This window comes from Acomys minous (assembly GCF_964271855.1).
Source record: "Acomys minous genome assembly, chromosome: 2".
Classification (NCBI taxonomy): domain Eukaryota; kingdom Metazoa; phylum Chordata; class Mammalia; order Rodentia; family Muridae; genus Acomys; species Acomys minous.
The window spans coordinates 84,872,907-85,130,913 of NC_140484.1; the positions used below are offsets into that span (position 1 = coordinate 84,872,907).

General features: G+C 52.7%; 13 protein-coding genes, 1 long non-coding RNA gene and 1 pseudogene across 41 annotated transcripts; 9 read left to right on the forward strand and 6 right to left on the reverse strand.

Moving 5' to 3' along the window:
- The first annotated feature begins 38,549 nt into the window (after positions 1-38,549).
- On the forward strand, positions 38,550-53,176 carry IZUMO2 (IZUMO family member 2). Of its 3 annotated transcripts, none has more exons than XM_084771965.1 (7): positions 38,550-38,841; positions 38,923-38,997; positions 40,445-40,531; positions 41,133-41,153; positions 45,423-45,503; positions 49,806-49,929; positions 53,062-53,176. In XM_084771965.1, exons 1-7 carry the CDS (start codon positions 38,610-38,612, stop codon positions 53,102-53,104), a joined length of 663 nt encoding a protein of 220 aa, XP_084628091.1. In that variant the 5' UTR covers positions 38,550-38,609; the 3' UTR covers positions 53,105-53,176. The 3 variants fall into 3 exon arrangements, with proteins under 3 accessions (XP_084628091.1, XP_084628090.1, XP_084628092.1); XM_084771964.1 differs by lacking the exon at positions 53,062-53,176 and adding an exon at positions 50,898-51,350; XM_084771966.1 differs by lacking the exons at positions 38,923-38,997; positions 53,062-53,176 and adding an exon at positions 50,898-51,350.
- A 7,828-nt stretch (positions 53,177-61,004) lies between these two features.
- Positions 61,005-79,430, reverse strand: ZNF473 (zinc finger protein 473). 10 transcript variants are annotated; one of them, XM_084751646.1, is made up of 6 exons: positions 79,289-79,430; positions 74,068-74,147; positions 72,850-73,035; positions 69,564-69,696; positions 66,968-67,060; positions 61,005-64,133 (listed from the first exon to the last, which is right to left on the reverse strand). In XM_084751646.1, exons 3-6 carry the CDS (start codon positions 72,856-72,858, stop codon positions 61,126-61,128), a joined length of 3,243 nt encoding a protein of 1,080 aa, XP_084607772.1. In that variant the 5' UTR covers positions 72,859-73,035; positions 74,068-74,147; positions 79,289-79,430; the 3' UTR covers positions 61,005-61,125. The 10 variants fall into 10 exon arrangements, with proteins under 10 accessions (XP_084607772.1, XP_084607771.1, XP_084607768.1 ...); XM_084751645.1 differs by lacking the exon at positions 79,289-79,430 and adding an exon at positions 78,880-78,928; XM_084751642.1 differs by lacking the exon at positions 79,289-79,430 and adding an exon at positions 78,664-78,895.
- On the forward strand, positions 79,086-108,585 carry VRK3 (VRK serine/threonine kinase 3). The gene is made up of 15 exons (XM_084751781.1): positions 79,086-79,206; positions 80,790-80,851; positions 87,011-87,150; positions 89,337-89,486; positions 91,017-91,211; positions 92,173-92,237; positions 93,954-94,020; positions 94,961-95,045; positions 96,125-96,230; positions 98,160-98,252; positions 99,869-100,001; positions 101,105-101,225; positions 105,260-105,318; positions 106,813-106,972; positions 108,287-108,585. The coding sequence occupies exons 3-14, from the start codon at positions 87,012-87,014 to the stop codon at positions 106,959-106,961; spliced, it is 1,362 nt and encodes a 453-aa protein (XP_084607907.1). The 5' UTR covers positions 79,086-79,206; positions 80,790-80,851; position 87,011; the 3' UTR covers positions 106,962-106,972; positions 108,287-108,585.
- Positions 108,586-114,496: 5,911 nt separating this feature from the next.
- ATF5 (activating transcription factor 5) lies at positions 114,497-118,642 on the reverse strand. Its single transcript, XM_084751828.1, has 3 exons — positions 118,505-118,642; positions 117,066-117,359; positions 114,497-115,743 (listed from the first exon to the last, which is right to left on the reverse strand). Exons 2-3 carry the CDS (start codon positions 117,241-117,243, stop codon positions 115,079-115,081), a joined length of 843 nt encoding a protein of 280 aa, XP_084607954.1. The 5' UTR covers positions 117,244-117,359; positions 118,505-118,642; the 3' UTR covers positions 114,497-115,078.
- On the forward strand, positions 118,440-135,758 carry NUP62 (nucleoporin 62). The gene is made up of 2 exons (XM_084751774.1): positions 118,440-118,580; positions 133,448-135,758. Exon 2 carries the CDS (start codon positions 133,524-133,526, stop codon positions 135,081-135,083), a length of 1,560 nt encoding a protein of 519 aa, XP_084607900.1. The 5' UTR covers positions 118,440-118,580; positions 133,448-133,523; the 3' UTR covers positions 135,084-135,758.
- IL4I1 (interleukin 4 induced 1) lies at positions 118,454-145,586 on the forward strand. 3 transcript variants are annotated; one of them, XM_084751737.1, is made up of 9 exons: positions 118,454-118,580; positions 137,441-137,508; positions 138,847-138,959; positions 141,998-142,212; positions 142,641-142,753; positions 143,254-143,455; positions 144,090-144,158; positions 144,253-144,389; positions 144,525-145,586. In XM_084751737.1, the coding sequence occupies exons 3-9, from the start codon at positions 138,923-138,925 to the stop codon at positions 145,348-145,350; spliced, it is 1,599 nt and encodes a 532-aa protein (XP_084607863.1). In that variant the 5' UTR covers positions 118,454-118,580; positions 137,441-137,508; positions 138,847-138,922; the 3' UTR covers positions 145,351-145,586. The 3 variants fall into 3 exon arrangements, with proteins under 3 accessions (XP_084607863.1, XP_084607865.1, XP_084607864.1); XM_084751739.1 differs by having other exon boundaries at positions 141,998-142,101; XM_084751738.1 differs by lacking the exons at positions 118,454-118,580; positions 137,441-137,508; positions 138,847-138,959 and adding an exon at positions 141,476-141,904.
- Positions 145,587-145,832: 246 nt separating this feature from the next.
- On the reverse strand, positions 145,833-154,074 carry TBC1D17 (TBC1 domain family member 17). The gene is made up of 17 exons (XM_084751727.1): positions 153,906-154,074; positions 153,499-153,597; positions 153,329-153,403; positions 151,789-151,912; positions 150,896-151,103; positions 150,353-150,464; positions 150,102-150,263; positions 149,273-149,401; positions 149,087-149,190; positions 148,464-148,558; positions 147,775-147,891; positions 147,602-147,702; positions 147,414-147,513; positions 146,976-147,073; positions 146,748-146,864; positions 146,324-146,410; positions 145,833-146,217 (listed from the first exon to the last, which is right to left on the reverse strand). The coding sequence occupies exons 1-17, from the start codon at positions 153,924-153,926 to the stop codon at positions 146,023-146,025; spliced, it is 1,944 nt and encodes a 647-aa protein (XP_084607853.1). The 5' UTR covers positions 153,927-154,074; the 3' UTR covers positions 145,833-146,022.
- An 85-nt stretch (positions 154,075-154,159) lies between these two features.
- Positions 154,160-160,438, forward strand: AKT1S1 (AKT1 substrate 1). 5 transcript variants are annotated; one of them, XM_084751785.1, is made up of 5 exons: positions 154,237-154,409; positions 157,708-158,096; positions 158,802-158,879; positions 158,962-159,131; positions 159,614-160,438. In XM_084751785.1, the coding sequence occupies exons 2-5, from the start codon at positions 157,715-157,717 to the stop codon at positions 159,755-159,757; spliced, it is 774 nt and encodes a 257-aa protein (XP_084607911.1). In that variant the 5' UTR covers positions 154,237-154,409; positions 157,708-157,714; the 3' UTR covers positions 159,758-160,438. The 5 variants fall into 5 exon arrangements, with proteins under 5 accessions (XP_084607914.1, XP_084607911.1, XP_084607910.1 ...); XM_084751784.1 differs by lacking the exon at positions 154,237-154,409 and adding an exon at positions 154,805-155,057; XM_084751787.1 differs by lacking the exon at positions 154,237-154,409 and adding an exon at positions 155,407-155,655.
- A 3,438-nt stretch (positions 160,439-163,876) lies between these two features.
- Positions 163,877-169,021, forward strand: PNKP (polynucleotide kinase 3'-phosphatase). 2 transcript variants are annotated; one of them, XM_084771232.1, is made up of 16 exons: positions 163,877-164,584; positions 165,068-165,114; positions 165,377-165,676; positions 166,054-166,133; positions 166,219-166,276; positions 166,580-166,687; positions 166,844-166,915; positions 167,309-167,357; positions 167,434-167,504; positions 167,619-167,711; positions 167,791-167,887; positions 167,973-168,034; positions 168,129-168,238; positions 168,314-168,401; positions 168,474-168,535; positions 168,615-169,021. In XM_084771232.1, exons 1-16 carry the CDS (start codon positions 164,434-164,436, stop codon positions 168,736-168,738), a joined length of 1,572 nt encoding a protein of 523 aa, XP_084627358.1. In that variant the 5' UTR covers positions 163,877-164,433; the 3' UTR covers positions 168,739-169,021. The 2 variants fall into 2 exon arrangements, with proteins under 2 accessions (XP_084627358.1, XP_084627359.1); XM_084771233.1 differs by lacking the exon at positions 163,877-164,584 and adding an exon at positions 164,643-164,832.
- Positions 169,022-169,189: 168 nt separating this feature from the next.
- Positions 169,190-176,527, reverse strand: PTOV1 (PTOV1 extended AT-hook containing adaptor protein). Its single transcript, XM_084771259.1, has 12 exons — positions 176,111-176,527; positions 174,109-174,246; positions 173,933-174,015; positions 173,801-173,858; positions 173,489-173,596; positions 171,448-171,603; positions 170,883-170,972; positions 170,733-170,806; positions 170,595-170,652; positions 170,386-170,490; positions 169,637-169,834; positions 169,190-169,551 (listed from the first exon to the last, which is right to left on the reverse strand). Exons 1-12 carry the CDS (start codon positions 176,279-176,281, stop codon positions 169,540-169,542), a joined length of 1,251 nt encoding a protein of 416 aa, XP_084627385.1. The 5' UTR covers positions 176,282-176,527; the 3' UTR covers positions 169,190-169,539.
- LOC311591548 lies at positions 171,838-172,570 on the forward strand. Its single transcript, XR_014777127.1, has 3 exons — positions 171,838-172,115; positions 172,170-172,401; positions 172,442-172,570. It is a non-coding gene; the product is annotated as an uncharacterized lncRNA (long non-coding RNA).
- Positions 176,528-181,993: 5,466 nt separating the features above from the next.
- Positions 181,994-198,351, reverse strand: MED25 (mediator complex subunit 25). Of its 7 annotated transcripts, none has more exons than XM_084771161.1 (18): positions 197,901-198,349; positions 197,777-197,822; positions 197,484-197,608; positions 191,148-191,246; positions 190,743-190,863; positions 190,238-190,400; positions 189,971-190,101; positions 189,676-189,760; positions 189,392-189,585; positions 188,987-189,115; positions 188,166-188,251; positions 188,040-188,097; positions 187,817-187,924; positions 186,300-186,488; positions 185,774-185,845; positions 185,459-185,677; positions 185,123-185,303; positions 181,994-183,500 (listed from the first exon to the last, which is right to left on the reverse strand). In XM_084771161.1, exons 1-18 carry the CDS (start codon positions 198,215-198,217, stop codon positions 183,235-183,237), a joined length of 2,589 nt encoding a protein of 862 aa, XP_084627287.1. In that variant the 5' UTR covers positions 198,218-198,349; the 3' UTR covers positions 181,994-183,234. The 7 variants fall into 7 exon arrangements, with proteins under 7 accessions (XP_084627287.1, XP_084627286.1, XP_084627288.1 ...); XM_084771160.1 differs by having other exon boundaries at positions 188,987-189,118; XM_084771164.1 differs by lacking the exon at positions 181,994-183,500 and adding an exon at positions 184,645-184,773 and having other exon boundaries at positions 197,901-198,345.
- Positions 198,352-201,822: 3,471 nt separating this feature from the next.
- Positions 201,823-207,229, forward strand: FUZ (fuzzy planar cell polarity protein; the record flags this gene model as incomplete). Of its 2 annotated transcripts, none has more annotated exons than XM_084771270.1 (11): positions 201,823-202,115; positions 202,348-202,469; positions 202,731-202,815; positions 203,043-203,111; positions 203,310-203,414; positions 204,213-204,410; positions 204,490-204,585; positions 204,730-204,836; positions 204,911-204,975; positions 205,049-205,123; positions 207,168-207,229. In XM_084771270.1, the coding sequence occupies exons 1-11, from the start codon at positions 202,005-202,007 to the stop codon at positions 207,227-207,229; spliced, it is 1,095 nt and encodes a 364-aa protein (XP_084627396.1). In that variant the 5' UTR covers positions 201,823-202,004. The 2 variants fall into 2 exon arrangements, with proteins under 2 accessions (XP_084627396.1, XP_084627395.1); XM_084771269.1 differs by lacking the exon at positions 207,168-207,229 and adding an exon at positions 206,062-206,312 and having other exon boundaries at positions 201,863-202,115.
- AP2A1 (adaptor related protein complex 2 subunit alpha 1) lies at positions 206,305-238,738 on the reverse strand. Of its 2 annotated transcripts, XM_084771139.1 has the most exons (24): positions 238,202-238,738; positions 221,921-221,989; positions 221,684-221,826; positions 221,334-221,527; positions 215,925-216,054; positions 215,435-215,536; positions 213,759-213,867; positions 212,932-213,082; positions 212,345-212,513; positions 212,106-212,243; positions 211,660-211,842; positions 210,740-210,837; positions 210,315-210,546; positions 210,066-210,233; positions 209,818-209,978; positions 209,520-209,585; positions 209,221-209,277; positions 209,039-209,121; positions 208,818-208,908; positions 207,514-207,636; positions 207,296-207,412; positions 207,148-207,217; positions 206,886-207,020; positions 206,305-206,747 (listed from the first exon to the last, which is right to left on the reverse strand). In XM_084771139.1, exons 1-24 carry the CDS (start codon positions 238,266-238,268, stop codon positions 206,670-206,672), a joined length of 2,934 nt encoding a protein of 977 aa, XP_084627265.1. In that variant the 5' UTR covers positions 238,269-238,738; the 3' UTR covers positions 206,305-206,669. The 2 variants fall into 2 exon arrangements, with proteins under 2 accessions (XP_084627265.1, XP_084627266.1); XM_084771140.1 differs by lacking the exon at positions 209,520-209,585 and having other exon boundaries at positions 238,202-238,737.
- Positions 238,739-246,853: 8,115 nt separating this feature from the next.
- Positions 246,854-248,532, forward strand: LOC311591857 (inorganic pyrophosphatase-like; annotated as a pseudogene). The gene has a single exon. The product of its transcript is annotated as an inorganic pyrophosphatase-like (transcript).
- The last annotated feature ends 9,475 nt before the right edge of the window (positions 248,533-258,007 follow it).

Below are 258,007 nucleotides of genomic sequence, written 5' to 3' on the forward strand. Positions count from 1 at the left end.
GATGGCGACCGCATGGGTCAGAATCGTCCGTCATTTATTGAGAGCCTGCTGTTTGCTTAACTCTGCGTAAAGCATTTCCATTACATAATTTCGCTGAAGCCTTGAAATTGGAGCGACTGAGACCTCATCTTGGGGCTGGGACTGGGGCACAGTCGGCAGAGGGTTTGCCTAGCGTGCATGAAGCCCTGGGTTCTGCCCCAGCACCGTGCAATCCGGGTGTGGTGGCACCTTTGAGACAGCCCAGCCCTGGAGAGTTGGAGGATCAGGAGTTCAAGGTCATCCTCCAGCTACGTAAAGAGTTCTAGGCCAGCCTAGATTACAGGAGACCCTGTCTCAGAGAACAAAACAACCCCGCCCCCCAAACCGCATCTTAAGGCTCCCGCCTATCATCCCAGCATTTAGTAGGCTGAGGCAGGAGGACTGCAGTGAGTTTGAGGTCGTGGGTTCAGACAAAGTGACTGAGCAATTTGACCCTGTCTCAAAGTACAAAAGGAGCTGTAAAGTTCAAATCACACTATTGCAAAAGTAAATAAATAAGTAAACAAAGAAGCACTAAAGTCCCCAAGGCCAGCGCCACACAGCCACACTCAACCTTGCCTCCCAGGTGCTTGTCCCCTGTTGTTTCTTAGCCCCCGAAGCACCTGAACCTGCCTCAGCCTTTGCACACTCTGTGCCTCCCAAGTTTGTTGTGGTTTTTAAAACGTATCTTTAACGTGTATGGATGTTTCGCCTGCCTGTACATATCTGTACTATGTGCATTCCAGCGCTCATAACCACTGAGCAATTGCTCCTTTGTTTCTGAGACAGAGTTTCCTTCTGCAGCCCTGGCCACCCTGGCACTCTGTTGTCTCGTTCGGAAACGACAGCTGGGGACCCTGAAGCCAACCAACCTTCCTGCCAACTACAGATGGTATCAGCCTGATCAAACCTTAATCTGCCTAGCAACCAGCAACGTCATCATCTGTCTTTACTGGCCTGTTCCCTGAGGTGGCATTAGTTCTGCTTGCTCGGCCTAAGGGGAGATCGGACTGCCTTTGTAGCAGAGGGTGACTTCGAACTTCTGATCCCTCTGCCTTCACCCCGTGAACCTTGGAATCGCCGGTGTGCACCACCACACAGGGCTTCGCAGGCTTGCTTTCCTGGGGGCGGTTCCTTTGATCTATAAGCCTGCACCACTTTAAGGTCTGCTAATATTTAGTGAGGACACTCACAGTTCTAGGCACAAGATGTACATTAAGTCCCACAATATGGACCTACCAGCTCTATGCAGTTGGTCCTGCTGTCGTGCCTGTTTTACAGGGATGGGCACAGAAACCTGGCTGTCTCACTGAGGTCACTTCCTGCCGCCACCCCACCCCCACCCCCACCCCCGCACCACCAGGGACAAAGCAAGACCGAAGAATCAAGTCCACAGGATGCATGCCTCTGCCTGGAAGCTCCTCCCCACCCATCCTCCACCACACCAACCAGAATGCATGCTTGAGGTAAAGTCCCAACCTGTCTCCTTGGAGATCTACCCCGTCGGCAGGGTACTCCCGTTATCCTGTGGACCCCTGGCCATCCGAGGCACCTCACAGCCAGATAGGCTGCAGTAGAAAGGGAAATCACTGGTAAAGGGAGATGAAACACCTGGATATGTGAGGCCAGCGAGAAGGAAGTGGAACACAAACACTTCCTGCATCCCGGCCCTCAGAACGACCTGGGTCTGCAGAACCTGAGCAAAAAGTCTGAAGATGTGAGGAAAGCCAGCACGGGGTAAGGTGGCGGACAAAGGGGGAAGGGGTTGGCTGCGTCTGTGGCTCAGTTGGTAGAGCACATGCCTGGCATGCACAAAGCCCTGGGTTCAGTCCCCAGCACCACACAAGCCGAGTGAGGTGGTACATGCCCGCAATTCCACCACATTAGAGGTAGAGCCAGCAGGACCCAGAGTTCAAGGTTCCATACTACCCCAGGCAGAATGGCCACCACCAAGAAACAAACACCAGGCCAGCAAGGTGACTTACCAGGGAAAATGCGCGCCACCAAGCCCTATCAGCTGAGTTCAACATTGGGCCCACACCGGGGAGGCACAAACTGGAAAAGACCCCTAGGGGGAAGTCAGCTTGTTCTATGTGGTGAGTTCTGGGCCACATGGAGCTGCACACTGAAACCATATCAGAAAAACAAATTAGGACTGGCAAATGGTCACAAGACAATGGCACCTGCCACCAAGCCTGACGGCCTGAGCTCTATCCCTGGCATGCACATGGGAGGAGGAGAGAAGCCAACCTGAGCACTGTCCTCTGACTTCTATAATGTGTTCCAGCAGCATGCACCCCCTCATGCATATGCACACACACACACATACGCACACACACACACACACACACAGAGAGAGAGAGAGAGAGAGAGAGAGAGTAAAAAGGGGCATGGTGGGAATACTCAGTTGGGAAAGGCGCCTGCTTGCAAGCCTGATAACCTGAGTTCAAGCCTCAGGACCGACTCCCAAAAGTTGTCCTCTACCTTGCACACATAAACTGTGGCTGTCCTGCACAAACACACTTCCCCATTACTAATAAGTGCGTTTGTTTGTTTGTTTGTTTGTTTGTTTTGAGACAGGGTTTCTCTGTGTAGCCCTGGCTGTCCTGAAACTCACTCTGTAGACCGGGTTGGCCTCAAACTCAGAGATTGGTCTCCCTCTGCTCTTGAGTGCTGTGATTAAAGGTACACACACATACACACACACACACACAGACACAGACACACACACACACACACACACACACACACACACACACACTAAACATAGCTGGAGAAAAGAGCATGCACTGTTTATCCAGACAACCTGAGTTCAACTCATAGCACCCACATCAGGCAGCTCACAACTACTTATAACTGCAGTTTCAGGAGCTGACACCATTCTGGCCTCTGTGAGCATCCGTACTCACATGCACATACCCACCCACCCACAGAAAGATACACACGTGAATGCACATGCACATGTGTGCAAGCAAACATATACACACACACATGCAATCGCTCACAGGCACACATGCAGACATATTTTTAAGGATTTATTTGTTTTCAGTTGGTGTGTATGGGTATATATCTGCAGCACATTTGTGCAGTGCCTATGGAGACAAGAAAACAGCACAGCTCTCCTGAAACTAGAGCCATGTCCATGGTGGGTATCGAACCCAGGTCTTCTGCAAGAGCAGTGCATGCTCTTAACCACCAAGACTTCTCTTCTACCCCCAAGTGTGTGTGTGTGTGTGTGTGTGTGTGTGTGTGTGTGTGTGTGTGTGTGTTACTAAAAATTGGGGCTGGAGAGATGGCTCAGAGGTTATGAGCACTGGCTGTTCTTCCAGAGGTCCTGAGTTCAATTCCCAGAAACCACATGGTGGCTCCCAACCATCTATCATGAGATCTGGTGGCCTCTTCTGGCCTGCAGGCACACATATGGGCAGAATACTGTATAAATAATAAATAAATTAAAACTAAAACTAAAACTAAAACTAAATATTGGAATTGGAAGCCAGGCACAGTGAATGCTGTGTATCTGTAATCCCATCACTTGGGAGGCAGAGGCAGGCAGATCTCTGTGAGTTTCAGGCCAGCCTGGTCTCCAAAGCGAGTCTAGGACAGCCAAGGCTACACAGGAAAACCCTGTCTCAAAAACAAACAAACAAACAAACAAACAAACAAACAAGGAATTGGAGAGAGAGATAGCCCAGCAGTTAAGAGTAATTGCTGCTCTTGTCGAGGACCAGAGGTCCAGCATCTTCACCAGATAGCTCACAGCCACCTATAACTCTGGTCCAGGCTACCCGACGCCCTCTTCTGGCATTCAAGAGCACTGCACTCACATGACGCACATAAATACAGGCAAGTGCACACACATACACAAAACATTTTGTTTTGTTTTTGGAGACAGAGTCTCTCTATGTAGCCCTGGCTGTCCTAGAATTCTCTATATAGACCAAGTTGGCCTTAAACTCACAGAATTCCACCTGCCTCTGCTTGGATTAAAGTTGTGCACCTCTTTGCACAGATCACATGAAGATTTTTAAAAATAAATGTAAAAAAAACAAGACAAAAATAGGAGCTGGAGAGAGAGCCCAGAGTTTAAGAGCACTAGCTGCTCTTGTAGTGAACCAAGTTTCTATTGTAGTGTCCGTGTGGATGCGCACAGCCATGTGTAACTCCAATTCCAGGCCATTCGACCCCTTTTTCTGGTCTATGCAGGCATCTGGCATGCAGGCAGTATACACATAGCCATACAGGTAACCCACATAAAATGATAAAGTAGCTTTACACATACAGGCAAAACACTCATGCACCTTGAAAACCAAAAACGAACCCACGCACATAAAATAATAAAGTAACTTTCCAAAACTTTAAAACTAAACAGAAGCTAGAACTGCCCGTGGCGCAGCTTTACCACGTGAGAATGTTCCTGAAGGACACCTGCCCACCCATGCCCACTGCTTCTCTATTCACAAAAACCAGGAAGTGGAAGCAGCCTAGATGCCCATAACAAATGAATAGATAAAGAGACTGTGGCGCAGAAACAATGACGCTTTATTCTGCTGAAAAGGGGAACATGTCCTCTGTGGGAAGATAGACGGGACTGGGAATCATTGTATTAAAAGACCTCAGACAGCGTCAAAAAGACAAACAGCGCATGCTTTATCTCATAGGTAGACTCTAGGTTAAAATATATTACAGCTGGGTGGTGGTGGCACATTCTTTTAATGCCAGCACTCAGGAGGCAGAGGTAGGCAGATCTCTGTGAGTTCGAGGCCAGCCTGGTCTACAAAGTGAGTTCCAGGACAGTCAAAAAGGGCTACACAGTGAGACCCTGTCTCAGAAGAGAAAGGAAAAAATAAAAGCTTCAGAGCTGGCTCAGTCAGCAAAGTGCTTGCTGTGCAAACACAAAGAACCGAGTTTTATTCCCTCCCCCTGTCACCCCCCTGCCCTGTGCTACGCCAGCCCCATCACCCACATAGTAAGCCAGGTGTAGAGGTGCAAGCCTGTAACCCCAGCACTGGGCAGGCAGACCCAGAAGCATCCCTAGGACTCACTAGTCACTCAGGCAAGCCAAATCGGCAAGCTCGGGGCTCGGTAAGAGACCCTGGCCTCAAGAACTGATGAAAAGGGTGTGCGAGAAGTGAGTAAACGTGACTGATGCCAGTGGATAACCTGGCTTTCGTCCTGAGGCACACAGGTGGGAGGAGAGAGAGCCTCAGTCTTTGTGAGGAGGAGGAGGGGAACCAGAAAGAGGGTAGGAAAAAAAAAAAGACAAAAAAACAAGAGCGTCCCAGGCTGGATATGACAATAGCGCTTTCCAAACAGTTCTGAAAATATGTAATTAACTCACTCCCTTTCGACTTTAATTTTGAAGCTAAAACGTACAATTAGACACATGAACTAATAGAGTTCCCCCCCTGCCCCCCCCCACACCACTAGAGCTAACGCTGAAAGGAGAGAGGGTGGGGAGTCAGGGTGGATGGGCTGCCCCATGGTGCAAGAGAGTTTTGAGCGAGCACAAAATATGGTGGGCCATGGACTCCGCAGGTGAGCTGGGGCGCCAGGTCTCCAGAGCTGCCTTGTAATTCCAACTGTGTGTGTTTTCTCCAATGGTAAAGGCCCGGATGATGCCAGCATTATTTTTGGTCACTGTTGTTCTGTTGTTGGCTGTGGCTCTGGTCCATGTGACTCTGGGCTGGAAGTAGCCCCAGGAGCAGAGAGAGTTGGCAGCCTCCTGTGATTCAGGGACAAGTGACAGGCACTGCTTTGCAAAGAGAAATATTTACAGAGTGCCTACTGGGTGGAGTGTTGTTCCAGTTGGGAGCTGGCTAGGTCTCCTGCACAGAGTGGCACCGTGGAACTTCTCGCCAGCTTTACCGCGGTCTGGGCTATACCTGCCTGGCTCTTTCCTTGTGACTTGACTACAGGTGGAGGTGAGGGAGTGAGTGGATGAATGAGGTCATGTTCTAATAAAGCTTTATTCATACACAGGTTGACTGTGGCCCTCGGGCTGTAGGTTGGAAAGCCCAGTCTTGGACTCTCAGAGGATGACAGGCATAAAGATTTGTTACTCTGCCTGTGAGGCATCAGGATGCAGGCAGCTCCTGGCCACATCCTGTTCATAACCTACTCTAGGCCCACATCTGAGAAGGCAAGCAAAGTTTTCACTGGGGCCACCAAGTGTTGTGTGGTCCCCTCCTCTTCTCTGGCCTCACCTCCCAGTACTGGCTAATTCTTGTCAACTGGAGCCACCTGGGAAGAAGGAACTTCATTTGAGTAATTGCATGTGTCAGACGGGTCTGTGGGCCATTTCCTTGACTAATGACTGCAGTGACACAACCCATCTGACCTGGCTGCTGCCACCACTGGGCAGGTGGTCCTGAGTTGTAAAAGAAATCAGGGGGAGCAAACCATAAGGGGCACACCAGTCAACAGCACCCCTCATGGCCTCTGCATCAGCTCCTGCCTCCAGGTTCCTGCCCTGAACTCCTTGCCTAATTTTTCTTGCCTGCTGGACCGAGACACAGAATTTCAAGCCAAATAAACTCTTTCTCCCCACAAGTTGGTCAGTGTTTTACCACAACAACAACAGGAATCAAACTAGGGCTCACCCCCTGCTCCAGCCCCACTGGCCTCTAGTTTTCTCCTCCACACTCCAGGCTTCCATCCTGCTCAGGACCTCTGTGCCTGCCCCCCCCCCCAGTGTGCCCCACGCCTCAGCCTCTCAGTGGGGTCCTCCCTGAGGACGGCCCATTTCCAGGACCTGACACACCCCTTCCCCTGCTGCCATTTTATGGTTCAATGGGTTTGGTTTCTCCTCCTCCTCCTCCTCCTCCTCCTCCTTCTCCTCCTCCACCACCACCACCACCACCACCATCATCATCATTGGGTTTTTTGAAACACGTTTCTCTGTGTAGCCCTGGCTGCCCTGGAACTTGCTCTTTACCCCAGGTTGGCCTTGAACTCAGAGATCTTCCTGCCTCTGCCTCCCTCAGCCAGGGAGGCCCTGTATCCACAGAGCTGCGGGATTAAAGACGTGTGCCACCACTGCCTGGCCAACTGGTTTGGTTTAATGAGACAGGTCTCATGAAGCATAGGCTGGCTTCAAACTTGCTGTGTGTGATGACCCGGAAATTCTGGTCCTCCTGCGGCCATCTCCCAAGCACTGGGATAACAGGCTGGTTGGGTACATGGGTGCTGAAGGATCAGAAGCCAAGTCCTCACAGTCGCGTGTGCCTTACCCACTGAGCCGGTCTCCAGCACCACATCCTTATTAAAATTAAAACACTTTTAGTCTGGGATAGTGGCATACACTTTTAGTCTCAAAATTCAGGAGGCAGAAGGATCAAATTTTCCAAGCCAGAGTGGGCTACAGAGTAGGATCAAAAAATCCAAAATCATCCGGGCGTGGTGGTGCACGCCTTTAATCCCAGCACTCGAGAGGCAGAGGCAGGTGGATCACTGTGAGTTTGAGGCTGGCCTGGTCTCCAAAGCGAGTCCAAGACAGCCAAGGCTACACAGAGAAACCCGGTCTCAAAATAAAATAAAATAAATGAGACAAAAAGGAAAACAAAACCAAAACCCCTCAGTCAGGGAGGCACTCTACCCACCGAGCTGTGGGGGGCTAGCCTTCCCCCTGCCCATTGTCCACCTCGCCTCAGCAGCCAGAGGAGCGCTGATATAGTCTGGTGTGGATTTGCTGTTGAGGGTTTACTTGCTGAGGCAGAGCAAGCTGCGTACAACTCTCCTGTGCTGGCAGCTCCCGGGTGCAGTCACTGTCTTAAATATTTTATACACTGGAGCTAGCTCACTGGGAGCTCCCAGCTGCTCCGAGGCGGGTCACAGGAAACAAGGATGCTGGTGGACGTAAGGCTTGCACCAGGCTCCCTGGGTGGCATGGCGGGGCTGGCATAGCTCTGCTCTTAGAGGTGGGAACCCAGAGCAGTTGACAGTGGTAGTGTGTGGGCGGACAATCCCAGCTCCCCTGAACACACCCCCAGAGGGCCAGACGAGCAGCTGTATCGAGTCCGGCCCCATAGATATTCCTACACGCTACAGTTTTTACTGTCCCTCCGGAACCTAGGCTGAAACTTACTGCTTTGATTTGATTGTTTGTTTGTTTGTTTGGTTTCTTTGAGACAGGATTTCTCTGTGTAGTCCTGGCTCTCCTGAAACTCACTCTGTAGACCAGGCTGGCCTCGAACTCACAGAGATCCTACTGCCTCTGCCTCCTGAGTGCTGGGATTAAAGGTGTGCGCCACCATCACCTGGCTAAACTTATTATTTTTTAAAAAGATTTATTTATTTATTATTATGTATACAGTGCTCTGCCTGCAGGCCAGAAGAGGGCACCAAGTCACATTATAGATGGTTGTGAGCCACCATGTGGTTGCTGGGAATTGAACTCAGGACCTCTGGAGGAGCAGTCAGTGCCCTTAACCTCTGAGCCATCTCTCTAGCCCCAACTTTGTATTTTTAAAGATTTACTTATTTTATGTATGTGTTTGCTTTGCCTGCATGAATTTCTGTGCATGACATGCTGCCTGGTGCCTGTGGAGGCCTGAGGAGGCTGACAGATCCCCTGGGACTGGAGTTACGGACAGCAGTAAGCCATGTAGGCTCAGGGACTTCTTGCACTTGGATCCTCTGGAAGGGCAGCCAGTGCTCTTCACCCCTAAGCCAATGTCTCTAACTCCTTATTTAATTTTTTTTATTGCTTTTATTTATTTCCGTACGGGCACCTTGTTTGTGCAGCACCCGCGTGTGGAAGTCAGAGGACAACGGTAGCTAGTCTGCTCTCCCCTTCCACTCTGTGGATTTGGGGGATTTGTTGGGCTTGGAGCCATTTTGGTGGCCCCTAGCTGAAATCTAACTAACATGCCTCTTTTTGACTATCAGGAGGCATCAAGAGCCACACCCAAAGGGTTAGCACTGGCACCGCAGTCCGGTTCCTTGAGTGCAGGGGGATATCACTTGGGCAAACCATCCCACCCAGCACACTGGCCATCCCCGGGTTAGACACTATCAGGAGCCGGAGCTAATTCTAGAGAGACGAGGCTGCTTATCTCAGGATCATGCTGATCAAAGGAGTAGGCTAATTATCCTCCAGGCAGGCTGTGTATGGGGAACGTAGGCTAGCACAGGGCCAGATAAATGGCCTTGGGAGTGAACTAATTGTCCTGCTTAAGAAGTACTTCCTGTGAGAGTTTGGATAATTATCCTGGAGTGGGGCAGGTGTCCGTGAGCAGGCTATGTCTCCAGATTGGACATCCTGGAGTCATCTTGAGGGAGCAGGCTAGACCATGCAGGAGCTGCCATGCTACAAACACACGCAGTTTTCCAGCATGCTTGGCTCCAGGCTGGAGCACTGTGCACCGTAGTGTGTGTGATGGTGCCACCAAAACCCAGCACCTTCCAGAACTACACGAAGAGAGCCTTTCTGTTCAATTTACCTGCCTGTGACCCTTCACGGTGTAGCCACACTCGGGGCCTGCTTGTCACTTCCACTAGATGTCCATCCTTCAGTCCACTATTGCCTTTGACCATGTCTGCTCCCTACGTGGCAGTCAGAGCTGTCCCGTTGGAACCCAAGTCACCTTACATCCTAGTTGCTCAAAGTCCCCCTGCTGTTCCTGTCACCGTCAGAGACTCTAGTCAGACCACAGGGCCCTGATGGATATGGCCTACTCTGCCTCTTTAAGTTCACCTCTGCCGGGGCTGGAGAGATGGCTCAGGGGTTTAAGGACACTGACTGCTTGTTCCTCCAGAGGTCCTGAGTTCAATTCCCAGCAACCACACAGTGGATCACAACCATCTATAATGTGATCTGGTGCCCTCTTCTGGCCTGTTTGCTCACATGCAGGCTGAATACTGTATAATAAATTAATTAAAAAAAAAAGTTCACCTTTGCCATCTCCCTCTTCACTGGCTCGACGGTGAGTGCCTCCTTAGAGTTCCTCCTTACACACACGGTCTACCTCAGGCCCCTTGTGTCGTCGGCCGCCCCTGCTACCTGGAACCCATTGCCTCACCGGCATCCCGTGGCTCACTCCTGGGTCACCCGGTCCTCACTTTGACAGTATCTGGTGCTTAGTTTATTGTCCCAAGCTAGAATCGCCTGTGAAGAGAGTCTCAGCTGAGGAATTGGCCACATCAGGTAGGGCTGTAGGGGCCTGGCGTGCTTGCTAGTTAACGTAGGAGGATCTGCCCACTAGGCGAGGGAGCCCTGAACTGTATGAGTGGTGAAAGCTTTGTAGCTTGTAAGGCCTCTCTCCCGACTTTGCTACTTTGTCTCTGGTCTCCATGGGTGGTTCTTCTGTTGCCTCCGTCCTCTGCATGTACTGTTAACCACTGAGCCATCTCTTGTTTCTTGTGACAGAGCCTCTCCAAACAAGGGGTTTCTTGATTAGGCTAGTCCAGCTGGCATGGAGCCCCGAGATCTGGCTGACTCTGCTCCCCAGCACAGGGCCTGTATGTAGGCCCCAGCTGCCGTGGACAGCTTTTCTCCATGGGCAACAGGGGTCAGTCTTCATGCTTCTGTGACGTACGTGTAGACATATAAAACCGTAGCTCCTCCCTAGGAAATGGCGTATTGGATGCAAGGAATTCTAGTTTGTTCTTCCTGTTTAGCAGCCTTGAGGAATTTTCTAAACTCTTACATTTTGGTTCGCCTTCTTTTTCACACCTGCATAGTACTCCACTGGCCCTCTCTCCATCAGTCGCTCTCCCCGGGCGGGAGCTGGGAGTGGCTTTTCTGCATTCCTTTTCCTTTACAAATGGCAGTAATGTGAACACCCCACTTCCTATGTCCTTACACACGGAATGAGACTAACTCACGGTCAAAGAGCACAGGCAGTTCAGGTCTTAATAGGTGTTGTTTAAGGGCTGCCTACACTGCTGTCTCCTTCTGAGGAAGAAAAGAGAAAGCTAAAACAGTCATTGGGCCAATCAGTCTGGAGAGGCTCCTCCCTTCAAGAGGTTCACCTGTCTGTCATTCCCTGGACTGCTGGGGCTGGCCGTCCCCTCCGTCCCCTCCTCCACCCTTCTCTGGGGCCTGGATGTTGCTAAGGTTTCAAAATCCACGGTAAACAATGGAAGGGAGTGTGAACTATGTACTCATTCCAGGACCGGGCAGTGCCACCTCCAAACAGCTGAAGGAGGACTCTGGGACGGACATTGCAGCAGTGTTCAAGCAGCCTTGTGGGTGAAACGACAGCTTGGGCTACCGATAAAATGAAATAGATGCCACCTGTGAGGTGTGCCCGGCCATCACAGCACTCAGAAGGCGGGAGCAGGAGAGTCAAGAGGCTGGGGAGCACCGCTGCCTACAGAACAAGTGTGGGGCCAGCTCGGCCAGCTACAGGCCTTGTCTCAAGAAACATAGGCTTGCTCACTGATTGCTCTAGAAGCAACCAGTCAATCATAAGTTGAACGTGTGTCAAAGAATGTCATCCCAGCTACTTGGGAGGCTTAAACATGAGAATAGGTTTGACCCCTGACTGGGCTAACAGAGAGAATTCATGGCCAAGGGCAACTTAATGAGACCCTGTCTGAAAAGAGAAAGTATCAAAGAAGGCTTGGGGCTTGGTTCAGCAGCATACCACCTGACTGGGATCCCCAGTGAGGGGCTGGGGTGTGGCTCAGTGGTGGAGCCCCTGCCTAGAATCCCCCAGTGAGGGGCTGGGGTGTGGCTGAGTGGTAGAGCCCCTGCCTAGAATCCCCCAGTGAGGGGCTGTGGGCGTGGCTCAGTGGTAGAGCCCCTGCCTAGAATCCCCCAGTGAGGGGCTGGGGCATGGCTCAGTGTCCTTCAGTGAGGGGCTGGGGCGTGGCTCAGTGTCCTTCAGTGAGGGGCTGGGGCGTGGCTCAGTGTCCTTCAGTGAGGGGCTGGGGCGTGGCTCAGTGTCCTTCAGTGAGGGGCTGGGGTGTGACTCAGTGGTGGAGAGCCTGGTTTTTACGTTAGAGATTTGGGTTCAATCTTCAGTACTGTAAAAAGAATGCATGGATAATAGAACGGGTTGGAGGTTTCTTGAAAACACATTGTCACATGCAGATATGAAACCGGCAGAGTCTGTAGCTCAAGTTTAAGAACATAGGTTACGTTGGAAGAACTTGGTGCTGGGATTACACGGTGGGATGCTGTGGTCCACAAGCAAGGTGTGACCCAGGGAACAGGGAAGGCCTACGGTGCCTGTCGGGTGAGGGCGGGAGGACGGTCCCCTGCGCCTGCGCTCTCCACACCACAGAACCCCGTCTCCAGTCCTTCCCAGGCAGCTCCCTTCTGCTCCCTGTCAGGCAGTGAAGGGTAGACAGAAGCCTTGACTGTCCCAGGTCCTTTGGAAAAGCATGCAGTGCTTTTACCCACTGAGCCATCTCTCCAGCCCCCAGAAGAGGCTTCTTGAAGACAGGGAATCCATCTGCGCCTCAGCTTTCCCAGTCTGGAGCAACATGGCGTCCGCGGATGTGAGATGCTGGCTGTCGGAGCCTATTACGTTACCCTGTCTTCTAACTCACCGAGCCTGCTCCCTGCCCCCCACCCCCACCCCTACCCCCACGTCTCCTGCAACTCAGACTGCCCTTTATTTGCCTTGATCAGCTCTCGTTGCCTCAGGACGTCAGTTGAGGGTAACCTTGAACTTCTGATCCTCCTGTCACGACTTCCCGTTGGCTGGGATGACAGTTGTGCACCGCCACATCTGGTTTGTGCAGGTCTGAGGATGGAACCCAGGGCCGTGTGCCTGCCAGGCCAGCGCTCATCCACTGAGCCATTTGTATTTTGTAGTGAGTTCGGCCTCAGCACATTGGGAAGACCTGGCCACGGGCCCTCTCCTCCTCCGGGAAGCCTTCTCTGACTGCCCGGCTTGGCTGACCCTGGGCTCCCCGTGACTTGGCGCCCCGCCCCCCCCGTCCCGCTCCCGTCCCGCCTGCCGGGGGGCCCCTAGGACACCCCGGGGATCTGGGTGGGATGCAGATGGAGTGTGTGGATGTGCCAGGTGCATAATTAACGACAATGTGGCCGACTCTACCTCATAGCAGCTGCAGACACAGGGGGCATCTGTGCCGAGTCTCCCTCTGGTTCCAGCCATTTACACGCGATTCCTTCCCTCGTGTGAGACCCAGCTGGGGGAGGGGATAGTCCCCAGCCTACCACTCCCCAGTCGCCCCGCAAGGCTAGTGTCGGCAGAATGGTTATCCTGCTCTTCCATTCTCGTGGATTGCTCTACAAGTCTGGGGTGGGGATGGGGTGCGGGGGTGGGGGCAAGGGGCAGGCCTGTCCCTTGCAAGGGACCGCTTTCCCCTGAGAAGACGGAGATGGATTATTGAGGGAAACCACTGCACCCCACTAATGGAGTGGGGGGAAGGACCCGGGAGGGGATGAGATTAACCAGCCAGGGTGGAGATGGCTGCCTGCCCAGTAATGAGTGTTTACAGAGCAGGGCAGTTGCCTGTCACCCTCCCACAACCCCCTCTTTTCCAGACCACAGAAGCATTAACCCTCCTAGCCCTGGGCTGGGGCGCCCGCCATCTCCAGGACAATCTCTCTGAAGCGCACACGTGCTCCTGTTGTGTTAGGAATCTGCCCGGTCCGCTCAGTGCGGGAGGGCGGGGGAGGCAGGGGGGCGGGGGTCATCTTGGCAGTTGGTGGGGTGGAAGCAAGGGCACCGTGTTTCCTGCCCGCTCCTCCCTGCCCAGCCCAGCGACCTGGCACGCCCACTGCCGCCTTCCCCGCTCCACTCCTCACAGCTTCAGTTCAAGACTCTCTCATCGGCTTCCTGCGTCCAGATCTTGACCTGCCTCAGGTACCAGGTCTTTCTATACCCGCGGCTGATCCTGCCTCCTGGATACAGCCTTCTATGGCTCCCCAGTAGGCAGCACTTCCCCGGCCCTTCCTCCTGGTGTTGCAGAAGATGCTCGTCTCTGTCTAAGGAGTTTCTTTGGCCATTACTCTACCTCCTCCCCCCCAACCCTCAGCACCCACCTGAACTGCTCTGCTGAGGAGCCCCTCCCTCCCCACCTTAACGCCTCAGTCCACGGAGCGCTGGGTCACACCAGCCTCTCTCTCTGCTGTTAGTTCCCAACACCTCCCAGTCTTCCTTAAGAAAGTATGGCCTCCCGGAAGGTCTCGCTGTGTAGCCCAGGCTGGCCTGGAACTCTCTTTGTAGCCCAGGCTGACCCTGAACTCAGAGGTCCACCTGCCTCTGCCTCCCAAATGTTGGGGTTAAAGGTGTGTGCCACCACCCCTGACAGAGGAAATTTTTAGTTGTTGGAGCCACCACATCCTGGACAGGGACTAATACAAAGTAGGTACTCAGTTACATGTGGCAGGCGAGATAGTGACAGCAGAGAAAGGAACAAGAAAGCATCATATCTGGCATTTGGACTGATATCTTTCTAATGACTATGCTGCCATTAAAAAAAAACACATACACATATAAGCTGGGAGGTGGTGGCACAGGCCTCTCACACCAGCACTTAGCTGTCTGAGGCAGGAGGATTGGTGTTAAGTGTGAGACCAGCCTGGGCTACATAATGAGACCCTGCCACAAAATCCAAATATAAAAGGTTTTACGTTTAAGCCAGGCGTGGTGGCGCACACCTTTCATCCCAGCACTCGGGAAGCAGAGGCAGGTGGATCACTGTGAGTTCGAGGCCAGCCTGGTCTACAAAGTGAGTCCAGGACAGCCAAGGCTACACAGAGAGACCCTGTCATGAAAAAAAAAAAAGGTTTTATTTTTGTATGTCCATATGTGTTCATTAGGGGAGAGTGTGTACTTGTGTGTGCACGTTCATGGTGAGGGGCAGAGGTCTCCCTCTGAAGTTCTCCATTTTGGTTTTTGAGGCAGGGACATTAATTCAGGTTGGCTGGCTGGTAGCGAGCCCTAGCTCTCCTCCTGTCTGCACTCAGCAGTATTGGAATTACAGGCACACACTGCCCTGTCCCCCCTTTCTGGGAGTTCTGGGATTCAGAGCCAGGTGGCAAACACTGAGATGCCTTCCCAGTCCCCAGAATGCTCACTTTTGTCATGGCTGTGTTTGTCGCCTGAGTGTGCCCGGCATGTCTCTGAAAGATGGGGATACCACTGTGGGGGAGACGGTGTCAGGTAGCTGGGTGTTCGGCACATGGTGGGTTAGGGCTGGTGAGATGGCCCAGTGAGTAGTGCTGCCTGCTGCCCAGCTGAGATGGCCCAGTGGGTAGCGCTGCCTGCTGCCAAGCTGGATGGCCCAGTGGGTAGCGCTGCCTGTTGCCCAGCTGAGATGGCCCAGTGGGTAGCGCTGCCTGCTGCCAAGCCAAGAGCCTGAGCTTCAACCAGGAAGAAGAGAACAATCTCAAAAGTTGCCCCCCCTTTTTTTTTACAATAAATAAATAAATAAATTTAATTTTTTGTTTTATTTAATTTGTTTTTAAGCATTCTATCATACTTATTTCTATTCATGTTGAAGGGGGTTTAGGGAAGGCACACATACCAGAAAACATGTGGGCATCGAAGGACGAACTGGTTTTCTCCTCCCACCATGTGGGATCTGAGGACAGGACGCAGGTTGCTGTGTTTGGCTGTTTTTACTCACTGAGCTGTCACACCAGCCACAGAATAAATAAGTAAAAATAATTAAAAAAAAAAAAAAAAGCCTAGGCGTGATGGCGCATGCCTTTAATCCCAGCAGTCAGGAGGCAGAGGCAGATGGATTGCTGTGAGTTTGAGGCCAGCCTGGTCTACAAAGCGAGTCCAGGACAGCCAAGGCTACACAGAGAAACCCTGTCTCAAAAAAAAAAAAACCCTAATAATAATAATAATATAAAATTTTAAATATTTTGGTTTTTTCAAGACAGGGGTTCTTGGCTGTCCTGGACTCTGCAAAAATTAATTTTTATTCTATCTATCATCAGACTTTTCAAGACTGGGCTTCTTGGTGTAGCTCTGGCTGCTCTGAAACTTGCTGGCCTTGAACTCAGGGATCTTCCTGCCTCGGTCTCCGGAATGCTGAGAGTAAAGGCGTGCACCACCACTGCCTGACACCCCTCCCCCCCAAAAACATTGTCTCTTCCTTAAAACTGTGTAAGCTGAGCATACTGCTCACGCCAGTCACCCAGCACTCGGGTGAGGCATGGGGGATTGCTGCAGGACATATAGGGCACATAACTGAAGCAGTGAACTCTGAGAACCAGGCGTCACGTGCAGGGGGCCCTGGCGTTCATCCCCGGTACCATATGAACAGAGCCTGGTGGGGCACACCTGTCACCCCAGAACTCAGGAAGCGGAACAGAAGATCAGAGGTTTTAAGGTTATCCTGGGCTACACAGAGATTCTGAAGCCAGCCTGGACTACATGACACCTAGTCTAAAAATAAATGGAGGTTTGAGGGGATGGAGAGATAGTCCAAAGGTCAAAAACACTGGCTGCTCTGGCAGAGGACCTGAGGTCAGTTTCCATCACCCACGCGGCGACTCACAATCATCTGTAACTGCAGTCCCAGGCGATCTGATGCCCTCTTCTGGCCGCTGTGAGTACTGCATGCACTTGGTCCACAGACTTGCATGCGAACAATACACCCACACACATAAAATAAAAATAAATAAATCATTATTTATTTATTTATTTATTTAAATCTTTTTTTAAAAAGCAATGGAATCTTGAAATCTCTAGGCTCTGCTACCTTTCTTCATAATCTGGTGCCTTCAAGCCCATTAAACCATCACCTCCCACGTCCGCAATTTCTCAACTCAGAGCTGTCATTACTCGACGAACGTTGGTCATTAACCCCCCGGTTACCAAGTGATATCCTGCAGACCACATATTCCCACAGCCCAAAGTGCTTGTTAAATGTGCGTTGAGAAGAAACAGCGAACAATTATTTGCATCAGATGAGCCGTGTATGAGAGAAACCATAGCAGCGGAGAAGCAGCCGGGTAGTGGGTTGGCAAGGGGCGGGGCCTGCTGGCGTCAGCAGCCTCCTGAGGCACCTGCCAATGGTGCAGCAGCCGCTGAAGTTGTACAGAGAGCCAAAATGTTTCACACTTATTTCTCTACTGAGAGGGGACACGCATGTCACATCTCACATGCGGAGCACAACTTGGGGGGTCTGGTCTGTCCTTCCACCTTGTGAGTCTGGGGGACCGAGCCCTGGTCCCCTTTGATCTCACGCTCCTTTGTCTCCGTGTTATCTCACTGGTCAACAACACATTTCTGTGGCTAGCAGAATGCTGGGACAGTCAGGCATGGTGGTGCACACCTTTAGTCCCAGCACTCGGGCGGCAGAGGCAGGCAGATTGCTGTGAGTTCGAGGCCAGCCTGGTCTACAAAGTGAGTCCAGGACAGCTGAGGCTACACAGAGAAACCCTGTCTCAAAAAACGAAAAAACAAAAAGAAAGAAACAAAGAAAGCAAGCTAGCTGGGATGGATTTTGTTCAGTCTCACATCAGTGGACACTGCTGCTCAGTATGGAGCCCAGACCGGCTTTGAACTTGACGTTATCCTCCTGCCTCAGCCTAGCTAGTGCTGGATTGGCTGGCTAAGTGAGGCTCAGGGAACGCCCATCTCCTCCTCCCCAGTGCTGGGGTTATGAACACAAACCAGAGGTGCTGGACGGAACTCGGGGCCCCAGTGCTTCCGTGGCAGGCATGTTACTGCTGGCCGAGCCATCTCCGCAGCCGCTGGAGCTGGAGTTGCAGAGGGTTGTGGGCAGCCATGTGGGTGCCAGGAATTGAGCCTGGGTCCTCTGGGAGAGCAGCAAGTGTTCTCAACCGCTGAGCCGTCTCTCTAGCCCCTAACTATCCTTTTCATAAGGACCTTTTTTCTTACCCTAATGTCTGGGCTTAAATTTGTTCAAAGCCTTAAAATCTTTTATTTTAAAAGCTCCCCCCCCCCCGCCCTTCTAGATAGGGTCTCACCATGTAGCTCTGGCTGGCCTAGAACTTCATATACCAGGCCGACGTCAAACTCACAATCCTCCCGCCCTGAACTCCGAAGCACTGTAACTACAGGTGTAAATTACCACACACACAGCCAGTGATTTTCAACCATCGTGTCCCTCAGTGCACGCCGGGCAACGTCTGGAGACAGTGGAGTTACAGGCTTGAGTCTGGCTTCTTTCATTTCACAAAACTGGCCAGGGTTCAGTGGAAATTTGAGTGGGGCAGATGTGGCCCAGTGGGTAGAACGTTTTCCCAGCATGCACAAAGCCCTGGAGGTTCCATCCCCTGTACTGCATAGACCAGGTTTGGTAGCCCAGGCCTGTCACCGGGCACTGGCATTTGGGATGGGGGGAGGGGAGATGGGGGAGGGGGAGGGGGAAGGGGGAAGGGGGGAGGCAGAAGGATCAGGAATTCAAGGTCCTCCTCACAGCTACACAGAAATTGGAGGCTAAACCGGGCGTGGTGGCGCACGCCTTTAATCCTAGCACTCGGGAGGCAGAGGCAGGTGGATCGCTTTGAGTTCGAGGCCAGCCTGGTCTACAAAGGGAGTCCATGACAGTCAAGGCTACACAGAGAAACCCTGTCTCAAAAAAAAAAAAAACATAAGAAAGAAAGAAAGAAATTAGAGGCTAGCCTGAGCTACACACAAACAAACAACCCAAAAAATGGAAAGAAGAAAGAAAATAAAATAGAGATGGAGGGAGAGAAGGCAGGCGGGCAGGAAGGAAGGAAGGAAGGAAGGAAGGAAGGAAGGAAGACATTGGCAAACAAGCGTGAACAAAGGTTGCTTTCCTTGATTAGTACTTCTGGGGTTTCCAGGGACAAGGACCCCTGGACAGGACTAAAACCAGAGGTTCATGGCCCCTTGTGAGGAGAGCTCCCCTCTCAGAGGCTTCCAACTCTGGGCCTAGCTGCTGTGACCTATACCTCTTAGCTGCACCCAACCTCAGCTCCCAGCAGCAGCTAGCTACAGCTCCTAAAGATAGCCACAGCTCTCAAGCTCTGGGTAGTAAGACCCTGAGCCTTAGAATTTTTTTTATTTATTTATTTATTTATTTATTTATTTATTTATTGAGACAGGGTTTCTCTGTGTAGCCTTGGCTGTCCTGGACTCCCTTTGTAGACTAGGCTGGCCTCGAACTCACAGCAATCCACCTGCCTCTGCCTCCCGAGCGCTGGGATTAAAGGCGTGCGCCACCACGCCCGGCGAGCCTTAGAACTCTTTTAATAGCAGGGAACCCCAGCCCTTATCTTCAGCCCTTTGCAGATTGTGTGTGGTGTGTGTGTGTGGTGTGTGTGTGGTGTGTGTGTGTGTGGTGTGTGTGTGTGGTGTGTGTGTGGTGTGTGTGTGTGTGGTGTGTGTGTGGTGTGTGTGTGGTGTGTGTGTGGTGTGTGTGTGGTGTGTGTGTATGGTGTGTGTGTGGTGTGTGTGTGTGTGGTGTGTGTGTGTGGTGTGTGTGTGGTGTGTGTGGTGTGTGTGTGTGTGTGTGTGGTGTGTGTGTGTGTGTGGTGTGTGTGGTGTGTGTGGTGTGTGTGTGTGTGGTGTGTGTGTGTGTGGTGTGTGTGTGGTGTGTGTGTGGTGTATGTGGTGTGTGTGTGGTGTGTGTGTGTGTGGTGTGTGTGTGGTGTGTGTGTGGTGTGTGTGTGGTGTGTGTGGGTGTGTGTGTGTGTGTGTGTGTGTGTGTGTGTGTGTGTGTGTGTGTGTGTGTGTGTGTGTGTGTGTGTGTGTGTGTGTGGGTGTGTGTGGTGTGTGTGTGGTGTGTGTGTGTGGTGTGTGTGGTGTGTGTGTGTGGTGTGTGTGTGTGGTGTGTGTGTGTGATGTGTGTGTATGGTGTGTGTATGTGGTGTGTGTGTGTGTGTGTGATGTGTGTGTGGTGTGTGTGTATGGTATGTGTATGTGGTGTGTGTGGTGTTTGTGTGGTGTGTGTGTGGTGTGTGTGTGTGTGTGTGTATGTGCCAGTGTGCACATGTGCAGGTGCACATACTCAGATGTGTCCCTAGACAATCACAGTCTTTCTCTGTGCCTTAGTAATTCACTTCCTTGGGACAAAGCCTCTCACTAAAGCAGAAATTCATTATTACGTCCAGGCTGGCTGTGCAGTGAGCTGCCAGAGCCCACTCCTGGCCATCCCCACTGCTGTGGTTGTCTGCACCCACGTGCCCAGCCAAGCCTGCGTGGGGTGGGTGGAGAGGGTAGGTGCGGGGATTTGAACTCAGGTCCTCACACTTGCACACCAAGTGCTCTTACCCACCCAGCCATCTCCCCAGATCTTATAGACTTCTGTCTGCTTCCTCCAAGGTTCCTCATCCCCACCACCGTGCGCCCTCTCTGCTCCCTACCTCTGCCCCGGGCTGCTGTCTGGGGGTCCTTCAGATGTCCTCTCACCTCTGCTGTCCCCGCCAGTGTCACTGTGCCACTGTGGCTGCTGTCTCCTCACCAGTTCAGCACACTTCAATTAAAACTTGCCAAGTAGGCAAAAAAATTAGAAGTAGGCAAAATAAAAAAAATAATAAATAAAATAAAATGGAGCACTCGGGGGAACCTTTCTTGGGTTTAATGTTGCAGTACCAGAGGCACCACAGGAAGGTGGAGGTGCAGGATGGGCACACCCCTGGGACCTCAGCACTCTTGAGCCAGAGACAAAAGAGAAAAGAACCATTGCGTTCCAGACAGGCCAGGTCTACATATCCAAACCCTGTCTCAAAGAGTGGGGTGGTGCCGGGAACCCAGAAAGGAGCTCAGGAACACATTGGCACCAGGCCCCATACATTAAAATCTGGATGTGGGGATGGTTAGGAAGGCTGGCTGCTCTTGCAGAGGACCCAGGTGCGCTCCCAGCACCCACCCGATGGCGTGTAACCACATGTAACTCCAGTTCTGGGTGCCATGGAAGAGCCTGCCGAGCACCCCTTGGAAATCAGCCCACCTCCATCGTGTCAGCTTATTTAAAGGACGGGCCCCTCACCCACCATAGCTGTGCCCTGACCCCCTCTTAGCCCCTGTCCCTGCCTCTAGGGAGAGTTGGGTCACAGGTCCACAGTGGATATCTGTCGTCACCGAGGTGCTGCAGGGCTGCAAAGCAAAGCTTCTGGCTGAGAGTCAGATCTGGTGGCTCATATATGTGTGTCAATAAAGGTTTATTGACACCCAGCCACACTCACTCAGTCAATACTGTTTATAGCTCTGTGAAGAGCGGCAACAGCAGCCGCTGTGATGGCTCTGTAAAGTGCAGGCCTCACCAGCACGAGGACCCAACACCCATATGCAAAGCACCTAGGTGCGGAGGTAATCCCAGCACTCAGGAGGCAGAGACAGGGCGACCCCTGGGCTCACTGGCCAGACAGCCTAACCTACTCAGCCAGTTCCTGGTGAGTGACAGACCTTGTCTTACAACCAGGGGGTGGGCAGCAAGATGGCTGAGTGAGTAAAGTGCTGGTCACGAAAACCTGGAGCCCTGAGTTTATTTAATCCCCGGAAGCTATGTAAAACTGAAAAGAGGAAACAAATTCCACAAAGGTGTCCCCTGACCCCTACAGGCCTTCCTTGGCATGCCCCCGCCCGTGACACACCCACACATCAGGGACACGCACAAAACAATTACAGTAAATGTAGAAGGTGCACCTATGTCTGCAGACATAGCTCAGCAGCCCTGTTCTGGGGTGTCCTTGGCAGCACCGTGGGAGTAGTCGCCTATAAAATCCTCACCCCTGTGAACAGGTAAATGACAGAGATGATTTGCAGGGTGCCGCCCAGCAGGGGTGGGTGAGGAAGAAGGGGGGGGGTCTCTTTTGCTCCATAACTAGAGGCAATACTCCTGGGCTCAGCAGGTGACACCACAGCCTCAGCCCACTGCGCAAGAGGAGGCCCTTTCTACACTGCTAGGTGACTCTGAAGTTAGGACTCGCTTGTTACTGCAGCGTAACCCACTTGCCTCGTCACGGTCCAGCAGTCATCTTCTCCCTCCCTCCCTCCCTCCCTCCACACCCCCACTCCACAATGCACACAGGGCTTCCCAGCGTGGCCTCAGCTTTCACTGCGGGGAGGGAGGTTGGGTGCAAAATTGTGTGGCGCTTCGCTTCTGAAGTGATCCTTGGAGCAGAGGGGTTCTCCTGGTTACAGATGAGAAATTCAGAACTCCAGCCTGGTCGCCGTGGTGCAGGCCTGTCATGCCAGTGCCTGTGAGGCTGAGGCACCTAGCCTTTTTATTTTGCGGTTGTTTTTTTTTTTTTTTTTTTAAAGACAGGGTTTCTCTGTGTAGCCTTGGCTGTCCTGGGCTCATTTTGTAGACCAGACTGGCCTCAAACTCACAGCGATCCTCCTGCCTCTGCCTCCTGAGTGCTGGGATTAAAGGTGTGCGCCACCACGCCCAGCTTTATTTTGCTTTTGTTTTGTTTTGTTTTGCTTTGTCTTTTGTTTGTTTTTTGTTTTGTTTTGTTTTGTTTTGTTTTGAGACACGGGTTCTCAGAGTAGTAACCCTGGTTGTTCTGGAACTTGCTCTGTAGGCCAGTCTGGCTTTGAACTCAGAGAGCTGGGATAAAAGGCGTGCACCCCCGTCGCCCAGCCACTTTTCCAATCTTGAAGGACTGTGGGAGCTCCCATAGCTCTGCATCCTTGCTAACACTTGGAATTCACAGTGACTTTTTTTGAGTCACTCTGTTCAGTGTATGATCAGCGATAGTTGTGGGTGTTTGACGTCATTCCTACTGTTGGGATTTACTGTCGTGCTATTGTTATTGCTACGATGATTGTTGTTTGCCTGCGCCCGTCTCAAATCCTGGAATTCACAGCGTGTGCCACCCCCCAGGGTCTCACCCGGCCCAGGCTGGCCTTAACCTCACTGTTTGGCCAAGGATGGATCTCCAGAGTCTGCCAGTACTACAAATGGTTTATCTAACATTGAGGACCAAAGCCAGTGCCTCACACATTGGAGGCAATCAATCACTCTACCAACCGAGCCACTGTGAAACCAAAACAGGAGCCACATTGTTATTCAGTCTCCATGCTTTACAAGAATAAGCGGCTTGTATCCTACAAGCCATGCTTTGAGCCTAGGATGAACTGTGACCCCCCTATGTGCGCCCACCCCTTTGCCTTGCTGACCTTCTGGGCCTGTGATATATTCTCTCCTTGGAAAGTGTTCTTGCACTTGTCCACCCCACGGGCAGCCTGGAGCCCTGGGTCCCCCACTCTTCCGTCCAGGTGTGGACGGCCAATTATCTCACCAGCCGGTTTCTATCAGCCTTAACCCTTCCCCATAAGAGGGACCCCAAAAGTCAGTGAGGGGCTGCTGTCTGAAACCCCAAGGGGGAGGCAGTGTCTGGCAGTCCCTCGTGCATCTCTGAATGAAGCTCATATAATCCCACTGTCATGGAAATGTTTCTTTCCTCAGGTCCCACACCACGTCCCCAGCCTTGTTCGGTTCAAGTTTCTTGAGCCAGGTTCTGGTTCTACAACCCAGGCGGGCCTTGAACTTGAGGCAATCTTCCCGCCTCAGGCTTGACCCACCAAGCCATCATCCTTTTTTTTTTTTTTTTTTAAGATTTATTTATTTATTACACATACAATGTTCTGCCTGCATGTACCCCTGCACACCAGAAGAGGGCACCAGATCTCATTATAGATGGTTGTGAGCCACCATGTGGTTGCTGGGAATTGAACTCAGGACCTCTGGAAGAGCAGCCAGTGCTCTTAACCACTGAGCCATCTCTCCAGCCCCCAGGCCAGCATCTTTAACTGTGAGTAAATGCAGTACCAAAAAACATGAACTGAAAAGCAAACCCAGAAGTTCCCACTGAACTGTTGCTGCAGTGCCTCATCTGCCTGCTATCTTGGGGGAGGGGTCAAAGGGCATCGACCAGCCCCAGAGACCAGGTGGAAAAGGCAGAGGGCAGAGGTGGGATTCCACAGGAATGTTCAGGCATTTAAGGGTGGAGGCTGGGGACAAGCTCAACTGCCTGCAAGACACAGGATGGAGCTGGCAGCCACCCCTACACACAGCAGCTGGGGCTCAAGACAGGGGCCGCCCGCATTGACTGATTCCAAGGACAGTGACTGCTTTCTCTGTGCCCAAATATCTTCATCTGTGAGATTGGGACAGTGTCACGACTTACCTCAGAAGGCAGAGAGAGAGGAACAGAAACCTAGAGAGGGGAACAGACACAGACAGACAGACAGACAGACAGACAGACAGACAGACCCAGACTTGCTCACTGGAAGGGAGGAACCAAGGGAGGAAGAGAAAGAGAGAGGGAGGAAGGGAGGGAGGGAGGGAGGGAGGGGAGAGAGAGACAGAAACAAAGATCCTGAAAGTTGGGACCAAGTGCCCCAATGAGTGACCCTGTTTAAGGGACAGTGCTTCAGCAGCCACAGCTCAGCCTGCCTTCCATTCACAATCTAGCTGCAGGCCAGGAACAGTCGTAAGTCAAAACCCTAGATAAAGGGCAAACTGGGGTGCTATATCAAAGCGGACCTGGCCCAGGGGTCCTCCCAGCATCTTCCAGTCCTCCCAGCATCCTCCAGTCCTCCCAGCATCCTCCAGTCCTCCCAGCATCCTCCAGTCCTCCCAGCATCCTCCAGTCCCTACCCCTTGGAGCAGTGGTTCTCAGCCTTCCTAACGCTGCAGCCCTTTAACGCAGTTCCTCATGTTGTGGTGACCCAAACTGTAAGTTTATTCCCATTGTTACCTCATAACTATAATTCTGCTACTGTTATGAGTCATAAGGTAAATATATGATATGCAGGATATCTGATATGTGACCCCTGTGAAACCCTCGCCCCTGGGTTATGACCCCACAGGCTGAGAACTTTTGTGTTACAGGGTCCTCCTGGCTGTATAATCCCCCCACTTTGGTTACATGCTTTTAGTCTACCCTTTACCCTCCTGGCCTCTTGGCCAGTCTTTTGGCCCAGGCTGCCCCTCTTGATCCGCAGCTCTCTCCCCTCCCCACCCCTCCTCCTCCTCTCCCCTCCCCTCCCCTCTCCTCCCCTCCCCTTCCCTCCCCTCCTCTCCCCCTCCCCTCCCTCCCCTCCCCTCCCCTCCCCTCCCCTCCCCCTCCTCTCCCCTCCCCTTCCCTCCCCTCCCCTCCCCTCCCTCCTCTCCCCTCCCCTCCCCTGGCCCCAGGAGCTCAGGGTCTTGTTCTCTCCGGTCCCTGCCTCTGGCTATGCTCTCCCTACATAAACCTTCTCCTCCACCATCCCCACCCAGGAGCAGTCATGCCTTCCTGTTCCATTTTTCCGCAGATACTCCCACGCCACCTTAAACACAAATGGTGCCTGAGTGCTGCCTACACCAGACCATGGCTTTAAACACTTTGTTATTTAACCTTCTCAGAAACCTTTGACCCTACAGCCCGGCCCAGGAAAGGCATGTGCCACTGTGACCCCAGGGCTAGGGTGACTGTCCCATTGTAGAAACGAGTGTGAGGAGCTGGGCATGGCCTCCTGTCCCTACCTGAGGTAGGGGTAAAGTGTTCGAGGACAGGTCAAGGCCTCACCTCCACCTTGGATCACTCCCAGGCCCACACACTCCAGTCAGTGGATTATTTTATTGCCAAGGCCTTTGCACTGCGAAGTTGAACAGACATTCAAAAGTGAATTCCAAGAGCGCAGCTGCGGAGAGCGGGCACAGATGTGTGCATGGGTCACATTGCTTCAGACACACAGAGGGAAACTCTTCAGACTTCAGGAGAAGTCAGAGTGGCCAGGCAGGGTGCCCCACACCTGTCATCCCAGTATGTGGGAGGCCGAGGCAGGGGGGATGCCACAAGTCCGATGCCAGCCTGTGTTACACAGTGAGTTGCAAGTCGATTTGAGTTACAGTGTAAGACCATGCCTCAAAGCAACAAAAACAAAATAGAGGGAGGGACTCAGCAGGCCCGCCTCTAGCTGAGGGCTTCTAGGCAGCTAATGGTTGCTGGCAGAGCGGGAGCCATCCTCCTCCCTGGTGCAGGCACTGGCAGGTGCCTGAGCCGTTGGTTAACCCCTCAGCCCTGCTCCTAAAAGGATCAAGCCCTTCAGGTCTCCCAAAAACAACAAAGACATGATCGTAGAAGGTGGCCTGGCTGGGAACAGGGTCAGTGGGAGTGTGAGGTCAAGAAAGGGAAGTGAGGGTGAGTGCGGTCACCTATCACCGTGCTCTATGCATGTGCGGAGATGCCATCGTGGGACCCAGTACTGTGTGTGGCTAAGATGCGCTAATAAAAACTTTTGTCAAATAAAACACGGGCGGAATATGGTGATGCACCCTTTTAATCCCAGCACTTGGGTGGTGCCAGTGTTGACATATAAGCAACCTGCCTCTAGGTTGCTTAGCAACCTATAACATCATCACCAGGCGTGCCAGACTATAAAGGGGATGACCTGCCACCTTGTCTTTCTCTTACTTTGTCTCTTACTTTTGCATTTCTCTCTTGCACTTTCTCTAAGGACGCCCCACCCCCTCTGTCTCTCTCTCTCTGTCTCTGTCTCTGTCTCTGTCTCTGTCTCTGTCTCTCTCTCTCTCTCTGTCTCTCTCTCTGTCTCTCTCTCTGTCTCTGTGTCTCTGTCTCTCTCTCTCTCTCTCTCCCTACCCTCACGGCTCTGTCGAACCCTAACTCCTTTCCCCTTCTCTCCCATGCTTCTATGATAAGTCTCTCCATATCATATCTGTTGCATGCCATCTCATTTTAAAAAATTATTTAATTTTCTGTGCATTGATGTGAGGGTGTCAGATCACCTGGAACTGAAGTTACAGACAGTTGTGAGCTGCCGCGTGGGTGCTGGGAATTGAACCCAGGTCCCTTGGAAGAGCAGACAGTAATAAGTGCTCTTAACCACTGAGCCATCTCTCCAGGCCCGAGCCATCTCATTTGTAGTGATAAGAGGCAAAGGCAGGAGGATTGCTGTAAGCCAAGTCCAGCCTAGTCTACATAGTGAGTTCCAGTCCACCAGGGCTATATAGTGAAATGCTGTTTCCCCCCTCACACACCCCCCAAAAAGAATAAGGCACGTGTAAAGATGCCTGGCCCCAAGCCCAACAACTTGACTTCTATCCTTGGGAACCACATGGTTTGGCGAGAAACTGACTCCTACAAGTTGGCCTCTGACCTGCGCATGCGCACTGTGGCACACACGCACATAAGCGGGAGAGAGGAAGGGAGGCTGGGGAAACAGTGCTGTAGGCTGCTGCACAAACGTGATGAACGCAGTTCAGCTCCCTACAGCCCACAAATAAATCGGATGCAGTCGGGAGCAGGGATGCACACATCTGTAATCTCAGTGCGGCTCAACTGTGAGATGCCCGCGGGGTCGGGTTTGGGGGGGGGGGTGCGGGGGGTGGAGCCAAGCAAATACCTGCAGCTTAGCAGCCAGCCCAGTTTGGCCTAAGCAGAAGTAAACAAGAGACTCTGTTACAAACAAGGAAGGCCATGACCAAACGCCAAGGTCCTGCTCTAAACTACACTGGCAGGCTGTGGCACATGGCATGGCTCAGCTGTAGTTACCTAGGCCGGGCCTAGAATCCCCGAGTAAGGGGCTGAGGGTCTGCAGTGTGGGAGAGGTTCCCTCCTGGGCGCCCTGGTAACCAAACACACAAGCCCTGTGCCTCTTATCGCTGCGCCTTCCGTGTTTATGCTCCCAGAGCGTGCACTGCCCCTCACAATCCTTACAAATTCTTTCCCACAGAATACCGACTCATAGAATTCCTTGTGGGTTGTTGGAACGAAGGGCAGCTCCCCCCCCCCCGCCGTCCCCCCCCCCCCCCAGCTCTGTGCACGCAGTAATCTTTCCTTTTTGTCCCTTTTGAGGTTGAACGGCTTGATCAAGCCGCTCTCGCTGGGACACAGCTAGAGACAGTGGCAGGTGCAGGGTCAGGGCAACATGACACGAAAGGCACTTGGTGCTGTTGTGAGGCAGGCGGGAGGGAAGGAATGTGGGACGGTTAGAGGAACCTGGCCTGCAGCCCAGCAAGGAGAGAGGCTTACAGCTGATGGCTCGGCGCCAAGGGAACTGTATCCCACCATCCCTTGGGCCCACCTCGCGTAGGTGCCAAACGCTGGCCTTTATGGAGCACAGAAAATCCTGCGTGAGTGAAGCCATGAACGAATGTGCGCTATCGACGTGGCCATGGCCATGCCAAGGCTGCATGAAACGGCCTTACTCAGGGAGGATTGAATGCGAGTGTTGATCGTGTGTGCAGAAAATATCTACCATAGTGCTGCGCTCTCTCTCTCTCTCTCTCTCTCTCTCTCTCTCTCTCTCTCTCTCTCTCTCTCTCTCTCTCTCTCTCCCTCTCTCCAGTGTGCACACTGCTCCCCACAGACACTGCTCCTACTGAGATGACCCAAACCTAACCCCTTGATCCAGCTGTAGGCAAAAACCCCGCCTCCCTGTTCGACTCTGTAGGGTGAACAGGGTGAGCCTCTGAGGGGTACAAGGTCATCTTTGGCTACAAAGAGAGTTCTAGGTTAGCCGAGACCACAAGAGCTTGTCTTTAAAAAAAGAAAAGAAGAGCAAAGAGAGAAGACTGGTAAAGCACTTTGAAGGCTGAGGCAGGAGGTTTACCACGAGTCCCAGGCCAACCTGAGCTACAGAAAAAGACCCTGTGTCAACAGAAAAGCCAGGAAGAAAAGAAGGAGAAGAATTGTTTATGGAGAGGGAAATGCGGGTGAGTTAGCAAAGTAACAGTGATATGTGCTTGAAGAAATCATAAAGAAACCCATTTTTTTCTAGTAACTGAAAAACAAAACAAAAACCAAGCGGCAGTGGTGCACACTTGTAACCCCAGCACTCGGGAGGCAGAGGCAGGTGGATCTCTGTGAGTTCGAGGCCAGCCTGGTCTACAAAGTGAATTCCAGGACAGCCAAGGCTACACAGAGAAACCCTGCCTGGAAAAAAAAACAAAACAAAACCAATCAATAAAAAATTAAAAAGAAACAAAAAACAAAACCCAAACAACTATGTACATGTCCCTCCACAGTTACCCATGAGACGTGGGACTCAGGGACTCAGAGACAGTTATTTGCACAAAAGCAGGAAACAGCCGGGGTTTCCAGCTTTGGCAGGTTCCCTGGGTGAAACTGCCTGGTGTGCACAGCTAAGCTGTGGGAGGTCTGAGGTCCTTGTGTTCACAGATCACCAGGGACCCAGGAATGATACACACCTGGGGTTGGCCCACCGAGGGAGGATGTGTAACGTGCTTCCACCCAGAAGGCTGGGAACGGATGTGGCTAGTATCCTGGTGACCTTTGTTCTAACCGTGTGGCTGAGACCACACCGGGTCCTCCCCCAGACACTGAGATAATCTGTAGAATATCTTTATGGGAGAGGTCACATGTACTTTTGATGTAGTCATGTCCTGAGCTTTATTGTGTGCACATGATGAAGTTATTTATCACCAGGAAAAAAAAACATTCATCAACTTTTGCTGTGTTTTATTTGCTTAACATTGCCTAGCGTGGTGGCACACCTCTTTAATCCCAGCACTCGGGAGGCAGAGGCAGATAGATATTTGTGAGTTTGAGGCCAGCCTGGTCTACAAAGTGAGTCCAGGACAGCCAGGGCTATTACACAGGGAAACCTTGTGTCAAAAAAAAACCATGCCAGGTGTGGTGGCGCATGCCTTTAGTCCCAGAACTCAGGAGGCAGAGGCAGGCAGATCTCTGAGTTCGAGGCCAGCCTGGTCTACAAAGCAAGTCCAGGACAGTCAAAGCTACACAGAGAAACCCTGTCTCAAAAACACAAAAAAAGAAAGAAAGAAAAGAAGAGAAAAACCAAAACAACAACAAGAAAAAAAAAAAAACCTTAAACTCTTGGAGGTGAGCCTCTGGAAGTTTGAACTGTCTTCTCGCTGCCCATGAATAGTTTCTCTGCTGGCACTGGTGGCCCAAGAGACCCTCACAACCAAGAAATTTCCAATGTCGGGAGGGGGGGGATACTGTCACCACATGGTATCTAGGGGCATCATCACAAATGACCTGGGAAGCTGGGCACAGTGGCACATGCCGGTAATCCCAGGCTCCAAGGCTTGAAGGCATGTCATCAGACTCGGCGGCACACACCCACTGAGCCATCGGCCTAGCTCCCATGTTTTCTTTTGTTTCCAGTTTTCAAGACACGGTCTCTCTGTGTAGCCCTGGTTGTCCTGGACTCGCTTTGTAGACCAGGCTGGCCTTGAACTCACAGTGATTTGTCTGCCTCCTTGAGTTATGGGATTAAAAGCATGCGCCATCACACACACAGCTTTTTTTTTTTTTAAGTTTTTAAATGATGTGGCATGCTGGAGAGATAGCTCAGCTGCTGGTGACCCATGAGGACCAGAGGCAGGGTCTCACCACCCTGTAACAGGCCAAGAGGCCTGAATCCCAGTGCCGTAGCTGGAAGAGACGGGAGGATTCCAGGGTGTCCAGCGCAGCTGGGGAATGTGAGGTTCTGGTTCAGGGAGAGATCCTGCCTCAAAGACCAGAGTGCGGGAGGAGCTTCTTCAGGCCTTTGCATAAGAACCCCACACAAGGGCTGGAGAGATGGCTCAGAGGCTAAGAGCACTGTCTTGCCCTTCCAGAGGTCCTGAGTTCAAATCCCAGAAACCACATGTTGTCTCATAACCATCTATAATGAGATCTGGTGCCCTCTTCTGGTGAGCACGTGTACATGCAAGCAAACACTGTATACATAATAAATAAATAAATATTTTTTTCAAAACCCCACACAGATACACACAGGAGCCCATACATTCACAAACACTAACACAAATAAATAAATACCTATTTCGTTTGTAAAGTTGAACCTACCTATTACCGGCGCTGGGGGCACTGGAGAGATGGCTCAGTGATTAAAAGCACATACTGCAAAAAACCTGGTTTCAGTTCCCAGCACCCATGTTGGGCCATGCATTAACTGTCCATAACTACACTTTCAAGGGACCCAACGTCTTCTCCTGGCCTCCACGGGCACCTGCAGGAGGCTCTCAGGAACATACACTCATACACGGATGTTGCTGAAATTCCTTCCCAGAAGATGTCAGCAAGGTCTACCTGCCTTCCTAAGGTCTCAATGGCAAACTGAGGAATAATTCCATTAAAATTCACTCTGAGGAAACCAATGCATTATTGGGTTTCCTTACAAAGCACGGGTGACTTACTTTTAGGGGTGTATGTACTCCTCCCCCAACAGGCTGTACCTGAAAAACCTCTACGCAGTGAGGATGAGCACTGAGCGTCCCCTGGTCCTCACCTACCTGTATACTGTAGCCTCTCCTGAGGCCACACACAGCGAGGCAGCACTGCATACAGCAGGTGGTAGAAAACAGCTGGAGACTGAGGTGCAGGTCTCCTGACCTTCCTCACCCCTTTATGATGAGCACCAAGCCCAGCTGTGATGATCCTTTCACAAGGGGCCACAGCTGAACTCTCCAAGTGTTAGTCGTTTGGTTTAGAGGACAGTCACACACAAAACCATAAAGTGAAATAAAGAAATAAAGCTTTAAAAACATTAAATGTTAAAAACATTTAAAAAAATAGCATGGGACAGGAAAAATGTTGGAAGGTGACTTAATCCACTAAAAAAAAAAAAGAAAGAAAGAAAGAAAGAAAGAAAAAGAAAAGAAAAAAGAAAGAAAGAAAGAAAGAAAAGAAAAAAATCCTCCCAAAGGGCCAGAGGATGTGAGGGCTGTACATTGCGCACGCTCTAGAGACAGGGGCCTTTGATTGAGCAGCTTCAAGACCACAAGGGTCTAGTGGATAGTTGGATTTTTTGTTTGTTTGTTTGTTTGTTTTTTACTTTGAAGAACTGGGACTCAGAGTCTCACTCCAGCTTAGTAAGTACTGTACCACTGAGCCCCAGCCCCTCACTGGGGGATGCTAGGCAGATGCTCTGCTGCTGAGCCACAGCCAAGCCCCTCACTGGGGGATTCTAGGCAGAGGCTCTGCTGCTGAGCCACAGCCAAGCCCCTCACTGGGGGATTCTAGGCAGAGGCTCTGCTGCTGAGCCACAGCCAAGCCCCTCACTGGGGGATTCTAGGCAGAGGCTCTGCTGCTGAGTCACACCCCAGCCCCTCACTGGAGGATTCTAGGCAGAGGCTCTGCTGCTGAGCCACAGCCACAGCCCCTCACTGGGGGATCCTAGGCAGAGGCTCTGCTGCTGAGCCACAGCCAAGCCCCTCATTGGGGGATCCTAGGCAGAGGCTCTGCTGCTGAGCCACAGCCCAGCCCCTCACTGGGGGATTCTAGGCATGGAACTAGTCATCTTCCTGCCCAGCCTCCCTGATACTGGGGCATAGCTCAGTATGGGAAATCCTTCCGCCATCCTTCCTGAAATGTGAAATTCTAAGGTGTGATGCCAGATGATGTTTAGTTTAGCTATGTCTTACCAATCACTCTTTACTGTAGCCACCTCTGAGAAACCAAACCAGTTCTGCATCCCGACTATTCCTCCCTCACACCTGGATCTTAAGAGTTCCAGGTTTAGAAACTGAGCAATCCGTAGCCTTTGGGCGGCTCACTGTCCCAAAAGGGGACTTCGATGGTGGAGGAGGAGAAGCATGCCCACATCAATAGCTTGATTAAAAAAAAAAGTTATTTGCCAGGAGTGATGGCGCATGCCTTTAATCCCAGCACTCAGGAGGCAGAGGCAGGTGGATCGCTGTGAGTTCCAGGCCAGCCTGGTCTAAAAAGTGAGTCTAGGAAAGCCAAGGCTACACAGAGAAACCCTGTCTCTAAAAACAAACAAAAAAAGAGTTATTTATTTATTTATTTTATGTTTATAATTGCTCTATCTACATGTACACCTGCAGGCCAGAAGAAGGCACCAGATCTCATTATAGATGATTGTGAACCACCATGTGGTTCAATGTGGAATTGAACTCAGGACCTCTGCAAGAGCAGCCAATGCTCTTAACCGCTCCGTCATCTCTTCGGCCCTAATAGGTTGCCTCTTATCTTAAATAGTGGTCTCACATTTGCTAGTCTGCTGGGCAATCCTGGGACCCACAAGTGATGGCTGAGAGGAGCCAAAGCTAGCTAGTGCAGGTCAGGGAGAGAATTTGCCTACTGTGAGCGGCCTCTGGTGGTGACGTGGCGCAATGACATCCTGGGTGTCCTCCCTTATCTGATTCAATTCACCAGCTCATGCTAAGCCAGCATGTCTGTCCACAGTTTCATAAAAGCTACATCTGTAACTTCAGACTTTTCACTGGCCACATTGGAAAAATGAAGCAAACTTCATATAGAGATTGTCTGTCAACTCAGCCCTTGGGAGTCAGAGGCAGGAGGATTGCTGTGGGTTTCATGCCAGCGAGAGCTACACAGTGAGGTCTAGGCAGGTCAGGGCCACAGAGTGAGACCCTAGGTGGGTGGGTTAGTGGGGAGACAAGAGATGGCTCACTGGGTAAAGGCACTTGACACCAAGACTCATGATCTGAGTTTGATCCCTGGGACCCAGGTGGCCAAAGGAGGGAACTGTCTCCCCAGATTTGTCCTCTGACCTCCACAACGCAAAATAATTTTACAGGAGGGTGTGGTGACGCACGCCTTTAACACCAGCGCTTGGGAGGCATAGGCAGGCCAATCTCTGTGAGTTTGAAGTCAGCCTGGGCTACACAGTGAGTTCTAAGACAGCCAAGGCTACATATGGAGACACTGCCTTTAAATAAATAAAAATAAATAAATAAATATTATGAAAGTACTAATACTTTCTTTTAAAATTAAAAATTAAAAAGTAGTGGGCATGGTGGCACACACCTTTAATCCCAGCAGTTGGAAGACAGAGGCAGGCTGGTTTTGAACTCACAGAGATCTGCCAGCCTCTGCCTCTCTGAGTGCTGGGATTGCAGGAGTGTGCCACTAAGTCCGGCTCTTAAGCCATTTTGGGGGGGTGCTTTTGAGACAGGGTCTCTCTGTGTAGCCCTGGCTGTCCTGGACTCACTTCGTAGACCAGGCTGGCCTTGAACTCACAGCAATCCACCTGCCTCTGTCTCCTGAGCACTGGGATTAAAGGCATGTGCCACCATGCCCGGCTCTTAAGTCATTTTTGATACATATATGCATATATGTTTTAACTTGCATAAGGTATTGGACCTTTTCAGCTCATTTATTGGTGCAAAGTTTACTTCCAGTCCTTTTATTGTTGTTGTTGTTGTTTATTTATTATGTATACAGCAGTGCACATCAGATTATATTATATATCTATAATTATATATTTATCTAGATAGATAGATAGATAGATAGATAGATAGATAGATAGATAGATGGTTGTGAGCTACCATGTGGCTGCTGGGAATTGAACTCAGGACCTCTGGACGAGCAGTTGGTGCTCTTAACCGCTGAGCCATCGCTCCAGCCCCTTCCAGTCCTTTTAAAAGCTGCTGTTACAACTGTTTAGGATAATTTAAAAATACAGATTAATAGTCAATCAAACTCATAGTCTTGTCAGATATTAGTCTAGTCTATCACAAGATATATATCCTATGTGAACAGAAAATGGCTAGAAGCAAGCAACATTTAGCCGTTCAGATTCACGGTAGATAACGTGTATAGATAGGTAGGTAGGTGATCTTCAAAATCTCAGAGACCTAAAGAGTATGGCACTTAAAGATGTTTTTATTATTTTAAGATTTTTCTGGCAATGAGGCATGGGCAGCACCCCGTTTGACTTGAAAGAAGATGATGAACACTGAAGAATCTCCATTAGGAGATGGCTTCAAATGTGGCGAGCTAGCTACCAGGCAAAAAGAAACTGCCCTAGCCCCACTGCAGACAGACTGCTGCCCAGCCGGGCAGAACGTGGAAGGGAATGGGGAAGTCGACTACCAAACTCTGCCAAGACAGGGCAAGCAAGCCCTTCACAGTGCCCGCTTCACAAATGTGTCCGCCAGATATCCTGGGCCAGAAGGCTGAAGACTGATGCTCCAGCGTCATAGAGGAACACTGGGTGACTGCCCAGCAGGAAACTGCCAACTGTTAGTGCCAGAAGCTGCTTGCCAGCACTTCCTACATACGAGGTAAGAACTTTTCCTTCTCAAGTCTCTGATGGGGTTGAAGACCAGATAGTTACAGTCTCACAATTAAGATTAGTTGTTTAGGTGTAAGAAGATGCTTTTAGACTGGTAATATAAATTATAATAGAAAATGATTTAGGGACAGAACTCTAAACTCACCAGATTAGGGCAGGGAACGGAATACTTTCTAAGTGGCCAAATGCACATGGACCGGAGTGTAAATCTTACCTAATAGTTTCATAACTGTTATATTGTATATTAGTTTATTATTGTTGTTCTTTGTTTGTTTGAGACAAGGTAGCCTTGGCTCTGTGTAGCCTTGGCTGTCCTAGACTCTCTTTGTAGACCAGGCTGGCCTCAAACTCACAGAGATCCACCTTATAGGACTAGAGCCACAGCAGCCTGCTGCCTCAGCCTCAGAAAAATCTGTGGGAGCAGCACTGAGCTGTGGTGCCCTGCCTAGCAAAAGGCTCCACCGCCTCCCGCCACCTACCCACCCCACCCCACCCTACCCCCACCCACCGCAGCTGCCATCAGATCAAAGCAGCTGCCAAAGGCTGGGGGTGGAGGTGGCAGCGGCAGCAGAGAAACGGGGCGGTCACCTTAATGGATCAGCAGTTCATGGCAAGCCCAGCACAACGCTCCAGGCTGTGGCAATAGCCCCTCAAGCCGTGGTGATCTGCTGCCACACTCTTCATGGCAGCAAGGAATCAGAGTGGTCCACTGCACTCCCCCCCACACTCCAGCCCTGCAGCCCACCGACCCCCTGCTGTGGCAGTTCACTGCCCCCTCTCCCCCAACACACACCAAGAGCTATGGTCAGCAGGCCACTAAAATTTCATCCCTTCCTTCCTGCCCTGGGGTTGTGGAGACAAGAGACAAAATGGCAGCGCCCCGTGGGAGCTGTCTGTCCGTGGTGACGATTCCTGCCTCAGTCTACTGCTGTGGGAACTGACACCTCTCCTGCCTCAGAATGCCTGCTGCCACCACCACCATGGGAACTGTCCATGATGGCGACAGCCTTTCCCCATTTAGCCTACTGCCTTTACAGTGGACTCTGTAAATTTTGTACTGTGTAAACTTTATAACCCTTCGAGGCAGAGGGTGGCCAGATCTCTGCCTGAGGAAGCTCCAGCAGCCCAGGCCCTTCCCCCAGACCTCTGTAACTGCCATCTCCAGCCCCTCAGTAGGACTCGTCCCATATTTTCCTAATTTGGGGTGAAATGTCTGGACAAAACCCACCAATCCCTAATCAGAAAAAGTGGCCAATCCCTGAGCTTCCCACTAAAACTCACCAATCCCTGATCTCTCCCAAGCTCAGGACTTGAAATCCCACCAATCCCCAATCTGGAAATCCCTGCCCAAGAAAGCTCCACCCCCTAAGAAACCCTATAGGGCAGAGAGATGGCTCAGATGTTGAGAGCCCTGGCTGCTCTTCCAAAGGTCCTGAGTTCAATTCCCAGCAACTACATGGTGGCTCACAACCATCTATAATGAGATTTGGTGCCCTCTTCTGGCATGTGGATGTACATGCAGGCAGAGCACTGTATACAGAATAAATAAATAAATACATCTTTAAAACAAGAAAGAAAGAAAGAAAGAAAGAAAGAAAGAAAGAAAGAAAGAAAGAAAGAAAACCTATATAAAGGCTGTGTCCGCCCAGTTTGCTTCTGCCTTCTCCCAGAAACAGAGGCAGCCACTCCTGGATTCGTCCCTCCAATCTCTTTTAAGAGATTTACTGCCAAGCCGGGCATGGTGGCATCGCCTTTAATCCCAGCACTCAGGAGGCAGAGGCGGGTGGATCGCTGTGAGTTTGAGGCCAGCCTGGTCTACAGAGGAAGTCCAGGACATCCAGGCTTGTTACACAGAGAAACTCTGTCTTGAAAAACCGAGAGAGAGAGAGAGAGAGAGAGAGAGAGAGAGAGAGAGAGAGAGGAAGAAAGAGATTGATTTACTGCCTTCTGTGACTCCCAGGCTCCTCAGCTTCTCGGATGTTGGGGCAACCCTTCTGCTAAGCTTCTCAGCTCCTCAGGGGAGCGGCAACATCTCTGCAGAGGAGGCCTGGTGTGTGTTCTTGGGATCCCCTGTCTCAGGATATCTCTCCTCAGAGCTGGGATACCTTCCCAGGCCCCAGAGGTGTGGGTTTCCTGGACACAACAAACTACCACCACCACCACACCTGCCTCTGCCTCCCTGAGGACGGGGATTAAAAGTGTGCACCACCACTGCCCAGCATGTTAATGTATTATTAAAAGAAAGAGTCTTTATTTGGACTAAAAGGGAATTGTAGAAGGAATATCTTGTGTACTGTATGGAGGTAGAACCTGTCAATAATAAATCTGGGGCGGGGCCATGGTGGTGCACGCCTTTAATCCCAGTACTCGGGAGGCAGAGACAGGTGGATCGCTGTGAGTTCGAGGCCAGCCTGATCTACAAAGCGAGGTCAGGACAGCCAAGGTTACACAGAGAAACTCTGTCTTGGAAAAAAAATTAATAAATCTGACGGCCTTTAGCTTAGGCAGGAAGTGGAAGGTGGGACATCCAGCAGGCAGAAAGAATTCTGGGAGAGAGCCAGGCATGCAAGATTCAGCCACCAAGATGCAAGAAGACGGATGCATGGTACCTGAGTCCAGGTAGCCAGCCATGTGGCAGAACGTGGATTCATATAAATGGGTTGTTTTAAATTATGAGCTAGTCAGAGAAGAGGCTAGTTATATGGCCAAGGCATTTGTAAAATAATCAAGTGTCATGAGTCATTATTCTGAGAGCTTGGGGGAGGGAGGAAAGCCCCCCTCCAACATGCTTAGCCGCCCCCTCCCCGCCAGCTTTTTTCAGCTACAAATCGGTAAGGTAGCTATGGTGGGGCCACATACCTGTTGACCCTCACTCTCATGAGGCCGGGGCAGGAGGAGGGTTGGGAGTTCAAAGTCATCCTCTGATGAATTAGAGTTCAGGGCCAGCCTGGGCTACATGACACGCTCTTTTAGAAGATATAGCGGGGAAAGAGGGAGGGCTAGAGAAAGGAAAAAGAGAGAAAGAGAAAGCCGGGCAGTGGTGGCGCACGCCTTTAAATCTCAGCACTGGGAGGCAGAGGCAGGTGGATCACTGTGAGATCAAGGCCAGCCTGGTCTACAAAGCGAGTCCAGGACAGCCAGGGCTACACAGAGAAACCCTGTCTCGGAAAGAGAGAGGAGAGAGAGAGAGAGAGACTGGAGGCGACAGTGGATCTGGGGTCATTTGTGGGGGGCTGGAGAGGGCTGGAGAATAAATATGATCAAAATACATTGTATGTGTGTAATTCTCAAACATTATTTTTAAAAATGTATGCTGAGACAAGGTCTCACTATGTAGCTCTGGCTATCCCCGTAACACGTAGACCAGGCTGGGCCTAGAACTCACAGAGGTCTGTGTACCTGCCTCTTGTCTCCATAGTGCTGGGATTAAAAGCATGCACCTCCACACCTGGCCTCAAAAATTAATAAAATATGTTTAAGAGAGAAAGAGGAGGAAGAAAGAAAAGCGAGGAGGAAGGGACGCAAGAAAATCTGTTGGATTAGTTAATTTATAGGACAGCGGGAGAGGCTACTTCAGTCTCTCTCAGTCCAGGCTCTGGGGGACTTAGAACAGCACCCAGTAGGTGCTCAATAAGTGACTGAATTCCAGAGCTCTGGCTACGTCTCAGGAGCGTTCTGGGGCCTCCTCTGTGATGTCACAGAGCGTCCGCCATGCCTTTGGCCTCGATCCTGGTGCTTCTGTGCGTCCTGAGCAGCCCCGGGGGCTGGGGCTGCCTGCAGTGTGACCAGTCTGTGCTAAGCGCCCTCAGTCAGCTGCGTGCAGCCGTCATCCCCAAGCGCTTTGAGGATGAAGCGCTGCTGGCGCGCGCGCAGACCCTGCTCTTGGGCATGGAGGGGCCTTTCTTCAGGGACTACTCCATGAACGTCTTCGTGGGGAAAGTGGGTGTGTGCTTGGCGGTATGCGGGAGAAGTCGGGGTAGTGGTGGGCCTTCTGAAGTGACGCAGCCTCCCTTCTGGTCTGCAGGCATGGATCGACTGACAAATGTGGCGACAGCCTTCAAAACCCAAATACAGTACATAAATGCTGGTTCTCAGAGAGGTGGGAGACCCTTCAGACACCTCCGGGCCGCCCTTTCAGCACTCCCACGCTTCTCCCCTGGGTAGCTAACGAAGGCATGTGTCCTTGCTGTGACGTTTAGCAAGCAGAAGGCTGAGATTCCCCTTTTACAAAGGAGGAGAAAAGCTGAGGGTCACACAGAGTTGAAGATGTGTGCAGGACACTTCCATTTCGACGATGCCCATCAAAAGGTGTGGTTGGCCACACCCTTCTGCTTTCTTTCTTTCTTTCTTTCTTTTTTAAGATTTATTACCTATGCAATGTTTTGCCTGAATGTACACTTGCAGGCCAGAAGAGGGCACCAGATTTTATTATAAATGGTTGTGAGCCACCATGTCGTTGCTGGGAATTGAACTCAGGGCTTTTGGAGGAGCAGACAGTGCTCTTAAACCTCTGAGCCATCTCTCCAGCCCTTCCTTCTGCTTTCTTATGCTTCTCAAAAATTGCTATTTTTTTTTTCTTTCAAGACAGGGTTTCTCTGTGTAGCCTTGGCTATCCTAGTCTGCTTTGTAGACCAGGCTGGCCTCGAACTCACAGAGATCTGCTTGCCTCTGCCTCCCAAGTGCTGGGATTAAAGGTGTATGCCACCATGCCCCTGCTACATTGGGCTTTTTTATAAATAGTTTGTTGATAGTTTCTTGCTTGAAAGACTACATTTCCCAGCTTCCTTTGTAGACTACAGAAGTCATTTCAACCATATAAGAGGCGGTATTCCCATTTTCCCTCTGTAGGAATTCCTGCCATAGCAGTGAATAAACATGGTCCCACCTAAGGTCAGACTAAGCCTCTCTTTCTGCCTTCTGTCTGTCTTTTAAATAATCTAACATTTGTAATAACCTTCCACCAGTGAGTCTACCCATGGGCTGCCATGCTAGTAACTCAGGAAGCTGAGGCAGCAGGACCATGATGTTGAATCCCGCCCTAATTTGAGTTCAAGGCCAGCCTCGAAGTTCTTGAGAGGCAGTTAAGCGCTGTTTCCATGTGCTGGGAACCACCCGGAACAGCTGTTACTCAAGCAGACACAGTGTGCGCACATATTTTAAATCTCAAACACCAGGGAGCCTTCTAGATAGAATTCGGATTCCTTCTGCATACTCAGTGGGTCATTTTTGCAAAGAACTGAGATGAAAACTTCTAAACTCTGGAGCATTTTTTCCCCTTAAAATGTTATGTGTATGGGCATTTTGCCTGCAGGTATTAAGTGGCACCTGCAGGCAAGTACCTGTGGGGATCAGACGGGCCATCAGATCCCTTGTAACTCCAGTTGTAGGGATCAGTGAGCCCCCTGTAGGTGCTGGGAACTGAACTTAGGTCCTTCCCAAGAGCAGCCAGTGCTCTTAACCGCTGAGCCATCTCTGCAGCCCAGTTCACTAGCTCTGTATATGGTCCCATGGGGACCTGCACCAATGAGCATCTGTTCCCTCCTCAGATGGTCCCCTGCTGGAGGAGCTGGTGAGCCTCAGGGAGCACGCCATCAAGGAGCTGAAGAAAGCACTAAGAGCTTATGAAGAAAAGGGTGCTGCCCCCTCCCTTCCCTTCCTTCCCTCCCAAAAGCTCCCCTCTGTGAGGCCCAGCACCCCCTCTCCCCTCTGTGACGCCCAGCACCCCCTCTCCCCTCTGTGAGGCCCAGCACCCCCTCTCCCCTCTGTGAGGCCCAGCACCCCATCTCCCCTCTGTGAGGCCCAGCACCCCATCTCCCCTCTGTGAGGCCCAGCACCCCCTCTCCCCTCTGTGAGGCCCAGCACCCCATCTCCCCTCTGTGAGGCCCAGCACCCCATCTCCCCTCTGTGACGCCCAGCACCCCATCTCCCCTCTGTGACACCCAGCACCCCATCTCCCCTCTGTGAGGCCCAGCACCCCATCTCCTCTCTGTGAGGCCCAGCACCCCATCTCCCCTCTGTGACACCCAGCACCCCATCTCCCCTCTGTGAGGCCCAGCACCCCATCTCCTCTCTGTGACACCCAGCACCCCATCTCCCCTCTGTGAGGCCCAGCACCCCCATCCCACCAACGTCCCTTCCTCTCCTTCTCCAGGTTTGCCCCTTTCCTTTCTTCCCAATTAAGTTCTCAAGCCACCATGCCAGCTTGACACTCACCTCAGCTCTCTTCTCTTTCAGCCTGTGACCACAAAATTTGTCGTGAGTTCTGCTCCTCCTATCCAGTCCCCATCCTTCCACACCTGTTCCCCATCCTCCCACACCTGTTCCCCATCCTCCCACACTGTTCCCCATCCTCCCACACTGTTCCCCATCCTCCCACACCTGTTCCCCATCCTCCCACACTGTTCCCCATCCTCCCACACCTGTTCCCCATCCTCCCACACCTGTTCCCCATCCTCTCACACCTGTTCTCCATCCTCCCACACCTGTTCCCCATCCTCCCACACCTGTTCCCCATCCTCCCACACCTGTTCCCCATCCTCCCACACCTGTTCCCCATCCTCCCACACTGTTCCCCATCCTCCCACACCTGTTCCCCATCCTCCCACACCTGTTCCCCATCCTCCCACACCTGTTCCCCATCCTCCCACACCTGTTCCCCATCCTCCCACCCTGTTCCCCATCCTCCCACACTGTTCCCCATCCTCCCACACTGTTCCCCATCCTCCCACACCTGTTCCCCATCCTCCCACACTGTTCCCCATCCTCCCACACCTGTTCCCCATCCTCCCACACCTGTTCCCCATCCTCCCACACCTGTTCCCCATCCTCCCACCCTGTTCCCCATCCTCCCACACTGTTCCCCATCCTCCCACACCTGTTCCCCATCCTCCCACACTGTTCCCCATCCTCCCACACCTGTTCCCCATCCTCCCACACTGTTCCCCATCCTCCCACACCTGTTCCCCATCCTCCCACACCTGTTCCCCATCCTCCCACACCGTTCCCCATCCTCCCACACCTGTTCCCCATCCTCCCACACCTGTTCCCCATCCTCCCACACTGTTCCCCATCCTCCCACACCTGTTCCCCATCCTCCCACACCTGTTCCCCATCCTCCCACACCTGTTCCCCATCCTCCCACACCTGTTCCCCATCCTCCCACACCTGTTCCCCATCCTCCCACACCTGTTCCCCATCCTCCCACACCTGTTCCCCATCCTCCCACACTGTTCCCCATCCTCCCACACTGTTCCCCATCCTCCCACACCTGTTCCCCATCCTCCCACACCTGTTCCCCATCCTCCCACACCTGTTCCCCATCCTCCCACACCTGTTCCCCATCCTCCCACACCTGTTCCCCATCCTCCCACACCTGTTCCCCATCCTCCCACACCTGTTCCCCATCCTCCCACACCTGTTCCCCATCCTCCCACACCTGTTCCCCATCCTCCCACACCTGTTCCCCATCCTCCCACACCTGTTCCCCATCCTCCCACACCTGTTCCCCATCCTCCCACACCTGTTCCCCATCCTCCCACACCTGTTCCCCATCCTCCCACACCTGTTCCCCATCCTCCCACACTGTTCCCCATCCTCCCACACTGTTCCCCATCCTCCCACACCTGTTCCCCATCCTCCCACACCTGTTCCCCATCCTCCCACACTGTTCCCCATCCTCTCACACTGTTCCCCATCCTCCCACACCTGTTCCCCATCCTCCCACACCTGTTCCCCATCCTCCCACACTGTTCCCCATCCTCCCACACCTGTTCCCCATCCTCCCACACTGTTCCCCATCCTCCCACACTGTTCCCCATCCTCCCACACTGTTCCCCATCCTCCCACACCAACCCTCAGCACCATACTCACTGTACCTCAGAACCATGAACCTTTTCATCAAGGGTGGGTGCTTTGTTGTGCATGCGCACATGTACTTGTGTGTGTGTGTGCATGTGTATGTGCATGTGTGCCTGTGTGTGTACATGTGATCATGTGTGTGCACATGTGTGTACATGTGTGTGCCTCTATGTGTGTGTGTGCATGCCTTTGGAAGCCAGAGGGATATCCTGGGGTATGATGCCCTGGTAACCATCCAGTATGTTATTTTTTCATTGTTTTTTTTTTTTAATTTGTATGAGGGCCTGAATGCTTGTATGTCTGTGCACCATATGTGGGCAGTGCCCATGGAGACCAGAAGAGGGCATCAGGCTCCCTGGAACTGGAGTTCCAGATAACTGTGAGCCATCTCCCCCACCTCAGTTTTATTTATTTATTTGTTTATTTATTTATTTTATTATGTATACAGTGCTCTGCCTGAATGTACACCTGAAGGCAGAAGAGGGCATCAGAGATCACATTATAGATGGTTGCTGGGAATTGAACTCAGGGCCTCTGGAAGAGCAGTCAGTGCTCTTAACCTCTGAGCCATCTCTCCAGCCCCACCCTCCACCTTGGTTTTTGAGACAGGTTCTCAGTGTCAAGAAACTCAATTATTAGGCTGACTGCCCGATGAGACCCTGGTATCCCCCTGCCTCTGCCTCCTCAGGGCTGGGATTACAGACACCACCACATCCAACTTTCCTATCCTAAGGACTGAACATGGGTCTTTGTGTTTCCAAGGCAAGCACCAATGAGCCAGCTCTGCCTCCCTTCCTCCTGTTGCTTCTCTTTTGACACCAGGTCTCACTCTGTAACACATGCTCACCTGGAATTCAAGGCAATCCTCCTGCCTCAGCCTCAACAGTGCTGGTATTTCATGAGTCACCAATCCAAACTCAAGACTTGCTTTTGGTCTTTCTGTTTATTGTTTGAGACAGGGTCTCAATGTATGCCTTGGCTGTCCTGAACTCACTCTGTAGACCAAGCTGGCCTTGAACTCAGAGATCCACCTGCCTCTGCCTCCTGAGTGCTGGGATTAGAGGTGTGCAACACACCACCGCCTGGCTTGTTGTTCTGTTTGTTTTTTCACATTTCATTTTATTAGGATGTGTGTGAGCACAGCATACATGTGCGGGTGAGAGGGTCACTTACAGTGGCTGGCTCTCTCTTCCCTGTGGGACCCTGGGATTGAACACAGGTCCCCCAGTCTTGGTGGCAAGCACCTTTACCAGCTGTGCCACCTCGCTGGCCCCTCGAGATTTGCTTTTTGAGGGCTTATGAAAATGGCATCACCAAGTAAACCCCACATCCCAATGGCTCAACATGGTAAGTACGTGTTTCTCTGCTGGCTACCTCCCACAGAGAGTCTTGCTCCTCTTCAGACTTTCTCTGCCCCCGTAGTGGGGCAGTGCCCTACACTGACTTCTGACATGGGAAGTTTTGTGGCCTGGAATGACGTCTAGACACACTTCATTTTCCCTTGATTGAGTATAGGGCGTGTAGGTGCGCCTCACAGGAAGGGGAGGAGCTGGTGAACCTGCACGCTCTTTTGCCAGAGGAGACTCCAAGGCTGGAAAGTAGCAGATCCAAAAACTAATAAGTGTTGAGGCTAATAAGGTGGCTCCGGGGTAAAGGTACCTGCCACCAAGCTCGAGGTCCTGAGTTCAGTGCCAAGGACACACATGATGGAAGGAGAAAGGACTACAAGTTGTTCTCGAACCCCCATTCATGTACATACGTGCACGCATGCGCGCGGGCTCACGCACATGCACACACAGACGGGGGGGGAGGGAAATATATAAAATGTTAAATGACAGCAACAAAAAGAATGTTTGGTTAAGCCTAGTGGTGGCGGCAGCGGCGCACGCCTTTAATCCTAGCACTCGGGAGGCAGAGGCAGGCAGATCACTGTGAGTTCAAGGTCAGCCTGGTCTACAAAGCAAGTTCAGGACAGCCAGTCTGTGTAGCGAAATCCTGTCTCAAAAGAAGAAGAAGGAGAAGGAGGAGGAGAGGAAGAAGAAGAAGAAGAAGAAGAAGAAGAAGAAGAAGAAGAAGAAGAAGAAGAAGAAGAAGAAGAAGAAGAAACAGGTGGCTGGCCCAGATCTACCATAGAAGCTACTGAGGGAGGCTGAGGCAAGAGAATCACAAGTTCAAAGCTAACCTGGATAACTTAGCAAAACAAAACCAGAAAAAGTTGGGCTTGCAATGCAGACTAGTGGTAAAGCCCCAGTTAAAGGCTGGAGTAAGGCTCAGTGTTAGAGCCCCTGCCTAGAATCCCCCAGTGAGGGGCTGGGGTGTGGCTCAGCGGTGGAGCCCCTGCCTAGAATCCCCCAGTGAGGGGCTGGAGTGTGTCTCAGTGGTAGAGCCTCTGCCTAATACTCAAGACCCTGAGTTCAATCCTTACCACCACCAACCCTCCCCACAAACATCCTATGATCAGAACATTGAGTCAACTCACCTATGGAAATTCCATGTAATTCTTCAGTGATAGAGAAACCATTTCTCACATGAACTGCCTGCCTTTGCCCCACCTACTGTGCCCGGCAGTGGCTCCTCCAATATTCAGAGGCCCAGGGGACCCTGCCTCCTGATCTTACCAGTTCTTGGGGTCTGCTTTGCTCCACATCTCCCTTTCCCCCTGCCCAGGCTTGATCAAAGAAGAGGTTCTGGACTGTTTACATTGCAAGATAATCGCCCCCAGATGCATCAAAGAAAAGTATTGCTTTGGTAAGCTGTGGGTTTGCAAATGGGAGGGGTGGCATGTGAGAAACATGGGGTTCCTATAGCGGTGGTTTCAAGGCTCCGCACCATCCTTGTCCCTGTGCAGGTGGGTTGCAAGGTTCCCCATAAGCACTTGGGAGGCTGAGATGGGAGGATCTGTAGTTCAAGGCCAGCCTGAGCCACATAACTAATGTCTGTAGATTCTTCCCTCAGGGGTAGTGGACAGTGGGGGAAAGAAGTAGATTCCTGAAACTCACTGGCCACACACACACACACACACACACACACACACACACACTTAAATGTATTTTAAGGACTGGCAAGGTGGCTCATTGGTTAAGAGCACTGGCTGTTCTTCCAGAGGACCCAGGTTTGATTCCCAGCACCCACACGACAGCTCTCATGTATGTAATTCCAGTTCTAGAGGATCTGCCATTGTCCCTGGCAGCTGAAGGCAATCACATGCACCCACCAAGACACATAATTTATATATATGTATATATATATATATATATATATATACACATATATAATCTCACATAGCAAGGCAAGGTGGCACATGCCTGCCTGTAATCCCAGCACTCAGGGAGGCAGAGACAGGTGAATCTCTGTGAGTTTAAGGCCAGCCTGCTCTACAAAGTGAGTCCAGGACAGAGAAGGCTACACAGAGAAACTCTGCCTTGAAAAACCAAATCCAAAAAGATCCTATCTCAGACAACAAGGTTTATGTTTAGATATTCTTAAATGTGAAAAGCATAGAAAGACCGACTCAGTCGTTCAACAGTTACATACACGCCCGTGTCCTCACAGCAGAGAGAACAGTGCGGAGTCGCCCTCCTGGCCACCACACCTGCTCCTCCCACTCTACCACTGTCCCTTTCCTCCCTTCAGGTCTCAAAGCCCTGTCATCAGAAAGGCCTCCGGATGGCTCATCCTAAGATATCACTTTCTATCACACTGTGTCCACTCTTGCTTTTCCTCCAACTTTTTTTCACCCACTTTAGTCTTTGCCATAGATTTTATTCTAATTTTAAAGATTTGTTTTTACTGCAGTTACTGTAAAAATAACAGTTGTGAGCTGCCATGTAGGTACTGGGAATCGAACCTGGGTCCTCTAGAAGAGCAGCCAGTGCTCCTACCCACACTGACCCATCTCTCTGTCCCCACTACTTTTTTTTTTTTGTCATAGTATTCATCTTAGGCAGTGTTCTAGTGTGTGAAATGACGTCATAACCATAGTGACTCTTACAAGACAAAGCATTTAATTGGGACTGGCTTAAGGTTTTGGAGGCTTAGTTCATTGTCATCAATTAGGCCATTTTCATTCAAACCACCTCGTTCCACTCCTTGACCCCCAGAAGCTTATAGACATATCGTAATGCCAAGTGCAGTTAGTCCAATTTCAAAAGTCCCCACAGTCGGGCCTGGAGAGATGGCTCAGTGGTTAAGAGTACTGCCTGCTCTTCCAGAGGTCATGAGTTCAATTCCCAGCAACCACATGGTGGCTCACAACCATCTATAATGTAATCTGATGCCCTCTTCTGCAGATAAAACACTCATATACAATAAATAAAAATAAAATTAAATTCAAAAGTCCCCACAGTCTATCACAGCCCCAACGATGTTTCAGAGTTCAAAGTTCAAAGTCTCTTCTGAGACTCATGCAATCTCTTAACTGTGACTCCCTGTAAAATCAAAATAAAAAAGCAGATCACAGATTTCAACCTATAATGCCACAGGGTTACTATTCCAAATGGGAGGACAGGAAACACAGTGGAGAAATATTGGGCTAAAGTCAGACCAAACCCAGCTGGGCCAACTCCAAATGCAGCATCTCCATGGCTGAAGTCAAAGCTCTCAGATCTGCAACTCCTTTCAGCTTTTGTTTTGTTTTGTTTTTCAAGACAGGGTTTCTCTGTGTAGCCTTGGGATGTCCTGAACTCACTTTGTAGACCAGGCTGACCTCGAACTCACAGCGATCCTCCTGCCACAGGCTGGGATTACAGCAGTCAGCTTGGCTCTCCTTTCAGCTTTGTTGTCTGGAACACACTTCTTTCTCTTGGGCTGGTTCCACTCCCTGTTAGCAGCATTTCTCAGCAAGTATCCCATGGCTCCAACACTTCGGGGTCTCCAAGGCAATCCGGCTTTCACCTTTACAGCGTCACATAGTGGCCTCTCTGGGCCTCCATGCAGGGACACTACACACACACACACACACACACACACACACACACACACACACGCTGGCCTCAGCAGCTCCTTAGTCACAGAGGGAAATTCCAGAACCCTTTCTTCTATCCTTGACTTTAAAGCCAGAACAAGTGTGGCCAAAGCTGCCAAGTCCTGCTGCCTGCTGCGGCTGGAAGTTGGCATCCTTGTTCAATTACATTTTCACCGGATAGTTTTCTACCCCTCTTTAACTCCTTCTCACAAGTTGGAAGCCCAGCTAGGTGAGGTTTTCCCTGAGGTCGGCACTCCTTTAGTTAGCGTCAGCCTTTTCTTTAAGCTTTTTATTTCCTCGAGCGCTGTACTCCACCCCCCCCCCCAACACACACGCAGGACACTTCCTCATGCTCCTTTTCTCCTCAGACTGAACATGTTATATTTCCTCTTGTTCAGCCTGCTCCTTGCCACTCTAGATTTGCAGAAGGGTGCGCGGCTCAGTCAATACTAGGCTGTCTCCTTCACCAGTGCCGTTAGTTCAGAACTCTTCAGTTTAGCCTCAGGCAGATTTTTTTGGACAAGAGTAGAAAGCAGCCGTCTTGTTTGCCAAAATCTCACAAGAACATTCTCTAGGACACATACTAACATTCTTCCCCTGTGTGCTGAGCAGTTATAATCTACAGGGCTGTCGTTCACACTCCCACTAGGATGGCCCGTTAAGCCCCACTTACAGTGTTCAACTGTGCTGGGGGTGGGGGGGTGGGGAGGGGCTGGTGGTGGTGGTGGTAGGGGGTGTACCCCTTTATTCCCAGCACTCGGGAGGCAGAGGCAGGTAGATCTCTGTGAGTCCGAAGCCAGCCTGGTCTAAGGAGCAAGTTCCGGGACAGCCAAGGCTACATAGAGAAACCCTGTCCTGGGGCGGGGGGTGGGGGGGTGGGGGGGTGGGGAAGCTCATCTGCTTTCCTAATCCAAAGTCCCAAAGTCCACATCCCCCCCCCCCCCCACAAGCAGAACGGTCAGGCCTGTCACAGCAATATCCTGCTGGTACCAACGGCTGTCTCAGCTACTGTTCTATTGCCGCGAAGGGACACCAATAACCATGGCTACTCTCATAAAAGAAAGCATTTAATTGGGGCTGCCTTACAATTTCAAAGGATTAGCCAGTCAGACCTGCCTCTGGAGAAGCAGCTGAGAGTTCTACATCCTGAGGCACAGGCATAAGGAAGAGAGGCTCTGGGGGCTCCACCCCCAGGGACACACCTCCTCTAACGAGGCCACGCCTCCTAACCCCTTCAAATAGCGCCACTCCCTGGGGACCAAGTATTCTATGAGCCAGCAGAGGCCTCCACCCGCCTTACAGAACATGAGGCTCTAAGGACATTTTCTTCTATAACCACCATGGTCTTCTGATAGCCGATGAGTTCCCTGTGTGTGTGTGACAAGTGTGAACTTGTGGGGAACTACTGCAGAGGCCAGGAGTGTCCCCCCCCACCTCCGACTCCCCAACATGCTCCCTTGAGAGAGGGGTCTCTTGCTGAATCTGGAGCCAGGATTGGTGCCCAATACATTCCAGCAATCCTCCTGCCTCAGCCTCCCACAGCCTTGGCTTTAGAGGTGTGTGTATGTGTGTGTGTGTGTGTGTGTGTGTGTGTGTGTGTGTGTGTGTGTGTGTGTACAACTATACCCGCCTTTTTATGTGGGTTCTGGGATTCGAACTCAGTTCCTCATGCTGTGTACTCGGCGTTACCTCCCCACCGCCCCCTGTCCTCAGCAACACAAGACAACTTCACACCTGCCCAGCAATGCCCCTAATTGTCACCTGAATCTTTTCCATGGGAGATTTATTCCAATTAGGGCCCAACAAAAGTACTCACTGCTTTTTTTTTTTTTTAATTTATTTTTGGTCTTTTGTTTAGTTTTGGGTTTTTGGGTTTTGTTTTTTGTGGGGTTTTGTTTTGTTTTGTTTTGTAGCCCTGACTGTCCTAGAACTTGCTATGTGATAGGCTGGGCTGTGGTATTTGCCATGGGTGAATTGTACTTGGGAGCCTGATATACGGTGCTGGGTGTTGAGCCAACCAAACAGGGAGATGGAGGAGGTTACAGAGGGCCACAGTTTGGAGCTGAGTTTCACTTCTCCCTGCCCAGTGGATGGGCAGCCCCGCATGGCTCTCAAGTTCCAGTCTGACGGCAAGCTGAGGAACATGGTGGTGGTCGGCGACTTGGTCACTGTGGGACTGGCTGTCCTAGTCTTCTTGGTCATCCTGATTGCGTGAGTCACCCCAACCCCCTATGTCCCCAGCCAGGGGTGGTGGTCCACTACCGCGACCCCAGCACTTGGGAGGCTTGAGGCAGGAGGATGGCTATAAGTCCAAGGCCAATCTTCAACTACATAGCAGTATGCTATGTCAGAAAGTGGGGGAGGGGGAGGTGGCTCAGCTGGTAAAGGATCTGCCTAGATGCTCAAAGGCGTGGCTCTGATCTCCAGTATTGGAGAAATCAAGTCTGGTGTCACACACTTGTCATCACGACACTTGGGAGGTGGAGACAGGAGGATCAGACATTCAAGATCTTCGCTGGCTAAATATAGTGAGTTTGGGGCCATCCTGAGCTACATGAAACCCTGTCTCAAACACAGAGAAATGGGGCAGGGGGAGAGAGATAGGAAGGAAGGGGGGAAAAGGATACATAAAGGGGTCTTTGGTCCCCCCTAATTCCGGCAACCCCCCCATCGCTTTGTCCTTCAGTCCCTCTCTCAATTTTTTCTTTTGTGTCTCCTCCCCTCTTTAAAGACATGTTGTTGTTGTTGTTGTTGTTGTTTCAAGACAGGGCTTTTCAAGACAGGGCTTTATTGCGCCGCCCTGGCTGTCCTAGAACTCACACTGTAGACCAGGCTGGCTTTGAACGGATCTGTCTGCCTCTGTCTCCCAAGTGTTGGGATTGAAGGTGTGTGTGTCACCGCCGCCACCACCAACAAGACATTACTTTTAGTTGTGTACATATCTTTGTGGGGACTGTGTGCATATGACTGCAGAACCCCCAGAGGCCAGAAGAGGGCGTGGGGGCCCCATGAGCTACAGTGGAAGTAGTTGTGAGGCACCAGGTAGGCACTGGGAACCAACCTTGGGTTCTCTGTAAGAGCCATAGGTGCACTGACCATCGCCCCAGCACTGCTGTCCCCCCTTACGTTCTCTCTCGCCCCATCACCCCTCTGAGTCTCTCATTTTCTTTTTCCCACAGCTCTAAGCCACAAAGCTACACAGGTCCCCAGCTTTATTCTCTATCTTTCTGGGTCCCTTCTTCCATTAAAAAAGAATAACAAGTCCAGGATAGCCAAGGCTACACAGAGAAACTGTGTCTCAAAAAACCAAAAAACAAAAAGAAGAAGAAGAGGAAGAAGAAGAAGAAGAAGAAGAAGAAGAAGAAGAAAAAGAAGAAAGAAGAAGGAAGAAAAGAAGAAAAGAAAAGGAGGAGAAATAATTGAACACAGTGGCACACACCTTTAATCCCAGCATTCAGGAGGCAGAGGCAGGTGGATCTCTGAGAGTTCGAGGCCAGCCTGGTCTACATAGTGAGTTCCAGGACAGCCAGGGCTACATAGTGAGACTCTGGGGGGCAAAAAAGTGAATGTGCTGATCAAAACCAAGGTTTGTCCTAACTGGGTTGTTATTATATATTCTTTACTAACATTGCCACCGCTCTATTCATTTGTTAAACTTTTTTGAGACAGAACACTGTGTAAACTTGGCAAGTCTGGAGCTCACCCTGTAGACCAGGCTAGCCTCCAAATCGCAGAGATCCATCTGCCTCTGCCTCTTTCCAGCACTGGGAACTAAGCCTATGATCCTGGAAGACAAGATCACCCAGCCCTGCCAAGTTCCTGTTATCCAAGGAGCCCAAGGGCTCAGGACAATGACCAGAGAGAGACCTTTAGGCTGGTCGAGACCAGGACACTGTAAACAGCCGCAGTAAGGCAACTCAGTCGCTCTTAGCTTTGTGTCTTTGGTTGGTGTGTGGGAGAGACAGGCTGGCTCTGAGCAGGATCTAGGTAGGCAATGCCTGTGACTCGCAGGTCAGCAAATAAGCAAGGGAGACAGAGGAACATGGAGGCAGGGGCCAGGCTTCCTTCTCACTTTTTATTTTGTTCTCTTGGGTTTTGGGAGAACAGGGTCTTATGGAGCCCAGGCTAGCCTCAAACTCTCAGCGTGGCTGAGATTGACCTGAAACTCCTGATGGCCCTGCCTCCACCTCCCTAGTGCAGGGTTTGCAGGTGTGCACCACCGCCCCTATCTTATTCAGTGCTGGGGGGGGGGGTGGAGTCCGGGCTTTCACGTGCTGCGGAGCACTTTACCCACCAAGTCACATCCCAGCCTCATTTCCCTGTCCATTTGGGCCCCAGCCAGTGGCATCTAAGTCCCCGGTCACCAGGTACGTGTGTTGTTTTCTCTCTGAGACACAGCGAGGCCTTGCCTTTCTCAGAGAATGACAGCAGTGTTTGGATACAGGCCAGGACCAAAATCCAGGGTGATGTCAGCTTGTCTTAATTACACCTGCAAAGACTGTTTCCAAATAAGGCCACTTGGGCAGGAGCTGGGCAGTGGGAAATGGAGGACATAGCTTTGGGAGGTGGTGCTGTACTCTGCGTCTGTCCATCAGTCCTGGTACTCTGCTTCTGCCCATCAGTCCTGGTACTCTGCTTCTGCCCATCAGTCCTGGTACTCTGCTTCTGTCTATCCTTCTTTGCTCCTGGTCCCCTTGATTCCATGTTTTCCCAGTCCTAGCCAGAAACTACTGTTATCTCTGGCTGAGCCCCTGGAGTGTGGAGTCGGTTCCAGCCTTTGTCCTGCCTTTATCTACCTATCTGTCTATTTGTCTATCTATCTATTTCTTATCCACCATCTTTCTTTCTATCATCTATCAATCATATGTCCTGCTATCATTTATGTCATTTTATCATTTATCTATCTACTTATTATATATCTACCATCTATCTGTCATCTTTCATCTATCTGTCCATCTACTTATCACCTATCTATCTATCTATCTATCTATCTATCTATCTATCTATCTCTCACCATCTACCCTGTGTGTGTGAGGTGTAGGTGTGTGCACGCTGGGACAGGCATGTGGAAGTCAGGAGACAACTCTCTGGAGTGATACCTACCGTCCACCATGCGGGTGCTGAGGATCAGGTGCAGATTGTCAGGCTTGCTCGCAGCTTTCTTTACCTTCGGAGTCACCTCACAACCCCAGGGTTTGGAGTCTTTGAGATATTGTCCCATTCTGTAACCAAGGTCAGCCTGGAACTCAGGACAATCCTCCTGTCTCAACCTCCCAAAAGCGCCTTGATCACAGGCAAGGCCACTTGACCCACTTTAACCTTCCTCTTTTTCCTTCTGCCCAGGGCTTGTACGTACAGGCAAAACCGAAAACTCCTGCTGAAGTAGGCCAGTGACTTTGGTGTTTGTAAAAGGAAAATACATTTAATAAAATCTGAGATAAATTCCTTTGTATCTGTGAACAGTTGGCCCTTTTGTCTTACTAGGTGGTGTGTGTGTGTGTGTGTGTGTGTGTGTGTGTGTGTGTGTTTCTGAACATTGAACATACTGCCTTGTGTTCTAGGCAAACATTCCACCTCTGAATTCCAGCCCAGCCCTTTTTAAACTTTTTTTTGTTTGGGCGAGGGGGCGGGGCAGATGGTTTTTTTTGTTTGTTTGTTTTGTTTTAAAGACAGGATGTAATGGTTAGATTTTTCAACGTGACAGAATCTAGAACCACGTGGAGGATGGGCCTCTGTGAATTTATATCATGGGTGTTACATGCATACATAAATTGAGGTGTGAAAAACTGCCCACTGTGGGTTGTCTGGATGAGATTCTGGAGTGTATAAGTGGAGGAAAGAGCTGAACAGCAGCAAGCATAAAATAAAACCATTTTAAAGAAAATAAAAGGAAGGACAGACAGAAGGAAATAGGAAAGAAAGAACATGGAAGGGAGGGAGGGGGCCATGGAGGGAAGGATGAAAAAGCAGGCAAAGGGAACTGAAGGAGAGAATTTACAGTTTACGGCCTCTTGGCGTTGGAAACTACGTTTCCCAGAAGTCTTTGCTCTCTGCGCAGGTGTCTGTGATGGGGAGTTTGCCCTCAACCCAAGCAGTTTTGCTAAGAGGGGACGGGTGTCCGGCCGTGGTGGTGCACACCTTTAATCCCTGCACTTGCCAACCTGGTCTACAAAGTGAGTCCAGGACAGCTATGGCTACACAGAGAAACCCTGTCCCAGGGGGAAAAAAAAGTCACCAACAAGCCGGGCGTGGTGGTGCACCGCCTTTAATCCCAGCACTCCGGAGGCAGAAGCAGGCAGATCGCTGTGAGTTCAAGGCCAGCCTCGTCTAAAAAACGAGTCCAGCCTCGACTACACAGAGAAACCCTATCTCAAAAACAAACAAACAAACAAAAAGATCACTAACATCTGATTTGATAAAGCTTTCAGTCCAGCTTGTTGTCAGTACTGTACACTCCTCAGTCGAGCGCTTAGACTGAACCTTGGCCTTCGACCCATTGCATTCTGGGAATTGTAGTTCCTGACCTCAGCCCTCGCACAGGACGGTGGAGTCAGGCGAGAGTTCCGAATTGTGAGTCGCTTGGTCTCCTTGGAAGCCAGTAGGCTGCAGGGGGAGGTGGGAGGTGGGAACCAGTGTCCTGTCTTGTCCCTCTTGACTGGCTGTCACCCGCTACAGCCTTGAGCTACTCCAACATCTTAGTCTCAGGGTTAGTAATAGCTTTTTAAAATCTGTGTAGCCCTGACTGTCCTGGAACTTGCTCTACACCATGCTAGCCTCCAACTTAGAGATCCATCTGTCTCTGCCTCCTGAGTGCTGGGATTAAAAGCTTGCCCCACCCCTGCCCAGCATGAATTGGTTTTTTAAATAGTCATATATATAAACGATCACTTTGTGCCTCCTATGCTGGCAAGTGGAAGTTCTTTGCTTCCAGAAGCAAGCCTGTGTTGTGTCCGTCGTGCTGAAAAATGGAGTAACTCACGCCAAACGGACTGCTTTACACAATGGAGCAATTCAAGGCCAGGCACTGCTGGATGGATGCTGTTCTGTGCAGCCTAGCCAGGGCAGGCTAGGCTGGTCTCCTTGGCCTATGTATTTATTTTTAAGGTTTATTTATAAGTGTGCAGTGTTTTACCTGCATTTACACCTGTATGTCACAAGAGGGCACCAGATCTCATCATAAATGGTTGTGAGCCACCACGTGGTTGCTGGGAATTGAACTCGGGACCTTTGGAAGTGCATGCAGTGCTCTTAACCTCTGAGCCAGCTCTCCAGCCCTTCCTTCACCTATTTTTTTTATTATGCACGGGTGTAGAAAAAAATAAAACAATGCCAACACCAAAAGCTTACCCCCCACGGTTCTCATGACTGGTATTTAAATGAGCCCTTAGACTAGAGAGAGAGAGAGACAAGCCGAGAAGGGAGGCACAACAGGAAACAGTGAAGGAGAAAATTCTAGAGATTCGTGTGGGAGTGGTGGCTCCTTGCAGCACTAAAATCTGGCAGCCTTTACACTACCTGGCCTTCAATCAAGCAAAGCACAACATTATGTGAAGTCAGGGGAGGCGGGTACCATGTTTATGATCCATAAAAGGTCACTGGGGACCTTGCTTTGCAACCTCTTAATTTCTCTTCCCTTCTTGGCCTCTTGGAGCCAGGCCACATGTGCAATATGACAGTTCTCCAGGGCCCCCGTGGCTCTCCAGGACTACGTGTCTACAGTTCACTGCAAAGAGGTACAAGAACCTGGAAACAGCAGCCTCTGCCCTCCAGACTCAGAAGAGCCTGCTAGGGTTAGAAACAGGGGTGGTAACAGTCTGCCCCGACATCTTAGCCAGCGCCTCTGCCTGCCCGCCAACTACTTCCTACTTTGAATACTGTCTTTGCTAGAGAGAGCAAACTCTGCCCTTGTCTCTGCATTTACTGATTTCAGAGTAGGGGTGCTCATGCTATGATATGTGGGGAGGGTCAGAGGTCAACTCAGGGAGTCAGTTCTTTCTTTTCACTTTGTGGGTATCAGGGATGGACCTCAGATGATCAAGTTTGGCAGCAAGCACCTCTACCCACCAAGCCATTTCACCAGCCCTCTGGTCTTGTTTTTTTTTTGTTGTTGTTGTTTTGTTGTAGTTATTTATTTATAATGTATACAGTGTTCTGTCTGCACGTACACCTGCAGAGCCACAAGAGGGCACCAGATCTCATCATAAATGGTTGTGAGCCACCATGAGGATGCTGGGAATTAAACTCAGGACCTTTGGAGGAGCAGTCAGTGCCCTTAACCTCTGAGCCATCTCTCCAGCCCTCTGGTCTTGTTTTTACACCTAAAAACAGATTTTTAAAATTTAAGCCTGTAGCCGGGTGTGGTGGTGCACACCTTTAATCCCAGCACTCAGGAGGCAGAGGCGGGTGGATTGCTTTGAGTTGGAGGCCAGGCTGGTCTACAAAGTGAGTCTAGGACAGCCAAGGCTACACAGAGAAACCGTCTCAAAAAAATAAAAAAAAACCAAAAACAAAAAATTTAAGTGTGTGTTGTGTTTTATGTCTGTGCATGCGTACACACACATGTGCACAAGTGTCTTCAAAGGCCAGAAGACTGCATCCAACTGAAGTCATAGATGGGTGTGTGTCCAGTCTGAGTACTGGGATTTGAACTCAAGTCCTCTTCAGGAGCAGTGCAGTGCCCTTGACTGTGGAGCCGGCTCTCTAGCCCCTGGTTTTGTTGAGCCCTGCACTGTAACCCAGGTGGTCTGGAACACACTTTGAAACACAGGCTACCCTAAAGCTCACTTCGCAGCCCAGCCTCCTGAGCTCTGGGATGCCGGCATGCGTGCCCTGCCTCACCAGGGCTGTAAGGACAGCTTCAAATCTCTCAAAGTCAGAGTTCTCCCACCCAGCCCAGTGGGGGGAGTTGGCAGCTGCCTTCCCGGGTTCCCACAGGCACCCCCTGCGATGCCACAGCACCAAAAGCCATGATAATTGCCGTGTTGTAATCCTTTAATGACTGTCTGTCTCCCCATCCCAGACTATGCTCTCCAGAAGTCCTCAGCACATTATAATTTCAGCACAGTTTAATTATCCATTGTCCGTGTCCCTTGGCAATTCCCATGAGGCGAGGACAATGGCTAGACCAGTGGGAAGAGTGTACAAAGGAAAAGGAAGGAAAGAAAAGACACCAGGCACCCTTACAGTTACCCCAGGAAAAGGCACTGCTGGTAGAATGTTCCCCTCCCATGCACAAAGCCCTGAGTTCCGTCCCGGTGTGGAGCAGACCGAGGGTGCTGGTGGCCACCGGGAATCCCAGTGCGTGGGAGGTGGCTGGGAAAGGACCAGCTGGAGGTCAGGCCGGGTTAGTAGCTCATTTGGTGAAGTTCTTGCCTTGCAAACTTGAGGATCAGGATTCCATCGCCAGGACGCACATAAAAATCAAGGGGCTGGATGGATGGCAGGGTGCATGCACAGCACGCAGGACTCTCTGGGCTCCGGTTCCAGCCGTGTGTAAATAGGGTGTGGCAGGGCAAGCTTGTAATTCTAACACTTGGAAGGTGGAGGCAAGGAGGAGCAGAAATTCAAAGTAATCTTAAACCACAGTGAGTTGTGACTAGCCTGGAACACACCAGACCCTGTCCACCAGGCCAGAATTTTAGAACCAACAGAGGCTCCCTTGGCCCTCTGACCCCCGTGAACCCTCCATGTGCAATGCGACAGTCTTTTCTCTTTCCCCCTCTAGGGAAGGGCCATAATGAAAGGGGGAATGTTTACTGCTGGGAGCTTTTGGGAGGCGGGAAGGCATGGGCACACACTCTGAGAGGAGCCTTTAGGACAAAGTCCAGCCAATTTCAGGTCCCCAGGGAGTGGGAGCAAGATGTTCATCCCCGAGCTTCATGCCTGGGTCAGGGTCTTGGGGTGCCATCAAGATGGGGTCCAGGAGAGTGCTGGACTCTGTCATATATCTTGTGTACAGCAGAAGGGAGCGTGTGTGTGTGTGTGTGTGTGTGTGTGTGTGTGTGTGTGTGTGTGTCTTGAGGCTGTTATGCCACTCAGGTTCAGCTCAAGAGTGGGATTAGCCAGCACTCAGGAGGCAGAGGCAGGTGGATCGCTGTGAGTTCGAGGCCAGCCTGGTCTACAACGTGAATCCAGGACAGCCAAGGCTACACAGAGAAACCCTGTCTCGAAAAAACAAGCAAAAAATTGTAACGGGGCCTTCACTGTAAATATTTATTTTGAGTTACATTTATGTGTTTGTGCTCGTGTACAGGTGTGTGTTCGTATGTGGCTGTGTAACCACGGCAGCCCCTGTCATCTCACACGTGTTGTTTGGGTCCGAGGGGCTCAGTGCTGAGTGAGCCAATCACTGCGTGCTAGCCTTCTGTCTGCCCATGATGCTACACACGCCTCACACGATCCCCAGCGCGACTGTGCTGAGCATCCTTTCTTCCTCAGTCAGAGTCTCAGGCAAGCTCTTCCAGCCATCGCCCCTGCCCTTGACCTTGAACTCCTGCTTCCTGCCTCCACCACCAAAACGCTAGAGCGTTACATCCTCTGTCTCTTCCAATGGCTTATTAAGTGAAGATTTCCTATCAACCAAGAGCATTGTGTGTCTTTTTATTTTAAGATTTATTATGTACACAGTGCTCTGCCTGCATGTAGACGCACAGGCCAGAAGAGGGCACCAGATCTCATTATAGATGGTTGTGAGCCACCGTGCGGTTGCTGGGAATTGAACTCAGGACCTCTGGAAGAGCAGACAGTGCTCTTAACCTCTGAGCCATCTCTCCAGCCGCCCCGCAACACCCCCTTTTTGTTGTTTTTTGTTTTTTTGAGACAGGGTTTCTCTGTATATCCTTGGCTGTGCTGGACTCGCTTTGTAGACCAGGCTGGCCTCAAACTCAGTGATCTGCCTCCCTCTACCTCCCAAGTGCTGGGATTAAAGGCGTATGCCACCACGCCCAGCCTTTTTTTGGTTTTTTTGAGACAGGGTTTCTCTGTGTTAGCTTTGGCTGTCCTAGACTCACTGTGTAGACCAGGCTGTCCTTGAACTCACAGCCGCCTGCCTCTGCCTCCCAAGCGCTGGGTTTAAAGGTGTGCGCCACCTTGCCAAGCTTGCAATGTGCTTCTTTAAGCAGGACATGGTGGGCTAATCCAGTGAGGAAGCCCGTTCAGGAGCAGGGGAGCAGGTGCCGGAAGCTTCCAGCAGTGCTCTGCTCTCGCAGCACCACTACATTTTTGCTTCATTTTATTTTTAAAATCATTTTTATTTATGTGTGTTTGGGGAGCGGGTGCTCATGGAGATCAGAGGAGGATTTCCAGACCCTGACACTGGAATTGCAGGTGGTTGTGAGCTGCCGGGTGTGGGTGTGGGGAGTTGAGCCTTTTAGCCTGTGAGCCACTCTGGCCCCTTAGGTTCACTCTGGCACTAGGATCACCCTTCAGGGTGGCAGGGCGCTCACCCACCGTGCTAGGCTCATGTCCTAGCGACTTCGAGACACACAGGAAGCATTGCACCGCAACCCCCTCAAATGCACCAGGCTTCCCCAGATGTGTACATTTACCCGCTGTGTTCTGCCCACATCCCTTCCAAAAGTCACCTCCTCAGACCGGCCTTTCCCTGGCACCCATTTCCCTTACCCTTTCCATGTCAGCGATGACTTGAATATGTCCCCAAGTTCCCATTTGGAAAGCTAGCACCCAACATGACAGATGTGAGGCCTTGGCAAAGTGGGAAGCCGTCTATGAACCCGGAAACAGATCCTCTCAGACACTAAATCCGCCCAAACCTTGATTCTGGTCTCCCAGTCTCCAGCACTGTGGGAAATTGTCCTGTGTATAAACCACCAAGTGTAAGGCTGGTTGCTATTAGGTAGAACAGCACATATGCACATTCCGCAGCCCACCACCTTTTCTTTCCTCTGTAATACCTTACTTTGTCTCTCTACCCAACTGGAACTTCTCAGAGTCAACCCCCATGTCCCCAGCATGTAAGCAACTGACAGCAGGGACTCTGCCTGGCCAGCAGCTGATCAAATGTGTGGAACTAGGGTGACTGGAAGAGCCAACACTATGATCAAAACTTAAATCAGAGAAACAGGTGCCCCACGCCCACCTCATGCTGGTCAACAACTTGCATAGACCTCTGGTCTCTGTCATCCAGGTCCAAACTCTGACTGAGCATTTATTTTGCTTTCTTTTATTTTTCAAGACAGGGTTTCTCTGTGTAGCCTTGGCTGTTGTGGACTCTGTAGAGCAGGCTGGCCTCAAACTCACAAAGATCTGCCTGCCTCTGCCTCGCGAGCACTGGGATTAAAAGTGTGCGCCACCACCGCCCAGCTTGGTTTTCATCTTTTAACATAAAGTGTATCTGTGCCACAGACACTCAACTATAGTTCATCAGTGGGACACTTCCTATGTGCCGGGTATCAAGTGCTTGACTTTTGTTTTGTTTGTTTTAGTTTTTCCAGACAGGGTTTCTCTGTGTAACTCTGACTGTCCTGGACTCCCTCTGTAGACCAGGCTGGCCTGGAACTCACAGAAATCCACCTGCCTCTGCCTTCCGAGTGCTGGGATTAAAGGTGTGTGCCACCATGCCCGGCAAGTGCTTGAAATGTATTTAATCCTCACCACTGCCCTAAGGGATGTGAATATTATGCCCATTTTATAGATAATGAAGTGCTGAAAAATTGTATGACTTTCACAAGGCTACATAGGATGACAGAACTGGAATTCAGTTGAGGGGGACAGGCTCCAAGGTCTATCCTTGAATCCTGACCCTGCACGGCTTCATAAATCAGCAGTTCCGGGGGCTGGAGAGATGGCTCAGTGGTTAAGAGACTGTCTGCTCTTCCAGAGGTTGTGAGTTCAATTCCCAGCAACCACATGGTGGCTCACAACCATCCATGCCCTCTAATGCTCTCTTCTGGCCTGCAGGTATACAGGCAGATAAAGCACTCATGGATGTGAAATAAATAAAATATTAAAAAATAAATAAACCAGCAGTTCCCCATTCTGGGCATAATGGTGCACACCTTTAATCCCAGCACTCAGGAGGCAGAGGCAGGTGGATCGCTGTGAGTTCAAGGCCAGCCTGGTCTACAAAGTGAGTCCAGACAGCCAGGGCTACACAGAGAAACCCTGTCTCAAAAAAAAAACAAAAAAACAAAAAAAGAAAGAAAGAAAGAAAAATAAAATCAGTGGCTCCCCATCCGTGGGTCTTGACCCCTTTACAGAGATCTCCCTAAGACCATCAGAAAACTTTACATTACGAATCATAAAGTAGCAAAATTACAGTTATGAAGTAGGAATGAAATGATTTTATGGTTGGTCACTACAACATGAGGAACTAGGGTTGCAGCGTTAGCAAGGCTGAGAACAGCTGCTGTGGGTGAAAGGAACCTGTCCGATCTGTTTCACCAACTCTTAGTATGACTTAGCAGGAGGGGAGGTTTGCAATGTGTTGGTTTCGGTGGATGGCTTCAAATGAACGCCTTCAGAAGCATGGGACTCTGCTGTCACCAAGTGGCTCTCGGCAGTGCCACTTGTTACTTTACAAAGGTGAAGTTGCTGGTGTTTGCTAAGAGCAGCGTAGCTGTAAAAGGCTTTGTGACAATCTTGACAACATGGCTTCTCTCGGGTGTGGACTCTGCGGTGTTGGCTGAGATGGGTGCTGAGGCCGAAGGCTTTCCCACACTCATCGCAGGCGTAAGGCTTTTCCCCGCTGTGGATTCGCTCGTGCTTCCTCTGGTTGGCTCTCTGGGAGAAGGCTTTCCCACACTCGCTGCATGTGTATGGCTTCTCGCCAGTGTGGACTCTGCGGTGGAGCATCAGGCAGGAGCTCTGGCGGAAGGCTTTCCCACACTCCTCACAGACATAAGGCTTTTCCCCAGTGTGAATTCTCCGGTGACGGAGGAGTTGGGCGCCCGAAATGAAGGCTTTGCCACAGTCCGCACATGAAAAGGGCTTCTCCCCGGTGTGGATTTTCCGGTGCTTAGAAAGGCACGAATTCTGACTAAAGGTTTTCCCACACTCGCTGCACTCCAAGCGCTTCCTTCCAGCATGGGCTCGCTGGTGCTGAAGGAGGTAGCTGCTCTCCTTGAAGGCTCTGCCGCACTCACTGCATTTAAAGGGCTTCTCCCCAGTGTGGATTAACTCATGCCTCAAAAGGTGGGCGCGCTGGCCAAAGGCCTTGCTGCACTTGCTGCAGTTAAAGGGACGCACACTTTGGGAAGGCTGGGGCCCAGTGACAGAGGTGTTAGGCGCACTTTGGGAAGGCTGGGGCTCAGTGACAGAGGTGTTAGGCGCACTTTGGGAAGGCTGGGGCTCAGTGACAGAGGTGTTAGGCGCACTTTGGGAAGGCTGGGGCTCAGTGACAGAGGTGTTAGGCGCACTTTGGGAAGGCTGGGGCTCAGTGACAGAGGTGTTAGGCGCACTTTGGGAAGGCTGGGGCTCAGTGAGAGAGGTGTTAGGCGCACTTTGGGAAGGCTGGGGCCCAGTGAGAGAGGTGTTAGGCGCACTTTGGGAAGGCTGGGGCCCAGTGAGAGAGGTGTTAGGCACACTTTGGGAAGGCTGGGGCTCAGTGACAGAGGTGTTAGGCGCACTTTGGGAAGGCTGGGGCTCAGTGACAGAGGTGTTAGGCGCACTTTGGGAAGGCTGGGGCTCAGTGACAGAGGTGTCAGGCTCACTGCATTCATCTGGCGTCTTACCAGCGTGGATGCTCAGATGGCCAGGGAGCTGCACACTCTGGTCACAGGCTTCCCCACGTCGGCTGTGCTCAGACGACGTCACCTTGGTGTGAATCTTCTCATGCTTCCTGAGGTATCTGCTGTGGTTAAAGGCTTTGCCACACTTGTTACACTTAAAGCATTTCTCAGTGTGCCTAGAGTTCTGACCCAGCCCTTTCTCGCCTGTATTTTCTCTGGTGTGAATGCTCAGGTGGCAATTCAGAGTCGAGCTGCAAATGAAGTGTTCTCCACATTGCTCACACTCATACAGGGACTCGATGCTGTGACCTTTGCGGTGCTGTACTAGCTGCTCTTTATGGCTGAAGGTCTCCTTGCATTTAGCACAGGCAAAGAGCTTCTCTGTGGCATGACTCAGCTGATGTCGAGTCAAGTGTGAGGGACGGCTAAAACTCCTGGCACATTCTGGACACTGGTGGGGCCTGTAGCCCGAGTGGATTTGTTGATGCTCCTTAAGGCGTGTGCTCCGACAGAAGGCTTTCCCGCACTCGCTGCATTTGTACGGCTTCTCTCCACTGTGCAGCCTCTGGTGGATCTTCAGGGTGGAGTAATGGCTGACAGCTTTCCCACATTCGTTACACTTATACGGCTTCTCGCCTGTGTGAACGGCCTGGTGTTCAATGAGGGAGGACCTGTGACTAAAAGTCTTCCTGCACTCTTGACACTCAAAGACGGTTTTGGTAAAGTGAGTTTTTCGATGTTGCAAGAAATGCTTCCTTAGGTTGAAGGTTTCGGGGCATGCAGCGCACGCATAGAGCTTCTGGGCGTGGGCTTTCTGGTGTGCAGCTAGATGAAGGGCCTGGCTGAGTGTCTTCCCGTATCTCCCCCATCTGCAGGGCTTAGCACTCGCGGGAGGTTTCGGGTGCTTAATAGACTGTGGATAAAGAATGGACGGAGCGTCACCGTTCTGACTCTTAGGCAGTTTGTCGTGGTCACTACTTTTACCAGCAGGTGGTTTTTCTTGGTCCCAACCTTGAACGGCACCCCCTCCTGCTGAACCAGCGTCTTTACTGTGCTGCAGCTTTTGGGGCACACCACTTTGACTCTTAGACGGCTTTTCTAGGTTACCACTTTGAGTTTTACAGAGTTTTTCTCCAGTGTGAATTTTCTGATGCCACTGGAGGTACATATTCTGACTAAACCTTTTCCCGCATTCCTGACATGTGTAGGATTTGTGGCATGTCTGAGTCACTGGCCGCAGGAGAAGGGAAGCTCCCTTGCTGAGCTCCTGCTCCCTCACGTGGACAATCCAGTGCTGCATGAGGTGGAAACTCTGGCCGAAGCTTTCCCCACACTCACTACACTTGTATGGCTTCTCCTCCGCCTGGACAGAGTCCTGCTGGCTCTGCTCTAAGCACCAGCTGAAGTCACTCCCGGGTTCCTGCGGTCTCGCTGGTGTGAGGGGCTTCTCAGCACTACCAGCTAGCACAGCATCCTCTCCTGTGGAGCACAGAGGCCCAGGACTGGGGCCGCTCGTGAATTCAGGACTCTTGCAATCTGTGCGGCTTTCCTTGTCAGTACTGTCAGATCTTGGGAGACGTTGCGGGTCTCTTAGAAAACTAGCTGACCAGTTCTTGCCTAGGCAGGCTCCAAAGTTGAGTTCCTCCTTGGAATTTGTCTCCGTGACGTGGGAGGAGCCTTCTTCCAAGAAGCCCTGCTGCAAAGGAGAGCTCTTGGTCTCAGTGGCTTCTGAAAGAGAGAGAGAAGGGAGTGAGCGGATGCCTTCTCCTCCCTGGGCCAGTGGGACAACCATGCTGTGGACTGCAACACAGAACATGGGAAGGTTGTGGTAGGTCTGTGTCTGTCTGAAATGGCAGGAAGCAAGAAATGGAAAGCAGGCCGGGCATGGTGGCGCACGCCTTTAATCCCAGCACTTGGGAGGCAGAGGCAGGCGCAAGGCCAGCCTGGTCTACAAAGCGAGTCCAGGACGGTCAAGGCTACACAGAGAGACCCTGTCTTGAAAACACACACAAAAAAAGAAGAAGTGGAAAGCTCGGGATGGTCACACAAGGAGCTGCGAGCCTGCAAGGCTTCATTGGAGGGGAGAGGCTGGGCATGACCACCATAACCATGGAACTAAGCTCACCACAACACCTTCCAGGCCATGACCACCATAACCATGGAACTAAGCTCACCACAACACCTTCCAGGCCATGACCACCATAACCATGGAACTAAGCTCACCACAACACCTTCCAGGCCATGACCACCATAACCATGGAACTAAGCTCACCACAACACCTTCCAGGCATGCCTCCTTCCTCCTCCTTCCTCTATACCACTCAGTATCAATATCGTACACAAGACACGCTGGACCCTTGGTGACAGGGAACTCTCCCACATGCATCCAGCCCTCCGCTGGGCCAACCCGCTCACCCTGACTCAGGCACTAACTTCTTTCCAACCACCCTGGAACTGTGTCAACGCGCTTTGTTTCCTGTCTCCATCACCATCAACTAAAAACCTGGTCCCAGGTTTCTCGTTGGCCTCCCATCTCTTCGTCCGTTCTTCCACATAAGCCCTGGGGGGTTGTATAATAAAGAGAGCTGGCTACACTACTGATTACACTCTTCCAGGGTATCTTGTCTGGAAAAGAGAAATACAAGTAGCACATCAGGCCAGCACATCATGTGACAGCCCCGTGGCACTCCTGCATGTCTCCTTTCCCAATGCTCTAACTAGTTACTTGGGCTCCGATACCCTTCCTGCTAAGACCTCTGTGTCTTTTAATACCTAGTCGGAGTATCACTTCCCCAGTTAAGACTTCCCTGACCTGGGCTGGAGAGATGGCTCAGAGCTTAAGAGCACTGTCTGCTCCTCCAAAGGTCCTGAGTTCAATTCCCAGCAACCACATGGTGGCTCACAACCATCTGTAATGAGATCTGGTGCCCTCTTCTGGCCTGCAGGTGTACATGCAGGTAGAGCACTCATACACTATAAATAAATCTTTAAAAAAAAAAAAGCCTTCCGTGGCCATCCCACACCTCATTCTGCTATCAATGCCCCATCCTAGAAGCTCTCAACAGCTGAGCTGAATAACCCAGGCAATGAACTCTACTGTGGCTCCTCCACGTCCTCAGTGTCGCTGGGAAACACACATGCACACCCACACAGGACGATCACAGGACAGGGACAGTTTGCATTGCGGTGTGCTTCCGTCAAGACAGGAGCACATGTGCCCTGCCCAAGGTGGACGCCTTACTTTCCATAGTTAAAGAAACAAGCTTTACCCTTATCTAACCCACATTCCTGACCACCATAGCATGTGCTCTTGCACCGCTCTACACTGCTGTTCCCACTCTCCTAACGTCTTGTACCATCATCACCTTCTTCCATATCAGTGCCTTCTACAGTTTGGTGGGTCTCCATCCATTGAGCATCTCAGAGACTGGTGACCCTTATAGACAACAGATTCCTTCTTTCTTTCTTTCTTTTTCTTTTTCTTTTCTTTTCTTTTTTTTTTTAAGACACATTTCTCTGTGTAGCCTTGGCTGTCCTGGACTCACTTTATAGACCAGGCTGGCCTCGAACCCACAGTGATCCCTCTGCCTCCCGAGTGCTGGGATTAAAGGCGTGCGCCACTGCTGCCCAGCTCAAGCAACAGCTTTCAAGGCCCTCTTGCCCTACACGGTCACCACGCTGCTGCTCTCAGCCCACATTGGTCTCTAGTTCCCTCTTCACTAGCTCTCTGCTCACACTGGTCCCCTGCATAGAGCACATCAACCAACAAGTATCAGGCCCCTCTTGCGCTGTGAGCGGTAGGGTCACCAGCCACAGACTGTTCATTACAGCAGCGTGTGCCGCAGCAGGGAAAGGCAGGAGTGACAGCGCAGCACAGCTGTAACTACTGGAGTCCTGCACGTGCATTCGTGCACATGTGTGCACGCGCATGTTCGGCTGCCTATGCTTAGAGAGAGTCTGTATAATGAAGTGACTGAACAGAGCTCGGATTGGGGAGCACGTGCCTGGGCTGTTCACCTTCAAGGAGCACGACACAAGCAGCAGGCGCAGGGAGCACACACTAGTGCCCTCCCAGGTGGCAGTCAGCAGGGAACAGGGTACAGACTGTCCAGGTGGGTAGAGCTGGACCGGGGCCCTCTGGTGCTGAGTCTTCCTTACGGTGACACAGGAACACTGTACGACGTCTCCCGTGCCCTGGTACAGCCCTTCCCTCCCTCCTTCTCCCATTGCAAATCGCTCCATCAGGTCATGGCACAGCGTAGGGCTGCCTGGCGTTGGAAATGAGAGCCGCTGGGCGGGCGGCAGCAGCTATGACCTGACTGACTTGCAACATGGCTAAGGCAGGAAGAAGGTAGAAGTAAGACAGAGGCTCACGTGCTCAGAGAGCACAAGGCATGAGGGGCATAAATTGGCGGGGGAGTAGAAAGCACCCCCTTGCTGAGCCTTGAAGTTAAAAGGCTCTGGAGAGGCACCAAGATGTGTGAGTGTGGACAGACGCGCTAGGGGCTGGGCAGGAGCTCAGTCAGGGGCAGTGGGTGCGCCCGGGCCCTTCCTCCGCTCACCTGCACTGGGGGCCGCGGGGCCTCCTTTGCCCACAGCTTCCAGTTGTTCACAGACATCGGGTTGGGAAATCAGGCTGGGCCGTGGGGGGTCTGCTGAGAAAGGACAATCCTGTCATCAGAAGATCTGGAGGGCATCCAGATGTGCAACAGGCACTGTCTGGCCTGGGCAGCATTCAGATCCTTTAGGAGGTCAGTGCACTCTTGTTACTGAAAGACACCGAGTCAGCCCTCCCGGGCTGCTTCTGTAGCTGGGCACCGGGCGGCAGGTAAGAAAAGCCGCCCAGTGCAATGCAGTCCCATGTCAGAGGGCCCCCACTGCAGGCTGTCTCTCACTTTGTTTAACTTTGGGGATCAAGCACTCTGTTTTTTCCTGGAAAATAAAGACTGGAGGTCACGCAGGAGCTGTATTGAGGGTGGGGTGGTAGGACAGGGAGCCGCCCTGCAGATGTGCACTGGGTGTAGAGGGAAAATAGCAGTCACTGTATCTGGCGTGAACATCAGAATAAAGTGGTTGTTTTTGGAAGTACTTTGACCTTGAAATCACTGTAGAAAACAGAGATTGTTTTCTGTCATCTACAGAGCTGTTTTTCTGAAGGAACTGTACAGCCTTTGCACGGCTTTAGTTACAGTACTTTTCTGGCAAACCTGGAACATCTTGCACTACTGAGTACCTCAAACAGTGTACAATAAAGAATGGAACTGCAAGGTTGAGTGCTCCTTCAAGAAACACATAGATTAGGTCTGGGCTTTGGAATGAGGAACTTGTTGTGTAACTGTTGGCATAACGTTCCTGTGGACGGCTACTGTTTGCCCTTCTTCCTTCACAGCTGATGTCTCCGCCCCACTCTCTGGATCCATCAACACCGCATTGTGACGTTCAATCTAAGTATCCCCAGTTTCAAGTTCGTGTAAACATGTCACCATTTGTTCTCTGTGTTGCCAATAAAAGCAAACTAGCCAATGCTGAGCAATAACAGAGAATAGGGTGGGACATGCTGATTAGTGGGGGGTGGGGGTGGAGTCATGAGGAGAAGACTGGAAAACATCAGGAGAAATGAGCTGGGCGTGGGAGTATACAGTGGGAAGAAACTATACTAGCATGGAGCTTTAGGACGGAGTCATTAGTGCGCAGCATTGTGCCATAGGCTGATTAAATAGATCCTGGTCTCTCTCTGTGGGTATTTGGGTATAAAGCTGGTTAAGGAGTAACCACTAATTTCACAAAAATAATAATTCAATATTAAGTATTCATTAGACACGTAACAACCAATAAATACGCTTCTGCATGGCTGTTTGGGATTCGGTCCACAGAGGCTGGACCTCCCTGCTGCCTACAAGACTTTATTTCATCCTGGAGTGGCCCTCTTTTGTCCATCCTCCCACTGAACTTGATTAGCATCTGGGGCAGAGGCCTTCTGCCTTCCTACCTGGAGGCTGCATGCAGAAAGTGGACTTGGCCTCTTGGCTGCTCCAATAGAGAGCAGGATTCATGCTGGCACAGCTGAACTTTGGGAATGTTCCGGTACCAGCATGGCCTGCACTCAAGTCGTGCTTTCTTTCTGAGACTCAGGAAGCAGGGCCCTGTGAGCAAGCACCAGCTCACTTCCTGACTAAGTAGGGTTTCTACTGCTGTGATTAAAAAAAAAAAAGCAACTTGGGAAGAAAAGGGTTTATTTCAGCTTATAACTCAGATCACAGGCCGTCACTGAAGGAAGTCAGGACAGGAACTCAAGGCAGGAACCTGGAGGCAGGAACTGATGCAGAAGCCGTGGAGAAATGCTGCTCACTGGCTTGCTCTCGTTGCTTCCTCGTCCTGCTTTCCTGTAGCACCCAGGACCACCAGGAGCAACACCACCCATGGGGAGGTGAGCTGGGCCCTCCCAAACAAATAATTAATTTAAACTATGCACCACAGTCTTATCTGATAGGAGCATGTTTCTCAACTGAGCTTCTTCCCAATGACTCCAGCTGTGTCAATAACGTGAGACCAGAGCCCCATGCTAGAGAGTCAGAGCCTGCAGGTGACTTCACTGAGTGCCCTGGTGGCCTGGGCTGTGTCCTTCTCTACAGTGAGCTACAGCTGTTGAGTCTGACCACAGGCGCAGCCCTCTGAGTGCTCCTAGCGAGCTGGGTGCTAGGGGAGCACAGCTGGGAGCACTTTTCCTCACTGAGGACTGCCTGGGGGCTGGGCAGGAGGCGAGCTCTGCAGGCTCACCAAGCACAGCGTGGGGCCAAAGCACCGTGACTGCCGCAGCCTAAGCGTGCTCACCAGGCTCCACACGAGTACTGGGACACGCAGGGGGAAGGACGGATCACAGGTCCCCACCCCATGAAGCGCCTGTCCAGATGACATAGCAAGGAATTAGACCATGCAGGGCCACAAGAGAACCCAGGCTTGGGTGGGGACAGTGTGGGCAAAGGGGACAGCAGCCACAGGCCCTGAGCCACCTGCTGAAGGAAAGGGACCAGAGCCAGGGACACAGGGTGCTGTGTACTGGATGACACACCACCAGCCCAGGTACCAGGGCAGCACCCTCTGGGTGACACGGCACAAAGCAGGGCAGTGACTAGGACCCTGGATCAGGGTGACACTTACTGAACAAGACAAGGTCCTGGCAGGTGTTCAGTGTCCCATCCCAGAACAGGTCTCTGTGGTCCAGCTCCAGCTCCAGCTCCTCCCAGTCTTCCGAAGTGAAATCCATGGCCACATCCTTGAGGGCCACAAACTCCTGGGATGAAGCACACTGTCAGTCATTCAGGGGCCTGACCGGGTAAAGACACAGGGCCTTGGATAAGTGACAGAATGTCAAGTCACACAGGGAGGGTAAACCCAGCTCTGCCAACACTAAAATGCATCTACTTCTTAGTTGTAGATTTTAAGGAGACAGGTGCAGTGGCACTGCCTTTAATCCCAGCACTGGGGAGGTAGAGCTAGATAGATCTCTGAGAGTTCAAGGCCAGCCTGATCTACCCAGAAAGTTCCAGGACAGCCAGGGCTATGTCTCAAAAAAAGTAAAATAATAATAATTATTATTATTATTATTGTTGTTGTTGTTGTTTTGTTTTTGTTTTTCAAGATAGGGTTTCTCTGCGTATCCCTGAATGTCTTGGAATTAACTCTGTGGACCAGGCTGGCCTAGAACTCACAGAAATCCACCTGCCTCTGCCTCCTGAGCGTTGAGATTAAAGGTGTGCACCACCACACCTGGCCCCAAAATGAATATTTTTCAAGTTGTTGGTGTTTAGAGATAGGGTCTTACTCTGTAACTCAGGCTGGACTCACAGCAATCTTCCTGCCTTAACTTCCTGGTGCTAGCATCACAAGTACAAACCACCACACTTGGCTTTGTGTTCTTTATGGAAATTTCCAAACACGGAAGTGTAACATAACTTCTCTTGCATGCCTAGCCCTGTGAAGGATCTCCAGTTGCTAGCCAACTGGTCCTCTGAGAAGTCTTAGCCATTAGAGCTGCTTGACCCTAGGACTTCAGTGTTGGTTGCTGCTTGGATTTCTGGGAACAGGAGAGAATTTGAAAGGCAGCTGAGGCTGAGAAAGAGAATGAGGCTAATAGCATGAGAGGGGAAAGCAGTTGGGCAGACGGTATTTTTAGGAGACAGCTGAGCCAGGAGAAGCTGAGCTCAGGAAATAGGCTGGAACAGTTGTCATAGTTTGCAGCTGCTAGTGTTAGGAAAACTAGGAGAAAGGACTGTTTAAGCTGACGGTTGGGGAACTGAGGGAGGAACCGATGGGAGAAACGTTTGAAGGAGCTGGGCTGGAAACTGGGAGGAAGAGTTGAAAAGAAATTATATTCAGGGTCTCTCTCTCTCTCTCTCTCTCTCTCTCTCTCTCTCTCTCTCTCTCCCTCTCTCTCTTTCTCTCTTCCTCTCCCTCCTCCCCCCCTCTCTGTCCCCCCCCTCTCCCCCCTCTCTATTTCTTTCTCTCCTATCTAGTGTTAGTGGGGGAAGTAGGGAAGGGATAAATAATGGGAAAAAAAGAACCCACAAAGTAGCCAAGAACAGATACAAGTGGCCCAACACAGGGCAGTTTGTTTGTAGGAAAAAGAAACAGAAGAAAAAAAAATAAGAAAGAAAAAACACATTTTACACAGAAACAAGTAGCAATATAATCATGGACCCAACAACCAGGCATCCTCTCACCATGAACACAGTAACAGAACTCACCCTCCTCAGAGGGCAGATGTGAGGAATGAGGCAGCCAGACTGCCACAGCCCAAGAGTGTGGGGCTGGAACCGCCCGCTGGATCTGTCTACACCCTGAGCTATGTCTGAGTTCCTGTGACTGGACCTGCTCTTGCCTCAGATAGCTATATTCCTTGCCCAGCTGTGTAATCATTTATAACAAAAAATTTTAAAATCTTCTCTGGCTACCAGGGCCATATTTAAAGTCTACATACAAGCTGGGCACAGAGGCAGAAGCAGGTGGACCTGTATGGCCTCAAGGCCAGCCTAGTCTACACGGTAAGCTCCAGGTTAGCCAGGGCTGCACAGTGAGACCCTGTCTCAAAAACAACAACACCCTAAAATTAAAACTATACAGAGCCAGAGCTGAAGCCACAGCCTAGTGATCAAGACCCCTCATGGTGGCTCACAACTGTCAGGTTTAGAGCCCTTATGATCTGTGAAGGAACCAAATATACATGCGGCACATGTAGATACACACAGGCAAAGTATACAGAGAAAACAAAAATAAATCTTTAAAATTTATGTAGAGCAATGGTTCTCAACCTATGGGTCACGGCTCCTCTGTGGACCAAACAGTTGACTTACTTAAGATCACTGGAAAACGCAGATATTACATTATGATTCATAAAAGTAGCAAAATTACAGTTATGAAGTAGCATCGAAAATCATTTTATGACTAGGGGTCACCACATGAGGAACTGTATTAGAGGGCTGCAGCATCAGGAAGGTACTAGATGGTGGGTTTTTTTGTTTTGTTTGTTTTGTTTGATGATGATGATGATGATGATGATGATGATGATGATGATGATGATGTTCTACCTACATGTACACCTGCAAGCCAGAAGAGGGCACCAGATCTCATTATAGATGGCTGTGAGCCACCATGTGGTTGCTGGGAATTGAACTCAGGACCTCTGGAACAGCAGACAGTGCTCTTAACCACTGAGCCATCTCTCCAGCCCCGCTTCCATGCTTTCTACATTACTTTTCTATTGCTGTGATAAAATACCACTACCATGACAACTTACTGTTCCAACGGGTTAGAATCCACAATGGTGGAGTGAAGGCGTGTCGGTAGCAACAGCTGAGAGCTCACATCTCAAACCTCAAGCAGGAGGCAGAGAGCACACTGAGGAGAGTGGGAAGGTTTTGAGATCTCAAACGCTGCCCTGATACACCTTCTTCAAGAGGGCCACGCCTGCTAATCCTTTCCAAATAGTTCCACTAACCTGAGAACAGGATTCAAACACCCCAGTCTATGGGAGCCATTCCCATCCAAACTGACCAAAGGCCCTATACTCTGGACATGACACTTGTGTCCTGCTGCTGACATCTGACTGCCCCTCTACCCCAGGGCATTTCCTGTAAGCTAGGAGACTGATGTATAACAACGTCTGAATTCAAGGCCATCTTGAGCTACAAAGTGAGATCCTATCTTTTGTTTGTTTTTGTTTTTTGAGACAGGGTCTCTCTGTGTAGCCGTGGCTGTCCTGGACTCGCTTTGTAGACCAGGCTGAACTGGAACTCACAGCGATCCACCTGCCTCTGCCTCCGAGTGCTGGGGTTACCTTAAGCCAGCACACACCCTCAAAAGATTGCTTGGGAGTCACAGTAAACACAAAACAAAGAAATGCCGGTTTTCCTTTGGGAGTGATTGGAACAAAGAGCCTTCCACTTACCTCAGCCATAGCTGCCTGGTTCCAGAGATCTTTCTTACGCTTCTCCTCCTTCCCCTCCACGTCTCCAGCTAGCAGAGCTGCAGAAGATCTGAGAGAAAGGCTCTCATCCTTCTATGGCTGCCTTTCTGTTCATGCTGAATGTGTCTCCACACTACCACAAGTAGCAAGGCAAGTCCCAACAAGCGCCTGCGGTAGGGATCACAGTGACAACTGTGTGTGATGAAGCTACCCAACCCTTGAAACTCCCATGCTTCAGAGCCTGCAGAGCCACTCACAACCATTCCTGACTCAACTATAGCAGGACTTTCGGGCCTGCCAGCAGTATAAATAATGACACAGAGGCTTTTTAATACTTTAAAGCTTAGGCCTTTTAGCTGAGCTGATTCACACCCAGTTTTCTAGCTTAGCCTGACTAATCCTGGCACTACATCCCACCATGTGGCCAGATCTACCTTTTTGCTACATTCTTGTCTGTCCTTTAACCTCTGTCCTGCTGACGAATCTCTCAACTTTGCTTTCTTTTCCAGAGTCACTCTCTCTCTCTCTCCTGGAAGTTCCACCCTCCACTCTAGCCTTTTTTTGTTTTGTTTTGTTTTGGTTTTGGTTTTGGTTTTTTGGTTTTTTGGTTTTTTGAGCCAGGGTTTCTCTGTGTAGCCTTGACTCTCCTGAACTTACTTTGTAGACCAGGCTGGCCTCGAACTCCCAGAGATCTGCCTAGCTCTGCCTCCTCAAGTGCTGGGATTACAGGAGTGTGCCACTGTGCCTGGATCCACCAGCTCTTTATTAAAGCCAATAGCCAAATGAGGAAGGACAAATATTTACAAAATATCAGACTGGCAATGGGCCACAGAAATAACAATACCAAGATCCAGCTAGCACTTCGCTCTCTGTTGGTTTACCAACCAACAACTGAATATGGAGACACACCTTCACTCAATATGCTCCAACATCTCCCCCTTTTAGTCCCATAAATGGCTCTTTCTTTAACATTAGTAAACAATATACAATAAGAACAACTCTGAGAACTATCAAGTAAGAATTATGTCTTTAATCTTTCTAAATCTAATAATAAGGAAAACTGTAAAACTATTACTATCTAGTCTTTAACCCCATCAGAGACCTGGGAAGGATAAATTTAACCTGAGTAAACAGGACATGCTGAGCAAGCAGCTTCCAAAACTTAAAGAAAGAAAAAAATGGCAGAGACTTGTAGGCTACCTGGATAGTTACCCAAGGTTCCTAGTGTCACTGGGGCATTCATCTTCAGCCATCAGGCCCAGAAGATCTGACAAACTTTTCTGTGAAACAGGAATATTACATCTGAGTGCCCCATTGTTGTAAAAGAGCCCTCCCCTATAAAATTATGGATATGTCAGCCACATGGGGTCTTAACCTTCCAAATGGCCTTCCAATTCCACATATTTAACCCATCAGATACTTTGTTTTATTTGAGATAATTTTCCACATCATAAAAACTTCCATAGTGGCCGTTCTGAATTTCATTATTTTGTGGAAATGATAATCACATCAGCTCTTGTATCCACCAAAACTTCTATTTCAACACCATTTACTTGCAATTTTAATTTTGGCCTCTGACCATTAACTACTGTTTTCCAGAACACACATTTTTTAGTACTTCCAAACTCTCCTTGTCTTTCTAGTGGAGTGGTTTTGGCTTTAAATGGAGGGAAACAATAGCAGCGGTGCTGTCCTATTATATGCACTAACTTACATCTCCCATTTTACATTGGCCTCAATTTTAATTTCTCCTTTGAATTCCCCACCTATAGCTCTTGGATGCACAGTGAGTCCTTGGGAAGTTAATCTTCTCCTCCACAAGATCACCCCATAAATGTCAGTGCTTGTTTTGTATCATTTAATTTTGGGGGGACAGGGCAAGAGGTTTATCTGCAGCCAAGTCTAGAGCTGCACTGCCTACAGTAGCAGGCAGGAGATCAGCATTACTCAGTTGCAGTTTCTCTGCCTGCTTGTTTTGTTTGTTTTTGTTGTTGCTTCCTGGCTGACAAGAGGGAAACAACTTGTATTTTTTGCTGAGGGGCTCCAAGCTGCTTCCCAAAGGCACTAAGCTGCCTTGGATATCCCTCTTGGACCTGCACTCATTGCTCCAATGGTTTCCCTTTCCACATTGTCTGCAAACCTCAGGAAGCCTAGGCATTCTTTTAGAAAACTCGTTGCCACAAGAAATGGCTTGTTCACTTCTCTGGCAGAAAGCACTGTTATTTCTCCCAGTTAAGGCACCAGGCATTTAAAGATCTGAGGCTTTTAGTGGCTTGGTCACGTTTCTTTGTAAATGACCATATTTTCTGCAATTGAAGCACCTGGCATTTTGGTATTGGAGACTTTTAGCAATAGCTTGTCCTACAGTGTTAGCATGCTATTCATGGGAGCCAACGTCAGTCCTGCTCCTTATCCACTCATCCACTGGTGCTGTCCTCACCTTTAACGGTCTAGTAGCTTTTTTACACTCAGTATTCGTATTCTCAAATGCAAGGGTCTCTGTCAACACCTGCCTCAAATCAGGGTCTGATACGGCTCTGTTCATAGTTGAAACTAATCTTCGCAAGAAATCTGTGACAGCTTCCCCAGAGCCTTGTTCAACCTTAGTAAATGAGATGGACCTTTTCCCAAACTCTTCAACTTTATCCCAAGCTCTTAACGACATTGTTCTGTAATAGCATCATCAAATATAATCTCTTCTTGTGTATCAGAGTACCACCCTAAGATATATATATATATATATATATATATATATATATATAGTTTCTCGAGACAGGGTTTCTCTGTGTATCCTTGGCTGTCCTGGGCTCCCTTTGTAGACCAGGCTGGCCTCGAACTCACAGTGATCCACCTGCCTCTGCCTCCCGAGTGCTGGGATTAAAGGCGTGCGCCACCACGGCCGGCCCACAGTTGATATTTGACACTATTCATTCCTCCTGCTCTATTCATCATTCAGTATTTGCGGCTTCTTCTCTCCACCATGTTAACCATTGTAACTGCTGACAGGCTGCTGGCACAACTGTCTCTAGACTCTTACAATCTTGGGGAGAATAAATCTATTTGGGGTAGCAGTTACTTAATATTTGTTTTATACAAGGTGACTGCATTGTGTAGGGAAACTAGGAACTCTTTAAATCTATCATTTTTATAGGCGGCCATACTATCTCATCGTAGTCATGATCCACGTGTTAGCAGGCATGTGCTGTATGACTGCTGGGAAAACTGACGGAGATTTTGTAATCCCAGGCCATCCCTTCTCTGGCGGCACAGTTGGTTCAAGGTTAGCCACTTCTTTCGGAAACTGGCTGTTTTTCTTTAACCCCATTGCCCTGCAAGGCCTTCTTCTCTGCCACCCTCTCCCCCTCCCCCTGGCCAAACACCAGCCCCCTGCCCCGCCCAGGACTTGAAACCCAAAGTGCACAGCACAGGGTGGGGCTGAAATCTGCCTTCTAGCCTAGCTAGCTCAGTCAGTAGAGCATGAGACTCTTAATCTTGGGGTGGTGGGTTGGAGCCCCACATTGGGTGCCACTTGTAGCTGGACTTTTGGCTACTTTATTAGGTTCTTTTCCCTACCTCCCTACACCACCCCTGTCCATTCTAACCCCCCAGCAATAGGTAGGAGAGAAGGAAGGTTAGAGGGGGAAGGGGGCGTTGATATTGTTACACCACTTCCTGCTGATTAGCGGGCGTCCAGTTTCTTGGGGCAGGGCTGATCTTCATTGGCAGGACATCTCCAGCAGCAACCAGCAACAGAGGCACGGGCCACAGCATCAGAGGGAGCAGCTGCTGCCTCTTTGGAGCACCTCTGGCCCCTCTCGGGGCTCTGGCATCTATAAACCCTCTAAAAGGTCTCCAGAATTCCAAGCTGGCAAAATTACACTCCTGCTAGAGCACGTGGCAAATCATAGTCAGCTGCTGTGGGCAATCTGAAGCAGCCCCATATCCCACACCTGGGGTTAAAACAAAAACACATTCCTATAACATTTCTGTTTGTTTTTTTTTTTAAACCAAAAATTCTCACTACACATAACTGAAGCTACATCTTGTGATCTGGCAAGGAAGTTCTCCTTGGACGCTTTGATCAGGCTTACCGCCCTGTCAGCAGCATCACAGTGCCTGGTGTACAGGGCATCTTTCTAGAGTATTTGTTGAAAGCTGGGCACAGTAGTGCATGTCTACCCTACTCTAGGGAAGCTGAGGTAGGAAATTTTCCAATTTAAAATCAGCCAGTGATATATAAAAAGGCTGTGTCTGAAAAACAAAAAGGTGAGTTGGACATAGTGGTGCACACCCTTAATCCCAGCACTTGAGAAAGTAGAGGCAAGCAGATCTGAGTTCAAGATCAGCCTGGAAAAAATGGCTTACTAGATAAGAGCAGCGTCACCCTGTAGAACGTGAGGCAGGTGAATTAATCCCCCAACTCCACCTGAACAATTACTATTTCTATAATAGCTATAGTGTGGCAACTCTTTTTAAAAAGCCATAACTCATAATAACAAAGATATTGAATATTCATGGGTTCTCCGTTCACATATCAATTCAGACTCAGAAAATAGTTTTAAGAATTCTGCATGTTTCCAACATGTACAGATGTTACTGTTCTTTAGCCTGATATAACAATTATTTGCATAGAATTTACACTGTATTGGGTATGATAACTAGGTGTTAAGTTAGCACATGGGAGGATCTGTGTGGGTTACATACGTGTACACACTGCAGAAAAAGTAGGGGCCGAATAGCCAATTTGGGGCCAGCCTGGGTCATACCTTTTAGGAGGGTGAATATGATCATGATTCACTGTACATGTCTGAGGTGCTCGAAGGATACGAAGTATTATTTTTGTGTTTGTTTATGCCTGCTTCGAAGTGTTCTTTGGGCACACCTGAGGCTCACAGAGGCCAAAAGAGGGCGTCTGATCCTCCGGAACTGGAGCTACAGATGTCTGTGAGCCATCGTGTGTGTGTGTGTGTGTGTGTGTGTGTGTGTGTGTGTGTGTGTGTTGGGAACTGAACCTGGGTCCTCTGAAAAAGGGAGCAGCATATCCTCTTTACCCCGTTTTTGTTTGCTTTAAAGAAGTTTTTTTGGGGGGACGGGGAGGGTTTGAGACAGGGTTTTTCCGTGTAATAAATAGTCCTGGCTGTCCTGGACTCTCTCTGTAGACCAGGCTGGCCTCGAACTCAAGAGATCCTCCTGCCTCTGCTCCCGAGTGCTGGCCCATATTTTGTTTGTCGTAAAGGATGCTGGGTTAAGAGCCATTGCTGCCCTTCAGGTTTGGCTCCCAGTCCCCGCGCGGCGGCTCACAGCCATGTCCAGTGCCAGGGGGTCTGATGCCCTCTGCTGGCCTCCACGGTGCCTGCACGCAGGCGGGGCAGACACGCAGACACTTACGGATAAACCACAACAAACAAACAAACAAACAAACAAACAAAAGACTCCCCTCAGGGCTGGCCCGAGAGCAAACTGCGCTGAAGAGGCCGGCCTACGCCCGGCTCCAGCAAGCAAGGGTTCCGGCTTCCATCAGTGCCTCCCGCCCCTGCCGCTGAGTACTAAGTCCGCGGTCCCGGATCTCCGCGGCCGTAACCACCGCGCCTCCGTACCTCGGCGGGGATGGGGACCCAGTAACAGATGCTTTCCCGTCTCCCAGGAAACCCAACTCCTCAAACTCAGGTCTCCCTCAGAGCAACTTCCGGTGCCGGCAGACACTCCTCAGAGGAGTTTCCGGTCCCAGGAAGGGCTCCTCAGACCTATTCCACCCAGGGGTCTCCGCGCCAAACTCGGGGACCCATGGCCACCCACTGAGTAGTCTGGGGAGCACGGTGGAAACAGAGTCAGGACTAGGTGACATCAAGGTTGGGTAATCCGCTACCCTCTTGTGGGATTTCTTTCACCTTCTGCCTCCCCGGAAGTCCCATGATAAGACAGCGGGTTGCCATGGAAACAGTGGGACGTGGACGCTGGGATTCCCGAGCCCACACAGAAGCAAGGGGCGGGGTTTAGAACGGACAGTGCAACCTTTGATTGGTGGCTTTCTCGTATTTCATCGCGATTGGCTTCAGATTAGCATATGCGCAGTAGGAGGGGAAAAAAAAAACCCAAAAAACAACAACAAAAAAAACGCTCCAGAGATGGCAGGATAACCGCGAGCGATTCCCCCCCGCATAGTTACTGAGGCGTGCCGCTCAGGCTTCTGGGAAATGGAGTTCCCAGCAGGGCACAGCGCGGGGCCTGGGGCCGAGTTGGAGGAAGTTGTCAGCGCCTGCGCGCCGTGGTCGAGCCCAGCGGAGGTTGCGCGCGCAGCACCTCCTTCCCCCCGGAACTCTCCGCTGGGCAACTGAAAAGGTGAGTCCAAGTTCATGCGCCGGTCCGGGCGAAGAGTCCGGGTCCTGGGAAACCCCGGCGCCTACCGCGCTCCCTCATGTACCGTGGTGAGGAGCGGCTCGGCCGAGCAGCCCGAGGCGTCACCGCCCGTGGGAGGTGGAGGCGGACCGAGGCTGCGGCTCCCGGTGCCCTGCGCCGCCCGGGAGGCGGGGCTGCAGCCACGGTGGGCGGAGCCTGTGGGGGCGGGGCAGAAGCCACTCCTCCGCGGTTACGTCATCGCTAGTTTTCCTTGGCGCGTAGGCACCCAGGTCGAGTCTCTTGTTACCTAGGAAACTGTCAGTCCCGCACTTGCGGAGGACTCAAGCCTTTGGGCCTAGGCTGTGCTGCGTTCTTGGGACAGGAGTCCAGTCAGTGACACCAAGCTGACGCTGATAAGTAGGATGAGTGAAATGAACGAATGGATGTATAATAAACACAGATTTGAGTGTCATAGTCTGAACTGGCTGTGTGACCTTGCGTAGGAGACCTCAGTGCTCTGATCCCTTAGTTTCTTTCATGCGCACTTATTGAGCACTTACTGTATGTAAGGGTCCGGGCAACAGACCTTTATACACGTGAACTGCCACCTCCCCCCCCCCCCATGGTCGCTCTAATCTCTAATTGTAGTGATGTCTAAAATGGTGCCTTATATCTGGAATCCTTAGACTCAAGAGACCTAGGCAAGGAGATTGTGGAGAGTAGTGAGTTCCAGGAGAGCCCAGCATGGACTACAGAGTGACACAGTGAATAAAGCTGGGTGTGGTGGTATGTGCCAGAATGTTCTGGACAATGAAAGGCTTTCTCTGCTGGCAAGTCACAGGCGGCCCATGCCGACCTGTCTGAGCTCAGTTGCTGACAGCTCACAGACACAGCTATGTGGCTGTTTATCAGAGATGGAGCTGCACTAAGTTAGAGGTTGTGTGCATGTATGCCACATCTGTGCAGGTGCCTGGAGAGGCCAGAGCAGGGTGTCAGATCCCCTGGAGCTGAGGCTACAGGTGATGCCAGCGAGCCAGCCGTGTGACTGGGGACTGAGTTTGGGTCCCCTGGAAGAGCAGTATGACATCCAGCCTCCCCTCAAAACTGACTTTAAATGAGTCCCCATGACCACTGTGTGGAAGAGGGAGAGATGGCAGCCTAGGCTAGTGACAGGATGGCAGAGCTCGAGGCAGACGGGTAAAAGCCTGGTGTTAACCTGCCTCAGCTTCATGCTGAGCATCAGCTTCCACATGGGAACCTGCGAGAATATTCTGACCTGAAACTAAGAACCCAGGGCATGTCTTCATGTCAACGTTATAAGTTAGTGCCAGGTTGTGCTGGTAGCGGTGCACACCCGAAGTCCCAGCATTTGGGGAGGGGGAGCAGGAGGATCAGAAGCATGAGGCTAGCCTGGGCTACGGATCAGAAGCACAAGGCTAGCCTGGGCTACATATGACCTCATCTCAGAACTAAATAAGTTTACATGAAGGGATGAATAAATGTGTAAAGTTGTGCTAAGTGTCAGCTGGGACCTTTCCTTTGTGAGATGATCCTCACTCAGTATCTCCCTCTCTGTTCACGCCCAGGCTGGTGTCAAGATGGAGTGTCTAACGCAGTAACCCAAGGACCAGAGCCTGAGTGCACACAGGTACCGTTGCCTTTGCAGCCCGCTTCCCCCCAACAGCTCACCCCTCCCGTCTCCTCTCTGTGGGCCTTCCTGCCCTTTGATCCAGGGTGTAGCAAGGCTCTCCTAGTCAGGTACTTGAGCCTTCCAAGAGGCCATCTTTTTCCTAGTGACTGCTTTGTAACTCTGGGTTTTCCCACCAGTTCCCCGAAGGCTTTATTATTTATGAATAAATGCCTAGGTCATAAGCTTTGGTTCGCTCCCTGCCTGGCTCATAAATTATTTTACCCATTTAGTTTATGTGTGCCCCGTGGCTGGTTACCTCTCCTCAGTTTCATGTGTGCGTCTTCCTCAGAGTCTGGGGTGAATCTATCATCTCTGTATTTCAGAGCTCATCTCTTTCTCCCGGAACTCCCGCCTCCTGCCTCAGCTAATAGGCCATCGGCTTTTTATTGACAGGTGATGCTTCCATACAGTGCACACAAGGTTCTCCACGGTCTGCCCCTTTAGTCCAACAAAGGCTCTTTCTCTTATTATAGTGAACTATAAACAATAACAATAGGAGCCGGGCGTGGCCACGGCGCATGTCTGTAATCCTAGCACTGGGGGTGGGGGGCAGAGGCAGGCGGATCGCTGTGAGTTCGAGGTTAGCCTAGTCTATAGAGTCCAGGACAGTCAAGGCTACACAGAGAGACCCTGTCTTGCAAAAGCAAAACAAACAAACAATAAGAATAATTATGAAAGATACCGTGTTAAGATTTTCACTCACAGTATCAAGTCCATTTGTACCTGACGACACTGGAGAAAGTACTCTTCTGTCTGTCCTATCTTGGTGACCTTAGAGTTTTGTACTAAAATTATTATAGTTTGTATTTATCAAGCTAAAACAAAAATTTACTTAGCCTAAAATTATCTTTTTAAAACGTTTTCTTTGTGTGTGTGTGTGTGTATGTGTTTTGAGACAGGGTCTCTCTGTGTAGCCTTGGTTGTCCTGGACTCCCTTTGTAGACCAGGCTGGCCTTGAACTCACAGCGCCACCACTCCCGGCCTAAAATGTTTTCTTAATGTGACACTATAGCTATCTAGTCTTCAACCCCATCAGAGACCTGAGAAGGTATAAATATTACCTGACTATGCAGGAAATACCGACCAAGCAAGCCTGACGGTGGTGGCACACACCTTTAATGCCAGCACTTGGTGGGCAGAGGCAGGTGGATCTCTGTGAGTTTGAGGCCAGCCTGGTCTACAAAGTGAGTCCAGGACAGCCAGGGCTACACAGAGAAACCTTGTCTCAAAAAACCAAACCAAACCAAAAAAGATGAAGGGCATCTGTAATATTTGTTGTCTTGGCTCTGCACTGTGAGGGTGCGGGGCTCTGCACTGTGAGGGCCCGGGGCTCTGCACTGTGAGGGCGCGGGGCTCTGCACTGTGAGGGCGCGGGGCTCAGCACTGTGAGGGCGCGGGGCTCTGCACTGTGAGGGCGCGGGGCTCAGCACTGTGAGGGCGCGGGGCTCTGCACTGTGAGGGCGCGGGGCTTAGCTGAAACTCTCATTGGACCATCCGTGGTGCTGGGTGACCTGCTGGCTATTTTAAGTTGTCTTGTATGTGCATATTTAAGAAAACATCTACTAAGGTAGTCTGTGAGTGGATAAAGCGGGATGCTGGAGTAAGATGTCTCAGCACCTTAGTATCCTGTCAGGGTCGCTGTATCTTCTTTGGTGACTGGTCCTTTTGTCCTATAAAGATTTAAACGTTCACAGGCAATGGTAGGGCTGGAGAGATGGCTCAGAGGTTAAGAGCTCTGTCTGCTCATTCAGAGGTCCTGAGTTCGATTCCCAGCACCCACATGGTGGCTCACAACCATCTATAATGAGATCTGATGCCCTCTTCTGGCCTGCAGGGTTACATGCAGGTAGAGCACTCATATACATGAGACATAAGCAAATGAATAAGACAAAAAACAAATATGGAATTGCAGTATGCACAATTTAGTTGAACATAAAGATTCTCTGTTCTTTCTTTGAATAGGTGAAAAGCATCTGTCTTCTTTTTTTTTGTTGCTGTTGTTGTTGTTTTGTTTTGTTTTTTGAGACAGAGTTTCTCTGTGTAGCCCTGGCTGTCCTGGACTCGCTTTGTAGACCAGGCTGGCTTCAAGCTAACATTGATCAGCCTGCCTCTCTCTGTCTCTGCCTCCCGAGTGCTGGAATTAAAGGCGTGCACCACAATGCCCGGCTGTAAAGGCATTTCTGAGATAGTCATCCTCGCTAATAAATGTGCCATCTCAGAATTGTCTCTTTTAGAATTCAAGGCAAAACTCCACTGGAATCCTGAATATGAATCTGTGGGATGGTACATGTTTTAGTTTTCCAAACTCTGTAAAATGAAACTCATAAGCTATTTGTAACACCATATTGTATGACATTGCTCTAAGGTGACATTGAACAAAATCTATATTCGTTTGTTTTTTGGTTTTGTTTTGATGCAAGGTTTCTCTGTGTAGCCTTGGCTGTGCTGGACTCACTTTGTAGACCAGGATGGCTTCGAACTCACAAAGATCTGCCTGCCTCTGCCTCCCGAGTGCTGGAGTTACAGGCGTGCGCCACTGCTCCTGCGCTCAGAATCTCTATTTAATTCAGTATATAGACGAGTATAAACCTAGCAACTGACAATATAAATATAGTATGTAGTCTGATTATATATATGGCTCACAGCTGAAGCCTCTTCATCCAGCATCTCACCGGGGTGCCATTCTGTCGTCTCACCACAAGGTGGTGCTGTAGGCTTTAGATTGGATTTCTCTGAAGCGCCTTTATTCTTATTTAACAAATCCTCTAATCTCTGTTCTATGGTCTCCATTTCTAGCATTTAATTTTTTTAGTCGTTTTCTTCTCTTTGTTTTCTTTTGATTTTTCATAAAGAGGATATATAAAATTGCAATTGTTACTGAAAAGTAATTATTTGTATGCTGATATGAGACCCAGATGCATTGTGTCATTGCATTTCCTGTTTTTTAACACAGGAAATATTTTTTTTTTAACCTCTAACTTTTTAATCTCTTTAAGACTTCCCAAGTATCTTACCAAGTCGTGACTTTTCATCTTTCCTCGATATTTCCAAGTGTCTGTAGCAGGCATCTGCCAAGGCCTGTCGGCTCATGGCTCCGCCTCCTTCGGGTTGCTCCCTCTCTCTGCCCTACTCAGAGCTGTTGCAGGCTTTTCCACGTGGACCCTCAGGCCGCCTAGCTTTACCAGCAGGCCAGCTGCCAGCTCTACCTGCTGCTCACAGGCTCTGCTCCTCCCCAGCAGCTGCTTTTTTATTCAACAGGGGCTTTTTTTGTGTTTTGTGATTGTTTGTTTGTTTAATTAGGAAACCGCTTTCCCAGGAGTTCTCAGGTTCGAAACCTGGTTTCTAAAAGCCCATAAGCTAGACGCTATTAACAACTGTGGGTTTTTCCAATTCCCGAAGTAACAACTCAGAGACTTTATTATTATTATGAATAAATGCCTAGGCCATAAGCTTTGACCTGCTCCCTGACTAGCTCCCCCCCAAAAGAAAAAAGAAAAAAGGCAAGCTGAGTACCTGCATTCATCGTTCTCTGCTTCCAGAATGGGCAGAGTGTGACCAGCCACTTACAGCTGCTGCTGCCATGACTTCCACCACTATAGATTGTGCCCTAGAACTGTGAGCCCTAAGTTGCTTTTGCCTGGATATTTTATCACAGCAACAGAGAAAGTAATTGAGACACTGTGTCTCAGACAAAAGACCTCTGTCCATACATTTTACCTATATAAAACTACCAGGGATAGGCGGGCGTGGTGGCGCACGCTTTTAATCCCAGCACTCGGGAGGCAGAGGCAGGCTGTAAATTCAAGGCCAACCTGGTCTGCAATGCGAGTCCAGAACAGCCAAGGCTACACAGAGAAACCCTGTCTTGAAAAAACAAAACAAAACAAACAAACAAAAACCAACCTGTAGGAAAGATTAAGCTTTGTCTCAGGTGGAAGCAGTCTTGGCGGACTTTATCCTTGGGGCACACCATGAATACCTTGTGAGAGACTGTTTGGAGCCTTCCTGGGCTTGGAATTCAGGAAGCCTACCTAGGAACCCCACCGTGGCTATTGTTTTCCTAATTGACCCTCGAAGGGAGAAGGGACCGCCCTTTGCATATGACTGGGAAGGTGGGGGAGAGAAAAACAAGAGGTAGAAGGAGAGAAGGAGGAGGCGCGGAGAGAGAGGAAAGGACCGGACCAGCTCGTGGGACTGAGACACCTAAGGACCCGTCCTGCCGAACGGATTCCAGGAGGTTTTAATCTTCTGTCCCTTTAACCTTTTTTTTCCTTCTTGTATATGCTAGTTGGGTTGTATAATAAAGTTTAATTGTTAATAAACTGAGCCAACACCAACCCAAAAAACTACCAGGGATTTCCAAACAACTTTTTTTTTTTTAAAGATTTATTTATTATGTATACAGTGCTCTGCCTGCATGTACACCTGCCTGCCAGAAGAGGGCAGTAGATATCACTCTAGGTGGTTGAGAGCCACCATGTGGCAGTTGTCCTTGGTTGTTTAGGAAAGTAGGCTGAGGGCCCGAGAGGCTGCTCTGTGATTAAGAACATTGGCTGCTCTTCCAGAGGTTCTGAGTTCAATTCCCAGCACCTACATATATAACCATCTATAATGAGATCTGATGCCCTCCTCTGGCAGGCAGGTACACATGCAGGCAGAACACAGTATATGTAATAAAGAAATAAAATTGTAGAAGAGAAAAGAAAAGAAAAGAATGGCCGAGCAGGCCACAGGGAGCCAGCCGGTAAGCAGCATCCCTCTATGGCCTCTGCTTCCGTTCCTGCTTCCGAGTTCCGCTGCCCTGACTTCCCTCCATGATGGACCATAAACTGAAAGATCAAATAAGCCCCTTCCTTCCAAAATGCTTCCGGTCATACAGCCACGCTTGACATGTGTGGTGTGGGTGATGTGGAGTGCATTTTGGGGTCAGAGAACAGCTCTTCCTCTGCTGTGAGGGAGCTCAGATTGCTAACCATTACAGCAAGAGGCTTTCAACCTGTGGGTCCCCCCCCCCCCTTTGGGGGATCTTATGACCCTTTCACTGGGGTTGCATATCAGATACATGTATATCCAGGATATTTACCTTCCAATTCAAAACAGTGGCAAAATTGCAGGGATGAAGTGTCAACAGCATAATTTGATGGTTGGGGTCAGCACAACATGAGTATTAAAGGGTCGCAGCAGCAGGAAGCAGCAGGAAGCTTGGGAACCAAAAGAATTGCCCTCTTGAGCCAGCGTGAGCTGTTTCTCTGGGGTATTCTATAATAGCAATCAGAAAAGCGGGCAGTTGGGTACGTGTCTGCTGGGCGTTGTCACCAGCACTGCCCCTGGACCTGCTAACTCTGGCAAGGCGGCAGGGTCTGAGCGATGGTCTTTGCTGCCCATTGCACAGCCCCATGTTCGAACCTGAGACTTAGCAAGACTTCTTCTCTGCCACTGCCGGGGAGAAACAGCCTTTTTCTCTCTGCTGCGACATCTGTAGCTACTTGTCCGGATGGCTTGGGCTTTCAAAAGCACTTCTGGAATTCTCTAAGTCATCAGAAAGCAGTCACAGGCCCAAAAGGTCCCGAGATTCCACGTGGCACAATGAAAGGGAAGCGCAGAAACACCAATAAAGGGGGAGTGTCCCCCGGCAGGAGAAGCCCACCCACCGTGCGCTCAGCGGGAGGAGCCCGCCCACCTTGACCAAATAAAACTTGGGGATTTCTTTGGCTCTCCCTTCCCTGGCACGCTCCATCACTGAGGAAGTCCGAGCATGGACTTGACTCAGCTGTGGAGGGACACTGCTGTCTCCTGTACGTCTGGCTTGCTTACACAGCTCAGGCCCATGTACATAGGCTGGGGCGCTGCCTGCAGTGAGCTGGCCCTCCTACATCAGCCATCTGATCCAAACAGTTCCTCAATTGAAGCTCTCCTCTCAAGGGAGTCTAGGCTATGTAAAGTTGAAAATTAAGGCTAACCAAGACACCAAGGAAGCTTAAAGACCTGCATTCAGACGTCACGGGAAGATGTGGGTATGATGGTGCACGCAGGGTGCGTGGTGCCTAGAGCAATGCCCGAGGCTGACACCTGGCAGTGGCGACTCTGATTGCTGTCCCCTCCCTCTCTGTGTTGCAGCATGATCTCCTTCTGTCCAGCATGTGGCCAAAGTGTCAAAGCATCATTCAAGTTCTGCCCGTACTGTGGCAAGGCCCTGCCTGTAGAGGAGCCTGGAGGCACCCAGCCTGGCACTCCGCCTCTCCCGTCATCCCTTCGAGGTAGGCGCCCGGGAAATCCCTCCCAGCCCATAGTGTTAAAATCTCTAACTATGTGACTTTCGGAGGGTGTCTCTAGGTCTCAGGACCACAGAGGGGACGTTTCTGTTGCAGTCATGCGTGTTTGCAGAAGCAGAGGTGGCCACAGGGACACTGTTTCGTTAGCAAACAGTGTCGCTGGATAGCTGGGTCAGCGTTTCTTGGTGGAAGGGCAGCTGAACTGAGCAGGAGCACAGTGACCTGAACTCAGTAAAACGCAGCCACTTCACCTCCACGGCGTCTGCTGCCTCAGGCAGGCAAGACCATCAACACTCAGTGTGCGAGGCAGGAGTTGGATTGTGTTGGATGCTAGGCTGGAAGTGTCAGCGCACACCTTTAATCCCAGCACTCAGGAAGCAGAGGCAGGTGGATCACTGTGGGTTCAAGGCCAGCCTGCTCTACAAAGTGAGTCCAGGACAGCCAGGGCTACACAGAGAGACCTTGTCTCGAAAAACCAAACCAACCAACCAAACAAACAAAAACAACAACAGCAAAACCTCACTGAGTGTTAGTATTTATTTCTTCTTCAAGGGCCATAGTCTGTCTCTATGGTTCTTTCTAGTCATGGCAGTTGTTAACTGTCATGCTACTGGGGTATGTCATTTAGCATGGCCACTGCTGCCAGGTAGGGTAGCCTGTGCCTCTAATCCAAACACTTGGGAAGCTGAGGCAGGAGAATCATCATGAGTCTGAGGCCTGGGCTATGGAGTAAGATCCTGTCGCATAGTCCTGGCTGTCCTGGACTCACTTTGTAAACCAGGCTGACATCGAACTCACAGCGATTTGACTGCCTCTGCCTCCCAAGTGCTGGGATTAAAGGCGTGCGCCACCACGCCTGGCAATGGCTGAGTCTTAAGAGCATTTAAAAGAGTAAAACAAGCTGAGGTGGGGGGTTGGCAGTGGCGGTGGCAGCGCACACCTTTAATCTCAGCGCTCAGGAGGCAGAGGCAGGTGGATCACTATGAGTTCGAGGCCAGTATGATCTACAAAGCAAGTCCGGGACAGCCAAGGTTACATAGAGAAACCTTGTCTCAAAAACAAAAAACAAAAAACAAAAAAACAAAAACAAAAAAACCCACAAATATTTAGCCGGGCGTGGTGGCTCACGCCTTTAATCCCAGCACTCAGGAGGCAGAGGCAGGTGGATCACTGTGAGTTCGAGGCCAGCCTGGTCTACAAAGCGAGTTCAGGACAGCCAAGGCTACGCAGAGAAACCCTGTCTCAAAAAACCAAAAAAAAAAAAAGATACAAATATTTGCAAATCATGCTTAATAGGCTCTCAGAAAGGATTATATGTGTTTTAAATACACATATAAGCATGTGCATACATACATAATTATTACAACAATAAACAGTTAATGTATGCTTTAAATGGCGGACTAGAAACAGCTGAAGCGAGCAGCCATGAGGCAGAAGATGGAGCTGGGGAGCTTCCTCAAGAGCTGGACACAGCGGCACACACTTGTTGTCCAGCGCTTCTGAGGCCTAGGAAGGAAAATTAATCTTTTTGAGTTTAAGACCAATCTAAGTCATATGGCAGGACCCCCTCCCTCTCCCTCCCTCTCTCCTTCCCTCCCTCTTTTGTTTTTTTCAGACAGAGTTTCTCTGTGTAGCCCTGGCTGTCCTGGAATTTGCTCAGTTGACAGGCTGGCCCCGAACTCAGATCTACCTGCCTCTGCCTTCCAAGAGCTAGGATTAAAGGTGTGCGCCACCACGCCTAGCAAACAGAAACAAGCTGCTGAGCCAGCTGCATAGATGAGAGGGTGAGACCCGAGCAACTGAGCTCAGTCCCTAGAAGTCACAGTGCAAAGAGAGCTGAGTCCCAAAAGCTGTCATCTGACTTCCACGTGTGCACCGTGGCGCGCACGCGCACACACATACACCACTGGTAATACATTCAATGAAAATTTTCACACACACAAAAAAGAAGTTGCTTACAAGACAGCGGAATGACAAGTGATGAAAGATGTAACAAGGAGGCTGAGGCTAGAGGAGAGAGATGCAGGAAAAAGGACCATTTGGCAGCGGAGCCGGCAGGGCTGTCCTGTGGGGCCAGTGGAAGGAGATGGCTGACCCTGAGGACAGAGTTGTGCTTGTGCTGGGCCTGGAAGGCCCTTCAGAACTCTAATCTGCACTCGCTTCCCCTTTAGGCTCGAGGAGAGGGCTGAGCTCCAGTTCTGAAACCTCTCCCAAGAAAGTGAAGTGGTCACACACTGTCACTTCCCTCCCACCCTCGCTCCAATCCGACTGTGACAGTTCTGAGTCTGAAGAAACCCTGGGTTCTCCTGACAGAGCCACAGGTGAGAGCTGGCGCGGGTCCAGGCCTGGGTGGGGCAAAGGCCATTTAAGAGTTGGCTGCTCTTCCAGGCATCCATAGTTCAAGTCCCAGCACCCAAGTGCAGCTCACAACTGTCTGGTCTGTAGCTCAGATTTCAGTGGATCTGACTCTCTCACTCAGACATATATATAAGCCAAACACCAAATGTACAGAGAGAGAGAGAGACAGACAGACAGACATTGATTGATTTATTGCACTTTAAGCTCAGCTCCCAGTATCTGTCTGAAAACTGACAACCCGCTGTGACTCCAGCTCATGGAGACCCAGTGCCCGCTTCTGTCGTCCACAGGCACTGACTACACTCATGTGAGAATACAGCCCCCGCACAAACTCATAACTAAAAACAAAATCTACAAAGTAAACCGATGTTTAAGGAAAAGCTGCTACTGTCCCACTGAAACCCCCGCGGTGACCCTGCCTGGAGCCTCTTCCCAGCGTCCCCTGTCTGTCCATCCCCACAGGGACCTTTCACACCCCCAAGTGGTCCCGTTGCTCACAGCGCATGCTCTGCCCTGACTCTCACCCCCACAAACCCACCACCTGTCTTGCATCTGATATCATTTGTCATTCTAGACACATATGTGTGTTTTCTAAACAGTTTCTTCTGTTTTTTGAGACAGATCCTCACTACGTAGCCTAAGCTCTCCTGGAACTCACAACAATCCCCCTGCTTCAGCCTTTGGAGTACTGGGATTATGGGCACATGGCTCCCATTCACTTTTTGAGTTTGACATTTAAACCACATACTGTGTTTCTGACTCCGTGTCCCAGGAGACAGGATAGGCACGTGAGGGGCTGCCCACCTCTGAGCTTGCTAATCTGTTCCCTCAGCCCAGCCGGCCTGCGTCTCCTGCTGCTGTCACACTCCCAGTTCTCACTGTTCAGAGGCCTGCTCTCTTGCAGCCCCTCTTGAGCTGAGGCCTCTGCTGTCCACTCACCACATTTGCTTCCATGTCCCTTGCAGCCTCGTTTCCTGGCCTGCATGTTCTTTGTGGAAAAGACCACAGAGGACTCATCAGTGACTTCCCGGACAGTGCTGGCAAGAGAGGCCTGTCCGCTTGTCCTTCAAGATCAAGCCTGAGTCTTAACACATTTCTGGCCCTCTGCATAGCTCAGCGCATAGCCAAGACCCGGTTCCAGATATTTTCGGGTGCATGTCTGTAATGTCCTTTCTCCTGAAAAACTTCTATTTAGCCAGGAAAAAAAAATGCTCTAATGTACTCTCCTCCAGGAAGCTTCCTTGGCTTCTTCCAGCCCCACTATCCACCATGACCGCGTCATCTCAGACTCGGTTCTGACTGGTTCTGTCTAGGTCAGCATCCCCACCACACTGGGATGGGTCCAGACCAGACTCATGAGGGTCTCTGGCACTGTGAAACAAAGATTTGGTGTGTGGGAGCTCAGGAAGAGTTCACGAACAACGGCAGGAGCAGCATCTTGGGCACTGCCTCTCGCCTTTGTGCTCTCAGCTCATTGGGTCATCTCCTTGCAGGCACCTGGAGCAGACCCCCGACCCCCAAAGGCAGTCCCCAGACCACCAGGCTAAGCCCTCAGACCCTGAAACGGAGCCGGGTGACCACCTCACTCCAGGCTTTGCCCACGGGGACAGAGCTGACAGACAAGAACGGGCAGCACTGGACACTGGGGGCTCTCCAGACGCGGGATGACCAAGGCATTCTCTATGAAGGTACACATTGCCCCAGTGCACAGCAGATGTGCCATGCTGCGCAGCCCCACAGGGTCGAGGAGAGTGTGATACCCAAGGACAGCCAGCTCAGCGGGGACAGGTCGGCTAGGACTCCGGGCTGACCATCATGGCAAGGAGAGCACATCGAGTGGAACAGCTCAGACCAGGCACCCAGGCGCCAGAGGGAAGGGTTACAGGGGTGCCCAGGGCAAGTGACATGCCCAGTTACCTCCTTCCTCCAGCTCAGCCCACCTCCTTCAAAGGGTCAGGACCTCCGCATCTCCGGAAGTCATCAGCGAATCACCCAGAACTGTGCGTCCCTAGCCTTCCTGCTCCTCAGGCCCATCAAGATGATGGGGGCAGTGGTGGGGTGCTGGCTCTCCCACTTCCGTTCTGTCTGATGAAACTCGGCCAAAAAGCCACTTAGAGGAGAAAGAGGTGGATTTAGCTCTCAGTTCCAGTTCATAATACCAGGGAAATTAAGGCAGGAACTTGAGGGGCTGGTCACAGCCATAAAGAGCAAAGACAAGACTTGGATGCATGCTTGCTTGCTTGTGCTCAGCTTGGTGCCTCCCCTCCTCACAGGGCAGGACCCCCTGCCCAGGGAATGGTGTCACCCACAGCGGACCTAGTCTTCCCACATCAGCTAGGACAGTCCCTCACAGGCCAACTCAGTGTAGACAGTATCTCACTGAGGCGTTTTTTCCCCAGCTAGTTCTACGCTGTGTCAAGTTGCCAAATGTATCACACTTGCCTGATGTAAGGCTCTAGATTGACTCCCTGGAAGGTTGAAGAGAGGAGGGAGATGGGGAGGCCGGGAGCTGGGAAATGTGAAGGGACAGGTGTTGAGCACCCAGTATGCACCTCCCCAGGGGAGACAGAGAACTGGTTCTTAGCGGCTGGATGCTCATGCGGGACACACTCCCTCAGGATCTGATGTTTTGCTCTTGCTGTTCCACAGCTGAGCCTGCTTCCGTCTTCCCCTGTGAATCAAGGACTCAGACACAAAGATTCTCACTCAAGCTGGTGAGTGGTCCATGGGCAGCTCAGAAGGGAGGGTGTGGGGCTTTTCAAATTAGCCTGACCTCTGGGTCCCAGTGCAGCCTGGGGAGCCCACCCTGAAAACAGGGTGTTCCTAGTCTCTGAAGCCCTGGGACGCCAGCTGGCCACATCCCTTCCTCATGCGCCTCTCCACCTGCCCGCTGCTGCCTCCCTCTTACAGAGTATGTTTGTCAGGCACTGTACCTGTCAGCGTTTGGTCACTGCAACAAAGGATCTGTAAAGCACACCAAGGGAAGAAGAATTTATTCGGTTCATGGTTTCAGAACTAGGAGTCTTATCATATGGGGAAGGCATTGCCAAGCGGAGCCGCTCACTTGTCAATCATGGGGGAAGGGTGTGGCTAAGAGCAGCTCCTGTTGTGGTAGCCAGGAAGCACAGAGAGTCTGAGAGCATGAGCAGGCGGATGTGAGGGTGGGATATGCTCGTAGTCCCCTGAGGCCTGGTACCATCCGCCCTAGAGCTGCCGTGTGGCCGGCCCCGTCCGCCCTAGAGCTGCCGTGTGGCCGGGCCCTGCTAAGAGAGTCCATGCACTGCCCCTGCATCCCGTCAGCGAGCCTTTAGGTAGCCATGGCATTCCAGACATTCTCATCCACACAGATGAGAAGAAAGAATGGGGAGAGGTGGGGAGAGGGGGGCAGGGAAGAAAGAAGAACGGCATCAGATTGGAGGTGCAGCGTGGTTGTATAGCACGCACAGAGCCCTAGGCGCCAGGTGTGGTGCGTGCCTGCCGTGCCTGTCGTCAGCCCTGCACTTAGAGTGTGGCGGCAGGAGGACCAAGAGTTCAGTCTTCAGCTGCAGCAACAGCCTTGGATCCGTGAGGCCATGTGCAAGCAGAGCAAGGGAAGGAGATGGGAAGGGAGACCAGGGGGAGAGGGGGAGGGGATTTGACAGAAACCCTCCTGTGTTTAACACGATGCTCTTGAGGACCAAGGTAGAGTACTATGTACAGTTAAAATATTTAACTTGACTGATTCATAGATATGTAGATAGATAGACAGACAGGCAGGCAGACAGACAGATGTATTATATATATAAGTCAAAGAAGACCCAATCTTTGAAACCACATACTTTATCTCATGTGTATGAGTATTCTGATGCATGTATATCTGATGTATATCTGACGCATATATATCTGATGCATGAGTATCTGATGCATGTGTATCTGATGCATGTGTATCTATACCACTTGCATATTTGGCGCCAACAGAGGGCAGAAGACGGTGCCAGGTCCCCTAGAACTAGAGATAGACAAGGTTGTGAGCTGCCTAGTGTGGGCTCCGGGAAGCAAGCCTCTGTGCTCTGCAAGAGCAGCAGCTCTTAACCACTGAGCCGTCTCTTCAGCCCCTGACAATACACAGAGCAGGATGAGCTGGAACTCCCTGGCAGTCCTGGGCATGACCTCATTGGGCAGAACTTGGTCATGGAGCTATGCATTGTTGAAAAGGTGGCTAGGAAATTAAGTTTTTAGCTAAGGGTCACGTGTCTAGGGCAGGCCTAATCAAAGGGAGGAGGCTACTGAGAAGCCCAGCCTCTCAGCCATGGTACTCTGGGAGCTGGGTCCTGATGTGTGGACAGGAAGAAACTGAACATTTCGGCGTGGCACTGGGGTCATGCCAGGAATTTGGGGCCCTTGTCTAAGAGCATTTGATATGCCAGCCTCTGCCCTCCTCTCACCCCCAGGACTCCAAGGATGGGCGCCTTTTCAACGAGCAGAACTTCTTTCAGAGAGCGGCCAAGTCTGTGCAAGGTACCCACAGACACTGGGCGGGAGAGTGGGGTTGGGGGACCTCAGCCCTCTGAGCTTGGAGGGCAGATGGAGCAGGCCTGCCGTAGCTCTGGAGAGACAAGTGGTGCCTGTCATCAACACTGTGTGCTGGCTGTCACATCACAAATTAGAGAAACTTTTTAATCAAATTGGTTACATTCAAAACCAAAATACTGCTAATACTTGGTGTCCTAGTGTTTTTCTATGTCCTGTTAGCCATACTCTCTGGGTTGCTTTGATCTGTGCCCCATTCTCTGCCCCACTGTTGTAATGCTGTCTTGAAACTGGCCTGTTGGAAAGTGTTTACCTCCTGGGTAGTAGCCGAGCTGCCAGCCCCCATGGCTCTCCCCTGCCCGCCTGTCCTTGCTCAGTTCTCAGCACAAGCTCTCTGCATTAACCCAGGGCCCCAGTGGTGCCATGGCTGGTTAGATTTCTGGTAATCTTGTCAGCTTTGCACGTAAACTTGGAGATCACTCTGCGCCTCCCTCCCTTCTTTTTCTTTCTTTCCTTCTGTTTTTGAGACAGGGTCTCATGTAGGCTTGGGATCCTTGAACTAGAAAGGTTGCCAAGGATGACCTTGAGGTCCTGATTTCCTGACTTCCGGGGTTCCCAGTGTGCTCTCCCACAGTAGATTTTGTGCAGCTCTGAGGGTAGGCCATTGTACATGCTGGGCAAGTCTGCAGTGCAGCCCATGACACCTTCCCTGCTGCTCTTCAGCTTTTCCCCTCACACCAGCACCTGCAGACATGGATCGCAGATGTGTCCACCCTGTCCCTGCCTCTTCTTACTGTCACCAACAAGGATGTCATACCAGTGAGGGCCGGTGGAGAGACCTGGAGTCCGCTGTGGCTCCTCTCTGCTTCTGGCCTAAGCGGGGCTGTTCCTATGGGCATGGCATGGATCTCACCCTGTGTCTCCGCAGTGAGCAAGTGGAAGAAGCAGTGCCTGGTCCCACTCCTGGCCATCCCCACCTGCGTAGGCTTTGGCCTTCACCAGGACAAGTACAGGTGAGCCTCCTCTCTTGCCGTAGTGGGCTTTCTTGCACCAACAGCGGATGAATAAAGACAGGGAGACCTATTTATAAGAGCTTAGGCACTACCGCTGGGCAGATTCTCAGCTATTGTAATATAACCTCACAAATCCTGGCCTACATCCCCATCACATGGACCATTACACACACACACACACACACACACACACACACACACACACACACACACACATCTCTCTCTCTGTCTCTGTCTGTCTGTCTGTCTGTCTGTCTCTCTCTCTCTCTCTCTCTCTCTCTCTCTCTCTCTCTCTGTCCTGGCACCTGTTCCTTCCAGTGTCATGCTGGCAAATCCTCCCGTGTCTGATTTTTCTCTCAGAGACAATCAAAAGGTGAGGGAGGAAGTGTCTGCAAACTCTGCGGCAGGTGCTGATGCATAAGAACAACAGTACCAAAGTCTGGACAGTCCTCGGCCCTCTGCGGGTTAGCAATCAACAGCTGCGATACAAAGTGTACAAAACAGTACCACCCCTCCCGCTGCTCCCTGTGCTGCGGGCATGGGCTGTTCTCAAGGGAACATGGAAGGGATGCCCTCCTTCACAGAGGGACTGTGCTTCACAACTAGAGTAGGTCGAGCTTGCCAGGTGGCGGGTTTTATTCAGCTTGGCTTGTAGAGCAGCAGATGACCTGGGTGTTTGTTCCAGCAAAGTCCCACTGACCGAATTGTGCTGCTGCTGCTGCCACCGCTGCTGCTGCCACTTCCTCCTCTTCCTAATCCTCCTCCTCCTCTTCCTCTTCTTCTTTTTTCTTCTTTCTTCTTCCTTCTTCTTTCTCCTCCTCCTCCTCTTTCTTGTTCTTTTTGTCTCAATTGGGGAAAAAGCAGCAAAGAGAGTAGACACCTAGGAAGTTCCCTGCTTGCTGAGAACCGGATGTGTGGGAACTTATAGGACAGAAACAGTGAGCCCAAAGGCCGGAGTACATAGCTGTAGATTAGCGCTGCTGGAGAGAGGTGTCCTAGCTTGCCCTGCCTGACCTGTGGAGTATCTTGGAGGGGTTGGCATCCCACATCTCCAGCTCCCAAGATCCTCTGTCTTCTAGGTTCCTGGTGTTCCCCAGCCTGGGCCGGAGCCTTCAGTCTGTCCTGGATGACAACCCAAAGCATGTGATATCAGAGAGGTGTGTGCTACAGGTAGCCTACAGGCTGGTATGTACCTCCGAAGCTCTCCACATCCTCTTCAAACCCCAGCTTCCCCAGTGCTCTAGGCCAGTGGGTAATGATAGCCCATAAAATCAGCCTGGAGGGGGCCGGACGGTGGTGGCGCATGCCTGTAATCCCAGAACTCAGAAGGCAGGAGCAGGTGGATCTCTGTGAGTTTGAGGCCAGCCTGGTCTACAAAGGGAGTCCAGGACAACCAAGGCTACACAGAGAAACCTTGTCTCGAAGAAAAAAACAAAAACAAAAAAACCCAAAAAATACCAGGCGTGGTGGCGCACGCCTTTAATCCCAGCACGTGGGAGGCAGAGGCAGGTAGATCGCTGGAGTTTAAGGCCAGCTTGGTCTACAAAGCCAGTCCAGGACAGCCAAGATAACATAGAGAAACCCTGTCTCAAAAAACCAAGCCAAACCAAAACAAAACAAAACAAAAAACAGAAAACAAACAAATGAGAGAGAGAGAGAGAAAGAGAGAGAGAAGAAACAAAGAAGGGGCTAGAGAGATGGCTCAGTGGTTAGGGGGTTAAGAGCACTGGCTTTGAGCTGGCTGTGGTGGCGCTTACCTTTAATCTCAGCACTTGGGAGGCAGAAGCAGGCAGATCTCTGTGAGTTTGAGGCTTGCCTTGATCTACAAAACGAGTCCAGGACAGCCAGAACTACAAGAGAAACCCTGTCTCAAAAAACCAAAATAAAATAAAATAAAATAAAAGAGTACCAGTTGTTTTTCCAGAGGTCCTGAGTTCAGTTCCCAGCAACCACATGGTGGCTCACAACCATCTATAATGAGATCTGCTGCCCTCTTCTGGCCTGTAGGTGTATGTGCAGGCAGAGCACTGTATACATAATAAATAAATAAGAAAGTTGAGCAGAAAAACCCTCAGGCCATGTGGGCTTGAGCTGGAACAAGAGACTCGGGGCAAGATGAAGGCTCAAGTGGGGGAAGAAGGGCTTGCAGAGCATCCTGGCCAGGGCAGGGGAGCTTACAGCAGAACAAATGGCACTTGGTGGATAGCTTAGTCCCAGAGTCAGGGTGTCTGGAGATAGAAGCAGGATGTGACTGACACTCAGATGCATCCTGAAGACAGGCCAGAGCTCAGGGTGACAGTCGGGGCTGCACATAGAAGCAGAAGGTGCAGGCAAGGGCTAGAGCTGCCGCCTAGAGCCCCAGTGAGGGCTTAGCAGCTTGCCTCTCTTCTCTTAGAAAGTGAGCACAGCTCTGATGCTGGAGGTGCTGGCTGTGTCTGCAGAGGGACATTAAGTAGATAGAAACTCACATTTAGGCTTTGATATTTTAAATCCTACTTTTCGGAGGTTTCTTATACCTCTTTCCCCCTTCTCTCCCCGAATCCCTTCCAGCACGCCAACATTAGCAGGAGAGAATGGCGGGGGGAACAAGGGGCGCACTTTCTTTGGCTACTCCCTGCTGTTTAGGGTCATCGGGTTCTCTGGGGCAGCACCACTCTGTCATCAGGATATTCAGGCAGTAACAGCAAACACAGCAACAGCCTTCACTTCCTCCTCTGACCGTCTCCTCCAAGCATTCTTCTCGAAGCCCGCGTTTCTCTCTTTGGGCTTTCATATTTATTGCAACTGGCAAAGATCACACACCCGTGGTCAGCGGTTGCTAGCTGACAAAGATCACACACCCTCTCACGGGGCAGTTATCAGCTGTGGACAAACTGGAGCAGCCCCCGTGTCCCTCACCTGGGGTTAAAACAAAAACATGTTTGCATATGGTAACCCAGAACTTCTATGCAACCCAAGCATCAGCTGAATCCTTCAGAAAGGCTCACAAGTTGTAAGCAGGCAGGCCACCGCTGAGTGCTACCCTAGAACTTGGGGGGATACTACTCCCTTCACTCACAGTGGTGATCCCCTCGATGACAGTCGCGCCACCTCAACACCTTCTTCTTCCTCCAGCTGGACGCTCTGGAGTTTATCCATGAAAACGAGTATGTGCACGGCAACCTGACGGCCGAGAATGTGTTTGTGAATCCAGAGGATCTGAGCCAGGTGAGAGCCAGACTCTTCCAACACACACATGCACACGCATACACGCACACACGCATGGTGCTGGGCATGTGGCTCCATTGGTAGAGGGCTTGCCCAGCATGCATAAAATCCTGGGCTCCCTCCCTGGCACCACATAAACTGGACATGTTAGCACACACCTGTCACATTCAGGAAGATCAGGAGTTCAGTCACCCTAAGCTGGGTGCAGTAGTGCACACCTTTAATCCCAGCCCTTGGGAGGCAGAGGCAGGTTATCTCTGAGTTCAAAGCCAGCCTGGTCTACATAGTGAATTCCAGGACAGCCAGAACTCTGTAGAGGCCCTGTCTCAAACAACCACACTAACAACAAAAGTTCAGTCTTCCTCAGGTACGTACAGGGTTCCAGGTCAGCCTGTCCTTACGCGACCCTGCCTCCAAACACAGTCAGGGTCATGGTTTGCATACGCAGCACCTCTACTGTAGAACCTGAGGCAGGTGGGGTGCTGGGAGTGCGGGCAAGCTCAAGAGAACAAAGCAGCTTGTGCGTTAAAAGCTCAGCCCCAGCTTAGTGTTCAGATTTGGGGTCTGTGTGTGCCGGGATCAGAGGGCTCTGACTCCACACTAGACTTGTCTGTTGTTGGTGATGTCCTTGTGAGGTGGAGGCCGTGAGCAGGAGCATGCCTTTCTTCCATCGCTCTCTCTGCTCCCCAGCCACTGTGAGGTGAACAGTCCCCACTTCACAGTTGGTCTGCCATAATGCTCAGTCTTACCTGAGGCCCAGAGCAGGATGCAGCTGAATGTATGCCTAGCCTTCTCCCGCCAATACACTGGCCCCAGCCTCCCCTTCACAGCTGCAGGGGATAGAGACACAGCTGCTGACACAGGGTTAGGGACACAGCTGCTGACACAGGGTTAGGGACACAGCTGCTGACACAGGCTTAGGGACACAGCTGCTGACACAGGGTTAGGGACACAGCTGCTGGCACAGGGTTAGGGACACAGCTGCTGGCACAGGCTTAGGGACACAGCTGCTGACACAGGGTTAGGGACACAGCTGCTGACACAGGCTTAGGGACACAGCTGCTGACACAGGCTTAGGGACACAGCTGCTGACACAGGGTTAGGGACACAGCTGCTGGCACAGGGTTAGGGACACAGCTGCTGGCACAGGCTTAGGGACACAGCTGCTGGCACAGGCTTAGGGACACAGCTGCTGGCACAGGCTTAGGGACACAGCTGCTGGCACAGGCTTAGGGACACAGCTGCTGGCACAGGCTTAGGGACACAGCTGCTGACACAGGCTTAGGGACACAGCTGCTGACACAGGCTTAGGGACACAGCTGCTGGCACAGGGTTAGGGACACAGCTGCTGGCACAGGGTTAGGGACACAGCTGCTGGCACAGGGTTAGGGACACAGCTGCTGACACAGGCTTAGGGACACAGCTGCTGACACAGGCTTAGGGACACAGCTGCTGGCACAGGGTTAGGGACACAGCTGCTGACACAGGGTTAGGGACACAGCTGCTGACACAGGGTTAGGGACACAGCTGCTGGCACAGGCCTGGACCCGCACTGGAACCTGCCACCGAGGCTGCAGCCCTAACCTCAGTTCCGTGTGCCTCCTCCTTGTCCACAGGTGACCCTGGTGGGCTATGGCTTCACCTTCCGCTACTGTCCTGGTGGCAAACACGTGGCCTACAAAGAAGGCAGCAGGAGTCTACATGAGGGGGACCTGGAGTTCATTAGCGTGGACATTCACAAGGGATGCGGTGAGAGGGGCCCACCACCATGCCACACTTCTTGCGTTCTTGGTCACGGGCACGAGGAATACAGGGCCGTGAAGAGTGCCATGGTAGGGACTGGGGACATAGACATGTCCTGGCCATGTGAGGGATTGCTTCCCTTCCTCAGCACAAGGAGAGCTGTGTGGTGGCCTTGAGCAGTTGGGATATGGAATTTAGGGCCGAGGACAGTGAGAGTCTGGACAGGGTCCCCACATTTCCAGAGGTTCGTATTTCCAGTCCGGCAGAGACTGGGGAGATGATGAGTGCTGCCCTAGGGCTACCTAGAAAGCGCAGGTGCATAAACGTGGCCATCGGTACTGGAGCAGACCTTTGTGTTGTCGCAGGAGATAAGGCTGAACAAAAAGGGGACAGGCTGTGCATGGAGAGTGCAGAGAGGGCGATGGCCCCGCACAGACTCCCAGCCCCACGTTCTTGACACTCAGTATCACCCCCACGCATCTGCCTGCACACACGCTTTCACCAGCTAGGGTCCCTGAGCAGAGCTGGTGCCTGGACTGCTGCAGGGCCGGAAGTGAACAGACTTCATGCTGCCGTGTTCTCTGTCCCAGTTTCCTCTGTGATGCGGCAGCTCAGGGCTGCTGCCTTTTCCATGTACCTATATGGAAATGGACTCCTGTCCATTTGGTGCACAGGTACCCAGGGCTCACTGAATAAGCGTATAACAAAGGATGAGTAGATGGGGGATGGGTACTGGAGTGGGGGAGGGGCAGCAGATGTGAGTCATAGAAAGAAAAAGGGAGGCTGGGCGCTGAGCGGTGATAGCTGAGATGGTTTCCATGGCTGGATAGTGGAGAGTTGGGGATAGATACATGAAAACGTGGAGCATCAGGCTGGAGAGATGAATCAGAGGTTAAGAGCAGTGGTTGCTCTTCTGAAGGTCCTGAGTTCAATTTCCAGCATCCATATGGTGGCTCACAACCATCTAAAAATGAGATCTGGTGCCCTCTTCTGGTGTGCAGGTGTTAACATGCAGGCAGAACACTGTATACATAATAATCATTAATTAATTAATTAGTTTTTAAAAGAGGTGGAGCGTCCAAGGCTAAGCCACCACCTTTCCTCCCCAGGGCCCTCCCGCCGCAGTGATCTCCAGACCTTGGGCTACTGTATGCTCAAGTGGCTTTATGGGTCCCTGCCATGGACAAACTGCCTTCCAAACACCGAGGAGATCACTAGGCAGAAGCAGAAGTAAGTGTAAGACTCTGCAGCACCCGGTAGTAGCCCAAGCAACCATTCAGGTAGGGGAGGAGCTCAGATCTCAGCAGGGAGCAGAGGGGAGGGGGAGGTGGCCACCCACAGAGCCACAGCCCGCTGCAGCCCCAGGTGCATTCCAGCTGCAGAGAGTTTGAGCTGTGTGGCCATGCCTCCCAGGCTTGGCTTCTGACCCACAGTTGTGGGCGCGAGCCCTGGTGTTCTCCCGCTGTGAACTGCTATACAATTAGCGCCTGCGCCACAAGCTCCGAAGGCGTAGGAAGCGAACGTGCTCTGCACATGCTTTCATGCTCGTTGCATTCAGGACTACAACCCGCTCACAGACCACAGTGAGAGGGCCTGACCCCTAACAAACCAGCCGGCCTCAGCGGTGTACTGAGGTTCAGCACCGAGGACAGCGACAAGTTCGCTCTGGCGCTGCCGCTCCGCGTTCAGCACCGAGGACAGCGGCAGGCGGCCCTCTTCAGGAGCAGGAGGGCAGTACACATGGCTTGGAAAGAGACACTGCTTTGCACTTCAACACCAAGGACGCTTAAATGTTGGGCCCTGGGTCTGCTGTAGAGTGGGTAAATGTGGCGTCAGCTGGGTGCCTGTGGTATAGACTGGATGGCCACTCAGGATGGCCTTAACAGAAGGCTGAAGTCCAAACGGAGAGCAGGCCTCCTGGCTGTCTCCAGGACTGTCAGCTTGGAGCCCGCGAGGATGAGGTCTTGAAAAGAGCAAGCAGCTCAGAGAGCACCCACCTGGCTGCTGCGCCTCATGTTCTTGGGGTGCTCTGGTATTGTGCCCCATCATATCTGCTGCTTACTTTCCTGTTCCAGCCACACATGTGGTGATGTTTCCGCAGCAGTAGAATAGTTTCCTTCCGAAGTGGGGTGAGCAGGTGTCCCAGAGGCTAACGACCAAGAGCGGCAGGTTAGTGAGATGCTCCTGTGGCTTGGGCTAGGGACAAAGCAGGGAGCCCTCAAACAGGTGTGCTGGCTTGTGTGTCAGGAGGAGAGCCTCGGCTCTCCCACGCGCATCCTTGTGTCCACATTCTGTTCCCATGTGTCCTAGCAGCAGAGGACCCACGCTGTGGGTGTTCAGGAGAGAGTGCTTCCATGAGCAGTAAGGAATGCTGTGTGGTCCAGCTTCGGCTTGAGTGTGGACGCAGAGCTCATGTCGCAGGAAGCAGAGTGGGTGAGGGTGGTGGTCTGGGACAGTGAGGAAACAGAGGACATCCTCTTGCAGAAAGCCTTTACCCAAGAGGCAGGTGGCTCCAGGAGTCTGCAGGGAGGCCAGAGGGAGGCAGGAGGTCTAGGCCGGCAGAGGCACAGTCATTTGACCTCTTGGCATTTGTTAATTCATTCATCTAGGCAGTTGGTCAGTTTGGGCTTCCTGAGGGCACCCATGGGCCTGTGTGACAGGGACCCAGCTATGAGTCAGATCGGGGTGCCTCAGTCTCCACTCTGAAGTACCCCTGGATTGAATCCTGTCCTCCACCTGCAACTCCTTGTAACTGCTGAGAGCTCCACCTTCCCCCACCATGCTTGCTGCAAACTCCCCCCCCCCCGTGTACCTTCCCCCACCATGCTTGCTGCAAACTCCCCCCCCCCGTGTACCTTCCCCCACCATGCTTGCTGCAACCCCCCTCCCCCCTCCCCCCCCTCCCCCCATGTACCTTCCCCTTTCTGAGACTGATGAACAGGACGTGCTTCATAGACAGGGTCTGTGCTCAGCAGAAAGAACATGGCACTCTCCTACAGGGCAGAGGTGACTTGAGTGAAATCCATCATATGGAGAGACTTGATGCACTAACCCAAAGGGCCATGACGGGCAGTACTAACTCTGCCCATTCCTGTGCTGGCATGGGGGCGCACGCCTTTAATCCAGAACATGGAGGCAGAGGCAGGAGGATTTCTGAGAGTTTGAGACCATCCAGGTCTACAAAGCGAGTCCAGAACAGCCAGGGCTACATAGAGAGACCTATCTACAAAACAAAACAAAATGCCCATTTCCTGGTAAAATGGGACTTTATTTGGAGCACCAGCTCCCTAATTATGATATGGAGACCTTTTATTATCAATGCTTGGCTTTAGCTTTGGTTTGCTCCCTTTTTATTAATCTACTTTCTGCCTCATGGTTCATTACCTTTCCTCAGTACTGATCCCTGTTCCTTCCTCCATGTCTGTCTGGCGACTCCTCATGCCTCTCTCTTTCCCAGAGTTCCTCTCTCTGCCTGGAAGTCCCACCTTCTTTTCCTGCCTTTGCTATTGGCTATTCAGCTCTTTATTAAACCAACCAGAAGGTGTTAGGAGTGTCTACAAAATATGATGCAGTAAAGGAATAACAATAGCAGAGCCGGGCGTGGCGGCGCACACCTGTAATCCCAGCACTGGGAGGCAGAGGCAGGCGGGTCTCTGAGTTCAAGGCCAGCCTGGTCTACAAAGAGAGTCTGGGACAGCCAGGGCTACCAAAAAAAAAAGAAGAAGAAGAAGAAGAGGAGGAGGAGGAGGAGGAGGAGGAGGAGGAGGAGGAGCAACGTCAGACCTGTACTCAGCTCTCTGTCTCTGCTGGTACAGAAATCAGCATTTGATTATACAAAGACAATCATTTATTTACAAAGTGCACAGAAAGATCACCCCAATATCCTAGTTTTCAGCCTGTCTCTGAGACATTGCAATGAGTGTATGGCCTTTGCAATTGATTCAGTATGTGTCTGTGTGCGCGTGTGCCCGCGCACACACATGCGCACGCGCGCAGAGCCCAAAGAACACCATTGGGTATCATTTCACAGGTACCTGAACCTTGTAGCAGCCTCCTGCCTCAGCTTCCCAAGTTCTGGGATTACAAGTGTGAGCCCTGGGCCTAGCTTCACTTGGGGTAGGAAGAAAGGAAAGGAGGGAGAGAGGGAGAGAAAGAAGAGGATGAGCGAGGAGAAGGATGAAAGGAAGAAGGGAGGGAGGGAGACAGGAGGGATGGAGGGAAAGGTGGATCCACCTCTCCTCCACACGAGACTTTTTTGGGCTGTATCTTGCTACGCCTTGCTTCTCGCCTGTCCTGGGCTGGAGTCACACCTGGCCTTCCTGCACACCAGCATTGCCAGGGCGAAGACCTCTGTGTAGAGTATGCCAGCACCCAGAAGGGACCAGCATTTTCTGCCTGGGCCAGTCCAGGGAAGCTTCCTAGTTTACCAGTTGTCAACTTTGCCTCAAGAGGAGAGCAGCCACCTGCCAGGGGCTGGGATCAGGCTGGGAAGGCCAAGCCAAGTGTCTTGGTTAGGGCTTCTGTTGCCGCAAAGAAACACCATGACCTGAAAGCAGGTTGGCATGAACAGCGTGTTGCTGTTCATCACTGAAGGAAGTCAGGGCAGGAACCGGGAGGCCAGATGGAGGCGCAGACCATGGAGGGTGCTCCTTACCAGCTTGCTCAGTCGGCTTTCTTATAGAACCCAGGACCACCAGCCCAGGGATGGCACCACCCACCATGGGCTGGGCCCTCCCCCGTTGCTCGCTAATTGAGAAAACGCCTTAGAGCTGGATCTCATGGAGGCCCGTCCTCAGCCAGAGCTCCTTCCTCTCTGATGACTCTCGCTAGTGTCAAGTTAATACCCCAAACCAGCCAGTGCACCAGGCAGTAGAGTGGGAGGTAGGAGGCTTGTGGGCCTGAGTGTGGAACAGGGCAGGTCATGATGGGGACCAGGTCATAGTGGGGGGCTGCTGGTGGACATTGTGTGCCTGGCTTTGACCTCTGCACTGGAGGGGAACAGGGCTGGGTCTGCTCAGAGAGAGACCAGTCACAGAGCAGGAGCCTGAGGCCGACCCATAGCCAGGACAGGAACAGAGAACTAAGAAGCAAGAGGGTGGAGCTTGAGGAAGCTGGCCTGGAGCTGGCTAGGCAAGGGGAAAGATGGAAGCCACGGCAGGCCACACCAGGAACGGGGAGGGGCCGGAGCACTGTCTGTGAGTGGGGGGTGTGTAGGACTCTTCCTCTCAACACGTCACTCTTTCCCATGTGCTTTTTCCCTGAAGGTATCTGGACAGTCCTGAGCCCCTCGTGGGACTGTGTGGCCGTTGGTGCAGGGCCTCAGGTATGTCCCAAAGGGGAAGGGGCCAACAAGCCTCGTGCTTTGGAGGCCTTTCTTACCTACTGTGCCTTTCTTCATTGAGTTTTCCCAACTGCATGTGTGTTGTGTGTGCCTCCTGTAGGACACAAACATGTAAAAATGTTTAATGTCAGCCGGGCGTGGTGGCGCAGGCCTGTAATCCCAGCACTCGGGAGGCAGAGGCAGGTGGATCACTGTGAGTTCAAGGCCAACCTGGTCTACAAAGAGAGTCCAGGACAGCCAGGACTACACAGAGAGACCCTGCTTTGAAAAATCAAAAAAATAATAATAATAATAAAATAAAAAAGTTTAATGTCTCCTAATTAACAGTGTTGAGAATACACACATAATTCTTGGGTTGTTGGAGGTGGGAATAGAACCCAGGGCCAGGATGGGCCGCATCCCCAGGCTTTCCATGGGTTTGTTTTTCTTTTACTTTCAGTTGAACTTTATACATTTTATCTGACTTACTACAGGATCTCCTATACTAATCTTGACTGGCTTCATACTCACTCTGTTCCCTAGGCTGGCCTTGAAGTCCTGGTCCTCCCTCCACCTTCCACAGGCTGGGATCACAGCAAACACCTTGCCTGGATATACATGCTTCTTTGTTTGTTTTGTTTTGTTTTTCCAGACAGGGTCTCTCTATGTAGCCTTGACTGTCCTGGACTCATTTTGTAGACCAGGCTGGCCTCGAACTCACAGAGATCCTCCTGCCTCTGCCTCCCAAGTGCTGGGATTAAAGGCGTGCGCCACCACACCCGGCCAGACTTTTTATACCCTTATCAGAAACAGGATTAATAGAGTTGTAGTTGCCAGGCACAGTGACATTTGCAAGCTATACAGGGTCCTTAGACTGATGTCTGAGACCCATTGTCCTGCCAAGCTCCCATGCTTCCTCGGCTTCTAAGGGACACACAGAGAAGCGGAAGGCTGCCTGCACACCTCACTGCCTGAGGGGCACACAGTATCCCAGGAGCCATAAACCTTTATGTGAAAAGCCTGTGACACATGCCTCTCAAGGCAGCTAGGCCAGACCAACTCCATGGTTCCATGCAGCGAGACACACCTAAGTTTGTCCTCCATGAACTAAAATACTGTTTTGTGTTTTCCAATGGTGGAAATTTTTTCTAAAGAACACATAATTTCACATGGCGCTCCCCTGCAGCTCATGCTGGTCCCAGTGATGGCCACCCTCCTCCCTCTGCTCTGTGGCCACTTTTGTGCCCTGCACTCACACGCCCGCCCTGCCCTGGCTGGAAGCCGCAGGCCCTATGTACAGTAGTACAGGACGGGCGGTGGCTGGGGCCAGCGACTGGCTGGCTGGGAGCGCTCTGCTGCTCACTATCCCACTGATGCGCCAGCAGTGCTTCCCACACGTGGACAGCAGATGCAAGAACGGCAAGTGGCGCTGAGCACAGGGCACTGCAGCCACCACCTCTCAGCCCTCTCCTGTGCTTTTGGGTGTCTTGACCACAGAGACCCTGCAGGAATACCTGAAAATGGTGATGGCCCTCAAGTATGAGGAGAAGCCGCCCTATGTCACACTGAGGAGCAGTCTAGAAGCCCGGCTGCAGGATCTGCGGGTGTCACCCTATGACCCCCTGGACCTCCAGATGGTGCCTTAGGTGGAATCCAGGTGAGGAGGTTGTTGACTTGGCCCCTGACCCCAGCCAGGCCTGTGAGGGACTGGGTGCCCCAGGCCCAGCTCCTGGGAGATCCTCCGTTTCCCCATGGGCTCCTGAAGTCAATTCAAGAGAAATCCAGACAGCTAGAATTCATCTGGATGATTTGTGGTAACCAGAACATTCTGCGGGTAGCCAGGTGTGATGGTGCCTGTCAGTTACCCCAGCACTGAGGTGGAGACAGGAGAATCAGGTCAGTGCTGGCTTTAGCTGTATAAGACGCTATTATCAAACAAAAACCCAGTGAGCTGGGCACACAGCCGTCCTCACAGGAGGCAGGTAGGAGTGGAGACCAGAGCTCAAAGGAAACCCAGGCTACATGACACCGTGTCAGCCAATCATGGGTCCCACAGACTGTCGCATGCTGGGTTGTGTCCCCAAGAAGAACGTCCCCAAACCCATGCTTTCCCAGAGCACTTGTTTCTGTCATTGCACGTTGCTTGTATAGCATGTATGTTCAAACGCACACACACACACAAATGTAGAAGGGAGGACCAAAGCATTTGGAGACACTTGACTGACACAGGACGGTCCCACTGGCATTGAGCTGCAGAGGTGAGGAGGCAACTGAACACTCTGCAGGGCACAGCCAGCGCCACCCCTGCCTCAGCAGAGTCACTCACCTGACAGCACTAGTGCGTCTGGCCGGCGTGTCAGGAATGGCACTTCCCTGGTCCTGCGAGTAAACTGGTGAGCAAACACTCACTGTAACTGCAGAGCTCTGCCGGGGCCTTGGAGCCTATAGCAGGGTCAGAGGTTCTGTGACACCCCTGGGGTGATTTCTAGAGGTGAAGTAGTTGGCCTTCTCAGACACACTTGCCTAGGGCCAGCTGCCAGCTTTGTGGTGGCCTGCCTCTCCATCCATCCAGTATGCAAGCCCTCTAGAGGCCTTGGAGTCTAGCAGACATTCCTGGTTCTTTCACCTGTCCATAAGGTAGGGGTCAAATCCCATCCAAGTGACTCCTCAGTTGAGGTGACTGTGTGGTCCTTTGTCTCCATCATCTCCTGCCTGTTGCTGCATCTCCAGTACCTCCCAGAAGTGTGGCAGGAAGGAGGGGCTTAAGGCCTGTTCCTTGCAGCCATTTTTTTTTTTTTTTTTGGTCTTTTGAGGCAGGGTTTCTCTGTGTAGCCTTGGCTGTCCTGGACTCGCTCTGTAGACCAGGCTGGCCTCGAACTCACAGCGATCCGCCTGCCTCTGCCTCCCGAGTGCTGGGATTAAAGGCGTGCGCCACCACCGCCCGGCTGCAGCCATATTTATTATTTTACAGAGCTTCCCATCTTGAAGTAGGACATGAAGTAGTGTGACTCACGGCTTTCTGCTTCAACTCATATGCTCCTAAAAGAATCCCGTGAATGTGCACTCGCCTCTCCCTTAGGACATACAAATCAGCGCTCTCAGTGTCGAGGAACCTGAGTCATCTCCCATAATGTGAAACTCCTCCCAGCCCTCCTCAGCCCCTGCAGTTGTGCATGCAGGTGACTGGACGCTAGCAGCCGTAGCAGCCACTCCCCAGGGCCTTCCTGCCGTGGCATCCCTGTGATTCCGTAATAAACAGTTTTTAATCAATGCTTGGAGAGTCCAGTGTTCACAGAAGTTCTGGAAGAAACCTTTCTCCTGTTTACTCAGCCACTTGGTCTTTTACTTATTAGCTCCCGATGACCACAGTGACGGTGCACACATGTAGCCCAGCTGCTGGGGAGGCCGAGGCAGGGAGAACACTCAACCCAGGAGACCAGCCTTAGCACAGCAAGAACACATCTATCAAACAGAACCTTTAGCCGTGTACCTTTAATCTCAGAACTCAGGGAGGCAGAGGCAAGCAGATCACTGTGAGTTCGAGGACGGCCTGGTCTAGAAGGAGAGTCCAGGACAGCCAGGGACACACAGAGAAACCCTGTCTCAAAACAAAACAAAACAAATCAAACAGAATCCTCCAATTTGCTTATTCCTACTTTCATGAAGTCAGCCACCTATCCAGCCAGAATTACACTTCCCCATTTAGCTACAGTCACATCCTCCAAACTTATAATTCATCCACCCATCCACCCATCCACCCATCCTTCCATCCTTCATCTACCCATCTTTTACCCATCTGCCTACCACTACCCCACCCCACCAGCCTTTAATCACCCCTTCTACACTTCGCATCCTCTGCCACCTTCCCCCTGCCCATCTGCCACGCACCCATGAATTTTTTCAGACTTTATTATGTATATGTGTGCATGTGATGCAGATACCAGCACAGGTCAGATCCCTGAAGCTGTCCTTACAGGTGTTGTGTGGGTGCTAGGAACCAAGCTTGCGTCCTCTGCAAGAGCAGGAAGCACTCTTAACTTCTGAGTCATCTCTTCAGCCCACACCCCATAGTCCTCACTGGAGGATTCTAGACAGGGCTCTACTACTGAGCCTTGGCCCCGCCCTCACCGGGGATAATGGCAGAAGCATGTTGGGGAGGCACCATATGGTGTATAGGTTAGATTTTCATCACTATGGCCAGAAAGCTAACGTACACAACTGAAAGGGTTTCTTTTGGCTCCAGAGGGTTCAGTCTGTCACGCAGAGTAAACAAGGCAGAGCAAGGAATGCGGAAGGGAGTCTGATGCCCTACTAGCTTCCTTGCTTTCTCATTTTATTTCACCCTGGACTTCGTGTGGCATCACCAGCATTCAGGGTAAGTCTTTGTTGTGTAGCAGTTTGCTCCAAATCTTGTTAAGACCCAAGAACTAAGAGAGGCTCCTTAAGATTCAGGAAGTAAGCCAGGCGTGGTGGTGCACATTACATATACACACACATGTACACATACTAAACAGACACACAGAAACAGAAGCGAGAGGCGTGGGCCCTGGCTACTCAGTGGGGTTAGAAGTAACCCCAGTATCGTTGGCTGGGCATGGTGGCGCACGTCTTTAATCTGAGCACTCGGGAGACAGAGGCAGATGGATCGCTGTGAGTTCGAGGCCAGCCTGGTCTACAGAGTGAGTCCAGGACAGCCAAGGCTACACAGAGAAACCCTGTCTCAAAAAACTAAAACAAAAAAGCCAGCTTCAGCCTAGCTACAAAGGAACAGAGAAAGCTAGACCCTGCCCGTACCCATCCGTCTAGATAGGCCACACCCCCTAACCTTGCTGAGATACCCCGCTGATGTGCACACCAAGGCAGGAGATGAGAGTAGACAATGACTCACGGAGAAGCTTATCCACAGCACTGTGCATCTAATAAGCTTTTAAATGACCAACACTGCATGCTGTACCATCTTTGCCGAGGAAGAGCAGGAAAGATAAGGCCTTGGTAGCACGTGTGCTTGCGCTCTCCCGGTTACTAGGAATGGACACACATCCAGTTAGAAATGTCTGTGCTTTCTCAGCACATCTGCCTCTCTGCGATGAGGCCAAGGTTGTGCTGGCTTTGAAGGCATGAAGGAGTCATGGAAAACAGCTAACGCATGGCACTGTGAGAGGCTCTTAGTGAAGGGGAAGCCAGAGTGGCCCAGCACTGAAGGAGTCGTGGAGAAAAGTGGAGGCTTTGCACTAGGAGAGCCCGAGACAGCTACTGGTAAAAGTGTGGCCCCTTTGCAGAAGCCCGTACATTAGGAGACGCCGATACTGTGGGATGACCACCAAGAACAGCAGCATTGTCGGATGGAGCCTGTCAAGGGCTGAGATTAGCTGTGTGTGCTAGAGGGCGGAGCCAGAGAAGTGGCCCGAGCCCTTTGAAGGATCCCGGAAGATCATGAGTGGGTCTCAGACACTGGACATGGGGTTGTTTACACAGTCAGAGTTTGATTTTGATTGCGACCGTGCCATGGTTCTTCCCTCTTAAAATAAAGTTTTATTTTAATTTTATAATTAAGAAACTTTAAAGTTTAAACTACTAAGGTCTCCCTCCCCCAAACCCCCCCACCCCTCCCCACCCCACCCCTACCCCCGAGACAGGATTTCTCTGCCCAGGATTTGATTATCCTGGAACTCACTCGGTACACCAGGCTGGCTTCGAACTCAGAGATTTGCCTGCCCCTGCCTCCCAAGTGCCGGGACTGAAGGTGTGTGTCACTCACCTGGCCTAATTTGGTTACTTTATATTTTATACTGTGATGTTCCTATTAATGTGAGATGTAGGGACGAATAGGGAAGGACCGGTTGTGGCTTAATAGTGATGCGTTTGTCCGGCAAGCTGACAAGGGTTTGGTTGTGCTGTCTAATTTTATGTTAACTCAACACAAACTAGAGTCATTGGAGAAGTGGGAGGGCCCAGCCCATTGTGGGTGGGACCATCCCTGGCCTGGTGGTCCTGGGCTCTATAAAAAAGCAGGCTGAGAGCTCGGCGGGTGGTGGCGCATGCATTTAATCCCAGCACTGGAGGCAGAGGCAGGCGGATTGCTGTGAGTTCGAGGCCAGCCTGGTCTACAAAGTTAGTCCAGGATAGCCAAGGCTACACAGAGAAACCCTGTCTCGAAAAACCAAAAAAAAAAAAAAAAAAGAAAGAAAGAAAGCAGGCTGAGCAAGCTATAAGCAGCACCCTCCATGGCCTCTGCATCAGCTCCCGCCTCCAGGTTGCTGCCCTGACTTTTCTCACTGATGGACTATGATGTGGAAGTTAAGCCAAATAAACCCTTTCCTCCCCAACTTTCACTGTCATGTTGTTTGTGGCAAAAACAAAAGAAAAACAAACAAACAAAAAACCAAAACCAAACAAAATAGACAAGGAAATAAAAAAGACCAAACTTCATTCCTGAGTCCTCTGGGACCTCAAGGCTAACGGCTGCCCCCTGGGTGTCTCAGGCTCAGGAGAGGGCAGTGGCCAGTACTGCGAGAAGCTGTACAGTGCAGTTGCCAGTGTTCTGTGCACATGATACGCACCTGACCCCAAGAATGGAGAAAGGACGGGGGGGGGGGGGCGGGGAAGAGGCTCTGCTCTGAGCAGGACAAGGCGCTAGCTCTGTCTGAGGTCCACACAGGTCCCTCTGGGGCCTGGCTTCTCCCTGTCCTTCCAGAGCTCACTTGCACATCTGGAAGCCCCTTGATGCTGGCCACCTGGTGTGTTCCCTGCTGGGGGCCTGCAACCCCATACCTGTCTCCTGGATGGGGGCTACCCTGACAAGTACAGCCCTGGGCTTCAACACCCCAGAGATCTAAACCTCTATAGGGAGCTCAGCAGTAGCTTCAGCCTCAGGTGTGAGACCCAGAATGCCTCTGTCAGGGTGCTGCCATGACAGGGGCCTGGCGGGGAAGGGCAGGCGGGAAGGGTAGCCAGCAGCCTACCTGTTGTCTGCACGCGAGTGAAGCTGAATGATGCTTTTCAGGGAAGCTCTCATGGTGTGGGGTCAGTGAGGCGGGGGCTGCTCTCTGCCTCAGGTGAGTGTCAGGCTCGCAGAATCCCACACAGCTCAGCTGGGACGCTACACACGGCAGAGCTGGCTGGCACTCGGCCTTGGGCCACAGGATCAGAGCAGCCCAGAGCCCTCCTAGGATCCCTGCATCCACGTCCTGAATGCTGGGATTGCAGATCCCGGCAGGCCTGGTGTGTGCAGTGCTAGGGATAGAACCCAGGGCCTTGTGCCTGTGTGGCTTTCCCAACAGACGCACACCCCATCCTAAGGGGCTTTTACTTCGGGAGCACATGGACAGAGCCTTAAACCTGGTTGCCAGCATTTTCCCCAGGCCATGGGTTTTGCTCCATGCTTGCTTTCCTGGTGTTCCCCATGCTGCCATGGATCCCTGGTCCTTCCTCCCTCTCCTCCGCACACACAGTTCTGAGCATCCTGCAAATCCTGTCTGCTGCAGACTGAACCCAGAATCTCTTCGACACCAGCTACACAGGGCTTCCCCAGGCCACGCTGGGGGTCTCACTTGTCACTGTGGGAAAGTTCAAAGCAGAATGGGGATAGGGTGCAAAGTCAGGGTGTAGGGGACCTTGTGGTAGGAGCTCCAATGAAAGTGATGGGGCCTCCTGCAGCCATGCTGACCGCATACAAGGACTACTGTCAACCATGGTCCATAACTCCATCTCTAGAGGATTATAGGGGATCTGCTGCACAGATTCGAGTGTTTCTGTGGGTGACCCCATTGCTCAGTCTGCAACTCCTTAAAGGGTCAAACTGATGCTATGTGCTAAACATGGCCACTACAAGCCACAGTGACCCAAATGTTCCTCTTGGCTGGCCAGTTACCATGGGAGCAAAGATCCCTCAAGCAGACAGTACTCTGCAGGTACTCACCCTAAAGACTGCTCCTCCAACACTGGGCGGTGGTGGCGCATGCCTTTAATCCCAGCACTTGGGAGGCAGAGGCAGGCGGGTCTCTGTGAGTTCGAGGCCAGCCTAGTCTATAAAGTGAGTCCAGGACAGCCAAGGCTACACAGAGAAACCCTGTCTTGAAAAACAGACAGACAAACAGACTGTCCTTCCAGAGCTGGGAGCCAAGGTCAGACCTTGCTCTGGGGACCCCACTCTCAGGAACCTTTGTTTATCCTGCTCATAACAGCATGCACAGAATCTGACCTCATTAGTTTCCTCAGGGCAGTCCAGGTAGGACACGCCTTTCCTCTGAGTCTTCTCAAAATGTCCTTAGGTTGTGACTTCACTGACCAGCAGTCCCCCCACACTGCTTGGTCCAAGGCCATAAACTACCCAGTGTAGCTGCTGGGGACCAGACTCGGGTCTCAGTTGATTATTTTTTTTAAATCAAGACAGGATTTCTCTGTGTAGCCCTGGCTGTCCTAGACTCACTCTGTAGACTAGGGTGGCCTTGAACTCAGAGATCCCTCTGCCTCTGCCTCCTGAGTGGAGTGCTGGCATTAAAAGCGAGCACCACTACTCCCTGGCAGCTGCTGGCTTTTTATGTGGGATCTATCCTGGAAATTGAAGTCAGGTCCTCTTGCTTGCTGGGCAAGCGTTTTACCGGTGGAGCTCTCTGCACAGCCCTCTCTGCCCACTGCTGCAGTGGTCCAGCACTGTCTGAGGTATCCTTCTCGGTGTGTGTGCGCTCTTGTGCCTTTGGCTTGTCTGTCTTCCGCTGCCAGTGTGAACAGTGACCAGCCTCAGTCTCAATGTGGTGCTGCATCCTCGCCGATAATTTGGTTACAACTTACGTTCCTGCCAAGCAGGTGGACTGGACATGAACAAATATCACTAGGTACCTTGTGTTTGCCTTCATTGTTGTGTTTGAAATGGGCTCACTCTGCCAGGTATGGTGGCACACCCCTTTCATCTCAGCACTTGGGAGGCAGAGGCAGGCGAATCACTGTAGTTTATAAAGCAAGTCCAGGACAGCCAAGGCCACACTGAGAAACCCTGTATCAAAAAACAAACAAACAAACAAACAAAAAGGGCTTACTCTGTAGCCTGGGCAGGCCTTAGAGCAATCCTTCCACATGCTGAGCGTGCCGAGCCACTGCTGTACTGAGGAGTGTCAGACCCAGCCATTTGGTTTGTTCCCGTTTGTCTCCCCAGAGTCTCCTCTCAAAGATAAGACACACAGGCCACAGGAAACATCTGCATTTTATTTGTGCCCAGAACCCCTGAAGGATCAGCCCCCCACTAGATGCAACCCTTCCCCAACACCTTCACAAAACACTGATTCTCTCCCAGAGCTAACATGACCCCCTACGTTACCCACTACAGCCACCCCTCCTATGCCTAGGCCAGCATACCCTCCTGTTCTAAGGTCCCTTCCCTTGGCTGGCTTTTCACGTCCATGTACCCTTCCTTAAAACCCTCCCTCCCTGACTAGGATCTCATCAGCACAAGTCACCCTGAGTGGCTTCCTGCCTTACCTCCATGCCAGGCCTGGCAGCCCCCCACCCCCAACTAGGACTACCTGCAAAACCACACTTGTTTTAAGACTCTGGAAACCAGTGATCAGGCTCCTCAGATGCCCTGAGAGCCTGGGTTCCTCGGCTGCAATGAAGAGGGAAGGGGTACAGAAACTAAGTCAATAACCCAGAATGGGGGTAGGTGGGGGAAAGGCAGACATGGCTGAGACAGGAGAATGCAGTGCGGGCTTAGCGTGAAGCTCAAGGCAGAGGTACAGCAGCCCGCCCTCCCCTGGCCTGCACGCGCACCCTAGGTGCTGCGGGTCCTCTGGCTCCGGGCCTTGTACACCTCGATTAGCAGGTCCTTCACGTACTGGATCTCTCGCTCCACTGACTCTGCCCTCTCCCTTAGCTCCCGGTTCCGTGCCTCCAGCCCCTGGCACTCGCCCTCCAGGGCCTCGCCCTCTGCCCGCTTCCTTTGGCGGTACCTGAGAGCCGCTGACTTATTCTGGTCTCTCTTCTTCTGCTTGCGGTCCCCTCGGGTGGTGACAGGACTCGGATAGGGGGCTGGGCGGGAGGGTGAAGGCAGAGGGGCCAGAGGAGGAGGAGGCTGCTGGGGCACAGGCAGGGCTGCCAAGCCTGCGTCCCCTGGCCCGTTCTCGCTGCGGCAGTAGACAGCCAGCAGGTCCAGGGTGTCCAGGGTAGGGGGCTGAGGGAGGTCAAAGGTGGGCAGGGGCAAGGGCAGGGGCAGGGAGGGTGCTGCTGGTGGTGGTGGGGAGGGCGGGGGAAGGAGTGGGGCGTCAAGGAAGAAGTCTTCCATCTGTTCTAGTTCCTTCTTGAGTAGGGATGCCATGGCTTCCAGGTCAGGGGGTGCTGGGGAGGGTGGGGGGAGAGTGCCTGGGGGCAGCGGGGCCTCCAGAGGGAGGAGGGCCGTGAAGTCAACCCGCTCTGTCATCCAGTCAGAGAAGCCGTCACCTGAGGATGGAGGACATAAAGGTCCCTGAGATCTGGTGCTCACTCATGTCCCATACACTAGATGTGACAAATGACCAGTCAGCCAGTCACCGAATCTACAGACTTGTCATCAGACCAGTAAGTCATGGAAGCAAGCAATGAACAAGGCAATCAACCAATCAACCCATTATTAAGCAGTCAACAGACCAACTAGTTTACCCACCCACTAATCAATGAACTAGTCAACCATAGAGTTTACCAGGCAACCAACCAGCCAGCCAATCATACAGCTCACCAGCCAACCAACCAACAAATTCATTAATCAACTAAGAAACTGATCCACTAACACTGAATGAGCCAACCAACCAATCAGTCACCACATAGTTCAATTGCCACCAGGTAACCCGTGAAGTAAGCAATGAGCCAGTGACCCAAAGAGCTCACCAGCCAACACTCAGCTAAGCCACCATCTAACCCATCAACCAGTCAGCCAACCAAACTGTTCGCCAGACAACCTGGTGATGAGCTAATCAGCTCACTAACCAATGGCCAAGCCAGTGATTCAGATCAATCAGCTAACCAATGAAATAACCAGCCAGCCACACAGTGCAGCGGTCACCTGACCAACGATGCACTCAACACAAGCCAGCCCCATTTCTGTAGCTTTCTCCTTACTGTGGGACCGGCTGGCTGCACCCTGGCACCTCTGTCTTCTTATTTAAGATGGGGTCTCTTATAGTCTAGGTTGGCCTTGGACCTGCTCTGTTGCTGAATACCATCTTCTCTCTAAGAGTGCTAGGATCTCTCCTTCTCTTGTCTGTTTCAATTACTCCATCTTTACTGATTCTTGTTTTGTTTTTGAGATGGGGTCTTACTTTGCTGCCTAGCCTGGCCTGGAACTTATGGGCTCAAGAGAGGCCTCTGGAACAGGGGGAGCTAAAGGCATGTGACACCAGGTGCAGCTGCTCACTAGTTACTGAAATCCCAGTCTGGGCCAACCACCCCATACACAGTCAAAAGAGAATGAGGTCTGCCCCATTGTCTCCGAGCTAGGAGCGCCCTCAGGCCTTGCGGCGGCTCCTGTCTTCCCATCCCTCAGCCCTCAGTTCAGATGCTGGCTCCGTGACTTCTCAACTGGGCGTTTCATCACTTCCGCTCCGCCGCAGCTCTCTGCCTCCTGATGTTCCCACGAGCTTAGGGGTCCCTTGCTCTGAAGCCGGGCACACCTGGAGCAGTGCTAGGCACGCTGCAGGCCCTCAGTACTGATCTTGTGAATGAACGAATTCTTCCTTTTCTGCCCCCGCCCCCAGCTCACCCCATCTCTACTCTTTAGCTGTTCTTACCTGCCAGAGGCTCTCCTCCCCCTGGGAGCCCCCCCTCCAGGGCTCCCCCGAGGACCTCATAGGGGCCCAGGGGGGCAGGGGCCAGGGGGAGTTTCCCATAGTCTACGAGCCAGCCCAGCCCGCTAGCTGGGAGCAGGGCCCTGTCCAGCTCCAGCCCCAGGGTCGCCAAGAGTGACATGGCTGAGGCACAGGCGCAGGGCACCGCTGGCAATGGAGGCTGCGCCAACTGATGAGAGGCAGCTTGGACGATTGTTCAGCTGGGTGAAGGCAGGCACCAGGGTGAAGGTGGAGGACCTGTGAGGGAGGCAAGTCGGGGTGCGGTTGGGGTCAAAGGCTGCTTGACCCACAGGCCACTCACTTCCCTTCTCTCCCCGAATTCCCCCTCCCCAGAGCTCCACACATCACCAAGCCCCATCTCCCCCCTCGACACAGAGACCTAGTGTTTTCCCAGGGGAATTCCCTCCAGGGGGGCGGGGTGCCCTCCTACCCACCTCATCTTAGTCTTCCTAAACATTTCAATCCCAAGGGAGCTTTCTTCTAGCCACGCCCCTTCCGCATCAATTATTTCTTTTAGGCTACACCTCCTTTAGAGTCCACTCAACTCGTAGTGGTTCCCAGAGGAATTCGGCCATGCCTGGGCCCTTCAGCAGTGTCACACACTCAAATCCCACTCTTCCCTTAAAAGTTTAGGGGACTTCTACAGAGCCTACGAGAGGCCACGCCCACTCGCCTGTCTGTCTCAGTCAGTTCCCGCCCCCCCAATAGCAAAGTCCCCAGAGGCCCCGCCCCTGCGGTCCTAGCTCCACCTCTTACAGGCATTCCTAAGCCTTCCCTGTCAATCTAAAGCAGTCCCCGCCCCAGCAGGCGCCTGATTGGAGGGAAGCTGAGGCCGAACTTCAAGGCGCTCGGCCTGTCGCTGGCTGTCCGCTCGCCAGGCGTCAGAGCGCATGCTCAGACCCCGGAAGCGCTCCATCGTTACGCCACTCCCCCTCCTGGGGACCAGGGCGCATGTTTGGCCAATTACCGGCCGCCCTTCGTGGTTCAGGCCTCGGGGTGGGCTAATGCGCGTGCGCAACAAGGTGTGAGTCACATCCTCTGAGGGGCGGGAGGAAGAAGGGGCTGGGAATTAGCGCGCAGGCGCAATGGCGTTCGGCCCGACCTTAAAAGCCCCTCAAACTCTCCGGAAGCCACGCATACACCTCAACTCCCACCCCCACCCCGCGGCCACAGCTCGAGCCAAGTGCGCATGCTCAGCGGACGCGCCGGCCACCATCTTCCCTCTACTGCGCCTGCGCGGCCGCGCTTTCCTCACTTCGTCTTCCGACCTTCTCTTCCCCCCCCCCTCCTCCCGCCCCCACGAGGCCGGCCCGTGAAGCCCCGCGAGCTCTGGGAAAGGGCGGGAAAGGCGGTTGGAGAAGGAGGGGCGAGCGGTTACTCACTCCATGGCTGCGGAAAGGAGAGGAGGCGACGGCGGCCTCGGCTGAAGAGACGGTGGGAGCGGAGAGTGCAGGCGCGGTGAGCGCGGAAACGGGGGCTGTGGGCAGCACGGGGGTCGCGGCTACAGAGCCATGGCGGGGGGGCTGTGCGGGCGGAGGCGGCGTGGCGGGAGCGTTAAGGAGAGACGGTGTGGAGAGGATTGAGAATGAGGCGGCCCCGGGGCCTGGGCACAGATATACCGGGGGCGGCGCAGCGCGGGCTGCCTGGATCCCTCCGCGCCCCGCCCCGCCCCCGCGTGGCCCCGACGGGGCGGTGGCGACCCCGGCTCCGCCATGTCGCCTGACCCTTCTCTCACTGCTTCAGGCCGGGGGCCCGGGGCTCGGTCTCCTGCTTCTGTGCGACTCGATTGCATCTCTCATTATCTCTCCCTGCCTCACGAATTTGCGACCAGTCCCCAACCGATGTCGCCCGCCGTGAGCCCTCGTGGGAATTCAAGCTAGCTTAGGGCTTCTCAGCCGAGTTCGAAGCAGCTGCTGCGAGTTAATGTCCCTAAAATGTTTATAAATAAGTGTAAAATTTCACAAATATGCCAGCTTTGGAAAGTGGGCCACGAAGTCCTAATCACAGTGCTTTTACTCAACTTTATTTTTAAACATTTATTTTGTATGTGTGTGTGGTCAGAGAAGAAAGTAGCAGGAGTTGTCCCTTCTCTCACCATGTGGGTCCCAGATCGTCATGTTTGGCAGCCTTTACCCGCCGAGTCATTTCACCTACTTCTAATCAGTGTGTTTTCAGTTAAGAACTCCGGAGGCCTGATTTCACTTCTAATCTCCCCCACCAGACCCGTACTTAGCCATCCAGTTTGTCCATGTGTCCATCTGTGCCCCAACTGCAAGGTTTCAGTTTCCGGGCCATCCCCGCTCAGTCCTCGGTCGGCCTGCTGACCTCCCCTTAGCTCTGAGTCTGATCAGATCGGTCACTGCTTTGCCCCTTGTTCCCTTGCTGACCCCATGAGATAATCATCTCCTGACCTTGACCCAAAATAGGACGTTTATATTCCACTTAGGAGAAGAAGCCCCTTGGGGGGGCTGGAGAGGTGGCTCTTCTGAGGGTCTGAGTTCAATTCCTAGCAACGACCTCATGTAGTTTACTACCTGTAAGTCCCAATTCCAGAGGATCTCACACCTCTGACCTCTGTGGGCACTGAAATTCATGTGCACATACCACCCCCCCACACACACACATAGCCCAGATAATAGAAGTGAATTTTAAAAAAAAAAAAAAATATGATTCTCGTGTCTTTCCCTAGGCTAATACATGAACCCTGCTTCCCACCCCATGTCCATCTGTATCTGGACATTCCATCTGGGGTGGAGGTGGAGCTCAGTAGAAGGCTGGCCTGTGATCCCAGCATTTCAGAAAAGGTCGTGAGTTCAAGGTCATACTGGCTGGCCTCAATATGTTTTAAGAAAAGGTTCAAAGGCCAGGCCTGGTGTTTGTGCTGAGGCACAAATAGTCCAAGTTGGAATCAGAGCCCTTGATGCCTGACAGATTTGCCTGAGTGGTCGTCACTCAATCTGATCATCTGAGTTCCGTCCCCAGGACCCATGTGCGAGGACAAAAGCATCTCTAGAACGCTGTCCTCTGACCTCCGTCACGTGAGTGGTGGCGCGTCTGCTTACCAAATAAGAGTGTCATTTAAAAAAAAATGTTAGCTGGGCGGTGGTGGCGCACGCCTTTAATCCCAGCACTTGGGAGGCAGAGGCAGGTGGATCGCTGTGAGTTCAAGGCCAGCCTGGTCTACAGAGCGAGTCCAGGACAGCCAAGGCTACAGAAAGAAACCCTGTCTAGAGAAACAAAAACAAAGTTTTAAGGCTCGCCTGGACTAGGAAATGAGTTCTTGGCCATCTAGGAAACTTAGAAAGATTCTGCGGTGGGTGTGGGTCGGTGGTAAAGTGCTCACCAGGCTCTGGTATCCATCCTTGGTATTATTTTAAAAAAAGAAAAAAGGAAAAAAAGATTCAAAGCAGATGGGGAAACTGGTTTTGAAAGTTACAAGTAGGAAGTCTTTGGGAGCTGAGCACTTTCCTTGGAGTGGTCACTCTTGTCCGCTGACAGGTACTGCAGCTACATGATTCACTTGCCAGCTTTGGAGTGTGCTTAGGCTAGTCACACACGGTAGGTGCTACTAATACAGAAATGGATGTGTCCTGCCTCCTTTCCACTCGTCTTCCTTTTTTGTTGTTGTTGTGGTGGTGGTGGTGGTTGTGGTGGTGGTGGTGCATTAGGGATTGGATTTGGATGCCTTGCATCTAATGGGCTGTTTGCTCCTAGGCTTCATCTCCATCCCATTGGGGTTTTGTTTGAGAGTCTCTTGCATTCCAGACTGGCCTTGAACTTGCTGTTTAGCTGAAGATAGCCTTGCAGTGCTGGGGTGGACCCAGGGCTTCATGAAGGTTAGACAGGCATTGTACCCCTCTGAGCTGCATCCCTGTCCCCGTGGGTGCTTTGTTTATTTTTGAGACAGTATGCTGTGATGCGGTGCTCATGGTGCCCCTCCCTCACATAGGATATTTTGAAATGAGCTGTTGGAGTAATCAGAAAGGTTGCAGACAGTGCAACCTTTGGAGTGTGTCAGACCCATAGTTTTCCCCACAGTGCATCTGTCACGGCCAAGGGTCTGCACACCCCTTTTCTCTCCTGGGATATCTCTCTCTCCCTACCCCCCCCACCCCACACACACACACTCAAATCCACCTTGACTCAGTCATGCTGAATAGGTGCTTGTTTCACATTTAGCTGCTATGTCCTCTTCAGTGTGTACAGCCGTCACTTTTATTTATGGTGGTTGTGGTGGGTGGTCCATGGAGGCCTTCCTAGAACCTTTCCTGAACCTTGGCCAGTACCCAGGCCTGTGTTGTCATGTGTCCATCATGTGTGTTACTCTCTCTATCCCTAACTCTTACCCAGCCTCAAATGGCAGCCTGTGCTGTCTCTTCTCAAAAAACAAACAAAACAAAGTCCTGTGGGGGAGCCAGGAACGAGGGTGGAGCTGCTTGGAACTCTTTTCCAGGGCGGAGGGGCCTGAGCTTAGGAGTGATGCGGCTGGTTGCAGGCAGTTGCATCAGCCCTGGCTCTGATGGGTAGGAAGGGGTGAGGGAATTCTCTGGGGGTCACAGAGCACCTGGCAACAGCTCCTAGGTAGCAAAGACCTGAGTGGGAGGCCCCTGTGCAGAATGCAGAGAATCTGGGGCTTTGTGCTGAGAAAGGGCCTGGCATCCCCAAAGTCCCCTAGCTTGGTTGTGAAAGACCAGCCTGAGGCCTGTAAAGGGTAAGAGAATTGTGCATGGCCACAGTTGTCTGATAGAGCAGGCTTCCTACCTCCTATGAGGCCTCAAACCTGAACCATTACTTACCTGGGTTTTTGTTGTTGTGCAGAGAGAGTTGGTTGGTTTTTCTGTTTTGGCATTTTCTAGGGACACATACTATCTTTATTCTTGTCAACCTAGCTGCCTCCCTCGTTACCTGTACTGTTGTAAGCCTGCTTTCCCAATTGAGGGAGCAGCCCTGCGCGATGGAAGCAGCTTGGGCTCTCTGGGTGCAGTTGCTCTGTCTGCTTACATCTCGGTAGGGTAGGCACCAGCATGCCAGTTGACTTCCCAGTGTGAGTGCACATGTCTGCCTCCTTTCCTAATTAAAGGACCCACCAGGTACAGGGGCGGGAGGCGTCTTCAGCAGCACACAGTGTAATGCTTGGGTGTGTAGAGTCAGGGTGTAGCCAAGGGAAACCTTGTCTAGCTCTGAGTCTTGTGTAGGTTTTCTTTGTGTTCCACCCTACGTTGCTTAATGGTGTGCCTGGAGATGGGTGTCGGCCTCCGTGACCATCTCCTCCATACATAGAGGATATGGTCAGGGCTTTGTTCTTTCTTTCCTAGAATCCTCAACAGCCCCAGCACTCTGCCACCTCCGCCCCCATAGACAGCAGGACACTTCTGAATGGGTTGCCTGTGTGAGGGCTGGAAACTTGATAGTAAGCCCCAGACAGTGCTAGGGAGCAAGTAAAACTGGGTCACTAAGGCCAGGGGCCAGGGGTTGGAGGTGGGTGTGCTGGCAAACAAGGGCAGAAGGCCAAGGCCAGCTCTGCTGGGGAAAGGGCAGTGCCACGTGGCCAGGTGCTCAGTGTTCTCCAGAGCCCCTGTCCTTCCCTTACAATGCCTCGTCCCCTTCAGTAGAGCTCACTGTTGTAACTCATCACAGCTGAGTTGGCCTCAGGGTTCTGTACCGGCTCCCACATTGTAGGTGTCACTGGCACTGGTTTGTTCCCTCTTGCTGCTGTGACAAGAGATTCAGACAGCACACACTTACAGAATTCTTGAGGTTTCCAAGGAGCTGAGTTCCTAGTATATAGAGGCTACCCCGTGTTGAGGTGGTGGCCCCTTTTGTCATCTCAGTCAAGAGTCTCTGCCTCAATCCACCTCGGGGCTTCTTGCTCTGAGCTTCCTGCTTTCCTAACAGAAGCCCTGTGTTTGTGCATTTGGGCTCTCCCAGATAATCCAGAGTAATAGAGTCTTGAGAGGAACCTTCACCTGACTTGTCTATGCTGAATGCTGTGCTGTGGGATAGTGTTCACAGGCCGTGGATACTGGTGTGGATGAATCTGGGTGGCCATTGTCCATCCTGCCACATCTTCTAGGAGACAACTGTATCCAGGGAGACTGGTGGCAGTTAACACTGTAGTGTCCTCGAACCTAGCAGCCAGTCCTGAGCCTGGCACCTCATGAAGAAAACAGGGACAGTAAGTGCAACTTGAGGGCAGTGGTGGTAGAGGGCCCAGGCATCAGGACTGAGCCCTTTCAGGGGGACAGGAGGGCTTGTTGAGTACCCCAGCCACACCTGAAAGGGGTTGTGGGTGGGGCTGGGCAGCTGCTGAGTTGATAAGGAAGATGGCAGTCTAGACTGTCTGAGGTTCAAGTTTGGACTGTGAGTGAGTCAGAAAAACTTGGAAATCTCCAATTTGTATCTGTCCCTTGGAGTCTATTCTCCCTGGCTACATCCACGGCAGTTGGGGACAGGAGGTACTCTGTGTTCACACTGAGTTGTATATGAGAGTGACGCCTAAGTGGGTGGTGGGGTGAATGTAGGATGTCATCTGAGTCTAGGATTGGAAGGCTAGAGGTGTCTTGTGGTTGGTGGGGTGGGAGGTGCCTGGTAGGAGAGGTTCATCAGACAGCTACTGAAGTTCTCTTCATTGGGACAACAACAAGTTTCAACCTCATTTGCTGGGAGATCGTCACATAGGACGATAGGTACCTTAGCTGTATGGCACAGTCTTGAACCCTGGCACTTAGAGGTGGAGACAAGGATCAGAAGTTAAGTGCTGGCTAGAGTATTTTATTTTGATGCCCTGACAACTTTGAGACTGTCAAAAATAAAAATTTTAAAGGGGCTAAGGGTGTATGGCTTTGTTCAGTGATAGGGTCCTCTTAGTGTATAAGACACTGTTTATCCCAGAACCACAGGGACGGGGGAGGCTACCCTCCCTTTGCCTATAGCCTGATCCCCAGAGAAACTACTCCATACAGCCTGGGTGAGCCTGGCCCTACCTCAATGCTTCTTCAGAAAGCTGCTTCTGAGAGAAGGGCCCAAAAAGTGCAGAGTGACAGAAGAGTCCCCCTGGACAGTCTGGTGCCTCTTAGTGTTCACTCAGATGACCGGAACATTTTGGCCATTCCTCCTAGCCTGGCCTGCCCAGCAATGGTCTTATTATACTTTGCTCTTGGTACTTGTGCAGAGTTTTATGATGCTGTGCTGCCTCTCTATTTTCCCCTCTTTATTTATTTAAGATTTATTTAGTACATATACAGTGCTCTGCCTGTTTGTACCCCTGCAGGCCAGAAGAGGGCATCAGATCACAGTGTAGATGGTTGTGAGCCACTATGTGGTGGCTGGGAATTGAACTCAGAACCTCTGGAAGAGCAGACAATGCTCTTAGCCGCTGAACCATCTCTCCAGCCCTATTTTTTTATTTATAGTTTGAGACAGGGCCTTGCTGTATAACTTAGGCTGGCCTCAGACTTCCAAGTGCTGGAATTGCATGCATATATCACTACAACAGGCAGTCTTGCTCTGTTGAAGGCTGACTTACCCTCCATGGATGGATGGATGGATGTTTCGGGTTTGTTTGGCCCTTCGTTGGTTTTGATGGTCATTGGTTAGGTGGTTTTGCCTTTATAGGGCCAGTGTTGCTCTTCTGGGGAGATACAGGTGCAAGGCAAGTTTCTATCGTGGTGCTGAGATATGGGGGCCTCAATTGAAAGAAACTGACCTCAAGGCACTTTGAGGTTTGCAAGGTGGCCGCCACACCCTACAGCACCGTCCATCTCTTCTGCGGCCACCCTAGTGGTTGTGCATCCTCTTTGTGGTCCAACTTGGATCTCCAGGAGGCTGGGTAGGGAGCTTCTCAGTGTGTCCTTAACAGTGGGCCCGTCTAGTAGCTTTCCTGTATCCTGCCCCACCAATCCCCCGAGAAAGCCTGATGCTACCTCCTGTAGTCACTTGTGTCTGCCTCTCTCAGCTCTAAAGGACAGGTAGTTGGCAGAGGAATGGGTTTGTTTTGCTTGGGGAAACTTTGGCCATTGGGTGGCATCTGAGGTCTGAAGTAGTTGGGCTGCAAGGGTCTTGGCCGACCTTTAGCACATTTAACACTAGGTGTTGTCGGCTGAGCCTGTGCCTTGCTGTCATTTGCCGCACAGGTCTGTCCTGGTTGCCACGGTGGGTGCCGATCTGAATGGCAGCTCATGTTTATTATTGATACTGTGTTGGTACAGTGGGTGTGGAAATTCTGTCACCTCCTGGTGGGTGAGGGTATGTCTGAGCAGAAGAGTGGCCGACTACCCGGTGCAGTTGCTGGTCTTTGAGCCAGCATGTGCCTCACAACCAGCCAGCAGCCTCCCCCAAGTGCACCTGGAAACAGCTGGCTTCCCAACCCTGTTGGAGGGGTTTGATGTTTGTTTACTGAGAAAAATTGGTTTCCTTGGCATCAAAGGTCATGAATGGATAAAATGTGTCCCAGCCATGGTTTGTAACATCCCAGAGTAAGAAACAAGCTGGAAGGGGCTTACGCGGACATCTGTGGTAGAGCACACAGAGTCAGCCTGTCCTAAGGGGAAATGTGTGTGGCTGCCCTGCAACAGGAGCTACCTAGAGCACAGTGGGACTTGGACTTGCTCTTCCTTCGTTTCTGTGTGGGTGTATAAGCGTTTATGAGGTTACGTGCACCATGTGTTCCCTGGGAGGCCAGATGGCAACTGTGGAGCTACAGTTAAAGGAAGTTATGAACCACCAGTTGTGGGTGCTAGGAACCAAACCCTGGTCCTCTGCTGTTGGCTCTGTTTATTAACAATTAAACTTTATTATATAACCCAACTAGCATACACAAGAAGGAAAAAAGGTTAAAGGGACAGAAGAATGAACCTTCCAGTATCCGTTCCACGGGATAGGTCTTTAGGTGTCTCTCCGACCCACGAGCTGGTCCAGTCCGTTCCTCTCTCTCCGCCCTCCCTCCTCGACTCCACCTGGTGTTCTTTTCCCCACCTTCCCAGTCACAAGCAAAGGGCGGTCCTTTCTCCCTTCGAGGGTCAATTAGGAAAACAATAGCCATGGTGGGGTTCCCAGGTCGGCTTCCTGAATTCCAAGCCCAGGAAGGCTCCAAACAGTCTGTCACAAGGTATTCATGGGGTGCCCCAATGGTAAAGCCCGCTAAGGCTACTTCCACCTGTGACAAAGCTTAATCTTTCCCACACTCTGCAAAGCTCTTAACTCCTGAGCCTGCTCTCTGGTCCTTTGCTTTTTTGAAACTATCTTGCTGTATGGATCTGGCTGGCCTAGTAGTCACTGTATAGCCCAGGCAATCCTCCTGCCTCAGCTTCCCAAGTGCTGGATTGTGGTCATGAACCACCATACCACAGCTAACGCATGGCACTGTGAGAGGCCCGGATAGGCTCTTAGTGAAGGGGAAGCCAGAGTGGCCTTGAATATTAAAGGTATCAACAGGCCAAGTGCGTTGCCTGCAGGGGGTGAAAACGCAGGAGAATTTTGAGTTCCAGGTTTCCCTATCTCAAAACAAAAAATGGGGTTGGACATGGGAAGAAAAACAGTACAGTGCAAGAGATAAACTGTCGTTTCAAACCAGTAGGAGCAGGCACTAGACTTTAGCTGGAGCACATTATGTGCCGGGTAGCAGTCAATATTCTGTCTCAAACAAAAAAGTTAGTTGCAGGACCCTAGCTCAACACTCCTCCTTGTAACCCTTTCTGCTGTATGCTCCTGGTAGCAAGTGAGCAGCTGGTTAGGTTTAGGGGTGGGGTCGGGGTGTTTGTCACCTGAGTTGGTGGAGGCCCTAGGGAGTAAGGGAAGGTGTAATTGCTAATTAGCTGTGGGCTGACTTCTGAGGTACAGAGTGTTTCCTCTGGAGGAGGGAGGGAAAGGGCTGAGCATCTGCAGGTGCAGCCATTAGACACACACACACAGGCAGGGACTTAGTTCCTCTGCAAGCCTCGTGCTTTCTCTACCCAGTGAGAGACTGCCTGCTTCAAACTGTGTCTTCCTCTTATTACCTTAAACAAGGTCTTGTCAGAGCTGGCATTGGCCTTTTGGATTCTCTTGGCTCTTTGGCACGTTCCTTCTTTCTTCCCCTGCCGCCCTGCCCTCCCCCTACTCCCTTTTTCTATTTGCAACATGCTGGGAAAGTCTTAGAGTGCATGTTGGAGAAAGAGATGGTGACAGCGTGGTGCCTGCTGCTAGGGAGTGAGGAAGCGCGCTGCTCTTCTCCACTTCCAGAATTCAAGCTATCCTCACAAGGCTTCTCCAGAGCCTCAGAAAACTCCACTTCCCACCCCTCACCACCGGTGTGTGTGTGTGTGTGTGTGTGTGTGTGTGTGTGTGTGTGTGTGTCTGTCTCACTGTACCTCAGTCAGATCATGAAGTCAGTGAGGTACTACTGGTCTCTAAGATGGCTTCTGCACTTGGTTTTGATGGTTGTAGAGGCAGCATTGTCATCTTGGGGAACACACCACTGGCACAAGGAGATTGTAGTTTTTGAGATAAATGGGGGGGGAATGATACTGAGTAGCAGGCTTTTTTTTTTTAAAGACTTATTTTATGTGGGTACGCACGTGTGTACCTGAGAAAGTCAGAGGACAGCTTTTGGGAGTCAGTTTTGTGTGCCCTGTGAGTCCTAGAGGTGGAACTTGGTCCGCTGGCTTTACAAGTGTCTTTACCTGCTAAGCCATCTCCCCAGGACCCCTGTTGTTGTGTTTGAACAGGGAAAGTACAGAGTGGTGTTTGCCTATGTGTTCAGAAAGTTTCTAGAAAAGCTGGGTGTGATGGTGACCTGTGATCCCAACATCTAGGGCAGCAGAATCCAGAATTCAAGGCCTGGTCTCCATTTAAGAGACCCTAGACAGAGGCATAGGTGACAGCCTACGTCATCATGGCTTTAGGACCTTAGTGTTGGACTAAGCCATGTGACAAACCACCAGGTGTGTGGCGTAATGGGTGCTTGTCTGCTTGTTTGTATGCAGGTGTGAATGCAAGGGCACATGTGCACGTGCTTGTGCAGGACAGAGGTCTATGCGGTCTCTTCTATCTCTACCTTACTGAGACAGGGTCTTCCAATGGATCTGGAGCTCTCTTGTGGGTGTGGTCCAGGTTGCCTCCGACTTGAAGGTAGCTAGAGGGCATTGTCTGCTCTGCACCGGAGGAAGTGTGGAGCTGATGTGTTCCCTGAGAACTAGAAAGGTTTCTTCCGTGAGAGACAGCCATGTGGGGCACATGAGGCACGTGTGGGAGTAGGAGTGTGCCTGGGCCTCCCATGGATCAGGTTCCGCCCTTTTCTCTCCCTCCCCTACCTCTCTGTTGGTCTTTGGTCCTACCATGACCCTTTTCCTACAGATTTTCATTTTGTCTAGCAAGACAAAGCTCCTGGTTAGAGAGCCACTCACAAAAGCAGAAATGCAAGTGCCCTATTTTTAAGACAAGAGTTCATGTAGCACAGGCCGGTCTAAGTTCACTGTGAAGCTGACACACCTGAGCCCCCTCTTCTCCTGATCCCACTTTCTGAGTGCTGTAGTTACAAGCCTATGCCACCATGTCCATCTTGTTGGGGTTCTTAAAACTACTAACTTTCTCAAACTAGAAGGTCCCCTCAGAACTAGCTTCTGTCCAGTCCTTCCCTGGCTTTGCATTGTCACAGCACCACCTGGTGGCCATTGGCTGTATGCCAGGGACAAAAAGATTTTCCTAGCTAGTACCTGACAAGGATCTGATTTTTTTGTTTTGTTATGTTTTCAAGACAGGGTCTCTCTGTGTAGCCTTGGTTGTCCTGGACTGCCTTTGTAGACCAGGCTGGCCTCAAGCTCACAGTGATCCACCTGCCTCTGCCTCCCGAGTGCTGGGATTAAAGGCGTGCCCAGCCTAAGGATCTGATTTCTATCCATTCTTTAATGCCCTTGTTATTTCAGGTGGAGAACCTGAGGCATGTGGGTAATCTTAAAAGACTCACAGATTGCAGGGCTAGGAGTTGGGGGTGGGCAGCAGATGGGCTGTGGGGCTGTTCCTTGTTCCTGGGCTGGGCTGGACCAGGAGTTCCTGGCGTGTTCTCCTTTTTGACCTCAGTGTAAGAAAGCGAGGGCAGTAGGGGTCTAGAGTAAGGATGCCATTGGGGCTTCATCTCCATTACATGGCCCGGGCCTCTGCTGTGTTACCTGGAAGAGGTTACATCCCCTCTTAGATGTGCTTTTCCATTCAGGAAGGTTCCAAGGCTTGCTGAGTAGTGGTACTCTGGCTGGTGCTGTGCTGTGACATTGCAGTTACCAGTTCTTATTCAGAGTAGCAGTGAACACTTACATGGTGCTCCAAACAAAACAGATGACATCCATAGTCGGCCTCTCGCTGCTGCTGTCCTGGTGGGCAGTGCTAACTGCTTTTCACACACGGCCCTGGTGGGGTGGCACCCACACCTTATGCTTGCACCTCAGCCCCTTATCTTATTTTCCCCCGAGTCTCACTAGCCTCTGCTAAAGCGTGCCAGTGATGTCTGTGCTTTGTTAAAGCAGACTGCTACCACAGCAAGTGTTCAGTTTCTATATGGACAAGTGTTCACGTAGAGTGTATTGGTGCTCTACCTCTTGGGTTCAGAGGACAAGCCCTGATTCCCTGCCTGGTAACCATCTAGCTCAGGATGGGGTTACATGTAGAAAATAGTCTGAATGACTTAAGCAAGGCAGGCCAGTGGTGAAGGAGTGCTGAGCTGTTGGCAGGCAGGCTGTGACCCGGCACACAGATGATCAGGAAGTAAGAAGGACCTTTCACTGCCATCCAGGCCAGAAATCTCAGCACTTAGGAGGCAGCCAGCCTGGCTCAGAAAACTAGCCAAGAGATGGATGGAGGGGCACTGTGGAACTAGGACAAAGTCTGGGAGAACACAGCAGCCTGGGTCTCTGGTGGCCTCAGTGTGGCTGTCTATCCCAGTGCCATGTTGTCTGGAACTGGCTGCTTCCTCGTACCATGCTTTCCTGGAAGCCTCTCAGTGGAGATGGGCGGGCTGTAGTGAAGGTGTCTGCAGCTGAAGGGCTCCCAGGACTGAGGGAGTCATCACTGGCTCACTGGGTCCAACCCTACCTATTGCTTGCTTCTGTCCCCAGAATTCACTCAAGTTCCTCACCTACCTCCCAGCCCATTGCTTCCAACTTTCTCTCCCGTTTAGCTCCACACTTGTCAAGCCCCTCCAGCTGCTTCAGCAAAAAGTCTGAGCCAGCAGAGTGCTGTGGCACACTGGGAATGCAGACAGGTGTCTGAGCTAGTATGCATAGTGAGTTCTAGGCTGCATGAGAATCATCTTTGGGGGGGTTGTTTGTTTGGCTGGTGTTGTTGGTTGTTTTGTTTTTGTTCTTTGAGACAGTGTCTTTCTGTGTAGCCTTGGCCATCCTGGACTCACTTTGTAGACCAGGCTGGCTTTGAACTCACAGAGATCCACCTGCCTCTAGCTTCCCAGTGCACTGCTACGCCCGGCCTGAGAATCTTTTTTTTTTTTTTTTAAAGTCTTAATCATCAGCGTAGTATTTGTGCCTGCGCCAGCATTAATGCCAGTAACAAAGACCTTTGTCTCCTAGTGTTTGGCAGGACTCACGCAGTCCTCGCTTTTCTGTCTCTGGATCTCACACATGGTGCTGCATACTAATAGCCATCCTAGCACAGACTATGGGTAACTAAGCCATCTGCATCACTAGGCTGGGAGATGTAGCTGAGTCCTTGTCTGAACCGAGGCCAGGGAAGCTCATCCGAGTCATGAGGGTCGTCACCCACCATGACTCACATTAGCGTAGACTGTCTGGCATGGTGTTCTGAGGACTTGGAATCCCTCCCAGGAGTTGGGCACCCAGAACCTCCTGCTGTTCAGACTGTTGTCTCCAGGCTCTCCCTCCCCGGTCCTGGCACTGTGGTCTGAGCTGGTGATTTTAAGCAGTGGGCGTCACAACACCTCTTGACAACACGGAAGCTTGACGTATTTATAGTAATTACAGCGAACTTTCTATAAATGAAAATTCTCTGCAGCTTACTAATAGCAAAAGTTTTCCGCTCTGTTTTAAGAACTGAGGTATAAAGCGTGGGTGCTTGGGCAGCAATAACTCATCTAGTCCAGGTGTTCACCAGTGAGGAAGTCTCTGTCACACCAGAGGTGTCTGGGTGCTGAACATGGCCCCCTTTTAAGAGTGAAATAACTTTCCCCAGAAGCTCCTGTGAGCTCTACAGTTCTAGACCACAGGAAGGAGGCAGACATAGTGTTGGGGGGGGGGGGACTAGGGGAGAGGGCGGGTACCAGGCACTTGGCTTCTCATTTGAGACCTTGTTGGTTCTTCGTAGAGGACACTGGGAAACAGGTACTGCAAGCTTCAGGACCCTCTCAAGGAAGGGCAAGACCAGAAGTCACAGCGGGCCTGGGAAAGTGAAATCTGGCTTAGCTTCCTCCTGGGTCCCATCACCTGTCTGTGCAGTGTCCACAGACTCCTCTTTCCCGGGACAACTGTTAAGGCCAGGGAAGGAGGACACCACATGGTGCTGTCCCCACAGTAGGTCTGGATCTGCTGCCCAGAAGCCTCTGGACTACTGTTGTGGTTCTTGTCATGGCCTGATGACTCACTGAAGAGAGGCCACAAACTAAATTCATAGTAAACCTGAGGTTAGCCGCACCCAGGTCTTCCTAGGAACCTCACAGCTGGGTATTGCCGCAACCCTGCAAGCCACCTTCTTACCCTAAAAATGCCTCAGGGACAGCAAGCACCTCAAATCATGTCTCCATGTCTCAGCGAGCATCCTAGGTGCCATCCCACTTTGCTGAGGCAGGGCCTGAGCTCAGAGAGCCATAATGTTCTTGTTAATGTTGAGGGAAGGACAGGGTCACACGGTGTGTTTATTTCCTCTGGGTATTATCACAGTCTACCACAGACTTGGAGCCTCAGAACAGCAGACCTGAGAGGGTGTGGCAGCGTGTGCCTGTAATCTCTACATTTGAAGATTAGGGAAAAAAAGATTGCAAGGTTGAAGCCAGCCTGAGCTTCATCCTGAGACCCTGTCCCAAAGAACAGAATGTCAGTGTGTGGGGAGATGGCTTGGTCAGTAAAGTGCTTACTGCACAGCATGAGGACCTTAGGTCAAGCCCTAGCTAGCACCCACATAAAAAAGCTGGACATAGTAGCTGGAGCTTTCTGGCCAGCCTGCCTGCCTGGCTTAATTGGTGAGTTACAAGTCCCGTTGAATGATTCCATCTCAAAAGATAATGTAGCCTTTAATCCCAGCACTCCAGAGGCAGAGGCAGGCAGATCGCTGTGAGTTCGAGGCCAGCCTGGTCTACCAAGTTAGTCAGCCAAAGCTACACAGAGAAATCCTGTCTTGGGAAAAAAAAAAAAAAAAGATAATGTAGATAAAAACTGAAAAAGACACAAGTACCACCTACACACACACACACACGTATACATATATACAAATATAATGTGAAAGCCCACCAGTGGTGCTTCTCCACTGTGGAGTGAGCCTGTGGGCAGAGCTGCCCACAGAAGGGATGGCCCCCATCACCTCAGGAGGCCCAGCAGGGGTCACACAGCTCTGAAGGGTACTTTCTGCTGCACTCTGCCTGCACGTAGAATGTGATACTGTGTGAGCCATTTGCTCTGCTCTCGTTGTCCTAGGATAGGGGATGTGCCCTATGACTCCATCAGGTCCGTGAACCCACTTGTATCTCACCGCCTGCTAGCTTGTAGCCATCTCCATAGCTCTGATGGGACAAAGGTTCCTACTTGGTGCCTGCAGTGCTCCCTGTCACCTTCTTACCACAGAAGCTGTGCAAACAGCAGCTGGATGGCTCTGCCTGGAGCGGCTTCAGTCAGAACTTCCAGAAGTCCAGGGCTGTGAAGTGGGGTGGGCTGTGGCTGCTCTTGGCTTATGGAGTGCTTTGTTCCTCCCCCCATCATTGGTTTCTACCTAGAGCAGAACCCCAAGTAACATCTGATTGGCTAACCTGGGTCTCCATTTATCCCTGAGCATTGGGCTCTCATGCTCACCCTGATTTAGAAGGGTACAGTCCCAGGCCTGCTCTGCCGTAAGAATCGAATCCGGTGCTGGCAGCCTGGAAGAGCTGGTCCTGCAGGTGTTCCTTGTGTCCTGGTCCCAACTCACTAGAGTGTCTTCTTGTGGACTTCCTGAGGCCTCCTTGGTAGTGGAGTTGTGCATGCCTAGGAGCACTCAGCTCCCATTGGTTTACTGGACCTGGTTAGGTTAGCAAAAGAAGAGGCAGGGCTGCTGCCAGCTCTGCATCCAGCCCGCTACCCTCCACACCACTGAGCTTTCCTGTCCTAAACTGCCATCTGACCATGTCACTTCCTCTGCTCTAGAAACCTCCCCAAGGTTGCAGACGCTGACGGATTTGCCCCAGAGTCGGAGTAGCTGCCACCGGGAGATTCCAGAGCCATGAGTGGGTTTAACTTTGGAGGCACCGGGGCCCCTGCTGGCGGATTTACATTTGGCACTGCGAAGACTGCGACCACCACGCCTGCCACTGGCTTTTCCTTCTCTGCTTCTGGCACTGGAGGCTTTAATTTTGGGACTCCCTCCCAGCCAGCTGCGACCACCCCTTCCACTGGCCTCTTCTCACTCACCACACAGACCCCAACCACACAAACCCCAGGATTCAACTTCGGAACAACACCGGCTTCTGGAGGGTCTGGCTTCTCCCTGGGGATCGGCACACCAAAGCTCAACCTTAGTGGCACAGCCGCCACACCAGCCACAGCCAACACTGGCAGCTTCGGGCTTGGCAGCAGCACCCTCACCAATGCCATCTCAAGCGGCAGCACCTCCAGCCAGGGGACAGCCCCCACTGGCTTTGTCTTTGGCTCCTCTGCCACCTCTGCTCCGTCCACTGGCTCCTCGGGGTTCTCCTTCACCAGCAGCAGTGCAGCCCAGCCTGCGGCTCCTGGCTTCAGCACTGGCTCTGTGGGTGCCTCCGCCCAGCCCACGGCACTGTCTGCCTCTCCCTTCACTCCAGCCACTCTGGTGACCACTACAGCAGGAGCAGCACAGCCAGCTGCCGCCACCCCCACTGCTGCCACTACCAGTGCAGGGTCTACACTCTTTGCTTCCATAGCTGCTGCTCCTGCCTCATCCAGTGCTGCAGTGCTCTCCCTCTCAGCTCCGGTGACAGCTGCAGCCACTCCTAGTGCTGGGACTTTGGGCTTCAGCCTCAAGGCCCCTGGAGCAGCTCCTGCTGCCTCCACCACCAGCACCACTGCTACCACCACCACCTCCTCCTCCTCCACAACCACCACTGGCTTTGCCTTGAGCCTGAAACCCCTGGTGCCAGCTGGCCCCAGCAGTGTGGCAGCTACTGGGACTGCTCTGCCTGCCTCCAGCACAGCAGCTGGAACTGCCACGGGTCCTGCCATGACCTATGCACAATTGGAAAGCCTGATCAACAAGTGGAGCCTGGAGCTGGAGGACCAGGAGCGCCACTTCCTGCAGCAGGCCACACAGGTCAACGCCTGGGACCGCACACTGATTGAGAACGGGGAGAAGATCACCAGCCTGCACCGTGAGGTGGAGAAGGTGAAGCTGGATCAGAAGCGGCTGGACCAGGAGCTGGATTTCATCCTTTCGCAGCAGAAGGAGCTGGAGGACCTTCTGAGCCCGTTGGAGGAGTCAGTGAAGGAGCAGAGTGGCACCATCTACCTTCAGCACGCTGATGAGGAGCGCGAGAAGACCTACAAGCTGGCCGAGAACATCGATGCGCAGCTCAAGCGCATGGCGCAGGACCTCAAGGACATCATCGAGCACCTGAACATGGCTGGTGGCCCTGCAGACACCAGCGACCCCCTTCAGCAGATCTGCAAGATCCTCAACGCGCATATGGACTCCCTTCAGTGGGTGGACCAGAGCTCCGCCCTGCTGCAGAGGAGGGTGGAAGAGGCCAGCCGCGTGTGTGAGGGCCGGCGCAAGGAGCAGGAGCGCAGCCTGCGCATTGCCTTTGACTAGCCCTGCCCAGCGGGGGGCTCCTTGGCAGGCAGGCTGCTGGCTTTCTTCCGAGTGGCTGTGTTAAGAATGTTGTTTGGTTTGACTCCCTGTTAGCAGAAGTGTTTTGCAGGACATGGCCCTCATAGATGAACCTGTGTGCTCTGGAGACCAGCGAGAAGGTCACTGAGCTCTAGACCAGCAGGTAAAGAACAAAGGCAAGTGTTAGCCCAGTGCTGCCTCACAGCAGGTTCAATTTTCTGTTTGTCCAACTCCTCCTACCTACTCTGATTCAACTATGACAGTGAGGCAGGATGCTTCAAAGGAGATGCTGGCCAAGAAACTCACCTGGGACGGAGACATGGTGGCCTTGAAAGACCACTGCCTCTGTGCTTCTCCAACTCCCATCTAGCCCATGTCCTCCAGAGCCTCTGCCACACACCGTGGAGTCACTGAGGCACACTGAGCTAACACCTGCTTTGCGCTGACTACCTCTCACCCCCAGCTTGTGAGCTCCTCTGGCAGGGACTGACTACTGCTAAGTCCTTTGGGCCAGAGGGGCTGCAGATTAGATTGCTATCTTAAGCGTTGAGGGCCAGCAGTCGTGCCCTGGTCTGTTTTATTTCTCTGTACTCTGCTGTAGCCTGTGTGGTCCCTAATCTAAATGTTGCTTTTCTAAATAAAGAAAAATTTGTGAAATCAGACCTGTTGTGAACATGGGTAATGGGGAAAGGTCTGAGATTTGTCGGGCAGGGTGGGGTGCTGTTGGTGTGATATCTAGTCCTGTGTCACTGGGTTGGAACGACTGAGCCACACAGGCCCAGTCTTCACCTTCCTGGGATGGGCAGGCTGCAGGTGCAAGAAGGGAGTTCTGTCCACCAGTGTGCGTAAGTGGTAAGTCATCCATTACTCTAATGGGTGCAGGTATGGTGATGTCATCAGCAGTGAGGAACAGGGAACGGGGTGGGGGGTTCCAGATGCTGGGCTCACTTAGGCTGCCACTCCTAGAGGACTAGGGACCCTGGACCCCTAATCTGAAGATTCTAGAATGGGGCCACAAGTTATTTCCTTGGATCCTGTTAGGGTTCAAAGTATGAGAGAAAGCTGGGGTGGGGTGGGGGGCTAGTGATGTAGCTCAGTGGCTAAGAGCATTCCTGCTCACATTCCAAGGACCCTGGTTTGACTCACAGCATCCACGAGGTAGCTTAATTCCACCTGTAAGTCCAGTCCCGGTTATTGGGTGCCCTCTTCTGGGCTTCTTGGGCACTGTATACAGCAGTGTAGAGACAAATGCAAGTTAAGTCATACAATAAATAAGTAAAATCTCAAAGAATTTTTAAAAAGTGAGAAAGCCTGGCTTTGTGGAGTTACAGGTCCTCTTCAGCTATATAGCCATATGAAACTGTCTTGGAAAAGCCACATAGAGATAGGACCAGTGAACTGGAAGGCACAAATACTGAGGACTCCAGTGGCCTCAGCAGCATGTGTTTTTGTTGTTAGTTTAAGACAGTGTCCCCCACTCTTGACCCCAATTGGTCACGACGCTTAAGTGTGAAGAGAATGTAACCTTGCCTTAGGCTGGGCCCAAGGGGAAAGCAATCGTGGGTGACTTGACCCCACTGAGATAAAGATCTTAGACTCAAAAAGAGAGGAGAGAAGAAAATCACCTAATGGGTTGGTTAAAGGAGAAGCACATGGCCGGCGTGGATGGAGAAGGCCCAGATGGAAAACATTAGCAACTATTTGGGATTATGGGTGGGAGGCAGCTTGACAGAAGTTATTAGAAGCAGATGGCTTGGGATTGAGACAGGTATGGGACACCTGCTCCACTATGAGAAGTAGATAGTAATGTCTGCCCTGCCCCAGGTTAACTAAGGCTATTTTAAAATAAAACAGGCGTCTGTGTCTTGATTGGTTGATTGCTAGCAGCTTCTACTGCTGTAATAATAGTTATATGCCTAATATACACATTAGGCCTTACTGGTAAATTAACCATAAGTGGTGCCCAACATGAGGCAATTATTAGGCAATACTGGTAATTTAACAGCAACACTTAGGCCTCAGTTTCTTTCAAGATGTGTCTTATGCACATGAGCATCACTGGTGGGGCTCATTTCTAATATGTGTGTTCATTTGGGATTATATATTGGACATAAAGCTAAATTTTGCCATTACTGGGTAGGAGCTGCATGCTAAGTACACACTCTGACCCTGCACTACATCCTAGCTGTCTTGTATTTTTAAAACATAGAAATGCCCTGAAGAACTGCCTCACTTTGAAGAAAACAGAATTGGGGGGGGGGGGCGAGCACGGGTGCCCATTGGTGCCTATTGGGTACTGTTGCCCCAGGCCACCCTACAATTGCAGTTTCCCTCTACAGGAAGAACACAGGCAAATGTCCTGCCTTGCTGACCACCTTCATCATTAGCCACCATGAAGACAGCAAAGGTGATGTCATGGGGAACCTCCTCCACATCTCCCCCTGGATAGCCAGGGTCCAGCCTGTGGTCCAGCATGATGGAACTAGCCTGGCCTAGTGCGAGACTGTCTCAAGAAAAGGGGGGGGGCGCAGAAGTGTAAAATGTCAAATAAGTAGGAAGTTGCGTCCATGTCACATTTGGGAATGAAAAAAGAAACTAAGTTTGAACTTCTCCTTGTCTTTCTCCTGTTTCCCCTAATAGAGCTTTGCTCTGTATAGAGTAGCACAGACAAGATGGCAGGGCAAGGAATGAGGTTTTTGTTGGTTTGGTTTGGGTGGTTTTGTTTTTTGATTTGTTTGAGTCATGGTCTCTGTATGTAGTCCTGGCTGTTGAATTCAGCCTGAGGTTCCAGGCTGGTCTTCAACTAGAGAGATCTGCCTGCCTTCTGCCTCTGCCTCTGCCTCCTGAGTGCTGGGGATTAAAGGAGTGCACCACCACCACCACCTCATTGAGTGATGTGTTTTTTACAAAAGTCCCTAAAAGCTTTTTTTTTTCCCCCTTTCTTTTTTGGTTTTTTCAAGACTGTTTCTCTGTGTAGCCTTGGCTGTCCTGCTCACTTTGTAGACCAGGCTGGTCTCGAACTCACAGTGATCTGCCTACCTCTGCCTCCCAACTGCTAGGATTAAAGGTGTGCGCCACCACGGAATGTTTTAAGGTTGCTCTCAGCATTGTGGTCATTGGACTACCGCAAACCAAACCCAGTCTGGGTCCTGGGCCTTAAAGAGTACAGCATACAACTAAGTTTGCAACAGCTGATTGGGTGAGAGGAGCAGGGCTAGAAAGGTTGGTTACTTTGTTATCTTTTCTGTTTTTTGAGACCAGTTTCTGTGTGTAGGCTGTCCTGGACTCACTTTGTAGACCAGGCTGGCCTCGAACTGACAGAGATCCGCCTGCCTCTGCCTCCTGAGTGCTGGGATTACAGGCCTGCGCCACCAAAACCAGCTGGAAGTTCATATCTTAAGGAGTAGGAGTTGGTTGGTTGTGGCCTCACCTTGTGTGTGTGAGTAAACACAACCACACAGACGATGTTGGCCGGGCTTTAAATCTAAGTGTTCGCAGTGGAGGTTTGACCATTCCTGTCTGGGATGTAACTCAAAATAGTCCCATGTCAGAGAAGACAGGGTAGAAGGTGGTTAAGGGGCATGGTGGTGTGTATCTGTTAGCCCATAGTTTGAGAGGCAAGGCAGAGAGGTGGCCGCAAGTTCAAGAACAGTCTAGGCTATAGAGTGAGACTCCGTCACACAAAACAAAAACAGGCAGTCTCTAGGAAATTATGCCACAGCCTACCAACTGCTCTTCCTAACAGGACAAAGTCGTCACCATTCACCCTGGTTCTGCCTGCGCCAGAGGATGACTTCCATTCCAGGCTGACCGGGAAGGCCATGGGAGCCAGAAGAGCCCCCCAAAGGCCACCATGCAGTGAGTGTCCCCGTCCTGGGGTGGGGAGGCCATAGCTATTCTGTTCCTGTCCAGGCCTGGGTAACTCTACCCCCTTGTCTTGGTGACAGTGACTTAACACACTAGATTTCAGACTGGCAGCTATGTAGTTAGTGAGGTTCCAGGGCCCCTACCAGCCCTGTCTGTAAGACCCCTGGGAGGCCAAAGCCAAGTCTGTTGCTGGGCTGTGGCCCAGACCTGATTGCTGTGGATCAGAAGCAAGCCAGTGGCAGGAAATCCCCAAAGATCATTTCTACCTAGAAGGCCTATTATAAAGGTGGATTTTCCAAAGCCAGCAGCAGCTGACAGGTGTACCTGTGGTCATAACACAGATGTACACACTAGTGTCTGAGCTCTTGCCTTTGCTGCAGGACACTTAGCCTTGTTTGCACCTCTTGCTCTCAACTCCTGCCTCCCTGATCCCATCCCCACATGCCCCCTGCCTTGTTCCTAAGACACCAGCATAACCAGAGACAGTCTATCCCAAAAATACTGCGTGGCATTAACATGGAGGTTTTAGAATTTTAAATATTAACGTTTTTCAGATAGGTCTCATAGCCCAAGCCTTGATGACAGGATGGGCTGGAATGACAGACTCACGTGGGGTCACACACGCCTCACCACTGGATCCCTGAACCCATCCTGTTTGCTCTCCAGAGCTCCAGAGGGCAAAGGAGCAACACTAGTCTACTCCAACCAGGGTCCTGAAAGCTGTTCCTATGAGGTGGCTCAGAGGTCAAGAACACTGGCTGCTCTTCCAGAGGACCAGGGTTCAATTCCCAGGACCTCCATGGAGGCTCACAACCATTTGTAACTTCAGTTCCAGGAAATCCAATGTCCTTTTCTGGCCTCTTTGGGCAACAGGCATACATATGGTATATAGACATACATGAAGGCAAAACATTCAACCACATAAATGAATTTTTTGAAGATTTAAAGCTGTGGTCCCCTGCATGCCAGGCCCCTCCTTTATCTGCTCTTAGCATGGCACCTTCAGGCTCCTGCCATTGGTGCTGAGTGGAATCCAAGAGCACTGGCCGTAGTGGTGCAACCATCCCAGCATAGGGAGTTCGAGGCCAGCCTGGGAGGGATACAGAATCAGATCCTGTCTAAATAAGCTGACTCGTGGTGGCGCATGCCTTTAATCCCAGCACTTAGGAGCCAGGGAGTCAGATCTCAGCTCAAGGCCAGCCAGGCCTATACAGAGAGATCCTGCCTGGAAAAAGCAAACAAAATAAGTAAATTCCAGGCCATGAGGAGGCTATTGCCAGTCCCGCCCCACTCTGCCCAGAACTGTCAGTTCCTCTGTAGGGTTGAGGCCATGTACTGTGATGAGCCACTGATGCCCTCCAGCCTACATGGCTTTACACATCTGGCCACCATTTGGCCCAAGCCACATAACATACAAATACAGTAACCACCTCCCCTTAATGGGCTCTGGAGTTCCCCAGTCTGCTCCCTCTGTGATTTCCCACCCTGGCTTTTCTCCTAACCAGTCTGCTCCCCAACCCCAAGGAAAGTCCCCCTGCACACTGGTGTCATCTGCTTAAGGCCTCCTGAAGGACAGAGGCTTCTGGGGACATTTCTCTTGAGATGTCAATCCACAATCTGCACAGCAGTTCATTTTTTTGGTTTTTTGTTTTTTGTTTTTTTTTTTTTTTGTTTTTTTTTTTGAGACAGGGTGTCTCTGTGTAAGCCTCAGCTGTCCTGGACTTGCTTTGTAGACCAGGCTGGCCTCGAACTCACAATGATCCACCTGCCTCTGCCTCCTGAGTGCTGGGATTAAAGGTGTGCGCCAACACACCCGGCTTGCACAGCAGTTCTAAAGACAAAGACAGTGCTTGCTTTGGCAGCACATATACTAAAATTGGAATGATACAGAGAAAATTAGCATGGCCCCTGCGCAAGGATGACACACAAATTCGTGAAGCGTTCCATATTTTTAAAAAGGTAGACAGGCCCAGTGGGGTGGTGGTGGCACATGCCTTTAATCCTAGCACTCAGGAGGCAGAGGCAGGGGGATCAGCCTGCTCTACAAAGTGAGTCCATGGCAGCCAGAGCTATCACACAGAGAAACCCTGTCTCAAAAAAAAGAAAACAAAAGAAAAAAAAACCACACACACACACACACACACAAAGATAGCAAGGAAGGACATGTGGCCTCTCACCATCGCCAGCCAGCCCTCCACGTGTTCCTGCAGCTCTCGCAGCAGGTCCTGCGCCTGTCCAGGTGCTCTGTGCAGGCCCTGACCGCTCCACTCCTGCTGTGGTCCATAGCAGGCTGAGATGTGCACCAGAGTGTGGGAGGCCCTGTCCCAGGAGCCCAGGCCCCAGCCTCGCAGGTGCCCAGTTCAGAGTTGGAGACAGGCCTGGAGAGATGGGGAGGGGAGGCCTAGGGCACAGGGCACAGGGATGCCACCTGGATAGGTAGTCGTCCGTCACCCACCCCCTACGCGCCCCCCACAGCTTCCCCAGAGTTATTTGGGGCAGGAGGAAGGAAAACAGTCTGAGTTACTTCCTCCTGTGGCCCTCCTCCCCACTGCCACCCACCTTCTCTAGCATCTGATCCTACGTAGGAAAGCACTTGAATTCCCCAGGGAGGCGAGTGGGTGGGGCTGGCCGCTTTAAGGGGAGCGCTGCAGAGGCTCTGCTCTGCTGTCCTGTCCAAGAGAGCTGGGGGTAGAGCTGTCTAGAGGGTGGTGGCCGTGACTGGACCCCAGCACCCAGGCCTGGGAGGCAGGAGACGCAAAGCTAGGCCAGAGGTTGGGAGAACGGTCCCAGGAGCTCTGAAAGATCAAGATTAGCTCTGGAGAAACGTATTCCCAGGGAGGAGGGCGAGAGATAAGCTAGGGGTCCCTGGCCCTATCACATTGCCCCCCACTTCTCCACTCAGACAGCAGCTGCCACTTGAGCCATGGCTGGGCTGGGTAAGTAAGCCACCAAGGGGAAGTGGGGGCTCTGGGATTGCAGCTGCCGCCTGTTCTGCTGCCGCCTCTGCACTGAGCCTATCTTTTTGCCAGCCCCACGTCTTGTCCTTGTGGCCGTCCTCCTTGGCCTGGCAGCCTCCAGCCTGAACCTTCTCCAGAAGTGTATGGAGGACCCTGATTATGAGCAGCTACTCAAGGTGGTGACCCTGGGCCTCAATCGCACCTTGACACCCCAGAAGGTGGTAGTGGTTGGTGCGGGCGTAGCTGGGCTGGTGGCCGCCAAGGTTCTCAGTGACGCAGGGCACAAGGTGAGAAGTGCTGCCTGCAGTCTAACTGGAGTCTTTCCTGCTGTTGGTGTTGGCGGGAGGGGTGGGGTGGGGGGGCTGCTCTTTCCCAGAGTCCCCTTCCATTGACCCATCCTGGAGGGAAGGCCTTTGTTTTAATGGAATTGTCAAGAGTCAAGATGGGGATCTGTGTTGGGGGATGTGTGAGAAAAATCCCCCAGGGGAAGTGTCCCCTCACTGAAACCTAGGATGTGCAAACCAGTACATTTCCTTAATTCTACCTCAAGTCCAACTGGTGGTTTTCCTGCTACAGCCTTGAAGCCTTGCTTTCTGTTCTCTTAGCAGCCCCTTCCACCCTAAGTGTGCCCCGCGCTGAGGAGGAAGGCAGGCAGGGGCTGCTGTGGTGTATGGAGTGAGGGGAGCTGAGGTCCCTGCTTGCCCCTCACCTTTAGGTCACCATCCTAGAGGCAAATAACAGGATTGGAGGCCGGATATTCACCTACCGGGATGGGAAGACAGGCTGGATAGGGGAGCTGGGAGCCATGCGCATGCCCAGCTCCCACAGGTGAGGCCCCAGCCAGGCAGCAGAGCCCAGTTCCTTACCCACCCCATATTCAGCCAACTCCCACCCCTCAACCAGAACCCAGCTCTATCCGCAGTCCAGGTGCCAATGTTTCTGTTTTGAGGTGCTGCACATGAAGCCTTAGGCCTCAAGCTGCACCTCCAACGCCTCTCCAGTGCCACCGTGTTCCCACCCATGCAGACGTGGGTCTCCACCTCGCTTTGCACTCAGTCCCTCAGTATTTCCGTTCTGGCTAATACAGCTTGGCTCAGCATTTGCCTGCAGCCACATCTGGCTGTGCCAGCTCCGCCTCCTGGAGGGCTAGGGGTCACTCACTCCCGTCTGTGCCCCTTGCCTGCAGCCTGCCTGAGCTGCCCCATGCCCACCTCAGCTCCTGGGCCAGCCCTCAGGTCCCCAGTCACTAATTTCATGGTCTTTCCCAATGGCCCCTCCTGTGTGCCGGGCCAGGCCTCCCCTAAGCAGCCCCCCCCCCTCACTTTCAGGATCCTGCACAAGCTCTGCAGCAGCCTGGGCCTCAACCTGACCCAGTTCACACAGTACGATGAGAACACGTGGACGGAGGTGAACACCTTGAAGCTGCGCAACTACGTGGTGGAGAAGATGCCAGAGAAGCTGGGCTACGACCTGAGCCACAGGGAGAGGGGCCAGTCCCCAGAGAGCATCTACCAGATGGCACTCCACAAGGTGGCCACCAGCTCTCCTGCTGAGCCAGCCCTGCCCCCAAGAGTCCTGTCTCTGCTGCCATCCTGCTAAGGTCTATTCCACACCTCCGCTGATGGCCACTTGGTGTTCTCTGCACCTTCCAGCACTCCCAGGACCCTCCAGCAGCAGTGCTACTCCTGGTCCCCATCTGCTTGCCTCAGATAATGCTGTCATCACCCTCTCTCTACACTGCTTACCCTGTCCAAAACTCTATGTGGCTCTCAGGCCCATGGGCCAGACCTGCCAGATAGCTCCCCTCCCCTATGTCAACCTGGTGACCCAGGCATACCCTCCTCTGCTCCTGGAGCCCCACCGGGCTCATCCACCCTTTGCATCCTGGATATGTCCTGACCCCAGGACAGGGAGGGCCGGGTAAAGGGGCTGGGGGCCATGTTTGGAAGGAGCTTGAAGGAAGATGATGAAATGCCAGGCAGAGGAGCCTGCATGCAGGGGGGGGGTGGCACAGAAACAGATGCCAGTACTGACTGGGTGGGCAGCTGAGGGAAATTCAGTATTGGGGAGGACTCCCAGCTTCAAAGCAGGCACATCCAGCATGAACCAGGACTTGGAACGTGCTGCTCCTGCTGCAGCCAGGGTCCTCTGATTGCCCACACAGGCCCTCCAAGACCTCAAGGCTCTGGGCTGCAAGAAAGCCATGAGGAAGTTCAACAGGCACTCACTACTGGTGAGTGAGGCACAGCTGGTTCCCTCTCCGTGACAAGAGGTAGTTGAGATGCAGGGCTCAAAAGGTCTAACCAGGGCTCCTGCCCACTACGTAGGAATACCTCCTCGGGGAGGGCAACCTGACCCGTCCGGCCGTGCAGCTCCTGGGAGACGTGATGTCCAAGGAGGGTTTCTTCTACCTCAGCTTCGCAGAGGCATTACGTGCGCACACCTGCCTGAGCGACCGACTCCGGTGAGGGCACAACTGGATTGGGCAAGTCACAAGGAGGGGCATCCTGGGAGAGGCAGGGCCAGAGGGGACAGGGCCTTAAGAGCCTCAACCTTGACCCGGGTGAACGTGCCCACTCCGCTTTGCCCGCCCCTGCAGGTACAGCCGCATTGTGGGTGGCTGGGACCTGCTTCCCCGGGCACTGCTGAGCTCGCTGTCCACGCCGCTGCTGCTGAATGCGCCGGTGGTGGCGATTACTCAGAGGATGCACGATGTGCTTGTGCACTACGAGACCTCGCTACAGTCTAGCAGCTTGAAGGTGCTGACTGCGGACATGGTGTTGCTGACGGTCAGTGGGCCCGCGCTGCAGCGCATCACCTTTTCGCCGCCCCTGACACGTAGGAGGCAGGAAGCAATGCGTGGGCTGCACTATGTGGCAGCCAGCAAGGTTTTCCTGAGTTTCCACAGGCCTTTCTGGCGCGAGGAGCACATTGAGGGCGGCCACTCCAACACGGACCGCCCGGCGCGCATCATATTCTATCCCGCCCCGGACGAGGGCGCACTGCTGCTGGCCTCCTACACGTGGTCGGACGCTGCAGCCCCGTTCGCTGGACTGAGCACCGAGCAGGCCCTGCTTCTGGCACTCAAGGACGTGGCAGCCCTGCACGGGCCCGTTGTGTTCCGGCTATGGGATGGTACGGGCGTCGTCAAGCGCTGGGCGGAGGACCCGCACAGCCAGGGAGGCTTTGTGGTGCAGCCGCCATTGCCCGGCAGCCATGGGGGTAAGGACTATGACTGGTCGGTCCCTTATGACCGTATTTACTTCGCGGGCGAGCACACAGCCCACCCACATGGCTGGGTAGAGACCGCCGTCAAGTCTGCGTTGCGGGCCGCGTTGAAGATGAATAAACACCAGCACGGGGCGTCCAGCCCCCAGAACCAGGAATTCAGCCCCAAGGGGGAGGAGCCACATGTGTTCACATAGGCCATCCCCGAGAGGAAGGGATACATGCACTTGCACCCGAATATCGTCCCTTAGAAGCAGGTGCATATACATGGGGAAGTCATCCCCCAAGTGCGCGGGCAGGTGGGATCTGGTCCCCAGCGGCATAGGATGTACACGGAGAGGCAGGCAAAGGAAAGGGGGCACTCCGTTCCCAACCCCCTTCTCTCTAGACCAGACCACCCACAATAGCCCACAATAAAGTTATTTTTGTTAAAGCCAGAGGCCCAGCTCCCTCCCTCCCAACCTCCCTCCCTCCCCACTGCTTCTCTGGTTTCCTGAATATAGCTGCCCTGGATGAGAAGACACTGTGTGAATTCTACAGTACACTGTGGTCATGAGATCAGAAGCCACTGGAGGCTGAGGTGCTGACATGTCGGACTTGTCTAGAACAGAAAACCCGACAGCCTTGAGGCCATCCTGGGCTGTTGGCAAGACCCCAAAAACCAAATCACGCCCATGCCAGCAGTCAAAAAAGAACGGTTTATTGCCTCACATTGGCAGCAGCTGGCGGGCGGGCTCTCGGGAATCCCAGCCCTCTAGGAGCCCTGCAGTCCTCCATTTCATTGGCTGGCTCAGGGTCTTGGCTTCCTTATGGGCATGAAGCTCAGGACCCATCAATCAATCTGCTGCGACGTGGTCAGGTGCAGCAGGCTAAGCATCAGTGGCACAGTCGTCCTCAGGCACAATCTCCAGGCTGCTGTCGGGCTGCGGGACCGCTTCCTCAAGCGGCGGAGGCAGCGGGGCCCGGGTGGGCGACAGTGGCAGTGGGGATACCGGAGGAGATGGGCTGCTGGGCTCTTCGGGCTGCACCAGCCCCAGGACCTCCTGCACGTTGTGTGGCAGCTCCTGTTGGGGTGGGGGTAGTCCAAGAGACTCAGTGATGGGCAGGGTGGAGGGCGGGGTGGGGGGGGGAGCCACGGGGTTTACTGGGCAAGGAGCACCAAGGACTCACTGGGCAGGCCATCAGCTGCCTGTACAGAGCCTCCGCCCGAGTCAACACATCTTCCACACTCAGTTTCATGGTCAGTTCATTGATGTGCTGCAGGAAGGGAAGGTCAGGTGCATGCTTGCAGGCTGGTCCTGGGGCGGGCTGCAGGGCCCAGTGAGGGGAGCCCTTCAAGATCCCCTGGACTGCCACAGTCTTCCATAGCACCCCCTGCTAGCACAGTAGGAAGGGCCCTCACTGAGGAGAGGCAGGCTCCTCTACCCCATTGCTCTACAGCTACGGGGCTGGTAACCTGGTAGGTAGGGGGAAAACAGTTCCACCCCCACCCAGACAAGTGGATCCACTCAACAGTCCCAAGGCCAGCACCGCACACCGCGGGTGCTGCACCCCTAACCGGGGCAGCAGCGGGTGGGAAGTGTCCTCGCTTCACCTTAAGGATTTCATTGGAGCCAAAGCCAGACAGCATCAGTGTGTCCCGCTCCATGTCCAAGATGGCACAGGCTACCAACAGGTGCAGATTGGGGCCAGGAAGCCCAGTCCACAGCACCTGGGGTGTCAGAAGGAGCCTCTGAAGCCCCATCCTGCCCTGTCCACCTCCCTCTAACCTCCCAGCCCTCCCACCAGCTCTCCCTCCCACCCCTACGGACGGACTGCTCACCTCCCACAGCCGAAGGACGTCAGGAAAGGGGAACTCCCTCTTGAACCAGATAAGCAGCCACCGGAAGCAGAAGCACAGCGAACCCGAGTCCTGAGAGTCTAGAAGAGGCCCCGGGCACTCAGCCCCGGCCACAGGCCAGAGGGCAGCCGTGCTGAGTGGTGGGAGGGGTGGGAGGCCGGCACAGCTGTGCAGCACACCAGCTCCCCAGCCACCACCACTCACCTCCAACCAACTGCGCTGAAGCCCGTTTAGCATTTCTCACATTAAACAAACAACAAGGAACTCACAGCTAGAATGCAGTGGTCCTAGCTGAGGGTCCAGAGAAACATTACCTGGTCCAAGGCGGAGCAGCTACCCCACCCCCCCGCCCCCCCAGGCTTTGACTGTCAGGTTACTTGGGGTGTTTTTCTCATTCAGATGGTCTCACACAGGACCTACCCAGAAAATCACAGAGTGGCTGATCCAGGACCCGCAGGAGCAGCAAGAGCTGCCCAAGCTGCCGCTTCATAGTCTCCTGACTCTCCTCAAAGTTGCCGTGCTGCAGGGAGCAGGAGGAACTGTGAGCGCAGAGCGCAGACTGGTACCTTAGTGGCTGTCCCTGACCGCGCACCCATCCCGGGCCTCACCACGAGTTCCATGAAGCCGCAGAAACACCAGAAGGCATCCACCTCGTTCTGAACGACGAAGAGGATCGGGGACAGGAGGTCACTCATGCCCTGCACGTAGCCTGGGGGAGCACAGGGTCAGATGCCGCACCTTGAGCACCACCCAGCCCTTCCCCCCTAAGTGCAGCGCTCACCCAAGTCAAAATGGTACATGCAGTAGGTGAGGAGGATGTCATGGAGCAGGCCCAGCCCTGGGTTCTCGGGGCCTTCATAGAATTTGTTAGTCCTGTCGGTGCGGCTGACATCTCTTTCTGCCGGGTGGGGGTGGAAAACACGGTTAAGGATGTGAAAGAGGGGCTGGAGAGATGGCTCAGAGGTTAAGGGCACTGACTGATCCTCCAGAGGTCCTGAGTTCAATTCCCAGCAACCACATGTTCGCTTACAACCATCTATAAAGTGATCTGATGCCCTCCTCTGACCTGCAGATGTACATGCAGGCAGAACACTGCATATATTATAAATAAATAAATCTTTTAAAAAAGATGTGAAAGAGGTAGTTGGCCTTCCTAGCTAGTCACAAGTACCAGACTAGTCCCCGTGCACTGGCAGCCCTCAGCTTCCAGGCTCATGGCATGGTGAGGATCAGGTATCCCCAGAACTATCGCTGCCACCCACAACTGAGACTCTGGCTACACCCTCTGCAATCGGTAAAACAGGCACAGAGAGGCAAAGCCCCACATTCTCCCAGGTAGAGCTGACAGGGCCCCAAGACCTCTTCCCCTGGGGGAGCACAGGGTCAGCTGCCCTTCCCCACCCCCACCTCCCCCCAAAGGCTTCCTGTCTGCCCCCCCTGCCCGACCCCCGCCGCCCTCGCCCCACCCACCGATGAGGCTCCGGTATCCATGCAGCAGTGAATTCCTGCGCTCCTGCTCAGCACTCACGGACTTCCACTGCAGCTTCATGCGGAAGTACTCATCCCTGGGTGGGGAATGACACGGAAGCTAGGGCCCCTGCGAGCTCAGCACCCAGGGACACTGCCCGAGCCTGGCCTGCCTACATAGGCACGGAATGCGCTGTGGGCTTCTGATGATATCTGTCACCGCCCCTCCCTCTGCTGGAAAATCATGTCCAGGGGCACTGAGCCACCCTCAGGTCCTCAAGAGCTGACGCAGCAGGTGCATGACAGCCACTGCGACAGGAACTGCAACACAACAGCACCGCAGTGGACAGGGCACTGTGTCAGGAGGCGGCCACACGGGGATTGAGGCTGTTCCTTGCGTGTGGTAACTTGGAACCAGCATTGGAAGAAGGCCCAACACCACTCACACTAAGCCTACAAGAGAGCAGGGGTGCAGAGGCTACACAGAGAAACCCTGTCTTGAAAAACCAAAAGAAAGAAAAACGAGAGCAGGGGAATGTGCTGGCTCCAGGGCACCATGGTTTGGAAGAGTCAAGCCTTAGGGAGGAGATGCCCAAAGGATGTGGGGCCCCCCTCTTCTCACTTACGTTTTCCTCCGCACGTGGGCTTTGTGTTCTTCGGCTGAGCCCTCCCAACTTAGGTACCCCAGGAGGAACTTCCAAGCCTCCCGCCGCAGGCCAGGGCTGACACCCTGGGGGTGCAAGGAGACCAATCAGAGGGTTCCCTCCTGGCGGGCTGCCACCCAATCCTAGCCTACACCCACTGACACTCACTCCTGAGAAGATCCGACTTTTCAACTCGGGGACACGCTGCAAGCGACCCTCGGGACCCACGTGTTGGGCCCACTCTTCCTCCGTGACTGGAGGAGCCCGCTCCACTGTGGGACGCTGGCCCAGCTCCACCTGCAGGACACAGGTCAGGTGAGCCTCAGCCTTTCCCTGAAGACTAGAGGCAAAGAACTACTCCTCCTCCCCGCCCCCTGGCCAGCAGGAAGCTTCCAGGAAAGCAGCAGCAGCAGCAGCCACAGCCAGGCCTGAGGCAAGACATCACAGCCCAAGGCCAGGCTAGGAAACCGAGACATCCACTGTGTGGGAAACTAGCTCAGTGTGCAGTGCTGGCCTAGATCACCAGGGAGGGGCTGAGGATGTGGTTCAGTGGTAGAGACCCTACCCAGAATCCTCCAGTGAGGGGCTGGGGGTGTAGTTCAGGGGGAGAGCATCTGCCTAGTATGTAGGAGCCCCTGGATTGGATGGACCCTCAGCACAAGAAAACCATCCACCAGGTATCCTAGGCAACTGGCCCAGTGCACAACATTTCTGTGATTTTTTTTTTTTTAGTTTCGGTTTTTATTTCTGCATTTTTCCAGATAGGGTTTCTCTGTGTAGCCCTGGCTATCCTGGACTTGCTTTGTAGACCAGGCTGGCCTCAAATTCACAGAGATCCGCCTGCCTCTGCCTCCCGAGTACTGGGATTAATGCTGTGTGCCACCGCGCCCTGTGTGAGATCACATCTTAGGCAGCTCCAGACACTGTTCTCATGTTACCAAGGAGAAGACTGAGGCCTTGAAGTGTGACACACAATAGAAAGTCACCTGACACTCACACAAGAGATGACCTCAAAGCCAGGCTCTGGCTCATCATCCGGCAGCGGGGGTAGGTCAGGGGAGGAGGCTCCCTCAGGGTGTGGCTGTAGGGCTCCCCGGAAGAAGTTGGTCACCCGAGAGAAGCTACTGAAGGTGGTGGAATAGGGATCCTGAAGGAAGCGCTGGGGACAGGCGACAGGCATCAGGGCGGTCCCTCTAGATGGCACCCACCACACCCACGCCTGCCTGTGTCTGACCCGGGCACACTCACAGACACCACATTGGAGCTGTCCTGGTCAAAGAGCTGCAGGTGATGGAAGGAGTTGGAGAGGGCAGAGGAGTCATGGGGGAAAACCAGGTAGAGGCGGGAGTCCTGGGGAGAACTAGGAGGAGGGGGACACACAGAGGACTCAGGTGAAGGGCCCGCCTGGCCACACTTGCTCCCTTATCACCCAGAGGTTACTGCAAGACAAGGCCCCAGACCAGAGCCTGCCCTCGAAGGCCAGAGGCCTTTGCCTTGTGGGCCAGGGTGACTCACTCAGGGAGGAGCCAATGAGTGGCTCTGTGGGGAGAAAAAGACACCTTCTATGCGTTAGGAGACTACTCTAGAAGTCTCTAAAGATGGCCCTTTATGCCCTCCCTGCCCCGACTCTCAGCCTCTTATGGCCCTTACTGTGTCACAGCCCTCCAAGCACTGGGATGGCAAATGCCTCTGCCTGGATCTTTTTAAACGCCTTCCTGTTAGCACTGTGCTTTGCTCACCGTCCCAAAGACCCCACGCTAGCTCACAGGTGCGGCTCAGGCAGGAGCTCACCTGGCCAACAGCAGGTAGCGGCTGAGGACTCGGAGCAGGGCCCGGGTACCTCCTCTGTGGAAGTGCAAGGCAGGCAGGGAGCCTCCAGCCTGGGTCACCAGGACCAGGTAGGCCCAGCTGAGGCCTGGCTTGGACCTGCGGATGGATTTGAGCTCCCCCAGGCTCACGGAGAAGGCCCAGGAACTCTGCGGGCAGCTCGGCTCTGCACCTGGGGGAGCCAAGTGTAAAAGATGACCAGGTCAGTGTGTTCTCTCAACAGCCTTGCCTCCCGAGGCCTTGCTGGACGCCGCCCTCCACCAAACCTCTCAGGATTCTGGGCTGCCTGGCATCTCCTCAGAAGTAAAGCTGCCTAAGATTGGAAAGAAGCCTGATGGACACCGCTCTGTCCCAGAATGTTCCAGAACCTTCCCAGGCTCTTCTCGGTCATGAGTTTGAAGACTATATTCCTTTGCTTGGTGCTCAAAGGTAAATCTGTCCCTAGTCCTCTGGCTGTCTCTTTGCTCATGACCCTACTTTAGTCACCACAAAAGGTTTGGGACACTGAGCATGGTGACATACACCTTGAAGTCCCAGTACTTGGCAGGAAGGGACAGGCAGATCTCTGAGTTCAAGGCCAGCTAGGGCAAAAAAAAAAAAAAAAAAAAAAAAGAAAGAAGAAAGAAATTACCCTGTGAAAGCTCTGCCTGGCAGCCCTCCCACAACCCTCCAGCCCGGAAACCTTCAACCTTCAGGAGTGTAACTCATGAAAACACCCAGACTCAGGCCATTCTTTCCTAAGCCAGAAAGGAAGCATCTGGAAGCCATCTTGATTACGGGCAAAAAATTCCTTCGTAACCATGATCACAATGGGGAAGACACGATCCACGGGGCCCCTGTGGCACAGTTCCACCTACCTCTCTTTGGCTCTGCTAAGTGGGGCCGTGGCCGCACTGTGCTAATGACAGCCCAGTCAGGCTCATAGCCTGGGTCGAAGGTAGGTTCCTCCTCTGAGGTGCTGGGTTCACCTCCACCTGAGTCCTTGGGAGAAGAAATAACAGACTGAGGAGCTGTGGTCTCAGTGTGCAGCCTGAAAGCCCCAATGACAGAGCAACTCTTCAGAACCAAAAGGGAAACAGACAGGAGAGGGCAGAGAGCTAGCCCAGTGTCACCCACGGTGGCTGGAGCCCTATGTTCACGGGTTCAGGGGGCGAGTGCCACACAGTTAACTGCTCAGAGACCCCCTGGGGTCACAGCACCACTCGTCAGTCCTGCCTTCTGTGAGAAAGGACAGGTCACACCCCTGCTCTCTGCATTCTGTCTTCCTGGCCTCCTTTCACTGTGAATGAACGAAGAGTGAGCTTTAACTGGTGGCCATTGTCACTGTGACAATGTCTACAGGGGACACTGCTGGTGACAGTTCCGTGACGGACTGAAAGGGGATATTGTAGAGAAAGGCCAGACAGATGGCTCAGCAGGTAAGATGGATGACGTGGGTCCAGTCCACAGAACCCACAAGGAGGAAGGAAGGAGTCCAGGAAGTCCACACGTGAATAAGTAAATAAGTCAAATAAAGCCAGAAAGGTATTTAGTGGTTAGCAAGGCTTGCTGCACGACCACAAAGACCAGAGTTCAGATGCCAGTCCCCACAGAGTAGTTTACATTTCCAGCATGTGTCTGCAGTGCTATCTTTCCAGCTTCTGCATGCACCTACAGGAACTGCACACATGTGCCCACACACTTACCACACACACACACACACACACACACACACAAAGACTGAACCTCTGCACTGTGAGACAGCTCAGCACCCGCTGCCAAACACACACAGTGAATAAGCGTAATAAACATAAAGCAAACAGCTCAAATTGTAGAGCAGAGGGTAAGACAGCTGCCTCAGACCAAAACTAGGCCACACCCCTTAAGAAATGGGAACCCCGGGCTGAGCGGTGGTGGTGCATGCCTTTAATCCCAGCTCTCGGGAGGCAGAGGCAGGCAGATTGCTGTGAGTTCGAGGCCAGCCTGGTCTACAAAGTGAGTCCAGGACAGCCAAGGCTACACAGAGAAACCCTGTCTTGAAAACAAAACAAAACAAAACAAAACAAAAAGAAAAGAAATGGGAACCTGGGCTGGAGAGATGGCTCAGCGGCTAAGAGCATTGTCTGCTCTTCCAGAGGTCCTGAGTTCGATTCCCAGCAACCACATGGTGGCTCACAACCATCTACAATGTGATCTGCTACCCTCTTCTGGTGTGTGTACAAGCAAGCAGAACACTATATACATAATACATAAATAAATAAATAAAAATAAATAAATCTTTAAAAAAGAAATGGGAACCCGTCTTTCACCCAACAGGGTCCCCTAGGGAGCCAAGAGGGCAGGGCACTAGATGATTACACAAGTCCCCAAATAGCCCCTGCCTTCCACCTGAGTGGGGAAGAGGATCGGGGTGCCTACCTTCTTAGAGAAGAGGATCTGGGTTGGGTCTCCAGCCTCCTCCACCGGAGCCCAGTGCAGGACGACATCGCTGTCCTGAGGGACATGGGGAAGACTTAGTAGGGTCACCCGACTGCCCCTCAGCCCTCAATCCTTAGTCCCCCACAGATGCCACCTCCATCCCGGCCAACCTTTTCCACCACACGGAGGACGCCGGCGATGAGCGAGTCGGGATCCTGGTGCTTCCGGGCACTGGTGTGCAGGTACACGCCTCCCTTCTCAAACACCACCTAAGGGCGGGTTTGGTGAGAGCCAGGGACTAGGGAGGAGCTTTCCCAGGGGCGGGGTCCAGCCGCCCTGGTGACGACATGGAGGGGCGGGGCAAGCGTAAGGCCCGCCCCGCGCTGCGTGCGAGTCCCCCCCGAGGGGCGGGGCTAAGGCAGGCTCTCCCTACGGACTGTGGAGAGTGACAGCTTATTTACCTGGAAACGGTGCTTGCTGCGTTAGCTCTGCCTAGTCCCCACACAGCGGGAGGAGGGAGCCGACCATCAGTAGGGGGTCTACTATAAATACGCAAAGGAACGAGTTCAGGTCTTACCCTGTAGCTGGATCCTTCCATAGCCGCCGCGGAGGTTCCACTGCCCGGATCTCCTCCTTTTCCGGGTCAATATAATGTCATATCCGGAAAGATCCCTCCTTTCCAGGCCAGATAGTGGTAGCGCCCCAAATGTTATAGAGCTACAGTGGGTAGAACCATCTTTCGAAATAGGGTACTCGAAACGCCAAGATTCCGGTCACGTGGTGTAAACAGAAAAGTTAGTAGGGGGGGGTCAGCGGGACGGCGCAGGCGCGGCGCGCCACTCTCGCCACGAAGTAAACAAGTGGGAGGACCCACGATCGCACCAGAACAACTCGTGATTGTTCGGGAACGCCTCCTCGGCCCTCTCCATTTTTTATGCTGGCATCGAAGCCAATACTATGCCATTTTTCTCGAGGGCAAACTATAGCGGCTGGGTGGAAGCCATGTTAATGAGGGGCACTACCATCTCTTTGCGGGGCACGACGGCGAAGTGTTGGAAAAGCGAAACGGAGGAAGGAAAAGGTGAGAGAAGCTGTACAGCACCAGAGGCGCCGAGGGGCTCGGGATAAGGGGTGAAGCTGCCAGTGCCCCAGGCCGTGAAGTTGTCCCAAATTCCTGAGTCACCGCGGAAAGAGGGCTGCGCCACCATTTTGAAGCTGGGCAAACCGAAGCAAGAAACGCTGCCATACTGCATTTTTGCCAGCTTTGTGCTAAAGGGCGCGAGCGGGGGGCTTGCGGGGGCGGGGATGGTTGGACGGAAGGAAGAGTCCATATGCTCTATAGGCATATGAAGCCATACTGACTGCCACGTCGGGACGGGAGCACTTTTTCTCCACTTCTGTGTTAGAAGTTGGTTACGAACGCGGGACTCCAGGCTGCTTGCCTTCGTCTGTGTGAGCATGGGCATGCAGCCGTATTTGCTGCGGGCAAATCGAAATGGTGTAGCTGAAGTCTTTTGCCATATTTTCCACCCATGGGCCCTATGCCGTTGCCATTGCTCCATACTTGCCGATGTAGTTTCTGGTTGCTATTTTGATGTGAGGCATCCAGGCTAAGGGAAGCCGAGTGTACACAATGAAGGAGGGGCAACCACACGGAAATGACGCAAGAGGCCGCCATGCCTTTTGAGGGCGGCGACGGCGCCTGGCCGGCCATGCTGGCTACGGGCACGTGAGTGGAGGCGGCGTTGTGAGCTGGGGTTTGGGGAGGGTCTGGCTTTCCTAAGGTTGAGGGGCAGTGGGAGGGCAAGCCGCCGTGAAAGGGGTACGGTCTGCATAGGTCAGGAGGCAGTGATCGTCCTGCGACCCTTGGCTCAGGGCTGAAATAGCTAACGCTCAACCCCATGTGTCTCACGAGTAGTAGACGAGCTTCTCTCCCGGGGTGCAGACGGGCTGGAACCCTCACATTGCCGGCGAGCCATGTCCATAGGGCTGTGTGTGTGTGTATGTGTATGGGGGGGTCGCTAATGGGTGAGGGGGCGCTCCGGGTGGGACTTCCGGTCCACATCCCCACCGGGGGCGGGATTTCCTGTTTTCTTCCTAGCGAAGGGGCCTCACGGTGCCGCGGGCGTGGTGCAGCCCCGGTCCGCGGCCTTCGGTGGTAGGATCCTCCTGGGACGCCCCGCTCTGTGTCCCGTGCTGCAGCCGTTTTCTTATCTCCCTCCACACCTGTCCCTGGGAGGCCTGCACCTTCCCGCTGGACACCTCCCCCCTTGCTGCTTTGCCCCTGAGTCTCACCTCATAGGAGGCCACAGGCCTAGGAGGTCTGAGTAAGTCGCCCTCCTTTGAGCCGCGGTTTTCATACCGCTTCTGTGGCTGCCCGTAAGATCTAGTGCAGAGGAGTTAGGTCTTGGCCATTCTTTGGTCTTCTCAGAGAAGTGCGAGCCCAAAACTAACGTCATCCAGGCTGTGTCAGCTTGGACCAGTCACTTTCCTGCCCTGAGCCATAGCCTTAGTTTCCAGTCTCCTCCATCAGCTGGGAACGGTGGAAGGTTTGTGGAGGAGCCGGTGGCTGCCTTCCTAATCCAGCTTTAGGTAGGACTTTGAGGCCCGGCAGACAATAGTGTCAAGCCCCTGCAGCTCATCTTCGTGTCCTGGGGCAGTGTCGGCAGCTCTCTCCCTCTCGGTGGAAAGGTGGGCAATCTGGTCTACTGAGGTAGGCAGGGGTGGAGCCCAGGGTTGGCAGAGGGCTCCGCACACAGACTGCCCTTCTCAGAGGACAGTTCTGCCAGTATAACAGTCCAGATCTATCTTCGAGATTTGGAGCTTAAGACCGTAAAGTGGGGTGGCCACTGCTGCATCGTGTCGTTGGAAGTGAGAGGTTGCTTAGAAATGGTGACCAACCCAAGTAGTTCCCACTTTGGTGACTCAGGTAGAGGTGACCAGTGTGGAATCCCTGACAGTAGAGACTGGGAGCAAGCTGGCTCTTTTGAGTGCGAATGACAGAGTAGCTTGCAAACTGCATTCAGATTTCTCCTTTCTCTTCATTGTGGTCCTGGTGGGCTTGGATTCCTCCAGTGGTGAGATGCTCACTGCTTCCCAAGGAGAGCCCTCAGCTGCCTGGAAGCCGTGGTGCACACACTCTGGGTAATGGGAAAGAGAAGCACAGAGAGTCAGCGAGTGGTCCAAGGGCCCACTACAAGTTTGAGTTAGCCATGGTAGGGACCTAGATCCTCACTCTCCAGAAGTTTCCTGTCCCAGGGGGAGGCAGGCAGCAGAATAACTGTCGCAAGCTCTACAGAGCCCTGCACAACCGGCTGAGGCCATGTAAACACCGAGGCTGTGATTCTGGGCACAAACCAGCTTGCATCCTACTCTGCCCACCTGCAGCCTCAGTTCATCCCTCTCCTGAGAGAGTGACCCCGGAAACTCAGCAGAGGGGCTGGGGAGACCCATTCCGGGGAAGGGCGTCCCCCCACCAGGTGAATGGGAGGTTGGCGATGGTCTGAGGGCCAGTAAGCTGGGTATGGGGTCCATCTGGTCCTGGAGACTGGGGGAGGGGCAGTTGCAGTTCAGTGGGAGAGGACCTGCTGGGCCAAGTGGAGGAGGAAGGGAGCGGTGCTACAGAAGCCATGAACGTCCTCTGGGGCTCTGTATCCCTAGCTGACCTCAGTGCCATGAGAGTCTAGCACAGCGTCCCAGTTCTGTGGTGGCAGGCGTGTGCCACCATGCCTAGTTCACATGTGCTTTACTGTCCTACACACCATGAGAAAGATGCACGTGGATTGTGTGAGTCGTAAAAGTCTTATGTGAGGCTGGGTGTGTGGTGTTCCACGCCTCTAATGCCAGGTACCTGGCAGTGGAGGAAGGAGGGAGGGTTGAGTGTAAGTGCTGCATGTCAACCTAGCCAGGCCTTGACACGGCTCAGTTGGTGCTTGCTGGCACTCACAAAGTCTTGGGTTCAGTCCCCAGCACCACATAAACCAGGTGTGGTAGTGTGCACCCCAGCACTCAGGCGTTGGATGCATTACAATCAGGACTTGAAAGTCACCTTTATCCACATGGTGAGTTTGGGGCCAACCCAAGTGCTTGAGATCCTGTCTGCAAAAATACGAAGCACCCAAACAGATAATCACAAATAGATGATGACTCCAGGCTTTGGGGCACTTACGGGGAATAGGATGGGACCAAGAAGAAACCTAGGGCCGGAAAGGATGGTGGCTGGTTCGGGGCCCAAGGGAAGCAGGTGTGGGAGTGGGGTGGGGGGAGGGGCGCTCAGCCTGGACAGCTGCATGCCATGGAGGGGCAGTCGACCTTTCAGGATGGGTAGTGACTACAGCAGCCTCCCTCACTCAGCTCCTCTGTCCTGCTCTGGCCCACAGGGCTCGGATGGCGTCTGGGCGGCCGGAGGAACTGTGGGAAGCCGTCGTGGGGGCCGCCGAGCGCTTCCGGGCCCGCACTGGCACTGAGCTGGTGTTACTGACTGCAGCGCCGCCCCCGCCGCCCCGCCCGGGGCCCTGTGCCTATGCCGCTCATGGCCGCGGGGCCCTGGCAGAGGCCGCCCGCCGCTGCCTCCACGACATCGCACAGGCGCACAGGGCTGCCACTGCCACCCGACCTCCCGGTCCCCCACCAGCACCACAGCCGCCTAGCCCGGCTCCCAGCCCTCCACTTCGGCCAGCCTTGGCCAGAGAGGATGAGGAGGAAGATGAGGATGATCCCACTGAGACAGAGACTTCGGGGGAGCGGCTGGGTGGTAGTGACAATGGAGGTGAGCTGGTAGGGTTGGCACTGGGGTGGGGTTGCTGGGTACTGGGCACGTGTCCAGGGTGTTTGTGCATCCTTAGGACAGCATTGCTTCCAAGCCTCACACGAAGTCCAACAGCTGCATGGGAGAGTGACACAATATGCTGAACAAATACAGCACACCAGGGTTGACAGATTTCTTTGCCTGCTTCTGGTTTGCCCAGGGAACGTGAGCGTGGTGAGAAATGCAGACGACTGAAAAGAAGGGGTAGGGGGTGCCACCCCATCCACGTAAGGTGGAGGTTGCCCAGGAGTGGGGCATTGTCACAGCTGAGGAAGCCAGGGCCAGAGTTGGTTACAAGCACTCCTTAGGTGGCGTGTTAAGGCCCAGTACAGCGGATTCCCGTTTCCCACGGGATCCCACTCTGGGCAACTGGATCTAGAGACGATGTTTAGGGAGAGAAAGGAAGTTGGAGGTTTGCCTCGTGTCGAGAAGGGAGTGAGCCAGGTGTTGTGGCCTCAGATCTTAAACCTCTCAGGCAAGTGGCGTGTCCTCAGGGTCTTTAATTTGTCCCCATCAGACCACCTTTCTTAGCTGTTTGGGGTCATTTCCCAAGCACTATAATGAATCTAGCCGTTGGCACCTAATAGTGGAAGGGCCCTGAGTGAGCAGGCAGGCAAATGAATGTTGAGGCAGGGAGACCAACTGCAGGGCCTGCCCCACCCGCAGGACTCTTCATGATGGATGAGGATGCCACCCTCCAGGACCTGCCCCCCTTCTGCGAGTCAGACCCGGAGAGCACAGATGGTGAGGATCCTGGGTTGTCCATGCCCTGGGAGGCCAGGCTGAGGGTAGGGGGCACAGAAGCTAATGCTAACCTCTGTCACAGACGGCAGCCTGAGTGAGGAGACCCCCGCCGGGCCCCCAGCCTGTCCCAAGCCCCCAGCCACAGCCCTGCCTACCCAGCAGTACGCCAAGTCTCTGCCCGTGTCCGTGCCAGTGTGGGCCTTCAAGGAGAAGAGGACAGAAGCCCGATCCTCAGATGAGGAGAATGGCCCGGTGAGGCTGGAGGGACGGTCTGCTGCGGAGAGCCTCAGTGCAGTTTAGGAGAAAGGCCCCCATCTTTCCAAAATCGCTTGGGAGGGGGATCAGAGAGGGAACCTGAGGCGGCGGGGGGGGGGGGGGGGGGGGGGGCGTGTCAAACACTTCCCAGGATTCATTTCCCCAATACCATCCCCAGTGTGGTGGTCTCGGGCTGTGCCTGCCTAGACTAACCCACTGGGAAACTCCCAGAGGAGAGGGAGGAAAGGCGTGGAGTGGTCAGGTGGCACACCCTCCAGCGTGCCGCTGTCCCCTCACGGCCAGGTCCCCATAGGACGCCCCGCCCCGCGGGATCCCGACAGGGGCTGCTGTCTTGGCTTCTTGGCTGGGCCAGGGTCTTGAAGAGGAAGGTGGGGTGTGGAGCGTGCGGGTCCCGAGCCTGCAGTTCCGAGGGCGTGCGGGAGGTGGCGCCCGCGCACTGACCACTGCTCGCTCCACAGCCCTCCTCGCCTGACCTGGACCGAATAGCGGCCAGCATGCGCGCGCTGGTGCTGCGGGAGGCCGAGGACACCCAGGTCTTCGGGGACCTGCCGCGGCCGCGCCTCAACACCAGCGACTTCCAGAAGCTGAAGCGAAAATACTGAGCGCGCAGAACGCCGAGTGGGCGGAAGCCAGCGGGAGGCCACTGTCCGCTCTGGTCCTTCTGCCCAGCAACAGAACAGTTCTCTTACGGGATTGGCTCGCTCCGACTGGGCGGGGCTCGTTCTAAAAGCTCCGTGCGTCGACTCCGCGTCTTGCCTGGCAACAGAAGCTTTACCCGCACAGCCCTGACTGGCGGCTGGGGGCGGAGCGCTGCTCGGCGGGGTCCGAAGAGTCGCGCCCGCCCTTCCCGAGATCCCACCCGCACCCCGCGGATTAGTCCCGGCCTCCTGGGGTGTGGCCAAGCCCTCCCAAACCCAGAATTGGCCTGAGGCCTTGAGTTTTCTTACACTACTAGGGCTGTTATTTTTTTTGTTTTGTTTTTTTGTTTTTTTTTGCCCGAGTCCTGGCACTTGTTTCCGCCCACCTGGGGCTCCGGTCCTTCTCTGCGTCCGACGCCCCATAGGTTCCACCACACTACAGCGTATCCATCAGAATCTGTCCTGTACCCAGGACGGCACCAGCTTCCTGTCCCCTGACCCCAACAGGTGCCTTAAAAGGCCCTCTCCCACCCAAGGTGGGGGGTAGGGGGCCTCACTCTCCGGCCCTGGCGTTGGGTGCGGGAGAGTGGGGTGGGGGCTGGGAGACGGGAGGGCCGCTCTGAAATTAAAAAGTTTTACCTCTGACTACAGTGCGTGTGTGTGTGTGAGTGTGAGAGAGAAAAAGAGAGAGAGAGACGGTGAGGCCCTCACGCGAAGAGAACGAAGTTCGGGGCTCACAATGGTACTTGAACCGGTAAAGATGGAAACCAGCTTTGGGGGCGTGACTGGGAGCAGATGGAAGGCCAGACCCCACCATCCGAAGGTGAGACACGGTGACGGGTCTGTCTGTCCTTTAAAACTAGCCATATGGGGCAGGGAGTGATGGCGCACACCTTTAATCCCAGCAGTTGGAAGGCAGAGGCAGGTGGATCGCTGTGAGTTCGGGGCCAGCCTGCTACAAAGCGAGGTTAGGACAACCAAGGCTACACAGAGAAACCCTGTCTCAAAAAGAAAAAAAAAGCCATATGGATTGTCTCTTTTGTTTTGCCTTTTGAGATGATTTCACTGAGTAGCCCAGGCTGGCTCCTCGGTCTTGCTGCTGAGGTTTCCCATCTGCTCCACCATACCCAGTCTTATGCCAGCTGCCCCAGGAGGTAGGAATGATTTTTCCACCTTCTTGCAGAGTCCAGTATCACTGAAGCAAAGAGTTTGTGTGGTGGGTCCATGAACTTTGAACACTACAAACACCTGTTTCTTTCTGTAATGAAGGCCAGTGCCATGGCTCACAGCTGTCCTAACAGCAACAGGGAGGCAGATTAGGAGGCACAGGAGCTAATGTCAATCTAGGCTACCTGAGACCCTGCCTCAAAGAGCAAAAACAGGCATGGTGGCGCACACTGGGAGGCAAAGGCAGTGTGTAGGCTCAATTTTCTTAACAAATTTATTTTATTATGAATTTATTAGCCAAGAGTACCTCACTTATAACCCAACTAACCTAAACAATAGGAAAAGATTAATGAATACAATAATGAAACCGTAAGGATATCAGTTCCGAGGAACGATGTAATCATTACTGGTGTAATCAGCAGGATTTCTTCTGCTGGAATCTGGAGTAACCACAATCTGGAGCCCTTGAGCCGTTCTCTCTAGGAGCAATGGACAGCCAAAACTACCCCATGTCTCCAAAGGACCTGCCTCCTGTTTTTGACTCACTTTTATACCTCCTCTCAGAATTTGTTCAAGGATGTTTTTCTGCTGGTTAATATGGTGGTTTGACTTCTAAGGGGATAAACATCTCTCACAAGTCTTTTCTCATCCCCTGTGATCTAAACAAAAAAACATGTTTATCTCTCCATCTCCCCCTTTCTATTAAATAACATGAGCTATATACAACAAAATAAGAATTATCCATTAAGTCACATTTACATGGACCAGTGTTCATTTGTAGTTGGCAATTTTTAAGAAATTATTCCACTATCTATCCTATGCTACTGATTCTTATATCCTAATGTCTAAAGGCTTTTTGTTTTGTTTTTAACTAAACTTATATTAATACTGTGGCTATCTAGTCTTCAACCCCATCAGAGACCCCAGAAGGAAAAACTAATATGAAGGGCGTGCAGGCAAGCGACTTCCAAAAGTATTGACAGGACGGAGAGCGGACTGCCCGGACAGTCACAAGCTCCTCTCCATCGTCAGGGCATCCAACCTTCAGCCGGAAGGCCCAAGGCATCTCACAGACTGCTGCTGCACTGTCACAAGTGCCTCTCCGTCGTAGGTGCATCCCGCCTTCAGCCAGCCAGGCCAAAGCATCTCACAGACTGCTCTGAAGCAGGAGTCCTGAAGGACTGGCCCACGTAGCCTCTGCAAGGCTGGGCAGCCAGTTTCTCAGTATCAGGCTTGATCATAGTGGACGGTCAGTCTGCCATCAGCAGTAGAGATAAGCACAGTTCCTCAGACCAGTGGCTATCTGCCACTATCGTTTGTTTGTTTGTTTGTTTGTTTTGTTTTTCGAGACGGTTTCTCTGTGTGGCCTTGGCTGTCCTGGACTCACTTTGTAGACCAGGCTGGCCTCGAACTCACAGCGATCCACCTGCCTTTACCTCCCAAGTGCTGGGATTAAAGGCCAGCGCCACCACGCCTGGCTCCCACTATTGTTTCTTGATGCCCGCATAGTTAGACTGGAGGTGCTGCCAGGAACAATTGTGTCTCTCATAAAAGGCCTGTATTATCAAATGCCATTTTCCGTGGATCTCTGAAGCGTTTGAAGACCATCTATCTATCTATCCATCATCTATCTGTCTATCAGCCTCCCGAGTGCTGGGATTAAAGGCGTGCGCCACCACTGCCCGGCTGGAGTATGTTTTTAGTCCCAGCACTTCGGAGGCAGAGGCAGGAGGATCGCTGTGAGTTCAAGGCCAGCCTGGTCTACAAATTGAGTCCAGGATAGCCAAGGCTACACAGAGAAGCCCTATCTCAAAAAAGAAAACAAAAAGATACTGACCAAGCGCTGCAAAAGCTATCTGTTTTGTCCAGTCTTTTTTGTATCAACCCTTGAGGCTAGCCCTCTTTAAAGTTGATATGCAATTTCTTGAGGAAACAGTAGCTGAAGCAGTCTTTGATGTTGAATCATCCAGGCTACCTGCTTTATCTTCATAATTATGTTTTTTGCTTTGAAAATAAGCCAACTTTCCCAAGTATTAGTATAAGTACTTACATATATTCCATATATATATGGAATGTTCAAGGTGTACAAATTATTTAAAGATAAACGTCTGCCCTGTTTTTGAGCAGCCATCACAGGTGGATCTCATGGGTCTACAGAGTGAGTGCCAGAAAAGCCAGGACTACACAGAGATAACCTTCTATAGAAAACAAATGAAAGCAAAACAACCCCACCAATGCTCGACAGGTGTGGCAGCACTTGCTTATTTTTCGTTTTTGTTTTTGCCCTTTAGAGAACAGGGTTTCTCTGTGTGGCCCTAGTTGCCCCGAAACTCCCTCTGTAGACCAGGCTGGCCTCACACCCAAGAAATCTGCCTGCCTGTGCTTCAGCCATGCTAGGATTAAAGGCGTGCGCCATCTGTAGTCCCGACAGTTCAATCTTAAAACCAATATTTGAGATTCAGAGGCAGGCAGGTCTCTGTAAGTTCGAGGCCAGCTAGGGTGTTGTGGACTAAATGCAAGGAAAAAGAAATCGTCTTGGCTGAAAGATACCCCCAGCTGGGCTTGTGCACAGAATTTGTGCATAGGTGGAGGCGGCTGCAGTAAGGGTCGTCCCCTCGCCTAGGTACCCAGCCATTCCAGACAAGGAGCTACATGCACCTCTGCCCTAATTGCCTGTGGCCTGGGAGGGGCTGGAGGCTATTGGCGAGGAAGTAAGGGGAAGGTGTCTCTGTCTCTCTCTCTCTCTCTCTCTCTCTCTCTCTCTCTCTCTCTCTCTCTCTCTCTCTCTCTCTCTCTCTCTCTCTCTCTCTCTCTCCCTCTCTCTCTCTCTCTCTCTCTCCCTCTCTCTCTCCCTCTCCCTCTCCCCCTCCCCTTCCCTCCCTCCCTGCCCCCCGCCCCCGTATGGCAACTTAAGCCCAATAAACTCGGTGGTTCCCCAGGGTGACCTCTGCTGGGATTGTACTTGAGTTGATCTTTCAGGAGAAGAGGATACATTGTTTAGGTTTTCCACGGGAGAGCGACTTCCTCTTGTGTGGTTGGTTGCTTGGCGGTGGGGGCAGGGTGTCACCATGCAGTCCTGCCTGGCCTGGAGCTCGCTATGCAGCCCAAACTGGCCTTCAACTTACACAGGTGAACACGGCTACATTCTGAGACCCCATCTCAGTAAAACAAGCAAAACCAAGTAGCAAAGCCTAGGGATCAAGTGCCCACGGGTCCGCGCTCCCCCGGCTCCGACAGTCTTTCCACAGTGCTGAGCTTTGGAATAAATTCAGAAGCGACCCGAAGTATAAGCGATCCTCACAATCGACGATCGGAACCGCTGTAGCAGCCCGGGAAACGTCGAGCCCGCCCATGGGCAAGGGGAGGGATTTCCGGGGCGACCCTATTGGGAAAGCAGGACTTCCGGCGGCGGACCGTTGTTGTGTGCCGGGCGAGCTCAGCAGTCAGTCCGTTCCCCCTCGCAGCAAACAGGGATGTCGCAGCTTGGATCCCGGGGCCGCCTGTGGCTGCAGAGCCCCGCCGGGGGAGCCCCCCCTATATTCCTGCCGTTGGATGGCCGAGCTCTAGTCCTTGGTCGGGGCCCCCTGACCCAGGTGACGGACCGGAAGTGCTCCCGAAAGCAAGGTGGGCGAGGAAGTGGATCTGCGGCCGCGAGCGCTGCAGGGGAGCTAAGCTTGTGCTAGATGAAGCCTTAGTTGAGGGACCGAGCGGATCCGGAGATTGTCGCCGTGCGGAGGAGGATGCTCACGGTCGGCCTTACAGATAAAATACCTGTCCCGAGGGCAGCCCAGGTCCATGGCAGTCCTAGGGAATCTGGCCTCTTCAAGTGATGGACCCGGTCCTATTGAGGAAAAACCCGCCTCGGGCCGGGGGTGAGACACATCTGTCATCCAGGCCCTTGGGTGGGAGATGCATGAACACCAGCTCCAGGCCAGCTGCCGGTAGGGAGCGAGTTCTAGGCTATCTTGGGCTACTTGAGGCCCTGTGTTGGGGGAGGGAGGGAGGAAGGAAGAAATTGCCTCTTGCATCAAAAGAGCAAGTTGTAGTCTACAGCTGACCACGCCCCCGCGCGTGATGTAAACCCTGACTCCACCCCCTTACCCTCAGTGGAGCTGATTGCAGACCCTGAGACCCGGACAGTGGCAGTGAAACAGGTACCAGTGTCTCAACGGCGGGTAGCAAGGACTTGGGAGAGGGGCTGGGTGGATCGCGAGCCTTCGAAAGGCTGGTCAGCTTTCCCCTTTTCCACCGGGCCAGACTGGAAGCCTGTATATAACCTTTCAAAGTTGTGATTAGTGGCACGAAGTGACTAGGCGGGAGGAATGCGGGTCTCGCTGGAAATGGGGTATTGGACGTGGTGGGGAGGCGTTCCCTGAGGGGCAGAGCCAACACCAGGCCCTCCTCCTTTCTTTGCAGCTGGGGGTTAACCCATCAACTGTCGGGGTCCAGGAGTTGAAGCCAGGATTGTCCGGCTCTCTGGGCTTGGGGGACATCCTTTATCTGGTTAATGGCCTATACCCCCTGACCCTGCGTTGGGAAGAGATCAGCACACCGGGAACCCAGCCGGAGACTCCTCCAGGCACTCCTCCTGTGGCTACAGAGGAGGGGGAGGACGCTGAGCCTCAGAAAAAGCGGATGCGGAAGTCATCCCCTGGCTGGGAGAGCCTAAAGAACTTACTGGTGTTTACGCCATCTGGAGTGAAACCCCAGGGCAAGGTGAGGCCACCACCACAGCCCAGCATGATTTTGTGTGTACCATATGCACTCAGGAGGCTGCAGAGAGCTTTGGGTGCCTTGGAGTCGTAGTTACTGGCAGTTAGAGCCACCTGATGTATGTGCACTAACCACTGAGTCATCCCTCCAGCTCTCCCAGCAAATCCCTCTGCTCTTTCCAAGGAGATGCTCAGGGAGGAAAGGCAGGTGAGACACTGGTCCCCATTAAGGACTGCAAAGCAGGGAGTGCAGGACACAGGATCAGTGAGCTACTGCACTGCATCCTCCCCTACCTCAGTCGTGCACACTCTGTGAGCCCAGTACCAAAAGGCTGGGGTCAGAGATGACGGTAATGCTGTCCCTGTTATTGGTGCTACCAGGTGGCTGCCTTTGACCTAGATGGGACCCTCATCACCACCCGCTCTGGAAAGGTCTTCCCCACTAGCCCTAGTGACTGGAGGTGAGGTGGGACATGGGAAGAGGCTGGGACGAGAGCCCGGAGTCCTTTAGGCTACATGTCACCCGCTGCTTCTCACCAACCTTAGGATTCTGTACCCAGAGATTCCAAAGAAGCTGCAGGAGCTGGATGCTGAGGGCTACAAGGTAATGCTGGTGTGCGTGCGTGGGTGTGTGCTGGGCTCCAAGGGCTACAGGGTGTGGGGGCCTGTGCTGTGTGTGCATGGACAAGTGTGTGCATGTGCGCGCGCATGGATGTGTGTGTGTGTGTGTGCATGGACATGTGTCAGTGTGGGCATGTGTGTAAATGGACAGGTGTTGGTGTGGGTGTTGTCTGTGTGTGTGTGTGTGTGCGCGCGCGCGCGCGCGTGTGCGTGTGCGTGTGTGTGCGTGCGTGTGTGCGCGCGCGCAGTGGTGAGGGAGCTCCAGTGTGTGCTTGTCCATCCCCAGCTGGTTATCTTCACCAACCAAATGGGCATTGGGCGAGGGAAGCTGCCAGCTGAGGTGTTCAAGGCCAAGGTGGAGGCTGTGTTGGTGAAGCTGGGGGTCCCATTTCAGGTATCGCCAGAAGGGACACTTAGGGGTTATACGGTACCCAGAGGGTGCATGCCAGGGTGTGGGGTGGAAGCCTTGACCGGGGGCCATGCTGACAGAAACTGTCCTCGGAGATCCCAAGGGGGCACTAAGGACACTGTGGCCTGGCCACCTCCATAGGTGCTGGTGGCAACGCATGCAGGTCTAAACCGAAAACCAGTGAGTGGCATGTGGGACCATCTGCAGGAGCAGGTGAGCGCCCTCCGGCCTCCTATGCTGACCTCACCACACAGGTGGCCACTATGAATGCCTAGAGGTGCGGGGGTGGGGGTGGGGTCGGGGAGCCAGGTCCAGCCTCTGCAAGGTCTGAGGCAGTGTTAGGTAATCAGAGATGCTCAGGGTTGAGGGGGAAAGCCTAGTGGGTATCAGGGACACAGGAAACAGAATGAGAAGGAAGTCGCCCATGGGTAGGAGCACGCAGATGCAGGAAAGCGGATCTTCAGGCCTCAAGGGGGAAGAGCGGGGAGTAAGGGCTGTGGGGTGTGCGCCCTCTAGAAGCCACAGCAGGTGGGACACTCAGAGCAATGCCCTCTTTATATATGGTCCAGCCACCTCCGCTGCTGTCTTCTCTGCCTCTCCTTGCAGGCCAATGAGGGCGTGTCCATTTCCACCAGGGACAGTGTCTTCGTGGGAGGTAAGAGGCACAGGCTTTTGGGGGCATCAGAAACCCTCTCAGCTCAGCGGTGGACAGGATTGTGCTCCCTTTACAGATGCAGCAGGCCGCCCAGCCCACTGGGCCCCAGGGAAGAAGAAGAAAGACTTTTCCTGTGCAGACCGCCTCGTAAGCCTGGGGTCTGTCCCCCTAAACCCTCCTCTGCCACACCGCCTCATAAGCCTGGTGTCTGTCCCCCCTAAACCCACCTCTGAACCCTTCTGACCTCTGCTTCCCCCCCAGTTTGCCCTTAACGTTGGCCTGCCTTTTGCCACCCCTGAAGAGTTCTTCCTTAAGTGGCCAGCAGCCCGCTTTGAGCTCCCAGCCTTCGACCCGGTGAGACCCAAAGGGAAAAGGGGTGAGGAGCCCCTGACTAGCTCCCTGGGCTCACACCCCCATTTTGTTCCCCTGCCAGAGGACCATCTCCAGTGCTGGGCCCCTGTACCTCCCAGAATCCAGCCTCCTCCTGAGCCCCAACCCAGAGGTGGTGGTCGCAGTAGGATTCCCTGGGGGTGAGAAGCCTCAGCCCGGCCCCTGGCTCCCCCAGACTCCCCCTGGGCTCCCGGGCACTAGCTGATGGCTTACACTGCCCCACAGCCGGCAAGTCCACCTTCATGCAGGAGCACCTGGTGTCTGCAGGATATGTCCATGTGAACAGAGTGAGGGGCTGCACCCCACCTTCCTGCAGTGCTTTTCCAGGGTTGGGGGTGGGGGCTTCCCCAGACCGACTGTGACCTGCCCTGGGTCCCACAGGACATGTTGGGCTCGTGGCAGCGCTGTGTGAGCTCATGCCAGGCAGCACTGAGGCAGGGGAAGCGAGTCGTGATTGACAACACCAACCCGGATGTCCCAAGTCGGGCTAGGTACTGGGACCCTATGGCGGGGGTGGGGGGCACCAAGTGTGCTAGGTGGCAGTGACGGCAGCGTCGCCTCCACAGGTACATCCAGTGCGCCAAAGATGCAGGTGTGCCCTGTCGCTGCTTCAACTTCTGTGCCACGCTGGAGCAGGCTCGCCACAACAACAGGGTGAGCCACACCTTCCGGCCCCGCCCTGCCTGCCCCCTCGCCCCAGGCCTTCTGACTTGTGTCTTTTTACAGTTCCGAGAAATGACGGACCCCTCGCATGCGCCAGTGTCAGACATGGTCATGTTCAGCTACAGGTCCAGGGGTTCTGGGGGGCTGGAGGGTCCAGGGGGTGGGTTGCAGAGCCTCACCACCTCACCCCACCCCATCCCACAGGAAGCAGTTTGAGCCACCCACGCTGGCTGAGGGCTTCCTGGAGATCCTTCAGATTCCGTTCCGGCTAAGGGCGCATCTGGACCCTGCGCTGCAGCGACTGTACAGCCAGTTTCTGGAGGGCTGAGCCCACAGTAAACGCTGCCACTGCTCTGCTCGGCCACCTCGCTGGGGTGGGAGGCAAAGCGGGTGCCGTGGTGGTCTGCACTGAGCTTGGGCTTCCCAAAGGGGCTTTCGTGCAGCCAGCACACCTGGCCTGGGGATGTGGGCAGCCACGGGGGAAACAGTGACCTGACTCATCAGTCAATGAGAGGTTATCCAAACCCAGCTGTGGGACACTGGACCTGAGACTGGAGTCTCAGAATGTTGTATCTGACCAGGTGCAGCAGATTATAAACGTGTCAAAGAAAGGCCTCGTGTGCATTAACTGTAGCCTGACCTACTTGCAGAGATGGTCCAATACCACAGGTCCCCCAAACTGCCAGGTTTAGCAGCCCTCTACTTGGGGGTGGACCCTCACTATGTGACCTGGAGACATAACCACCTTGTACTGAAGACAGAATTAGGAGGGGATAACATGTGGGTTAAAAGGCTTTATTAGGGAAACATACAGGGGCAAAGACCATCCTTGGGAGACCTCAGGACGCTGTCCTCCAGGTTGCTGGGCAGGTACAGTTCCCAGAAGCCCCTGCTCAGAAGCATCTGACCTGGGAGGCAGTGGGAGGGTGGCTTCTACTAGTGAAACTGCACCCTACCCCCTACGCTGTGGCCCTGGTATCCGTCCCTATGCCAGGAGGCAGTGCCTCATGCAGTGGTCTCCTTAAGGCCAGGGCCACCCTGCTGCTGCTTCCCACAAACGCAAGTGCTGCTCACCAGTCTCCACTGGGGCCTCGCCTGGGACTGTGGCCCGCCCAGCCTGGGGAGTCCACTAGCCACCCATCTGCAGAGAAAGAAGCCAGACAAGTTCAGAAGAGGGCACCCAGTGGCCGGGCCCAGGGGTGCATGCCCAGCAGAGCCAGCCTCACCCCTCGCTGCTGTTGCTCCTGCTCCAGACTTCGCTGTAGGACCTGCTGCTGGTTGGCGATGACACGACGGATGCCATTGACAAAGTTGCTCTGGTCGTGCGGGATAAGGCCGATGAAGATCTTTTTCTCCGAGGAGTACAGGAGCATGAGGACGCGCACCTCACAGGAGGCCTTGTAGGAGAAGTGCACGCAGCCCGCCTGATGGCGGCCCAAGTCAGACACACACTCAACCACACGCCATAAGCCACATCTGGGAACAGCTGTGCCCAAGCCTAAGGGCTCCCTTATGGCAGGTCCCACACTGTCAGGTGGTGGCCCCACTCCTTACACTGGAGACTCAGACCCTGACTATGTAACAGGATCAGTGACCAAGGGCTCCCCAAGGTCCTGAGGTACCCCCTCACTAGTTCCAGCACTGGGATCACCTACTTAGAGAGAAAATAAAGCCCCAGAGCTGGTGGATCTGGATCTTGGGGGCTCAGACCTCCCAAATTCCCCAGGGAATTCTGGACCAAGCAGAAGTGCATGCCATGGTTGGCAGTCTGGCACCCAGCTGGGGACGCTCTCTGGTATAAAGTCTCCATGTGCTGACAACAAGCCTGGGGCCTCAGCTCTCCCATGAAGGCAAGAGGGCTGGGTGGAACCGAACATGCAAACACGGAAGATGCCCTGCTGCAGCAGGCACAGGCCCCACCACAGCATCCACAAGTAGCTGCACTGGTCTGCCTCTCCCCGCTGCCTCCACTCACAAAGCCGTTGTCCATGATGCGGCACAGGCTCTTCAGGGTCTCCATGTCCTTGGTGAAGTGGAACTGCACCAGGCGTGAGTTCCGGAACAGCGGCACCAGCGTGGTCTGTGGGGAGAGGCCCACAGCGCCGTGGAGCCCTGGCCGCCTGCGCACCGGCTCGCCACGGGGTCATCTTCCCGCCCCCAGCCTGGGGTCCCCTGCACCCTCACCAGCAACTGCTGAGGAATGAGTTGCATGAAGAGCTTCCGTGGCCACTGATCCGTCCTCCTGCCACACGAGACAGTGACTGTCAGTCAGTCAGGGCCTCCCCAGGGCCTGCACTGCCCACCCCACCTCACCCCACTCACAGGATCTCCCCTTGGTTCACGTAGATGTGGGACGGCAGCCACCGCTTGGACCGGCTGTTGGGCTCAGGCCTGGGCTTTGGGGCAGAGCGAGAGAGCACTTCAGCGGAGGGCAGCACAGGGCCACCAGCCCACACAGCCCCCGCAGCTCACCTCCTGCCACTCCATGACACCGCTCCATGCCAGGAATTTGTTGTTGACGATCTGAACAGGTCCAGAGTGCACGCCTCCAGGGCCCACGGCCTGTGGGACAGGACACCACCATACTGCCAGCAGCTTCAACTCAAGGCTTTCTAACTAGCTGGCTGCAGCCCTGACTTCGACCCCAGTGGGCCGAAGACTGATCCTGCTTTCACTGCCAACTAACTGTATGTGCATCCAAGTGGCCCAGACAAGGCTCAGGCCCTGGGTGGTGCAGAGGCCCCTAGCTACCTAAGCAGCTAGCAGGCCTCTGAGAAGGATCCCTAACATCTTGCAGACCCATGGTTACCTTCCAGAGGCCAAACCTGCCAGCCCCCTCCTGTGCTACCAAGGCCTCTACACCAGGACCCATACCCTTCGAAGCCTTCCTCATCAAACCCCGTGTGGGTGTGTCACTGCCTCCTCCCAGCTCCCCTGCTGCTCCCCACGCCTGCCTTCACATCACACCCTACACCAGGCACACGCAGTCGGTCTACCAGCTGCGGGGCCAGGGCCAGGCTGCACTCAGCTGGCACACCTGTTTGCGGGTGGTGATGACCTGCCGTATGGCGTTGACGAAGCCGCTCTGGTCGTAGGGGATGAGGCCCATGAAGATCTTCTTCTTGGACGAGTACAGGAGCATGAGCACGCGCACCTCGCAAGGAGAAATGTGGGGGAAGAGCATACAGCCCGCCTGTGGGGACAGGGCTGCCGGTCAGGGCCTGAGCCTCCTCACTGTGAGGACAGGGCTGCCGGTCAGGGCCTGAGCCTCCTCACTGTGGGGACAGGGCTGCAGGACAGGGCCTGAGCCTCCTCACTGTGAGGACAGGGCTGCCGGTCAGGGCCTGAGTCTCCTCACTGTGGGGACAGGGCTGCAGGTCAGGGCCTGAGCCTCCTCACTGTGGGGACAGGGCTGCAGGACAGGGCCTGAGCCTCCTCACTGTGGGGACAGGGCTGCAGGTCAGGGCCTGAGCCTCCTCACTGTGGGGACAGGGCTGCCGGTCAGGGCCTGAGTCTCCTCACTGTGAGGACAGGGCTGCAGGTCAGGGCCTGAGCCTCCTCACTGTGGGGACAGGGCTGCAGGTCAGGGCCTGAGCCTCCTCACTGTGGGGACAGGGCTGCCGGTCAGGGCCTGAGCCTCCTCACTGTGGGGACAGGGCTGCAGGTCAGGGCCTGAGCCTCCTCACTGTGAGGACAGGGCTGCAGGTCACGGCCTAAGCCTCCTCACTGTGGGGACAGGGCTGCCGGTCAGGGCCTGAGCCTCCTCACTGTGGGGACAGGGCTGCCGGTCAGGGCCTGAGTCTCCTCACTGTGAGGACAGGGCTGCAGGTCAGGGCCTGAGTCTCCTCACTGTGAGGACAGGGCTGCAGGTCACGGCCTGAGCCTCCTCACTGTGGGGACAGGGCTGCCGGTCAGGGCCTGAGCCTCCTCACTGTGGGACAGGGCTGCCGGTCAGGGCCTGAGTCTCCTCACTGTGAGGACAGGGCTGCAGGTCACGGCCTGAGCCTCTGCCTGTGGGGACAGGGCTGCAGGTCACGGCCTAAGCCTCCTCACTGAGAATCTGTCTCTGCTTGGAGGCCCAGACTTGCCCAAGCACAGCTCAAGCAAGGCTTTCCCAAGAGCAGGCAAACCACTCTGTGTACCTTAGCCCCCGATGACTGATGTCCAGGACAAGGGACAGCGGGGGAATCAAGGCCCCTGTGTAGCTGTGCCCCTCCCTTCTCTGCTGAGCAGCCCCTGCCCTCATTCGCTCTGGTTCCCAGCACCCACGAGGCAGTTCGCAGCCCCAGGCACACACACGACACACGCACCACAAGTTAAAGAAAGAAAGAAAGAAAATCAATCCTTAAGTTTTTAGAGAGCAGGTGGCAGGCCAGGCTGCTGTGCCACCCCAAACAAGCCACTTCCCATCCTAGGATCCCAGTTTCCCCATCTGTGAGAGAGCAACAGCGTGGTGACCGCGACAGGGCTATGACTAGGTCCCTCCTCAGTGGGAGGATGGCTACCTGCAGGCTTCCCTGTCCTGAGCCGGGGCGCGGGGGCACCCACACCTCACTGGCCAGCCTTCTGGACTAATTCTCCGGACCCCAGGCCCAGGTCTGGGATACTGCCCCAGACAAACTGCTGCTGGCACCAGGTTGCAGCCAAAGGGACAGTTCTTTGGAGGTGACAGCTCTTTGGAGGTGGTCAAGTGGGAGGGGAGGTCCCAGCCTCAGGCAGAGCTGGGCACGAGGAGTCTGGAGTCCAGTCCTCTGCGTGCATGAGCGGCTGACTTCCTCCCATCCTGTACCACCTGCTGCAGTCCAGTGACCTCAGACTGGGTCCACGACCATAGAGGCTGGCCACCAGGTGACACCGCCCTGCCCTCCCCAAACACATGGGCCCTGAGAAGCAAAGCCTGGGCTCCAGTTGACAGGCAGTGGACGGGAGCGGTGTGGACTCTGGCCAGCCCGAAGGCGCCTATGCCTGTTGCTTCACAGCCCCACCAAAGTCCTAGGGTGACCACTCAAGGGGCGCGGGAAGACTCCTGTTACAGGGCAGAACTAGGTCCCACCCCACGGCCCCCCACTCCCACTCACGAAGCCGTTGCCCATGATGCGGCAGAGGCCCTTCAGGGAGTCACAGTCTCTGTTGGTGAAGTGGAACTGGGCCAGCTGGGAGTTTCGGAACAGGGGGCCCAGCGTGGTCTGTGGGTGACAAGGGGAGCCACTGATCACAGTGAGGCAAGTGTGGGGAGACCCTGGGGGGTGGGGGTGGGGGGACGTTAACTTCTGGGGCTGGGGCCAGGGCTTGGGTCATGGGGGCGGGGCCAGGGCTTGGGTCATGGGGGCGGGGCCAGGCTTGGGGGCGGGGCCAGGCTTGGGGGCGGGCCACAGCCCCATGGGTCTCACCAGCAGCTGCTGCGGGATGAGCTGCATGATCAACTTCTGGGGCCACTGGTCCGTCTCCCTGCAGTAGGGGGTGCATCAGAAGCCATTCCCTGCATCCTAGGCCGCCCCGGGGCTGCCCACTCCCACACTCACAGGTTCTCGCCCCTGTTCACGTAGGCCTGGCAGGGCAGCGTGCGCTTCAGCTTTGCTGTGGAGTCCGAGAAGGGTCTCCGCTTCTGCGGGAGGGAGGGGGCGGGGAGGACTCAGCACAGTGCCCAGGCCACCCACACCCTACACTGACTCAGGGGTTTGGGGGGGGGCAGGCTCACCTCCTGCCACTCCAGCACGCCACTCCAGGCCAGCAGCTTGTTGCCGAGTCGGTGTTCATTCACTGCGAGTCCCCCAAGAGACAGCCCAGGCGACGAGGGCCCAATAGGCCCCAGGGCCCCAAAGACTCGAGCACCTTCCTGCCGCAGAGGGGAGAATCCTCATGTCATCCATGTTGGGCCACCCCAACGCTGACATCCTCAGGTGCCGACCCAGGGCCCTGACACACACTCCAGGCCCCAGTCTCTTCCCTCGCAGCCAAGGCCTCAAAGCTGGCTATCCTGGACACCCCCTTAGAGCAATCTGCCAGAAACCTGTGGGCAGCATCCCAGTGCTCAGGGCTGTACCCTAAGGCCACTGTTCCCCCCACCCCACCCTAGAGGGAGCGTCCCACAAATGGTGGCCTTCCCTGAGGACCAAGGAGGCAGGGACCAGAAACCAAGTAAAAAGAGCATCCTGGAGGAAAATAGGGAGACTGGAGGGAGCCCAGAGGCTACCGTGCACCAAATTACTGGACCTGACCGAGGGTGCCAAGCAAAGCCACAGTATGTCCCCTCCCCCAGGCTGCAAGCTAAACTCTCTTCGGCCAAGCATTTCAAAGGAAACAAAACAACTGGCCTCCTGGACAGCCTTTGAACAGTCTGAACTGTGTGTGCCTCCAGGTCAGAGACCCTCTGATAAGCATCAGTGCTGACGCGGCGCATTGCTAAGCACCCTGCGTGATGACAAACCAGAGTGTCCTCCCGGCGTCTTAAGCAGCAGAACAGGCTAGGTCCTCACTTATCCCTGCTGCGGGGCCTTCCTGATGAACACAGCCCTGTAGCACCAAGCCTTCGGGATTGAGGCCAACAGGCACCGAGGCTGCCTGGCCTGCACGTGCCTTGAGACAAAAACCACAAGCGGCCACACGAGGCTGCGTGTGAACCAAACAACACAGCCAGGCCTAAGTGAAAATCAGGTAAACACACTTAGGGACCCAAACAGAATCCCACTCTATTCAAGTGTGGGGTGGGGATAACCATCGAGATGACGTGTTTGCCTGCACCCACACGAACACCTGTATGCCCACAAAAGCAGGGGGACACACTAGGAAGCGCGGCGGCGGCTCCCAAGTTATGTACACGTCCCCGCATGCCTGAGCTGCTGCATACTGAATGGCAAAACGAAGTCGTATTTGTGTGGAAGAAACGCATCTGGACCCTAGGAGCAGCGTCAAACACCGAGGGAAAGCTTCAGGCTACTGCGAGGGGTGTGTCTGCGTTCCTCAGGTGATCCAAGAGGCCGACCCGCCTTAGCTCCGCTGGGGGCAGCGTCGTCACAGGGTACAGAAGTGGTCTGAGTCAAGCCAGCTCTCCACAGGCCAAGCATGCGCAGGTGTGGCCGCAAGTCAACCATCACAATAGGCAGATTAGTTGCCCAAAGAAAACCTCAACGTCTCTAGAAAGTGCGCGCACGTTTCCAGTGTGGACAAAGAGGTGACAGCTCCATTAACTACAGGGCTGAATGTTTGTTTACTTTAAGCCTTAAGGTCTGGGCTCACCGCGGGGCGGACATGCAAATAGAGGGACTGTCCACAGTCAACATCTGGCCCCGGTGGTGGGGGACGACGACAACGCCCCCGCGAGCAACAGCTGGGTGCGCGTGTACACGCCGGGCTCCTCCGCCGGCCGCCTCGCGTATTTCCAGACCCGGAGGCCGGCCGAGGAGCAACTTTGCAACTGGGAAACACAAGCATGCACCCCAGGCGCCCCCCGCGCGCGCGTGTGCAGCCGCCGCGCGGTCAGCAGTAATCCGAACCCGCCCCGCCTCCGTACCCCGCCCCCCGCCCAGCCCGCCGCGCAACAAAGGGGTGAGCCCGGAGCGGACCGAGGGCTGATCCAGGACCCCGGGTGCGCCCTCCCGCCGGAGGCCTGTGGGTGCCGTGGACAAAGGCACCCGCCAGGGGAGGGGCGGCGGGGCGGGGCGTGCGTGGAAGGCTCTGGAAGCAGGCCGGGGGGGACTCACCATGGGAGGGGCCGAGCGGGCCCGGATCCGCGGCGGCTGCGGGCCTCGGGGGACAGCGGGCCAGGAACGCGAGCGCACGGCGCGCACGACCAGAGGCCGCGGTGGCCGGCCGCGACCTCCGAGGGGGCCCCCGGCACCGGAGCGGTGCGGGGCACGGCGCGGGCGGACCATGGCGGGCGGGAGGCCGCGGGCCTCACGGGGGGCGGGGGAGGGGGGAGCTGCGGGTCCGCCGACCGACGGGCACGGGCGCGCGGCTTCGGGAAGACGCGGAGCGGGACCGCGGCGGGGGACGCGCCGCTGAGGGGTCGCCGCGGCCGAACCACTGCGGCGGACGGGGGAGCCCGGCGCCAACCAACGCGAGGCTGGGGGCGGGGGGAGCTGGCGCCTACCAACGTGGAAGAGAAGGGGGAGCCGGGAGCCGACCGACGCCCGGGGAGAAGTGGAGCGGACGCCAACCAATGGACTCCGGAGAGGCAGGGCCAGCGGTGACGAACGCTGCCGGAGGACCTGAGGGGGTGTGGCTGGGGCGCACCAAGAAGGTCAGCGAGGGAGGATTTCAGACTTGGAACTGACCAGAGGGAAAAACTGTTCCTCTGAGCTAGGGTTGATGGTACAGCACCAAGTCGTCATTGCTGGAGGGACAGAAGGCGGTAGACGGGATCATGGGCGGCGCGACGGCGCCTACCAATAGGCGGACGGGTAGCTGAAGGAAGCGGGCGTCCTCGCATCTCGGAGGCGGTGAGGTGGCAAGGTACTGGGAATACAACTCCCGGCTGGCCTCGCGCGGCCTGGGAGTGACCAAGAGGCCAGGCCTAGCTGCACGTCCATTTGCCCAGGGTCCGCCCACTGTCCCCTGCGCCTCCCAGCAGTTGCCTCTGCCAAATCACTCACTGTCGAGATATGAAAGGACTGTGCTACGGTACTTCTTGCTTCGGTTTGTTTTTCGCCTGTGATATTGTCCAGCCTGAGAGTGCCTGAGCAAGTGCTTGGCGTTGTAGGGCCCTGGCTGACCTCTAAGTCCAGGGCCTCCCGTATTCACACCTTTATTAGAGGTGTGCACTACCACACTTGGCTGTCGAGTTATCTATATATAGGCTACTGAGATTTGAATTTATAGCCTCTTGCGGGCTATACGTTCTCCCCTGCCATCTTTCAAACAAGAAAACCTGTTTGTACTCTACCCTGTTCTGCCTGGCCGATCAGCACACTACTTTGACCAAATTGTATCAGGCCCCTCACAGCACTTAAACCACAAGCTCTGATGTCTGTCAGCTGGAACAAATGCCCTGGGCAGTAGGCTGGCTTTATTTAATCCCGTGTTTTATAATTGACAAAAAGATAAGCTGGAAGGTAGCGGCAATCAGAGGGCTTAGCTGGTAAAGGTCCCTGACTCCCGTCCAGCCTGACAGCCTGGTTCCATCGCTCTAACCCACACGGTGGGAGGAGCCAGCCGACCTCTGCCAAGTGCTCCCTGAGCCCCTACACAAGTCCCGCGGCACATCTGCACACAGATGATAATTCAAGAGTACACTTACTAACTTAGCATGATGGCCTCGTCTCAAAATACATGAGAACAGAGCCGGGCATGGTGGCGCAAGCCTTAAATCCCAGCACTTAAGTCAGGCGGCTCACTGTGAGTTCAAGGCCAGCCTGGTCTACAAAGTGAGCCCAGAGCAGTGAAGACTACACAGAGAAACCCTGTCTGGAAGAGAGAGAGAGAGAGAGAGAGAGAGAGAGAGAGAGAGAGAGAGAGAGAGAGAGAGAGAGAACACCCAGGAGCAGTGATACACAGCTTTAATCAAAAGGAAGAAGATCGGGAATTCAAGGTCATCCTCAGCAACGTAGGCAGAGTGGAGCCAGCCTGGACTTCACGAGACTGAACAGCAACAAAACTAACCAACCTAGGCAGAGCCCAAGGCTGCATGGTGGGGGGCAGGAGGGCGGCAAATGCCGTGTGAAGCTGAAGTTAACAGATCTTCCAGAGGGCCACCCACTAAAGCAGGAAAGTCAGACTACAGAACAGGCAGGACCAAGGGATTTTGTTTTTCCAGACCCGACTTCTCAGCCTTGGCTGTCCTGGAAGACCTGCTCCGTAGACCAGCCTGGCCTCGAACTCACAGAGATCCACCCACCTCTGCCTCCTGAGTGCTGGGATTAAAGGAGTGTGTCACCGACGCCCTGCCCACAACCCACTTATTAATCCTTGCAAGTTTGTGGTCATCCAGGGCTACACATATGAAAAACTTTCAAAACAGGGAGACGCTGGAGAGATGGTTCAGCTACTAATATGTATTACTGTTCAGAGTACTCAGCATTTTTGTTTGCTTGGATTTTGGTTTTTTTTTTTCAAGACAGGGCTTCTCTGTGTAGCCTCGGCTGTCCTAAACTCACTTTGTAGACCAGGCTGGCTTTGAACTCTGAGCTCCACCTGCCTCTGCCTGCCGGGTGCTGGGATTCCAGGTGTGCTCCCAGTTCAGAGTACCCAGGTTTGATTCCCAGCATCCACACGTCCTTGTAATTCCAGTTCCATGGGATCACATACCCGCTTCCGGCTTCCACAGGCACCAGGCGAAACACTCACAAACATAAAATGAAATGTTTAAAATAATTTTTTTTTAAAGCAAGGGAAAACCAGATGTTGTGGCACGTGGTTTTAATGACTTGGGAGGCAGAGGCAGGCAAGCAGCCCCGAGTTCAAGGCCTATAATCCCAGCAGTTGAGGGGTGGGGGTGGGAAGCTTAATTCAAGGTCATCCTCTACACGTAGAGTTTTGAGGCCAGCCCAAACTACCTAAGTCTGTCTCAAGGGGGCTGGAGAGATGGCTCAGAGGTCAAGAGCACTGACTGCTCTTGCAGAGGTCCTGAGTTCAATTCCCAGCAACCGCATGGTGGCTCATAGCCGTCTATAATGAGACCTGGCGCCCTCTTCTGGCCTGCAGGCGTACATGCAGGCAGAGCACTGTATATATAATAAATAAATCTTACAAAAAAAAAAACTGTCTCAAAAGAAAAAAGGGGTCTTGCCATGGAAATTGTGCAGTCCTGGATGGACGAGAGTAAATTAGATTACACAACCTGTGCTATGTGTGGACACAAACTGGGTCACTCTGTCCCTGCAGCAACGGCCTTGAGGAACAAGCAGCAAAGGCAAGTACAACCAGCTGCCAGCGAGAATACAGCCTGGATTAAGGCCAGATGACCAATGGGTGTTTGAAGACTCCACCTGCAGTTAAGCAGTTACAAGCACCCCAGAGCCCCACTGCTAACTTGTCTGAGCACCCCTCAGCAGCAGCGGCGAGGAGAGCCTGACCTGCATCTCCCCGCGTCCCCTGCTCCAGCCCTCATGGTTCCTAGCCAGCCTCGCTGCTCTAATCAGAACCCTAAAACAAAGACTGAGGAAGATGTCGTCCTCCTCACATCCTCCTGCCTCATCTTCACAAGTGTTAAGTACAAGCCAGCATCGCCACGACAGCCTAGTTTCCCCTGTATTCAGCTTCTTTAACTCCTAAGGGCTTTTCAGGGGCTGGCACTATGGCCAGCTGGTAAAGGTGCTGGCTGCCAAACCCCAGTTGGATGCCCTGGACCCTTCAGACCTCCACACGGGCATCTTGGCGCCCATGCAGGACATGAACACAGCAGTGAACCAAAGACCCTGCCGTGTCACATTTCTACCTTGCCGCTGCCAGGACCACAAGTCACCTGGCAACTTCTGGCCACGACTCTATCCCTTCCAAAGCCCCAGCAGGTCATGAGCCTTCTAATCAGTGTGTGACATGTCCTAAAGGAAAAAATGCACCTGCTGATCTGATAGGGGTCACCATCCCTACAGCCTACCCCAGATCCTGGGACCCAGAACAAATCTGCCTTTCCACAGGTATGCCCTAGGGAGCTGGTACCTGGTCATACCAGCTTGTATTTTATTTTTCTTCAAAAAGGAACACTAGACAGGTGGTGTATGCCTTTAATTCCAGCACTCAGGAGGCAGAGGCAAGTAGATCTCTGAGTTTGAGGCCAGCCTGGTTTATGGAGCAAGAAAAAAAGAAAAGGGGGGGGGGGATGATAATAAATAATACCTCCCAAACACCTCAAGAGCCACAAACTTGACAGTTGCTAGCCACATCTTGATGTGGGCCTGAGGCAGGTAGAAGTTGAGACAGTGTACAAGCAGCTCGAAACTACACACTATGCCTCACTGGGGGACACTCGCAGGGGCTCTCCACTGAGCCACGCCCCTAGCCTGAGACCTGAAGTAAGAGAAGGTGAGATATGAAAAGGCTGTCATTTTTGTCTCCTCCCCCCCTTCTTTCTAAAAAAGTATATTTGTTGGCTCAGGACTTTCCGACAACAGGAAAAGGTTTTAGAGACGTGGTGTACCTTGAAACAAACATTCCTTAAATACCCCTTGGCTTCTTGTTTCTGAGACAAGGTCTCCTTGGTTGGCCTGGAACTATGCAGACACGCCTACAGGTAATACAGATAATTTTAAAAAACACTACTCCCCTGCCTCCCTTCCTCCTCCTTCGCTTGTCTAAACCATGGCCCTCCCAGGCTGGCTGCAGTAGGAGCTAAGTGGTTGGTTTGAGCTTTGCTTCGTGTGTGTATGGTCAGGGACCACAGTTCCCAGCTCCCGAGTGCTATGTGACAGCATGGGACAGGGCAATACCGACATGCGGAAGGGTCAGGCTGAGGCGGCAGCCTGTTGAGTGGCGGAGGACAAGACTGTGCCTCAACCATTGTTTTTTCTGTGTGTGCGTGTGCGTGTGCGTGTGTGTGTGTGTGTGTGTGTGTGTGTGTGTGTGTGCAGGTGTCCTTGGAGGCTAGAGGAGTCAGCCCCTCCTGGAACTGAAGTCACAAGTGTTTGTCAGTCACGTGATGTGGGTGCTGGGAACTGAACCCTGCAGACGCAGTACCCACTTGTTTTGTTTTTTATGGTTTTTTGAGACAGGGTTTCTCTGTGTAGCCTTGACTGTCCCGGACTCACTTTGTAGACCAGGCTGGCCTCGAACTCACAGGGGTCCACCTGCCTCTTCCTCCCGAGCGCTGGGATTAAAGGCGTGCGCCACCACGCCCAGTTTGCAGGACCCACTCTTAACGCCCAGCCCTTTCTCCAGCCCACCATTCTTTTATCTGCTTTTTAAAACTTGTTTCCTCCCCCAAGACATGGTTTCTCTGTGTAGCCCTGGCTGACCTGGAACTCACTCTAGACCAGGCTGGACTCGAACTCAAGAGAGTCCCCCTGCCTCTGCCCCCCAAGTGCTGGGACTAAAGGTGTGCGCCACCACAGCCAGGCTCACCACAACCACTCTTAATTTGTTTGGAGAGCCAACCCATGTTTCCCTAGAACTGCTGCCTGGTGCCTCCCTGGCTCTCCTACTGATGACTCAGTTCACCCTCACAAAACCTGACTGCTGCTTCCAGCTTCCTGCTCCCTGCCCACGCCTCACGCGTGGGTCTCCACCGAGGCTACGTCCTGGCTCCAGAGTCTCCTCCTTCCAGAGGTCACAAAATGGTGGCCTAATGAGACCCACAGCAGATTTTGTTTGGTCCTCAGTGTGTGTGGTTTACTTTGAAGGCCACCAGACGGGGCAGCATGCTGCAGGTTCGCCACAGTCCCTAGCACCATGTCTCAGAGCCACGGGCACACCCTGGCTGCGTGGCTGTGTCACCACCTTGCCTTGGTGTCTTCAGTGCACCTGGGTCCCCTAGTCTGTCTTTCATCCTGTGAGGATCACCCAGGGGAGGGGTCTCGGGGGACAAGGGGACTCCTAGCCCCTCCCAGCCAGGCCCCAGGGCAGGGGCACAGGAGAACCAGCAACGGGGGGGCCAGGCTGTCATACAAGTGGGTAGACCAGTTAGGGAGAAGGAACGCCCACGGCCAGAAACATAATCAAATTGGATCTTTACTGAGCTATGGTGAACGCATGGAACACAACACAAACACGTATGATGCTAGAGTTCATACTTTAAATTCAAAATTGAAAAAATACAAATTGAAAAATAGAAATATTTAGGTATTAAAATTTCTCTCTTGTAATTCTCTTGTGCCTTGGAGTGGAGTCTAGGAGGTTGACACCTGCCGTCCTACACCCAGACGTCAGTACTGGCACTGGATGGGACAGAGGGGCAGATAAGAATTCAACCTTGATCCTTAAAACGGAGCGTTTGATTTAGGTCTGTAACGGAAAGCAGTGACTGTCGTGCGCATGGGCAGCCAGACACTTAGGACACTGCTGGGCAGAGGCAGAGGCACCTCGCCATCTTGCAGAATTACAAGCACCCCGTGTGGCACTGCACCTCGCACTGGGGTCTGCGTTCACATAATCCTAAGGCGAGCTAGCCAGTGTCAGCTCAGGTTCAAGTAGAGTGTGGCCCGGGGGCACCTGGGCTTAGATCTCACAGTGTGGGCAACGGGTCCTGGCCGCCTCTCACTCAGAAACCAGCTGCAGCAAGGGTGGGCAGTCCCGCCACTCCTGGTCAGGCCGCAGCAGTCATACATTCATGAGCTGTTTGTGAAGGTCCCTTCTGAGCAACTCAGTCTTCAGAAGGGTGACAGCTTCAACCAGAAGTCTCTAACTGACCTCCAGGGCACCAGGGCGTGGCTCTCAACACTGTGAAATGAACCAAACACGCCAGTTTGGGCTTCTGCACATCCTGGTCTCAGAAGATTGGCTCAGTTCAAGTACAGGAATGCCAGAGTCAAGGCGTCGCGGTGTTTTCTCGTGATATGTCGATTCCTGGTTATTGAGTCCAGGACCTGACCTGGGTCCTTGGAAAACAGTGCCACCGGGATGGAGGTATGGGACAGCCCAATCACCACGATGAGCTGTATTGTGCTTATGAATGCTGATGTATGTGCGTGCACACGCGCAAGCCACTTCAGAGTGAGAGGCTGGCTTGGTGCCACTTCACAGGCGTCCTTGTGACATGGAGACCACCAACAACAACAACCATGCGCTCAGAGGTTCGCGCAGCCAGTGAAGGCCACAGCGGTTGCTCAGGCAACTGGATCCGTAAAGCTTCTGACTCCTGTCGCTTCAGCCTGCAAGAGCTTGTCAGACTCACAGGGCAGCCTCGAGCACGCAGTTCTTCAGACTCGGGAGTTCTTTCCACATCACTCCAGGGCTCCTACTCGTGGCTCTCGAGTGCCTCGCTGGCTCTGAGGGCCCTTTTCAGCTCCTGCAGGAGCCTGTCGCGGCTCTGCGCTGTGTACTGGCTGTAGCTCCTACTGTGCTGGGACTCATAGTGGCGTTTCAGGTTGTACTCTTTGAGGACTGACACGTTCTTTTTGCATATTAAGCACGTAGGCATGCTCTTCACTTCCACAAAGAAATAGTCTCGCTCCCATTTTTCTCGAAACACGCGGCCCTCTCCTTCTCTCTTTCGTTTGGCCACTTTTGAAGGAGACATGGGTACAAGAAAGATTTCACTTTTCTCTGAGTGCTACCACAGAACCACCACGGTGCCAGCCCCATGACAGAGGCCAGGCCCCTGCCTCACCGTGGAAGAGCAAGAGAGAGTGGTGGGGACTGTGGCGAACCCAGGAGCATGAGCCGCTCTGATGGGGCAGCCTGGCTACCTATGCCGGGCAGAGGGCCGGGCCCCGGGTGTCAGTCTTCCAGCACGTCAAGAGGAGCAAGACCGCAGACAGTGCACGTGCGCATTTGACTTGAGTTTTACAGCTAACTGGCAGGAAGGAAGTGACACATGCCAACACAGGGAAGGCCAAACAAAACTCATCTGTGGTGGCCCCTGGGCCACCAGATCGCAGCCTCTCTCCTGGGATGGGTGGGTGACCTGCACACTAACCGGCTTCCCAAACCCAGGCAGTGGTGGTCCAGGCACGGACCACAACTCAGGGCAACGTGTGCCTCTGTGACAAACATCTCACTCCATCTCCAGGAAAAGCACCTGCACACAGCCTGAGGGCCCCTGTGAGACAGGCGCTGCCCACTTAGCCACACCTCCAAGTGGAGCCCAGTGCCTGCCGTGTGCAACTCTGACTGCTATGGCTTCAAGCACAGCAAACTCTGTCCCACGGGGACATCCTGCCTTCCTGGTGTGGCGTGTGTCACCTGGACACTACCATGACCTCGCCTCTTGCCTACCTTGCTGCTACAAACCAGTGAGCCTTCCTGACCCCTGCCCTGTGGGTGGCCCGTGCGCTCCTGCATCGCAGGACAAATCTCTAGTTCAGGCTTCTCCCTGAAATGCTCATGTTCCAGGGGCTCCCGCCTCCTGGCCCTGCACGTCCCTTTCCTGCGACGCTGGCTATCTGCACCTAGGTCCCTCCTGGCTCCCAACTGCTGCTTCTCCTTCCAGGCTCCTGGGAACCCTGGCTGGGTCAGAGGCATTCTGGGCTCTGTAACTCCTGGGTGCACGTGACCTGCCCACCTGCCTCCACGTCTCCCAGAACCAGGCCATACCATGCTGCCTCCAACTCACCCCAGCGCCCAGCATCACCCAGCAGGGGCCTTGGGGAGTCTGCAAGGCGAGAGCAAAGACAGCCCTAGGGGCGTCAGTGACGGGAGCCGGGCATTGTTAAAAGGAACTTTATTGGGTGTTGGGTTCAGATGAGGTCCATGAGGATGTCGTCCTCCATGACGCTGGGCTGCAGGCCCGGCTGGGGGACCGGGCCCCGGGGACCCCCGCTCAGCAGCATCTGACCTGGGGGGCAGTGGGAAGGGACTACATCTCCCAGTGGTCCCTGGGGCCATTGAGGACCCTGGGCCTCTCATCCCACCTCCTCTGGGAACCCAAGGCTGTCAGGTTTCTAGGAAGCTCCAGAGACCGCCAGAGGTCCTTCAAAGCCCAACCGGATGTAGACACTTTCCTTTGATCCTTTGGGAGCCCATCCCCCACACAGCTTCACTGACCCTAAGACATCTTCCAGCACCTGGGAAGCAGCTAAGGATCTCGGGAAGTTCTCACCCACTGAGGCTTGCTTCCATGGCTGAGCTCCCTAGAGCTGCGGGAGTCCTGGTCTAGAGCCCTGCCCACCCCTGGAGCCCCTTACCTGGCAGTGGAGCCCGCTGGGGAAGCTGTGTGGGCCAAGGCTGCGCAGGTGGGGCGTGCAGGAGCTGCGGGCCCAGCTGGGGCTGCCCCAAGCTCTGGTGTGGTGCTGCCAGTAGTGCAGAGGCGCCTGGAGGCTGCATGTGGTGGAGGGAGGCCTGGGGTGGGGGTACCCCAGGCTGGGGCTGAGGAAGACCAAGAATAATAGCTCAGAGGGCCCAGTCTGAACTCCAGGATGGCCCTCCTCCCTGCGAGCCTGGTCTAGCCCACCGCCTCCTCCTCCTCCTGGAGAAAGTGGGTCAGGATCTATGACTCCCCAAGGCTCCGCTCCAAGTCTCACCGGTGCTGGGTTAAGGAGGAGACTCCGCAGCTGGGGGTTGGCCCCAGGGTTCTGGGGCCGAAGAATGGGTCCAGAGGGAGGTGGGCCAGGGGCTGTTCCAGGAGGACCTTGGGGAGCCCCTGTGGGGGCCTGGGTAGTCCCTTGTGGCTGGGGCTGCCCTGTAGCTGCAGAGGCTCCCACAGCACCCGGAGGCTGGGGCTGCGGTGCGCGGAGCTGTAGCTGGGAAGAAAGAGCATGAGGAAGAGCAGGCAGCAGGGTGGCTGCCCCCAGTCCCCCCGCCTCCAGCCCCGCCCCAGTCCCCACCCCAGTCCTCACTAGATTCTGCGGGGGCCTCGCTTGGTCCTCCAGAATGGGGCCCAGGCCTGGAGGTGCCTGCTGTGCCCCCATCTGCACGGGGACAGAGAGGACAGGTCAGTGATGACGGACAGCTGTCTGGCCCTGTCAGGGGGACCTGGTGTGGAGGAGGAGGGCGCCTTTCTCTGGGACACACCATCTGAGAGGCGCCTCGCACTATGCTTGGTTGTTTGTTTTTTGTTTTTTTCTTTTTAGAGACAGGGTTTCTCTGTGTAGCCTTGGCTGTCCTGGACTCACTTTGTAGACCAGGCTGGCCTCGAACTCACAGTGATCCACCTGCCTCTGCCTCCCGAGTGCTGGGATTAAAGGCGTGCGCCACCACCGCCCGGCCTATGCCTGGTTGTAAGGGGGTCTGTGTCAGGGTTTGCAGCAGACACTGAGAGGGACTGAGCTGCTCTACTGCGACACAAGAGGGACATGGGACTCAGGGACGCTGTCACCATGGTGACTGGCTGGGCTCTGTGCAGCTAATGCCACCACCACTCACCCCGCGCTGCTGCTCCAGCTTCTGCTGCTGGACCTGCTTGTGGTTGGTGATGACCTGGCGGATACCGTTGACGAAGCCGCTCTGGTCGTAGGGGATGAGGCCCATGAAGATCTTCTTCTTGGACGAGTACAGGAGCATGAGCACGCGCACCTCGCACGGCGCCGTATGTGGGAAGTGCACGCAGCCCGCCTGTGGACAGAGACTCCTCAGAACCTGCCAGCAGAGGGCACCAGGGCGCCCCTCCTCGCTTTGTGCAAGGCTAAGGAGGACAGGTTGGCTTGGCATCTACCCCAGGAACAGACACTGAGTGACAGGGCACAGCAAGATGGAGGTGCCTGCTGAGCATTCGAGAGAGGGAGACAGTAGGCCACAGAAGCCAGCAACGACCCCGACTGAGCACCCCCACCTCATGTTTCACTTCTGCAGAGCAGGGGGCTGCCTCCCCTAGCCATTTTGGAAAGAGCTCTGCTGAAGCGGATGCCAGGAAGGGCGGCTCTATCTCTGCCAGTGTGTGCCAGCATGGACCGGGAAACAGCGCCATCACAAGGCAGCCATTTTGGCAGTCAGAGTGGCCCGCAGGCCCTCAGGCCGTGGCTTCCTGGGTTCTCTCACCCTGCAGCTGCTCGTTACCACACACCCTCTCCTGTCTGTCATCCAACACAAAACGAGCCAGGTCCACCCAGGCCAGCGTGGGGTGAGTATCCTCCCCTACAAGGGCTGTAGCCTAGAGACCAACTCTGGCTCAGATAAAAGGAGGCCTGGCCAGAAGTTTTGGACAGTTCTCCTTTCCTGAAGAAGGGGACTACAGTGATTGCTACTTCTACATGCTTCAAGCTGAGGTAACTATCCCGGGCCTGTGAGAGGCCTAGGCGTTGACGTTACTGAGCTCCCTGTTGGGTCGTGTTCCACAGCAAAAACCCCAGTTCCTACTAAGCTCAATCTTAGAACTTTCCCTACGAATTCAGTGTCGCACTGACGGGCCACATAGCCGAGGGTCCCAGGCCCACCGCATCCTCATCACAGCCACAGCAGAAGCCTGTGTGCACGACCCACAGACGTGAGAGACAACAGTGCTAGCAGTGGTGAAAAAGGGCTGAGAGGCTGACGACAGCGCTCTCTGCCTGGGAAAAAGCTGTGTCCGATCTGACGCACACAGGCACGTGCGTCTTCCCCAAACCCAAGTTTCAACCCACTGGCACCCCCAGGAAGAGGCCTCTTCAACAGGTTAGATCAGCCATCAGGACAGGCCCAACCAGCAAAGTGGGACCACAGGTAAGAGCGCCCTGGGGAGCAAAGCCGGGCTGGATGCACATGTCTACAAACCCAGCCCTCGGGAGCCTGAAGCAGGTCAACACAACAACAACATCACCAGCGCCACGGGACAGGGAGGCAGCGGGTGTTAGATACTGTGGTTAAGCAAGGCCAGGTCCCACCTGCAGTGCCACACACGCAGCCTGGGGCCTAAGTCGGCAGGGAAGGGAACAGGAGGCGGTGCTCGGCCAGCGCCCACTACTCACAAAGCCGTTCCCCATGATGCGGTAGAGGCCTTTGAGGGACTCCAGGTCCTTGTTGGTGAAGTGGAACTGGACCATTCTTGAGTTTCGGAACAGTGGGCCCAGGGTGGTCTGGAAACGTACAGGCATCACATGGGGCAGCCGTTGGCGGGGGAGCGAGGGCTGGGGCGGGGGGCGGGGAGGGGGGGGACAAGGGTTGGGGGGGCCCTCGGCCTGCAGGACTCACCAGCAGCTGCTGCGGGATGAGCTGCATGATCAGCTTCTGTGGCCACTGCTCAGCCTTCCTGGAAGGCAAGTTAGGGAAAGAGTCAGGGGAGTCACGTGAGCCGGCCCCGCCCCGGCAAATACCTACAGGTTTTCTCCGTGGTTCACGTAGACCTGGCAAGGCAGCGACCTCGTCAGCTTGGTGTTGGCATCCACGGACGCAGGCTTGGGTTTCTGAGAGAAAGGGATGAGTGAGCCAAAGCCTCCTGCCTCTGCCTTCCCAGCAGCCCCGCCCTCGGCTGCCGAACTCCACGAATGCTGGGTCCCTCCTCCGAGCCCAAAATTGTATAATCACTATCTTCAGAGCCACAATATGAGGGACCCAGTTGAGAGGCCAAACTCTAGGCCTTGCTGTGTAAGAGGGAGGGGGTGGTAGGGAGGAAGGAAGCGAGGGGGGGGGGAGAGAGGAGAGAAAGGAGAGGGAAGGAAGAAGGGAGGGAGAGGGAAGGAGGGAGGGAAGGAAGAAGGGAGGGAGAGGGAAGGAGGGAGGGAAGGAAGAAGGGAGGGAGAGGGAAGGAGGGAGGGAAGGAAGAAGGGAGGGAGAGGGAAGAAAAGAGGGAGGGAAGAGAGAGGAAGGCAGACAGGCAGACAGGGGATGGAGGCCTTGTAGGCAAATGTTCAACCACTGACATAATTTTCGGGGGGCTTGTTTTTTGAAAAAGGGTTTCTCTGTGTAGTCCTAGCTATCCTGGAACTCACTATCTAGAAGGCTGGCCTAAGAATCAGATCCCCCCACCTCTGCCTCCCCAGTGCTGGGATTGAAGGCATGCGCCACTATGCCTGGTGTCAACATAAATTTTAAACCCCAACTTGATACCTGGTCCACAAATCCTAGAGTCCTCCGGACTAGCCTCCAGCTGCAAATCCTAAGCGCGCCAGGAGCTGCCCGCTCTGCACGCCCCCACTCACCTCCTGCCACTCGAGAACCCCACTCCAGGCCAGGAGCTTGTTGGACACTGACTGCTGCCCACCAAGTGCAGGGGCCCCAAGCTGGGCTGGTGAAGGACCACTGACCCCACCTGGGGCCACAGTGCCTGCCTGCTGAGGAGAACAAACAGCAGTGAGGGGGCCGTGCCCTCTCAGAGAGCGGTTGCCCTCATTCACAGCACCACCACCATCCGTGCCAGAGACCGCTCAAGGCAAGCCTGAGGAACCAGACTCTCAAAGCTACAGGACGCCAGAGGGCCTCAGAACCGTTTGGAGGCCGCAGCCTGCCCTGGAGTGGCAAATCACAGCTAGGAGGCTCGCTGCTGTGCCCAGGCCCCACTGTGAGCACGCGGCAGGGAGTAGGGCGGGGCACTGTGAGCCACCTACCATAGATGGAGCCCCCGGCTGTGCAGGGGGTGCCAGGCCTGGCCCAGGGGCCACAGTGGAGACTAGGCTAGGCTGTGAAGCAGGAGGTGGCTTGGGGGCTCCGGGGGGCCCAGGAGCCAGTGGGGGTGCCGGGGCCTGGCTGAAGGGGGGCCCCACTCCTGAAGCAGCTTGCTGCAGAGGGTTCATGGATGGGACTGTGGGCAAGACAAGCGTGAGTGGGGACCGGGGCCAGGGGGCCAGTGAGCACCCCACCTCACCCCACCCCCGCCTCTTCCGGGACCCACAGCGGCTCAGCACAGCCTTCTGGTTCTTGGCAGCCTCCACAGCATTCTGAGCTGCCACCTGTGCAGCGCTGAGGTTCCCGGGCACCTGTCACACAGGAGGAGACCGCGTTTGTACCCCAACTATGTACTTGTGGCCCCACGAGACAAGCTAAGCCACTCTGTTGACGCTAGAGCTTTGCCCCCATCAGCACAGAGGCCATCCCTGGCCTGTGCGGTCCCTTCACGCGCCATCCCAATGTCTCACTGGGTCCTCCCACGAGGCCATGGCTCTGCTGGTCCCTGAGAACAGCCATACCTGGTACTGTGGTGGGACAGGGGGAAGAGCCTGCTGCGGCGCTGCCGAGAGTGTGGCAGCTGAGGTTGGAGCTGGTGGCAGGGGGACTGTTTGCTTGGGCTGCAGAGAGCCTGGGGTTGAGCCGCCGCCAACTGAGCACAGGAGAGACAACCGAGGTCCGGGAGAAAGGGTTGGGGTAGAAAGATGGATAATCAAAACTCCATGTTAAGAGAATGCCAAAGAGGACCCCACCCCCACCCCCGTCCATGTACCGTCCCCAGGCCTTACCGGGTAGCACAAGGCCTCGCACGAGCACCATGTGCCTCGGGTCCTGGCTTACATCCACTAGTGGCTGCAACGGCTCTATCAAGCTAGGAGGAGCTGCCTTCTCGAACAGAAGCCGGAGGGCTGGCAGCTTTCTCGGAGAAACGACTGAGAAGTGGATACCACGCTGCAGGAAGGGACAAGGTAAGACTGGGTCCTCCATAAACATGTTGGGCTAGCCTCTTCCCCCACTGCATGAGGGCAGGGAGGGGGGAAAACAGCCTGCCCTAAAACCACAGCTTTCATCAGACTGTTAGGAATCATCAGACTGTTAGGAATCATCAGACTGTTGGGAAATGGATGGTGAAATGTGGCATGAATTTCCCCACGGAATTCTAAGTATGGACAATCTTAAGTAGACACAGAGCTCTTGCCTGACCCCACCCTGCTTCCTAGGAACTAGAGGTGCGGGCCCGCCCTCCTCCCCACACGCAGGGCTCAGGCGCTCCTGCTCGGCACGCCGCCTCACCTCTCCTATCTTCTGCACCAAGCTCTCCGTCGTACAGCCCGAGTAGGTGGTGCTCTCCACAGCAGGCAGCAGGTATGGGGGTGAGTTGCAGATGAGGAGGCAGACTCGGTGTGTCTGGCCACTGCCGGGAACAAAGCCATGCTATGGAGCAGGTGCTCCAAGCTAGAGGCAGCTAAAGCGCATGTCTGTACCCACTGACATCACTGACAGCTGACAGCACTCGAGGCTCTGGGGTTTCCTGACAACTTTAGTCATCCACTGGGTGAGGGACACAGGAGGGAGGTCCTCAGAAAGCATCAAGTCAGAGGGCATGGGCCTGCACTGGCCTACACAGGGCCCCACTGTTCCTGTCCCTGATGAAGGGTAAGGCTTGAGGAAGACTTCCCAGGAGGCGGGCACACTCACATCTGTTCACGCATCTTCTTGAAGTCATCAAACAGCTGCAGGGCCGTGCTCAGACCTTCCGCAATGAGGCTGCAGCTCTCACCACCACCGCCCATGAACCTGTGTAACGGCCAGTTAGAAACAGCACCCTACACGGGCGGGGGCTCTTCCCCTGCCCCCTCCAACACTGCACTGCGCCTTGTGACAGGTCACTGTCCTGGACGGGACACTGGAGTTTTACTTGGTGACAAGTAGGAAAGGGCACCAAGAGGAAACACAGCCAGGCACGGTGGCGCACATCTTTAGTCCCAGCACTCAAAGCAGAGGCAGGTGGATCGCTGTGAGTTCAAGGCCAGCCTGGTGTACAAAGTGAGTCCAGGACAGGCAAGGCTACACAGAGAGACCCTGTCTTGAAAAACCTAAAAAAAAAAAAAAAAAAAAAAGAAAAGAAAAAGAAAGAAAGAAGAGGAAGAGGAGGGACAGAAGGATGCAGGACACCGAGAATGAACTGGGCTCCCAAGTCCTGGTGTGCCCAACGCCCCGACCATCCTCCGGATGTCCCTTCCTGGATGGTCCCTCTGTTTCATGGTTTCTTTCTTTCTTTCTCTCCCCCACTACTGACAAGATCTTACTCACTATATAGACCTGGCTGGCCTCGAACTCACAGGGATCCACCTGCCTCTGCTTCCCAAGTGCTGGGATTGAAGGATTGAGCCACCATGTCTGTTTCCACTTTATTTATATGTCTGGCTGTTCCGCCTGCATATACTATCTGTATACCACACACATGATCCGTGTCCTTAAAGGCCAGGAAAGGGCATGAGATTGCCAGAAACTGGAGTTTCAAGTGGTTGTCAACTTCCGTGTGAGTGCCCGGAATCAAACCTGGGTCCTCCGGAAAAGCAGCCAGTGAGTGCTTGTAACTACCGAGCCATCTCGCCAGCCTCTCTTAGAATCTGGCTGGCAAGCCTCCTCCCTCAGTCTCCCAAGTGCTAGGAGGAGCATCATCATAAGATGGATGCCTACTTCCTCCCATCGTGCTAAGGATGAAATGCACCTCTAAGTGACCCTGTCAGACGTAACCCCGGGAACTCAGTGTGACCTTCCTGGACACAAGGTCTCCATTGTGTAATGGAAGTAATGGAAGAGACAGAAAGGAATTATGACGCTTCTATGTCTATGAAAAAGGGAAGGTGGTGAGCAGACGTGGGCAGGCCACAGCAGCCAGAAAGGTCTGGGAGGATCTTACCCAGAGTGTCAGCAGCTTTCCACTCTACTCTACTGTCACCTTGGACTTGCAGCCTCCATATTGTTTTCTTTCTTTTTTTAAAAAATTATTTATTTATTACATATACAGTGTTCTGCCTGCACACCAGAAGAGGGCACCAGATCTCATCATAGATGGTTGTGAGCCACCATGTGTTTGCTGGGAATCGAACTCAGGACCTCTGGAGGAGCAGCCAGTGCTCTTAACCTCTCAGCCCATCCATATTATTTTCAAACAAGGCTTCTGGTACTTTTCCACGGCAGCCTAGGAGGCCCACCCCTTGGAGAAGGCCTCTGCTTCGGCACAACAGCTGCCACCACCGATCTCTGGGCTGTTCCACACCCTGTGTGGACACCACAGCCCCACACCACTAGCTCACGGCCTCATGTCTGCTCCCATTTCCCCTACCTGTAGTCTGCTACCTAGCTCCCTGCTACTGAAGAAAGCAAACCACAGACTTCTGAGCCTCTGAGACCTGTCTGAGGCAGGGGGCCAGCAAAAGACTACTGGGGTGACAGGTACATAGGGCGCTGGAGGCTGCACAACGCCCACTGCCCACAGCTGCTCAGAGCTACCAATTGTATTTTAATTAAAAAAACCCAAAACTCAAAACCTGGGTGCTGACCTTGTCCCCTGGAGGGGAGACCTGGTGGCACTCAGAGGAAGGACAGCAGGTTACCAAGAAAAGACTTGATACCCTATGAGCATATACGGGGGAGGAAGTCCCCCTCAGGAACTGTCATAGGGGAGGGGAATAAGGGGGAAATGGGAGGGAGGGAAGAATGGGAGGATACAAGGGATGGGATAACCACTGAGATGTAACAAGAATAAATTAATAATAAAAAATTTAAAAAAAAAAACCTGGATGCTGGGTCTACAGATGGCTCAGCAGGTAAGAACACCAACTGCTCTTCTAGAGGACCCAGGTTCAAGTCCCAGCACCTACATGGCAGCTCACTACCATCTGTTTTCCAGGGGATCTGACAGAAGTGGGGGGCATGTGTATGGTACACAGGCACAATCACAGGTGAAATAACCATAAGCTTAAAATAAATTAAGCAAGCAAACCCAGGTAGTGGCACAGTGTCGGACAGGTAAAGGGTTAAGGTCTGGGGCTAGCGCAGTCCTCCAGCACCCAGCCCAGCTAAGCTGCCTGCTTGGCCAGCCAGTGTAAACAGCAGGAGGTGCAGTGACTGCCCGGGTCTGCTCCCAGCACAGGAAAACAAACAGGCCGTGAGCCTGACGACCTGAGATGGGTCCCTGGAGCCCAGCACTAAATCAGAGCAAGGCAGCAAGTAGTTTGTGTACACTCAAGCACACACCCATGCACTCGCGCGCGCGCGCGCGCGCACACACACACACACACACACACGTCCCTCCACACACACACTTTCTTGAGACAGGGTTTCTCTGTATAGCCTTAGCTGTCCTGGTTAAAATACATTTTAAAAAGCACTCAGGTGAGCCAGGCTCAGTGGCACACACCTGTAATCCCAGAGCTCTGGGAGGCAGAGGCAGGCGAATCTCTGTGAGTTCAAGGCCAGCCTGGTCTACAAAAGAGTCCAGGACAGCCAAGGTTACACAGAGAACCCTGTCTCAAAACAAACAAACAAACAAAAACAAAAAACAAACCAAGGCACCGGGTGATATAACTGCTTTTGTCCTCTAAGCCCCCACCGAGCCCATCACCAGTCACATGCTGCCCGGAGGCCCTGGTCACAATGCGTGCCTGTGACCAACAGCTCCACAGGAGTCAGGATATCGCCTGCACCTGGATGACACCCCGTAACTAAGCTGCACTCCTTGTCTCCAGGCACCATCAACACCAGGTGACATTTCTCAAGCAGGGACAAGCCCTGCTGACTCTCACCGAGCGCAGTCCAGAACACCTTGGACATGGTCACAGGCCCCCATCAGAACAGCAGTCCTGGAAAGTTACAGCGTGCGGAGGTGCCGGGCATCACTCATTGTTTACAGAGCTAAGATCTCCTTGAACCTTGTGGGGGCCAGACCCTTCTTGGAAGCAATCCAGAAACAGCACGCACCCGACTTCCACAGAGGCCCAGAAGTGGAGGCAGTGACGGGAACACAGGAAGGTCACAGAGGCCGAGGACAACTGGCTGATAGCAAAACTCAGAGAGGGTTCATCTCACAGAACTGTGCCCGGGGGACTGACCAGCCGAGCAGGAAAGTAACGAGAATGGAGCTGGCGAGCCCCCGCCTCACGGCTGCCCAAATGTGAAGGAACCCTACGTGACCAGCCCTGCCGCGCAGCGACCTGCGCCTCCAGGCGGCTCTTAGCTCAGTCTAGCCCAGAAGTTCTCAACTAAGGCGCCATCTGCTTTCTAGGAGTCTCTTGACAACGCCTGGGGACACTTTCCAGGGGTGCCCTTGGCAGTTAGCAGGTAAAAGCCAGGGAAGCTTGTAGTTTGCCTTTTGCCAGTTTGTGGGTTCTTCTTTTCTCCCCACCTGGTTTTACCCCTATCACTAGATAGGACAGAAAGAAGGAAAGAGAGAGAGAGAGGGAGAGAGAGAGAGAGAGAGAGAGGGAGAGGGAGAGGTGGGGAGAGAGATATCTCCGAATCTAATTTCTCTCCTGGCTGCTTCTTAGAGTGCAACTACTAATAAACCGCAACCACAGCCGCTGCCACCCCTCCCCCAACGGCCACCAACCACAACCTCCACCTACTGGGGCTCTAGCATTCATATGCTCTCTGAAAAGGTCCCACACCTTCAAATGTCACATGATATCAGCAGCTGTCTGCAGCTGGCAAACCCACGCCTCTGCTAGAGCAGGAGGCAAATCACAGTCAGCTGCCGCCAACAGTCGGGAGCAGCCTCATCTCCCCACACTTGGGATTAAAATGAAAACATATTCTTATATTTCTTGGGGGGGGGGGTTGGTTTCTTGTTTTGTTTTGTTTTGTTTTGTTTTTTGATTTTTGAGACAGGGTTTCCCTGTGTAGTCTTGGCTGTCCTAGACTCACTTTGTAGACCAGGCTGGCATTGCATTAACAGTGATCCGCCTGCCTCTGCCTCTCAAGTGCTTGGATTAAAGGCCTGCACCTCCATGCCCGGCCTATTTCTGTGTATTTTAAGGAAACAGAAAGTCCAGAACTCTCACTACAGAAGCTGTTAGACATTCTACAGGGGCTGGGGTGTGGCCCAACAGCAGAGGGATCACCTAGCGTGGACAAGGCCCTGGGTTCCAACTCCAGCAGCAGCACCAAACAAGCAAACAAGCAATATCCCACAGCACTCAGGACAGGCCTCACAGCAGAGAATTTTCTAGTTTGGGGTTGGAGAGCTGGCTCAACAGTTAGGAGACAGTCAAGACTACACAGAGAGACCCTGTCTCGAAAAACAAAAAAAAAAAATGGACGGGGGCTACAGCAATGGATCAGTGTTCAGAGCGCTGTTGGGACAGTGTCTTTGTACATGGTGTAAAGACTGTCTCTGTGTTGTTCAAATGCTCACTTCTGTGACTACAGATCTGATTCAGGTGGCACTGTGGCACTGTCACTTTTATGGAGCGTCTCCTGTGTCAATGTTGTGTAAACAAAGCTCTTAATAGCCTTCTGTTTGGTGAGTAAAGAGCTGAACAGCCTACAGCTGGGCAGGACAGCTAAGGGGGGGACTTCGCATCCCAGTGAGGTGGGGGTGTCTCAGGTGGGGACCAGAGAGAGTTGTCACTGGAGCACAGATGGAGAAGGCAGAGGGAGACTGAGACGGCAGGTAACGGGCCACACAGCGGGACGCAGGCCAAGCTAGTGTTAGAACAGGTACAGTGCCTCAAAGTTTTTAATAAATATAAAGGTCTCTGTGTCACTACTCAGGAGCAAGGGCGGGCATAGAAAAAACTGCAAGTCGGGAGTGGTGACACACACCTTTAACCCAGCACTCAGGAGGCAGAGGCAGGAGGGTCTCTGAGTTTGAGGCCAGCCTGGTCTACAAAGCAAGTCCAGAACAGCCAGGGCAATGCAGAGAAGTCTTGTCTCAAACACAAACAAACAAACAAACAAACAAAACCAAAAGAACAAAACCTTTTCATTTTCCAGAGCACTCGCTGCTCATCCAGAGGACACAGGTTGGATTCCCTGCACCCACACAACAGCTCTCACTGTTTAGCTCCAGTTCCAGAGGATCTGATGCCCTCTTCCACCTCAAGAACACCAGGCACACAGTGTTGTACAAGCATGCATGCAGACAAAGCTTATTGTGTCTAAGTGTTATAAACAAAAATAAACCAATCTTAAACAACAACAACAAAACTCGAGTGCCAAGTGTCAAAAATGCCATGCTTTACATTAACTACTAATGGTGTGTCTGTCACTTGGGCATCAAAAAGCCCGGTGTTTCCTCTTTGCCTGCTGGGCATCAAACTGCCACACGTGAGGGCATGGTGGCAAAGAGCCAGGAAGGAACCAAGGCTCTATCAGCAGCCACGGAGCAAACCATCTTGGCTGTGGACTTTGCAGGCATGCCAGGGAGTGGCTGACCACAGCCCTGTGAGGGCGGACCCAATGCAGCCTGGCTTCTCCTCCTGAGTTCCTCACACACAGCGTCACAAGGTAGTGACCGCAGTGCGTGAACTCCTTAAACTGGGGGGAAACCGGATACACAGCAACAGTCACCCAATACCGCAAACAACAAATACAAGTGCCACAGATGGCGCGGACTCAGAAAGGGACGAGCAACACAAGGGAGCCCGGGAGCCTGCAGCCAGACAGTTCTGTTTCTAGGACTCCAGGCTGCCTGGCTCCGCAGGCTGGCCACCGGTGGGGCGCAGCTGGAATCCTAGTAACCAGAAAGCACAGAACAAGGATCCGGAACTCAAGGCTAGCCTCAGCTACCCCTGTAAACCATGATCCAAGCCACAAGACCCATCCCGCAGACTCCTAGGGGCGTAGACAGGGAGGAGAGCGGAGAAGGGCAGGCTGACGGACGGCACGGACACTCGGGCCCCACGCTGAATCCTGCTAAGCACTGCTCGGTCACCAGGCTCTCCCAGGGGCAACAGCTCCTGCGCCTCGTGCCCACAGTCTTTCCTGGCGTCCCCAACCCGCCCCCAAAATGGAGGCAAAGCTCACTTGATGCCATCGAGCCAGGTGACGAACTCATAGGCGCTGCTCGTAGGAGCATGACACTGTACGTAGGATTCTGGAGCGCAGTCCACTGTGTTGAACACCACAAGGCTGTACTGGGTCCCGCCATACTAGAAGGACAGGACAAAAGAACTTTAAAACTGAGATCGCTGGCAAGGAACTGGGCCTCTCAGCTTCGTATCCCTATAGAAATAAATCCCGGAAGCCCTCAAACCCGAGACTAGGGACCCCCATCCTTCCTCCCTTGGACCCGGGGGTCTACTCGGCCGCACACTCACGTCTCCCCCGAAGTCCGTCTCTGCGGGTGGGCCCCCGTTGAAGTACCTGCAAAGAGGGAGGAAGGGCGGCGTCGGCACCAGCCTTAGCTTAGGGCGGCCGGAGGCGACGCGGGCGCTCACTCACTCTATGGCGGGCAGCAGGTAGTGCTTGCGGAGCCCCTCGAAGTACGGCCCCAGGTTTGCTGTCCCCTCGATCACGAACACCACGTCGGCCACCAGGCCCCCGGCCCGAGCCGGGCCTTCGGATCCGGGGACCATGCCCCGCGCCGCCGCCGCCGCCGCCGCCAGCGCCGCCGCCTTCCCCGTCCCGGGACGAGCAGCAGTGCGCTTGCGCGGTGCGCGCACCCCAGCCGGACGTCTGGCAGCTTTCGCTGATGCTGACGCGGCCATGTTTGTGCGGGGCACCAGGGGAGTGGTGATTTTACCCCGACCCTGGTGCATACCCACACCGCCAAACTCTCGGGATGGGCACAACGACCCCCTTTAGGGGCCTCTTGGGATCGAACAAACTTTTGCGCGCAGCGCCAAGCACGAAATAAATCGGAAAACGGCACATCCGGCCACCATCTTGGAGTCGATCTCGAATTTCCGACTCCGGGCCGAAGTGGAGGGTCGCGGAACCTGGTTGCTAGGCAACGAGTAGCCCGCCGTTGTGTTCTCACACTTAGATTAAGTTAATAAATTCTATTCTTTCTGACCAGGAACCGATGGGGGAGAGTGGTCCAATCACAGCAGCCGAAACGACGTTGCCAGGCAACACTATCATTGCAGTCGAGTGGGAAGCTAAGGCAGTTGTTTTCGCTGGAAAAGAAGCGAATTCCAATTTAAGTGGAGGTTGCTAGGCAACACCTAATCCCTGATTTCTGGGAAAGAAGCCAGAAACCGACTTAAAGCAAATACATTTCTTTAAAAATAAATAAATAAATAATAATAACAAAATAGAAATAACAATAGATTAATAAAAAGTGTAACAGGACTGCATGGTATAGTCGGGAAAACTTAGTCTCAGCATTGCCACTAACAGTATAAGCCAAAACGAATAGAAAGTGACCTGGAAAATTATCGTGGACAGAAATTTACTAAATAAAACTTACTAATATAAAAAGATACAAAGCCAGGCCGTGATGGTGCTCCCCTTGATTACCAGCCCACAGTGTATGCAAGCAGATCTGAGTTCCAGACCAGCACAGTCTACAGTGAGTTCCAGAACAGCCAGGACTACACAGAAAAACTTTGTCTCCAAAAATAAAACAAGAAAAAGAGATACAAGCACCTTTTTCAAACTTTATTTTTATTTATTTATTTTTTTTTTTTTGGTTTTTCAAGACAGGGTTTCTCTGTGTAGCCTCGGTTGTCCTGGACTCGTCTTGTAGACCAGGTTGGCCTTGAACTCACAAAGATCTCTGCCTGCCTCTGCCTCCCGAGTGCTAGGATTAAAGGCATGTGCCACCATGCCCAGCTGACATCCTGATCGTAGACAAGCACGTTTTGTTGTTGTTGTTGTTGTTGTTGTTTGGTTTTTTTTTTTAAAGCACAGTTGTTTGGTTTTTGTTTTAATGTGGGTGGTGGAGATCCTTTAGCAACTGGGATGTTTTCCCCGCTCCTGGTTTTTGGTGTGTGTCCCTCTCTCCCATCCACCCCCTTCCTCGGATATGGTTTCTCTGTGCAGCCCTGGCTGTCCTGGCGCTCTCTCAGTAGACGACTATGGTCTCCTGGAACTCAGAAATTCTCCTACCTCCCCTTCCGAGTGCTGGAATTAAAGGCATGCGCCACCAGCCACCAGCTTGAGCAAGCTTTTTTTTTTTTGTCCCCTTTAATTTATTTTTATTTATTTATTTATTTATTTATTTATTTATTTATTTTTGGTTTTCGAGACAGGGTTTCTCTGTGTAGCCTTGGCCATCTTGGACTCACTTTGAAGACCAGGCTGGCCTCGAACTCACAGCGATCCGCCTGCCTCTGCCTCCCGGGTGCTGGGATTAAAGGCATGCGCCACCACGCCCGGCTAAATTTTTAATTTCTATATTCACTTTATGTCCCCACCGTAGCCCCCTCCCTCCTTTCCTCCCAGTACCACCTTCCCCCTTCTCCTGCCCTCTCTCTCCTTTTCAGAGAAGGGGAGCCCCACCATCACCAACACACCCCAACACAAGCAGTCACTTCAGGACTGAGCTCATCCTCATCCACTGAGGCCAGGCAGCCCAGTTAAGGGCAGTGATCGAAAGCAAAGCAGGCAACAGAGCCATGTCAGAGAGCGACCGCTCAACTCACTAGGGACCCACATGAAGATCCAGCTGCCAGTCACGAGCCAGCTTTTTTTTTTAACCCTAAGGCTAATCCATAAGCGAAAAAAATTTTCCCACATAGAATTGGGGTTTTTGTTGTGTTTTGTTTTGAGACATGGTTTCCCTGTGTAGCCCTGGCTGTCCTGAAACTTGCTCTGTAGACCAGGCTGCCCTCCAACTCAGAAGATCCACCTGCCTCTGCTTCCAGAGTGCTGGGATTAAAGGTGTGCATAGAATTTTTAAAGTTACATCTATCTATCTATCTAGTCATTTATTGTGTTGTTTGACAGTAGATTGGGGGAGTAGACTAGGTCGGCCTCAAGGGATTGTACCACCATGTACAGACTTTTAAATTATTGTATGTTTCTGTTTCTTTCACTTACAGAATACACTTGTTAATTATTCCTTATGAACTATAGGAATATAAAGTCTAGAGTGAAAACAGCATCTAAAAAGTGTTACTTTAAAATATTGTATTGTAGGTCTAGAGAGACAGCAGTTAAGAGCATTGGCTGGTCTTTCTGAGGACCAGGGTTCAATTCACAGCACGGACAAGGCAGCTCAAAACTGACTGTAATTTCAGTTCCAGGAGACCCAAAACCCTCACACAGATATACATAGGCAAGACACCGCTGCACATGAAATAAAAATACATTATTAAAAATACTGTTTTGTGGCTGGGTGGTGGCGGCGGACGCCTTTAATCCCAGCACTCGGGAGGCAGAGGCAGGCGGATCGCTGTGAGTTTGAGGCCAGCCTGGTCTACAAAGCGAGTCCAGGACAGCCAAGGCTACACAGAGAAACCCTGACTGAAAAAACAAAAACAAAAACAAACACAAAAACCCACAAAACCCTTGTTTTGTAATATGTTTAATAAATGAAAGCAATTGCTCTCAAACATAACCAAGCAGCTAAAACTGTTAACCCAGAGCCGGAGCACTGGGAGGCAGAGGCAAGTGGATCACTGTGAGTCCAGAAAAGCCAAGAGAAACCCTGTCTTGAAAAACCAAACAAATTATTAATATAGCGAGTGTGCCGTGGCACGCGTCCGAAGGTCAACTTTGTGGAACGCATTCTCTCCTTCCCCTGTAAGATTCCAGGGATTCGGTTGCTCACTTGTCAGGCCTCCAGGGCAAGCGCTGTGATCTGCTGAGCCATCTCACTGGCCCCTAGCCATGCCTTTGGTGAGGAAAGATATGGAAATGATAATACAATGCTCATGTTCGTGAAAATCTGTCCTGGTGTCCGGTGCGAACTCCTATGGTTTCATGGAAAGAAGTTGTCAGAAATTATGTGGATTTCGTGATTTTGGAAAAGGTTTTCTTTTCTTTTGCCTTTTACTAATAACAAAAACAACCACCTCATTTGGTGGTTACTAGGCAACGCTGCCCGGACCAAACCACACTGAAAAAGCGAAGGGGAGATGGTGGCACAGCTGTTTATAGTTTCGAAACGGAAATTAGTCTGAATGGTGGTTGCTAGGCAATGCCTGAGCACATCTCCATCTTTGAGTGGGGCAAGGTATTTACCACTAAGGCCACGCCTACTGCTGTTGCCAGGCAATGCCTTAGCACTGCCTCCATCTTCAACCAGTTGTTTTTAAAAAGTTAGCATGTACATTATTACAGCTCGCAAGAAGGTTTCTAGGCACCACCTTGGCACCATCACCACCATCGCGTTGTACAAAGGATGTGAAGCTGTCCGGTTGCAACGTGAGCGCTTCGCAAACATTACTTGTCGCCATCTTTGTTAGGGTCATGATGACTTCCGGCCGGGGCGGAAAGAATCTAATCCCGTTGGAGGGTCTGAGTTGACGAAGGCGGGAATTTGGTCATCTCGCTTCTCGCCCTCTGGCGGCCCCAAGCAGCAGGCCGGCTTATTTTACTGCCCGCATGCTCCCAGATCCACACTGAGAGTGACTTTCCCAGGGTACGGGCTTCCAGATGGGGGACGAGGGGCCAGGAAGCACGGTGCATCTGCTGTGCCTTGCAGCCTCCAGCGGCGTCCCCCTGTTCTGTAGGAGCAGCGCCGGCGGCGCCCCCTCCCGGCAACAGGTGGGACATTGAACTCCTGCATCTAAACAAGAAGGGCATTGGGAAGCTGGGACTGCAGGTCACGTCTCTCTCTCACAGGGAGTGGGGGTGGCGGGGAGGGGGGGTGCGGGGGGGTGGCCTGATATCCTGAAGACCTCTGGGGGAATATAGGGGAGGCGGCCAAGTAGGGCACCAGGGTTTCAGTGGTGAAGCCTTGGGAGCTGCCCCTCCTCAGCTTCCTTTCTGTCACCAGCTCCCTTTCTCTGTCATCGGCTCCCTCAATGGGGTCCACATGTTCGGGCAGAATCTGGACGTGCACCTCAACTCTGCAAGAACGGAGGACACAACCGTGGTGTGGAAGAGCTTCCATGACAGGTCCCTTGCTCCGCCAAGGGACCAAGGGACAAAACCTGGGCAGTGGTTCCTGGCTAAGGTGGTGGGGGCGGGGGCAGAGCTCTGGTCAGCTGTAACTTGGCTGTGGGATCTTTGCTAAACTGCGCACCCTCTCTGATCCCTGCTTTTCCCTGTCGGGACGTAGCCACCAGCGTAGGAATAGCTAGGAGACACCAAAGCACGCAGTTGGCCCCATTTCCCAGGCCTGACCTCACGCTCGCTCCGTATCTGTCACCTTCACAGCATCACCCTCATTGCTCTGTCATCTGAGGAGGGCACCTGTGAGCTGAGGCTGGAAAGAATGCTGCACATGGTGTTTGGGGCCATGGTGAGACTGGGCCCACTTTTTCTCCTAAACTCAAGACTCTGCACTCTCCGCCCCTTTCCCTCAGTCCAGAGCCCTGCGTTTCTTTCTCATACCCAGGCGTCCACACCTCAGCCTCCTCCCTCATACCCAGGGATCCAAGCCTGGCCCCCCTCTCTCACACCCTTCCAAGTACTGCCCACTTTGACTGGAACCTAAGTAAGGATCCCACTCTCCTGTGTGACTTCCAGGTTCTCATTGTGGGACTCGAGGAGCTGACCAATATCCGGAATGTGGAGAGACTGAAGAAAGAACTGAGGGTGAGGCTGTGGGACATGAGTGCAGTTAGGATCCCTCACGTGTGCCTGTTTGTCTGGAACTACAATTCCCAGTAGGCACTGGAACAGCATGGGGCCAGGGAAGGTTCCTTGGGATCTTGGTGTTCAACCCTAGAGCTGGCTCCAGCTTTTCTCTGGGCTGCTCTGGGTTCACGGCCTCTCTTTTTTTTTCTCCACCAGGCCAGCTACTGTCTCATTGACAGCTTCCTGGGGCACTCGGAGCTCATCGGGGACCTGACGCAGTGTGTGGACTGTGTCATTCCTCCAGACGGGTCTCTCCTGCAGGTATTGGGGCAGCTATAGAAATAACTGTGTCCCCACAGCGCAGGCTCAGCCTTCATTTTCTCCCTTCTGGACGGTCTCCTAGCATTCTCTTACTGTCCTGGAATTAAGTTTTACTTCAACTCTTTCTAAAAGAACTTTCTTCACCAGCGTCCCTCCTGACTGCTCCCTGCTGCTTCCTTCCCAGGACAAACTCCCTGCCTCTCTGCCTTGCAGGAGCTTCTCCTCCTCCTCATCTGGGCAACTCCTCATCTCCCTTCCTTTCTTTGTTTCTTCAAGACAGTTTTTTCTCTGTGTGTAGCCCAGGCTGGCCTTGAATTCACAAACATCCGCCTGCCTTTGCCTCCTGAGTGCTGGGATTAGAGGCGTGTCCTGCCAATGTGTCCTGACCTCGCAGGCTTCCGTAGGTCATGGATTGTGCCTTCTCAGGAGGAGGGAATCCAATGGCAGATGCTGCTGTTGTTTATAAACCACTGGCACTGCATGGCCTCCTGGTGCAGGCCTGTCACCCCAGCTTCTCTGGAGAAAGAGGAGGCAAAATTTAAGGCCAGCCTGGGCAACCCAGTGAGTGCCTGACTCAAAATTTCAATGTGGCGCAGCAGTAGAGCCATCCCCATTACTGAAGAGAAATAGAAAGAGAAAGTGTTGTATATATGGGGAATTGAGGCTGCTGACTAACAGGAAAGTTGTGTTCCTGTTCACAGACAGGGTGTGTCACAGGAGCTTGACAGCACTCTCGGCTCTTGCTCAGCCAGGGAGCTCCTTCTTGCTCCGTGACTCCTAGTCTGACCCCTTCCCCAGGAAACCCTCTCAGGGTTCGCAGAAGCCACTGGCACGGCCTTTGTCAGCCTGCTGGTGTCAGGCCGAGTGGTGGCAGCAACCGAGGGCTGGTGGCGCCTAGGCATGCCTGAAGCCGTGCTAATCCCCTGGCTGGTGGGGTCCTTGCCACCACAAGCTGCTCGAGACTACCCGGTGTACCTGCCCCATGGAAGCCCCACGGTGAGTGGGCGGAGCCAGGGTGGGGCCTCAGTGGGCGGGACGGGGCCAGGCTTAGTCCCACCCTGCTCACCTGCCGCAGGTCCCACACCGGCTGCTGACGCTGACGCTCCTGCGGGGCCTGGAGCTGTGTATGCTGTGTGGGCCGCGCCCGGCCCTGGGCCAGCTGGACACACAGGTGATGGACTGTCGCTCTGCTGCCCCAGCACATACCCTCAGTGAGCGCCACCTGCTGCATGCAGGCTCTGGCCAACCAAGCTCCACAAGGCACTAACCCTCTCTCCACTCCGGGCCCTCACCTCCTCCCATCATGTCCCCGCAGCTACTGGAACGCTGGTGGCAGCTGCTGCTGGAGCCCCTCCGGGCCTGCCTGACACTGGGCCCTAGGGCGCTGCCAGATGGGTTCCCGCTGCACAGCGACATCCTTGGGTAAGGATGTGGGGCTCAGGGCGGGGCAGGACATTTGCCCTGGCTCCCCACAGCCTGACAGTGCCTTTCCCCAGTCTGCTGTTGCTCCACTTGGAACTGAGACGCTGCCTCTTTAGTGTGGAGCCCTCGAGGGATAAAGGTGCGTGGGGGAGCAGTGGTTGGGAGAGCGTCGAGGCCGAGGCCACCTACTTACACTGCTCATGTGTCTCTAGAGCCTTCCCCTGAGCAGCGCCGGCGCCTCCTTAGAAACTTCTACACACTGGTGGCCACCACGCACTTCCCACCAGGTGAGTGACAGGCTTGAATCTCACATGGGTGCACACCCTGAATAGAGCAGCCCCCATGTCTGAGCTGCCCCTATCCATCTTTCTACTTAATTCTGGGAGCTCTTCTCCAGCCACTGCACAGTAAGGGCTGGTTCCAGGCTAGGCATTTTGTCCCACACCTAGGATTTCAGCCCTGTTGTGGCCAAGAAGGCCAGCTGGGGCTATACATACCTCAAAAAAAAATGTGGCCTTCCTCCCCCCTCCTAGGCAAGGACTGTCAGTTATGGTGACTGATGCTAGATCTGAGCAAGGCTAAGTGGCAGAGCGCAGTCAGCCACACCTGACGCCCTCCACAGCCCTAGACAGAGCTTTGCTCAGGCTGAGGGGAGGATCCTGCAGACTTCACACTGGGAAGCTGCCCCAGGCCCCTAAGGCCCCAAGAGACACAGGCAGAGATAGTGCCCAGCTGGATAAAGACCACACAGCTGTATAAAGAGTATGAGTACCAGGAACAGCCTGCACTGGGGAGAGCAGGGTGTGATCCTCAGCAGGGGGACTGCAGTGCTGGGGACAGCACTTGGTGCCAACGACATGTGAGGACTGTGTGAGCACACACACAGGTCAGGGGAACTACATGTGAGGACTGTGTGAGCACACACACAGGTCAGGGGAACTACATGTCAGGACTGTGTGAGCACACACACAGGTCAGGGGAACTACATGTGAGGACTGTGTGAGCACACACACAGGTCAGGGGAACTACATGTGAGGACTGTGTGAGCACACACACAGGTCAGGGGAACTACATGTGAGGACTGTGTGAGCACACACACAGGTCAGGGGAAAGCGACAGAGCTGGGCGGAGAGAGGCTGATCTGGGAGTTGCTGCCAAGGAGTGGAGCTGAGCTGAGGGATACCACACCGTGCTGCTCACCAGAGGCCTTCCTGTCCCTCCTCAGAGCCAGGCCCTGCAGAGAAAGAAGATGCGGTCCACAAGGCCCAGACGCCCAAAGCCTGCTATCTGGTGCTAGGGCCAGGCACGGGGTGTCAACTGGTGGCTCTGCAGATAGGGCTGCGGCTGCTACTGTTACTGCTGTCCCCTCAGAGCCCCACCCATGGGCTGCGGAGCCTGGCCACCCACACTCTACAAGCCCTCACCCCACTCCTTTGATATCCTAGGGGTAAGCAGTCAACGGATGGGGTAATATTAGCATCTCTCTGTTTATTCGCTCACAATAATACACGGCCCCTGGATGGGGAGAGGGAGGGAGGGAGGGAGGGAGTGCTTCAATGGGGGAGGGGAGGAGGTACCTACTTCCCTCGCCCTCTCCCCTCTGTGCTTCAGGGGACAAGGAAGGGAGGGTGCTTCCCTTGACCCCCCTAGAATGTAAACAGCAGCAGATGAACAAAAATAAAATACAAAAGGCCAGAGGAAGCTCCCAGGCATGCCCCCACCCCTGGGGTCTTTGCTGTCACCACTGGAGGTCCCCTCGCTGCCCCCTCCACCACAGCTGCCTCCATCCCAGGGCTGCCTGGCACTGGCCACGTCCCAGGGCGAGTCCAGGGCTCAGAACTGCTGGGCCAGCAGCTCACACAAGTGACGGGAGACAGGCTCTTTGCTGGTGCGCAGGGTCAGGCGGTACATCTGTGGAGATGGCAGCCATCAGATCAGAGCCCAAGGTCGGAGAGGTAAGGTAGGTATAGAAAGAAGACCAGTGAGAGGCACAGGAAGGAGGGCTGGGTGCAGCAAATGTGGGGTCACGGGTCCTCCCTCAGCACTCACTTGGGCCTGGGCATTGGGCTCCAGCCGAAGCAGACACCCCACCTGCAGGGCTTTCGTCTGGATGATTCCAGCACCCACGAAATTCTCAGGGTTGGGGTCCACATTGTCCAGAAGAGCGGAGCCAAACCCCAGAAGCTAGAATGGGTGGGTGGTAGCAAAGCAGAGCTGAGAAGCCTGCAGCCTGGGGCAGGTCAAACCCTCACGCCCGAGAACTGGGCCATCCAGAGGCCAGCGCCCAGTGACCTCACAGCCTCTCACTCACCTTGGCCTTCGTCACTTCAGCATCCATGGGGTGGTTGGCTTTGAAGATTTTCTGTGCCTCCTGCAGGGGGCTGGGAGGTTGAAAGCATAGTCAGGCCCAGGAGGCCCTGCCCCTCAGCCCTGCCCCGCCCCTCAGCCCCGCCCCTCACAGGCTTAGCTGCTTCCAGCGCTGGAAAAAGTCTTGGGCGGCCATCTCTGTGGGCTGGAAGAATTTGTTGATGGTCACTGGGAGCTTCAGAGTGAGGGACTGGGCGGTACCACCGTACCTGAACAGATGGGGAGCAAGCAGCTGAGCCAGGCCCCATCCCTGAAGACCTGGCCTCACTTGACACACCGCACAGGGCGTTGCTCTTTGCTCCCAACTCACCTGAAGCGCACCGACAGCAGCGGTGGTGTCAAGAAATCTCGCAGACACTCAATGTTGAGCACTTGCTGCACCTGTGCCCCGCCATCCACTTGTGCAGCTACGCGCTTGGTCTGCACCGCCAGCTGTGGCCCCATAGTCAAGGAAGCCAGAGACAGTGGGGGGACAGCAGAGGCTCTGAGGGCTGACCACAGACTCACCTACATGTCACTCCCACATCCCTCCTGTGACGTGGGACACCTAGGAATCTCCTCCGGCCTCCACTCTTGGCTAAGCACATGGACCATGGTGGACAAGCTAAATATTTTCTTAGCCTCCAGTTCAAACTGGGTACATGGCCAGCCTGGTCTACAGAGTGAGTTCCAGGACAGCCAAGGCTGCACAGAGAAACCTTGTCTCAAAAAACAAAAACCAATCGAATTGGGTCCATGTAAAATGTCCTGAGGAGTCAATTAAATTATCTACCACCAGAACACGTCTGTCTGCGTGTGGTGGTGCAGGCCTTTAATCCCAGCACTTGGGAGGCAGAGGCAGGTGGATCGCTGTGAGTTCAAGACCAGCCTGGTCTACAGAGCAAGTCCAGGACAGCCAAGGCTACACAGAGAAACCCTGTCTAAAAACAAAACCAAACAACATGTCTGTCTGTGCTAGTGTGGCCAACGCACCCAGACAGAGCCAATTACTGTCACTGTACTCAGGCCCGACTTCACGACAGGAACATGTGCAAGGCTGGCTGGTGTCTACACCCCACCTACCCTGCCCTACTTCACACACACAGCTGTCTACCCTGGGTTCTGATGGAAAAGTTGGTGAGAGAAGCAGAGAGCTAGTTGCTCTAGGTTCACACGTGCAGACTGAGGCTCTGCATTATAGCTTCCAGAACATTCCACCTGCTCTTTCAACAGGGCCAAGGAAGGGGACTTGCTGGGGTACACCTCTAATACAGCACATGGCGGGCAGAGCCGGAAGACTCACTGTGAGTTCAAAGCCAGCCTAGGCCACAGTAAACAGCTTCAAAAACAACGAAAGATTCTCCTAAGCGGAAAGGAGGGTTAGGAGGCAGGTCACTCAGCTGCAGGTACTGCAGAGTGAGAGGTGTGGGCAGAGTGCAGGGGCCCCACAGAGAACCCCGTCAGGGAGGGTAGGATGCCTGGCAGGGTAGCTGAGGTCATCTGTCCCTGGGTAAAGAGGCCTGCAGTTTCAGAAGCTCACAGGGAGAGGGGCTAAACGGGGATGGACCAGGTGCGTCTGCTTCCCGGGGCTCCACAAGGGTGGGGGGGCACTGCCAGGGCTGAGAGCAGAGGATATGGGTCTGCAGGTCTCCAGGGTGGACCACGGTGGGCGAGAAGCTCTGGAACTGCACGGAAGTCTTGTTGCCATAGAAGAGATACATGCGGCCTGCAGCGGGCGGAGAGGGCTCCATCCACGCTCCTCTGCTCCCACCCCCTGCCATCACCCAGCCAGCCATGCTGCCAACAACCCCGCCCCTCCAGCACCCCCACCCCACCTCCAGGTCACCGGGACACACCCAGGTTCTGCCGGAACTCAGACTTGACTCCAATCTGCAGCAGCTGGTTCTCAAACAAGACCCCACTGTTCTTACACACGAACCTGGGCAGGGTGGTGGCAGTCAGGGCGGGAGCGCTCCTGACCGCTTGTCTCTGCTCCCCATCTGTCCCCACCGCCCCGCCCCCCTCTCCCAGAGCTCACTTATTCAGCAGTTCATCCGCTTCTGGGATGGGAGGGCCTATGTCCTCAGGACCTGGGCTGGGGGAGAGGTACAAGTGAGGTGTGCAGGGCTGGGGGCTGGGGGCCAGGGGTACAGGTAACACTCTTGGAAGGCAGACGCCCAGAGCCCCTCAGGATTGGGAGTGGGACCCTGACAGACGGGGCTCCCAAAGAATCCCAACTTTCACTGTTTTCTAACCCCTGCATTTGCCCGTCTCCAGGAACCCCTGAAGCCCACCCTGGGGACATCCATCAGCCGATAGCCAGAGGCCACCCCTTACTCAGCAGCTGGAGCTGGGTCAGCCAACAAAGCCATGGGACTCTCAGGGGCAGGGGGCTCCAGCTCGCTGGGCCATCCAATCCCAGAGCAGACAGAGAAGACAGGTGTGGCAGGCAGCCAATCCCAGAGAGGCAGCAAGAGGACCAGGGAAAGAGGCAAGAGGGAAGAGAGAAGGAAGAGAGGGCTGAGATCCAGCTGTGGGAGAGGACAGGGTGCAGAGTCTAGAGTGGCAACCAGAGGCTAGGGACAGCAGGGAGACGGCAGGGCGCGGGGCTGGGTAGAGCCAGGGCAGCCGGTACCTGAGGAAGGCCTCCTCGGGGGTGGGCCCCAGGCTGGGCTGTGCAGTTGGGCCGTCAGAGAAGACATCCACCAGGAGGTTCCCACCTACAGGAGCCGAGGGCGCAGCGGGGGGAGGGGCTGCCCGCAGCCCCAGGAGGTCCGCGGAGGGTGAGGGCGTCGACTGCAGTCAAGGTAAGGCAAGGTATAGGTGAGACAGGGCAAGGCATAGGGGACCCAGCCTGGGTACGCGGTCCATCACTGGGCTCACCACAGTGCTGGGAGTGGGCTCCACACCCCCATTGATGTCATTGCTACTAGTGTCCCTGCGGCTGTCATCCAGGGCACTGGCTGCCCCAGGGCCCTTCTTGCGCTTCAGCTTGGCCAAGATGGACGACTCACGCTCAGGAAATGGGGGCATTTCTTCTAGCACAGTCGCCTGTGGGCAGGACGGGAGGTTAGGGGGCACTGCTGGCCCCAGAGGGTGGGTGGGCCCGAGGCCTGGGTCATGGGGTCTGACCAGAACATCGGTGCTGGCTACAGAGCTGAGGGTGAGGTACTCCACTGCCCGCTGCTGCAGCTCCACGTCGGCATTGCGCAGCTGCGAGCCGGCACGCAGGACGCCCTGGATGGTGGCCTTGGTCTCAGGGAAGAGGTTGATGAACTTGATGTAGGTGGACAACAGCAGGGCGCGCGTAGCCACACTACACAGGTGGAACTTGGAGTGCAGCAGTGAGAACTGCACAGGCGGGCTGCGGAGGAGGTGGGGTCAGCAGGGACATGGCCCCGGCACCACACTCCCCAGGGTAAGGCTGCATCCTCACCCAGGTGGATGACTGGGACATGCGCTGAGAGGATTCCTAGGGATCGCACCATTTCCCAGCTCTCCACGTCATGGGGGTTCCCCAGACCCCCAAGAGGTCCCCCAGAATGAGGCTCCCTCACCTGGAGCGTGGGTCCCCAGCAATCAAGTTCCCAAACTCCCCAAGGATGTAGCCACCGACCTTCACCATGTTCTCATGACAGGCTGGAGCCTGGAGGGCCTGTGGGGGCGCAAGGGCGGGCAGGTGAGGACAAGGGAAATAGAGTCCCTCGGGCCTGTGCAAGGCAGCTGGTGGCCAGCCTGGCCCAGGGTCACCACTGTGCCTCTGAGAGCTCCCACACACACCCTGCTTCTGGAGCTTCATGCCCAGCCCTGGCCCTAAAAGCTATGGGAGATGGGGGTGGGGGGGTGCCTACCCGGAAAAGGGCGGAGCCAGGGGTGGGCCAACCTGGATTACTTCCTGGACAGCCATGATTAGTTTCCACTCTGGCACGTTCTGGGTGTGCACATGTGCACACAGGAGTGCACACCCGTGTGGAGGGTTAGAAAGGCCTGAAGATGTCAGGTGTCTCCCTCAATCACTCCCTACCTTATTTTTTTGAGACAGGGTCTCTCTCCGAGCCCAGAGTTCCCATTTTGGCTAGACTAGACCCCCAGGACCTGTCTGTCTCGGCCCCACAGTGTTGGGAGTTACAGCCTCACATAGCTTCTGAGTCCTGGGACTGAATGTCAGACTCCTGCCCAGCCCTGGCCACACATTGCTGCTGCCAGCCATGCCCGCCTGTCAGGATGCATCAGTGCCCTCTGAGCCTGGGCATCACTGCACAGGGGATAAAGGGGCCCCTCTCCTGCACAAGGACCACCATGCAGAGAGGCCACACTGATGCTGCGTCCTCTTCAAGCCAGGAAGGTCCCAAGATTGCAGTTCCCGTGCCCCTTGGGCGACTCAGAGGCCAAGGCTGGAGCGGAACAGGATGCTGGCCCCTTCTGCTCTTGGCTGGCAGCTGCGCCCCATCACGGGGTCGACATGAAGGATGCTCACCTCAAACACTGTCTTGGCAGCATAGCCCTGGACATCGTCACGGTTGGTGACGATCTGCAGCACTCTGTACCACACTTCCTCGCTCACATAGTCGCCTGCGATGCGGATGAGGTTGAGGATGGTGTCCACATACCAGCTGTAGTCCACGGCATACTTCTCGGCCAGGATGGCCACCTTCAGCACCTGTGGTGGAGGTGTTATGGTGTGAGTGTGATTATGCCCGTGGTTGGGTCACTACAGCTATTCCCAGTCTACGATCACAGCTGACCCCATCCTGACGCCCAGGGACCCTCCCCACACTCCTCCCTAGACGCAGTGTTCCTAACTTTTAGTCTTCTTCCCGTCGACCTACAGGTCTCGGCCCCACACTCCCCTCCCAACCTAAGGGGCCCGGCCCCAGGCCTCCTCCTCACACCCGGGTGTCCAGCCCTGTCCCCTAGGCTCACAATCTCCTCTCGGATGGCATAGTCAGCAGTCTCCAGGTACCGCAGCATCTCTGATACAATCTGCTTGGCATTGCTCCGGTCACACATGGCATACAGGAGATCGGCTGCCCGCTGCCTAACACTGACGTCCCGCTCCGTCTGAGGAAGGGAGAACAGGACCCAGCTGGGGTCTAAACTGCACTGGGCCCACTGCAAGGCCACCAAGCACCTGGCCACTCTTAGGGGACAGAGAGCTGCACCTTGAGGGCATTAATGACGGTATCAATGTGGGTCTTGACGGCCTCATGGGAGAACTCAGAGCTGGCCAGCGTGCACATGCTCTCCAGGGCCAGGTAGCGCAGGTTCGTCTCTCGGTGCTGCAGGAACTGGCCCAGCTGGTTGCAGGCACGGACCAGGAGGTTGGGCTCACTGCCAGGCACAGGTGACGTAGAGATGGAGATAGGACATGCGCTGACCCACCTCACAGCTCCTTAAGGACCCAGGCCCTCACTTCTGCCCACACCAACCTCCTGTTCCATCCCTCCAAGGAGCCCCCGTGAGCCCAGATAAATATGTGCACTCGAGTGGGGACACAGCCAGCAGAAACTAGCCCTGATTTCAAGCCCCAGGATGCAGGGTTGAACCAACACGATACAGAGCAACTCTGCATCCACCTCAGGAGAGCATTTTACTCCTCTGGCCTCTTCCCAGGCCCCAGTCTCCTCCAGACTGTGGAGGTCCAGGCCCTACTACCCCTCAGGCTCAGGAGTCAGACCCAGCCTTCTTCCCTCCGGCACACCCTGTCCTCTCCTCCCTCAGGGCGGCAGCCCCGCCCCGCCCACAGCACCTGTCGTAGTGGATGATGAGGCTAATGGTCTCAAAGAGGATGGCGTTCTTGGCGTTGGAGTGCTGCACCTTCTTGGACTTGGGGGGCTCCTGGGCCTTGTTGAGCACGGTCTCAAGACACTCCACTAACCGCCCTTTCACAGCCGCGTCCTCTGGGGAAAGGGAGGGCAGGTGGGTGAGCGTTCTGCTCTCTCGCTCACTCCCCAAGGGAGGAGCTCGGCTGCCTTCGAGCCCCCCACAGTGCCAAGCGGGGGGGGGGGGGGGGGTAGAGGGAGCCTCTGCCTTCTGAGGTAAGGTGTCTATTCCCAGGTCTGGGCTCCCACCCACTCCACACTGACCTGCCTGCAATGAGCCTCAGTTTCCCCCCTGCGGCACTCATGCTCCTTAGGTTTCTCACAGGAGTGTGGAAAGCCGAGGAGCCTTCCCCAGAGCCAGCATGGCGCTCCCCACAGAGGTCAAGGGGCTCACCCTCAGCTACCAGACTACTGCACACTATTTAGGCCCCAGGGCTTATGATTTTGACCAGCGTCCCAAAGTGCCTCACTGCTGTGGCGGCGGGATGCTAGGCAGACCCAGCTGCACAGGGCAGTGCCACGCATCTCGTGCGGCAACTCTGAGCTAGAACTCCCTGCTCTGGCCTTGATCCTCCTCCATAAAGCAGGCTGAGTTAACGAGCTCTCTCCACAGGACAGAGGGCTGTGAGAAGGAAATGGGCCCAAGACAGGCCCAGCTGTGCAACCCCTCCAGGTGCTGCACAGGGCAGGGACCAGGCTGCCCTCCCTCCCTCCCACCCGGCGGCCGTCCATGGAGTCTGGAAGCCGTACTTACCTGGCGGTGGGTAACACTGCAACAGGCGCAGCAGCTTCACAGAGAGCCAGGGTGCGGGGACGAAGTAATACGTGTAGTCCTGGAGGTCGGTGGAGGCGGAGGAGACAATCTGCAGAAGGGAGGGATGCTGGGTGGCCGAGGCAGGAGGGGCCTGTCCCCTCAAGAACACACGTTCACACCAGGCAACTGAAGAGCCTGGTTTACACCAAGGGGAAGCGAGAGCCTGGAAGTAGTGTGGCCTGAGCGTTGTGGGACATCCCTTCTCTCTTTGCAAACTGGAGTTCCACTAAATAGCCCAGGCTGCTCTCAACCTCAGGATCCTCCTGCCTCAGTCTCCTGAAGGTTTGCACTGTGCCCGATACCTAGTTCTCTGCTAGCTCCCTGTGTGTGACAGTCCCTGGGGCAGGCTAGGGCTTCTCCTGACTTACTCCAGGGCTCTGCCACTGTTGTCACCCTTAACACCCTGGCTCCCGCATTCTGAGCACCATGGCACACTACTGCAGAGTCAAGGTCGGCTCCGTCCTGGGTCCCTGCTCCAATACAGGCCAGACAGGGAAACAGTGAAAGATCAAAAGCTCCTGTTACTCCTCGAGGTAACCACCTACGACTCCACCCTGACAATCCTTCTCCAAGCCGGCCAGCCAGTGGTGGTGCACGCCTTTAATCCCAGCACTTGGGAGGCCGAGGCAGGGGGAATCTCTGTGAGTTCGAGGCCAGCCTGGTCTACAGAGCTAGTTCCAGGAGAGCCAGGGTACACAGAGAAACCCCGTCTGGGATGGGGGGAGATTCTTCAGGAAGCCTTCCCCACCAGTGCTCTGCCCAGCGGCCTGACTACGTATCATACACCGGCTCCTCATCTCTGTTTGCTCATGGGCCTGGCACCTGGCACATTCAGATGTGTGGTAATGAGAGGCTGGGGGCAGAATGAGTGGCAGGCATAGGTACCCCATCTGCCCAAGGATTTAAGTCACTTCTGGCTTCCAGACAGTATTTTGATTTTTCTCAGCCTCTCCATTTGGGTTTCTGCCCCCTCAGGAGCTCTCCTGGGCTAGGACCTCCATGAGGTGTCCACGATGCTGAGCTTGCTCCATGACACGCAGCCCTTCTTGGCGGTCTGTGACTGAGTCACCACCTCTGACACACACTGTCCCTCCCAGCAGGACAAGGGCCCCTTAAGGTCTGACTCAGACAGAGATAGCCAGGCACAGCGGAGGCTCAGGACTGTGAGCACAGGACCGGAGGTGTGGGAGGGAAAAGAAGGGGCGTGCGGAGAGCAGGAAGAAGCAGAGCAGGCAGGAGAAAGGAGGGGGACGGCCAGGCAGACAGCTTTGGGGTGCTTGCTGGCCCCAGGTTTTGCTCTCAGCACCTTATCCAGAGCAATCCTGCTGCACACGGCACTGGTGTCAGCCCCTGAACCATGTGGGAAAAGCAGCTCTGAGAAGTGAAGCCATTTGCCTGCGGCTCCACAGCCTGGGTAACGCCAGTGCAGAGCTGTGGCTTTTCCACACAGGCTGGCCTGCCTTTTAGGGAGGGGAGGAGAGACGGGTGTCATAGACACAGGGGAGCCAGTCCTCCTGCAGCCAGTGTGACAGCACACTCGCCTGGGTCACGAGGCAGGGGTGTCACTGACAGAGGGAAGCCAGGCCCTCCCACAGCGAGCATGACAGCACACTCACCCGGCTTAAGCGAGACACAGCCAGGGAGATACAGGTCTTGAAGTCATCCGGATTCTTCTTGCAGAGACAGGTGATGAGGCTGACAGCGGCTGTGACCACTCCCTGCAAGGAGCTCAGGCATAAGGGACCTCATGCTGGTGTCACTGAGAAGGCACTGGCATCGGGGCAAGTCACCTCAGGACGAGGGGCAGGGTGGGCTCCTAGGAGTCTCGGGTGGGACAAGAGTCAGACCTTTGCAAGACAGGCAGGGCATGGCCTTGCTAGGGGCTCTCTAGGCTCAGAAATAGGCTGGGTCTGAGATGGGGACGGTCCCGGACAGCCAAGGATGTCAAGGAGGTAGGAAAGCTTCTGGGAAGTTGGGCAGGGTATCAGCACTGGGGACAGAGGAGCTGGGCTAGAAAGTTAGGACAAAGATGGGGTCCCTGCCATCAGGGCAGAAGTCTGGACAGGGGCCTCAGGGACCTGGGGGAGGGGCAGCCAGGCACCTCACCATGTGCTGGTCATTAAGCAAGTGCACTACACGTGCCGTCCACTCGCCCATGGGCACCAGGTCAGGTGAGGCCTTGTAGAGTCGCAGTAGGCACAGGGCTGCACTCTGCTTCACACTGTCCATGCTGTCTCTGTGGGGACACCGTGGGACGGTCACGGCTACCTGGGTCCATAGTGTCGGCCTTCCGATCCGCTGCTATGTGGCCAGGATAGGACACAGGCAGCCAGGGCCACCCCAGACGACTTGGATACTGCCCTGATGGCCCCAGGAACTTTGTCTCCTCGTCCACAAAACCGGCAGGGCCAGGCAAAATGTGGAGGCTGTGCATCGTGGGAACCTGCGTGTACCCTGCACTGCTTTGGCTTATGAAGACACTGGCAGACCACTGGGCACCACACCTGTGCTCATATGTTGCCTGCAACTGACCAGTCAGGGACAGAACAGATCAAAGGAGGCGAGGCAGGAATGGTTCTCCTTGGAGTGGTGAAGGCCCAGTCCTGCCCGCCCAGGACCCCAGGCTGACAACGCTAGACTTCCAGCCTCTTGAACTACAGTCAGGGCGTCAAGAAGCAAGACTGCTTTTCAACTTCTGAGCCTTTTGCCCCACATGCCCAGTGCTTAGGTTGCAGGAGTGCCCAATTTATGAGACGCCGAGGACAGAACCCAGGCTTCACGGGAACTAGGCAAGTGCCCTGCCACCACCCGGCTACGTCACACTTCTCTGGCTTTCTCTTTAATACTGGATCGTTGTGACACTTTATTGATTTTTTTTTTTTTTTGAGACAGGGTTTCTCTGTGTAGCCTTGGCTGTCCTGGACTCCCTTTGTAGACCAGGCTGGCCTCGAATTCATAGCGATCCGCCTGCTTCTGCCTCCCGAGTGCTGGGATTAAAGGCATGCCACACCACTCCCGGCCTACTTTGTTGATTGATTGATGGATCAATCAATCCTAATCCAGGCTAGCCTGGAGACTCAATACCACCACCCCCCTTTTATTTTTGTTTCCTTGTTTGTTTTTTTTTGAGGCAGGGTTTCTCTATGTAGCCCTGGCTGTCCTAGACTCACTTTGAAGAACAGGCTGGCCTTGAACTCAGAGATTTGCCTGCCTCTGCCTCAAGAGCGATGGTGGCATGTGCTGTTAATCCCTGCACACAAGCGGCTGGGCAGGTAGATTTATGTGAGACTGAGGCTACTCTAAAATACATACTGAGTTCTAGGTCTCAAAACAGGGGGAAAAGCTTTGGCTCACACCTGTAATCCCACAGGATGGACAAGTGGTCTACAAGAGGGAAGGAGGTGACAGACCCGCTGACGACCATAGGGCTTGCCTTCTCTGGGAGCGACAGCAATGCTCTGGATCTGGGTACTGGTAATAGCTGCACACAAGATTATAAAAAGCCACTGCCCTGGTGGTGGCGCACGCCTTTAATCCCAGCACTTGGGAGGCAAAGGCAGGTGGATCACTGTGAGTTCGAGGCCAACCTGGTCTACAGAATGAGCTCCAGACATCCAGGGCTACACAGAGAGACCCTGTCTTGAAAAACCAAAACTAGGGGCTGGAGAGATGGCTCAGCAGATAAGAGCACTGTCTGCTCTTCCAGAGGTCCTGAGTTCAATCCCCAGCAACCACATGGTGGCTCACAACCATCTATAATGAGATCTGATGCCCTCTTCTGGCATTCAGGTGAATATCGGATGGAGCATTCATACATAAAATAAATAAAATTTTAAAAAAAGAAAAGAAAGAAAGAAAAACCAAAACTGAACCAAACCAAAACACTGCCCTGCGCACAGTTAGCATGGTGGTACATGACTGTGTCAAAACTCAGGAGGCAGGGGCAGGAGGATCACCAGAAGTTCCACACTAGCTAGGGCTACTGTCATCCCAGCACTCCAGAGGTAAGGAGCAGTTCAAGGCCAGCCTGGGCTACACGGACCATCTCAACAAGCAAACGGAACCAAAAGCAGAAGCAATCAGCCGGGGTTCCCTAGTAAGAGCCTGTCTCAAACTTTTTTGAGGTTAACACTATTAACTAACCAATTAGGAGACAGGGTCTGGTTATGCTACTCAAGCTGGCTTGAATTCTTAATCCCCCTGCCTCAGTTTCCCCAATGCTAGATGGCCAGCCCGCACCCATAACAACACTTTCATCCTTTTCCTCCTGTATGCCAGAGACCACACTTTAGCTCTCCCTGAGCCTTCCCAGCCACCTCAGGGCCTGGCCTCAGGCTGCTGCGCCTCCCTGGGCACCGCCTCCCTTCTTGGGCGCTGCACTCGCACATGGGGAGCATACAGACAGACAGACAAAACGCCCACACACAGAATGAAAATGATAAATCTTTGCGTGACCCTATAGGACAGCAGGTGGCCGTGCCTGGCTTGCATCACTTCAAAGGTGAAGTGACCGAGGCAGAGAAGAACAGGTGTGGTGGCGCGTGGCTGCACCGCCAGCGCTAAGGAGAGGCTGGACGGTCAGTGCCCGGCCAGCCTAGGCTCCGTGACACCCTGCTTCAGACACAAACACACAGCAGGCTGGCAGCCAGCTCTGGTCGCTCTGCACAAAGGAGGGGGACAGGTAAGCTTGCCAACAGCCCCCAGAGGCACTTATTTCGAGGTCACGTACACTTTGGTCTGTGGCTTCCCACAGCCTCCACTTGGATAAGCTTTCCTCTGCTCCCAGGGGCTGCCTCCCCTCCCAACACAACACTTGGCTTCTCCAGACCCCCAAAGGCCGCAGGAGCCCAGGCCGCCTGAGCCTGGCTCTGTGAGGCTTGGCCACTGCTGGCCGGGCCTGTATGCGGCGGCACAGGTACTGGCTGGCTGGAGACCCCATTCACCAGTATTCTCTTGCTCCTTTGCCCAAACTAAAGTCTTTCTTTTTGAGACAGGGTCTCAGGCTTGTCGCAGTCCTCTGGCTCCTCCTACGGGCTCCACTACGGCCACACCAGCCACACCATCAAGGACACAGAGGCACCTCATGTACTGCCAGAAATAGAAACCTCACCTCTGGGCGCAGCCGTCACAGTGACTTTTCTAACAGACAACATTGCTCCTGTTATTCATCTGCCTCACACACCAGTCACCCCAACTTCCATGGGAAGCAGAAGCAGACTCCCCAAAGCCTCTGCCAGGCTCACTACACTGCCGTCACCTCCTGGAGAGGCCCTTCTGACTTGTTAATGAAAACCTTTTTCAGAGCTGGAGATGGCCAGGCAGTGAAGAGTCCTTACTGCTCTCCCAAAGGACCCATCTTTGGCTCCCAGCACCCATGTCATGTGACTCCAGCTCCAGAGGATCCCACGCTGCTGGCCTCCAAGGGCACCTGTGCATATGTACATACGAACATGCAGACAACACACACCTGCTTAAATGATAAAAAAAAAAAATGATAAAAATAAATCTAGGGAGCTGCAGAGATGGCTCAGCAGTTAAGAGCACTGGCTGCTCTTCCCGAGAACCCAGGTTCAATTCCCAGCAGCCACTTGGCAGCTCACACCCATCTGTAACTCCAGTTCTAGAGGATCCAACACCCTCACACAGACACACATGAAGGCAAAACACCAATGTTCATAAAATAAAAAATAATCTTGGGGCCGGAGAGATGGCTCAGAGGTTAAGAGCACACTGGCTATTCTTCCAAATGTCCTGAGTTCAGTTCCCAGCAACCCAGTTATGGTGGCTGACAACTATCTATAATGATATCTGGTGCCCCTTCTGGTGTGCAGGCAGAATATTGTATACATAAATAAAATTTAAAAATAACAATCTAATAAATAAATAAACCAATGTAAAAAAAATGGTAAAGCCACATTACGTGCGCGCGCGCGCACACACACACACACACACACACACACGGTATGCTCACTACCTTGTGTATTTCTTCTTTTACTAGGAAAAAAACAGCACTGGCTGCAGGCGTGGTGGTGCACCCCTTTAATTCCAGCTCTTGAGAAGCAGAGGCAGGTGCATCTCTGTAAATTTGAGGCCAACCTGGCCTACATAGCAAGTTTTAGGACAATCAGGGCTACACAGAGAAACAAAGTCTCTGGTCTGGAAAAATGGTAATAGCACTGGCTGCTCTTTCAGAGGACCTGGGTTCAGTTCCCAGCACCCACCTGTCTATAACTCTTGTTCTAAGGGATCTGACACTCTCACACAGACACACATGGAGACAAAACACCAATGCACATGAAATAAAAATAAATAAATCATTTGAGGGAGGGGAGAAGGGAGAAAGAGAAGAGCCTTAAAAAGAATTTGTTCTGGAGAGAGCAAGAGCCTCAAAAAGAATTTGTTCTGGCACACACACATAATAAGTAAAGTTTAAATGATTTATTTATCTTTATTTTTCATTTTATGTGCATTGGTATTTCGCCTGCAAGAATGTCTGTGTGAGGGTGTCCAATCTCCTGGAACTGGAGTTACAGACAGTTGTGAGCTATCATGTGGATAGATTGAACCCAAGTTCTCTGGAAGAGTAGCCAGTGCTCTTAACTACTGAGCCATCTCCCCAGCTCTGAAAATGAGTTTTTAAAAACCCAGAAAAGCAGGAAGTGGTGGCACACACCTTTAATCCCAGCACTCAGGAAGCTGAGGCAGGTGGATCTCTGTGAATTCCAGGCCAGCCTGGTCTACAGAGTGAGTCCAGGACAGTCAGGGGCTACACAGAGAAACCCTGTCTCAAAAAACAAAAACAAAGAATTTGTTTTGAAACAGGGTCTCATGTAGCCCAGGCTAGCCTTGCAACTCCTGAGCATCAGAAGACGCCATTGCTTCTGCTCCTCTGGCCGCCACACCTGGTGTGCAGGTGCCAGGAGGGAAGGGTCCTCGGGCTCCTTTGCACACCAGGCAGGCGCTCAGAGCTATGGCCGCAGCCCTCCTGCGCCTCTTCTTCTGGCACCCTGGCCCTTGGGAGCACAGGGTCTCCTCACTGCTGCCTCAGGAGTCAGAGCCAGGTTGCAGATCAATGTAGACTGCTCAGAAGCTTCTGGCAGCAGTCAGACCACACAGGCTGACCCAGCTAGCCTGAAAACCCTGCCTTTCCTCGCCCAGCAGATGCTGCAACCACTGGGAAAACCTTCCTGGCTGTGAACACTGAGACTACCATCCTCTGGCGGTGGTACCACTGTCACCCATCAGTGCCACAGGCTCAGGGCAGATGCTGCTTCTTGAATGAATGAGATGAGGGGATGAGGTCATCACTTCCACGGGAGACACTAATGCTGGGTATCAGACACATGACCAGCGGGTGAGGATGGGGCCTTACACCTTCTAGGCAGCCTGGTGACATGAGAGAGACAGAGCCACTGTGCTCTAAAGCCCAGGTAGGAGAACTTAGGCAGGTGCCACAGACAAAGCTGGCTCTCATCTCCTGCTTCTGCCCTGTTGCTGTGGTCCCCAGTGCCTCACCCAGCCACCAGGATTCGGGGAATGTCTGCAGCAAAGGCCTCGCCCATCTCACGGCTGCCCACGTTGGCGATGCAGTGCAGGGCCAGGCACATGAAGGTGGGGTTGCGGCTGGCCAGGTCGTTCTTGATGGCGTTGTTGATGAGCCGGATCAGCTCCGAGTTCGAGTTCACCAGGACTGAGATGAACAGGTACCCCTAGGGGCAGACGGGGGAGACAGAGCCTGTGGCTAAGAGGCGTTGGACTAACATGCAGCAGTGTAGGCCCTAGTCCTCCTTCCCCGAAACCCAGGGACCCAGACCGCAGCCTCCCCGCTCTGCCCCAGCACCACCCAGGCCTCCAGCTCAACTCACTATCTGCTTCTCTGTGTACTTGTTGGAGCTTAGCAGGTTCACAGCCTCCATGTGTCCGAAGTCAATGTCGTGGCCCAGCAGGAAGATGAAGAGCAGCTTACACACGTACTTCTTTTTACTGTAGCCATCCAAGGCCTTGTCCCCTGAGGCAGGGAAGGGAAGGGAGCCGCATGAGCAGTCGCTCGCTCGGAAGCCCCTGAGCCCTGGCTCCCCCCAGGCCCCGGGCCAGCAGCCTGCCTTTGAACTTGGAGCGGATGTTGGCCAGTTCCTTGTTGACTCTCTTGATCTCAGCCTCCTTGCTCTTGCCTGTGGAAGAAAGGCAAGGCAGCTGAAAAGCCCACCCCACACGGTCCCTCCAGAGGGGCTTGCAGCTCTCTGCCCTCTTCCTGGGGTCATGAAGTGCAGGATGCTGGGGTGATACCCTGCCACGGGAGCGCCCCATGGTAGAGTTGTGACCAATGAACTGAAAGGCTGCTGGTTCTTGTCCCCTCCCTCAGTCACAGCACCTGACAGCAGTCTCTCGGCACCTCCGCTCTCCTACTTCATGTGCTAGCACTCTAACCCTTGGCCTACGCTTCCCTAGCTCTCTGCTACGACAGATAGATTCCCTTTGTGGTACCAGGTGAGGGCTGCCTGGCGCCCCAGGGACCCTATTCTGCATGCTGCCCATGGTTTGGCCATTCTCACTGACCACTGGAGCCCCCAGGGCCACACCACTGCAACACGCCACCACCACCTCACCAAACAGTCTACACTTGCTCAGGCCCCTTGGGCAGCCCTCTTGGCTTCCCTGCCTCCTTCCTAGAGCCATACTGGGCTGTGGGATACTCGCCCGCCTCCAGCCACCTCCCGTGTCCTACCCCTCTGTACTCCTCAGAGCACTACTTGTCACTCACTTTTTTTTTTTTTTGGAGGGTAGGGGGTTTTCAAGACAGGGCTTCTCTGTGTAGCCCTGGCTGCCCTTGACTCACTTTGTAGACCAGGCTGGTCTGGAACTCATAGTGATCCTCCTGCCTCTGCCTCCCGAGTGCTGGGATTACAGACATGTGTCACCACGCCCAGCCTGCCTCTCACTTTTGTACAGGATATTAATTGTTAGTTGTTATACTCTGCATGTGCATGGGTATGAGCACTCCAGCCAGCGCCTGGCACACAGCGCATGCTCTATGAACAGCCGGTCGGCTACAGGGTGCGTTAAGGGAATGAATGAGGGCCTGAGAAGATACGAATTTATACCATCCTCCTCCACAACCCCCTCTCCTCTGCCCTGAATTCCCAAGCAGTTCCAACAACCCCCACTTCAGGCAGGGCCTCCTCCAGGAAGCCCCTGGGATCAGCACCCTGACCCCAGAGCTGCAGTCTGTGGCCATGGCAGACAAGTGGCTCCTGAGCAAGCTGAAACAGGTAGCGTGGGACACGGACACACAGGGCTAGAATGATGTAGTGTGTCTGTCATGGTGGCATGTCTGTGATCCCAGCATTGGGGAGATGGAGGCAGATGTATCTTGAGTATGAGGCTCTCCTGGGCTACATAGCCAGTGAGACCCTATGTCAAAACAAACAAAACCGAATGCCAAGGAATCCCCAGAGGGCTGGGACAGGCGCAGTGTGGGCAAGCTTGTCTAGCTGGGACACCCAGCCACTGAGCTCCATCACCAGCACTGGAAAAACAGAGGAGAATGTTAAGACGCTGACTCCAATGGCAGCATTTTGAATATCCTAGATTATATAAACATATAGCTAAAATTAATTTTGGGGGTGGAGAGGTGGCTCTGTGGGTAACGTGCTCACCGTGTAAACAAGAGAATGTGAGTTTGAGTGTCTAGCACTGCACTGCTGGGCATGGAAGCTCACAACCCCACAGTGCCGGGGCCTCGCTGGCCAGACGGGCTGGCTCAACTGGCCAGCTCCAGGGTTACTGAGACCATTTCCACCAGTGAGGTGAAGCGCAACCCAGGAAACACCTCTAGCCTTGCCATGTGCACCATGTGTGCACGGACGTGTGAGCACAGGTGCGCACACTGCATAAGATTTGACTACTTCTTTCTATTTCTGAAACCTGTAGCTAGGCAGTCACAGCAGCAGCAGCTGGCAGGCTTGCCTGTGTGCCACCCTGGGAGGGAGTCTTTCAAGGTAAGGTCAGCTTCCCCCCCTCGGGACAGAGCCTCCTCCCCTAAGGGTCAGTAAGGCATTGGGATGGCACGGACCGTCCGACTGCTGCAGGCCTGTCACCCCAGGCTTCCCTTAGTCTGTTGTTAGGTGTGGCTTTTCGAGACAGGGTTTCACTGTGTACTCCTAGATGTCCTGGAACTCTCTTTGTAGACCAGGTGTTGGCCTCAAACTCACAGCAATCCAAACTCACAGAGCCTCTGCCTCTGGCTTTTGGTGGCATTTGTCTTTGATCCCAGAACGTTGGAGGCAGAGGCAGGCAGGTCTACACAGAGAAACTCTGTGCCAAGAACAGGCCCCCTCCAAAAAACAGAACAAAACACAGGGTCTGCGTAACCCAAGCTAGGATGAAATGGGCTTGGTACCTGAGGACCCCTTGAGCTTCCGGCCCCTCCCGCTTTCAGCCCCCAGGGCCAGATGCCAGCAGGAACAGCTCACTCAGCCCCGGGGTGGAGCCTGGGCTCTTGCACGCCCACGCTCTCTACTGACCGACGCACAGGCGCAGCCTCCTCCCATTCTGCAGGGAGAGCTAAGGCAGGAGGATCTAGAGTTCAGGACCAGCCGGGACAGCTTAGTGAGCCTCTGTCTCAAAAGAGTGAAGTGAAATTAAGATTCAAAGCGAAAAGGTCTGGGGAGAGCCCTTGCTGCGCCTGGGTCTGACCCACCCACACGGCAGTTGACAAAGGTCTGCAGCTCCAGCAATGGGGAAACAGCACATGTGATGCACACACACAGGCAAGCGAACACCCAGACACGCTAAGTAAAAAATCTCCAAAAAACTGTCTTTTAGCTGGGCATGGTGGTGCACGGCACGCCTTTAATCCCAGCACTCAGGAGGCAGAGGCAGGCGCATTGCTATGAGTTTGAGGCCAGCCTAGTGAGTCCAGGACACCAGGGCTCCACAGAGGGCCAGGGATGAGTCTCAGTTGGTACAGTGCTTACTGTGAACGCACAAGCCCTGGGCTTGACTCCCTAGACTGCATAAACCAGGTGATGTGGCACACGCCACTGAAGAGGGGATAGAAGCGTGAGTTCAAGGCCACCCTCTGCTACTTAACAAGTTAGAGGTTAGCATGGGATACATGAGACCATCTAAACAAGTAAATAAATAAATAAATAAATAAATAGATGGCAGGAGGGGCCCACCAAAGGCTAAGAGGGTGGACAATGCCTCTCTCAGGGGCAAGGAATGCTGGTGACCATGGTGGTGCCCGGTGAACACCAGAGTGCAGGCGTTCCTGTCCCTAACACTGTGTGGTCACGCAGTGTGTTCTCTCAGTGTTATTTTGTAAGGGAGAAAAGGAAAAAAAAAAAAAGCCAGTGGACCAGGCACGGTGGTGCACGCCTGTAACCCCAGCACTCAGGGAGGCAGAAGCAGGCAGATCTCTGTGAGTTCAAGGCCAGTCTGGTCTACAAAGTGAGTCCAGGACAGCTAAAGCCACACAGAGAAGCCCTGTCCTGAACCTCCCATGCCCCAGAAGCCAGTGTTTTCTAGCTGATCTGTGCCTCACTCAGGAGCTGCCTGACAGTCACTGCAGTGGCACACGCCTGGGGTTGAGCGCTACCAGGAAGCAGGGACATCAAACTCTGGCTGGCTTGGGTTACACAGCAACCAAACTAACCAGTTCCAGGGAGGCAGGGGACAGAGCTCCGCGGTAGAGCCTCTGCCAGCGGGCATCAGGCTCTGGACACACACAGCCTTTAAACACCCCCTAAGATGCTCCTGGAGGACATGGAGGGGCTCACTGGATGCTGCTGCACTCGCACCCTAACCCAAACATCCTCCCCAGATGGCAGGTAAAGACAGGATAACCACCCGAAGCTCACAAGCCAGGGAGCTTGGCCACTGAGGCACTGAAGAAGAGACCCAGTCTCAAGAGGAAGGTAAGGACTCAGACCTGAGGATGACCTCTGACCTCAACACACTCTAGCACACACATACACACACACACACACACACACACACACACACACACTGTACTTTTAGGTATATACATAAATGCACTCCATGTATCTTTTTTTCTTTTGCAACTGTCTGTCACTCTGTAGCCCAGGCAGGCCTCAGTCATCGCACTCCCGTGCCAACTGCTACCTCATTAGAAGGATTTGCCTGAGGCAGTAGCTAGCTTCTTCCCATACACTCTCTCTTTGGTTTTGCTGTTGCTTATGGACAAGGTTTCACTGCAGCCCTGGCTGACCTAGAACTGAGGTGGCCAGCTTGGCCTCCAGCACAGAAACCCAGCTGCCTCTGCCTCTCAGCCTTTGGGATGGAGGGCTGCAGCCCACACCCGGCACCCTTAACTGTTCTGTGTGTAGGCGGGAGTGGAGGCTGGAAGTGCAGTTACGGCGTGTGGCCTGCCAGCCCAATCCCCACGCGGACGAACACACTCTCTTGAATGTTGGCCTGCTTTCCCCTGGAGCCTACCCAGCAATCATTACATTTGTGTGTATCTGTGCTTTTGTGTTTTGTAAGGAACCGAACCCAGTGCTTGCCCACAGCCTCTCAAATGGATTCTAGGTAGGGGGTCTACACCCCAGACAGACCCTTACTGGGCTTCTTGGCAGGGACTCTACAATGGAGCCACACTCCCAGCTCCCCACTTCCAAGTTACATCCTTAGTCCCAGACACAATTTTGCAAAGGAGTTTTTTGTTTTTTGTTTTGTTTTTGTCTGTGGCTGGTTGAATCCACAGATCTGGACCTCACCAATACAGACGGCCATCTCTGTGTACGCATGCATTTCTTTAGTCTTTAAACCGCCCACCTCTATCAGACAGTGGCTTTGGCATAACTGATACACTCTGCTATGAAAAAGAACTCAGTGAGGCTGGGGAGATGGCTCAGGAGATGACTTGCTGTTCTTCCTGAGGATGCGGGTGTGGTTCCAGCATCCGCATGGTGGCTCACAACCACCTCTAACTCCAGTTCTAGGGAATCCAATACCCTCTTCTGTCATTTGCAGACATCAGACATGCACACTACACACACACACACACACACACACACACACACACACACACACACACACACACACAAAGGCATTCGCGGGGCATGCCTTCAAGCTCAGCGCTTCAGGGGCAGGTGGGTCTCTGTGAGTTTGAAACCAGCCTGCTCTATATAGTGAGCTCCAGGACAGCCTGCTTCAAACAAAGCAAAGCATAAAAAGAAAAGAGGGGCTAGGAAGGGTCAGCAGTTACAAGCACTGGCAGCTCTTCCAGAAGACTTGGCTTCAATTCCTAGCGCCTACATGAACGCTCACAACAGCTGTACCTTTGGTCCCAAGCACTCTCTGAAGTCCTAAGGTAGTAGGCAGGAAAGTACTGCGGACACACACGAAGGCAAAACACCCACACACATGCATTTTTAATATACTTATCTGTCTATGCATGGATGCTCTGCCTGCACATGTGAGTGCCAGGTCCTCTAGAACTGGAATTGTGCAGAGTTATGAGCTACCAGGTGGGTGCTGAGAAGTGAACTCAGAATCTCTTAAGAGCAGCCAGTGCTCTTAAAACAGTGAACCATCTCTCCAGCCCCATAAATTGTTTTTAATTACTTTTCTTTTTGTTCTTTTGTTTTGTTTTGTTTTGAGACAGGGTTCCTCTGTGTAGTCCTGGCTGTCCTGGACTCACTTTGTAGACCAGGCTGGCCTTGAACTCACAGCGACCGCCTGCCTCTGCCGCCGAATACTGGGATTAAAGGTGTGCACCACCATGCCTGGCTTTACTTTTTTTTTTTTTTAATTTATTTTTATATTATGTATATTGGCATTTTGCCTACATGTCTGTGTGAGGGTGTCAGATACCCTGGAACTGGAGCTGCAGATGTTTGTGAGCTGTCATGTGGGTGCTGGGAACTGAACCCAGATCCTCTGGAAGAGCAGCCAGTGCTCCCAACCATCAAGCCATCTCTCCAGGTGCCCCCGCCTGCTGCCTTTTTTTTTCCCCCAATTTAAAAACTGAAGTATGGAGTCTCCAAAAGAGCCATGCTTAGTAGTGGAGACATGTCATCCATGCTCAGGAGACGGAACAAGAACAATTACAAGTTCAAGTCCAGCCGAGCAGTGGTGGCACTTACAGTTTATCCCAGCACTCAGGAGGTAAAGGAAGGCAGCCTCTGAGTTCAAGGCCAGCCTGGTCTACAGAATAAGTTCTAGGACAACCAAGGCTAAACAGAGAAACCTTTTCTTGAAAAACAAACAAAACAAATTCAAGGCCAACCTGGGCCAGAATGAGTTCAAGGCTAGCCTGGGCTAGTTAGGGATTCACTATGTCAAAATGAAAAGTAAAAGAGCTGGCGCTAGGTGTAATGGCTCCAACCTATACTCCTAGCGCTGTGGAGGCTGAGCAGGAGAGAGATAAGTTATAGGCTAACTTGGACTACAGAGCAAGACTCTATCTCAAAAACGTAAAAACAAGAGGCTGAGAGTGGAGCTCAGCTGGTAGAATGCTTGCCTATACACACAAGCTCCAAGTTCACGGCCAGCACTGCGTAAGCCAAGTACAGCACACACTGTAGGCCCTGCGCACGCAAAGTGGGGACCCCTGGGGAATTTAAGGTCTTCATGGTTTAGGCTACATGAGACCCCGGGAGAGGGGGAGAGAGGGAGAAGGGGGTGAGGAGTGCCGGAGGGCGAGCGCTTGAGTGCGCTTGGAGCAGGGCTTAATAGAGGCCCTAGAAAGAGGAAAAGGCAGACATAGAGAGAGAGTTCAGCATCCAGGGCTGGGGAAAGTACACTTGGGCTGCTGAAGGGGTGCACACGAGGCCCAAGGCCACTACACAGAGAAAGCACTGTAAGCTCCACTCTGCAGCACTCAGGACAGACAGGCAGGTGATAAGCTCAGCATCACAAGCGCCATGCAAATGTGTCAAGGGGGTCTTTTTTTAGACAGGGTTTCTCTGTATAACAGCCCTGGTTGTCCTGGACTCACTTTGTAAACCAGGGTGGTCTTGAACTCTTTTTTTTTCTAAGACAGGGTTTCTCTGTGTAGTCTTGGCTGTCCTGGACTCGCTTTGTAGATCAGGCTGGCCTCGAACTCACAGTGATCCGCCTGCCTCTGCCTCCCAAGTGCTGGGATTACAGGTGTGGACCATCACGCCCAGCTGTGGCAAGGGGTCTTAAAGCAACTCACTCATAGCTACCTAGTCTTGGTTGTCCTGGAACAACTCACTGTGTGAAGGTGGCCAGCCTCGAACTCATAAAACATCTGCCTGCCTCGCCCTCCCAAGTGCCACCACATCTGGCATGAAGCGATTTCTTGAGAGGGCTTGGAGACCAGCCACTCCTGTCCTGGTCCTGCAGACTTTGGTTTGGTGGAGAGGTGGACAGGAACAAGGCTGAGTGTTCTGACAGACGCCAGCCTTGGAAATCGCGGACTGCAGCAGGGAGGAAGGCTTCCTGCTTAGGATCAGCGATAAGGCAGTGGGAGCAGCAGACAAAAACGCTTGGAGAGGGCCAGGCAGGCAGCTGGGAGGATGGGGAACAGCAGGCTGGGACCCAAGCCCAAGCCACAGGGCTGGAGCATGCAGACAGGGTCAGGAGTAGGGGGCAGGGGGGCATCTCCCCGGGAGGGGCTGCCGGGGCTTATTTTCCTTCATAAGGGAGCTCTACTGCAGCGTGGTTTCCAGCTTGCAGCTACAGGGGCTGATGACTCCTGTAATCGGTCAAACAGAGGCACCAGCATCACTGTGCGTCTGCAATTACCCTCAAAGGAATCTGGGCCAGCCTGGCCCTGCCCTGGAGGACCCTATGTGCCGTCATTGACAAAGTGCTTGCAGCTAGTGCTTCCAGACCCTGAACTCTCTCTTGACTTGTCCATGGCCAAAATATGGCAATGTGCCATGGTCTGTGAAACAGTACAGTTGTGTGTGTGTGTGTGTGTGTGTGTGTGTGTGTGTGTGTGTGTGTGACTGTGTGTGACTGTGTGTGTGTGTCTGTGTGTGTGTGTGTGTGACTGTGTGTGTGTGTGTGTGTGTGTGTGACTGTGTGTGCGCGCGTGCCGCTCTGTGGAAGCAGTTCTCTCATCTCCTTCCACTTTGTGTGGAATCGAGGACTGAACTCTGGTCTCCAGGCTTGCCCAACAGGGGCCTTCACTGCTATGCCGTCTCACAGGCCTGTTTTATTTTGTTTTGTTGGAAACAAGGCTTGTACTGAACCTGCTTTTAGCCAAGGGTGACCTTACACTTCTGCTCCCCTACCTCTACTTCTCAAGAGCCAGGATTACAGATGTGAACCGTGACACCTGGTTTCCAATATTCCTTCTTGATCCCAGTACTGGGGTCAGGGGGTGCGGTAGGGGGGAAGACTGGCTTATTTGTCCATCCACTCACTTCCACCTTCATCAAACTCCTGCAGAGGGCAGAGCTGAGGATGGGCAGGGCGAGGCCCAGGCCTTGATCCTAGGACTGGGGCAAAGGTCACTAGCACAGTGGGTCTAATTTGGGACCAAGTAGCTTTGGACAGGGGAGTGAGTACTGCAACTCCAAGGCCTTCTGCCTGGACGCGCTCTGAAAGGACAGGGACTTACACGGGAGCCAGCCGCAGCCCTCTGATAAGGCTGCCCTGCCCTGGGCGGCAGGACCACACCTTCACTCAGCGTGACCGCACGCATCATCTGTGATGCCCAGAATCTGCGCTTCCTGTCCACAGCCTGCTTGCTGAGGCCCTGGCACCCCCAGACAGAAGGCTTCTTCCTTCCCAAACTGGACCCAATCCTTTCCTTGCCTATAGTTCTACCTACGCCCCTGCCATGCTCTCAGGACAAATGCCAGCCTGGCCTCTACACACAACTCCCTGAGCTCAGGACCTCTGCACCGCCCACGGCTCGACTCAAACACCTACATCCCACTGTACACCTCCCAGTGTCTTGTGAAGCAGAACCCAGAGGCCCACAGACCTCTCCCCCACTGGAATTACAACAGCTGGACACGAATCTTACTTTAAAAAAAAAAAATAAAGGCCAGGCGTGGTAGCACATGCCTTTAACCCCAGCACTCAGGAGGCAAAGGCAGGTGGATCTCTGTAAGTTCGAAGCCAGACAAAGTGAGTCCAGGACAGAGAAACCCTGTCTGGAAAAAGCAAAAAAATACAAAACAAAACAAAAAACAAACAAACAAACAAACAAAAACCCTCAGTACTCAGGAGGTGGAGGCAGGCAGGTCAGAAGTTAAAGGTCATCTTTACCTACATAATGAGTTCAAGGCAGTCCTGGCTAGTAAATGAATCCCTGTCTCAGAAACCCAAAAGCTAAGAAAACTCTCAGGTGAAGAGCAAGAGGAGAGCAGAGGGGCTGGAGAGATGGCTCAGTGGTTTGGAGCATTGACTGCTCTTCCAGAGGTCCTGAGTTCAATTCCCAGCAACCACATGGTGGCTCACAACCATCTATAATGTAATCTGGTGCCCTCTTCTGGCCTGCTGGCTCACATACAGGCAGAATACTGTAGAATAAATAAATAAATCTTGCCAGCCTGGTCTACAAAGCGAGTCCAGGAGAGCCAGGGATACACAGAGAAACCCTGTCTCAAAAAAACCAAAAATAAAAATAAAATAAATCTTTTGAGAGAGAGAGAGAGCGCGCGCGAGAGCGCACGGGAGCGGGGCATGGCAGTGGCGCACGCCTTTAGTCCTGGCACCTGGGAGGCAGAGGCAGGTGGATCACAGTAAAGTCAAGGCCAGCCTGGTGTATCAAGGAGTCCAGGAGATAAAATTCACAGGAAGCAATGTCTACAGCAGGTGAGTCTCTCCTCACAGTGACAACTGCAGGCGGGTGACAGGGAAGGACATCTGAGATTATACACTCCGTCTTTAGTATATGATAATCTGATTTACGATCAACATTGAATGAAAGAGTAAGGTAAACTGAAATAGTATCAGTTTATTTCAAGTAGAATTTTGAAGTTAGTAATAAAAGGAATATTATAGATGTGGTAGCGCACACCTTCAGTCCCAGCACTCAGGAGGCAGAAGCAGGTGGATATATATGAGTTCGAGGCCAGCCTGGTCTACAGAGTGAGTCTATCTAGGTCAGCCAAGGCTACAGAGAGAAACCCTGTCTCGAAAAACAAAACAAACAAACAAAAAGACATTTAGCTGGGTATGGTGGCACATGTCTTTAGTCCCAGCACTCAGGAGGCAGAGGCAGGCGAGTTCAAGGCCAGCCTGGTCTACAAAGCAAGTCCAGGACAGCCAAGGCTACACAGAGAGACCTTGTCTGGGGAAAAAAAAGATGCATGCTGTGGCTGGGTGGTGGTGGTGCACCCTGTGATCCAAGCACATGAGAGTAAGAGACAGATGGATCTCTGAGCTCGAGGCCAGCCTAGTTTATAAAGCAAGTTCCAGGACAGACAGGGCTGCACAGAGATACCCTGTCTGAAAAAGACAAACAAAAGCTACATGCTATGAAACTTACTCTCTGACATTCTCTGTTCACAGAGCTGTGAAATCAGCATCTAATGCCGAATACTCTTGCACAAAAAGAAGGCCTTGTACTTTTTGGGGGGTTTTTTTGTTTTCGAGACAGGGTTTCTCTGTGTAGCCTTGGCTGTCCTGGACTCAAATTGTGGACCAGGCTGGCCTCGAACTCACAGCGATCCACCTGCCTCTGCCTCCCGAGTGCTGGGATTAACGTTGTGTGCCACCACCGCCCAGCAGGCCTTGCATTCTTGAGCACTGAGCAAGGGCTCCCCAGTCCATCCCAGCCCTGACCCCAGGGCCCACCCCTTTGGCTTCCCCTGTGTCCAGCCTCGTCTAACATTCCATCCACATGGAACCCTAGATCTGGCTGCTCTCGCTGGATAAAGTAGCCATTTGCACCCTTATGGATGTATTGTGTATATTATGTATGTGCAGGCACCAGTGCAGAGGTCAGAGGACAACTTGTGGCAGTCGGTTTTCTCCTTCTCCCATGGGTCCCCAGGATCCAGTTCAGGCCCTCAGGCTTGCCAACAAGCACCTTTACCCACTGAGCCCACTGAGCCCACTGAGCCCACCTGCCAGGCCTGTTATGCTTTTGTTTGTTTTGAGACAAGTTCTCACTATGTACCTCAGGCTGACTTCACACTAAAGTTGTCCTGCCTGGGCAGATCCGTGAGTTCGAGGCCAGCCTGGTCTACAAAGTGAGTTCCAGAACAGCCAGGGCTACATAAGCAAACAAATCTTGAAACCCCACTCCCACAAAAAACTGTCCTGTTTCAGTGATGACAAGTGTGAGCCATCATGCCTGGCTCTTCAGAGATGGTCACTAGGGTGGCACATGCTAGGCAAGCACTCTGCCTCTGAACTAGGCACTAGCCCCTCTTTCATTTTGTTTGTTTATTTATTTAGAGACAGGGTCTCCCAGTGTAGCCTTGGCTGTCTTGGAACTCACTATGTAGAGCAAACTCAGAGATCTGCTTGCCTCTGCCTCCCAAGTGCTGGGACTAACGGCGTGTGCCACCACACCTGGTTTAGGCATATGCGTGTTCTGTCGGCATGCATCTCTGTGTATGACATATGAGCAGCGTGTACAGAGAACAGAAGAAGGTGTCAGATCCCCTGGAAATGGAGTTACAGATGGCTGTGAGCTACGGTTTGGTGCTGGGAATCAAACGCAAGTTCTCTGGAAGAGCAGTCAGTGTTCTACCTGCTAAGCTTGCCCTCCAGACCCTCCTACTTTGTTTTTCTATTCTTTTCTTTCTTTCTTTTTTCTTTTTGTTTTTGTTTGTTTTTCAAGATAGGATTTCTCAGCCCGGAATGGTGGCGCCTGCCTGTAATCCCAGCACTTGGGAAGCAGAGGCAGGTGGATCACTGTGAGTTCGAGGCCAGCCTGGTCTACAAAGTGAGTCCAGGACAGGCAAGATAACACAGAGACACCTTGTCTCAGAAAACAAAACAAAACAAAGAAGATAGGATTTCTCTGTGTGTGCCTAGCTGTCCTGGAACTGGTTCTGTAGACCAGGATGACCTCAAACTCAGAGATCAGCCTCTCTGCCTTCAGTGCTGTGACTGAAGTCATATGCCCCTGTTGCCACCGCCTCCACCTGGCTCAATGCCTACTTTTGATTGTAAGACAGGATGTCTTTAAGTTGCTCAAGCTGGTTTTGAACTGACTCTATAACACAAAGTGCTTTTTAAAAGTTGTTATTATTACATGTATTTGTGTCCGAATGTGTGTGGGTGCACACACCACAGCATGCATGTAGCAGTCAGAGGACAACTTGTAGGGGCTAGTTCTTTCTTTTCACCATGTGATTCCCAGAACTGAACCCATGTAGGCTTGGTTGGTGACAAGTGTCTCTGCCTCCTGAGGCATCTGGCCAGGCTCAGGCTGACTACGAACTTGAAATGTCCCTGCCTCGGCCTCTGGAGTAGCTGGCTTGACCATGGCTCTTTTTGCATTTCTTGTCTGACTTGCATCAGGCCCTGAAGGTGCATGCGTCTGTGAAGGCAGCTGTGAGCAGCTGCTCGAAGCACCTTCTCTCCATGGGGTCCCCGCTGCACAGGAGCATAGACTCATCTGTCTTATTTGTCACTGTGCCCCCATTGCCATCATAGGACTTGAAACACAGCAGCCACTCACCATATGGCTGCTGAGCCAAGGAGAGGGCAGCACTAGGTGTGGCAGCAGAAGCCAGGGCAAACCAGCCACGGGTCTGAGCTGGTGTCTTGGTGGCACTCTAGGGTCCAACGGCGTGACACTACCCAGGTCTGAGCTGGTGCCTTGGTGGCACTCTAGGGTCCAACGGCGTGACACTACCCAGGTCTGAGCTGGTGCCTTGGCGGCACTCTAGGGTCCAACGGCGTGACACTACCCATCTTCTCTTTCCTTCCCCAAACCCTAACGTAAATTCTCTGTCAGTCCTTCGGAACCGACCTAAACCCTGACCCATGCTCTTTGTTCTGCTTGGGTATTTATGTATGTCTGCACACAGGAATGCTGTGCCCTTGGAGGCCAAAAGGAGGTGTAGAATTCACCGGAGCTGGAGCTACGGGCAGCTGTTAAGCCCCTGAAGTGGGTACCAGGGACACACCCTGGCTCTCTACGTGTTAACTGCTGAGCCATGTCTGCAGCCCCCTGGGGCTGTTTTCTCGTTTTTTGTGTTTTGAGCCAAGTCTTGCTGTGGAGCCCAGGCTGTGCTTGAACTCGCCACCATCGTGCTGTAGCCTTCCCAACGCTACGTGGACAGGCTTCGTCTCAGCGGCCCTTCTCACTCCACTGGCCACCTCTTGAGCCGGGACGTCTGTGAAGCCTTTGGCTCCCAGCTGCCGCCCTCACTTCTCAAGTCCGCTCTCACAGCGGCCAGAGCAATCAGTCAATGGTTTTGATTTTCTTCTGGAGGCAGGGTCTTGCCCAAGCCGGCCTGGAACTCACCCTCCTCCTGTCTGCGCTTTCCCAGTGCTATGCACCACCAGGCCTGGTTCTAGAGGGATTCAGGGAGCCACTTCCTGCCTCTGCTCAAAAGCATCCCGCAGCTTTCACTTCAGCCACAGAAAGACCATAACGCCAGAGCCCCTCAGCCTCCCGTCCCCTCGGTCCTCGAGCATGTCCTGTGCTTACACGGTCCTGGCCTAAGCGTGCTGCAACCGCAGGACCTTTGAACATGCTATCTCCCTGCAAGGGCCCTGTGCGTTTACTCCTTGCTTCTGGCTCTGCTGGAGTCTATTCAATGGCGGCGGCAGCCCCTGGTCAGGAGCCCTGACACCTCACAGCACCAGGCACTGGCAGACAGCACTATGTGCCTCCTGTTTACTTTCTATCTTGGAGGGAATGGGTGCTCTGCAGAACGTGAATTTTGGTTTTGTGGTTTTTTTTTTTTGTTTTTTTTTGTTTTTTTTTTTTTTTTTTTTTTTTTTTTTTTGGTCTTTTGAGACAGGGTTTTTCTGTGTAGCCTTGGCTGTCTTGGACTCGCTCTATAGACCAGGCTGGCCTCGAACTCACAGAGATCCGCCTGCCTCTGCCTCCCGAGTGCTGGGATTAAAGGCGTGCGCCACCACGCCCGGCTCTTGGTTTTGTTTTGTCTCCTGTTACTAGACAAGAGGATGGGATGGAGCCCAGGTCCTCCACACTAGGAAGGCACTCTACCATCAAGTGATGCCCTCAACCCTTCAGTGAAAGAGGCCGGGCAGCTGCCCTACTGCTGCGTGACAGCCCCAGCCCTAAGACTGTGAGCCCAGTACTTCACATGGGATTGATCTATAGGAGCATTCAAACAGTATTTGTCAGATAAAGGAGCAAACAAACCTCTGTGGAGGCATACTGTTAGGAACGGAGTTAGCCGAAGGGGCTAGGTAGGGTACAGAGAGTCACCCCACCAATAGTTATCAAAGATAAAGCACGCCCTTTTTTTTCAAGACAGGGTTTCCCTGTGTAGCCCTGACTATCCTGGACTCACTTTGTAGAACAGGCTGGCCTTGAACTCAGAGATCCATCTGCCTCTGCCTCCTAAGTGCTGGAAATAAAGACCTGCACCACCATGCCCAGTAAAGCAGGGCCCTCCCCTTTCGAGACAGGGTTTTTCTGTGTATCCTTGGCTGCCCTGGACTCACTTTGTAGACCAGGCTGGCCTCGAACTCACAGCAATCTGTCTGGGATTAAAGGGGTGTGCACCACCACGCCCGTTTCTAACAAGTAACCATGCCAACATCTACGACCCTTCCTAGCTCCACCTCTTGTCACTCGGTTGGAAGCACCTCCCATCTAAGGATGCACACAGCTCCCCACTGTCCACTTGCTGACACCAACTGTGCCCAACATCCTTCCCTGAGAGGCCTGGAGGAGGAGTCATGTGTCAGATCCTAGCCAACAGCAGCTACCAGGACTTAGCCTAGGGCCTCAGCCCACACCAGCCCAGCCACCCCTCATTAAGAAGCCATCATCAGCCTCTCCTGACAGATGAATCAACTGAGAGGTCAAGTCCCTCACTCAAGGTCACACAGCGATGGAGTGCAGTCTCAAACACAAAGCAGGCCTGGCTGACCACATCCACGTGTGGAACCTTTGAAGGCTCTCCTACCAGCGCCAAACACCAGCATCTGCTCCCAGGAGTCGTGAGCCGACCAGCAGCCAGGCCATCCCATCGTTATAATAACCCTTCCTAGAAGGGATCATGCCTCCCCGCACCCCACTGCTGTCATAAGGCAAGGAAGGCTTGGATGGAGGCCTGCCCCGTTCTCTGATCCCTTGTCTTCCTCAGGGTACATACCCCCAGCTTCCCAACAGAGCATTCCTATGTTTGGCCTTCTCGTAGGGGTCTGCCTCCATCATGAATACTCACTCATCATAACTTCCCAGGCCCTGCTGGTATCTTGGCTTCCCCCAAGACTCTGTACCTATATCTATGTTCCCTTTTGAATGCCTACCATGTGGAGATTGGGGGGGGGGGTTGTTTTCTTTGCTTTTCCAGACAGGGTTTCTCTGTGTAGCCCTGGATATCCTGGAACTCAATTTGTAGACAAGGCTAGCCTTGAACTCAGAGATGAGCCTGCCTCTGTCTCCTCTGCCTCTGCGTGCTGGGGATTACAGGCCTCGCCAACCATACTTGGCTGGCCTCAAACTCACAAGAAATCCTCCAGCCTCTGCCTCCCCCGAGTGCTGGGATTAAAGGCCTGTGCCACCATGCCAGGCACCTGCCCCGTGTCTTTGAAGCAATCTTCCATCTAGAGCATTTTCATACCTCACCCTCTGCTGTGCCCCATTTTCCATCTCTGGTCCTCTGTCCCCCCACTTCATCATCTCTGGTCCCTGTGCTGTCAATCCGTTTACACTTCTGGTTCCTCTACTATCTCCCGACCTTACCTACCATCTCTGGTTTCTCTGCTATGCTCTCTCTCTCTCACCTTATCATCTCTGGGACCTACGGTGTCACCCCCACCTTATCATCTCTGGGCCCTATGGTGTGCCCCACCTTATCACCTCTGCTCATCTGCTGTCTCCCCATTTCTGATTCCCCTGGTATCTCCCCACTTTATCATCTCTGGTTTGCCATCTAGTCAATCAGCTGCACGCGCGCGCGCGCACACACACACACACGCGCGCACACACACACACACACACACACACACACACACTTTATTATCTCTGGTTTTTCTGTGACCTCCAACCTTTTCATCTCTGGTCCCTGGGCTGTTCCCCAACTTCTGGCCGCTGGCCCTCGGTGGTCGCCCGCCTCCCACCTCTTCTGCGTCCCTGATTTCCCCGATCTAGGCTCGGGATGGTACTGAATGACCTAGCTAACCCGTCGCATTATTCCCTCCACCTCCATCCGCCACGTCCGCCCGCGCCGCTCCGGTCCTTCCCAAGAGAACACCCCCGCGCTTCCCCGCTCCCTCCGCCCGGTCTCCGCGTGACCCCCGGGCCCCGGTCGTGAGCTCACAGTTCCGGATGTCGGAGATGAACACGGCGAGCCCGCGCATGCCATCACCCTTGGATACGGCCGGCATGATGGCGGAGGGCTCGGCTGCAGGCCTGGCCGAAACGGGCGCGGGGCTGGCTGGCGGCACCGGGCGGAAAGGACCCCAGGCGGCGCCGAGGAGCCGGCCGGGGGAGGGCGGGCAGGCGGCGGGCTGGCTGCAGGCCGACGCCCCGCCTCGGACCCGCCCCTACAGGCTGTCATCCGGCAACGTCCGACGCTTGATGGCTGAAAGCCCTGCCGCTCACACTAGAACGCCCGCCTTCCCCTCGCTCTGATTGGTCGAAGAGGAAAGACACACGGCGATGATTGGGGCAGTACCGTGCTATTTCCGTTCCGTAGCAGGGAGGCAGGGGGCGTTGCCCTAGAGACAGGCGGATTCGATGACACACTCTGGGACCGCCTCCTGGACGGCGGAGGCCAACGCTAATTGGATGGACCGCCCGCTCCGCGACAGGGGGGCGGGACGTAAGAAGAGGCCGAAGAACGGCCCGAAGGAGGCGGAACTTTGTGGGGGCAACCAATGGGTGAGGAGTTCGCACTCCGCAAGGCTCTGCCGATTCGCCGGAACCATGATACTTCCGCCCTCGAAGGGGCGGTTTGGGGGGGCGGGCAAGAGGGCGACGACCCGTAGAGGAGGAAGGAGAAAGAGGGCCTGTCAGTCAGCTGAGCTGCGATAGGTGGAGCGACGCCTGCAATTCCCTGCTGCAGAGAGGGGCTGGGCCAGGCGGTGGACCGTGAGGTGTCCGCTGCGCAGGCGCCTGTCTCTCCCTGGTCCGTTTCCTCCCCTGCGCCCCGCACTGCTTCCATGTGCTTCCTGGGAGCCTTCCTCTTCCTTCTTCCTTCCCCAAAAAACACCACCTGGAAATCTGGCTTGTCTCCTGGGCCTATTATCCACGAGAGGAGGGATGGCCACTCATCGCTCGTCCTCTTCTTTACTAAGGTCCAGAGAGGTTGAAGGCATCCCCAAAACTACACAGCTCAGAAGTGGAAAACCGGGGGCTGGTGGCACGTGCACGCCTTTTAATCCCAGCACTCGGGAGGCAGAGGCAGGAGGATCACTGTGAGTTCCAGGCCAGCCTGGTCTACAAAGAGTCCAGGACAGCCAAGGCTACACAGAGAAACCCTGGCTCAAAAACAAAAACAAAAACAAAAACAAAAAGAAAAAGAAAACCTGGGCTGGAGAGATGGCTCAGAGGTTAAGAGCACTGGCTGCTCTTCCTCGGGGTCCTGAGTTCAATTCCCCAGCAACGACATGGTGGCTCATAACCATTTATAATGAGATTCGGCGCCCTCTCCTGGCGGGTAGGCACACATACAGGCAGAACGCTGTGGAATTACTATTTTAGTTTTGAAAGTTTTCAATATAGGTGGCTTTTTTGTCCTGCCTGGACCGCAATGCCTAAGACAATCTGCATATAGTGGCCGTAAGGTCAAATTGCTTTCTCCTTCAGTTCTGAAGAACCACGCAGGCAAAAGCCAGTTGCAGCCACAACTGAGGACTGGGTCGATTTATTTGTCCTCGTTGCTTCTCCCCGCAGATTCCCTAAGCTGTTTCACTGGTCGCAGGCAAGGCAAAACCCCCAAATCGCCAATGTCCAGGGCTACTGAGAAATTTGGGGTAAAGGGAATTGAAAGGGTCCATGTCTATCATCCTCCAGAATGGGTTTGGGGGGTGTGTCATGAAACCTAGGAAGAGGTGATGCTGAGTTCTAGGGACTGGGAGGTGGGTTTCTATGAGTTTGTGGTCAGCCTGGTTTATGTAGAGTTCCAGGACAGCCATGCATACAAAGCGTGCCTATCTCTAAGGATCCCTCAGTGGGGGAGTGTTTGTGTGTGTGTGTGTGTGTGTGTATGTGTGTGTGTGTGTTTCAGAGGTAGAGCCCCTGCCTAAGGGCGGACACCTGATCAGCATAGCCCACTACAGCCCAGAACACTGTTCCCTGGGGCTGATCCCAACACTCCCCACACCTACAACCCCCAGTGAGGGGGCCAGGGGCTCGTTTCAGTGGATGAGTGCTTGCCTAACATGCCCAAACACTGTGTTCAATCCTGAGTATTGAAAAAAAAAAAATCAGGAAGTCTATTTTCTGGAGAGCTTCTAAGTGTTAAAGACATCTAGATGAAACTTAAGGATACAGATTATCAGTGTAGTTCCAACTAGTTCTCCATGAAGGGATGTGAAGAAAGGACATAATGTATCCCAAGAATATAAAGTCTGAGCCTGGAGAGATGGCTCAGAGTTTAAGAGCACTGGCTGTTCTTCCAAAGGGCCGGAGTTCAATTCCCAGCAACCACATGGTGGCTCACAACCATCTAAAATGAGATCTGGTGCCTTCTTCTGGCCTGTTGGCTCATATGTAGGCAGAATACTGTAAAAATAATAAATAAATAAATAAATAAATAAATAAATAAGTGAATCTTTAAAAAAGGATAATATAAAGCCTGTCCCTAATTAGCCTAGTAGGACATCCCATTCCCTGCTCAAGCAGCCCGGGGTGGACAGTCTGGCCTGCCTGATTCCAGGTCTCTGTGGGTACATGGGGACCTCAGTGTTCCCCCACATGCCCAGGCCCCTTGTGTTGTTGTTTGCTTGTTTTTTGATTCAGAGACTCACTCTATATGCCAGACAGGCCTGAAACCACAGAGACCCTCCCACCTCTGACTCCAGAGTGTTGGGAGGAACGGTGTGTGCCAGCACGCCCAGCTCACAGCTGTATCTTTAAGTCAAGACCTAAAGCAACAACTTTCTAACTCCAACACGTGTCAAGGGAAGGAGCTCGAACCGCCTTCCGCCAAGCCCAGCAGTGTCGTCTGTAGGAAACACAGTTTAAGCATTGGAGAAACCAGGCCTTTTCCCTTCAACAGAAAGAAAGCTAGAATGCTGGAGCAATGTAGTCAAAAAAAAAAAAAATCTGGTGATCTTGTACTATTCTCGCAGGAGCCACTGCACCTGAATCCTATAGAATAATAATCAATAATAAATGTTTAATATTGATGTATATTTTTAGTAAAGAAGCAGTTACTCCCTAACCAGCTATTTACCCAAATAACCACACAGAGACTAGGATTCTTTCATTTAGCCTAGAGCACAGTCCTGAGCAATTATGACTCCATCCTAACCCTGCAAGCTTGCATAGCTTCCTCCCACTCAGACTTCCTGCATCTTACTTGCCTCTTACTCATCTCCTAGGTCTGGTTCATTTCTTCTGATGTCTCCCAGTCCTCTGCATGGGGCTCCGTCTCCTCCTTCCTGTCTTTCTCCTCCCATATCTGAACCAGGACGGCCCACCCTATTCTCTGTTTTTGCTCAGCATGGGCTATTTGGCTTTTGTTGGTGTTGGTTCAGTTTGGTTTGGTTTTTCGAGACAAGGTTTCTCTGTGTAGCCTTGGCTGTCCTGGACTCACTTTGCAGACCAGGCTGGCCTCGAACTCACAGCAATCTGCTTACCTCTGCCTCCCAAGTGTTGGGATTAAAGGCATGCACCACCACACCCAGCAGCTATTTGGCTTTTTTATTGGCAACAGAGAGAACAAATGATGACATGTTTTACACAAACTTGAGACAGGAGATACTTAGAATAAGCATCACAATGCAATGTCTGGGTTGAAACCAGACCCTGGGGGTAGAGACATCAGCATTTGAATGAACAAGAGTGAACTGTACACAACACACAAGAACACTATGATAATATTTCCCACTTTAAGTACAATAAAGCACCCCTTTTCTTTCTATGATAAACAAATATACAACAATGACGAAACAATTATGAATACTATTAGATAAGATTTACACTTACAGTGTCCAGTCGATGTGCAACTTAGGGGAAAGTATTCTACTGTCCATCCTGTCCCGATGAGCTTAGAGCTCTGAGCTCTGTCCCTCAATCATGTTCTACCCTTACTAGTCTTTACCAACCTAAAAACATCTTCTGAAATACTAAGCAACTTAAGCTCAACTGCCAAGACTTCAACCCCATCAGAGACTTGAGAAGGAAAATATTACCTGAGCAAGCAGGAGGTGCAGGCAAGCAGCTTCCGAAAACCACGGGAAAGACAGAGACAGTTGGCTGCCTTGGTAACGTTGGAGCATCAGTCTTCAGCCTTCTGGCCCAGTGTATCTGACAGGCATATGTGTGAAGCAGGAACCATGAAGCGCTCGCTTGCCCTGTCTTGGCGGAGCGCAGCAGTCGACTTCTTCGCATTCTGTCTGCAGTTGCACAGGGCGTTTCTGTGCCCAGTGTCCTTGCCATGTTTGAAGCCGTTTCTAAGGAGATTCTTCAATCCCTGTCATCTGTGAGGTAGGCTGGGGTGCTGCCAGGACCTGACTTCTTTTGTTGTCAGAGAATCCTTAAAATAATAAAAGCATCCTTAAAGCCATATTCTGTAGGTCTCTGAGGTTTTTGAAGAGCACCTACCTATCTATACACAGGTACACAGTGTTTAATCATTACCTACTTTTTTTTCTTTTTGGTTTTTCAAGACAGAGTTTCTCTATGTATCCTTAGTTTCCTGGACTCAGGTTTATAGACCAGGCTGGCCTTGAATTTACAGCGATCCGCCTGCCTCTGCCTCCCAAGTGCTGGGATTAAAGGTGTGCGCCACCACTGCGCGCCTATTTTTCTATCTATAATATATCTGTATCTGAATAGGCAAGCAGCGCTTGTTTCTAACAATTTACTATCAGTTTAACTTAGATGCATATTTTGTGATGAACCAGACTAGTGAATGACACGAGTGTGAGTTTGATAAACCATGTTTGTTTGTTTGTTTGGTTGGCTGTTGGTTTTCTCTATGTATCCCCGGATGTCCTGGAACTCACTCTGTAGACCAGGCTGAGATCCCCCTGCCTCTGCCTCCAAAGTACTAGGATTAAAGGTGTTCACCACCATCACCAGACTGATTGACTGTCAACTTGCATTACTTAATTATCCTAAACAGTATATAATAAGAGCTTTTACTTTTATTAATATTTTTTTAATAAGAGCTTTTAAAAGGACAGGAAATATAGGATGGAGAAATGGCTCAGAGGTTAAGAGCACTGGCTGCTCTACAGAAGGTCTTTTTTTTTTTTTTAAGGTTTATTTACTTATTATGTATACAATGCACACCAGATCACATTATAGATGGTTATGAGCCACCATGTGGTTGCTGGGAATTGAACTCATGACCTTTGGAAGAGCAATCAGTGCTCTTAACTGCTGAGCCATCTCTCCAGCCCCTTCAGAAGGTCTTGAGTTCACTTCCCAGCAACCACATGGTGGCTCACAACATCTATATGAGATCTGGTGCCTTCTTCTGGCAGGCGGCATACATACAGGCAGAACACTGTATACATGATAAATAAATCTTTTTTTTTAAATAAATAAATAAATAAAGGACTGGAAGTAAACCTTGTATTTTAAATGAGTTGAAAAGGTCCAATATCTGACACAAGAGTAGAAACATCTGTACATTTGTGTATTAAAATGACTTAAAAACCGAAGTCCAAGCTGGGTGGTGGCGGTGCACACCTGTAATCCCCAGCAGAGGGGGTGGGGTGGGCAGTCTTTCAGCTCACACAAAAGAGGCGTCTTTCTTCTGCCTTCCACCTGTAACTTGGAATTACTTTACCAGAAACTGATCCTTCCCAGCTCTGGGAAGTTATAAAGTGTTGACTCCTAAGATTAGCACACGTCCGACCAAGAAGAGCGCCTTTAGCTCAGGTGTAGCAAGCTGGCTTTTTCCTTTTAGGTAAGCCTTTGGCTAGGGAGAGAGCAGTTTAAACCGCCTCCTGGCTTTTCTTTGAGCCCCATCCCTCTCAGCGGGAGGTTTGCCATTGAGCTCTGAGAATGTCAGTTGCTAAGTAACCGCAGACCCGGAGTTTTCCTAGCAGTTAGTCGTTGACTCCTGCTTTGAAATTTTCCGGGGCTAGGAAAATGCCCGGTTGGTTGCCTGTAGCGCTTGGCTGTGCTTTCCCGCCTGCTCGTCGCCTGGGCTAGGGCTGTGCGCCCTGTCTTCCTTGCTTCTGGCACACTCTGGGCTCTGGAGGGCGGCTGTCCTTTCAAGCCCAGGCTGTAGTTGAACTGATCTCTTCTCTCCCTCCCTTTATTGACCTTGGTCCTGGAGAGCGTTAGTTTGAAATTTCCATCCAGAACCTTTTTAATGTTTAAATATGAATATTAAAGGTGTGGATAACACGAAGTCCATTGGGTGCCATTTTTAGAACAATTAATATTTAATATTGATTTATATTTTTAGTAAAGCAACGGTTACTCCCTAACCAGCTATTTACCACACAGAGACTAGGCTTTGTTTAGCCTAGAGCACAGTACTGAGCGATAACTACTCCATCCTAAACCTCCAAGCTAGTATAGTTCCCTCCCGTTCAGATTTCCCACATCATACTTGCTTTTTGATCATATCCTAGGGTCTAGTCCATTTCTTTTTTGTTTTTGTTTTTGTTTTTGGTTTTTGGTTTTTCGAGACAGGGTTTCTCTGTGTAGTCTTGGCTGTCCTAGACTCGCTTTGTAGTCCAGGCTGGCCTTGAACTCACACCGATCCGCCTGCCTCTGCCTCCTGAGTGCTGGGATTAAAGGCGTGCGCCACCACGCCTGGCTTAGTCCATTTCTTCTGATGTTTCCCAGTCCTATCCTCATGGCTGCATCTCCTCCTTCCTCTCTCTCCTCCCATTGCTAGACCAGAATGCCCCACCCTATTCTCTGTACTGCTCAGCATTGGCTGGTTGGCTTCTTTTGCTTTTGTTTTTCGAGATAGGGTTTCTCTGTATAGCCTTGGCTGTCCTGGACTCACTTTGTAGACCAGGCTGGCTTCAAACTCACGGCGATCCACCTGCCTCTGCCTCCCGAGTGCTGGGATTAAATGGAGGCTCAATTTTCTTAACAAATATATTTTATTACGAACTTATTAACCGAGGGTACCTCACTTATAACCCGACTAACCTAAACAATAGGAAAAGAAGACTAAAGAATACAATAAGGAAACCCTACGGATATCAGTTCCAAGGAACGATTCTCCTGGTGTAGTCAGCAGGATTTCTTCTGCTGGAACCCTGAGCAACCAGAGCCCAGAACTTTAGTAGGAGTCCAGAGCTCAAGTGGTTCTTTCTAGGAGCGTCTTGAAGTGGAGCAATGAACAGCCACAACTATCCCAAGTCTCCAAAGGCCCCGCCTCTTGGTTTGGCCTCATTTACATATCTCCTCCCAGAATCTGTTCACGGATCTTTTCAGCTGGCAACAATCAAGCTCCCGCACGAGGTGGTTTGTCTTCTAGTGGATTAACCTCACCTGTTCTCACACAAGACCGTTCCCCATCCCACACTTGGGATCATAACAAAAACAGGTTTATCTCTCCTTCAATTAAAGGCTTACAGCACCACACCAGGCTGGTTGGTTGGCTTTTTATTGGCAATAGACCAAATGGTGACATGTTTACACAAACGAGACAGGAGATACTTAGAATAAACATCACAATGCAATGTCTGCATTGAAACCAGACAGTGTGGTAAAGAAGTCAGCATTGGAATGAACAAGGGTGAACTGTACACAGCCCACAAGAGCTACGCAAACAGAATCCCCCCAACATTTTGAGCTTTATCTGTCACTGAGTAGCGCACATCCCTATGGAAGAGGCTCCAGGTATTTGCATCCTCCACAAATAGACTCTGTCCCTATGTTTGTAACAGATTCTCCCTCTAGCTGCTATCCCTGAGCTCTGTTTATCAGCTAATACAATTCACTCTTTGAGCCAGGCTTGGTGGCGCACGCCTTTAATCCCAGCACTTGGGAAGCAGAGGCAGGCAGATCGCTGTGAGTTCGAGGCCAGCCTGGTCTACAAAGTGATTCCAGGACAGCCAAGGCTACACAGAGAAACTCTGTCTTGAAAAGCAAAACAAAAACAAAAACAAACAAACAAACAAACAAACAAAAAACCAACCAATGAAACAGGTGTAGCTGTGCAGCACCGGTGATGGCCACCATGACTGGCTTCAGCAGCGGAGAGCTTATCTTCCTCAAGAAATGAGAAAGGAAGCTGGGAGTGGTGGCCACATTCCCAGAACTCGGGAGGCAGAGGCAGGTGGATCTTTGTGAATTTGAGGCCAGCCTGGGTTACAAAGAGAGTCCAGGACAGCCAAGGCTACACAGAGAAACCCTGTCTAGAAAAACATAAAACATAAAACAAAACCAAACAACAAATGAGAAAGGACTCCAGGCAGTGGTGAGCATGCCTGTAATCCCAGCACTTAGGAGGCAGAGGCAGGGGGATAGCTGTGAGTTCAAGGCCAGCCTGGTCTACAAAGCGAGTCCAGGACAGCCAGGGCTACACAGAGAGACCCTGTCTCGAAAAACAGAAAACATAAAACAAAACCAAACAACAAATGAGAAAGGACTCCAGGCAGTGGTGAGCATGCCTGTAATCTCAGCACTTAGGAGGCAGAGGCAGGGGGATAGCTGTGAGTTCAAGGCCAGCCTGGTCTACAAAGAGAGTCCAGGACAGCCAGGGCTACACAGAGAGACCCTGTCTTGAAAAACGAGAGAGAGAGAGAGAGAGAGAGAGAGAGAGAGAGAGAGAGAGAGAGAGAGCAGTATATTTTCCCATTTCATGATATTCCAATTTATGCAGATTAAGGATGTATTCCACCTGGTGGCTGTGGTTCCACGATGGTCAAATGCAAAAATGGAGATTGCTACAAAGGACCCTTTAAATCCAATTAAGCAAGATATGAAAAAAGGAAAACTCCACTATGTTGCGAATTCGTCCCCTTATAAAGGGTATATCTGGAACTATGGTGCCGTCCCTCAGACATGGGAAGACCCAGGACAGTGATAAACACACCGACCCAATTGGTGTTTGTGAAATCAGAAGCAAGGTGTGTGCAAGAGGTGAAACAACCGGGGTGAAAGTTCTGGGCACATTGGCTACGACTGATGAAGGAGAGACTGACCAGAAGGTCCTCGCCACCAATGCGGATGACCCAGATGCCGCCAACTACAGTGATGTTTCTGATGCTGAACACCTGAAACCCAGCTACTTAGAAACCCGGCTGCTGACTGGCTCAGACGGCTCCCGGTGGAAAAGCAGAAGACGAGTTTGCATTCAGTGCAGACTTTAAAGACAAGGACTTCGCAGTCGACATTATTAAAAGACTCATGACTATTGGAAAGCGTTAGTGACAACGAAGACAGATGGGAAAGGCATCTGCCGTGTGAACACCACAGTGTCCAGAAGCCCTTTCAAGTGTGGTCCTGATGCTGTGGTCCTGATGCTGCCAGGTCCATCATGGATACTGAGCCACCACCGTGTGAATCTGCCTGCCCACTACCGTCACTACCATCACTACCGACACACATGGACAAACGGTTCCATCACCGGAAAAGCTGATGAGATAGATTCCTCTGGAATACAAGCTGATCCCGCTGCATCCTTGTCAGGACCCCTCCAGTGGAGTCTGTGTGACAAATGCTGTTGCACAACCCGAGGCAACAACCCCTGCCCAGGGAGAGCCTCCTGGAATGGGTCTGATGTTCCTGTCAAGAGTAACTGACTGCAGCCTTCTTTCTTCTCATTGTGTTGGCATATTCTGTCTCTGTTCTTTCTCCTAACTTTGCTCCCATACCAGGACCCTTCAAACATGATGACGTTTCCATGAAATGCCCTAAACATGGGACTGCAGCCAGGGAGTGTTCAGGCCCGGAGTTCATCACCAAGCTCTGCTCCACGTATTAAAAGAAACATGGCTAACAATTATTCATTAGTTATTAATTTATTTTATGACTTACAAAGAGATAAAGTGTTTCAGAAAGCTCCAGATACTGGTGCTCAGATATTAGAAAGGAGAACTAAGAAAAAAACTGTCTTGGCACACAGGTGCTGGGCATAAGTTCCATTAATGGGACAACATTGACCCTTGACAAAGAGGGCATATGCGTACTGACACCAAGCTAAATAACTTAAGGATGATGACATCTTTACTGCGTATTCTGTACCCTGTATTGTTTCATTTCAAGTCAAGTAATTCAAAAATGACAACAATATTACTTTGCATTCTGTACTTTGTACTGTACTATGCCTGATTGCTTCCCTGACTCCTTGAATCTACTCCATGGAAAGTGTAACTGCAACACACTCCCTGTTTCAAAAAATGTGTATAAAAACCTAGACTGCTTGCCTGCAAAATACGCTCAGATTCAAACTCCCCCTGGGTTTGTCTGTTTGTCACTTTGCCAGATCTTTGCCCACCGACGCTTCGAGAACTCCCGTTCCCAAGGACATATACTGAGACGGTCCATGGCACATCCTGCTCACCTGGAAGCATTAAAAGCAAATGTGTAGTAGCTTTTCAACACTTTACATTTCTTTTCTTTTCTTTTTTTAAGATTTTATGCCAGGCGGTGGTGGTACACGCCTTTAATCCCAGCACTCGGGAGGCAGAGGCAGGTGGATTGCTGTGAGTTCGAGGCCAGCCTGGTCTACAAAGTGAGTCCAGGACAGCCAAGGCTACTGTAAGGCCCTCTCTCTCAGCCAGCCTGGGAACGTGACCCAGACAAGCTTGAGAAATGACCCAGAAAGAATTAAAGGCCAGCTCAGCTTCAGTTTCTGAGATCAAGGTGGCCAACCGAGATAAACAATTTCAACTAAGGTAAACAATTACCATTTAGAAATTCTCTGGAAACTCCCCAACACCCCTCTTTGCCAAGAACAGCTCCCAAGGCCAACGACCCCTGCAATAGCCAATAATAATTAGACAAGCACCCCTAGCGACCACCAGAGCCAATCCTAACATAGGGCACGTAGCCCCTCCTAACCTTTGTGGTTTTAGCCTTTAAAAATAGTCTGTAACAGTGACTCGGTGTGCCTCCCTCCCTCCCGAATGAGTGCTGAGGCCCCCTGACGCACGTCAGCAATAAACCTTGTGCTTTTACATCAACACTGTGGTCCTTGAGTGGTCTCTTGCGACGACCTCCCCTACCCGAGTAGACTCTAGGGTTCAACACTACACATAGAAACCCTGTCTCGAAAAACAAAACACAAAAAAAGATTTTATCTATCTTATGTATGAGTGCTCTATCTGCATGTATACCTGTAGGCCAGAAGGGGCATCAGATCCCAGTACAGATGGTTGTGAGCCACCATCCGGTTTCTGGGATTGAACTCAGGACCTCTGGAAGAACAGGCAGTGCTCTCTCATCCACTGAGCCATCTCTCCAGCCCCCCACTTTACATTTCTATAACTTACCTAATGAAGCAGATTCTGCTGTGACTGGCCCAACATGTTCAGAGGGCCAGCCAGCCCCATACCTCACATCCCAACCAAGACAGACTTTACTACACGTTAGCGCTCAAAGCCACGGTGACATGCAAGTCCTCTGTGCACAGATGTGCAAGGTGAACACCTACTGGATGTATATGTTTACTGTGTTAGGAAACAAAACTTTTTTACTGAAGAAAAAAAAATCAAGGAAAGAGGAGCCCCATTAGATGAATGGGTAAGAGAAACAGTTAATATTAGCTTTCCAGAACATCAAAACAATATAGTATGTCAAGCTATGGCCAGAACTCCCGGATATCATAAAATCCAGTGTTTTAAGTGTGACACACTTGGTCGTGTACAAGGAACTGTAAGGTTAAACGTTTCAGGCCTCAAAATAACAGGTAAATGATACTCGGAGCATCTGGCCATGATTACGAGGTGCCAAGTCTTCCAGGATGCTTTAGCTGATGTGGGAAAGGAAAACACTGGGCTCGAGACTGTCAATCAAAACGAGATGTGCAAGGTAATATCTTACCAGCGGGAAATGTCAGGAGGGGCCCATCGGAGCGGAGCCCCACCAACAACAATCCAAGCCGAATTCCTCTGGCCAGTGCAGAAGTAATGGACTCACAGGAAAATAGGAATTAGATATTAGTGATCTAATACATGCTACTGAAGGCAGCACAGCCTGGGATCTGGCCTCAGATATATCTATTACATTATCTCCACAAGTTAATTGTTACAAACTGAGTACTGGTGTTTATGGCCCTTTGCCTTTAGGGACAGTAGGAATGGTTCCGGGAAGAAGTTGATTGACTTCTCAAGGTCTTATTGTGCATCCCGGTATTATAGATGGGGATTGTAAAGAGGAAATAAAAATCATGTCATAGCCGGGCGTGCTGGCACACACCTTTAATCCCAGCACCCAGGAGGCAGATAGCTGTGAATTCGAGGCCAGCCTGGTCTACAATGTGAGTCCAGACAGCCAAGACTACACAGAGAAACCCTGTCTTGAAGGAAAAAAAAATCATAGCATGTGTAAAGAAGGAGATGTGAATTAATGCAGGGAAGAGAATTGCTCAGCTATTACTGTTTCCCTACATTAAGGGCAAAGCTGCTCCAGTAGAACAGACAGGTGCATTCAGAAGTACAGGGAAACATGTGTTCTGGCAAATAGTGGTTAATGATCAGAGACTGCCAAGCACCGCCCTGTTAAGGGAGCTCACTAGGCCTATGGTCTCTCTAGGAAGTGACCTGGTATTTGCAAGGTCTTATACCATGATGCACCCCCAAACTGCTTCCAGCCTCTGACATGCTGTAAGGAGCCATTGATTTGGGGAAGTTCAGTAGGCATGAGAGATCTCTGGAGGTGATCCGGTATTTGCAAGGTCTGTATCATGGTGTACCCCAGAATTGCTTCCAACCTTTGGCTACCCTGTCAATTGTGCTTTGCTGCAGCTCTCTAAAATCTGGCATTAGAGCCAGACATGGTGGCACACTCCTTTAATCCCAGCACCCAGTGAGGCAGAGGCAGGCAGATCGCAGTGAGTCTAAGGCCAGCTTGGTCTACAAAGCGAACCCAGGATAGCCAAGATTACACAGAGAAACCCTGTCTTGAAAAACCAAAAGTGAATACATCTGGCATTGGTGTGAACTGTTATTTTCTGGGTACTGACCGGTTGTCATTGAGCAAACCTCCTACAGGATCTTGTTCAAGATGCACTGTTTGTTACTCAGATGAATTAATCCCTGATTATGGAATTCTTGATTTGATTCAAATAGTTTTAAAAGTTAAAGTTAGTTTATAGCTGCAATAAATACTTTTGTGAACCTCCAGATGCCTCACTAAGGATAGCCTTGTAGCATATTTGTGGCTTCAGATAAGTCTCCACTCCAGATGGCACCATGAATCCTGGTATTTCACCATAAATACAGGCGAGTTTGTTTAAACTTCGCATGAACATAAGTGAAATGAAGTTACCTAGAGATGTCTGAATTTACTCTGTGTCTTAGAATGAAAGACAGATAAAATTATTGTCCTGAGCTCATAATGAACTAAGAGATAGCTGGATAATGTACAGTCAGGTCTGTCCTAATTGATAAGTCTATGTATCCATAACTTATGTTATGTTATGTTATGTTATAACTTATGTTATGGATACATAGATAAGAAATGTTTAAATTTAAAACATGTAGCCCCTGGTCTACAAAGTGAGTCCAGGATGGCCAAGGCTACACAGAGAAACCCTGTCTCGAAAAACCAAAAAAAAAAAAAAAAGCCTAATTTTATCACCCTTTCTCTTGAATGTATATGTGTGAGTAGTTTATTTTCTATCTCTCTCTTGTTTCTTAATTCTCTGTAGATTCCCAAATAAGTTAGCAAACTCAGGGCCATTAGCCTTCTATGGCTAATAAGCCTAAGTTCACACTATCTTACTGGAGATCTCCGCAAAGAGGCCTATCTACAGAGCAAAGAGCCTCCTTTTAAGACCCCTGTGCCATTTCTAGCCAGAAGTCATTTTTACAGCCCCAGCCATAGGAAATTTGTGGTTAGGTTAAGTTCTCCTCACTGCTGTGGTACAGCCAGTCCCTAGAGAAGAAACCTTGGGCTCCCTTTCCACTTTCTCTTTCAATCTTGATCGGTTGCCTGAGTCTTCAGCTCTGGCACCCAAGAGATAAAGTGAACTGGAAGAGCATCCGCACCCAGCACCAAGGACCCTACCCTGGACCTCTTCAGAGCAGCAGCCAGGCATTAATAAGAGACCTAAACTGATAATACAAATGAACAGTGTCGAATTACAAGGTTTGGTGGATACCGACGCTGACATCACGATTATTTCAAACAAGTATTGGAATCCACGTTGGCCACTTCAAAAGGTTTATACAGAAATTATAGAGATTGGTAAATTATCTCAAATACAACAAAGCATATGGTGGTTTAAGTGTGTGGGACCAGGAGGACAGACAGGGAAGCTGAGGCCTTATGTGGCTGACATACCCATAAATCTATGGGGAAGGGATCTCTTACAACAATGGGTCACTCAGATTTGTATTCCTGCAATTACAGCGGTAAGCAATGATGAAGCTAAGGGTGAAATGGCACATGCTTCTGGGGAAGGTATTAAAATGAATAATCAGGAGCAACTGCAAGCTGTGCTCATGGTCCAAACTCAGACAGGTATAGAGGTTCCAAATTTATGAGGGGCCACTGCTGATGTACCAACATCTTTCCCCCTAAAATGGATTTCAAGCAGCCCTGTATGGCAAGAGCCTTTACCTTCCAAGTTACCTAAGTCTTGGCCTAAAATAGTAATTGATTTTAAAAGATTGTTTATATATATATATATATATATATATATATATATATATATATATATATATGAGAAGGATGGGGAAAGATTTGCTTTCTCAGTACCTACACTGAACAATAGTGGTCCCATGAAGAGATACCATTGGAAGGTACCCCCAGAGGGAATGTTGAATAGACCCACTTTATGCCAAAATTTTGTTCAAAGACCATTAGAAATACTTCGTAAGTAGTCTCTATCATTTACCATTACATGGATGATATTCTGTTGGCAGATTCTGATTTGGAGACTTTAGAAAAAAGTGTTTCAGCCGGGCGTGGTGGCGCACGCCTTTAATCCCAGCACTCGGTAGGCAGAGGCAGGCGGATCGCTGTGAGTTCGAGGCCAGCCTGGTCTACAAAGTGAGCCCTGGACAGTCAAGGCTACACAGAGAAACTCTGTCTCGGAAAAAAAAACAAAAAACAAAAAACAAGTACAAAGCATTCTGCCATGCTGGGCATTACAAATTGTTGTAGAAAAAAATACAAAGAGGAGATTCAATGACCTATTTAGGCTATAAGATAACTGAACAAAAAGTTAGATCCCAAGAGATCAGTCGCAAACACTAAATGATTTTCAAAAACTAATGGGAGACATTAACTGGTTAAGGCCTACAATTGGACTAGCTACCTATGAGTTAAATAACTTATTTCAAACATTACAAGGGGATTCAGATTTAAACAGTCCAAAGTGTCTAACAGCTGAAGTGGAAAAGGAATTAATTTTGGTAAAGCAAAAAGGCATGTGGACAGAATTGATCCGGAACTTGGTTGCATTCTGGTTATTTTGCCTTCAAAACATTTGCCTACTGGGCTCCTTATGCAAGGGAAGACAGGATCATGGAATGGGTTTTTCTAGCAAATAAACAAAGTAAGAAATTAAAGACGTATATCGGAAAAAAATTCTGAGTTGATTACAAAGGGAAGAATAAGATTGTATCAATTATCAGGGATGGACCCAGCAGAAATTGTGTCTCTTACTGGTTCTGAAATAATGTCACTATATGTAATTAATAAAGATTGGCAAAGGGCTTGTAGTAACTATTTGGGAGAAATTAATAACAAATACCCAGAATGCAAACGTATACAATTTATAAAAACTAATTGGATCCTTCCCAGTATTGTAAAGAGGACACCAATACCAGGGGCGCCCACCTTCTACACAGATGCTAATAAGATGGGTATATGGCTGGTTGTAGGTCTGATAAAATGACTAAGGTGAGCAAAAGCCCATTTACTTCTGTCCAAAAATCAGAATTATATGCAATCCATATGGTACTGTTAGATTTCCTGAATCTCTTAATATAATCACTGACTCTCAGGATGCAGAAAGAGTCATTCTTCATACAGAAACTGCTGGATTTTCTCCTGATAACTCTGAATTGACCATGTTATTTAGAGAACTGCAACAGGTCATCCGAAGCAGAAACTATCCCTTGTATATTACTCATATTCGATCCCACACAAGTTTACCAGGTCCATTGGCACAAGGAAATGAGGAAATCGACCAATTATTAATAGGGAGTGTGCTCAAAGTCTCAAAATCTCATGAGAAACATCATGTTAATGGTGAGGGTTTAAAGAAAAGATTCCCTATCACTTGGCAACAAGCCAGAGAAATAATCAATAGGTGCCGTACGTGTTCATTGTATAAGCAAAACCCTTTACCTGCTGGAGTTAACCCTAGGGGTACAAAAAGGAATGAACTCTGGCAGATGGACGTGTTTCATTTTGCAGAATTTGGAAAACTAAAATATGTACATCATACTATCAATACCTATTCGGGATTTAGATGGGCAACTGCCCTAAATTCTGAAAAGGCTGATTGTGTAATTATTCATTTATTGGAAATAATGACAATTATGGGAATACCCGCACAAATAAAAACTGATAATGCTCCTGCATATGTGTCTCTTAAGATGAAAAAATTCTTTACATGTTATAATATTAAACATATTACTGGTATACCACACAATCCAACAGGGCAGGCAGTTGTTGAAAGAGCAAATCATACTTTAAAGAACTGCTTATTAAACAAAAAGGAAGGTAAAGAACCCCAGGGACAGAGTAAATAATGCTTTGTTGACTTTAAATTTTCTGAATGTTGGTGATGAAGGGACAACAGTAGCTGAGAGACAGTGAGCTATAGAAAAAACTGAGGAATTAGAACAACCAATTTACTATAAATATTTATGGAACATGGACTGGAAACCTGCAACAGTTTTGAGGTGGGGGCGAGGCTATGCTTATATTTCTACAGGGTGTGAAAAAATATGGTTGCCAAAAAAACTTATAAAGATTAGATCTGACCAGGAAAAACTTCTTACTACATAAAACATGAATGTGTTCATATAACAAGGGAATAATAAAGGATATCTGGTCCTTATAACATCACAGTCTTTCTTACAGCTTGGATATTACAGCTCAAACAGATGTGTAATATTGATGGCTTACACCTGCTCAAAAATAGGGCAGATGTTTATCTTTAAATAATTTGTACACCTTGACTATTTCATCTCCATTTTTGCCTAGGGGGGTTAGATATAAGCTAATAAAAGTTTCATTTAGGGATTTCTTTCTTCTATCCTTTTTCTCTCTTATTTTTCTATCTAACATTGGGGAAAGGGGGAGAAGAAGGGAAGATATAAGAGAGGATATAGATTTATAGAATTAAAAGTAGATTACTCAATCTACTAGCCTCAAATAATTTATATTGGAATTTAAATATTTCACATTGGTATTGTAGATTGATGGAAATTTAAGATTTTTTTCCTTTTTCAACTTTTGCGTTATGCATTATATATGGTATGCTAATGGAAACTTAAATTGTATATTGTATGTTGGTAGAAACTTAAGATCATTTTGACATTTATTTAATGTATTATACATGTACAACTTATTGGAAAAGGTGAATAACTGTTATAACTTGTTCAGGATAGATAGAAATTGGTTGTTGGTCACTTATAAATCTTACTAGATACTAAATTACTTAATTATAGAATAAGTTTTATTTAGTTTTTTTCTATATGTTTTCAAAGGAATAGATAGATGATGGATAGAATACATAGATAGATGGTCTTCAAACATTTCAGAGATCCACAGAAAATGGCATTTGATAATACAGGGTTTTTATGAGAGACACATCCATTCCTGGCAGCACCTCCAGTCTAACTGTGCAGGCATCAAGAAGCGATAGTGGCAGATAGTGGCCACTGGACTGAGCAACTATGCTCATCTCTACTGCTGATGGCAGACTGACCGTCCACTATGATCAAGCCTGATACTGAGAAACTGGCTGCCCAGCCTTGCAGAGGCTACGTGGGCCAGTCCTTCAGGATTCCTGCTTCAGAGCAGTCTGTGAGATGCTTTGGCCTGGCTGAAGGCGGGATGCACCTACGACGGAGAGGCACTTGTGACAGTGCAGCAGCAGTCTGTGAGATGCCTTGGGCCTTCCGGCTGAAGGTTGGATGCCCTGACGATGGAGAGGAGCTTGTGACTGTCCGGGCAGTCCGCTCTCCGTCCTGTCAATACTTTTGGAAGTCGCTTGCCTGCACGTCCTTCATATTAGTTTTTCCTTCTGGGGTCTCTGATGGGGTTGAAGACTAGATAGACACAGTATTAATATGTTTAGTGGAAAAAAAACTTTAGACATTAGGATATAAGAATCAGTAGCATAGGATAGATGGCGGAATAATTTCTTAAAAATTGTTAACTACAAATGGACTGGTCCTTGTAAATATGACTTAATGGACAGTTCTTTTTTTTTCTTCCACTTATTTATTATATACACAAGTGTTCTGCCTGCATGGAGGCCTGCGTGCCAGAAGAGGGCACTAGATCACATTATAGATGGTTGTGAGCCACCATGTGGTTGCTGGAAATTGAACTCAGGACGTTCGGAAGAGCAGCCAGAGCTCTTCAACACTGAGCCATCTCTCCAGCCCCATGGATAATTCTTTTTTTTTTTTTTTTTTTTTTTTTTTTTTTTTTTTGGTTTTTCGAGACAGGGTTTCTCTGTGTAGCCTTGGCTGTCCTGGACTCACTTTGTAGACCAGGCTGGCCTTGAACTCACAGCGATCCGCCGGCCTCTGCCTCCCGAGTGCTGGGATTAAAGGCGTGCGCCACCACGCCCGGCTTCCCATGGATAATTCTTATAATTATTTTGTTGTATATAGCTTATTTTATTTCATAGAAAAGGGGAGATGGGGGATGGAGAGGTGGCTCAGAGGTTAAGAGCACTGCCTGCTCTTCCAAAGGTCCTGAGTTCAATTCCCAGCAACTACATGGTTGCTCACAACCATCTATAGTGCGATCTGGTGCCCTCTTCTGGCCTGCAGGCGTATATGAAGGTGAAACACTATATACTTAAATAAATAAATATTTAATTTTTAAAAATGGGGAGATGAAGGAGAGATAAACATGTTTTTTGTTTAGATCACAAGTAGGGGATGAGAAAAAGACTTGTGAGAGAGTAGGTGATGTTTATCCCCTTAGAAGTCGAACCACCATGTAGGGGAGATTGGTTATTAAGCAGCTGAAAAAAATCCTTGAACAAATGCTGAGAGGAGGTATAAATGTGAGCCAAAAACAAGAGACGGGTCCTTTGGAGACTTGGGATAGTTTTGGCTGTTCATCACTCCACTTCGAGAACGGCTCTAGGGAAGGCTCCGTGGTTCCAGGCTCTGGCTGAGGTTCTAGGTTCTGGTTGCTCCAGGTTCCAGCAGATGAAATCCTGCTGATTATGCCAGGAGAATCGTTCCTTGGAACTGATATCCTTACGGTTTCGTTACTGTATTCTTTTTGTTTGTTTGTTTTTGTTTTTCGAGACAGGGTCTCTCTGTGTAGCCTTGGCTGTCCTGGACTCACTTTGTAGACCAGGCTGGCCTCGAACTCACAGAGATCCGCCTGCCTCTGCCTCCTGAGTGCTGGGATTAAAGGCGTGCACCACCACACCCGGCTTCATTATTGTATTCTTTAATCTTCTTTTCCTATTGTTTAGGTTATTCGGGTTATAAGTGAGGTACCCACGACTTTGGTGGTGGTGGTGGCACACACCTTCAATCTCAGCACTCGGGAGACAGGCAGGCTGGTCCCCCAGTTGAAGCTTGAACTTACAACGTGAGCACCACAACAACCAGGGCTGTTGAGGTTATTTTTATAAAACAGTGTTTGG

Excerpts from the sequence above, each read along its gene's own strand:
- TBC1D17 (XM_084751727.1), bottom strand. The coding sequence starts at position 153,926 with ATGGAAGGATCCAGCTACAGG. Across the intron at positions 148,559-149,086 it reads GCCCACGTGCGGAGGAAAAC|GGATGAGTACTTCCGCATGA; the intron begins GTAAGTGAGAAG and ends TTCCCCACCCAG. Across the intron at positions 147,703-147,774 it reads CATGTACCATTTTGACTTGG|GCTACGTGCAGGGCATGAGT; the intron begins GTGAGCGCTGCA and ends GTGCTCCCCCAG.
- VRK3 (XM_084751781.1), top strand. The coding sequence starts at position 87,012 with ATGATCTCCTTCTGTCCAGCATGTGGCCAAAGTGTCAAAGCATCATTC. Across the intron at positions 87,151-89,336 it reads TCTCCCGTCATCCCTTCGAG|GCTCGAGGAGAGGGCTGAGC; the intron begins GTAGGCGCCCGG and ends CTTCCCCTTTAG. Across the intron at positions 94,021-94,960 it reads AGCGGCCAAGTCTGTGCAAG|TGAGCAAGTGGAAGAAGCAG; the intron begins GTACCCACAGAC and ends GTGTCTCCGCAG.
- PNKP (XM_084771232.1), top strand. The coding sequence starts at position 164,434 with ATGTCGCAGCTTGGATCCCGGGGCCGCCTGTGGCTGCAGAGCCCCGCC. Across the intron at positions 166,277-166,579 it reads TGGATGCTGAGGGCTACAAG|CTGGTTATCTTCACCAACCA; the intron begins GTAATGCTGGTG and ends GTCCATCCCCAG. Across the intron at positions 167,712-167,790 it reads AGCTCCCAGCCTTCGACCCG|AGGACCATCTCCAGTGCTGG; the intron begins GTGAGACCCAAA and ends TTCCCCTGCCAG.
- IL4I1 (XM_084751737.1), top strand. The coding sequence starts at position 138,923 with ATGGGAGCCAGAAGAGCCCCCCAAAGGCCACCATGCA. Across the intron at positions 142,213-142,640 it reads TCAGTGACGCAGGGCACAAG|GTCACCATCCTAGAGGCAAA; the intron begins GTGAGAAGTGCT and ends CCTCACCTTTAG. Across the intron at positions 143,456-144,089 it reads ACCAGATGGCACTCCACAAG|GCCCTCCAAGACCTCAAGGC; the intron begins GTGGCCACCAGC and ends TTGCCCACACAG.
- ATF5 (XM_084751828.1), bottom strand. The coding sequence starts at position 117,243 with ATGTCACTCTTGGCGACCCTGGGGCTGGAGCTGGACAGGGCCCTGCTC. Across the intron at positions 115,744-117,065 it reads GGGAGGAGAGCCTCTGGCAG|GTGACGGCTTCTCTGACTGG; the intron begins GTAAGAACAGCT and ends CTCCATCCTCAG.
- IZUMO2 (XM_084771964.1), top strand. The coding sequence starts at position 38,610 with ATGCCTTTGGCCTCGATCCTGGTGCTTCTGTGCGTCCTGAGCAGCCCC. Across the intron at positions 38,842-38,922 it reads CGTCTTCGTGGGGAAAGTGG|GCATGGATCGACTGACAAAT; the intron begins GTGTGTGCTTGG and ends TCTGGTCTGCAG. Across the intron at positions 49,930-50,897 it reads TTCTTGGTCATCCTGATTGC|CTCTAAGCCACAAAGCTACA; the intron begins GTGAGTCACCCC and ends TTTTTCCCACAG.
- PTOV1 (XM_084771259.1), bottom strand. The coding sequence starts at position 176,281 with ATGGTCCGCCCGCGCCGTGCCCCGCACCGCTCCGGTGCCGGGGGCCCC. Across the intron at positions 174,016-174,108 it reads GCGTGCTGGAGTGGCAGGAG|AAGCGGAGACCCTTCTCGGA; the intron begins GTGAGCCTGCCC and ends TCCCTCCCGCAG. Across the intron at positions 173,597-173,800 it reads TCATCCCGCAGCAGCTGCTG|ACCACGCTGGGCCCCCTGTT; the intron begins GTGAGACCCATG and ends TGTCACCCACAG.
- ZNF473 (XM_084751646.1), bottom strand. Across the intron at positions 67,061-69,563 it reads CCAGGACCTTGTCTTGTTCA|CAGACCCCCCACGGCCCAGC; the intron begins GTAAGTGTCACC and ends GTCCTTTCTCAG. Across the intron at positions 64,134-66,967 it reads CCCCGCGGCCCCCAGTGCAG|AAGCCACTGAGACCAAGAGC; the intron begins GTGAGCGGAGGA and ends TCTCTCTTTCAG.
- MED25 (XM_084771160.1), bottom strand. The coding sequence starts at position 198,217 with ATGCACCAGGGTCGGGGTAAAATCACCACTCCCCTGGTGCCCCGCACA. Across the intron at positions 190,102-190,237 it reads GCGAGGCCTTGTGCTACCCG|TTGGCGGCGGCTCAACCCCA; the intron begins GTAAGGCCTGGG and ends TCCTGTGCTCAG. Across the intron at positions 185,846-186,299 it reads AGCTGGAGCAGCAGCGCGGG|ATGGGGGCACAGCAGGCACC; the intron begins GTGAGTGGTGGT and ends GTCCCCGTGCAG.
- AP2A1 (XM_084771139.1), bottom strand. The coding sequence starts at position 238,268 with ATGCCGGCCGTATCCAAGGGTGATGGCATGCGCGGGCTCGCCGTGTTC. Across the intron at positions 221,528-221,683 it reads AGTACACAGAGAAGCAGATA|GGGTACCTGTTCATCTCAGT; the intron begins GTGAGTTGAGCT and ends GTCTGCCCCTAG. Across the intron at positions 207,021-207,147 it reads CTGAAGTGACGAAGGCCAAG|CTTCTGGGGTTTGGCTCCGC; the intron begins GTGAGTGAGAGG and ends CACCCATTCTAG.
- AKT1S1 (XM_084751784.1), top strand. The coding sequence starts at position 154,987 with ATGACGCAAGAGGCCGCCATGCCTTTTGAGGGCGGCGACGGCGCCTGG. Across the intron at positions 158,097-158,801 it reads GGGTGGTAGTGACAATGGAG|GACTCTTCATGATGGATGAG; the intron begins GTGAGCTGGTAG and ends CCCCACCCGCAG. Across the intron at positions 159,132-159,613 it reads CAGATGAGGAGAATGGCCCG|CCCTCCTCGCCTGACCTGGA; the intron begins GTGAGGCTGGAG and ends CTCGCTCCACAG.
- NUP62 (XM_084751774.1), top strand. The coding sequence starts at position 133,524 with ATGAGTGGGTTTAACTTTGGAGGCACCGGGGCCCCTGCTGGCGGATTT.